The following is a 236,701-nucleotide window of genomic DNA, read 5'->3' as shown; positions in this document are numbered from 1 at the left end:
AAAAAAATTCAAAGTAATGACAGCCTTTTGGTTGGGCTGTCCACTGGGGTGGAGTGGGAGGATGCACGAAGCCTCCCCCCGCCCGCGTTCTTACACGTCTGGGTGAGGAGGCTATGGAACATGGTGAGGGGGAAGGGTGGTTATACAGGGGCTGCAGCGGCAGTCTGTGATCCTGCTGTCGTTCCTGAAGCTCCACCAGACGCCAGAGCATGTCCGTTTTCTCACGCAGCAGCCCCAGCGTTGCATCCTGCCTCCTCTGATCTTCCTGCCACCACCTCTCATCTCGAGCGTCTCTCCTCTCCTCACATTGGTCCCTCAAGTCCTCACGTTGGTCCCTCCTGTCCTCACGTTCACTGGCCTCTTTCCTGTACTTTGAAACCGCGTCCTTCCACTCATTCAGATGAGCTCTTTCATTGCGGGTCGATTCCATGATTTCAGAGAACATTTTGTCTCTAGTCCTTTTTTTTTTTGCCTCCTTATCTGAGATAGCCTTCAGGACGGAGGAGGAAGGTTTGACAAATTTGCAGCTGCGGGAGGGAGGGAAAAAAGGGAGAGAAGTATTTAAAAAGATACATTTTACAGAACAATGCTTATACTCTTTCACGGTGAACAACACTATTCACATTACATAGCACATGTGATTTCGGTACAAGGTCGCATTTTGCATCTTAATATTGAGTGCCTGCGGCTTTGGTGTTAGAGAGCACAGACGCAGGTCCGGGCAACAGAATTCGGCTTGCATGCGGCCATGGTAAGCCATTGTCTTTCAACTTCTGTAGCCTTCAGAAAAGCAGCGCCCTTCTTTCCCACATACCAAGCAAAGCCCGTTGAGTGCTGCAGTTTTCCTGTTAACGTGTAGCAGCAGAAACCAAACTACCCCCACACCATCCAATTCTCTGGGATGATCGCTTTATCCCTCCCCCCCACCGCATGGCTGGTATCAGGGAAGATCCCTGCCAGCCAAACGCAAAAAGCTCAGCGCCAATCATTCCCTCCCTCCCCCCCGCCCCCTCGCTTGGCTAACTGCAGGGAAGGATTTCTTTTCAGCCACAGGCAAACAGCCCAGTAGGAACGGCCACTTCTGTCCCCTTAATTAAATTCCCGTATTTCAGCCAGGTTACAATGAACGATATCACTCTCCTGAGGATAACACAGCGAGATAAAGAACGGGTGTTGCTTGAATGCCAGCAAACACCGGGACCATACGCTGCCAGGCTTTGTCATGCAATGATACCAGATTACTTGCTACTAGCATGGAGTGGTCAAATGTCCTACCATGGAGGACGGAATAAGGCTGCACTGCCCAGAAACCTTGTGGAAAGGCTTTTGGAGTACCTCCAGGAGACCAGGAGAGCTTCATGGAGATGTCCCTGGAGAATTTCCGCTTCATCCCCAGATATGTTAATAGACTTTTCCAGTAGCTGTACTGGCCGCGAATGCATCCCAAGTCCTCAGGGCAAATTAATCATTAAAAAACGCTTGCTTTTAAATCATGTTTTATATTTACAAAGGTACACTCACCGGAGGTCCCTTCCATGGCCTCATTGTCTGGGGGTTGGGAGGGTACTTCTGTCAGGCTGAGAAAAAGATCCTACCTGTTGGGGAGAACGGAGTGCTATGTGCTCTCTGCGAGCTCATCCTCCTCCTCCTCCTCCTCCTCCTCCTCATCTTTCCCATCCGCAGAATCCTCAGGCATGGCTGAGATTACCCCCACCTTGGAATCCATGGTCAGAGGTGGGGTAGTGGTGGCAGCCCCCCCAAGAATTGCATGCAGCTCAGCGTAGAAACGGCATGTCTGCGGCTCTGCCCCGGACCTTCCGTTTGCTTCTTTGGTTTTCTGGTAGGCTTGTCTGAGCTCCTTAACTTTCACGCAGCACTGCAGTGAGTCCCTTATATCTCTCCATCATGCCCTTGGAGTTTTTTTTCCAAAAGTTTTGGCATTTCGTCTTTTGGAACGTAGTTCTGCTAGCTCTAAATCCTCTCCCCATATAGCGATCAGATCCAGTACCTCCCGTACGGTCCATGCCGGTGCTCTTTTTCTATTCTCAGACTGCATGGTTACCTGTGCTGATGAGCTCTGCGTGGTCACCTGTGCTCTCCACGCTGGGCAAACAGGAAATGAAATTCAAAAGTTCACAGGGCTTTTCCTGTCTACCTGGCCAGTGCATCTGAGTTCAGAATGCTGTCCAGAGCAGTCACAATGGTGCACTGTAGGATAGCTCCCGGAGGCCAATACCTTCGAATTGCGGCCACACTAACCCTAATTCGAAATGGCAATACCGATTTCAGCGCTACTCCCCTCGTCAGGGAGGAGTACAGATATCGATATTAAGAGCCCTTTATATTGAAGTAAAGGGCTTGGTTGTGTGGACAGGTGCAGGGTTAATTCGGTTTAACGCTGCTAAATTCGAGATAAACTCCTAGTGTAGTCCAGGCCTTTTAAAGGTAGGAAGGGTGGTCTGAGGTTAAGACATTGGGCTGAGGTTCATGAGAACAGAGTTTAATTTCCAGCTGTACCAGAGTATAACCCTGGACAAGTCACTTTGGGCCAGATTTTTAAAGGTATTCGGGCTCAGCATTGTAACACCTAAGTCTCATGTTAAAAAGTGATTTAGGCACTTAAGAGCAAAATCCCATCACTTTTGAACATGAGGCTTAGGCTCCTAAATCAGTTAGGCTGAGTGCACCAACACCTGAATACCTATAAAAATCTGGGCCTTAACCTCTCTGGGCCCCATCTGTCAAATGATGATGTTAATTTTTTTTCTCCCACCCTTTGGCTGATCTTGTCTATTTAACTCAGAAGCTCTTTGGGGTGGGTACTGTCTCTTACTGTCTACTGCCTAACACAATGTGTCCCCAGTCTCACTTTTGATCTCCAGGTGCTATTGTAACACATGTATGGTGTGAAGGGGCTTTTTCTGCTTTCCCCATTGTTCTCATTATCTCTCTTTTGGACATTACAAAAGCCAAGAGAAAAACTGTGTGCCTGTATTATGAATACTACAGATAATGCCTTGCACTTTGTATTGCCTTATCCTGAGGCTCTCAAAGCCCTGGGTTATTTTATCAAGTCAATGGGAATTTGTTGGTTGAGGTTTTATTTTAGATCAAAGCTCCTTTAGCAGCTTAGTTCATGGGCCAGCAGAGAAAGGGTTAAGAAGTTGGCTTCTTGTGTGGCCCGATTCTGATCCCACTGAATTAAATGGGAAAACTACCTTTGTCTTCAGTGGAGGCTGGCTCAAGCCATTGCTCAGCTTCAGTTACCCCAGAGGAAGTGGCTTTCAGTATGTCTACAGTGCAAAGGAAAACCTGTGGCACAGAGTCTCAGAGCCTGGGTCAATTGGCTCAGGCTTGCGGAGCTAAAAAGAGCAGTGTAGACGTTCCTGCTTTTCAGACCCTCCCCACATGCCGGGGTGCAGAGCCCAGTTTTCAGCCCAGGCAGGAATATCTACACTGCTATTTATAGCCCCAGGCTCTGAGTCTAGGCACTGTGGGTTTTTCTTTGCAGTGGAGACTCAGTGGACTATGGAAAAACCCTAGAATCAGAGGTTCAAATCCTGGCCGGTTAAGAGACCATTGTTCCCCGGTACATAAACTGAGTTCCAGGTGGGTCTTTTGAACGCAGCCTTCAAACATGTAGTTGTGTGAGGGTAGATCTCATGACATGCCTTGTAAAATGCAAGATTTATTAGTTTGATCTTTCTTGGGCAAAAAGTCCCTCTCTCTTTAGGAACCTTGCTTTTGCCTTCTCCAAATGTAGCTTAGCTTCAGTGGTGCTGCACGTATAGGAGTTTGTGGATCCTTTGGGGTGACTGAATAAGTGTGTAAGATGTTGTGTTCCAGCAGTTATAGGGTTAAAGCCAAAACCTCCTGTCTCCTTGAGTTAAGGGGGCTGTTTTCGCTGGAGAAAGCAAGAAGCCCTTCCCTGCTGAGTCATCTCCTGGGCTGACATAATTATCAAAGAATGCAGGCATGGACTTTACCCTAAACCAGTGGTGCTCAAACTTTTTGTGAAACCCCTTCCAGACAGAAAGCCTGAGTGTGACCCCCTCCTCTTCCGTTTATAAATTAAAAGCACTTTTACAATATCTTTAACACTATTTTAAATGCTAAATGTATAACCCTTTTGTTTAAAATGAATGTACCTTTTTCTCACCACTTTTAAATTAAGACTAACACATTGTATTGAATTATTGTTAGAAGCAGAAAAGCTAGTTACTGTTTAATACTGGGGGGAGGTTGCCGCATAATGAAACTTTGTCAATAGCATTTTCACAGCAGACTTAGCGCCCCATTGTCAACCTTACTTCTGCACTGCTTCTGGCAGCAGGAGTGGTGGGAGAACAGCAGCTGCTAGCCGGGTACCCAGCTCTGAAGGCACTGTTGCCGCCAGCAGCAGCACAAAATTGCTGAAGGAAGGGTGGCAGTGCCATACCAGGCCACCCTTACTTCTGTATAACATTTGACCTTTGCACTGGGAGAGGTTGCTGGGGGGGAGGGGCGGCCTAAGGCAAATTTTGGGGTGGTTATGGCTCCTGCAAACCCCCTTGCCCCCCAGTACTGCCCCTCTCTGTGTGTCTGACTGTTCATTTTTTTTTTTTTGGTGTGCTGATCTCAGTGTTCTGATTTGTCTGCAGTTTAATGCAGCTCTTTAGCTGCTGAACAATCAAGTCCTCTAATGTAGTCTCAAAGTCCCACCTTTTAGTCTCAAGGCAACAAACCTGAGCACACGATACTACAATCTCCGCAGTCCAATTTCCTTAAAGTGGTAATAATACAAATATATATTTTGTTTAGGAGCAATGATCATTGCTTTATATCAGGGGTTGGCAACGTTTGGCACGCGGCTCGCCAGGGTAAGCACCCTGGCGGGCCGGGCCAGTTTATTTACCTGCTGAAGTGGCAGGTTCGGCCGATCGTGGCCCCCACTGGCCACGGTTTGCCGTCCCGGGCCAATGGGGGCGGCGAGAAGCGGCGCGGGCGAGGGATGTGCTGGCCGCGTCAGCAGGTAAATAAACTGGCCCGGCCCGCCAGGCTGCTTACCCTGGCGAGCCACCTGCCAAACGTTGCTGACCCCTGCTTTATATGTTCACAATACTTTCTGAAGTAAATACACTAAACTGCCGCAGAAAGGTATGTGTAATTTTTTAAAATACTAGATTTAAATTAGATATTTTATAGCAGTTGCTCTCTGTTTTGTGCATGTACTTTTGACACCCACGTAATAACTTCATGACCCCCTGAGGGGGTCACGACCCCCGGATTGAGAGCCCCTACCCTAAACCATTGCTTCCTGCCTTCCTTGCCCCAGCACATCAGCCTCTGCCTCCTTTCCCTGATCAGACTGTATTAGAAAATCCCCTGAATATTCTTGGAGAATTTTTTTTAATAATCAACAATGTTGATACCCTTGCATTGCCAAGACAACCAGGGTCCTGCATCAATGAGTAACCTGCTACAACGAATCATAAGAAGGGACATATTGGGTCAGACCAATGTTCCATCTAGCCCAGTATCCTGTCTTCTGACAGTGGCTGGTGCCAGATGCTTCAGAGGGAGTAAAGAAGACAGTGCATGCAGAACAACCCAGTGACAAACCCAGGTGCAGTAACCCACCTTCCTGAGCACCCTGCTATAATAAAGCAGAGATTGCAGTCCAAGGATTGACGGGCAACCCTACAACAACAAGCCAGCATGCACCGCCCAGCTCTTGAGAGTAAAAAGAACAGGAGTACTTGTGGCACCTTAGAGACTAACAAATTTATTAGAGCATAAGCTTTCGTGGACTACAGCCCACTTCTTCGGATGCATACAGAGTGGAATAAATATTGAGGAGATATATATACACACATACAGAGAGCATAAACAGGTGGGAGTTGTCTTACCAACTCTGAGAGGCCAATTAAGTAAGAGAAAAAAAACTTTTGAAGTGATAATCAAGATAGCCCAGTACAGACAGTTTGATAAGAAGTGTGAGAATACTTACAAGGGGAGATAGATTCAATTGAATCTATCTCCCCTTGTAAGTATTCTCACACTTCTTATCAAACTGTCTGTACTCAGCTATCTTGATTATCACTTCAAAATTTTTTTTTCTCTTACTTAATATATCTCCTCAATATATGTTCCATTCTATATGCATCCGAAGAAGTGGGCTGTAGCCCACGAAAGCTTATGCTCTAATAAATTTGTTAGTCTCTAAGGTGCCACAAGTACTCCTGTTCTTTTTGCGGATACAGACTAACACGGCTGCTACTCTGAAACCTCTTGAGAGTAGACTCCCAATAATAGCTCTGTGCATACAGCTCAGCTGTCTTGAGCAATTCACCAGTAACAAACCAAGGGCCAGGTCCGGTAACTGGATCTGCATGGATATATCCCAGCACTTGCAGAGAGCCTCACTGACTTCAGTCAGGCACAGGGGTCTGCTCATGTCGATACGCTTGTGGTTGCAAGGCGTAAAGCTTATAATTGCCACAATAAACCAGCTCCCAGCAGCAGCCCTACAGTTGGGAGAATATGTTAAAGCCCATGCGGTTATCCCAAAATTATTTTTGCCTTACTGCCCCTATTTAAAGCCAAAGTTTCAGATGGGCCTCTAAACAACGCAACTGAAAAATCTGTGCACACACCCATTACAGACAGCAAAAAAGCCCCTTTACATCTGTGTTTCCAAACAAATGCTCTAGCAGGGGCATTTTTAAAAACCCATTTGCAAATGTGATCCTTACTTTAAACCAGGGGTAGGCAACCTTTCACAAGTGGTGTGCCGAGTCTTCATTTATTCACTTTAATTTAAGGTTTTGCGTGCCGGTAATACATGTTAACGGTTTTTAGAAGGTGTCTCTTTCTAAGGCCTGGTCCCCACTAACGCCCCACTTCGGATTAAGGTACGCAAATTCAGCTACATTAATAACGTAGCTGAATTCGAAGTACCTTAGTCCGAACTTACCGCGGGTCCAGACGCGGCAGGGAGGCTCCCCCGTCGATGCCACGTACTCCTCTCGCCGAGCTGGAGTACCGGCGTCGACGGCGAGCACTTCCGGGATCGATCCGGGATCGATTTATCGCGTCTAAACCAGACGCGATAAATCAATCCCAGAACATCGATTGCCTGCCGCCGGACCCTCCGGTAAGTGTAGACGTACTCCAAGTCTATAATATATAACTAAACTATTGTTGTATGTAAAGTAAACAAGGTTTTCAAAATGTTTAAGAAGCTTCATTTAAAATTAAATTAAAATGCTGATCTTATGCCGCCAGCCTGCTCAGACTGCTTCCAGCCAGGGGTTCTGTTCACCTAGGCCTACAGTGGGCTGAGCAGGGCCTGTGGCAGGGACACCGGCTGGCAAGGGGCCGGCAGCCGGGACCCCAGACCTGGGGGGGTTTCAGAGTCAGGGCAGAGGGTGCAGGGCAGAAGGCTGGGTGTGTGTTGGGGTTTGGGGGTTCAGGGCAGAGGGGTGGGGGTACAGGGCAGAAGGCTGGGGTGCTCGGCTCATGGGGGTGCTCCCAGCCCCCTGCCCTGAGCAGCTCATGGCAGGGGGCTGGGAGGGATATGCCCTGTTCCACCCCCTTCCCCAAGGCCCGTCCCTACCTCTCTCTGCCTCCTCTACAGAACAGCGAGCATGCTGCCACTCAGCTCTGCTCCACTCCCCCTCTCAAGGGCCATCGCCGGCAGGGAGAGGGAGGGGGAGGGGGAGGGGACGGAACGCACCACACTGGGGGAAGAAGCGGGGGAGGAGGGAAGCTTGGCTGCCGCAGGACCAAGCTTCTGCCTCCTGCCCCCATAGGGGAGAGTGGTGGGCAGGGGGGCTGAGTAGGGCTGGGGGCCGGGACCCCCACCACCACTCTCCCCTGCAGGGGCAAGAGGCAGAAGCTTGGTCCTGCAGCAGCCAAGCTTCCCCCCTCCCCCGCTTCTTCCCCCAGCGTGGCGCTTTCCGGCCACTCCGCCCCTCCTCCTCCTCCTCCTCTCACTGGGCAGGCAGCTGCCACTCAAAATCGGTTCGCGTGCCGTGGGTTGCCGACCCCTGCTTTAAACCAATTCTATGGGAACATCAGAAAAGATGGTGAGGGTGAATCCTACAAAGCGTTCTGGTGCCCAGGAGAGTAACTAGAGGGGAGCAGAAGGGTCCCATAAAAAGGTAGGGGGATGGGGGTAGTAATTGATGTGGCAGGGAGAGGAGCATATCAAATTGTTCAGGGGAGGATCACTGGCCACCCTATTCCATTTTTTTATTTTTTATTTTGGGGGGTGGGACCCATCTTTTCCCAAACTTCATGTTTTTTTACCTAGCTACAGGCCTGCCCCAGGGGTGGAAGGACTGGTAGTTCTATACAGTTCTATATGAGACATTTCTTGCCAGTGACAGGCCGTTTCAAAGGCCTTGATCCACCAGACTATGGGAAAGATAGTGTGATCTAGTGCTTAAGACACTGATTTGGGTCTCAGGAGATCAAAGTTCAATTCCTACCTCTACCACTAAGCCACTGGGTGACTTTGAGCAAATTGCAATGTGCCTGTATTTTCCCTAGCCTGTCTCATCTACTTAGGGTAAGCTCTTCTAGGCAGTGACTGTCTCCCTGTGTGTTTGTACAGCACCTAGCGCAATGGGGCACCAGTCTTGCCTTGCTGTGTGCTACTGTGATATGAATAAATAATAACTCACACATAACTTTAAGACCAGAAATGGTCTCATCGAAGCCAAGTGGGGCAAATCAGTGACTTTCTCTTACGGGCTAGAAATCTCACATATGGAGCTGCACAAAACTTTTAGAATTCACCTAGTCATCCTGCCAACAGCACTGCTGAGCACAATGGAACCCAGGTTAGTTGGGAGGGGTGCAGAGGTGGGGTGGTTGGTTTTGTACTTAGATCTTTGCCAGATTCTTTTTATGTCCTCAGTTTAAATCATTTTATGGTCTTGTAAAATCCAAACAACCACAGAGAAAAGCAAATAAACTCACACCTATGAAAGAATGTCTGTTCCTCTTGCTTATGATATCTCTGTAACCACAACCCTGTATGCAACCAGTGAGTGTGACCCAGGTTGTGTATTCAGTACAGATTGGCAACTACATCAGAACATGTCTGCCGCTATGGCTGGCCAGAAAACGAGAATTCCGTTTTCAAAAAAAGTTGTGGTTTTGCCATTAGTTCCCCTTCTGCTGTGAAGCAAAACCAAGAGCTACTGAAATCTTTAATGCAGAGAAAGAGAAACTGCGGAGTGGTGCTTAGGGCACTCGCCTGGGATGTAGGAAACCCACATTCAAGTCCCACTTCTGAATTAGGCAGAGTCCCATAAATGCCCCAATCACCTAGCTATTCTGGGGTGGGTCTGTCTCTGTGGCCAGAAATTCCACACACACAAAACCTACCTCCTCAAAATTGATATTGTCCCTAAAAGCTTCCATTTCTACAAATCAACATTTTCTGACGCTGTTTTATCAAAAATATCCTGATCAGCTCTAGGTACAACCTAGTTGTCTCCTAATCCAGTTACAGACATGGTTCTAGTTGATATATTACCTTGTAATGTAACCAGGCGAATGCTTTATTCTGCCCAGTCTATGAAACGCAGTTAAGGTCCAATCGACATTCCCACTGGAGCCATGTATGTCCCCTAACTGGTTTACAATGGCTAGCCAGATGGTGGCCAAGGAAATTGCTTATTATACAATTACATGCTCACTTTACTCATCCTCCTCCATTCTTTCTCTCATATTGTGTCTTGTCATAGCCTATATTGCTGGCTTTTGGGGGCAGGCACTGTTTTTTACTGTGTGTGTGCACATACGCAGTGCCTAGCACAATGGAGCCCTGATCAGGTTCTCTGGGAACTACTGCAACACAAATAAAAATAATAACTAGCTCTCCTGGCAAGAAGAACAGGAGTACTTGTGGCACCTTAGGCTTGGTCTACACTAAACCCCCAAATCGAACTAAGGTACGCAACTTCAGCTACGTGAATAACGTAGCTGAAGTCGACGTACCTTAGTTCGAACTTACCGCGGTCCAGACCCGGCAGGCAGGCTCCCCCGTCGACTCCGCGTACTCCTCGCGGCGAGCAGGATTACCGGAGTCGACGGGGAGCACTTCTGAGTTCGATTTATCGCGTCCAGACAAGACGCGATAAATCGAACCCAGAAGTTCGATTGCCTGCTGCCGAACCAGCGCGGTAAGTATAGACAAGCCCTAAGAGACTAACAAATTTATTTGAGCATAAGCTTTCGTGGGCTACAACCTACTTCTTCAGATGCATAGAATGGAACATATAGTAAGGAGATATATATACATACAGAACATGAAAAGGTGGAAGTAGACATATCAACTCTAAGAGGCTAATTAATTAAGATGAGCAATTATCAGCAGGAGAAAAAAAACTTTTGTAATGATAATCAAGATGGCCCATTTCAGACAGTTGACAAGAGGTGTGAGGCTACTTAACATGAGGAAATAGAGTCAATCTGTGTAATGACTCAGCCATTCCCAGTCTCTATTCAAGCCTAAATTAATGGTATCTAGTTTGCATATTAATTCAAGCTCAGCAATTTCTCTTTGGAGTTTGTTTTTGAAGCTTTTCTGTTGCAAAATTGCCACCTTTAAGTCTGTTACTGAGTGACCAGGGAGGTTGAAGTGTTCTACTGGTTTTTGAATGTTATGATTCCTGATGTCAAATTTGTGTCCATTTATTCTTTTGCGTAGAGACTGTCCGGTTTGGCCAATGTACATGGCAGAGGGGCATTGCTGGCACATGATGGCATATATCACATTGGTAGATGGCAGGTGAACAAGCCCCTGATGGCATGGCTGATGTGATTAGGTCCTATGATGGTGTCACTTGAATAGATATGTGGACAGAGTTGGCATTGGGCTTTTGTTGCAAGGATAGGTTCCTGGGTTAGTGTTTTTGTTGTGTGGTGTATGGTTGCTGGGGGGTATTTGCTTCAGGTTGGGGGGTTGTCTGTAAGCGAGGACTGGTCTGTCTCCCAAGATCTGTGAGAGTGAGGGATTGTCCTTCAGAATAGGTTGTAGATCTTAGATGATGCGCTGGACAGGTTTTAGTTGGGGGCTGGAGGTCACGGCTAGTGGTGTTCTGTTATTTTCTTTGTTGGACCTGTCCTGTAGTTGGGGACTTCTGGGTACTCTTCTGGCTCTGTCAATCTGTTTCTTCACTTCAGCAGGTGGGTATTGTTGTTCTTGTAGAGCAGACAGAACCTGAAGACTGCAGCCTGGAGGCAATCAGTTTTTTTTTTCCTGATCATTTTGCTTCTCTCTGTTCTCTTTTCTTACTGGGTTCTGGTTTGCTGGATGGTCTGTGGTGGAGTTTGGAGGACTGGCTGTGACTCACAGGGTTAGCAATAGGCCACGATGCTATTTATGTCTAGGCCACTAGTTTAAATCCAGCCCATGTTGATAGTGACTTGAAGTTGTTACCACCTGAAGTCTTGACAGCTTTGGAGATGCTTCTCCAAGCCTAAACTTCAACAGTGTATGTTTCTACCACATTACACCCCAACCCTGTTCTGGAGGGACCACCTTTAGGGTGCTTTATGTGAAATGCTGGTGAGTCTCAGACCAGTTCCTAGTATCTCTGTCACAGAAGTCATGTCTGCAGCTGGTGCAGAGAGGCCAAGAAGGACAGAATGAACTGTGGAAGCAGAGAGTTTTTCTCCGACAGAACCATAGAGACAGAACTTTCCAGGTACAGAACTCTCCAGGTTGTGAAATACAAGGGTGCAATCCAGACCAGTGAGGGGCTATGTCACCCTTACCACGCAACCTGGGATGTCTTACAATGCCTTGCTGAAGTAGCTCCCACCTGGGCCATTCACAAACAGCCTTCCAGCATTCAAGTCACACCCTGAGTGTCTGTGTAAAGCTATATCCTGGTCCAGCAGCTGTGACCCTAGCAGCCTGTCAGCAAACATCAGCCACCAGTCTGGCTTTTACCAGCCTTGGTTACTATTTGCAGGGTAAACCCAACACACTCCCAGGCCTAGATCTCCCTCACCCCCCAAATGTATGTGTTGTACTGCCCAGCCCTCTCCTGGGCAGTCCAAATATATTAAGTCTATTATTCCTTTAAGGGAATAATACACAACAACTTGCCACCAGAAATGGAGTTACCCAGACACAACAAATTCAACACACTGAATTAGATAAAACAAGTTTATTAACTACAAAGAGAGAGATTTTAAGTGAGTACAAGCGATGAGGCATAAGAGTTAGAAATGGTTACAAGAAAAATAAGGATAAAAAGCTTTCTAGTGCCTAACTTCACAAACTATATTAGATTCAAGCAAAGTTTCTCTACACATGTTTCCAGCAGTATTACTGACCAACCTCTAGGTCAGGACCTCTCCCCCGAGTCCAATATCTGCTTCTTTTGTCTTCTCGGGTGCAAAGGGTGAGGTGGATAGCGAGACAGAGAGGGGTCCCTCGGGGTGTTTTTTTGTTTTCTGCCTTCCCCCATTCTGCTTGATGATTCTTAATTTGCATTTAAGCAGTAAACAGACGAATATACACTCCTTTGTTCAAGACAGGTCTGTTTGACCAATTTGGTGCAACGTGAGTCTGAACATATTTTTAACATTGTACAGGGGGAAATTTATAACTTTACACATAATGCTACTACACACATTTTTACAATGAACTTACTGATCAGCAAGTTACGAGTTTTCAAATGATACCTCACCAGGCATACCTTGTACCAAGATTATTACAACAGTGGCTAGGGTATGAGTACAGGGGTGCATTCCGGCGCAGTGGTCCCTCCAGATCAGGACTGAGGGACACTGCACTGGAAACAGGCCCTGCTTCAGTTTGTGCTATGCCTGTTCCATGAGGAAGCAGAGGACTTCAGATTGCAAAGTTGTCAAGCTGCCACCTCTCAGCAGTATAATATTTTCTGAAAATAAATGAGCAGGGCTTTACTTTGTGACGCAAAAAAAGCTCTGGGTGTATAAGGAAGGTCTTGCCAAGCAGCTTCGCTTCCTTTGGATGATCTCCAAGGTTGTGGGGGGCAGGGTCACTTAGTATGCTGCCTTTTGGATCTCTGTGCTATCAGGTGACACAGGGCTTCCTGCTCTGGAAGCATCCAGACAACTTAGAATCAGGACTCCAGGGACCACCTGCTAGGTTTTTTCCCAGAAGACTATCTTTCCATCCATCATAGGGCTATTGTTTTAAGAAACTGCTGTTCGTGCTCTGGTAGATGGTTTCCTTTGATTGGAACCACGGGACTCTCACAAGGTTTCCGCTGAAATTTCCAGCTGGAGAAGAAATTTCTCAGCTCTGACAAGCACGCTGGGAAGAAAAAAGGGCCACATTTTCTAGTGGCATAACTCCATTGACTTCAGTGGAGTGGCACCAGCAGATAATTTGGTCCAGGATGGCCTCAGACCCCCTGCACACTTGGGACACCCTTTATGCAGAAATCTGAGGTGATCAAGCCCTGTAATGGTACGGGGTGGATAAAGAATATTAAAGGAAATGTTTCTCAAAAGGAAATCCATGTTGAACTTTCATTTCTCTCTCACAAGCCAGTCCTCTGCTCAGCTTGGTGCACGTGGGCAAAAAGGGAAGTCGAGCACAAATCAAGCAAGACCTTGCATGTCAAAAAGAGTAATATAGCAATGCATACTTCTGCCCCGCCCACACACTTCATTCAGTTCCCTGCTCCAGCCATGTGCTTTAGAAGTAGGGTGACCAGACAGCAAGAGTGAAAAATCGGAACAGAGGGGTGGGGAGTAATAGGCACCTATAGAAGAAAAAGCCCCAAATATTGGGACTGTCCCTATAAAATAGGGACATCTGGTCACCCTATTTAAAAGGGAGAGGAACAAACTAGTGGAGAACACTCTGAGGAGGTGCAGGAGAAGCTAGTGGGGTGACAGTGACATCTGTAGAAATTGGATGGGGAGTAGGAGATATGTCCCAAATGTGGAAGATATTTACCTCTATGGGGCAAACTAAATGGAGCTAGGAAGTCTTATGTACATTTGTACATGAGGCATACTATGCTTATAGAGGCACTGAGGTCCCACTGACCAGTGAGATGAAACAAACTGTTGTAGGGAACACCTGCTTCTGAAAGGAAATAACAGCGTTGATTCAAAGAGCCCTTTGTGCACAGTAAATGTTTGGCTACTTCAGAGCTGTCTGTTTAGAGATCATTTTGATAGCTGCCTTAGAAATATGATAGATTAGACACATAATAGAGCAGCAGTTGCAACTTCCCCAAGTAAAGTTGAGCTGAGCTTTCTGCTTAAGAGAGAATTTTTCATAGAGCTGTAAAATGCACGTGCATAGGTAGATTGTCTTGAAAATTGCTGTTTCATACAGCTAACTGGCAGGGTTTCCTTAGACTGGATAAATACTTTTAAAATGAAGACACCTTCAGCATCTGCCATAGATTATGATTGGCCTCAGAGTGTATATTTATTGATCTACATTTTTTTGTCATGAGTCAATGGCTCAATTGTATAACATTGTTTTGTTATACGAGAACAAAATACAGACATCTTTATTTAGTTTTTCACCATGACAATGATGATGTTGCTTTTTGATGTGAAGACTTTGTGACTTGACATAATGCTGCTGCATTATAGCCTATGAACAATTTGATTGGACTTAGTGAGTTGACATTGCAGTATGATCACACAGTGACCTGATGCAATGACATTGCCGCTCAGTGGGGCGATCTTGCATTGCACAACACCATGACCCTTTGGTTAAAGTGATACTTTTTTGTACAATGTGATGGCGCTTTGCCCTTTTGCAATGAAGTTTCAATGTGACAAGATGACATTTTGATCCTACATAGGGTGACTATACAGCAAATGTGAAAAATCGGGACAGGAGGTGGGGGGTAATAGTAGCCTATATAAGAAAAAGACCCAAAAATCGGGACTGTCCCTATAAAATCGGGACAACGGTCACCCTCATCCTACATAGTGATGTTTGGCACACCCTGATGAGGAAGGATGATCCAGTGGTTGGGGCACTAGCCTAAGATCTGGGCAATCAGGGTTTAATTCCTGATCTGCTACAGACTTCCTGCGTAACCTTGAGAAAGGTACTTAGTCTCAATTCCCTAGCTGTAAATGGGGATAATAGCACTTCCCTACCTTACAGGGATGTTGTGAGAAGAAATATATTAAAGATTGAAGTGCTTTGAGATCTACTGATGAAAAGTGCTATATAAGAGCTAAGTATTATTACATTGTGTTGTGAATTGATTATGATGTGTCAGGACAATCGCTCCTTTTTTATTCCAGCATTCGGCACAATGGGACCCCCTATCTGATTGCTGCATTTGGGTGCTACTGTAGGATAAATGAAATTAAATAATAATAATAATGAGGTATTTTACCTCATTATGTTGTGAGGATGATGGTTTGCAGTTGGATGACACTTGACCCCCAGAGGTAATGTGGTGATAGTGTCACAATATGATATTATGTCATAGAATCATAGGACTGGAAGGGACCTTGAGAGGTCATTTAGTCAAGGCCCCTGCACTCATGGCAGGACTATGTATTATCTAGACCATGCCTGACAGGTGTTTGTCTAACCTGCTCTTAAAAATCTCCAATGATGGAGATTCCACAACCTCCCTAGGCAATTTATTCCAGTGCTTAACCCTCCTGAGAGGAAGTTTTTCCTAATGTCCAACATAAACCTCCCTGGCTGCAATTTAAGCCCATTATTTCTTGTCCTATCCTCAGAGGTTAAGAACAATTTGTCACCCTCTTCCTTCTAACAACCTACTTGAAAACTGTTATAAGAACATAAGAATGGCCATACTGGGTCAGACCAAAGGTCCATCCAGCCCAGTATTCTGTCTACCGACAGTGATCAATGCCAGGTGCCCCAGAGGGAGTGAACCTAACAGGTAATGATCAAGTGATCTCTCTCCTGCCATCCATCTCCACCCTCTGACAAACAGAGGCTAGGGACAGCATTCCTTACCCTTCCTGGCTAATTGCCATTAATGGATTTAACCTCCATGAATTTATCTAGTTCTCTAGCCTTCACAACCTCCTCAGGCAAGGAGTTCCACAGGTTGACTGTGCGCTGTGTGAAGAAGAACTTCCTTTTATTTGTTTAAACCTACTGCCCATCAATTTCATTTGGTGGCCCCTACTTCTTATATTATGGGAACAAGTAAATAACTTTTCCTTATTCACTTTCTCCACACCACTCATGATTTTATATACCTCTATCATATCCCCCCTTAGTCTCCTCTTTTCTAACCTGAAAAGTCCTAGCCTCTTTAATCTCTCCTCATATGGGACCCATTCCAAACCTTTAATCATTTTAGTTGCCCTTCTCTGAACCTTTTCTAATGCCAGTATATCTTTTTTGAGATGAGGAAACCACATCTGTACGCAATATTCAAAATGTGGGCGTACCGTGGATTTATATAAGGGCAATAAGATATTCTCCGTCTTATTCTCTATCCCTTTTTGAATGATTCCTAACATCCTGTTTGCTTTTTTGACTGCCGCTGCACACTGCGTGGACATCTTCAGAGAACTATCCACAATGACTCCAAGATCTCTTTCCTGATTAGTTGTCGCTAAATTAACCCCCATCATATTGTATGTATAGTTGGGGTTATCTTTTCCAATGTGCATTACTCTACATTTATCCACATTAAATTTCATTTGCCATTTTGTTGCCCAATCACTTAGTTTTGTGAGATCTTTTTGAAGTTCTTCACAGTCTGCTTTGGTCTTAACTTGCTTGAGGAGTTTAGTATTGTCTGCAAACTTTGTCACCTCACTGTTTACCCCTTTTTCTAGATCATTTATGAATAAGTTGAATAGGATTGGTCTAGGACTGACCCTTGGGGAACACCACTAGTTACCCTCTCCATTCTGAGAATTTACCATTAATTCCTACCCTTTGTTCCCTGTCTTTTAACCAGTTCTCAATCCATGAAAGAATCTTCCCTCTTATCCCATGACAACTTAATTTACATAAGAGCCTTTAGTGAGGGACCTTGTCAAAGGCTTTCTGGAAATCTAAGTATGCTATGTCCACTGGATCCCCCTTATCCACATGTTTGTTAACCCCTTCAAAGAACTCTAATAGATTAGTAAGACATGATTTCCCTTTACAGAAACCATGTTGACTTTTGCCCAACAATTTATGTTCTTCTATGTGTCTGACAATTTTATTCTTTACTATTGTTTCAACTAATTTGCCCAGTACTGACGTTTGACTTACCGGTCTGTAATTGCTGGGATCATCTCTAGAGCCCTTTTTAAATATTGGCGTTACATTAGCTATCTTCCAGTCATTGGGTACAGAAGCCAATTTAAAGAACAGGTTACAAACCATAGTTAATAGTTCCGCAATTTCACATTTGAGTTCTTTCAGAACTCTTGGGTGAATGCCATCTGATCCCGGTGACTTGTTACTGTTAAGTTTATCAATTAATTCCAAAACCTCCTATAGTGACACTTAAATCTGTGACAATTCCTCAGATTTGTCATCTACAAAGGACGGCTCAGGTTTGAGAATCTCCCTAACATCCTCAGCTGTGAAGACTGAAGCATGTTCCCTCTCCATCTTCTCTTTTCCAGACTAAACAAACCCAATTTTTTCAATCTTCCCTCATAGGTCATGTTTTCTAGACCTTTAATCATTTTTGTTGCTCTTCTCTGGACTTTCTCCATGATTTCAGGTGATGTGAAACTTCAACCAAAGCTGATGATATGATACGATGACGTTTGAATACATCACATTCTGATACTGTGTGATTGATGCCAGTTTTGACCTAGCTGCTTGACATTGGGACATGTTATTTCATGCTGTGAAGGCTGCGTGATCCTGTTGTGCCATGGCGTGACGCTGGTTGGGTGAAGTGAGCTGACATTTTAAGACGTCATTATGCTGTGACCTTTCAGCATGCCTCAGACTGATGTGATGTGTTGTTTTGCCGTGCCGCGCTGAGGTGCGATATGTGGCATCCCTATCCTGCATTCCGAGGTGACAGGGTGTCGTTTGGGAACGTTGTGATGTCATGGTGACTTGACAAGGCCTGGCGCGCCGTGACGCCATTCCAAGGCGGCCCCACACTGTGACGTGCGTGGAGACCCCCCTGAGGTGTGGTGGTGCCGTGCTGGCGTGATGTCATGTCTGACGTGATGATGTCATTCTGAAGCACTGTGATGTCATACGGTTACCACACACAGCTTTCGCCTTGCAGCATGATGCTGGCATAAATATTTGGGGGGTCCCATGTTGGGGGTGGCACTAGCACCCCCACTCCCCAGCAGTCACACAGGGGCGGGTAAAGGCTCCCTCTGCGCCCCCAAGCCCGGCTCCCGCAATGCATTTCGGGAAGAGAACTTTGCCTTGCCGGCCAGTCAGCCACACGGCGCATGCTCGGGAAGGCCTCACAAACAGGCCTGGGGCGGCGGCGCATGCGCCGTGCGGCTGCCCGGCAGTGAGAGGTTGCGGGCCGCGGCTGGGCGAAGCGGGGGGGATAGGCCGCGTTGGGAGCCGGGGGCTCGCGTAGATGTGCTCGCCGGCGGAGGCGCTTCCCGGGCCGGCCCCGGAGGGGGACCTGCCCCCGGAGTGGGAGTCGGACGAGGAGCGTATGGCCTTCCTGTTCTCGGCCTTCAAGCAGAGCCGGGAGGTGAACAGCACCGAGTGGGACAGCAAGATGGGCTTCTGGGCCGAGCTGGTGCTGGGCCGGGGCCGCCGCCGGGGGGCGGTGCGGACCTGCCTGCGGGAGCTGCAACAGGCCTTCGAGCGCCGCGGCAGCGTCCCGCTAGGGCTGGGCACCGTGCTCCGCCAGCTGCTCAGGTACCCGGCCGGGGCGGGGCTCGGGGCGGGGCGGGCACGGAGGGAGAGCAATAGGCGGGGCACAGGTGTGGGATGGGGGGGCCAACACACTGGGGGATGCTGGGCACGTGGGGCAATATGCTGGGGGTCACTGGAGGTTAGGGTGACCAGACAGCAAGTGTGAAAAATCGGGACAGGGGATGGGGGGTAATAGGAGCCTATATAAGAAAAAGACCCCAAAATCGGGACTGTCCCTATAAAATCGGGACATCTGGTCACCCTACTGGAGGTAACTGGGGGTCACCAGGTGCAGGTATAGGGGTGGGGTACAGGGAGCAATATGTTGGGGGTCACCAGGTGCAGGGCACAGGGGTGCTGTCCTGGGAACAATGTGCTGGGGGTCACCAGATGCAGGGCATAGGGGTGCTGTACTGAGAACAGTATGCTGGGGGTCACTGGAGGTGACTGGGGGTCACCAGGTGAAGGTATAAGAGTGTGGTACTGGGAGCAATATGCTGGGGGTCACTGGAGGTGTGTGTGGGGTGTTTACAGAGAACTGTATACTAAGGGGTTACTGGAGATGCAAGTCATGGGAGTGCACAGGGCATGTGGTAATAGTGAGAGCAATATCCTGGTGGGTTTGGGGTTCAGGGAGGTAAGGGACATGGAGCATTAGGGTGCATGATATGCTGGGGGTCCTTGGGTGCAAGGAAATGCTGGGAGGGATGTGGGGCACCGAGCGGGCAATATGCCAGTGATCACTAGGGTGTGCTGGGCACGGGAACGTTGGGCAGCATGGGGCATTACAGTGGGAAACGTGGTAGGAGTTGTGGAGCACCGTACATAAGTGGACTGATCAGAGGGGGCACTGAGCTGAAAAGGTGATAGCGGTATGCTAGGGTTCACTGGGAAGCTTGGGTGCTGGACACAAATGGGTAGCAGGGAAGGTGCATGAGGCAGAAGGAGTTAGTGGGCATAGGGAGCAATATGCTTAGGGACATTGGGAAGGCTGCTTTGCTTTGCGTATAAGTGCATGGGGCCATATTGTAGTGGGTGCTGGGAGGCCAATTTGCCAGAGGACTCTGGAGAGGAGGATTAGGTTTGGTGCTGTAGAAGCTGCTTGGGCACTGGAGGCAACCTTTTGCCTTTTCATAGGCTCTATCCAACATAGGGGCCAACAGCACTGAGATTGTTTCCCCCTTGAAAATACTTAAGGAACAACCTACATATTTTATGCCAGTCTGAAAATCTTTTAGCTACTGGTGTTATAAATAACACACACAATAGTCACATCTGGAAGAAATCAGAGAAGAAAATGATTTGTGTTTCCAGGTTATGTGCTTTACGCATAAAGTTCTGTCAAATGCACAATCACTCTAAGAGCTTCACTGCAGCCAGTTTCCTTTTTGTGTGTGTGTTTTATTTTCACATTGTAAAATGAAAGAACAACATAGGAAAATATTTGTAAAATCAGCAAAGTTGCAAGAGGATGTGTAGGCAGAGGAAGTTCCTTGAACTACTTTCTATAAATTTGCAGTGTGGAAAATCCCCACACAAATAGGAAAGGAAACTGACTATAGGGAAGATTTTTATAGTAAACCATTGTGTATAAATTCTGTCAAAAGCCCAAAGTAAATAAACTGGAAATACAGTAGTTGTTTTCGAGCATTTTTATATTGTACTGTACATAACATTTTATTTTAAGTTGAGATTTCAAATTGATGTCCAAATAATCCCTCAGTTAGACAATCTTGTGAAATCTACTGGAATTGTGAACCAACTTATATGTTCTGTGCTGGAGAAATGTTACTGCTAAAGTTGATTCTCCACAGAGATCTCTACATGCACTGATGATTACATCTGCACAGTGGGGACTGGGTTGCCACGTCCATTTCTAATTCTTGTATGTCTTACTCTCTTCAGACGTGGCAAACTGCAGAGGGAGTCAGACTTCATAGCCAGTGTAGACAGCAGCTGGATCTCATGGGGTGTGGGAATCTTCATTCTGAAGCCCCTGAAATGGACCCTGTCAAGTGTGCTGGGTGACAGTAAAGTGCCTGAGGAGGAGGAAGTGCTGATTTTTGTGGAGATACTTCAGGTGAGCATTGCACTGTCTGGAGCTTGCCCTGGTTACCCATGTTAAAGATTTCCCCACATTAACAGGAAAGGGTCAGAGTTGAATAAGAGACCTTCATCTCTACTCATGTACATTCAAAGACCCAAGAGAGGGGAGGGGGTTGAATGGCTCATAGATGGGACATAGAGCCCTTCCCCTCTACATATATGTTCAGAAATTAACGTAATGGCCGTTAAATGACTTCTGTAAAATGAGTTGATGGGTTTTCAGTTCATTTTCTAGTGAATGACACTGCATCATAACACACAAGCAGAGTTGGCAGTCTCTGCTGTGAGGCCACTCTTCTCTTACATTTAAAAAGGGTCTCCTCCAAGTTGAGTTTGAGGTATATATATATTTTTTCAGTACAGTATGTGTGGAAGCCTGCAGATTACTGTCTGAGCACCATCTGTTCTGTAGATACATACAAGTGTCAGTGACTGTCCATCCAGTATCTCTTGTCTTCATTGAATTCACATGCAACTTTAAAATTAAATTGAAACAGTGTTTGTACACTTTCCAATCATGATTATACTTGTGTCTCCAAACCTGTGAAAGGCCCTTGTTTATGGCAACTTTTGAAGTTTAAAAATAGAGCCAGATTTTCAGCTGGTGTAAATCAGTGTTGCCCCATTTGGCTTTAGTGGCATTGCATCTGATTCCTTTAGTTGGCCCTATGTCCTTGAGTTAGCTGAACTAAAAAATAAGGGTTGGAAGTTAAAAAATCAACTTAAAAAAAATCACACATCTTTCTGAACTTTTGTTACCTATTTTCGTTACAAGCAGCAGCTTAAATGATTATAACTCACTGCTATTATAGAGAACTCTTTTCTCTGTTCAACTTGTTTGCATTGTGCACTTGACAGCACTCAGTGTACAGTTGCACTGTTTCCTGGATAGAGTGTCCCATATTAGAATGGGGCTTTTATACAGCATCCGGAAATAAACCCTTTTTTTTTTTTAAAAAAAAGTGACTGTAAAGCCTCAAACATTCACTGTGGGATTCAGGGGCAGATGGAATTCATGACACTGCGTTTGACTTTTTTTTTTAAGTTGTCTAGATTTCAAGTTTAAATGTATCTTTTTGAAAAGGGACATGTATTTTGTGTTACGTGTGAAAAAATGGCTTAACTGATCAAGTTGAAATTTAAAAAAAATGTTTGAATTGGGACAAAGTCGAAAAGGAAACCCTTTGAGAAGCATAGAAAGGGCTATGGAATGGGTTACTCACCATGCAGTGTCTGTTGCTTATTTTGGTATATGCTTTGGCAGAGGAAACAGGAAGCTAGCAGCTCCAGTGCCTCAGGAACTGAGGGAACAAGTGATTCTCCTATATTCCATTAATAACAATGCTGTTTTTAAAGAATTATAAACTTTCCCTTTTTTTAATTTTACAAACAATTCTTTTAATTGAACCTTCATTAGTCCACTTTTAGCCCTGGGACTTTTAGAAACTTTACTGTGTAATGTGTGCAATAAATAAAATATACCTCCTGACTTCCTAAAATACAAAAGTCACCTTTCCCCAAAGTTCTAGACTAAAGCTATGATATCAGGTAACTTATAAGCCTCTGGGAAGAGAATATAGAGAGAATTTGATTGGCAGAGGAGGAGACATAGGAGTGTAAACACATTCGTTTGGAATGGATATGAAAGCTGATAGGACATGGTGCTTTTTAAAAATGAAACATAAATCCTTAGTATTCCTGTGAGGGTTAGGTGTGTGTTGTTCCACATTTTACAGTTGGGGGAGAGGTGAAGTGACTTGCCTCACTTGGGATTACTATTCCACAGCTTCTGGCTCCCAATCCTGTGCTCATATCTCTACAGAGTCACACTATGTTATGAGTTACGACATGTGAGCTATACATTATGTGTAGATTTGCTGGTAAAATATTCTTGAATTGATGTACATGACTTGTTTGGGCCCTGATACAATGCTGTTGTGACTCTTCACCTGTGTGTGAAATCTACATTGGCACAGAGATGTCAGATTGGCACCCATTGCAGTAATAAGAAAGGGATCCCAATGCACGCTAACAGTTTTGTTCCTTTCCTTCAGGAAAAGGCAGAGGAAGTGTATCGCCTCTATCAGAATTCTGCACTCTCTTCCCACCCTGTTGTTGTCCTCTCAGAATTGCGCTCACTCTGTGCCAGCATATGTCCGGATGAGAGGACATTCTATCTACTGCTGCTCCAGCTGCAGAAGGAAAAGAGGGTCACAGTCATGGAGCAGAATAGAGAGAAGGTACAGAATGGCAGATGAAATTTAATTTTGATAAATGCAAAGTAATGCACATTGGAAAGCATAATCCCAACTATATGTATAAAATGATGGGGTCTAAATTAGCTGTTGCCACTCAAGAAAGAGATCTTGGAGTCATAGTGGATAGTTCTCTGAAAACATCCACTCAATGTGCAGCGGCAGTCAAAAAAGCGAACAGAATGCTGGGAATAATTAAAAAAGGGATAGATAATAGGATAGAAAATATCATGTTGCCTCTATATAAATCTATGGTACGATCACATCTTGAATACTGTGTGCAGATGTGGTCGCCCCATCTCAAAAAAGATATATTGGAATTGGAAAAGGTTCAGAAAAGGGCAACAAAAATAATTAGGGGTATGGAACAGCTTCTGTATGAGGAAAGCTTAATAAGACTGGGACTTTTCAGCTTAGAAAAGAGACAGCTAAGGGGAGATAGGATTGAGGTTTATAAAATCATGACTGGTATAGAGAAAGTAGATAAGGAAGTGTTGTTTACTACTTCTCATAACACAAGAAATAGGGGTCACCAAATGAAATTAATAGGCAGCATGTTTAAACAAATAAAAGGAAGTATTTCTTCACGCAATGCAAAGTCAACCTGTGGAACTCCTTGCCAGAGGATGTTGTGAAGACTAAGACCATAACAGGGTTCAAAAAAGAACTAGATAAATTCATGGAAGATAGGTCTGTCAATGACTATTAGCTAGGAGGGGCAGGAATGGTGTCCCTAGCCTCTGTTTGCCAGAAGCTGGGAATGAGCAACAGAGGATGGATCACTTGGTGATTACCTGTTCTGTTCATTCCCTCTTTGGCACTTGGCACTGGCCACTGTCGGAAGACAGGATACTGGGCTAGATGGACCCTTGGTCTGACCCAGTAGGGCCATTCTTATGTTCTTATGTAGAGTGTGTGTGGTCCCATTCCTGTCTTGCATTCTGTTTTGCTGACAGGGCACTAATTTTTATGGCTAAATGCTGGTGTCTTCCATTAGCCGTTCACCTTGTATGTGTACAGGAAGAAATGGCTTTTCCCCATGATCATAAGCTGGTGGTGCGGGGCTGAGGTCTCTGGAGTGTTCACTAAGTGAGGGGTCTAAATTCCACTCCCCAAACAATCTTGTAAATATATAGCGCTGTTCACTCCAAAGAATTCTACACTTTACAAGCTGATAGGCAAGCTATAGACACGGGTTACTTGGTGTTCTTCCAGCAACACTACCCAGTGGTCTAGGACAGGAAGAAAAGGAGAACACTGTAACCAGTTGAAGATGCATAGGGATTTCGGAGTGGTTGAATGTAATCTTTCCCGCTGGATTTTGGCCAGAACACTGGGGTTAATACTGCAGCTCTTGGGTGGTGGGTTGTACCATAGGCTTTCTGATGACCGTAAATGGTTCTGATGTTGGTTTCACATCTAATCTGAATGATGACACCTTCAGCTGTGCAGTGCCTGCTAATATCATGCAGGGGCACTGTTTAGATAGCAGTAATACTTGGTCACTTCACATCTTCAAAGTGCGGCACAAACACTAAGTAACTGGTCCTGAGTCCAAAAGAAGAATGCCCCTATGGAGTTACCCAACACCGCTGCAGTTTCTGGGCATTCTTTTGAGGCATCATGGCTGCATACTAACATGGCTCAAATGTGATATTTTACTGGATTATAGGACAAGCTGGCATTGCCCTTTCTTTAGATTCTAGTTTACCAGTGTCCCTTTTAGTATTATGGGCCCAAAGCTGAACAAGGAACTGTGACAGTAGAGTTTACACAGCCTTTTATTTTTTTAAGGAAGAAGTCTTGCTTTCTTGGTGTAGATGTTGTTCTAGAGATTCTGGCTTGTGAGAACACAAATCCTACAGTCTGGCAATTCAGTAATGTGCTGCTCCTCCTTTAGATAGTGAAGTTTGCCCGAGGTCTGCATGCCAAAGTATCTCCAGTGAATGATGTGGACATCGGGGTCTATCAGCTGATGCAGAGTGAGCAGCTGCTATCACAGAAGGTGGAATCCCTTTCCCAGGAAGCAGAGAGGTATTTGTGTGTCTGTCTGTCTGTCCGTCCGTGTCCTTGAACTCTGGGAAGAAACTTTGCTTGTGACCTGGCCCTTAGTGCATGTATAATGTGTTGCTGAGAGACTTTTTTTCCTTGTGACTGTGAAAAGGCAAGAAATTCCTCTTATTTGCCTGTCAGGTGCATGGAGAGCAAAGTATGGCAACCCAGGGTTCTCCACCCATTTTACCCTGTGTCTCCACAGTCAGCCACTTGCCTTATGTTGTCCTTGGATGCACACCAGAATACTTTGTATCATTTCCTACTAAGCATCCTGGAAAGTGGTGGAGTGATTTATGGGGTGCACTGGATCTGAGTGAGCCAGTTGCAAGTGGCTGAACAGTGGTAGAGGGGAAGATGGGGTGGAGAATATCACAGCTGTTTCATGACCCCCTCCTGTTTATAGGCTTGAGCTTCTCCTTGCCCTCTGTCCTTGCAGGTGTAAAGAAGATGCCCGGAGCGCTTGTAGAGCTGGCAAAAAGCAGTTGGTAAGTATACTCTGACCCTGCCTGCTCTGCTTCGGAAGCTGTAGTCTTGGAACTGTGGTATGAGATGGGCAACTTCTGAGTTTCAATGTTGTATGCCAAGACCATTCTGAGACCTGCAAAACCTACTGCTATGCCAGAGGGGCTTGATTCACATGGTGCCACCTCATGCAAACATTCTGGTCTGGAGTAGAATGGTGAAGAGAGTTTGAGGGCATCTCAGTCCTAAAGTCAGCCCATGGCATGTGCTTTACTGCACTGGAATAGTTGTTTTAAGAAGGGACTTCTTTTGGATGCTGCCTGGTTTCTGATCCAAGTTTGTGTTTATGTTCTCAGGCACTGAGATATTTGAAGTCCAAGCGAAGGACAGAGCGGCGGATTGAAGAGCTCCTTTCCAAGCTGGATGCAGTTCAGGGCATCTTGGATCGTATATATGCTTCTCAGACCGATCAGATGGTAGTGTGCTTCTTCCACCTCTCTTCATACGTTCGCTTTGCTGCTCAAGTTTGCTTTACCTACCTCTTCAAACTCTGTGTTTGAAGAGCTCCTGCATATGGGTAAGACTCATCCTCTCTACTCCAAGAGATACTGAGGATGGCCTTACTGTGATTGCGACAAGGAAATTGGCCTCTGGCTGCATCCTCTTTGCCTCTTCATGCTGCTGCCCTACTGAAAACTCTGCTAGGATAGCAGAAGGCAGACACTAGGGCTTCTCTGAAGAAGCAACAGCTTATAGTGTTTCCTTAGTCTAAGGAACACATCCCTAATAGAAGTAACATTTCTTTCTTTTCTGCTTATTAAGGTGTTCAATGCCTACCAGGCTGGAGTAGGAGCTCTGAAACTGTCCATGAAAGATGTCACTGTGGAGAAGGCAGAGAACCTGGTGGATCAGATTCAGGAGGTATTGTGAGATGATGGTGGCATATAAGAACAGATAGGGAAACAGTGGGTGAATGTACTAGGCACATTGCCCAGGTGTTAGACTTGAGGCTTCTGACACTATTTTGCCCTTATGCTCTGCATGTCTCTTGGACTGTATGGTCCATACAACTTTCCTTAAATCAACTTCCATGTTACTCCTTTGTCCTTAAAATACCTGCAACATTAGCACTTTAAGTATTGGTAGATGCTCTCTGATGTTCTTTTACAGCACTCATCTGTGTACTGTCTAACTGCAGTCAAAACTACTTGAAGGGCTTTATTGCACAACCATGTACTGTTAATTCTCTTCCAGCTTTGTGACACCCAGGATGAAGTCGTTCAAGCTCTGGCAGGAATGTCGATCAATGGCTTGGGTGAGTTCATCCATTTTGTGGGCTTTCCCTCCTCTTCTCTCCTCCTCCCCTACCCCCCATTCAGGTGCTTGCCAGTGGCTGTTCTCCAAGAATAGGCAGTTGTTCTCATCCCTTCAGAGTCATCTGCTCTACTCGTGCCTTGTAGAGGGAGCAAGCGTTTACAGGTAGTCTCCTGGTGTCTGATCACTGATTGCAGGTGACTCAACAGGTAGAATCATAGGACTGGAAGGGACCTCGAGAGGTCATCTAGTCCAGTCCCCTGCACCCATGGCAGGACTTAATATTAGGTAGATGGAGAACTGGGGATGGGAGCCAGCTCGCAGTTGGACTCCTCCAAACATACAAGCTCATAGAACTTCTTGCAGTCCTCCAAGGTTGGGGCTGTAAACTACTGAGTAGTTGAGTCTGTTTTTTGGATGGACACTATTAGCTTTTGTAATGTCTTCCTTTCTTCCTGGTTTATCTTCTACAGCACCTATGTTGCTATCTGTCTCTTCCAAAACACTTCCCCGCCCCCAGACCCTCCACCACACACAGGCTTCAGCAGTGATACCCTCTGACTGAGGTTAGGATGTATCAGCCCTTACTGCCTTTAGCAGACAGAGCCTTGCCACCCCAGTCCTAGGTGTTGAACTTTCTGCCTCTTCTGCCCTGAGGCATGAGGTCCCTGTCTGAGGAAGAAGCATGCAGCGCTGCTCATGGTTTTGGATAATAGGAGAGTTGCAATGGTTCTCTTTCTGACTTGAAGTAACTTTGGTGGAGGCTGAAACTGGGACATTAGTGCTTGTTCTGAACTTGACTTGTAAAGTCAGTGTTAAGTTTTCTTACCTGAACAGGAATCTATGCAAACCACCAGGTAAAAGATGAGTTGGCAGGAGCTTCTCAGGCTCAGGTTCTCAAGTGTAACGTCCCCTTTGAAAGGGGAATAACATCTGGGCTTAGTGTCCAGCCGTGAGTGAGCAGCTCTTCCAGTGATGTAGGATTGTCCTTGCAGCACTCTCCTGCCACAATGCCTTCCTTGGCCACTGGGATGTTTTGCTTATATGGTCTTCCAGCCCATTTCCTGTGCTATGAGGATATTGGTTAATTCCTCCAGAGACTGATTTGTTTCTTCTCTAACCTAGCAGAAGTTGACAGTGAGGAACTTGAGAAGGAACTGGATAGTCTTCTCCAGGACTCCACTAAAGAGCCTTTGGACCTGCCTCCTGTTCCCCAGAAGCCTCTACTTCCCAGCATCTCTGATACTGAGCTTGAAGCAGAGTTGGAGAAGGAGGATGGAGGTATGTATCAGCAACAATCTTAGCTGGTGGCCTACTACTGGGATCAAAGACAACCACATATCAAGAGGTGGTGGCTCTCTGTCCACTTGCCAGTGGTCAAATGTCCTGCTCTACAAATTCACCGCTGTGCTGTAAATTAGCACCACCTGGCAGTCTTGGCATAGAGGCTAAGCATGATATGGGCCAGAAAGCATAGTTCCCTCTAAACTCTGTCAGTGGTGTTTCGAGATTTGTCCTATTAGAGGGCTGCTGCAGGGTGGAGGGGTAAGCATGTTCTACCCTTGCCCATGTCTTCCCTATTCTGTGGCTAAATGTCTATAGTCTCCTTGGCTGTGAATCCTACATTTATATTATCACAGAGAGAGGACGCCCTTCTTTGAGCAGACCTACTCCCATTATATGGTGAAACAGAGAGAGCTCCTATTTTAGTAGCTAGTGGAAACTGTTTTCCAGCTAGTTAACTCCTTCTGAAAGAGAAGCACTCTGAAGAACTGGATGGCGCCAGCTGTGTGGGTCGTTGTTGTAAAAGTGCGTTTTGGTCCATTTTATAATTGTTGGCAGGCCCATAGCTAAAACAGTTGATCTGCCAGGTCCCTGAAAATGCTGCAGGCCCTCTTAGTGTTCTTCTGGGCCCTTCATTGCACCCCCTCCTCTTTTCATGTAGCGGATACAGATGCTTAAATTGGCCGCCTGTCTCAGCTTCACCTAGTAATGATGAGTGACTTAATTCCTATTTTTTTTGTTTAAATTAACCTTAACATACTGGATCAAATCAGTAGTCCCTCTAGTCTCAAAAAGTAGTAAATATCAGAAGCTTCAGAGGAAGGCATGAAATCTCTTGATGATTGAATGACCTGCCCATAGAATTTTCTTCATATCTGTGAGCGGTTAGTAACTGTCCTATGTCCTGAAATGTGGGTTAGTATCCTTTACATCTGAGGGCAAACCCTAGGTGGTATGCTATTTAAATGTCAAGAAACCACTATGTACTTACACGGTATGGGGGGGGGTGCTTAGTAACTGTTTGCCTGTGTCTGTCTTCAGGACTTAGGATATGGTTGGTCTTTCTTTAACCCATTCTACTGCTAAACACTCACTTTTCTTCTCTGTTGCTTCTTCATTTGTAGGTTTGGCACAAAAGACTGCTTCTACATATTCTGAACCCAAAAGAGCTCTGGGACTGGGTCTCTAACAGCGTCCTGCTGCTGTAATTTGAGAAGTTGTCTTAAGCTTGCTTAACTAGTGATCATAACTTTAAAAAGTAACTTTTGGAGTGTGGGCTAATGCCCCCCTCTTTACTGGATATCACTTTGCTAAACGACAGGATCTACTGCCATGACAATCCACCCTTTCTGGAACTGATCCTAGCTGGTGTTGCTGTCGTCTCTTTAGTGTCAATATCTACACTGGTCTCAGTTTGACTTGTTATCCCAAGTCAACTATGATGTTCACTGTTGCCAATGAGCTCTGTCTTCCCTGCAGGATTACAATTCCTGAGCTCTCCTACTTCATAACAGTCCTCAGTTTTGCTATGGCCAACGTTGAGGAGAACCTGAAACGCAGTAGGATCACAGCTGCTTGACCTCTGGCTGTTTGTGTGGTTGTGTAAAACGTTTGGCACGTAACATAGGTACAGTTCTTGAAAGTCATCTGTCTGCAGCAAGCTTACACACATGTTGATAGTACTGTCTATCTTCCCTTGTTTGTATTTGCACGATTGTGGTCAACGAGACCAATAACTGTTTTATTGTATGAACCTTGTTGCCACTAGGGGGCAGCAATTGCCAGCACAAGATGAAATTTACTCCTCTCTCTGTAATACACTAAAGCTTTGAAAGGAGACCTGCAAAGGGTTTTTAAAATGAAGGTGTTGCTTTTTAGGCTGCGTGATGATAAAGGCCAGCAATGTTTCTTAAGTTTCCGCTTGTTTTTACTTGTAGAAATAACAGATAGCTCAAGTTTAGTCTTCCCTGCCTTTGCTGGAGAACTTGTTGGGAGTCACAGGGTTGGCTAGTGTGAGCTTTTTACACCATCACTGAATGGATGGGGATTTTGTATCCTTTTCCAAAGTGTTCCCTAGACAGTGGCAGTAACAGTAAAACAGAGCATTAAGCTGTCTAACAATCCTCTCTTTTAGTTTGCAGTCTTGAGATGTCATCATTTTGCTAGGGCACCAGTTGTCCTAGAGAAGAACTGAATTTCTAATGTAAAAAGACAAGCAGAGGAAATAACCTTTAGGAGCTGCCTTTGTTCATTAGAAAGAAGTGCAGTTCCTCTTTGCAGGTCGCTTTTACTATGCTTATCTTGTACACGGAAGAGGGTAAGCCTGACCTGTCTTGCTTCCAGTTGCATCTAGCATGGCTGGATTAGCAGCTTTAGGTGAGGCAGGTGCTTCCAACTGTGCTCTTGTGTATCCTGGCTCCTGATGGCAGCACTATGCCCTAGACATGGAGTGGTGAGTACCAAGTGTGGGCTGACCCAAGGAAAGAAGGCTGTCGGGTGGACTAGCTGAGTATACATTTGTAACAGGTGGTCTCCTTCTGTCCCCACATTTGAATCAGTGTCTGCTTATTGGGTATTAGCTCTGTGCTGCCTCCTGTACCAATGGCTCTCCATTGCTCAAGCCAGGTGGAGGGCAGTTTGGATGAATAGTAATAAATGGTCATGGAGTAATGAACAGGAGAACGGGCACTGGACCTAGCCCAACTCCAGGGGGAGAGAACTACCAGTGAAGCGTCTACAGTCTGCTGCATCTGAACACAGCAGCTCCTCTTCTCCTCCCCCGAACAAATACCATTACTGAGTGGAGACCCCTCCTCCTGTGGAGGGTATGGTGCAAGGGGTTAGCAAGTCACATGGGCCGCAAACACAATCATACTAAATAATTTTAATCTCCGTGTTCCTTTCCTTTGTAAAGAGAAAGAGGGGAAACAATTGCTGTTTTTTCTACCTGCTGTGTAATAAAGGGGGAAAAAAACAAAAACGTCCATTGTGCTGTCAGTTTCTTGCGGTGCTTCCAACACCTGTGATGGAAAGATTGTTCGCTAAACATAAATGGGCAGCTGACAGTGGTTTGACCTCAAAAACAGAGTGATGGATAATCCATGCACCCGGCTGTAGGATGTACCCACAACAGGACCTTTGCTAGTGCTCTGTTCTTAGTCTAAATTAAAACAGGCAGTTGCTTTCAGTGAAAGACAGAGCCCTGCTGGCTTGTGGTTCAGGAGCCTTGGTGTATTCGTGAGCTTAAAAAGCCGTTTGATTGCTCTCTTTGCTCTTCAGGACATGCCATCCTTTCTACCTCTCGTTCATTCCCAGAAAGCAGCACGATTGGTTCCCATGCTTTTCCTCTGGTCCATTTTATAAAATGACTAAAATGTTGGGACTTTCACCAAGGACACTATCCCACAATCTAATAGACCTCCCTGCTAAACATTTAGAGAATCAAAGTAAACGTTTCTTCGGCTTCCTTTTGTTATGTCTAGTTATGTCCCCTTGGATCACAGTAAACGATCGTGCTTTGTTATTGATCTCATTTGGATGCTTATACAGTCCTGGTCTGAGTCCCTGTTCAGTTATTACCTACTTTATTGGATTAATCTTCATAAGTCATTCTCTCCTACTCTTTAATAATCTATGACTTTCCCTTATTGATTTTAAATTAAAGGTTAACATTCAGAATAGCAACCGCTGATTCCTGTATTGTCAGCCCTAGAAAGTAACTAGACTATTCCTTCTCCAAATTCCCAACTTCTCTCCCCACTTTTTGACGATGCCTAGAACTGAATGCTGTATTCTACATTAGTAAGGCAAGGAATTATTTTGTGTGTCTGCTCCATGCTGTGATACTGGCCCTCTATTGCATAAATTTTGCGGGGGAAGGGGGTTGTTTTGTTCCCATGTTGCATTCTAAGTTACTTATACACTGCCTGAACCTATAATGGTAGCTGAGACTTTGCTTACAGGCAGTAGTTCTAGATCCTTTCTGTAGGGACTGGAGTAGCAGAGTACCAAACTCCCAGACAGGATAATTCCCTTCTGAGAGAGGCAAGGCATGGTGAAGTTGCAGAATATATCCCCTTTGCAAGCGTGTGTAAAACATGCCAGAGAGACTATTGTTCTGAAGGGCTGGAAGAGGCATTTAAGAGTTAAATCTGAGCAGCTGGTGCGTTACTTGAAGTGGCTTGTAATTTTCATGCTTTGACTCTGAGTGGGAAAGCAATCAAGATGACTGAATGGAAAGAAAGCTTAAAGATGTGGCTGTGAAAAAGAAGGGGGGAAATAGTAGAAGGGTAATTTAGAGAGCACCCTGTTGCTGGGAAGGGAAAGATATTAAATACAAAAGTGCTAAAGAATGACTTGCCACCAAAATAGAATCGTTTCATACCAAAGTGCTTTGCAAAATATATACACAGTACTCACTTCACTGAAATACAGCTACTTCTGAGATGGAACCGCAGCTGTTTAATGATGCAACCTTACATCAGTTTAGTGTAGGAAGCAAAGGATATTGCATCCAACAGAAATTGTAGGAAGACTTTCAGATGGGCAGAATGTAATTACCTAAGCTCCAATTTGGTCATGACACCAGGGTTAACAACTTTCTCTTTCAAAAAGGATCAGAGGAATAACAATGCACATGAGTTCCGCCGTCTGTCTGAGATACAGAACCGTGGTTTTATGTCTCAGGCAAAAGGCTGTTCCATAGCACCATGCGGAAGCATTGGTTCAGAACTAATTAAAAGGAAGGACGATAACAGGGTTCAAAAAAGAACTAGATACGTTCACGGAGGATTGGTCCCTCAATGGCTATTAGCCAGGATGGGCAGGGATGGTGTCCCTAGCCTCTGTTTGCCAGAAGCTGAAAATGGGTAACAGGGGATGGATCACTTGATGACCTGTTCTGTTCATTTCTTCTGGGGCACCTGGCATTGGCTACTGTCGGAAGACAGGCTACTGGACTAGATGGACCTTTGGTCTGACCCAGTGTGGCCACTCTTATGAAGAATGCCCCCTTCTCCATGAAAGAATCATCAGCCCCACCTCCTGCAGTGCCTAGGTTTTCCTGGAATGCTTCCCATCCAAGGACTGTCCTGTGTAGCTTGTGAGATATGACCATGTCCTGGCTTGCAGTAGTCTTGCTTATAGGCATCTTGAGGCACTGATTCTGACCTAAGTAAGGGACAGAATGCAACTTTGGGCTGAGACTTATGACTGTGTAACACTAGGTGACTGACTTCCAGGAGCAAGCGCGTGCCTACCATATGTCCAACAATGAGAAGAACTTTTGAAATCCATGTGCTGTGCATAGAGAGCGTCGAGATGAATGCCCTTTCAGATCCAACATGGTAAAAATGACCTGCAGTGGCAAAAGGTGCCTATGCATAGAATGGCGCTTCGGGCAAATGCTCAGCATCATGAGAAGCTGCAGCAGTGGCTAACATCCCCAATTTCATGCATGTAGTGCATCAGCTTGAATCCTAGAAGTGCTTTCCTGTGTTTGTATGTCCTTGGCCAGAAGTTGAAGGTCTCTTGTTGCTTATATTACCCACTCTCCCTTCTGTTTTGAAATGCTTTTGTCCATTTTCATATCGCCATTGATTGGCAAAGTAAAAGGTCTGACAATTTCAAAGGCACTTGTAAAAGTTTTAAAGAGCAAACACGCCTTCTTGGCATAAATTGTTGGCAGGAACCTGCTGGAAGGTGATGGAACTTAATGAGACAAATGAAGCTCTTGCAAGCTGTTACTGTAATGTATTTCGCTAGTTTCTTTAAAGAGCTCATGGGGGGGGGGAAGGATGCTGTGTCGTGAAATTGACTAAAGAAGAAAAATATTTGCTTCATGATGAAAACAGAATCACTTTCTTGGCTAGATCGGAGAGAGGGTGTGTCACCTATGAACATCCTTGAAGACAGCAGCTGAAAGTAGTTCTGGGGTAGTGTCTGTTCAGATTGAAACCTGAGATTATATAATGCATGGGTCGGGGTAAAGCTAATGAAGCCAAAACACACAATAGGCCTGGGTTGTTTCAATATGACTGACTGCTGCTTTGTTTAGAAATGGTGCACCATAAAGGGAAGGGTTAAGGTCACTGCACTGTGTTGTATTACAGCAAACAGCTGGGTAATTAGTGAGTTTAGTGCTGAGTGGGGCTGATTTTTTGGGAGAGTTTGTCTCCCAAGAAGGGTTTTGCTGCTTGTTTCTTGGCAAGTTTGCCAGTGAAGAGTTTCTCCAAAGCAGGTTAATGTTGAGAGGCTTCTTGAGAGCTGTTTCCCCAGGAAATTTAGCCCCAGAGAAGTCCCTCAGGAGCCAAGGTCAGTGCTCTTTTGACTTTCTTTGGGGACAGACTGTGTGATTCAGTGCAGAGAGAATCCTAGGGAGAGACGTGTGGCCCAGAGGTAAAATGCCTATAAAGGGATGAAGATTCTTTAGGGTGGTACCTAGTTTTCCCTGAATAATTCAGTGGTTCCTGATTCCTAAGATCTAAACCATTCACCTTCTCCTTCAAAGAACTTGAAGACTAAACTGCATGTGAATGGGTCAATCCTGATTCCTAATAAATGAGTGTTGCTGGGCTAATGCACAGGGGAGAGCAGTCCCCTTTGCCTGGGATGGTGGCCCTCAGGGATGGGAAAGGTGAATGGTGTTAATGATGGAGCTCTCTGTAAATGGTTAGTGGCAGTTGCTTCCAAGTCTGCACTGCCACAGCCCCCCTTCCCTCCCCCTGGGCTTTGTGATGTGGGGGATCTCTCTTCTCCTGGTCTAAGCCCAAGGGAGTTCAGCCCTGCGTTTACTCAGTGGCACTGTAGATAGGATGATAAACTGCGATCACTGAACTCTCCTCAGCGACTGCCCCAGCACCACAAGGGGAGGAATAGTGACAGCTGGTCACTGCATTTCCTCCACAGAAGGAATGACCCATAGATTCAAGGGTCAGATTTCCTTGCACTGACCACTGGCTATACAACGACCTGTTAATCAGTCTGGAATAGGGGCTGGCATTTAGATTTCATACTAACATGAAAAGGTTCTTTGCTTTCTGTATACCATTCCGTGGGCCTAGACAGTTGGAGTTTTAGTGCACCCCCTGCCCCAATTTAAGGATTGCACTAATAAAGAAAACCCTGAGTTGGGAACAGAAGCGTGTTTATCTCGCTTTATTAAAATTGGACAAATTGAGTCATGGTACAAAAGCCCTCATCAAATCAATATTCTACACTTGTTATTCTTTACTTTAGGCCCCCTTCAAATAAAGAAAGTTGTGTACAGCTCTGCCCTCACTCCATGATCGGAGGAAGAGGACTCTGGAGAGATTATACTGCAATAGCATGGAACTCATCATACAGCGCTTTTCGTCTATAGATCTTGAAACATTTTACAAAGGAAGGCAAGTGTCATTATCCGCTATTTACAGATGGGAAAACTGATGCAGAGAGAGGGGAGATGACTTGCCTAAGGTTACACAGCAAACCAGTGGGAACAGATCCTATGTCTCCTGGCCCAGCATCCTATTCACTAGACCATGCTGTCTCCTACTGGGAGGATCAAAATGACTTGGATTCCCACATATTGAACTCCCAAACTATCAATAAATGTCATCTAAGCCTCCAAAATCTTCTCAACCCTCTCTGATTGCTCATCATCTCATCCCTCGCCCCACCCCGTCCCTGTTGTCTGTTTCCCTACCTTCCCTAAATCCAACCCCTTCCCCAATCTCAGCAAAAAAGTCCAAACCCTATGCCCCCAATATCTCAGGACTAAAAGGGCAGATTGGTAAAGTCAGAAGGCCAGAGATTGATGAGTAGGGACTCCGTGCATGGAGAAGAAGGGGATCTCACCTGTGTAAAATCTGGAGCAAATCAGCAAGAGAGGAAAGAACAGCGGCAGCAGAGCAGCTGGGTGTCTGAGCTGAGAAGCAGAGAGCATCTAGCAGCAACAGCAGAGAGTGATCCCCAAACTCCCCCTCGCACCCGACCCAGCAGCCAAGTACAAGCCTGGCCAGTACAAAAGAGATTGAGAGGGATTCTACAAGCAATGGATTTGCAACAGCTGATGAGCCCCCTGCGAGAGGAGGGGGAGGGAAGATTGCAGTCGAGCCCACCCACCCCACACGAGAGCAGGAGGTGAGCACTGGCTCTTTGTGAGCGGCAGGCTGCATAAGAAGAAAAGTGGTGGTGGGAAAATGCCAGGCTGCCTGCAGGAGACTTGGAAAGGAGCGAAAGGTTGGAGCACTTATGACCGGGGATCTAGCTGCGCTTGTAAGAGTTCAAGAGCTGGAAGGGTCGCAGTTTGTGCTTCCAAGATGCAAGAGGAGGAATAAAGAGGAAGCGGTTTGTGTGCCGATGGGGACGTAGCACCAATGAGATCTCTGGGGACAGCAGGACAAAGGGAACTCATGGATGGGCTTTACCTGCTAGGAGCGGGAGATGGGCTGGAGATGATCAATGACACCCTCAGCAAGAAGAGTTGGGTGGAGGACGACAACTCAGAGCTGTCCCTGCGGGTGGTGATGGCTGCCCTGCTCTTCCTCCTCATCCTTTCCACCTTGCTGGGCAACACCCTGGTGTGCGTGGCTGTGATCAAGTTCCGGCACCTGCGCTCCAAGGTCACCAACTTCTTTGTCATCTCGCTGGCTGTCTCCGACCTGTTCGTGGCCGTGCTGGTGATGCCGTGGAAGGCAGTCGCTGAGGTGGCTGGCTTCTGGCCTTTTGGGGGCTTCTGTGATGTCTGGGTGGCCTTTGACATCATGTGCTCCACAGCTTCCATCCTCAACCTGTGCATTATTAGTGTGGACCGGTACTGGGCCATCTCTAGCCCCTTCCGCTACGAGAGGAAGATGACCCAGCGGGTGGCTTTCATCATGATTGGGGTGGCTTGGCTGCTCTCCATCTTGATCTCCTTCATCCCTGTGCAGCTGAGGTGGCACAAGGCCAATGAGCTCCTTGCTCAGCAGGAGCCAGGCTCCAACTTCACACAGGTCTCAGAGGAGAACTGCGACTCCAGCCTCAACAGGACCTATGCTATCTCCTCATCCCTCATCAGCTTCTACATCCCCGTCGCCATCATGATCGTCACATACACCAGGATCTTCCGCATTGCTCAGCGGCAGATCCGCAGGATCTCCTCTCTGGAGAGAGCCGTGGAGCATGCCCAGAATTGCCACAGCAATGACTGCCCCCACGAGGCCTCCCTAAAGAACTCTTTCAAAAAGGAGACCAAAGTCCTCAAGACCCTCTCCATCATCATGGGCGTCTTTGTCTTCTGCTGGCTGCCCTTCTTTGTGCTCAACTGCATGGTGCCCTTCTGCGACCTTGACCTGCATGATCCTGGGGAGTTGCCCTGTGTCAGCGAGACAGTCTTCAACATCTTTGTCTGGTTTGGCTGGGCCAACTCCTCTCTCAACCCCATCATCTACGCCTTCAATGCTGACTTCAGGAGGGCCTTTGCCACCATCCTGGGCTGCGGCCGCCTCTGCCCCAGCAACGCAGTGGAGACTGTGAATTTCAGCAACGAACTGGTCTCCTACCACCATGACACCACCTACCAGAAGGATGTAGTGACCCTCAGCTATCCGCACCTTCTCCCCCATGCCACCCTGCAGGCAGAAGACAATGAGCTGACTTTTGACAAAGTGTCCCAGATCTCCCAGACCTCCCACAACAACCATGCCGACGCCGTCTTGCCAGCCGTGGTCCACGTGGAGTGCGAGATGGATATATCACTGGAGAAGATCACTCCCTTTACCTCCAGTGTGCTGGATTGAAAGGGGATCAGGAGAGGGAGTGGGGGTGGGGAGAAGGGATATGGCGGAGAGAGGTCTGCAGAAATTGCCCAGTTTCTGGGGAGTGTGCATACAGGGGAGGGATGGGGAGAGGAATTGCTACCCCTCTGGCTGGGAAGGAGTTAGTATGTATGTATGTATTAGCAAATATGTTGGTGTCTTCCTTTGTTTCTCTGATATACTCAGAAAAGTGACTTTCTAGGGGACTGGATGGCTCAGGGAATGGCACTTTTCACTTCAAGTCCATGGGTTCAAACCCAGGGCCAACCCAGGTTGGTAGTGAATGGAAGTGGTTGATGTCTGTTGGGTGCCTTATGTCAAATGAGTTTGGTGGGTCTCAGTGTAGTTCCTAGGAAAAAAGAAAAATCCCTTGTCATAGTTGTCAGTAGCTTCCTCTGGGAAACCATGGACTTGAACAGGCTCCTGAGACAGAGGGGAAGTGAGGGAGTTTAGGAGGGGAAGTGAGGGAGTTTGCCCTACTGCTGCTTCTCCCAGTCCTGTGGCGAAACAAATGCTTTCAGTCTCCTGGGCTACTAATGTGACACAGAAAATGCAACAAACCAGAGGGACTGCTGCCTGCATGATTGTTCATTGGAGCAGGCTGGGCTGGGTGATGCTATCAGCTCCATGGGTGTGACAGCCCTACCTATCCTGTCAGCCTTTAGCTGTGGAGACCAACTTCTCTTGTGAAGTCGCCTGTGTAGGGGAGATAGAATTGCTTTACAAGCCACCTTGATCCTGGCCTTTTTCCCAGCCCCCTCGCTCACATCTGTGTGCTTGTGCTACAGGCAGCCATCCCCTGAGACTAGCAAACAACAGGGAACAGGCAGCTAGGACACCTGGGTTCCTGGCTTTGGGAGGGGAAGATGGTCTAGAGTTTAGGACAGGTAACCCAAGAGTCCTGACTCCCAGCTCAAGGGGGAGTGTTTAGAACAAGGTTCTGGGTATTAGGAAGTTGGGATGCTAAGGCAGAAAGGTATTATTGTTGCTATGTTCTCCTGCCCCTCTTTGGGAAGTTGAGTAAATAGGCACCAGTTCAGCTGTGAGGAGGTGTCTCTCTCCTTCATTGCTCTGGCTCAGGCAGATTATCTTCCAGGCCAATACAAATACATGGCCCATTGGATTGGAGCTTTCAGGCTGCACTCGGCTGCAGTAATGGGCCCAAAGGCTGTAGTGCTCTGGCTCATTGCTGTCGGATGCGGTGTGCTAAGGGTTTGGTCCTGCATTTGGGGCAGAACCACAGGTTCTGAAGTGGTGCTGAACACGCTTCGGTCCTTTCTCCACTTGCACTTATGCCGTGTTCAGTTCCACCACACCTGTTGCTTATCGCTGTTGTCAGCCAAGGGGGCATTTTCTGTGGCAACGGAGGTTACTGACTCCAGTCTGAGTCCTTTGTGTGCAGGGAGTGGAGGAAAGAGTCAGACCCCCGGTTTTAGGGGGGAAGAGGTTGTTCCTCTGCTTCCCCCTATTCTCCATTGGTCACACTCGCTCTAGTCTTTCTTCTCCATTTTCCCTGCAGTCTCTCAACTTCACAGTCTTTCCAACCCCCCCCCCCACACACACACACACTACCACCTCTCCCCATTACATTAGATCCCGGTGCACTGTCTCATTTCAATAACAATAGCTTTCTGAGAATCTCTTTCCTCACTCACCTGTACTTTTTAATTAGCATCTTCTTTGCATATTCTAACTTGTCTGGTTGCTCCAGTACAGCAGTACCAGACAGTGTGTGTGTGTGTGGGATATGGGAGAAGCCCCCGACATTGCATTGTAAAACATGACACTGATTGATCGTTTTTACAATGTTTTGATAGGGGATTGGTTAACCATTGCAGCAAAAATGGCATGTCCACCTTAGCCTGAATCCAGGTGCCTCCGCTCTCTGGCATCTGCAGTTCCTTAGCACTGCCAAAGCCGTTCGTTCTCTCTTCCCAATAAACCTTAACAAAGAGAAATCAGAAGGTGATAATTACAGAGTAACTGTAATTATTAGAGACAGTCAAGTCACAGCGCAGTCAGTGTGGGAGGGGAGCAGAAGTGTGGGGTCCTCCCTAGGATAGCTCTGCCGAAGCACTCACAGGACGGAACTTATACCACCTCTTCATACAGCAGGGTTGTCTCTCTAGTGGTTAGAGCAGAGTCAGGATGCCTGGGTTCTATTCCCAGCCATGGGGGAGGGGAGTCTAATGGCCAGAGTAGGAGCAGGGATTGGGAGTCAGGATTCCTGGGTGCTGTGCTCTTTGGGATGGTCATTTACTATACGTTTATCCAGTACTTAGCACAATGGGCCCCTCCCAGGTGGAGGCATTACTGCAGGAGTAGGCAACCTATGGCACGCGTGCTGTAGGCGGCATGCGAGCTGATTTTCAGTGGCACTCACACTGCCCAGGTCCTGGCACCAGTCCGGGAGGGCTCTGAGTTTTAATTTAATTTTAAATGAAGCTTCTTAAATATTTTAAAAACCTTATTTACTTTACATACAACAATAGTTTAGTTATATCTTATAGAAAGAGACCTTCTAAAAACATTAAAATGTACTACTGGCACGCAAAACCTTAAATCAGAGTGAATAAATGAAGACTCGGCACACCACTTCTGAAAGGTTGCCGACCCCTGCATTACTGCATTATATGATGATTAATTATACTATTCCCAGCTGTGGGAGAGGAGTATTTTCCAGTGGTTAGAGCAGGGGGAACACTGGGAGTCAGGACTATTCCACTGCTTACCTGGACAAGGCACTTCACCTCTCCATCTCAGCATCCCATCTCTGATGAGGGTCTAATACCTAACCCACAGCGATGTTGTGCGAGGCTTAATCCGTGAATGTTTGTAAAGTGCTTTGAGAAGGGCAACTCATTCATAATATTCTTGTTACCCTATGACAAAAGTTGGGTGAACTTGCCGCGTGTCTGACGACCGAGGACTCAGCTCTTTGACGGGGGGTTAGCCGGGCGGGAGCGGACAAGCAGAGGTGGGCAGTGGCTGTTGTTTATTATCTGCATAGAAACAGAGAGACTTTGCCTTTGTGTGTGCATGTTGGGGGAGGGGCAATGGTAAGGATTCTTCGCCCCCCTCGTTCTTCAGAAGCCCCCGGCTCCTCAGGGCTGGTTCTTCCCTTCACTGACTGTACAATGGATCATTCCCGCCCAGCTCTGACTGTGACCTCCGTCAGAGCCCCCCATGGCCAATGTTTTCCTGGTGCTGCGGTCCAACTGCCCAGGGCGTGGCAATGACTGAACTGGGCCAGTGGCCTTCAGGGCATTGTACTGGCCACTCTGTGCTACAGCCGCTTCCAGGGATCAGGCTAGGAAATGGACGGCAACTTCCAAACCACATGCGTGTTTCTGTGTTTAACCAGGATTTTCTTAGTCTGGCAAAAAAAATACATCTCGCTCCTTTCAGTGCAGTGCGGTTTCCTTGTGGGTTTCCTGCACAGGAGGATGGGATTGCAGTCTGCGTTGGAGCAGAGGTATTGTGGGACCGAGGTAGCATTTGTCCGCTCCCATCCTGCTGAGGGCACCTCAGTATACACTCGGGGATCCCACAGCAATACAAGAGGATGAGTCGGCCAATGAGCCCAGGCCCTGCTTCTGAGCTGCACCTTCCACGATACTCAGCTTATTAGGGGTGGGGGCAAAGGTGGCTGTAGCCCCTGGTGTACCCAGCAATGGTCCATCACTGCCAATTGGCTCTGTCTTCTGTGTTGCCTCCCTTTAATGCTGCGAGGCTCTAGGCTGGGGCCAGGAAAACATCTGGGTTGAACCTATTCCTAAATGGCAATCTCCAAGCTTAGTGTCCATAGGCTCACTTTTGCCATGATTCTCCATCATCCTCTCGCCCACCCCTATGGCCCTAGAGATCCTTCTCGTTTGTGGTCATTATGTGATGCCCCTTGGAGCACTCCAGCCACATTCTACCTTATATTAATTTCTTTCTGCCTCTCAAACTCCCCCCTGTGGTTTCACTGGGATACATATTCTCCATCGCTTCCCATGCTAAATTCTCGCGGTGCGTTGTTATGCACCGTTACACGGCGGCTGCATTTCAGGGGCAAGTGAAGAGACTCCCGTTCATGAGGTGCTTTGGGATCCTGAGACAGAAGCACTGTCCAGCAGCAAGGAAAGAGTTCTCTCTGCTCACCTCAACGCCTAACTGCGATACTTTTCGCGCTGGGAGCAGGGAGGGAGGCTGTGACCTGATTAATAGACTGTGAGAATGGAGAAAAGGACTGGGAGTCGAGATTTCTGTGTTCTGTTCCTAGATCTGCCAGTGACTTCCTGTGTGACCTTGCAAATCACTTGGCCGCTCCACCCCTCAGTTTTCCCATTTACAAAATCGAGCTAGCAATGGGGGGAGGGATAGTTCAGTGGTTTGAGCATTGGCCTGCTAAACCCAGGGTTGTGAGTTCAATCCTTGAGGGGGCTATTTAGGGATCTGGGGCAAAAATCTGTCTGGGGATTGATCCTGCTTTGAGCAGGGGGTTGGACTAGATGACCTCCTGAGGACCCTTCCAACCCTGATATTCTATGAATGCAGATTCACCCAGCTGACACCGTTCCCGAATATTGCAACAGGTCACTCTCTCTTTACTATGATAACCATCTATGGCTATAATTGTCGAGTGAGGCGGGAAAGTGTGCAGAGAGACTGAGGGGTGTGACGAAGAAGAATGGGAGGAAATGAAGCAAAGGCAAATTGGAGCTGACTATCAGGGAAATGTCCTGGCACTGCAATCTCTGAGACTGGAATAGTCTCCCTGGCCACAGGGCGGAAACCCCAGCTTTTGGGAAATTTAAAACTTGACTGGACAGAGGCCCTGGAAATACTGTAGGGGATTAAAGTGCATTGGCCTCTCTGAGGTGGACAAGAGGGGACCTAACAGGACTAACCAACCCTCAATTCTCTCACCCTGAGGCCAGGTGAGGCAATAGCCTGGGGCTCTATTCCCATTGGGTGTGTGCATGTGGTGGGGTGGGTATGCTACCATTGGCCCCGGTGTAAGAAAGGATTAAATGCAGAGGCTGCTATTTTCAAAGGGATTTAGGTGCCTACTTCCAATTTGGTGGGAGTTGGGTGCCCGTCTCACACCTTACTCCATGATCCCTAATGCTCTGTGTTGCTGGGTGTGCTGAGCGCTGACTGTGTCCTTTGCTGCACACCTACCGGGGTCCCGAGATTATCCCACTAGGCCCCTGACAGGGTGGAGGTGTAAAAAGAGCCCTTTGAATGTGAAGGGTTCTCCAGGTTCCCTGTAGGCACTGTTCAACTGGCTGAAGCTGTTTGCTGAGACTTGGCCCCGCCAGGTGGCTGGGTGGGAAGAAGCATTAAAACCTCGATTTAAATGGAAATTGGGAGCCTCTCTCAAGGGGCGGTGGAAAAAAGGAGACAGCAGCCACCAGAGCAGCCCAAGCGATCCAGGGAGAGGAGAGGCTTGAAGGGAAGCTGCGGCGGCACTGTGGCAAGTCATCATCTCCTGCCCCTGCGTGGGAAATGACCCACTCACCTGGAAAAGCTCCTCCGGGAGGAGCGAGGAGGTGAGATGTGAGCAAGGCTGGTTCACTGGCCAGTGGAATGGGCATGGAGAGATGGGGGGGGATTGCGAGGGCTCACAATTAGCTCAGAGTACCCACTCTCTCCCACAGCAGGAGGGGCTGTCTCCATATTTCTCACCCCCCGGGGCTTCCCCTCCATCCTAGGAAGGCACTTGCTCTACATTTCACGCACCCCTCCCCCCCCCACCAGTAGTGCTGTTCCAAAGGTCCCCTTTTCTCACTCTGAAGGGGGCTTTCTCTACCTCTCTCTATAACTACAGGCACATTGACCATCTCCGCCTGCATGCCCCTCTGCCCCCTCCCAGAGGTCTCTGGTGCATCTGCCTACCTTCTCAACTCCCCAGAGCCCTACTGGGTTTTTGCTTGAGGCTCACACTGGAGTGATGAATAGCAAGTGCCAGGGTGACATTTAGCCTGATGGCCCTGTTACCGGGAGACGCAGAAGAGTGCCAAATCTGCGGCTGCTCAGGAGGAGCTGCCCTGGAGTCTATTAGAGACACAAAGGCTCATGGTTCATCTCTGTTCCCTGAGGTAAATTCCAGAGGTCACACAAGGAAGACTCTCCTGACTCCCAGGCTGAGGGGGAGATGGGGCCACGGGGTGAGGGAACCTGCCCTGACTCCCAACAAGGAGATGGGGAGGGGGGCCATTTGAGCAGAAACAGCGTCTGCCTTTCTGAGGGGAGGGCTCAGGTGAGCAGGCGTTCTGCAGCCAGTGAAACTGTGGGCTCTGTAGCTTCAGTGCTCGTCTGACACAGCCTCCTTAAATCAGGGGGGCACCCTAGATGGTTGTGTAAGATGCTGGCAAAGCGTGCCCCTCTCTGGTGGCTGGTCCTCACAGCAGATAAGTGCCTACAACTGCTGCTAGCTCCTTTTTGCTCGAGTGGTAGAGAGCTCTGCTTCTGGTGCAAAAGAGCCCAGATTCAATCCCAATGATAATCCATGGCAGAGTGTTGCAAGAGCCCTGGGCTAGCATTGAGTACAAAGGGGCATGCTGCTATTACACAACCAAATCTGGCTCAGAAATTGTCCTCTCGAGTTGCCAGGCTGCCTGTAAAGGAAAGCCATCACTTCCTGGCCTGCATCAGGATGGGATTGATCCTGCATTGCTCTGTATAATCACTGATTACGTTACAGGATATTGCCTGGGTGCTGAGGGGAAGGTGGTTAGGGGGAAATCTACACTGGCCAGAGGCGGCTGCTGCTGCAGATTCAGCCTCCCCTTGGATCTAGCTGATGGGCACAGAAGCCCAACTCCAATCTTTCCCACCAGGGGTGCAAGGTTGGGAGTCATAGGCACAGATGTGCCCTAGTTGTGATGAATGGGACTAGCCAGGAAAAAGAGCAAGACCCATCAGCCTAGAAGGCTACGGACAGGGAGGGGCTGGGGGAAAAGGTGGCTGGCTTGTTCCTTTTCTGATGTTGACGGGCATGAGAAGTGGGGGGATTCTAGGACCAATCAGAAAGCAGCCAATCTCCATCATCTCTCCTCTTGAATTTCTTTCCAAATTGGAGTCATTAGATGCTGCCCTCATCAGACAAGAGCAGGTGCAGGGGTCACATGCGGAGCTCCATCTCCAAGGGAAAGCGGAGCATCTGGGCGAAGGATGGAAGAGGCTGAGGGTCTCTGGCCACTTAAAGGAGCCTGGCAGAGGCTCTTGTGAAATCACAGGCCTGGCTTTCTCAATCTGTATGGTAATTCAGAGCAATCAGAATCAGCAGATGGGGAGAGGCAGGAGAGATTAACCCTTCCCGGATCAAGTAGGCCAAGATAGACACCACCTCTCCTGGCTGGGATGGGGGAGAGAGAGGTGCTTGGGGAGGGAATCAAGGTATCAGCCTTGTGCTGGGGTTCTCTGGATGGGGCAGAGGGTGGATGTGCAGACAAGCGGGTGAGGTGTAAGTCCTGCACAGGCAGGTCTGACTGGACCTTTGGCTTCCTCCAGAATGCCCCTTTGGATAGGGCAACAATGTAATTGTGAAACACCCGTGTATGTGGGGGTGGCGGGGGGTGGGGGGAGAACAGAATGCCTCACAAAGGTTGGAAAGCTGCGCTCCAAAGTAAATAGCATCTCAGACTCAGCATCGATTTGGCAAACGCTAGCCGCACAAAGAAATCAAGAGGAAGAGGGTGACAAATGCACTTCCTGGCTGGGGAGTTATTGAAGGCTCAGAGCCAGGGAATGGGAGGCGAGGGGGGTAGTTCATCTTTTTCCCTACTTCACAAACAAAGTGCTGGATTCTGAACTGAATGCAGAGTCTGTCAGGGTCCAGGGATAAATGGATATCATCTCCGTAAAGGCTGCAGTGTGAAAGAGGGTTCCACATGCCAAACGCAAAGCTGGGGCTGGCCTTCAAATACAGCCCAAAGCTTGGGCATGTCAAGATCTCTATACACTCCACTCAGAGCCTTAGCAGTTTAGCCGAAAATGAAGATGACTTTGTAATAGCAAGGGCAGGGTCTTGCCCTGGGACAGGAATTGCACTGAGATGATGACTTCTCTGAGGCAGGGACTGTCTTTGTGTTGTCTCTCTACTGTCTGGTACAATAGAGCCCTAATCTCTGATTGGCTTCTACTGCAATAGAAATAATAAGCGTCGTTAATTACATTTTAGGAACACTTCACTGGAGAACCATGGGTTTATTTTCACCCTTATCCATTCTTGTGCTTAAAAGAGGCAGCATTTTAACCAGGGGCTGCAGGATGCCATCTAGTGTCCATCTCTGTTCACAGTGGATTTTGCAAATTGCTGTGAGATCTCGTTTATTTAACATTAATACCCTGAACTGGAGACTGCCCTGTTGCTGGGGAATGAAACTAAATGGGGCTGGGACTGACAGGTAAACAAACCTAGAGACTAGACTTCCCTGCATTTTTCAGCTAGTGTGTAATCCCTCTCTGTCTCTTGGAAGCATGTTTGTCATCCTGCCTTCCTTCTTCCCTCACTGCCCATTGCATGGCTCTAGCAATAACAAAGTTCTCTTTACATGGTATTTCTTTTAAATCCCTCTCAACTCTTTGGGAACTCTGAGTGACCTTGGGCAAGTCACGAATGCTCAGATTTTCATGTGGCTGCTGACTGTTTTGGGTGCTCAACACTGGGACTGACTTCCAGAAGTATCAAGCATCTGCAGGTCTCTTGACTTCTGCTGAAGGTGCAGGGGCCCAGACTCAAATCCTCAAAGGTATTTAGGTGCCTAATTCCCTTTGAAATTAGAGGGAGTTAGATGCCTAAGTAGCTTTGAGAAGCTGGGCATCAGTCTGAAAATCAGGTCCAGGATTTTTCAAATTGGCCTCCAAAACCTTGAGGCATTCAAAATCAGACTGCTTTTGACCACTTTGGCTCAAAAACAAACAAACAAACCACCTCCTGTGCCTCAGTTTCCCCATCTATTAGAGGAGACTAATGATGACCCCTATTCCTCTTTATAAAGCCACTCGAGATTCTTGGATGGAAGAAGCCATGTAAGTGCAGAATACAGTATTATTATTTACTTGCTGTTTAGAAAAGAGAGTCAAATTACAGGTAAATTGTGCCACACAGATAAGATGTCCCGGCCTCAAAGCACTAAGGCCTGGATGCTCAAACCTATTTAAGGTTGAAATCAGTGCGAGTTAGGTGCCAAAATACCTGTGAGAATCTAGGCCCTACAGCCTAATGCCCCAATCCTGCAAGCTGCTCTGTGCACCTGGGCCCCACTAACTTCAATGAGGCTCCACCTGCATAGATCTCAGTAGCAGGATTGAGCAAGTGCACATAACACACACGGTGATTGCAGCTGATGTGCTTCATGAAGCAAAGTAGGTGGGGAGAAGTCTGTTTGGCCTGTGAGCGGAAGAGAGCTTGCCAAACTTGAGCTACAAGGTTAGAATTTTTCATCGGGCCCCTGCCCTGTGGACCCAACCAGCCCCCCTGCCCCTTCTCTGTGAGCCGGCTGCACGACTTGCAGCCGGTTTGTTTCCAGACCGCGCCAAGGAAACATCTGTACAAGCTCGTGCTCCACACCCTTCACTTCCTCACCCTAGTGTCCCACCCCTACTCAAAGTGGCGGGACCTCCTGCCACCTTTAGAGGATGAGAAGCCCCGGTCAGCCAGCCTATACTCCACCCTGGTCCCGAGGCCCACTGGGGATATTAGCTGGCGGCTCCTTCATGGGGCCGTGAGCATGGGCATGTATTTGGCGTGGTTTACACCTGCCCCTTCTGTGGCGTGAGGGAGACCCTGGCGCACGTTTACTTGGAGTGCGCCAGGTTGCAGCCCCTATACCGGCTCCTCACGAATATTCTGTTACGTTTTTGGCTGCACTTTTCCCCTCACCTCCTTCTCTATGCACTCCCTATCCGTGGCCCCAAAGTCATGGGACCTCCTGGTCAACTTCCTCTTGGCCCTGGCTAAATTGGCCATCTATAAAACCAGGGAGAGGAGGTTGGCCGATGGAGACTCCTGTGACTGTGGGGCTTGTTTCCGATCCTCTGTCCATTCACGTATCCGGGCAGTTCCTCTGGGCGGCGTCCACTGGCTCCCTTAACGCCTTTGAGGAGCAGTGGGCGCTGTCCGGGGTTCTCTGCTCGGTGTCCCCATCAAGTTCCCTTCTTTTGACCCTGTGACCACACTCCTATCCCTGTTATTTCATTAGTTGTCCCCCGAAATCAGTTGGTTTCCAGGTCCTGTAGATCCTTCCCTTAGTTTGGGGGGGATCCTTTAGCAGTGGGCGGGCAGAAGCTTCCCGGAACCCAATAGGTACAAGGTTAGAAATGTTTCTATAACCCTTTGAGGATGGGGGACTATGTGCTGGAGCCTTTTAAAGGGAGACTGTCTACTTAAAAAAACATGTATTGCAAACAGACATTTATTTATGATGTGAATAGTAGTTTAAATATCAAAATGGAAATAGAGCCAAAGAAAATCCAGTGTGCTCTGTGTTGGCTTTCCTCTCCTTTACTGGAACAAAACAAATCCAAGAAGTTGGTTTTACTTTTGTGTCTAGAGAGTTTCTCTTTCCAGTTCTGGGCACTGCGGTATTTGAGTTGCAAACTCTCTAGGAGGATATTTGTATGTTTTAAAAACAAAACAATGGATTCCATTAGAATTTAAAACAGCTGCAGTGGTGGGAACAATTCTATTCATCTTATGTTTTGTAAATGCTTTACTCTGAACAAATCAAAATTCAGGGTTACGCTTTGCTGATCATGTCCCTGAAAACAATAGTTTGGAGGTCTGCCTAGTGCAGAGGTGGGCAAACTACAGCCCGCGGGACCATCCTGCTCGGCCCCTGAGCTCCCACCCAGGGAGGCTAGCCCCCGACCCCTCCCCTGCTGTTCCCACTCCCCTGCGCACGGCCAGTGCTCTGGCCCACTGCTTCTCTCAGACAGCGTGACGGCATGGCTGGTTCCGGCATGGTAAGGGAGCAGGGGATTCCAGGGGGCAGTTGGATGGGGCAGAGGTTGGGGGGGCAGTCAGGGGATAGGGGGCAGGGGTTGGATAGGCATGGGACTCCCAGGGGGCGGGGGTGTGGATAGGGGTTGGGGCAGTCAGGGGACTGCAAGCAGGGGGGTTGGCTAGGGGGTGGGGTCACGGGAGGGGGCGGTCAGGGGACAAGGAGCAGGGTGGGGTTGGATGGGTCAGGGGTTCTGAGGAGGGGCAATGAGGGGGCGGATGGGGGGGCAGGCTGTTTGGGGAGGCACAGACTTCCCTACCTGGCCCTCCATACAGTTTTGCAACCCCGATGTGGCCCTCGGGCCAAAAAGTTTGCCCACCCCTGGCCTAGTGAGTTCCCAAGATTCAAGGCAGAGTGACTATGGTGGTCCTTTAAGAGAAAGAGAGAGGAAATTCTGGAATGAGAGAAGATTCTGGAGCAGTTAATCAGAGAAAGAAGGAGAAACGGCTCAGTGAGTTTCTCCAGTGATTGTGGAGTCAGTAAGTTGCCCTGCAGGAGGGGTTATGATGTGTTTAAAAGAAAAGAATAGAGAATAAAATTGGTCATAATTCAAGGGCTAGAGCTCATAGCCTGACTGCATGGACACAATTTTGTTTGACCTTTAGTCAGTGCTTAAAAGAGTGTGTGGGGGGTTCTATCATAATCTGGGAGCAGCTGCTTTGGTAAAACAGTGCTTAAAGTGTGCCCCTCAGTAGTCCAGATCCAGTTTGATTTTTTTTATTTTGGGGGGCGGGGGCTGGGTATGCAGCTCCTTGTGATTGCCCACCCCACTTTAAGTAGTGTCTTGTGCCTTTAGTTAAAGTCCTAACCTCTCCTAGATGACCAGTATTTACTCTTGAGTAACCAAGTTTAACTGGTTAATGAGTTCAGTTCTTTGAAGTTGTAAAGTGCTGTATAATGTGATTATTAAGCCTCCTTATGAGCCATGAATAAAATTATCATGGGCAGTAGTGATGGATTGGGAATATCCAGATAAGATCATTTCCCACAGAGACAGGGTGATGCACCCGTCCCCCAACTAAGATCCTCAAAGATATTTAGGCACTTTACAACTTACTTCAAAGAATTTAACTAATGATTTCAATGGGAGTTAGGTGCCTAAATATTTCAGAGGATCGTGGCCTTAAAGTATCACAGTATGAAGTGCCCAGTGCAGAGGAAAACTAGAGAGGGACCAGGAGAAAATACTGCCCTGGGTCCAGCATCTGCTGAAGTAGCAGATGCTTTAAAAAAGCCCTGAAGAGCCGTTAGCATGGCACAATGATTGCATATGATTGATCTCCGTGATTTTATTTCTCATGCATTATTGCTTTTTGGTTTTTACTTTGCCCCTTCACCTGGTGTGATAGATGAGGAAGGAGCCATCAAATAACATGTATTAATTATCAATTTGTTTGTGATCATTATTATATAGAAGTAGAACTAGTGGGTTTCTACCTTGTTTTGTCCCTAGCTAGTGAAGTCTAATGGAGAATTACTGACACATACCGAATCTGATTCTTGCACTGGTATAACTCCATTGCCTTCTATAGTGACTCCTGATTTACACTGGAGTGAAAGGAAGAGAATCAAGCCTGGTAAATGTAATACAGCCCTGCCAGTGTCTTGCCCAGCTTTCATTAGGAAGAGGCTTTAATGAATCCCTAAGTAGAAATACCTGCTGGATTAGAATGACTGCATAAGAAGCAGCTAACTCTGCATCAAACACTGTTCGGGGGTAAGGCAGAAATTACCCAGCCCAACTAGTCTTTAGTTGTGTGAGTAAGGATGAGTCATGTGAGCAGAGGTCGCTGGACCAAGCCTGTAATGACTTGAACTGACCAATCATATTTTGAGAAGTGGTGTTAAGATCTAGGTGTAGAGGAGACTGTAGCACTTGGAACTGGAGTAATGTACCAAAATATTGGAGTTGACAGCTGTGATAGGGATCATCTGGGCCCATGACTGTAGGATAATCTAAACCCCTACAAAGTGCTGGAACAAATTAAGGCCCAGTCGTGCATGTAAGTAATTTTAGGCAAGTGTGTCGTCGTATTAAGTGCACTGAGATTATTCATGTGTCTGGAGTGTCCTTAAATCTTTGCAGGATTGGGGATTAAGCTATGTCAATGATAGAACCGGTACACCGGCAGTGCCGCAGCTGTAGCATACATACTTCCTCCAACCTAACTACAGCATTCAGGGCATGAGTGACAGAGCTAGGTTGATCTAGTTTTTATGTGCAGCCCCAGCCTAAGGGGTCCCTTTGTGGATTTGAGCCTAAGGATCAGTGCTTAATTTGTGCCCAGGCTTCGCAGGGCCCCAGCACCTCTAGACTGGGTTGTTCATAACCCTGGCACCTCTGGGCCTGCTGCGTCGGTTATTAAAGTAAAAAAATGGCTTGAGTCCTGGTATCCAATTGCTTGAGCCCCAGCACATCTTTCATTACAAATTAAGCACTGCTGAGGGCCCAGTCCTGCGAACCCTTCCTTGGAGAGTTGTCCCGTTGCCTGGGAGGGATGTCTCACATGGAGTAATGGTTACCGTTGGAGTTCATAGGACCGGGGTCCAAATTTTAAAATGGAAGCTGCAGGACAACACCTCCCCTGAATGCTGCTGTGCATCTGGAAGCTGGTGTGTTATGGGGGGCACCTTTGGGATGGGACTAGGAGAGCTAGGGAACAGAGGGGACTCCAGGCCCCCTCCCCAAATCTATAAGGCTTCTATCTAGCTGTGCAGCGCTCCTTAGAATGGTTTGATGCGGGAGGGCCAAGTGTAAAGGGTGAGAGCAAGGATTAGGACACAGTATCCACCTATCAGCCGTGAATTTACCTCATTGTCCTCCTTACACGTCGTCTTTGCTGTGATGCCTACAAAAGGTAGAACAACAGTTAGGCTGTTGTTGAGCAGAGGCCATTGGTCAGCACTGGTTCCTTGTACTCCCCCGTCCGTCTGTACCCATCAGTTGCCTGGAAGTAGGCATGGTCTACACCTAACGCTTAGGTGACCTAGGGATAGCACGCAGGCCTGTGAAAAATTTCACCCCTTGCATGCTGCCGTTAGGTTGACTTACCTGTAGACACAGCTAGGTGGATGGAAGAATTCATCCGTGGACCTAGATTCTGCCTCTTGTGGGGATAAGGCAGGGGTAGGCAACCTATGGCACGCGTGCCAAAGGCGGCATGCGAGCTGATTTTCAGTGGCACTCACACTGCCCGGGTCCTGGTCACTGATCGGGGGGGGGCTCTGCATTTTAATTTAATTTTAAATGAAGCTTTTTAAACATTTTAAAATCTTACATACTTTACATGGGGGGAGGGATAGCTCAGTGGTTTGAGCATTGGCCTACTCAACCCAGGGTTATGAGTGCAATCCTTGAGGGAGCCACTTAGGGATCTGGGGCAAAATCAGTACTTGGTCCTCCTAGTGAAGGCAGGGGGCTGGACTCAATGACCTTTCAAGGTCCCTTCCAGATCTAGGAGATAGGATATCTCCATTAATTTAATAGTTTAGTTATATATTATAGACTTATAGAGAGACCTTCTAAAAAGGTTAAAATGTATTACTGGCATGCAAAACCTTAAATTAGAGTGAATAAATGAAGACTCGGCACACCACTTCTGAAAGGTTGCCGACCCCTGGGATGAATTTCCTACGGGAACCCCTTCCCTTTCAGACGCTGTAGTGAGTGTCCACACTACAGGGGCGTAGCTGTGGCCCTTGCCGTGTTTGCCTTGCAGCCTGTCAGCTCTTCTGGGGGAGGGAGCCACCGCTTTGTGCGGTGTGTACAGCGCCGAGCACAGGGGGCCCGGTAATCCCAAGCAATAACCCTTCATGCAAATAACGAAGGAGCGTTAATCCCCGAGCATAACAGCCCCGCTTCACGGCTGCTGCAAGCGGGGCAGGCACAAGTCAGTCTCCTCCCACCGCCCGGCTCTGCAGGGAGCCCGGCCCGCCGTGTTTCCCCCGGGCCGCGGGGCGGCGCAGGCGGAGGCGAAGCCGAAGCCGGGAAGCGGGACTCAGACGCCGCGCGGTGCAGCTGCTGCTGGTGCCCGGCCTGCCGGTGAGTGCGGCCCCCTGCTCCCCGCTGCAGCCGCTCCGGCTGCCCCCGTCCTTCGGAGCATCCGGCACCGGGCCCGGGACAGCGTCTGGGGAGCTGAGAGGGGCCGACCCTCGGTGTCCGGTCCTGCGACCACAGTGCGGGTTGCTGGGGGTGGTGGATGCCTCGGGGGCAGGGGGGTTGCTGGGGGCGGGGGTTGCTGTGGGGCCTGCTGTGGGTAGAGTGGTGGATGTTGGAGAGGTGAGGGGGGGGTTGCTGGGGTGGATGCTGGGGAGACGGGGGGTTGCTGTGGGTCCGGGGGGGGGGTGGATGCTGGAGAGGTGGGGTGGGGGAGGTTTGCTGTGAGTCCTGCTGGCGATGGATGTGGTGGGGGGAGGGTTGCTGGGGGTGGGGTGGTGGATGATGGAAGGGGAGGGAGGTTTGCTGTGGGTCCTGCTGGGGATGGATGGGGGGGCGGGAGTTGGTGAGGGTGGTTGCTGGAGAGGTGAGCGGGTTGCTGTGGGTCTTGCTGGGGGTGAGGGCTGCGGTGGATCCCGGGAGGGCGGGAATTTGCCTTGGGCCTTGATGTCTGTACAGAAAGCAATAAGACTTTGGGTGGAGGGTGTGGTGTCTGCCATGCAGCCTATATCTGAAGTGCCAAACCACTGTAGACCTCAGTAGCACCAAGGAGCTAAAGCATTTGCGTTTCCCTCCCTTCCTTCCCCTGCTGCCTTTTGTCACCCTCTTCCTCTGCATCCCACTCTCCATCAGGCCACCCCCCCACTGTCACCCTGGCGCTGCGTTGCTTGGATGGCGTCTTCCTCTCCCCCAATGAGAATGACTTCGTGTGCAAGGTCGCTGAAGAACTGGACCATTTTCTGCTCCAAAACCAGCATGAGAAGTAGGTGGCTTATGTTGTGCCGTTTACATTGCAGGAGCTTTCAGATAAGGGCCACAAAACCTGGGCCCTTTTTTACCCCATGTGAATAATAAGATGTTTGTGGTCCCCTTTGCCCACTCTCATGCAGGGTGCTTTGTGCCGTTGGGTGGCTGTGCGTTCCACCCAGGGGTGGCTGCAATTCTTTGCTGCTGTATGTCTGTAACTTCAGATGGGCCCTGTAGGACGAAAGATTTTATTAGAGATGGGGGGCTGAGCTGCAACATTTGGAGCCAGATCCCATGTCCTAGACCAGTGATTCTCAACCAGGAGTAAGCATACCCCTGGGGGTACGCAGAGGTCTTCCAGGGGGTACATCAACTCATCTAGATATCTGCCTAGTTTTACAACAGGCTACAGAAAAAGCAGTAGCGAAGTCGGTACAAACTAAAATTCCATACAGACAATGACTTGTTTATACTGCTCTGTATACCATACACTGAAATGGGAGTACAATATTTATATTCCAATCGATTTATTTTATAATTTTATGGTACAAATGAGAAAGTCAGCAATTTTTCAGTAATAGTGTGGCTGGGACACATTTGTATTTTTATGTCTGATTTTGTAAGCAAGTAGTTTTTAAGTGAGGTGAAACTTGGGGTATACAAGACAAATCAGAGTCCTGAAAGGGGTACAGTAGTCTGGAAAGGCTGAGAACCACTGTCCTAGACCATTCAGAACTGGGGTATGGTTTGGGCCATTAAAGCAAGAGGGGTCAGTTACCAAGTTTGAGCTGGATCTTTGCACTTTCCCAAACTGCAGGCATTTTGTACCTGTTTTTTTTGCCATGGGCCCATCTCTAACTATTATTCTTCCCTGGGTGGGATTATCCCGGATGCTGGCAGCTTCTGCACCAGCCACTTCACAGCCTTGTTCACTTGATGTCCCTGCTTGGTGAGTTATTACCAATAGTTTAAGATCAAACTGTTCTTCATCAGACCCTCCCTGCTAAAGCCTTCCTGTGCACAGAGTTCTCTGTCCCAGAAAAAATGATTTTGGGGCATGATGAACACAGACCCCTTGGCCTAGCTGAGCCCCAGAAGTATGTTTTGCCTATCTTCTTGTGCACAGATAAGAAGATTCAGATGAGCTTCTGTCACAGAGTAGGGACTAGAAGGGAGAGAGGGATGCTGTGTTCCAGGTAGACTTGCTTGGACTCCAGTTGTTTGAATTGGATACTTATCACCGTATTTTAGATGGAGGAAGATATTAAAGTCCAGTTGCAAGGTACCTGGGAGTGAAACTAGATCTGATTTTACTGTGTGTACAAATGCCATGCAGTGTGAAACAGAATATCTTTTTTCTGACCTCCTAATTTCTGAAGATACACCTAATAAAGGGTTTCTCTGTGAATTTAGCACTGGTGAAAGGTGCCAGATTGACAGGCCTCCACCTTGATGCCCTCGTGTTTTTCCATAGAACAGATAAAGGCAGAAGGATAATCTTGTGGTGAAAGCACTGGCCTGGAGCTCGGGAAACCTGGTTCTATTCCAGACTCTGTCCTGTGTGACCTTGGGCAAGTCCCTTCATCTCCCTGGGCCTCTGCTCCCCACCTGCAACCCGGGGTAATAACCCTGCACAGCCTGGCAGGGGTGTTGTGAGGCTAAATTTGCCAGTGTTGGCAAGTCACATCATTACAGTGCCGGAGGGGGCATAAAAGTACCTAGATAGATAAAACAGTGGGCAACAGCAGAGCAGTCTAATCCAACCCAGTCGTGTCCTGGAGGGGTGAGAGGGTACGTCAGGCACCACAGACTGTTTGCTCTCTAGTCCCTCTGCTGTTGCTCCCAGCTAGGGGGCCAATTGGCTTTTGGGATGTGGCTCGCTGGCCACTGGAAATGGAATTAGGACCCTACTCCAGGAGTGACTTGGGGTCACTAATGGGGACTTGCAAGATCTGCTTCCCCTTCCCTGCCCACTCCAAGCTGATGATGCCTTGTCTGTTTTCCTTTTTCAGAGTTCTCTTGTTCCCCCCCTTGTCCAGCCGCCTCAGGTACCTGATCCACAGGACCGTGGACAATGTCGATTTGTTAAGCAGCTTTTCTGTTGGGGAAGGATGGAAGAGGAGGACTGTTATATGTCACTCAGTCATAAGGTACAACACTACTTCTCCCTTACTGTGCACAAGGCACTGACACTCACTGCACCCCGTGAGGATGGCTTGATCCCTGGTCTATTCTGCAGATACGGAAAAAGGCAGTGAGCGGTTAAGTGACTTGCAAAGGTCACACAGCGAGTCAGTTACAAATAGAACCCAAGAGTCCTGACTGCCAGTCACATACCTGAACAACAAAACAATCCATCCCCAATTCATGCAATAGGTCTGAATTTACAACTGTGGGTAATTTCACCCCTTGGGGTTCAAGCAGTACGTTGGGGGCGTGCAATCAAAGCGACGCCATGACAGTCACCAAACTGCCTAGTTGTACTGAATACAGGCAAAAAGCTAATAGCCGTATCCTACTTTTGTAATGCAGTGAATTCTATTCAGATGTGTAAGGCGAGGGAGTTCGGTCTAGTTGGAGCAGAGGACAGGGAATCAGGAGGCCTGGGTTCTGTACCTAGATCTGTAAGGGAGTGTTGTCTAGTGGTTAGAGTAGGGAGTCAGGACTCCTGGGATCTAGACCCAGATCTGAGGCAGGGAACAGGATCTATACCCAGAACTGGAAGGAAGTGTGCGCTAGTGGTTAAAGCCAGGTGTCAGGACATTCCTGTTCTGTCGTTCTTTTCCTGTGTGATCTTGGACAAGTTACTTAACCTTATGGTGCCCCAGCTAAAGGGACGTTGTTCGCTTAAAAGTCATATGTATTACATATCTATTTGTTATGCGCACTTTAAGATTAAAAGTGAGAGAATTAAAAAACCGAATTTGTTTGTCAGTAACTTATGCTATTTGGTCACATTGTTTTTTTTCCTGGCATTTCTCTCTGTGAAGAATCAGCAGAATCACTTTCACGTTTGTGCACAGTCATTTTTGTTTTCAGATACCCACTGCTGCAATGTTTGGGTTGCAAAACCTCCAGAGGGACGTTTGTATGTGTTTAAAAACAAAAGTTCCTATTACAACCGAAAACAACAGCATGGGACATTTCAACACATCTGTCGGATTTAGATTCTGTAGAAGCTCTTTTTAAAAATTCTGAGTCAAAAGTGAGTTGACTGTGTCTCTTTCAGTGTTAGTCTGGCGATCCGCCTGGATTCAGGCCGGAGTGGCTGTGATGTCACTTTTAGGTGGACAGATGGAATTCTAGATTGAGGAGGGAAGCATTTTAGTGCTGCAATGTCTGGGCCGCAGACCCTGCAGGAGATGAATGTTTATTGTTAAAACAATTGTTTTCCTTGACCCCTTTTTAAAAAAAATTGTTGAAAAATGCCTGTTAGTCTTGGGGATTCGTCAGAAGTTAAATGTTGGGCCAAATGTAAGTGGATGGGCTGCCCCTTTAACCCACCAGGGTGTGTGTCTGAAGCCACTATTATTGTATTGTCCCCAGTAAATAGGAGGAGATGTAGATTTTTTTTCCATCAGGAATTAGAGCCCAGCGGTTTACTCTGTCCCTCACTTTATGAACAATTTTTGGTGATGATCAGTTGGATGGCGCGTCAAGCGATGAATACAGAGCATAGCCCAGGGGTGGGCAAACTACGGCCCGGGGGCCGCATCCGGCCCTTCAGATGTTTTAATCCGGCCCATGAGCTCCTGCCGGGGAGTGGGGTCTGGGGCTTGTGTCTCCTGGAAACAGCAGCATGTCCCCCCTCTGGGTCCTATGTCGAGGGGCAGCCAGGGGCTCTGCATGCTGCCCCTGCAGCTCCCATTGGCCAGCAACCGCAGCTAATAGGAGCTGCAGGGGCGGCGCCTGCGGACAGGGCAGCGCACAGTGCTGCCTGCTCATACCTCCGCGTAGGAGCCGGAGGGGGGATATGCCACTGCTTCCAGGAGCTGCTTGAAGTAAGCGTTGCCCAGAGCCTGATTCCCGTCCCACCCTCCAAACCCCTCAGTCCCAGCCCGGAGCACCCTCCTGCATCCCAGAGCCCACACCGCAACCCCCTGCCCCAGCCCGGAGTCCCTTCCCGCACCCTGAACTCCTCATTTCTGGCGCCCCCATCCGGAGCCCGCACCCCCTCCCACACCTCAACCCCCAATTTCGTGAGCATTCATGGCCCTCCATACAATTTCCATACCCAGATGTGGCCCTCGGGGCAAAAATTTTGCCCACCCCTGGCATAGCCGTTTTTCTGAATTAATAGCTTCTTGTCTCCCCTTCTCATCTGTTGCTCCGCAGGCTTCTCTGCCACCTGGTCCCCTTCTCATGTGCTAATGCACGTGCTTGGTTCCCTCCTCCCCGTGTATGCAGCTTAACACTTGGTCCTTTTCTCCCACTGTGCCCTGGACATATTGCCCAGTAGCTGCTTTCCTTTCTCTCCATCTTCCCTGGACGTTCCTCTCGGTTTCCTCCTCCTCCTATGTAGCACAGTCTGCTAAAATGGCTCCTCCTCCTATGCAGCTGCTTTTACAGGCCTCCAGGCTCCCCTGCAATGAAGAGCCTAGACCCTGGCGGAAGCAGCTGGAGAGGAGGGTGTGGAGCCAGTGCTCTAGTGACTTAGCCAGCTCTGCTCAGAGCACCAGCAAGTGATCTGTGGGCCGCAGTTTGGATCTGCTGCTGTGAAGGACGCAAGCGTGCAGTACGTTGGTGACTGTGTGTGTGGTTATACTCTTGATCTTGTCAATAACACTGCCTTGTAATAGGAGGGAGGGGAAGCTGCTCCTGCTGAAGTTTGACTACAGCTTGAAGCGTCCCAGCACATCATGTATTTCCCTCCTGTTTTGGTGCTAGGTTGCCCGAGGAGCCTGGCGATCAGAACAGTTCTTCCAGCAACACGGCGAGATCCCACCGCCCTCTCCAGTCAAGAGGCAGGGGAGGCAGAGCCGCAGGGCTGCGCCACGCGGAGATGCCTGCCGATGGCTCTCGAGTCAACAGAGGTATCGGCAGGACTAGGCGACCGCCCCGGAGGAAGCCGGATAAAGCTTTGTATGTTCCCAGGGTGGTGCGCGAAAAACTGGAGGAGTTGAGAAATGAAAGCCTGGCCGGAGCTGGAGCTGAGCCAGATGATGATGTCGTGCGAGAGGCAGGGAGCTGCATTGAAAGTGCAACCGATGGGACCCCAGAGGAGTTGGGTAACTTTGAGGCCACTACAAATTCCAGCAGGGTAGCAAGTCATCTTGATCCAGTCCCTGGCAAGGAACTTCATGAAGTCCAGGGCCCTAAAGAGGCATATGAAGAACATATTGTGGGTGAAATCGGTGGTGATAAAAGTAACAAGTGTCCAGTGGACTGTTCAGATGTCTCTGTGTTGGAGTGTGCCAGGAACCTATCTGCATTGGATAAAGACTGTTCAGATGCCCCTGTAATGGAGTGTAGCAAAACTCTATCCCAACATGAAGACCAGGATAACAGCAGTACAGATGCCACTGTATTGGAGTGTAGCAAAAACCTGCACCAAATAGAAGATCAAGATAAAGATACCATGGATGCCAGTGTATTGGAGTGTGGCGAAAACGTACTGGTCCTGGAAAACCAGGATAAAGGCTCTATGAATGCCACTCTATCAGAGTGCAGCAAAAACCTATCCCTACCAGAAGACCAGAATAAGGAGTCTGTGGATGCCTCCATATTGGAACACAGCAAGAACTCTTCAGTACTTGAAAACCAGGATGAGGGCTGTACAGACATCATCGTATTGGAGCGTAGCCAAAACCTAAGTCTCCCAGAAAATCAGAATCAAAGCTGTATGGATGCCCGCGGAATGGAGTATGGTAAAAAACCATCTGTACTGGCAGACCAGGATAAGCACTGCATGGATACCTCTGTACTGGATCGTGCCCAAAAGATATCCCTACCAGAAGATCAGGACGAGGACTGTACAGTCCTGGCGGGCAGACTGCAGTGTGGGTTGGAATTGTCTGCGGAGGATAGAGGCACCGAAAACCCTGCAGTGGATGAGCAGAGCAGCGTAGAGGATGACTGTGGTGCTGAACTCTTGCAAGAGGTAAAGGTTTGGATGTGAATGTTACCTTAGAGACTGGATTTGTGACAGTAGTGACCAGCAGATAGGCTGTGAATTAGAGATGTGGCAGTGATTTTAATAGGCCCTGTCATCTTCTAAAAGGGAGAGGAGGAGTCCCTGGGACACCTCTTTGTCATGGCTCTGGCAGACCTCTGGTTATGGCTCCTGCTTGCTTTTATTGAAGCACTTAAAAGTATAGAATCCTAGGACTGGCAGGGACCTTGAGAGGTCTAGTCCAGTCCCCTGCACCCATGGCAGGACCAACTATTCTCTACACTGTGACTGTAAAATGACTGGGGAGTGGACGGCTCAGGCAGTGGGCAGTGTGGTACACACAGGTGGGTCTCAATCCATTTCCTAGCAGCCAGGAGTCTCCATCTTAAAGCCCTTCTGCTGCTAACTGGGTCTGTTGAACAGCACAGGCAAAAGACTGAATGGGCGTTGGGAGCTGAACTCCCCTCTCATCCCTAGAGAGGGGTCTTTCCGGGGCAGTGTGTAGGGGAAAACTGGTGGTTAAACTGGTTATGCCATTTTCCGGTGGGATCAGTCCTAAGTATCATACATGGCTCCCATTCCATATCGGAGCATCTCACGATCTTTATTGCATTTATCCCAGGAGGCAGGGCAGTGCTATCATCCCCATTGTCCAGGTGGGGAACCTAGACACCGAGAGACTAAGTGACCGGCCCAAGGTCACACTGGAAGGCTGTGGCAGAGCAGGGAATTGAACTCAGGCCTCATCCCAGGCTCACACCCTAGCCCCTAGCTCTGTAAAATATGCAGGCATACTTTGTGCTTGATAGAACATCGCATTTTTGAAGACCCCTAAATGTCCTTGCTCATTGACTTCTCCTGCAATGTTAGAAGTGCACCTTGACATCTAACATGCTTCTCCTCCCAGATTGCAACTTATTTGACTGTAAAGGACATTAGCGTCGAGAAGATCCAGTTCGATTATTCCAGCTATGGGGATGCACAGATCAATGAAGGAGATTTTGGACATGTTATAGAGATCTACGATTTCTTGCCATCCCTGAAAACGGAGCATCTGATGGAAGCATTTTCAGAGTTCCAGTAAGTACCTACCTCAGAACAGGGCAGTTCCTGCTCGCCATGCTTAGAGCCATTCGCTTGACATCAGTGGTGCCAGTTGCCAGAATGACGTGAGCAGCTCTCCCAAGTTCTAGGCTCATGTGCTAACCATGGGGCTCTTTTCTTAAATGGCCCTCATCACTGTAGTATCTGAGTTCCTGAGTAAAATTACACCCATTGATTTGAGTTCAACTCCTAAAGTATATTCAGTCCTTGGCTTCTCTGCTGAAAATGCAGTAAGGATTGGGTCCTTACTTTGCTAAGATTGATCATGTAAATGTGTAGCACACAGGCAGTAATCCAATCAAAGCTCCTTAAGGAGCGCATTGATTATAGGGTCAGAACAAAATTCATCCCCTTAACTGTGGAGCTGTGACCGGTGCGCCTCTAATAAACTATGTCCTCTCTGCAAAAATGTTTGAACTGCATCTGCAGATGGAGACACACTCATGCTCTTCCCCTCCCCTACTGCCCGCTTAATGTACATAATGGTGTGGTGGTAAGTTTCTGTATGAGCCCCTTTAGCTTAATAGTAAAACTCCTAAAGACACAAGCTACTTTTTACAGTCTGTCCTCTGCATTTACTTTATGCACTTAGCTCTGATAGCGGGATTGGGCTGAACGCTACCATTAAAACGAAACTGATCATTTTCCAATTCTCATGCCCCTAGCACACAGCAACGGCATTTGAGTTTCCAGTGTGGCTGGGGAATCTTTGAACGTTTTGTTTGGTTGGCTTTCATGTGATTAAAAACTCTCTCCCCCCCCCCCGTTAGATTTTGTACCATCTTTTGGGTACCCCTTTCTGACGCTTGCACTTCTATTTACACTGGAGGAATCCGTTTATGTCTGAATCGTTGTGCAAATGATAAATAATGCTTAGCGCTTTCCATGACAAATCCTAAATCTGGGATTGAAATTAAAGAAATGTATAATCACTGGGGGCAACAAGTCCCTGGTGGTGGGGGGAGGCATTTGTGTGGGGTTTAGGATACGTGGATTCTGTACCCGCCTCTTCTATTAAGTCGCTGTGTGGCCTTGAATAAGTTCCACTTAGCCCCGCTACTTCTATCTTCCTCCACCTATTAAAAAGGGGATAATGCTTTGTAAAGCACGGGGTATCTGTGGATGAAAAGCACCCCTAAGTACTGATATTACTACTAACGGAGACTATTCGTCAGATTGTTTATGGTGTTGCTCTCCTTTTTCTTTGTAGCAAGAGTGGTTTCAAAATTCAGTGGGTCGATGACACTCATGCCCTGGGTATCTTTTCCAGTCTGGCAGCAGGTAATGTGACTTGATTTTTTGCCAAGATGCTAATAACCTCTGGTGTTGGTGGGACTTCACCAATGTCGCTTGGTAAATAGTTGCGGAGTCTTAAAATTCCACTTGGCCTGTAAGCTGAATTGCAGTGAGTGTCATGGGGTTTCTGTTACTAAAAAGAAGACACCCTGTTCCTTCTGGTAAGGTGGAATGTGAAAGAGCCAGCTCCACAGAGTGGTATTGGTAAGGAAATCGTATTTAGAATTAAATCCAGTTTCATCCCAAATTCTCATTGGTAGTTGAAAAGAAATCCATTTCCCTATGTGGGCGTGGAGAGTTCTGTAACTTCTCATCCCCCTCACACGCCGTATGGAAGTGGAAGCCTTTCTCCCACATCTGTTAGGTGTCCTGATCCCTGAATGAAGTAACCTTCTGTAACAGGCATGGAAGATATCACTGACAGTGCATGCAAGTCATTCCAGTACTGAATTTAAGCAGCTGCAAAACACTGATGCCAGTTCAAGCATAAATAGCATTCAAGACTGAGATCTGTTTCCACCACTGATGTTGGGGATTTGGGGTGTATATTTATTGATGTTAATAGAGATTCATGGTACATTTCCCCCCTACACTGCCACCTCCCCCAAACTTTAAACCACATGTTCAACTTCTGACACAAGAACCTAGAATTAATTCTGCATTGTTGATGTGCTCTTCTATTAAGTAAGTGTTCTGGGGAAACACTACTTAGCAGGTTTTTAATTGGCTTGGGTAATAAACAGGCTGCTGGGAATCCCTGTATAAGGAGTTAGTGTGTGAATCATTTTCCATTTTAGAAAGGAATCCGTTCTGCCAACTGAGTTTATTCTCTAAAATGAACAAAATTCTAGCAAGCCTACAACAAAGGAGATGTGTGACCCTCTATGGACATCATTAATCGCTTGTGACATCTAGGTCAAATACCTGACCTTATGGCAAACTGATCCCCACCCTGAGCTTCAGCTCATAACGTTCATTAGGAGCAGTTGATGTCTGGCTGTGCATATATTCAGAAAGCCTTCACTCTATATTTGGGGCCTGATCCTATCATCCTTGACCCATCCTGAACAAAACAGTTATGAATTTCAGTGGGAGTTTGCAGGCCCAAGGACTGCAAGATTCAGTATCTGAGTGAATTGACTAAATTCTGCTGTTCCACTAAAAATCTTGGGCCAGATCATCAGCTGAGATAAAATGGTGTCATTCCATTGACTTCAGTGATGTTATACTGCTTTAAACCAGCTGAGGATGTCAACCTGTGTACCGAACTTGGTTATAGTTAAAAAAAAATTCAGCTTGTTGACTGTAGTGATCTTTATTCTTTGAAGCATCTCAGGCCTTGGGACAGAGTTATCCTTCTCTAAAGATCCGATCCTTGATTCACGGGACAAGACAGTCTAAAACCAAGGCACTTCAACGACCAAGTAAGAAACCTTTGATTTGTGTTTGCTCCTTGTTTTGCATATCTGCTGCTGCTAGGGGTGATTGTGACTAACTTATTATACTGGATTTAAAAATAAACCCACAGTAAAGAACTTTACTGCTTTAAAAGCAGGTGTTTACTCCTTGTGGCTTTATTGGCGCTGTTCTGGTGCAGGAGGGTGAGCTGAATTCTGTTGTGCCTCATGCATCAATTGTCACCTTAATTCTACTCATGGAAGATTGAGTTATGATGCCCGAGGCAGAAAGGATCCAGCTGGATCTGTAGATTAGAGAAGTGACTGTGAAGGGGAGCAAATCAGAGGTGGAATAAGGGTATTAATACACCAACTCAGTCTTGTTTCAAGTCCCTTTTCTGACTATTGTGGTACACCTCAAAACCATCTGCTGCCTTAAGGAGTGGCATGATCAAGTGGTAGTCTGGTGTGTTTGTAACAGGAGGACAAAGCATGCAGAGGAAGATCATAGATTTTATTTTTTAGCATAGGGCCAAAATTTTTAAAGTTGGGTGCCTACAGTTAGACACCTAAATAACTGGCTTGATTTGCAAAGTTGCTTTTCACATACAGCTCTGTTTTCAGTGAGAGCTGCAGGGATATCCCCACCCTCGAAAATCTTATCCATAGCCTGTTAAACGCCGTAAGTTCTGCATTGTTCCACACGTGTCCTCTGCGAAATACAGCCTGCTGCTGAATGCATTATTAGCAAATATCCTTTTGAAAAGCAGTAAGTCACAACAGGAGGCATTGTGTACAGTAACACAGGAGCCAGTTCTGCTCTCTGGTACAGTCACCGTTCCCACTGGCTTCAGTGAGAGGTGCCAAAAGTGTTGGGGTAGAATTAGATTCACAGTAAGGAAGACTGTGTTGAGCTCTGACAGCATAGATGGGATTGATTGGTTGGTTGCTTTTAAGCACGTGCTTAAATTCCATTGTTTTCAGTGGGGCTTCAGCACTGATTCTGGGACTAGTTTTCTATGCCACTTGCTTCAATTGTATAAGCATAAATAGCATTCAAGAATGAGATCTGTTTCCACCACTGATGTTTGGGGATCTGAGGCGTATATTAATTGATGTTAGAGTCTCATGGTACATTTCCCCCCTACACTAATTAGTTCAAACAAATAAAAAATATCACAGAAAATGAAACCAATAGCAGTTAGTACTTTGTTGTTGGCATAATTTTATTATTCAGTAGCAGATTCAGATAAAATTATTGTTTAAGCTTAGCCATTCATAGTTAGTAACATTCAGTTCATTTTAAAGTCATACTGTAATCAATTATGCTTGCTGCAGTAAAAGTGAAAAATGCCATTAATCTTGTAGCAATATAAAATTTTACTGTACATATAATTATACTGTTTCTTGTACAGTATAGTGCAGTCAAAATACATTTCAGTATTAATGATTTAAAAGGAAACTCGCTTTTTTAAGCACTTCCTGAGTTACTAGCATTGCTAGATTATTGAAACTGAAATTTTCAACGAATCCAATCCACTTTGTTCCGCTTGTATGGGGAAGGGACTGGTCTATTTCACATGCTGATTTTTGTGCGCTAGGCTAGGGGTGTGATGTCTGGGTTGCAGAGAAATGTTTGAACCTGAACAAAACTGTATTTAATTAAAAAAAATTTTTTTTACCCAAACTTAAATTAGCTGACAGTGTCCCCTTTAGAACCTTGTCAAGAATATTAGTGATTTATTTTCCAAGCTGTGGGTGGGTACAATGAGCCTCTGTCCCTCTTATTGTTTTTTGCGGCTGTTGGGCCTCCTTCCGTTTTTTTGTTTGAACAATCTTAACCCAGGCCAAGCCATATTGCTCACTGGATAATTTCAAGTTTGCAAACAGTTAAACGACTCTACTGGTATCAAATCCACTGTATATTAAATGAAGACTTATTCAGCCTGCAGGTTTGGACTTGGTAAAATGTTGGATTACTTAATTATTTTTAAAACAAGCCAGCTGGTGATTAACGGCAGCGATTGCCGGTAACCCCTGGCGAATGGGCTCTTCAGAAAAGCCTTTTAAAACATACACAATCATTTAAAAATACTTAGTAGTGGAAGCAGTCTGCCTTCCTACTCCGCCACGTTCTGAGGGGTTAGCGCTAGGCTTTCAGAGTGAGTGTCTCAACTGAAATCAGTTGGCTTGGTATCTGAATTGCTAAATTTTGCCAGGAGTGGTTCTGAAGCAGTTTGTGAATTTTAATCACAGAAGGTTTCAGAGTAGCAGCCGTGTTAGTCTGTATCCGCAAAAAGAAGAACAGGAGGACTTGTGGCACCTTAGAGACTAACAAATTTATTAGAGCATAAGCTTTCGTGGACTACAGCCCACTTATATGCATCCGAAGAAGTGGGCTGTAGTCCACGAAAGCTTATGCTCTAATAAATTTGTTAGTCTCTAAGGTGCCACAAGTCCTCCTGTTCTTCTAATCACAGAAGGTTCTCTACCACTGCAGCAAGGGACCAGGTTTTAAGCCATTTGAATAGACTACTTTGCCTTTTGTCTATGAATCTATACAGATTACAGACAATGACTTTCGCCTCACAGCATCCCATTGAGGCAAGTCAGTAAAGTCCCCTGGTGTGAGGTAGGGTAGTTGAGACAGAGGTGAAATGACTTGCCTGTAATTGCATGGTGACTCTATGGAAGAGCTGAGAATAGAGTCCAGTTTAACTACAAGACTGTGTTCCTAAAATAAGAGGATTTAATTAGGGAGACTTCCCCCTCTCCTCCATTTTGTCTGATTTCTCATCTGTTTTATTTAGAGCTCCTTCAGCTGGCTAAAGAGAGACCCCAGACTGACACTGCAGTGGCTAGAAGGCTGGTGACAAGGGCTCTGGGTTTGCAGCACAAAAAGCAGAGAGTCTCAGGTGGTGACATGCTACAGCCCGAGAACTTGGAGCTGGAAGAGTAAACTGACTCGGAGCCGAAGACAAGCTTTGAAGGAGCCAGGGTGGGATAGCGAACTGCATGCAGAACAGTGAGTTGACATTAGGACACACTGTGGAGTTTTTTTTCTTTAAATAGGGGAAGGGAACAAGTTGACTGTTGTTGATATTGAACTCCCTTGTTGCATTCTGGGAAAGTGGCCATTTAGTTTTTCAAATTATGCCTCACTAATCCAGGGTACAGAGGCCACTGTAAACTAGCTCTTTACTATGGAGAGCATCTTATCTTGTTCCCCAGCAGGTGTTTATCACCACCCTGCCAAAGCAGTTCATAGCCACTTTGGTAATCTCCACTCCTGGGCTGTGATAGGTACAACAGCAAAGCCTCCTTGATCTAAGAACTACATTCTTTTAAAATGTATAGTCTCTAGGAAGAGCTGCCCTAGATTGAAGGTTGCGGGAGGGAAGAAGGGAATACCTTTGGCCTGGATTGTAAGCAAGAAAAACAGAGCAACACATTTGCAGGAGTCAATAGCTGTTTAATGTTTACTGAAGTTGTAAAGCTGACGTTTGTTAAAATAAAGTTATACCACAAAACTGATAAGCAGCAAATGCATGTGGCAGCATCAGGTTTTTTTGATACACAGTACGTAACAAGCATGCTCAGGTTTGTGATGGTGCAGTATTACAAGGAGCATTCTTATCCACTGATTAGAGGGGGGAAAAGCCAGAACTTGACATCTGCTTTATTGTTGTAGCACCTGATGCTGCAAGACTCCCACTACAGGAGCTCAGGCCTTTAGTAAAGTCTCACCTCCTCAGAACAAAATGGAGCTTTCCAGATTACTGTAGGTGCAAAAACTTTTGCCAGATGCCGCTCTCTAAGCAGAGAGGAATAACTTAGTATTTATTAGCTACATACTTGAAGATCCTCTGATAGACATTAGCAAAGGACGTAGCAGGCATTCCTTACACCTCACAACACCCCTGTGAGGTAGGTTAGAGAGAGCAAAAATGAGGTTAAAGGGACACATCCAACTTCAATCACACTTTGGACTGAAATGTTTTATCTTATTACACACCTAATGACATTAGCATAACTGAGTGATTTTTCTATTTGCACTTGATAGTACTTTGCATCTAGTCAGTTTCACAGTTTGAGTCTTTCAGCGAACACAAAGGGAGAGGAGCTTTTCTTAGAACTAGGGCATGGGATTAAGGCCTCAAAAAAGGGTGACACAGCAACTGATGCAATACCAGCCCTTGCTGTAATTTAAGAATTGACTAGAGCTCAGGTTTGTTGACTCACAAAGCAAGCGAGGGGGAGTAGAACCCAGGTATCCTGACTCCCAATCCCTTGCCCTAGCCACGTGGCAGAGGGGTGAAAGAACTAAGCTTCCAGGTCACTCAATGAACATACACAAAAATGGCATAGAAAACTCTTTTCTGGGCAAAGTTGATTTTTATTCAAGTAGGTGTGTGTCTGAAGACATGTAGCAACGTGCGTCCTCAAACAAACAGAGGAACACACTTAGCACCATTATGCATTTACCGAAGTGTAAAATCTTTTTTTAAAAATCGCTTACACAGGTGGTCTGACATAATGCAAGATCCAAATCCCTGATAGTAAAGGCCAATAAATTATCTTTGCAAAAGTATATTGATGGTACAATGATTAACTATATTCATCCTTTAAAGAAAAGGCACAGATGTAATATCTAGCTTCAAGGTGTTGGAAGGAAATAGACGTACATAAAATCACTTGGGTGAACAGCTTAGTGGGCAACAGAAATGCTGTTTAGTCTCCCAACACAAGGATGTGTACTAAATAATGGAACTTTTCCAGGTCTAGATTGCATAATTGACTTGGAGCTTTGTGGAGTTCTGGTAATTATTATAGAGAGCACGGTGCGAACTAGCCCTGCTTTAAAGATCGTGCTAAAAACATGAGTGGAGCGTTTGAAATGAACAAGTTATGTCACAGTATTCAATTACACTTTGCACCTTCCTGGTCTCAGGAAGGCTGCTCCAGTTTTTCTTAGCTATGTGCTAAATTGGGTATTTTCATGGCAGTACTAAGAATGAGTTGAATTTAAGTACCTTTAGAAAAGCAATGTCACAAATGTCCGTTTTCGCATCAGTGGTGTGTGTTCAGACTCAAATCAAAGCGTAAAGATGCTGAGACAGGAGCAAGGCAGCTGAGAGGGAAGTATGTTTAAACACTGTCAATGGTAGGGACACAGGTAGGTTGTCCTCACCCAAAGGAAACAACCACCACCACCTCTGCGATCTGCTCACTGCAGCCTGGACCTGTGCAGATGAACAAGGTGGGAAGGAGTCTCCAGTGAACAGGTTAGGGTGGATGGATGTAAAGCCCTAGTTGCAGGGACATGGGGCCTAGTGGAATTAAAGTCTGGTCCCAAATCATCTTAATATTAGGAGTGAGAAGTTACAAAGCGAATTCTGTTTCCTAGTGTGCTGAGCACCTGAAATGGGTATGGAGGGTATTGCTGAGAATAACTTACAATGCTAATTTAAAGTCCAGGGTTGTTTACTTGGTTTCTTTTTCTGTGCAGTGGTTAGGGAAGTTGCAAACAGGCATCCCTGCTTCCTTAAATAGTGGGTGGGAGGCCGGCTGCTCTACCGCGTGGACACCTGGTTATTTGTGAGTCCGCTGAAGTGATCAAACTTCTGTTCCATTTCTTGGCCTAAGGAGTCACCTGTGAGAGGCAGAGAGAACCAGATACTGTCAGCAAGGTACCCCTGAGACTGTAAATTATGCCTCTGACACGAAAGGCAGATGCACAACAAACCAGATAAATTGAGTAAATTACACCTGTTTCTAAGGTGCCACATCGGTTTTCCTCCACACCACTGGGAGTTCTGAATTTGGATCAAGGGCAGTTGCCTACCTTTTGGCTATTTAATTCTATTAAAATTGGATAAACATATAGCTCGGCTTCTATTAATACACTACTGCAGGAGTGAGGGGAAGAGTAAACCTAACACTTTGATGTACACCTCACCCAACGCTTTAAGAACATTGTCCTACAATTTCCTTCTGAGATGGACCAATATCTTTTGTACCTGTGTGGAAACAGGAACCGCTGGTAAGTAACCTGCCCCCTATGACACAGCAAGTTAGTGGCAGAAGCAGAACCCAGAATTTGACTCCCAGCTGCTGGCTCTAACCTGTAGTTCACACCGCATCCCATAGCAATAACTATTTTTTTAACAGCTCAGCTTCCCACGTGCTTCTGCTCACCTATATGGCAGTTGTACATCCAGATGCGCTGTCCATCATACCGGCTCTTGCACTTCATCACATTGTTCGAATAATCCGATTCTGCAACTTCGTAGTTTGGGTTAATGACAACCTGGGAAAGGGTAAAGAAACAACATCATAGAGCCATTGAAAAATGCTCAGTGAAGTGTAAACGGCAAAGAAGATGGTCTCTTTCTTTTGTGTTTGTACAGCACCAGGGTGGATAAAAATGAATTATTTTTAAAAAAAAATCAGTTTTGATATGCTTTTTCCTCAAAAAAGCATTGTATCTAAAGATAGTTTTAATTAAGATACATCTTTGAGCTATAATGTCTCATCATGGAGTAGGGATTATAAATTCTAATTTGATAGTACAAGACAATATATTCAGGTAATGGTTAAGAAAAGTTTTGTAAATGAGTTCTAGTAGTTCATGGATTAGGGACCCAATCTTATGGGGTTCCAGGGGCTTCTGTCTAGATTATTTAGGTTAATCCTTCTATCTACCCACTGGGACTCAGTGCTCAGTCTAAGATACCATCAGAGATGCTTAGTTTTGCAGTTCTCTGACTGCGGATTTGTGTCTCTAGAGATAACACGCTTATTAACAGCAAAAATGTTTTTAAATTTTTATATATAGATAGATAGATAGATGGAGACAGAGAGAGATAACAGACCTCAACCCTATTGTCCCTCTACAAATTTGTGTACACAGTCAATTCCTTACCTCTCTCTAAAAGTTCAATGAATAGAAGATTGTTGGGGGTGGAATAGATCTGGACAAGGAGAAGAAATCTGGAGATAAATGTGAGACGCGAGGGACATATGCTTGTTTTGTTAAAATATTATATGTTTGCTGTTGAAGAAAAAAATCCAGAATACTTAATGTTGTTGATTTAGTTAAATAAAACAATTTAAAATGTCTGTCTGGTGATATTCTCCTCCTAATACAGCAGAGCAAGAAAACTGTCCAAATACTAATGATTAACCTGTTGAATTGGAGATACGTATGAAGTCATTGGGAGGTGAACTATCTGCTTCAATTACCTTTGGTAAATGAAACAACCAAACAATCATTCATTCATTTTCTGATATAGCTGTCAAACTAATCTGAAAAGTTTTCAAAATAAATCACTGTTTACCTTGTAAAAATGAAACCTACATCTATCTCTGATTTGTGAAGAAAATTTATTAAGGTTAGAACAACCAACAAGAATTCACTTTTATGTAGAAAACCATGATTAAATCAAGTCTTCCTGACTAGTGATTTAAATCCAATCTACCCTGTACAGCACCTGGCACAGTGGGGTCCTGGTATGTGACTAGGGCTCCAAGGTTCTTCAGTAATACAAATAATTAATTAGAAGAGTTGGTCAGAATATTTTAAAAAGCATATTTTTTTTTCAAAATTACTTTTCAGTTTATTTTCTGACCAGCTGTATTAGTAAAAACATTTAAAATTCTTTGCTACATCACAAGAGATTTCCTTAGAAACAATGAAACAGTTTCATGTGGAAGATTATTTTTCACATTTGATTGCAGTATTATTTGCATGCTGGTAGCACCCAAAGAGCTACATGCTTCTCAATCCCCACTGAAGACACTGTACCTGCCTCAAAGCTTACAGGCAAAAGGAAGACTTACTTGTATTTAATAGGACAGCTGTCAAGACAAAACTAATTCATTTAAAAAACCTTCTCTCTGCTCTCATGCACATGAAAGGTTTTAGATTTTTCACCCTTTCCCTGGTTTGTTTGAATTTCAGTCCACTTGGGCAATGAAAGTAGTATTAAAGTGAAAGTGACTGAAGTAGCAGTGGTGGCTTCCTGTGCTGTAATGTTAGAGTTGAAAGGAGTGCATGAGAATGATCAGAATTCTTTTCACTCAAAAAAAAAAAAAAAAAAAAAACCACCAAACACACCCATCAGACAATGCTGTTTATATGGGGGTTTGTAAAACACTTAAAATCACCAATCACCTAAATCTTTGTCTGAAAGGGACTTGAGAGCATTTCTGAAGGAAGGTTGGAACAATTGTATGGTATTCAAAATGTGGCACAGATCATAAAATATCAGGGTTGGAAGAGACCTTAGGAGGTCATCTAATCCAACCCCCTGCTCAAAGCAGGACCAATCCCCAACTAAATCATCCCAGCCAGGGCTTTATCAAGCTGGGCCTTAAAAACCTCTAATGATGGAGATTCCACCACTTCCCTAGGTAACCCATTCCAGTGCTTCACCACCCTCCTAGTGAAATAGTGTTTCCTAATATCCAACCTAGACCTCTTTTCATGATCTGTCTATTGTGACTGGCCATGCTACCTTAAGCTTATTTTTAAAATCACCTAACATTGTTAGGCATGTAACCAATTTGTTGCTAGATACCAGTAGACAAGTGTCCACCTCCGTTGCCCACATCCCAGTCCCCATGTACCTGGAAGAGGTAATCTCCTGGTGGGATATCAGTAATGTCGATCCATTGGCAGTCAATATCATGACGATAGACATCCCAGCATCCCACTGTGATTCCTTGTTCCCCAAAATTAGCACATTCGTACTGTTTCTGCACATCTACAGAGAAAAGAGGTATGGACACAGAGTGCATGTCAGAACAATCCCAGCTGGTTTGGTGGGTATTCTCCTAACCTCACTATGAGACAGGCAGTTCCTCTGTGAACAGAAGAGTGTATGCACAGTGCTCCTGAGGTGAATATCGTATCTTAGGATAGTGCGTCCATCCCAAAGCAGTGTATGAACTCAATGGCGAGGAAGCCCCCTGAAATGCAGCCACTTCTGGGGTGGAATGTAGCAGTGTTTGTGAGAGCAGGCCGCAATGCTACATGACAGGAAGTAAAGAATTCTGTGTCCTTTTGAAATTAGAGGGAGAGTTTTAGGAAAACAAAATGTAAATACATGAGTTGGAATTTATCCAGGACAGCAGGTTAGCACTTCTCATGTAGAAAGTGCCAGTTGTTCTTTTAACTCTCTCAAGAGACTTTAGGTCTCATCCAAAATGTTGTAGCTATAACATTCCCTGGGCTGTGAAGTCTACAGGGGTGGGTACAGGTAGCAGAGGCTGGGAACAAGTCTATATAATGCACACATTTTTCCTACCTGATCACCCAGATCCGTGGCTTGGAAGTACTTGTGTCATTGGAGTCAGAAATGTAATGCCAGATTTTCCAAACAGCCCTGCACCCAGTGAGTTAAGTATGTTTGAAGCTTGTCATTCTTAATGTAATAGCACCAGGAACCTTTTGCAAGCACCAATAGATTTCAACTCTTTTCATGGTTTAAAGACTAGGAAGCATTGGCCTCATTAGCCTCAAGAACAATCACAGCTCTTGGACGACCAAGTTTGCCATCCACCCTGCTAAGGAACATGGCTTTGTCTTTGGATCCCGAGAATGCCAATAAATTCCCTGCACAAACTTCCCACACTATGTGGATATAGCGAGGGTACCTGATTCACATTCAGTGTCTTCCAAACAGAAACTCGCTTTGTGTCCTTCGGCCACCTTGGTACCATTGAGGTTCAGCAGATCATAGTGTGTGAAAACCTCCATGCTGTGATAATGTCTGAGACACACAAAGAAATATAGTCTTTAGTTAGGATAGCTGCTAACTTACTGCCATCTTAAAAGCATAGCATAACTCCTAGAGGGGAAGGATGGTCCAGTGGCTAGGGTGTTAACCTAGGATTTGGGACACCTGGGTTTAATTACCTGCTCTGCCACAGACATCTTGTAGGACCTTGGGCAAGTCAGTTCCCTTGTAAAACAGGGATGAATGCTGCCATACCTCACAAGGGCGTTCTGAATATAAATACATTAAGGAGGGGGAGACCCAGAGTGATGGGGGCCACATATGCATCTCAGAAAGATGGAAACCTTAGTTCAGAGGGTACAGAACATTAATTTACTGGCCGGAAATAAACAGCAGAATGGGGTAAATTTAGTTCTTCTTCGAGTGCTTGCTCATATCGATTCCAATTAGGTGTGCGCGCGCCGCGTGCACGATCGTCGGAGAATTTTCTACCCTAGCAACACCGGCGGGTCGGCTGTGGAGCCCCCTAGAGTGGCGCCTTCATGGCGCTGGATATATACCCCAGCCGACCCGGCGCCCCCTCAGTTCCTTCTTACCGCCCCTGACGGTCGTTGGAACTGTGGAGCGCGGCATAGCTGTTCTCCACTCTCCCTAGCTTATTCCGTTTATAGATAGTTATAGTTATAGTTCTAGTTGTATATAGTTAGATAGTTGTTTAAATTACTTTATTAACAGTTGTTGTATAGTTAAAGGGGATTAAGGGGGTTGTTCTCCCCTTTTTTCCCCTGGCGCGTAGCCGGGCTCATGCCCAAGGCTCCCGGCTTTAAGCAGTGCGCGTCCTGCGCTAAGCCTATGCCCACAAGTGACCCACACGACTCGTGTCTGAAGTGCCTGGGAGAGTCCCATCAAACAGATAAGTGTAAGATCTGTAAGGCCTTCAGACCGAGAACCAAGAAGGAGCGGGACTTTCGGCTTCGGCAACTCCTTATGGAGGCGGCACTTAGCCCGGACGCTCCATCGGCACGTCAAGCCCCAGCGCCAAGCGCCTCGGTGCGCAGTGCCCCGGCGGCACCGACTATCCCGGCACCGCGAGTGGCGTCGGACAAGCCTCCACGGCACCGGACCCCTTCGGCACCGCACCCACCGCAAGTGCCTCGGCGCCGATCGTTATCGCCGGGACATAAGAAATCCCGTAAGGCACAGGAGACTGCCGTCCCTAAGACGCCGGCCCCCCCGGTGCCGGGGGTAGAGCCGCGTCCGCCGACGGAGCACCAAAAACAGGTGCCTCTGGCACCGTCGACTCCGGCTCCGAGGCCGTTGAGTCCGGTGCAGACAGGATCACCACCACGACCAGCGTTGGTACCGTGCCTCCCGTCTACCCCAGAGACCTTCGCGACGGCGAGAGACTTGATTGCTCTCACGGAGCCGGCACCGCCTCAACCACCGGCACCGTCAACACAGTTGGGCCCTCGTCCTGTGCAATCCAGGGGGAAACCTGCCTTGATGCGCCCTCCATCACAAGGGCTGGAACCACGGCACCGTTCCAGGTCCCGAAGCAGGTCCCCACGCCGCTCGCAGTCCCGGCGCCGAATATCACCTCGGCACCAGTCGTACTCGCGGCTAAGATCATCGTCGCGGCACCGTTCTACGTCCCGGCACCGCTATGATCGTCGGTACCGTTCGACATCGAGACGTAGTTCTCGGCACCGTTACGAGCGACGCTCGACGTCGAGGGGCCGCTCTCGGCACCGGGCCTACTCGAGATCGCCATCTAGGTCCAGGTCCGACTCTCGGCACCGACGCGGTCATCGGCACTGATCCCGATCTCGGCACCGGTCACCGGCACCGCATAGAGACAGAACGTCTCCAGACCGGCACCGTGCAGCACCGTATCCCCCAGAGCTCATCTCGGCGCGGTCGGCACCGCCATGGCCTTCGAGATCGGTGTCTCGCTCCTCCGATGGGGCATCGAGATCGGCATACCCCCCTCAGGGGCAGGCCGAGGAACACGACATGGGCCACTGGCAGGAGATAGCGGAGGACCCTGCTCACGGTCCTTCTCACTGGTCATTCTGGACCCCGTGGGCGTACCACCAGTCTCAAGGGGCTCCACCACCTTCAGCCTCTCGCTCGGGGCACTCAGAGAAGGGCCCCAGAGTCCACCATTTCTCGCCCTCCTCCAGGGGGCATGGAGGCTTCCGTGCCCACACCACCTGACGTCCTGGACCCAGGGGCAGGTGATGCTCCGCTCCAGGAACCAGTGGACCAGGACCCACCCTTGGATCCCTTACCACCTGAGGCATCTTCCTCATCCTCCCCAGATGAGGCAGTGGCGGGCACGTCGAGCACAGGTCCGCCCCCGATAGATCTTCGTGCGCACCAGGACCTATTACGTAGGGTGGCGCGTAATATGGACCTACAAGCGGAGGAGATAGTGGAGGTCCAGGACCCCATTGTAAACATCCTCTCGGCAGATGCCCCATCCAGAGTGGCGTTACTCCTGATCCGCACGATCCAGGCTAACGCCAATACCATATGGCAAACTCCTGCCTCTATTCCACCCACTGCCAGAGGGGTGGAAAGAAAATACTTCATCCCCTCAAAGGATTATGAGTACTTGTATACTCATCCCCAGCCGTGTTCACTGGTGGTGTCATCGGTGAATGCAAGGGAACGCCACGGCCAACAGGCCGCAGCGCCTAAATCGAAGGAAGCTAAGCGCCTCGATTTGTTTGGCCGTAAAGTTTACTCAGCCGGAGGGTTACAACTCAGAGCGGCTAACCAGCAGGCGCTCCTGAGCCGTTATAGCTTTAATTCCTGGAACTCTATGGGGAAGTTCAAGGAATTGGTCCCCCAAGACTCCAGGGAAGAGTTCGGGGCCTTAGTCGAGGAGGGTAAGAAGGTGGCTCGGACCTCCTTACAGGCCTCCTTGGACATAGCAGACTCGGCTGCGAGAACCCTGGCGTCAGGTATCGCTATGCGGAGGATCTCCTGGCTCCAAGTTTCGGGTTTGCCTCTGGAACTGCAGCAAACCCTGCAGGATTTGCCCTTTGAGGGACATGGGTTGTTCTCCGATAAGACGGACTCTCGTCTGCAGAGCCTCAAGGACTCCAGAACAATCATGCGTTCCCTGGGGATGCATGTTGCGGGTCCCCAGCGCAGACCATTTAGGCCCCAGCCTCAGCGTTTCTACCCCCCCACCTCGTCAGAGACAGGACTCTGCCAGAAGGCGGGGGCGAGGTGGTAGAAGAAGGTGGACCGGCCCTCAACCCGGTCAGAACCAGGGGCCACCAAGGCCACCCTCAGGCCCCAGGCAGAACTTTTGAAGGTGCGGTCGAGGACGGCGCCCCAGTCATCCCCCAGGATCCAGCCCCCTCCTTTCGGGATCGCCTCTCCCACTTCCACCGTGCTTGGTCCCTTATAACCTCGGACCGTTGGGTCCTTCGCACGGTGGAGAGGGGATACGCTATCCAGTTTTCTTCATCCCCCCCTCCCACCCCCCTTCCCCGTCCCTCTTCAGGGACCCTTCTCACGAGCAACTTCTTATACAGGAGGTTTCTACGCTCCTATCTATGGGGGCCATAGAGGAGGTTCCATTAGAGTTAAGGGGCAGGGGATTTTATTCCCGCTACTTCCTGATCCCCAAGTCCAAAGGGGGTCTGCGACCCACCTTAGACTTGCGCGGACTCAACAAATTCGTAGTAAAGTTGAAGTTCCGCATGGTCTCTTTGGGGGCCATTATCCCTTCCCTCGATCCTGGAGACTGGTTCGCCGCCCTCGACATGAAAGACGCATACTTTCATATTGCAATTTACCCGCCTCACAGACGCTTCCTGCGATTCGTGGTAAGCAAGGTGCACTATCAATTTGCAGTCCTTCCCTTCGGCCTATCCTCGGCCCCAAGAGTGTTTACGAAATGTATGGCTGTCGTGGCAGCATACCTCCGCCGACAAGGGATACAGGTGTTCCCGTACCTAGACGACTGGTTGGTACGCGGTCGCACCAAAGAGCAAGTTCGAGCTCACGTCCACATGATAGTGCACACATTCAACGAGTTGGGCATCCTACTCAACAAGGACAAATCCACTCTAGAGCCTACCCACAGAATAGAATTTATCGGCGCAGTCCTGGACTCCGGATGCGCACAAGCTATCCTACCAGACAATCGCTTTCATACCATCACGTGCCTCATTCAAGGGCTCAGGGCCTTCCCAACTACCACGGTGAGGTCATGCCTTACCCTGCTGGGTCACATGGCTTCTTGCACGTACGTAACCAGGCATGCCAGACTTCGGCTTCGCCCACTCCAGACCTGGGTGTCATCGGTATACTGCCCACATCGGGACAACCTGAACATGGTGGTCACGGTCCCGAACTCGGTCCTAACCTCCCTCACCTGGTGGCTAGATCACAATGTGGTTTGCGAGGGGATGCCATGTCACGCCCCACAACCCTCTTTGCACCTGGTCACAGACGCATCATCGCTGGGTTGGGGTGCCCATCTCAACGAACACCATACCCAGGGCCTGTGGACTGCACCCCAGCTGTCCCTGCACATCAATGTTCGGGAATTGATGGCGGTACGCTTGGCGTGCCAAGCATTTCTCAATCTCCTACGTGGCCGCTGTGTGTTAGTTCTCATCGACAACACCACGGCCATGTTTTACATCAACAGGCAAGGAGGAGCACGTTCGTCGACTCTATGCCAAGAGGCGATTCGCCTATGGGACTTCTGCATCGCCCACTCAATCCATCTCACGGCATCGTTCCTCCCTGGAGTCCAGAACACTTTAGCGGACCGACTCAGCAGGTCCTTTCAGACGCACGAGTGGTCTATCCGTCCGGACATCATATATTCCGTTTTCCAGAGGTGGGGGGTTTCCCCAGGTAGACCTGTTTGCATCTCGAGCCAACAGGAAGTGCCACGTGTTCTGCTCCCTACAAGGGCGAGCTCCGGGCTCTCTCTCGGATGCGTTTCTCCTCCCCTGGAAAGACCACCTGTTTTATGCCTTCCCTCCATTTCCTCTGGTCCACAAGGTGCTGCTCAAATTACGCAGAGACCAGGCACAAGTAATTCTGGTCGCTCCAGCGTGGCCGAGACAACACTGGTACACCACACTGTTAGAGCTCTCGGTTCAGACACCGATCCCGCTCCCATTGTGTCCAGATCTCATCTCTCAGGACCACGGCCGACTGCGTCACCCCGACCTGCAATCGCTCCACCTCACGGCGTGGTTGCTCCATGGTTCACCCAGGCAGAGCAACAATGCTCGCACTCTGTCCAACAGATTCTGCTGAGCAGTAGGAAGCCTTCAACACGGACAACGTACTTGGCCAAGTGGAAGCGGTTCTCCTGTTGGTGCGAACAACGAGCCACGTCCCCGTTACAGGCACCTATTCCTCTCATATTGGAATATCTCCTCTCCCTAAAACAGCAGGGTTTGGCGATATCTTCAATTAGAGTTCACCTGGCCGCCATATCGGCTTTTCACCCAGGGGAACTCGCGTCCTCGGTATTCTCTAACCCGATGGTCGTTAGGTTCCTCAAGGGCTTGGACCGGATGTACCCACAACAGCGTCAACCCGTTCCGACGTGGGATCTCAACCTGGTTCTTTCCAAGCTCACAGGTCCTCCATTCGAGCCACTGGCCACCTGTTCACTTCTGTACCTATCCTGGAAGACAGCCTTCCTCGTAGCCATCACCTCAGCAAGGCGCGTTTCTGAACTCAGGGCGCTTACATCCGAGCCCCCTTACACAGTTTTCCATAAGGATAAAGTGCAGCTTCGTCCACATCCTGCCTTTCTTCCTAAGGTGGTCTCTCCGTTTCACATCAATCAGGATATATTTCTCCCGGTCTTCCATCCTAAACCACATGCTACTCGCCATGACCAGCGCTTGCATTCTTTGGACGTACGCAGGGCCCTAGCTTTCTATATTGACCGCACAAGGCACTTTAGAAAGACGACGCAACTCTTTGTTGCAGTGGCCGACCGAATGAAAGGCTTACCGGTCTCCTCACAACGCCTATCCTCCTGGATCACGTCTTGCATCCGGACTTGCTATGACCTGGCAGGTGTCTCAACACCGCACCTCACCGCTCACTCCACGAGGGCCCAAGCTTCCTCGACTGCTTTCCTGGCGCAAGTTCCGATCCAGGACATTTGTAGAGCTGCAGTTTGGTCATCAGTCCACACATTTACAGCTCACTATGCACTAGTGCAGCAGTCCAGGGACGATGCTGCATTCGGATCAGCGGTTTTGCACACAGCAATGTCTCACTCCGACCCCACCACCTAAGTTGGGTTTGGGAGTCACCTAATTGGAATCGATATGAGCAAGCACTCGAAGAAGAAAAGACGGTTACTCACCGTTGTAACGGTTGTTCTTCGAGATGTGTTGCTCATATCCATTCCAAACCCGCCCCCCTTCCCCACTGTCGGAGTAGCCGGCAAGAAGGAACTGAGGGGGCGCCGGGTCGGCTGGGGTATATATCCAGCGCCATGAAGGCGCCACTCTAGGGGGCTCCACAGCCGACCCGCCGGTGTTGCTAGGGTAGAAAATTCTCCGACGATCGTGCACGCGGCACGCGCACACCTAATTGGAATGGATATGAGCAACACATCTCGAAGAACAACAGTTACAACGGTGAATAACCGTCTTTTTTGAGCTCATTTCACTCTGCCTCAAACAGGAGAGCTGGGTTCATTATTTTAACTGGGCACTAACAGAGTCAGCTTGACCCTGTCTGCACGGCTGTCAGACAGGTTCCAGCTCTACATGTCATTGTAGTCAGGATGGTTCCACCAGTGCAGATAGTTTGTGCGTGTTAGGGAACGATGTGCATCAAGCCAGTGATTCAACAAAGTTGTTTAACTTTGAGCATGTACTTAAGTCCAGCTGAAGTCAGTGGGACTTGTGTAAAAGTGCATTGCTGAATACGGATGGACTTAAGTACATGCTTAAAGTTAAGCATGGGCTTTGCTCAATCAGGGCTTAGTTACACGGATGTAACTGAGATCAGAATTTGTCCCCCTCTCCTTGGAACCAGTGGTAGAGCGATGTAGCTGGAACATGGTAGTTGCTAGCACGGTTACCACCAAAGGCTCTCAGATACCATGGTGATAAGCACTGGAACAAAACAGGCCCCAAATCCTGCCATCTGATCCCCGTGAGCAGATCAGTGCCAAGCCCCACTGGTTTCAGGAGTACTCGGGATGGGCCCAAGAGTCAGTCTGCACAGAGTCTAATTCAAAACACATTGCTGAAGAGTTTTTAAAAAGTGGTTCGACTTTAACGGAAAGCAGAACTAGCCTTCTGGCTGTAAAAATAAATCAGGGCTTCTCAGTAAACGGTGCTACCTAATACCGTCCGTCAGATGTTTGCAACACCAAGCTATGCACGTATTCATTTAACTAAAATGTGCTTACAGAAGCAACAAAAGGCATTTTTTTCCTATAGGAAAAGAGGATTTTTCTTCACCCCGCCTCTTCCAAAATTGCCATCACAGAAATCGCTGCCAGATGTTCTTAAGTTTCCCTTCACCTGGACATTAAATGGCTTTTCCCCATTTTTGTCCTGCTCCTATGTCAAAAGCCTGCTGAACAGAGGCTTACAGTACCGGACTGAGACGGCTGGAAAAAAAAGAAAAAAAAAAGAGCATTCTGTGGTGGCCAACCTACTGATTTTGAAGTAGTCTATTTTGGCTGCCTCCGCTGCAAAAAAAAATTTAGAATCTGGGGTCTGACTCAATTCCTAAAATGTCTGCATCCTTCAAACGGGTGTTTATATTACAGTGTTTACAGACTGGAAAGATGCAAGAGGAATATAGTTCATATTCCTCCATGTAAACAGAATCCAGTTTCAAGCACACAGATGGCCTGCGGCCTCTTCCCGAGCCTCTCCTCACTTCATTTAAGACGTCTTCCAAAAGACACAGACCCTTGCTCCTTTTGAGCAGCCAGTCTCAGAGCTTGGATTCTATTGGGCCATAGTATTGCATTAGTCTCTATGTAAGAAGAGGGACAATATAGCCACCTTGAGAAAGGGCCAACTACTGAAGGCTCAGAGAGGAACAGAGCAGGCAACCAGTATATAGGACCACAAAGGATCTGGAAGCTGGTTTAGTGGGTCATCTGGATAGAACAATCCCTTTGGACGGTACTGTGCTGCCTAAACCTCTCTACTGATCCCTCCCTATAAATGCTCACTTACGGTTTGGCAGACAGTGGAAACCTGTCCCCAAGCTATAGCAAAGGGGATGCAGGTTTCTCCCCTCTATTGGTAAACCTCAAGCTGGTTTCCCTTTCCATCCGCCTTGCAGGATCTGTTTATTTTCAGTCTGGTTTGTGCAGTTGTGGAACGGGCCCTACCCCCTCCAACCTAGCTGGAGCATGGTGGAGATGTCCTGACACTAATGAAAGTCTGCCCAGAAGATGGAGCTTGGTTCATTAAAAGCAGGTTGGCTGACTGGGGGAGTCAAATGGGAAGGAGATACAGGTGGAAGGGCTCCAGCTGGTCACGGGGAAGAGGAAAGGAAATGGGAGCTGAGGTTTCTGGGAGCCTGACTGAGGAGATATCAGCGATTATCTTCAAAGAGTCATGGAAGACGAGTGAGATTCCACAGGACCGGAAAAGAGCAGAGTGCCAAGCTATAAAAAGGGTAATAAGGACAGCCTGGGGAATTACAGACCAGTCAGCTTAACTTCTGTACCCAGAAAAATAATGGAGCAAATAATCAAGCAAACACCTAGATGATACGAAGGTGATAAGTAGCAGTCAGCATGGATTTGTCAAGAACAAATTGTGTCAAACCAACCCAATAGCTTTCCCTGACAGGGTAACAAGCCTTGTGGATGGGGGGGGAGCAGAGGGGAGGGGGAGAAGCGGTAGATGTGGTACATCTTGTCTTTAGTAAGGCGCATGACCTTCTCATCAACAAACTAGGGAAATTTATCCTAGATGGAGCTACTATAAAGGTGGGTGAATAACTGGTTGGAAAACCATTCCCAGAGTGTAGTTATCAGTGGTTCACAGTCAAGCTGGAAGGGCATAACGAGTGGGGTCCCGCAGGGATCAGTCCAGGGTCTGGTTTGGTTCATTATCTGTGGACGATACCAAGCTGGGAAGGGTTTCAAGTGCTTTGTAGGATAGGATTAAAATTCAAAATGAACTGGACAAACTGGAGAAATGGTCTGAAGTAAATAGGATGAAATTCAATATGGAAAAATGTAAAGTACTCCACTTAGGAAGGAACAATCAATTGCACACATATACAATGGGAAATGACTGCCTGGGAAGGAGTACTGTAGAAAGAGATCTGGAGGTCATAGTGGATCACAAGTTAAATATGAGTCAACAGTGTGACACTTGCAAAAAAAAAAAAAAAAAAACCAAACAAAAAAAAACAAAACCGAACATCATTCTGGGATGTATTAGCAGGAGTGTTGTAAGCAAGACACAAGTAGTAATTCTTCCGCTCTACTCTGCGCTGATACGGCCTCAACTGGAGTATTGTGTCCAGTTCTGGTTGCCACATTTCAGGAAAGATGTGGACAAATTGGAGAAAGTCCAGAGACGAGCAACAAAAATGATTAAAAGTCTAGAAAACATGACCTATGAGGGAAGATTGAAAAAAATTGGGTTTGTTTAGTCTAGAGAAGGGAAGACTGAGGGGGGACATGATAACAGTTTTCAAGAATATAAAAAGTTATTACAAGGAGGAGGGAGAAAAATGGTTCTCGTTAACCTCCAAGGATAGGATAAGAATCAATGGGCTTAAATTGCAGCAAGGGAGGTTTAGGCTGGACATTAGGAAAATTGTCCTGTCAGGGTGGTTAAGCACTGGAATAAATTGCCTAGGGAGGTTGTGAAATCTCCATCATTGGAGATTTTTAAGAGCAGGTTAGACAAGCACCTGTCAGGGATGGTCTAGATAATACTTAGTCCTGCCATGAGTGCAGAAGACTGGACTAGATGACCTCTTGAGATCTCTTCCATTCCTACGATTCTTGGCACCTGTCCTTTAGCTTAGGGCAATCAGGTGGAGAGCTCTTGTTTGAGGGTTATGGAACCATCAATGTTTCTGTATCACAAACCCCTTTGCAACATCCATGGGGAGGTAAGGAATTTTACCCAGGAACATCTCAGCGTAGGCTACTTCTGGGGTCCCTTCAGTGAATTCTATGATTTCTCAGTAAAGCAAGCCACAAGATTCCAATCAATTGTGCTACCTGGCTTCATCAGTGATTTTATACTGTAATAAACTGTGTATGCGCGTTTGCTATTGGTTGGAATTATAGCTGCTCAAGTGTGTGTCATAGGCCATATACTCTTAAGGAGATTCTCCTTTATTCCTGTGCTCCGGGCCTGTGCTTTTGAAGCAGAAGGACGTGAGTTCTATCCCAGCTTTTCTCCATGAAGTCTGAGTGGCTGTGGTTTGCAGCACAACGATAACGGCGCAAACATCTAGAAGAGGCCAGTTAGTACTATTTGGGCTTGTGGCTTTGAGATGTGGATGGGCCCATGTCCATGAGGAAATGGACCCACCTAATTTCTTTCATGACCAATAAGGGGCAGCAGAGTGCACTGGGTCTTTGGCGCTTGCATTCTGATTAGCAACAAATGCAGAGGAACCTAAGCACTCACCTGTGGCAGTCGTGCCAAATCCAGGCGTGGCGGCCGTTCTTGGGGCGGAAGTCAGCCTGCCCGTTGTTGTGGATCTGGGAGGAGAAGCGCAGGAGCCTCCTGTAGCCAGTGGAAACGGATGTATTGGCAGCCGAGGTGGCCAGACAGTTCTCCTCAAGCGCACACTGCAGCAAGAACATCGGGCGGTCCTCCAGGTAGGAGGTTTGCTCCACCATTTCGGCATTGAGCACCAGATCCGGGGCAGCTGATGGTGGGGAAAGAAAAATGTCTTTAGACCTACCCACACCAAAGCGATGGTTTGCCACTCCAATCATATCCCAATTGCAGCCATTGCCATAGCTGCCCCACCGCGCACTCCTAGCGGGGGCAGGACAAAGCCACAACCTGTGCTGTTTGAAACCAAGGTTTTCAATATAAACTGCAATGCACCAGGCAGCTGGCTCAGGCTTGAGAAAGTGCAGAGATGTGGCCGGTGAGAAGGTCAGTGCAGGAAGCAGTGGCAAATACTTGAGTTTGGAGGAGGAGAGGCAGGGAATGTGGGAAACCGGAGGCTGTTCCAAATATAAAGGTGGAAAGCCAAGGGTTGGAGAACATGGAGAAGGGGCACGAGAGGAAGAAAGATAATCAATGAACTGAACTCCAAATAAAAAGCTAAGTTCCTACCACTGCTTTTTGGACATTTAACTCTGTATTATTCAGACAGACAGTCAGTTGATCCTAAAATTTGCCAGTGTGTTAAAATAGAAGGATGGCCCAATGAGTGGTATGAGCCTCCCTGTTTCCTCCCAGCATCCCAAGAGAAGCCCAAGGAAATCTCCATGATCAGTATCACTTTTCCAGGTGTCCCGACTATTGGAAGAAGAAAATGCAAGGAACTCACTTTCTGAGCAGGAAACTCCCGCGGCAAAGCGGCCGCCGCCTCTGGGGCACGACACCTGGGCACCGTCGTGCCGGCAGTGTGCCAGGGACATCTCCGTCCCGGAACACTTCACACCACTCATAACGACGTCATTGGCGCTGACGTCTCCATGCCAGTACCAAGTTTCCTAGGGAGAGAGAGAGAAATGGGTCATTTGATTCCAGTGGCAGGTGCGTGGCTGCTCCTCTTAGGGAGAATGTCCAAGCACAGGTCACTGCCAGAAGGACCGACCCCAGCGGTGTGTTTTGATATGCAAATTAGATCCAAATCCCATAATTCCCACTGGAGTGAGGGGCAAGTGTGTACGACTATAGCATGGGAGACAGCATCAGGTTTTTTTTGTCAACGCATGCACATATCCATCTGTATTTGGAATGAGCCCTTTTCATATGCCTGGGGAGGGAGTGCTCCCCTCAAAGCAAATCATTTAGAGGCCATCAAGCTAGGAAATACTTATTCTGAAGGGAGATAGAGCTCTCATAAAAGTCCCCACATCTATCACTTTGGGGCATATTTATTCACTTCATAAACCAGGTAAGCCAGTGATTAATGATTTGCAGCACCATAGGGGAGACCCAGGTTTGAATCCTGGGTCAAGATTTTCAAAAGGGACCAGTGATTTTGGCTGCCAAACTTAAACCACCTTAAAGGGGCCTGATTTTCAGAGGGTGGGTGCTCAGCACTGTGTAAAAACTCAGCCCCCCACCCCTTTAAGAGCTCACAAGTTGGGCAGCCAGAATCATCAGTCACGTTTGAAAACCTTAGCCCCAGCCTTCAAGGGCAGGTCTTCACTACCCGCCAGATCGGAGGTCGATTTATCGCATCTAGTGTAGATGCGATAAAAATTGATCCCCGATCGTGCTCCCCGTCGACTCCAGAACTCCAGCTCGCGAGAGGCGAAAGCGGAGTCGATGGGGGAGCGGCAGCGGTCAACTTGCTGCTGTCCTCACGGCCAGGTAAATCGACCTAAGATACGCCGACTTCAGCTACGCTATTCGCGTAGCTGAAGTTGCGTATCTTAGGTCGACCCCCCCGCGAGTGTAGACCTGGTCTAAGGAGATACCACTACCCTTGGGAGCAAACTCTCTAACTAACTGGTTAGTGTTCTGGGCTACCATGTGAGAAGGCCTTGCTTCTGTGCTAATTCAGCCATGGGCCACCTGGCATGTAGAGATCTCCTGGAGCTCGGCTAACATTTGCACAAGCTGAGTTTTGCAATTCATCAGCCTTTCTGCATATTAAATTATCCTGGAGCCACTTCCAGTTTAATGAGCTGGATGGGAATTCCTTTTTCATACGGGTACCAGGCTGTCTGGCCAGCCACTGCTGTGCAGGGAGGCAGGAAGCAACAAAAATACAAGTTACTATACGGGGAGTGAAAGGAGAATTTGTGCCCATTTAGCAGGAGGAAAACTTTTTTAAAAAGCCACCCCCCTCATTTTAAAAAGGAGGAAATAGTAGCAAAATAGATCTAACAATATTCACAGACATTCTGGTGCCACAGCTTTATCTGTAAATGTATTATCACATGGATTCCTAGATTAGGAAGCTTGCTAGGGCTTTTCAAACTGGTCAGAGATTGGGATCTTCATTAACCGGTTATCAGCAAGTTGCCCTGACAAGGGTACGATCTCCTTGTTTGACTTGCTGCTGGGATTTTTTACTGTCCTAAGTCAGCTGAACTGTGTAACAAGCGTATATATTTGTACACAAAGTATGCCATCAGCCCTCGTGACATGGGTGTTGTACCACACCATCCTTAACTAACTCCCTTGGGCTTCAATCCATGCAATTTAAATAGAGCAAAGTTGTAGCAGTCTATATAAAATGAGCTGGAATTGTTGCTAATAGATATTTTAGAAAAGGGTGCACCTGCCTTTTGTGGATGTACTGAAGCCACTGGGGTATCTGAGACAATCAGAGGTCTGTCTTATGAGAATACTAAGCACTTTGCATCTGCAAAAAGCACTCTATGGCCTTTTAACTAGTTAATCTTCACAACTGCCTGGGAGGTATTATCTGCACTGTATAGGTAGGGAAACGGAAGCACAATTTAACGGAGGTTAAATAACTTGCCAAAGGCCACATGACAGTTGCAGAGAATAGAAATCAGGGGTTCTGACTTCCAGTCCCCTGCTCTAAGGCAGATGATGACATTTCCCTCCCAGAGCAGGAGTAGAACCCAGGAGTCCTGACTCGGAGTCCTTTGTGCTGAGCACGGGTCACAGTTAAACGTGGTTAAAACACATCTCTCCTTGTTTTTGGATATGTTTAAATTCCACTTTGCTGTAGTCCAACTCTACATCCACGTCCCCACCCAGCCCAACCCATCCAGTTTATGAATTCATCCTCTCGGTCTGTTGGGATGGGCAGATACACTGCCACGTTAGGATGGGTGCCCGGCAAATAAATCATGTCTGCCTTGCAACATCTGTGCATCAGGGAGGGACAGCAGGATGCTCCAGCATGAGACCAGAATGCTGTTGCATGACTAACACCAGAGATAGAGAATTAACAGCCAGACTGGCCTGGTGTGAGGCAGAGATGCGGTCAGCTGGAAAATGGGATTCAGACCCTGGCGAGGTCAGGATTTGGAAAACCCAGAAGATAATAAACAAGAGGGAATGTTTAGAAACAAAAGTTTTCCTGTCAGAAACAAACTGGCCAGATCCTCAAGTCCTCAACTCCCCAAGGGTAGAAAATGGTTCAGTAGCATAGTCTGAAAGGGTGGCATGCTGTACCCAGAAATTGTGAAGTAGTGTCTGCTGAGAGCTAGACAAGGAGGGGAGCATCTCTACTGGTTAGAGCTGGAGTCTAGGACCCAGGATTCCTGAGCTGAGATTTTCAAAGCAGTTCACAGGATTTAAAATTAATGGAAGATGTGTTATTAAATCCCGACCGGCTCTGAAGATCTCATCCCTCCACCTATTCCCAGCTCTGCCTCTGTGTAACTACGGGCAAGCCACTTAGCCTTTCTGTGCTCAGCTTATCTAAAACCGATATTGTTATATTTAACAACCTCACAGGGCCGTTATGAGACTTAGTGGTTTAAGAGACAGGATGGTCTAACACCTATAGCCCTCATTTGGATCGCAAAGGATCTAGATTCAGTTTCTGGCTCTGCCACCGACTTCCTGTTTGACCTTGAGCAAGTCACAATCTCCCTCTGTCTTAGTGCCCCACCTGTAAAATGCAGATAACATTCCCTCTTCCCTGCTTTTATTCGTCTTTCCTATTAAAATTGTAAGGTCTTCAGGGCCAGGGACTGTCTCTTACTGTGGGTATGTACAGCACTGTGGGGCCCTGATCTTGCTACTGTAATACCGTTTGGGGAGGGCTTGGAGATCTGCAGATGAAGAGAGCCCAGAGTATAGTGGATTAATTGTATCCACATGAACCCCAAATTAATTGCGACTATATAAATCAGAAGAAAGCAATGCAAAACCCCTATTAGGTCCCATCCAGACTGTTTCCCTGCTGGACCAATGCAGGATTGTTCCCCACTGTGCATTGCCCTCTCTAGTAGTCCCAAGACTTGTTCCTCCTGGCTAAGAACCCGACATTGGTTGCAGCTGCAAGGAGTGAAGTAAAAAAAATCACTTTATGCTGATTTATGTGAAAGTGTCAGAGCTGGGAATGCGGTTCAGGTAGAGAAGGAACTGTCTGTACCATTGCTGCTGTTGCAACACACTGTGTCATTAACCCTGTTAGCAATGCCCTGTGCACACACAGCTAGCCCCTGTTCTCCACAGTGTTGCTTTATGTTCATGGGTATAATGCACTCTGGTCCCACATAAGGATCTTTTCTATTCTAAATACCCGCAGCCCCTGCTAAAGGAAAATATCTTGTTTCATGCCGGCCTATAGAGCCGGGCGACTGGGAAGGACGGTGTTAGATGGATGCAGCTGCCCTGAGCTCTTGTACGCTAGCTTGGCAACTGCACAAGAAAATAAACTAAAAGAAGCAAAGCAGCGGCTTGTGAGGGTGGATTGCTAAACTAGCTGTGAATTCAAAGCCCGGCGTGAGAGAAATGACACCAATACCCCCGCCCCCCACCCCAATCCCTGAAGAATTAGGCCCTTCTGACCAGTGCTAGGACATGGGGGAGGGAGGATCCCCATCAACCTGAAGGCCTACAATGGCGGGAAATCATTGCCTGGAAGCATCATGGCTCAGGCTACAGGCCGCCAGTTTAGGGCATGAACCAGAAGAGCCCGAAGGCCATGAGGTTAGTGGCATCTCTGCCAGGCTACGCATCCCAAAGGTGGGCTGGTGGAACAACCGTGGCAGCCTCAACATACCAAAGGAGGGGAACAGCAACTCAGCCTTCCCCTCAAAGCACAGAGGGCAGGCCGGGTGGCTGGAGAGGGTAGTCGGCCTATCAAGTGGATTCCTGAAGACACCGGGGAAAAAGTGGCTGCATGGGCAAGCCCCTGAAGGAGGAACTGGATCCTAAGGGAGTGCAGAAAGGCCTCCCGGTCCGGTAGAACTGCTGCCAGATAAGGGGAGGCTGGGGAAAAAGCTTCTTTGCAGGGTCTCTGGCTACATTAACATAGGAGCATTGTGCAGCTTTGGCCGGCTCCCTCAAAAGCTTTGTATAGGAATTATGTTTGGATTGCCAGGGGCCCTGGGCCCCTCTATGCCGGAAGGTGGGTGGTCTGGGCCTCCCGCTTAGATGACAGCTATTTAATCTCAATGGTCTTCCAAGGACCTATACACTCCATCTCTGGCCCTGTTCGTTGCTCTACAACGTGACGTTGTCTAGAGTCTGCCATGTTCACTGGGCCTAATATTTAACATTCTCCATGGAGATCCCCGATGGAGTCGTTTATTACACAGAGACAATAACTCACCTACCACAGAGCGGCATTCAGGTTTTGCCTATCGTCTCACTTATCTTCAGAGCGAGCTACCCAATCCCCAGCAGGATGCGGGAGCTATTAGTCATTTTAAGGCCTCACTCTTTACTCACATTAAACAAGCCCAGGAAGGCAGCTGGTATTATTTTGTATTGTGTTTATTATGGTGAAGCAAGATCAGGGCCCCACTGTGCTAGGCACGGCGCACACACAGCGAGATGGTCCCCTTCCCTGAAAAGCTTGACATGTTTGCCTCAGCTCCGGACAAGGGTCTCTCTTGGGACAGGCCTCCGTTTCTGCCCCGTTCACTAGCTATATGGCCTGTCCGGCTTCCTTTATAGAGGTTGCATTCTGCCTCCCTAGTCTCCTACTGCCATTTCGTTTGGACAGGGTAACTCTCTGCTCCCTGTCCTAAGCGGTTCTGCAGCGTTCCTGCGGCCTGCTAAGCTGCTGCCACATTCTAGCCTAGAAGTGCAGGGCAGAGAAACTGATCCTATAGATAGTCTCTGTCAGTCAAAGTGCTGTGGGGCTCCCTTAGGATGGAAGTTGACAACAGAAACCAGCAGAAAAGGGGTTAGGCGCTGCACCCTTGAGATGCAAGTTTCCAGACGGTTTATTTTCCTTGGCAGCCCTGCCATTTCTGCCCTAGGGCAAGTGATATCATGGCTACTCTGGTGCCTACTATGGTGGCAGCCCTGTCCTGCACCTATCAGCCATGATATACTTTGTAGTGCATGATGCACCCAAGGCTAGACCAGATCATTTTGGATTCACCGTGCGATGGAGGCTGTGAGCAGTGCATTCCTGCAGAGGGCATTCGAGGAGCTTGTGTATTTGCTTTGGACGGTGACGGAGAGAGGTAGGAACCTACTTGCAGAGCATAACTGGTGTCAGCCCAGAGTAAAGGGGCCATCTAGATCAAAGAGTTCCCCTGGGGATTTAAAGAAACTCCCTCGGGCACCCTCAGGAAGCCTTAGTGCTGTCGGAAGTATAGTCCTGGCTCGTTGGCTGAAGGACGTATGTGACAGGCCCATGGGACCAACTGCTGGGAGCTAAGGGGCTGGATGGCTCCAGGGAATCTCTGCACTTGTGAGCAAAACCATTACCCTGTGATTGACGCTTGGGGGTTGTGTGTGGAACAGTGAGGCTCCCCACACAGCCTGGTGGATAACCCTCCTCCCCCCATCACCTACACCACCATCACTTCTGGCAGGCTCAGCAGGGAGGCCAAGGATAGAGTGGGCCCTATCCACACACCTCACAGGTGCTCCTGCTAGCCCAGGGTTGAGGTACGTGGGTAGGGCAGCGTGTGGGGGGAGGGTGCCCGGATGCTGCCTGTGCGGTACCTGCTCTCTGGATAAACACAGGGCTGAGGCAAAAGGTCACCTCGCTCCTCTCTGCCCAGAGCACACGCCACAGAGAGGAGACGTACCTGAAAGGCGTGACTGGCGAAGCCTAGGCCTAGCTGGCGACACACCACCATGGCTTCCACGGTGCTCCAGTTCTGGCTGCAGACAGTCCCCCACTTCAGAGTGCCATTGCGCTGCATGAGGACTTCGACCCGGCCCTCATAGGGGTTACGGCCACCGCTCAGACGCAGCTGCAGATGATCAAGGAAAGAGAGGAATCATCTCATCGGCTCTCTGAAAGCATCTGCCAGGAATTTCCCAACTGACCTAGTTCCACGTCTGAACAGAGACAGGCTCGCAGATGTGGGCAGCAAAACACATTCGCTCGTATCTAAGTGAGTGATTTATAAAAGGACCATCCCAGCTGGTGGCACGTGGGACAGTTTGCAATGAAGCTACAGCAGCTGGCGAGGGAAAAGTTCAGATCCTTCTAGTCTCGCTGTGGTTTTAGGGTTAAAACCTGGCACTGGACTGGGACTCAGGAGATCAGGTTCAATTCCTGGTTCTGCCACCGACTCCACATGTGACCTGGCGCAAGTCAATTCAGTTCTGCAGCTGTAAAGTGGGGATGATAATACGTCCTTCTCCAACCCTTAGGGACATGGGTCTGATCCAAACAGGTAAAGCCTATCTAGTCCAGTATCCTGTCTCTGACAGTGGCTACCAGGGCCGGCTCTAGGCACCAGCAAAACAAGCTGGTGCTTGGGGCAGCACATTTTTAGGGGCGGCATTCTGGCGCGGGCCATGCCGCCCCTAAAAATGTGCCCCGGCCGCCCTAACTCACCTCCGCTGCTGCCGCTCGCGCCCCGCTGCTCGCCCTCCCTCCCAGGCTCTCAAACCCAGGAGGGAGGGGGAGATCCCGAGTGGCCGCGGCGCACACGCTGCTTCTCCCTCTCCCTCCCTCCCAGGCTTGAGAGCTTGGGGGGAGGAGACAGGGCTAGGGATTTGGGGAAGGGGCGGAGTTGAGGCGGGGCCGGGGGTGGGGTAAGAAAAAAACAGGGGGGGGGGGGGGGGGGAGGGAGGGCGGCCAAAATTGTTTTTGCTTGGGGCGGCAAAAATCCTAGAGCCGGCCCTGGTGGCTGCTACCGACTGAAGAAGGTGCAAGACACTGGGCAGTAGACAGTTTTAGGGTAACAGGCTCCCCAGGGAAAGTTTTCTCTAAGGTCAGTTTAAGCCCTGAAACAGGAGGCTTTCTATCCCTTTCAAACTCATGTTAAGATTACTATTGTCTTGTATTATTAGATTGGATAGTGAGTGCCTCTTGGCAGGGCCTGTCTCTCACTATGTGTTTGTACAGCACCTAGCACAATAGGGCCTAAGTGTGGGTTGGGGACTTTAGGCACGGCTATAATGGAAGTAATAAATAATGTCTCATCATGCTAAGCAGGGGCCTACACAAACTGCAGGACATGCTGGAATTATTAATATTTATTAAGCACTGAGCAGATACGTCACAAAATAATAATAAATAAGACAGCCCCTTGCACTTTTAGAGCACTTTGCATGCCTGGATCTCAAAGCTCTTTCCTAAAAGGTGGTCTCATTAGCCCCATTTTAGAGATGGAGAAACTGAGGCATGGAGAATGGAAGCGACTGACCAAGATCACACTGCAAGTCAGAGGCACTGCTGAGAATACAACGCAGAACACCACACCCCTCCCTGTTTTCTAAACCCTAGCAGGCCCTCTAGCTTATCCACATGAAACCATTAATAAACTCAGCTTGGCCAATCTTAGCACATTTTTCAATGACATTATTATTTCTGTTTCCCTTCCCACCCATTCTCTTGTCCATTTAGACAGAAGCAGAAACAGGGCAGAAACAGTCTCGTCCTAGGTGATTCTCTAGTGCCTAGCACAATACAATAGGCCAGGGGTTGGCAACGCGGCTCGCCAGTGTAAACACCCTGGCGGGCCGGGCCAGTTTATTTACCTGCTGACGCGGCAGGTTCGGCCGATCGCAGCCCCCACTGGCCGTGGTTCACCGTCCCGGGCTAATGGGGGCGGCGGGAATTGGCGCGGGATGTGCTGGCTGCAGCTTCCCGCTGCCCCCATTGGCCCGGGACAGCGAACTGCGGCCAGTGAGGGCCGCGATCGGCCGAACCTGCCGCGTCAGCAGGTAAATAAACTGGCCTGGCCTGCCAGGGTGCTTACCCTGGCGAGCCGCGTGCCAAACGTTGCGACCCCTGCAATAGGCACTGCCATCATACAAACAACAAATAAAGGACATGCCCAAAACCTACGCACCACTTCTGTTCTGATGAAATCCTCAGGATAGGGCTTGAGTACGGCATGTGCAGACTCTTTGCACAGGGATGAATTTCACCCACAGGGAATACTCAATGGCATTAAGTGTAGGACTTTAATATCGCCAAGGAGCAGCCTAGCAGAAATTAGGAAGCACAGCATTTGGGGAATTATTGTTATGCTGCTCAAAACATATTTTGCTCTCTGGTCTAATATAATACAGATGTTAAAATTCATGGAACAAGAGTTTAGCCAAACGATTCTGACACAATCTCCGTTCTTGCTGGCAAGAGGGATCCCGAGTCAGTGTTTGAAGGTGAATTGAAGGGCTGTGGCAAAGCACCAGTGGTTAGTATGAATCTCTGCAAGAACCCACATGGACCAAGCCCCCATTCATACCCCCCCAGTCTTGGCTTTTTGCTTTGTAGAACAGATAATAATCCACACCCCACTGGATTAGTAAACAGTTCGACCACAGAAGTAACCTAGTCCGACACACATCTGTATATTCTTAACTTCTAATGAGAGTTGGGGGTCCCAGGACAAACCCACACGACAGTGTCATTGCTGTGCAGACTTGTGCAGGGAGAAGGAAGGGAAACACCACCCATATGTGACAGCACTTTTGTTGTAAATGCAACTGGTGGTTTATGCTGGAGGCATTTCTGTGCTGCTCATCACCATGGTATCGGAGTGTCTCCCCCTGAGGGAAAGGTGTGTTCTTACCCTCCTTTTATAGATGGGGAAACGAAGACAGGGAGAGGTTAACGCCCAAGTATCAGAAATGGTCTCTATGTCCCCCAGTCTTTCGCTGCCCAGCTTTAGACAAAGTCTCTGATTTTTAGCAGTACCAAGCACCAGTGGCTTCCATCAAGTGAAATCAGGCCCCAGGTGTATAAAGCTGGGCACCCAAAAAAACCCCACAGAGACACAAAATTAGAGGCTGCTTTAAAAATCTGGCCCTAGGTGACCTGTGCAGGGTTACCCACGACATTTGTATTAGAGCCGAGAATGCAACCCTAATCAAGTAACTTAACCAATCAACCATCCTTCCTCTCAGTATGAAACATCTTCATATCCTGATGGAGCTTAAATGTAGTTAGCACAAGGCCGACTCAGATGCAAAACTTCAACTCTGGATGTCTGCCCCGTGAAATAAATGTGACTGTTCACTGCTCTAGCTCCCTTTTGGTCTTTCTTGAGAAAAATCTTAGTTGCTCACAGGGTGAGATGCCCCACTATGCGGAGAGCCAACACAGGTACCATTTAAGCCCTATTTTGAAGGTTAAAGTGGGACTTAAGTGGTCCACAGACCTTGGGCCGGGCCCATTGCTGAGAGGTTCATTTGACACAGACACGAAGTAGCAGAACCTTCCTCCTGAGCAGGTGCAATGCCAGAATGAGACACACAAGGCTTACTTTGAGACACAGCATGTCCGGGGCAGGATTTTCTTTAGAAGGCACAATTGCCAAAACCAGTTATTTCCCCAGAATATTTTTCGGGACTGGAAAAACATAGCCCCAGGAAAACCATTTGGTTCCTCTTCCAAAAGCTATTTGATTGCAGCTCCAAAGTAACAAGTAGTTCCAGTATTTTGTCTTTCAGAAATGTGAAATACAAATATTATCTTGAGGCCAGCGATCACATGGCTTCAATCTTAACTGCATAATCTCTGACACACGGCAGCTCATTAAAGTCATAGGACGCTTTGTTTTCCCTTGAGACAACCATGCCATGTATTAGCATTTCTCGGCAAAACTTATTCTATATTTCCTCTCCTAGCCTCCAGTCTAGTTTTACAAAAACATTGTTTTAGGACATATGCCTTGTACAAAGATAGCGGGACATGAAAGATGGATTATATCCTGTGCAGGCTGATTGGAGTATTAAAGATCTATCCCGCCTCCACAAACTACTAGACTAAATGACAGTAGGTACCCCAGGTTAGAGTCTTTAAAAACTGCTTTCCCATCAACAGCTTAACGGAGGGTCATGTGTATTGGGCTACCAGAAGTCAAGGGTGATGGGGTTAATATTTAAGCAATAATGATTTTAGCTCTGCTTGACTTAAATCTATTGCAAAGCTGGATAGGCTACTTTGTACACTGTACTTCCTTCTGTTTCAGTGAATTCTAATTCTATATATTGAGTCCAGAGGAGACCAACAAAAACCATACAAGGTTTAGAAAACCTGACCTGTGAAGAAAGGTTAAAAGACCTGGGCATGTTTAGTCTTGAGAAAAGAAGACTGAAGGGGGGACCTGCTAACAGTCTTCCAATATGTTAAGGGCTGTTACAAAGAGGACGGCGATCAATTGTTGTCATGTCCACTGAAGGTAAGACAAGAAGCAATGGGCTTACTCTTCAGCAAGGGAGATTTAGGTCAGATATTAGGAAAAAATGTCTAACTCTAAGGACAGTTAAGCTCTGGAACAGGCTGCCCAGGGAGGTGGTGGAATCCCCTCACGGGAGGTTTCTAAGAACAGATTGGACAAACATCTGTCAGGGATGCTCTAGGTTTACTTGGTCCTGCCTCAGTGCAAGGGGCTGGACTTGATGACCTCTCCAGGTCCCTTCCAGCTTGACATTTCTAGGATTCTATGATATACTAGAGGCAGACAGACCTATTAAATAATCTGGGATAAAATTTTCAGAAGCATTTAAATGACATCAGCTCCCAAGTCCCATTGTCAAAAAGTGATCTAGGCACCTGTTGCCTTTCACTGAGATGTAGGTGCCTAAGTGCCTAACGGCCAGATTTTCAAATGTATTTAGACACCCGAAGATGCAGATAAGTGCTTTTGAAAAATCCCACTAGGCACCTAGCTGCAACGTTAGGTGCCTAAATCCCTTTAAAATCTGGTCCTAAGTCACTATTGAAAATGGGACTTAAGCATTACCCCATGTCCCTCTCATTGTTAACACAGGGATTATGCCCAACTGTGCATTTCATAGTTTTTTATCTGGCCTAGTTTTATGTCTCAACTGATGGGGCTTCCACCACTTCCTTTGGGTCAGTATTCCCACAAACACTTTGAGATCATAATAGGTACTCGGCTACTATAGTGAAGATGGCCATATAAGTAGAGAGAGAGAGAGAGAGTTACTAAACACATTGTATTCTTGTTACATCCACATAATTTGACTTCTCACCTGATTCTGGAAACCCATGGCTGGAACATTGCACCTTACAGCAGCATCTTCTTCATGGTTACAAGTCAGTGACTCTGTGTTGAACTTGCAGTCCGTGATGGATTTTTCAAACCCAGTACAGTCTATTTCATTTAGGTGAATGGGACCCATTCCTTTAAGAGAAAGAAATACAGAATGGTCATTTTCCTGACAGCCCCTCCCCGGAGAGGGAAGCTGAAATCAGTAAAAGTTTATATTATTGCAAATGATCAACATGGAATCCAGCATTCGACACACCAGCCCGAAAGGATTTCAGTTGATTTCTGCTAAGGTCATCTTGCTGCTTGTTTTTACTGTTAAAAAATTATTTCCAGTAGTCTAAGATTTTCAAGTGTGCCAGAAATAAAAGAAAAGCCAAGTTTCCATTGCTCTGCAATTTACAAACTTCAGCTGGAGAAATTTTAAAAATATGACCCAGTTTTTTGGTCCTGGTTTTATCGGACAGGAACCTGCAGTTGATCAAGCCCTGACATTTTAAGTGGGGACTGTGACAAAGTACTGTCCTTGACTCCGTGGGTCCTGCGTTTCCTGGTGGATTTTGCACGGTGACCCTTCACGTAGCCTCTCTCTCTCTCTACAGGCAAGGGGTCACAGCTTACTGAGCCATATTCATCATAAGCCAACAAGGGAGGTGAGGAGAAGCAGCCCTCCCTCGCACAGTCTCGGTTGTCTCCCAGTCTCAGTGATTAATCAGGGAGGGGAAAGGGAAGCCTGGGCCCACCCTCTACTCCGGGCTCCAGCCCAGGGACCCTAAAATTAGCAGCTATGGAAGTGGACTTTGGAAATAGGACGTGTACAATTCCCTGGGCCACTTCTCCACAGCAGCCCCCACTCAATATCTCCTTCACCGTTACCTCAGGGCCTCCTTCCTTGCACCTGATATGGATTTGTACTGCTTCGTTCCTCCAGCAGCGCAGCTCCCTCCTACAGCTCCTGGCACCCACACCTCACTGACTAACTGGGAGGCTTTTAACTAGTTTAAGCCAGCCCTTGATTGGCTTCAGATGTCCCAATCAATCTAGCTGTCTCCACTGCCTTCTAGAAGGATCTTAATTGGCCCCAGGTGTCTTGATTAACCTGGAGCAACTGCCATTTGGTTACCATGGTACCAGGGATTTGTTTAGCCTGGGGCTAACATACCTGTTCCTCACTACTTTACTGTAGCCATCTGGCCTTGCCCCATCACAGGACATATATACATGTGCCAGGGCAAGAAAACGAAGTATGCAGATCCTTATAAAAACTCAGCCAAACAAGTAATCTCAAATACAGGTGTGCAGCCCAAGATTCCAAGAGCACCGACATTAACAAGGATTGGGAGACTGATCTTTAATTATCATCATTTGAACTATCTCTGGGCATTTCTATAGCAGGAGTCACCGTATTGTCTAGGCCTGGGGATAGGCGTATGTTCAAATTTCTCTTCTACTTGACCTGCAGAGAATACTAAAATACCCACAGGTAATCAATAGTTGATCCAATGACACTTGAAACAGTGTGGTTCCTAGCATGACAAATGACTGCACAGAGCTGCATCTTGCACCAAGTAATGCCACATCATTCTTCAGCAAGAGACAGCAGAAAAGCACGAACACACAATGCTCCCTAGTGGTTACTCTCCTATCCAGGACCTGGGTTCAATAGCTGGTCAGGGATAGAGGTTTTCCCCTGCTCTTGGTGGATGGCATCAGATAATCCAGTAGGTCTTTTCCATCTCCTAGGACTTGCCCTACTGGATCAGACCTGAGATCTATGCAGTTCAGTAGTCTCTGTCTGATAGTGACCGCCAACAGGTGTCAGAACCTCGTAGTAGCAGATGTGGGATAATCTGCCCCACATATTAGGTCTCATCTTAGTCTCTGACAGATCTCTAATTCCTGTGATTGTCTATGAGAAGAGAGCGAAAAGACAAACACTTCTGAACTTTGCTTTGGAGTGTGTGTGTGTGTGTGTGTGTGTGTCTCTCTCTCTCTCTCTCTCTCAACAACTGGCAGGTGGCACATTCTTCAGATGAATCATGTCAGTGTAGTCCACAGACAGCTATGCACATCTGACCCAGAGGTGTTCCAGCCACTCTTTGCTGAAGGAGTCCACCCACTGTTACTAAACACAAGTTACCTTCCCCCACCTCTTTAGTCAGCCCTTAGCCTTTGAGGTGGATGTTAAGAGGAGCAGATGTCGGAAATGGCAAGCACTCCAAAGTCATCCCTGTCTTTTAATATATGTATAGCATAGAACAATGGGCACAAGGCTGGTCCATTTGTAACCATCACCTTGGAAAAACTGAAGATGTCCTGTGAGCACGTACTAGCAAGTGGGCAAACCAAGGGGAGAACGGCAATGCTTGTGTCACCACTATCGACCGCCACAGTTGATTTCTTATTCCCCGTTGCTGGTTTTATTACAGTAGGACCCAACTCAAATCAGGGCCCCATTAAGCTCCACATATAACCAGTAAGAAAAAGTCCCTGCCCTGAAGAATGTGTAATCTTTAAGGACCAGACAAAGGCAATATTATCATCCTCATCTTACAGCTGGAGAATTGAGAAAGAGCAATTAAAGGACTTGCCCAAGGTCACCCAGGGAGTCTGTGGCAGGAAGAACTACAGATCTCCTGACTCACAGTCCAATGCCTTAACCACAAGGCCATCCTTGTTTGGGCCTCATTAAAGAATAAGCTTACCCATCTCCATAGCTATTCCTTTTAACCTGAGCCTCAAAGGAAAGGGCTGACTAAGGAATGCAGAGGCGGGTAACCAGTTTACCAGCAGCGGTAGGAACTCTTTCTTGGAAAGCTCCTACCTCCACCCTTCTACTAAATTTAAGTGCTAGCCAGAAAGTAGAGGCGGGAACACCTTTGGCTCAGACGTGCATAAATCGCTGTGGTTCAACGATCTATGTGGAGAACTTGCCACCTGTTCAGACTTCTGCTGAGTCACAGCAGAGACTGGTAAAGAGGGGGTCAGTAGCAGAATCCAGAAGCATGTTTCTATTCACTGCTCCTTTCTTCTCCTCAGAGCAATCACAGGGACGAAAAATGGAAAGAGCCAATTAAATCACCTGACTTGATATCCGAATAGTTCTCTTCCAACACTCAGAACTCTGTATTTTGCTGTTTCAAGAGGGCAAAGGATTAGATTTTTTAAAAAGGGAAAACAACGATGGAGGTAAAGGGGGAAATGTATTTGTGCTGGTTTTTACTACTTTATCACATTAAAATCCTTGTAATCTACATCTGCAGAAGGTGAAATTGGCACAAGTGTTCTGCCCTCTGTGAAATAGCTCAAGAAGAAATTACAGTTTGATCTCGTCAACAATTGCACCCATTCTGGAGTCTGAAGAGTTTCGGACTGGAGGGGCTTAATGCAAATATTTCACACAGCTCTCAGTAGGATCCCCCATTTGACTGAATTTTACCCACCATGCATTGTGCCCCACTCAAGCCAACTCCCATGTCCCCAAGGTTTCTGAAGCCTTTGATCAACACTGTAGATTGGAAAACCCGGGAGCGGGGGGGAGGGGGGGGGGGAAATTTTGTCCAACAGAAAAACCCTTTTTCGGTGCATGTTGCAATGCCTCCAGTTGGGACTCTGTAATTAACACATGTACTGAGCGGAACACACAGAAAACAGAGCTCTCCAGTAAGGTCCTAATTATAACGGAAATTGCAAGCCTTCCCTCCCCCTGCTTGTAATATTTGTATTGGAACGAAACGTTTCATATACGTCAGATGGTATAAGGACAACATTTATGTGTGTTGCACTTCCGAACCCTTCCCAAAGGGTGTAGTTAGTATGAGGTCCAGGGAAGGGAATGCACTTAATGTTATACCAGCTAGACTGCGTGAAGCACTAGACCACCATACAGGCTATATCATCCAAAAGGCATTTCTATCTTGAGCTCCTAAAATTCTATGACCCTACATTCCTAGCTTGCCTACAGCTCTCACTGAAGCCAACAGTCTGGCCCCAGCTTCTGCAGAAGCCAATGGAAGGCTTTACAAATTAAAAAAAGGAGACTAACAATGGAAGCCAAAGAGAATGTGTCTATCTGTTCTGGTTTCTCTCTCATATTAAAATCCTTCTTGTGCTCTACATCTGGAGAGGGTGACACTGATGTAATAATTTTGCCCTCTGTTACAGATATCAGGGAACCTGGATGGTTTAGATCTTGCCCAAGATTGTCGGATGGATTGGGTCCTAAGTTTCTTTCCCCCTAGAAAATCTAAACACACACACACACACACACACACACACACACACACACACACACACACACACACACACACAAATAATTGAAGAGAGAGAAAAGAGGCAGGGAAAAGGAGCAGGGACCAAGGCTCTTTGATTCACCTCACCCCTGCAAATTTTGTCCTTCTCTGTTAAGTCTCTTTGCTGACTCCGCATGTCAAAGACCGACCCCCTTGGCACTGGAATGTTTCCATGTTGCAGGACAGTCTGTGCTGAAAGTTGCTGATAAAATGGAAAAACAGGGCTATATTTTTTCTGGGCAAAGGAGTGACTTCGTATAGCTGCATAGGCGGTGATCCTATAAATCTGACTCACGCAAGCGGCCCCATTAAGTTTGATGGAACTACTTGTGTGAGCAAGAGGTACATTATTGGACTCCTATATACCATTCTACTATACCATACTTCTCTGGGTACTATGGATGCATGTTTTCTCCTAGGCTTTTGGGGACAGGGAGCGCTCAGAGTTAGCAGGGTTTGATGGACATGTAATTAAGGCACTGGCCTGGGACTCAGGAGAGAGATCTGGGTTCTATTCTCAGCTCTTCAACAGACACCCTAGGAGAGTCATTTAATCAGCCTCTCAGTTCCCATCTGTAAAATGGGGATAGCCACCCTTTGTTTGGCTTGTTTAGTTAGGTTGAGAATTCATCGAGTTGAATGCCAGAAGGCACCACCAGATCATCTAGTCTGACCTCCCCTCTATGAAATGCAGTCAAATCAGTCTCTTATCCTACTGCAATAAGCAGAGATGACTTTCTGGAGAGGAGACTTATCAAGATTTATTGATCCTAGAGAGAAATTTTGGCCAAGATAAATTGAGCCTGGGGACTCATTGTGCTCAGTGTTTAAAATAAAAGGAAAGAATTTCACTGGGAATGAACAGCCACTGCTAAAAAAGTTTCCAGGTTCTGGATGTGTAACATGAGAGAGCAGGACACTCTCCCCTACCATGTTGCAGTAACATTTTATGCATGAAGATAATGCTTCCTTATACCCACAGTCAAGTACACATCGGCAGCACTCTGCGTCCTAACACCCGGCTCCTTGGCGCTTTGTTCAGTAAGGGCACATTTAAAGCTCTTCATATTCTAGCTATTTCTCATATGTGTAATTGATTTTCCCTTTCCGTCACCAAACCAAAAGTCTGGAGGAGTTTCAATTATTCATTTGGTTTTACAGTGTGACTTTTGTTTGGTGGTAGATTTCTTTAGATTTGACGCTAGCCATATGAGAGCAAGGAGTAGGGCATATAAAGGCAGGCCTGGGAGATAGTTCTCTGGATTTTGAGGTAACTAAAGCCTGGGATCTCAATCATCCCCACATGCAGGAAATCCAAACCCAGATCTGCTTCCAGACTGTACAAATAGCCCCTATAGTTACAACCACAGTTGCCAACTTTCACGCGGTAAATAAGCACCCCGACTTCCACAATAAGCCAAAAATCAAGCTAATCTCATTTCAAAACAAGGCCAAAACAAGCCAATCCCTAAGAACCCCAACACTCTATGTGACTAGATTCCCCCTGGCGTGCCGCCTGGGACTGTGGTGGGCCTGCTGTGCACCCCTGACTCTCCCCCCCCCCCCCCAACCCTTGCCCCTGCTTGCCTCCCCTTACCAGGAGCCAATCAAAAATAAGAAGCAACAAGCTACAACGTGCAACAAGCTACAAGCCAAAAGTAGCCAAAAAGCAACTCACAAGCCAATTAAGCCAAAACCAAGCCCAATTTCTGCCTTTTTTTCCACGGGTTTGGCATGTCTGGTTACAACAGGCTGAACCAAGACTCCAGATCTGAGTTTTACGGTGTTTGAAACCAGGATCCAGACCCATATTTTGCAGCTGGAGCCAATCTCTAGTAGTGAATGGCACCAGAATATTTATCCTCGTGAGTTTCTAAGAGAGATTTTTCATTCTTTAATTCTTAACAACTAGAGTAAGTAACGGCTGCAACAGCTGTCCAAGGGAACGGATAAATCCACCCTCACTAGAAGTCGTTAAATGAAGACTGGGTCTCTTTCTAAATGATGTGCTCTATCTAGTTCAACCACAAGTTATTGGGCTCAATAGTCTCACTTAAATTATTCTTCCCTGCTATTTTTCTCCAGTGAAGGAAGTTACTGAGCCAAACTTCGATTGCTTCCCATGCCTGTGTCTTTTTAAAGTTAGTAGGAAAGAGATAAGGAAAGGAGATAGAGAAGGCAAGAAAAGAACGCATCCATGTTTGAACACAGTTGTAGCAACTGTTATTTCAAAAGTTGTGCGGATAGGGCCTCAGAGAACAAACTTGTGCTGGTAAGGGTGGATTTGATGTTTGTGCAGATCTCTAAATATTTATGAATCAATGAAGTCAACAAAAGGTCTCTCTCCGATCATTTTGTTCCATACACTTGGGCAAACCCAAAGACACGCTGAATGATGCTGCCTGACATTTCCGAAACAGGACTTTTAAGAGTCAAAATGTCACCTACAACTGAAATAAAACAGGGGAAAAAATGAAGTGAAAAAAGTTGCAATTCTGCTCCCCAGTTCAACCAGCTTGACTGCTGAGCACTTGGAACAAGAGCTTTGTAATGGAATGGTTTTCCATCAAAAAGTCAGTTTTGTCAAAATCAAAACATTTTACGGGAATGTGTTGATTCTGATTTTTCTCATTTAATTTCAATAAGAAAATTTCCTTTTGGCTATTATATTATATTAAAATCTTAACTATAATACATATTATATAACTGTAACAAACAATTTATATTGTATTAAATATTTGATATATGTAGCTATGACAAATATGTATATTATATTCGAAGTTCAAAAAGTCAAAAGGAAATGTTTCTACCTTATCAAAATACAATTATTTGACCAAATCATTTTTTTTAAGTGAATTTTCATTCTGTGGGAAATTTCAGCTTTTTGTTCTGGTTCAGAAGGAATTTTTTATTATTTCCTGCAGAATGAAAATCCCAGTTTCTGACCAGCTCTTCCTGCAACTCAGTGACTCCCAATGACTCCATACTAATGATTTCAATGGGAATTGTGGGCCTCAGGATCTGGCCCATAACATTACTGAAGTTCAAAAGACAGCTGAATTTCTCTTTCCTGTTCATCTAATTTCACATCCCTTGGGAGTTCTCTGAAGGCGGTCAGAGCTGATGGTCCATTACGTTCCCATTACCTTGTCCAAGCCTTGCGCCTGTTATAGCCTCCTGGGCGCTCCCGAAACCCAGCTCTCGGCAGACCACACTGGCCGAAATCAGGTTCCATCGGTCGTCGCAAACAGTTCCCCATTCCCCATTCTTCAGCACTTCCACTCTGCCTTCTCCAATCTTGGCCCCGCCTTTCAGCCTGACCAACGGCTGCTGTAATACAAAAACCCGGGTGCAATGTCACACTTTATGAATGAAACTGGCAAAAGTAGCAATTATTTACAATTCAAACTTTTGGCCTTGGTATAGCCATGCTGCTTACCAACTTGCTAATAAACTTGACCGCCTGGACCCAGATTTCCAGAAGTGACCGACATGAGAACCTTAATGGGACTTGATTTTCATACAATATACACAAAAGCTGAGGCACACGCAATCACTGGTCACTTCTGAAAATATGGAGCACTAGCCTAATGAGCCCCTAATAACAGAACTGCTGTAACAGTAGCAACAAGAATGATTAAAGGTCTTGAGAACATGGCCTATGAAGGAAGGCTGAAAGAATTGGGTTTGTTTAGTTTGGAAAAGAGAAGACAGAGGGGACATGATAGCAGTTTTCACGTATCTAAAAGGGGGTCATAAGGAGGAGGGAGAAAACTTGTTCATCTTAGCCTCTAAGGATACAACAAGAAGCAATGGGCTTAAACTGGAGCAAGAGAGGTTTAGGTTGGACATTAGGAAAAAGTTACTAACTGTCAGGGTGGTTAAACACTGGAATAAATTGTTTAGGGAGGTTGTGGAATCTCCATCTCTGGAGATATTTAAGAGTAGGTTAGATACATGTCTATCAGGAATGGTCTAAACAGTATTTGGTCCTGCCATGAGGGCAGGGGACTGGACTCGATGACCTCTCGATGTCCCTTCCAGTCCTAGAATCTATAAAAAACAGGACTTCTCTCTGGATTCCCACTACAGTTCCTCTAAAAAAAAAAGATACCATTCCAGATGGGCAGTCTACAGCAGGCAGCTGTCCAGGACTGCCAGGCATAAGGAGACCCTGTGTGGTTACACTTACTCCAAGAGGGAGATGGTGGAAGGGAGGGGGGAGAGAAGTCTCCTTAAATGTATATTTTCATGCCTCAGGAAAGGACTGGTTCCAAGAAATGGCTAAGGTTCACGATGCACACGTGTGGTTCTCCTCTTCCATAGTCCTAGTTCATGCATAGGGATGGGGAATACAATAGGATGGAAGATGTGCTAGAATCTTATTCTCTGCTGTTCTGGCGCATGGGTTTGGGAGCAAAGAGGGCATAGGCACAAACCACCCTAGGCACAAACAGTTGGGAGACCGGATGCTGTTATAGCATACAGGAACAGGCCTGGTGGCTCACAAACCAACCCTCACACCACGTCCCCAAGAGGGTGGAGTCGGAGGCTTGGGACCAGTGTCTATTCCCCCAGCCGGCTAGCATGCTGGTTAGCCACAGCAGTGTGTGCACGAGCACGTTGCAGTTGCCCAGAAGTAAGGTTGCCAATTTTGGTTTGGACATATTCCTGGAAGTTTCATCACATGACATCATCTTTAACTTAAGATTCATCTTTGTCCTGGAGGCTCCAGGACAATCCTGGAGGCTTGGCTGCCTTCCCCAGAGGAACGGCAAAGAATGTCAGCCAGACAGTGAATGGGCAGCCAGGATTCCTGTGGCAGTGGGTGCACCGGGAGCGGCCCATCCTGTGCCAGCCAAGGCAGGATTTGGCCTGTGTGCTGCAGACATAAGGGGAGTCAGAGTGAAATGAAAAACACATTCCTCAACTATACTCAAAGACAATAAACTGGTGCTGCTTCACTGAAGTCAATGAAGCTTCAGCAATTTACACCAGAGGAGGATTTGGTCCGGTGATCCTATTTGGATAAGAACATGGGGCCCCAAATCTCAGTGTGAACATCAGCTTTCATAAGATCTGTAAAAAATGTGTTAAACAAACCAAATACCATTGCATCATCCAAGTACACTGTGTCCATGCTTTCCCATAAATCTGAGGAAATTGTCCCTTCCAAAAAGCTACAGATTAAGTAACTATTAATAGTGGAATAAATGCAGCCTTTTCACAAGTTGCATGGTAACATCCGCAGCCTCAGAAACAACTCTGACATTATCATCAAAGGGGCTGACAAAGGGGGTGCTGTAGTCATAATGAACAGGTCGGATTATGAACAGGAGGCTGCCAGGCAACTCTCCAAGACCACATTCTACAGACCACTATACTCTGATCCCACTGAGGAATACCAAAAGAAACTACACCATCTGCTCAAGAAATTCCCAGCTGCACTACGGGAACAAATCTACATGGACATACCCCCAGAACCCCGACCAGGGGTATTCTGTTACCCAAGATCCATAAACCCGAAAACCCTGGATGCCCCATCATCTCAGGCATTGGCACTCTTACAGCAGGATTATCTGGCTATTTGGACTCTCTCCTCAGACCCTACGCTACCAGCACTCCCAGCTATCTTCGAGACACCACAGCCTTCCTGAGGAAACTACAATGCTTTGGTGTTCTTCCTGAAAACGCAATCCTGGCCACCATGGATGTAGAAGCACTTTACACCAATATTCCACATGAGGATGGACTACAAGCTGTCAGGAACAGTATCCCTGATGAGGCCACAGCACACCTGGTGGCTGAGCTTTGTGACTTTGTCCTCACCCACAACAACTTCAGATTTGGGGACAACTTATACCTTAAAGTCAGTGGCACTGCTATGGGTACCCACATGGCCCCACAGTATGCCAACATTTTTATGGCTGACTTAGAACAACGCTTCCTCAGCTCTCGTCCCCTAGTGCCCCTCCTCTACTTGCGCTACATTGCAAGGAGGCCCTTGAAGAATTCCACCTGGACTTCAACAATTTCCACCCCACCATCAACCTCAGCCTGGACCAGTCCACACAAGAGATCCACTTCCTGGACACTACAGTGCAAATAAGTGATGGTCACATAAACACCACCCTATACCGGAAACCTACTGACCGCTATACGTACCTACATGCCTCCAGCTTCCATTCAAGACACATCACACGATCCATTGTCTACAGCCAAACCCTAAGATACAACCGAATTTGCTCCAACCCCTCAGACAGAGAAACACCTACAGGATCTTTATCAAGCATTCTTAAAACTACAATACCCACCTGGGGAAGTGAGGAAACAGATTGACAGAGCAAGACGGGTACCCAGAAATCACCTACTACAGGACAGGCCCAACAAGGACAACAACAGAACACCACTGGCCATCACATACAGCCCCCAGCTAAAACCTCTCCAGCGCATTATCCACGATCTACAAGCTATCCTGGAAAATGATCCCTCACTCTCACAGACCTTGGGATGCAGGCCAGTGCTTGCTTACAGACAACCCCCCAACCTGAAGCAAACACTCACCAGCAACTACACACCACACCACAGAAACACCAACCCAGGAACCAATCCCTGTAGCAAACCTCGTTGCCTTCTCTGTCCCCATATCTACTCTGGCAACACCATTAGAGGACCCAACCACATCAGCCACACCATCAAGGGCTCATTCACCTGCACATCTACTAATGTTATATATGCCATCATGTGCCAGCAATGCCCCTCTGCCATGTACATTGGCCAAACCGGACAGTCCCTCCGCAACAGAATAAATGGACACAAATCGGACATCAGGAATGGTAACATACAAAAGCCAGTAAGTGAACACTTCAATCTCCCTGGTCATTCTATTACAGATTTAAAAGTCACTATCATTGAACAAAAAAACTTCAGAAACAGACTTCAAAGAGAAACAGCAGAACTAAAATTCATTTGCAAATTTAACACCATTAATCTGGGCTTGAATAGGGACTGGGAGTGGCTGGCTCATTACAGAAGCAGCTTTTCCTCTCCTGGAATTGACACCTCCTCATCTATTATTGGGAGTGGACTACATCCACCCTGATTGAATTGGCCCTGTCAACACTGGTTCTCCACTTGCGAAGTAACTCCCTGCTCTCCATGTGTCAATATATAATGCCTGCATCTGTAACTTTCATTCTATGCATCTGAAGAAGTGAGGTTTTTACCCACGAAAGCTTATGCCCAAATAAATCTGTTAGTCTTTAAGGTTCCACCAGACTCCTTGTTGTTTTTGTAGATACAGACTAACATGGCTACCCCCAATACATGGTAACATGCTGTCCCAGAACACTGACCCCAGCTGATTATACCTTAAAACTATGCTGGGTCTTGTCCTTCAATCCTTATGAGCCCTGATCCTGCCCGCACTGAGGCCGATGGGAGTTTTGCCCTAGGATCTCGACCGAAGAGAATCATTTATTCTTTTAATCACACAGAAGAATGCTGAAGGTGCCTTTTGAGATAGTTGTAATTATATGTTTACTTGCTGTATTTTATTCAGTCACTAGAGGTCTCTGCTGTTCCAGACAGGTGAAAATCAGGTGAGACAAAGCTGGAGCTCAAGCTAAGTAGAAGCCTGTTTGTCTGTAGATGTAATTGTTTCTTTAATAAATGCTGCCTGTTTAAAACAGACTATGATTAGCACAAGAATCTCATGTTCAGAAAAAGGTTATAAAACTCTACCAATAGCACTTCACAGGGATGTTGCGAGGCTCGATTGATTAGGTCTCCAAAGTGCTTTGAGATTCCCCAGTTGAAGAGCTGTATTTTAAAGTAAATGATAATATAGAAACCCACAGTAGCTCACCTGCCTCACACTTACAGAAGGAAAAAAATATCACAATTCCCCAAGAATACATTTGCTTTGAGTCCCTGCAATCTCATAAAAACAGACCATCTGTTCCATACAGTAGCACCAGAGGCATTCCACCACTGTCTGGTGGGCATCTCAGTAACCAGTTATGTTGCTGAGGTTTAAGGGCACAGAAATATTTAACTCAACAGAAGATAACACCCAATATAATTATAGCATGCAGTGCAAAAGACATGTCTGCAATCCTGAACTGAGGTTAAATAAAAGCCAGTAAAAGCTGCCCAAGACAGCACAACATCAGTCAAATACCTTTGGCTTTGAAATTGTAACTGCACGTCAACATACGGACATCACACCATAGCCATGATTACATAGAACTTATATTACTGAAGAATTACCATATACAGTTAAACGCCAAGGAAAGAGAAGAATGGTCTTGTGGTTAAGACACTAGACTGGGAGTCAGGAGATCTAGATATTATTCCTGGCTCTGCCACAGACTCCCTGTGTGACTTTGGGTAAGCCTGTTCCTCAGTTTCCCCATCTGCAAAATGAGAATTAATAATACTTCCCTATTCACAGGAGAGTTCTGAAAAGAACTGTTCATGTTTGAGGTGCACAGATACTGCGGTAATGGCACCCAGTCAGAACCATTTTCACAGTTCTGATGACACTTTTCACTGAAGTCTAAATGAAAACCAGGTTGTTTGTGACGCTGAATACATTAAAGATTGTGAGGCGCTCACATACCAGGGTAATGGCACAGAAAGTACCTTGGTTAGTTTTTTGACCTGCTGTAGAGCTAGTGGTAATATTTTATTTTTTTAAATTCCAACAAACACTTTTCATCAAAATTTCAAATGTTGATTAAAAAAAAGGGATGACACTCATGAAAACAACATCCCATTTTTCAATTCACCCTATGAGCTAGGGATGCAGGAGACAGAATGAGACTGGGAATGGGATATGGAGTCTTTTATGGCTGGGTTGCTGGTTCAAATCCAGACCAGGATAGATTTTATTTTTAAACTCAGCACTGGGAGGATTAAAACCTTTTCCAACTCTGCCCATTACCTTCCAAGTAGAGAGATAAGCAGCTGGAGAATGCACTACTGCTTTGGAGAGCCGGCCATAAATAAGTGAACAGTACATGATTTGACTGAGGCTTGAGACCAAAGAACCTCCAGTGTTTAAAATTGGAGGTACATACAGTCCTCCAGGCTGGGCTCAGCTGAAGGACATCCAGAGCCTACATGAATGCTTAAAGAATTAATTGGTGATTTGAACAGCTCAGAAGCGTAGTCATGGTTTACAGATCCTTTAATCTCTGAGGCCCAGATCCTGTAAACACTTGACCACACACGTGAATAACTTCAGGCCTGTGAATTATCAATGGCCCAACCGAGATCAAGGCCCTGTTGTTACAGGCCCTGAAGAGACATTCCCTTCTTTACAGGCCGTATGATCTAAGCAGACAAGATGGATGAAGGGTGGGAGAGAAACAGAAGCACAGAGAGGGGAAGTAACCTGCCAAAGGTTACAGTAAGTCAGTGGCAGAGATGGGAACTGAATCCACGTCTCCTGACACCCATTTTAGTGACCTATTGACTAGGCCACGCTGTTTTATGTAGAAAACCCAGACTCGGGTCACTAGCTTGAATCTATCACAGCTTAGTAGTGACCAAATGCCTTTCCCACCTCATGACTCTTTGGTGACCTTTGTGAAGCAAGTTTTGTCTTTGTCCTGGTGTCCACCTCACCAAACCCACCACTCTACTCACTGTCCTACTTGTCGGCAGCCTCAGCAGAGAGGCCAAAAAGAGTGACTGGAGTTCTATCCCCAGGGCCCACTCTCCTGGCTCCAGGTGAGACAGGTTGGCAGGGCATCATGCTACCTGTGCTGAGCCTGTCCGGGGTGGGGATGGGTGTAAATCACAAATCTCCATTCTCCAGGGGTGGGGTCAATTTGACATTTCCCCAACACTAAATCCCCTTAAAATCCAAACAAGCCCTCGTGCTAGGATCTTCTGTCACTCAACGGTATTTGTCAGTAGAAGATAATCCAATATCTTGGCTATTTTGTATCTACAATATCTATAGTGAGAGACTAACCAGCAGAGTCTAAGTAACTGCGAACCAGCAAGCCCAGCATCAGCCAGGCAATTGTTCAACTGGCTTCAGCGGAACAACTCAAAACGAAGCTGTGATATATGTATTTTCTTCCTACTTGCTTATTGCCTTGCCAACTTCGGCGCTAAATGAATCCCACAACATCTTGAGCCAAGCATCCCGAGTTAGAACAGCAGGGAGGTTGGAGGATGGATGCCCAACGCAATCTATGTGCTGGGACGCTCATTGTCAAGAGAACTCTGCTGGTGGAGGGGAAGGGAATTAAGAACCACAAGGCAGGTGGTTTTGTTTTTAAGGCATTGGGAGTGGGACTCAGCGGGTTTGGGTTCCATTTCTACATCTGCCACGGACGCCATCAGGGAAATGGCTTAGACACGGCTGCACTGCAATCCCAGGGTTTGATTGCAGCTTGTGTAGGCATAATGAGCTAGCAGTGCGGGTGAGTGATTCAAATAATTACCCAGGATTCTAGGTGGGCTTATACAGCCTGCGCTGCCATAGCTTCACTGTTCTGATCTAGCTAGATTAAAGCTAGCTTGGATATATCTACACAAGCTGCAATCACACACAGTTATTGCAGTGTAGACATACCCTCAGTCTCACTGCGCCTCAGTTCCGAGTCTTCTTCCATCCTTTGACTGTCTTGTCTATTTTGATCCTGCAACTAGCTCCATGCGGAGCCAGGCGGAAATCAATAGAGGAGTACCTATGCAGAACAATTTACAGACTGGAGCTTTCAATTGTAAGCTACCCTAAAGCAGGGTTCTTTTATTATGTGTACGTACAGCGCCTAGCACAATGCAGTCCTGATATGGGGAGGGGCCTCAAAACACTATTATAGTGCAAGTGACAACTAATAAATAATAATTATTAGAAATGTTCAAAAACAGGAAATAAATTACATCTCCCCCAAAAAACTATTTTTTTTTCCTGGTCAGAATTGCATAGGAATTCAAAAACATTCTGACCAGTGCTATAGTTGGTTGAAAAACAAGGACAAAGTTGTCAAATCTCCTCCCTCCCTCTCCCCCCCACTTTGTTGTTTTAATTTTTGGCTGAAATTTGAAACTGATTAAATTTTTCATGGAGATTTCAAAACTCAAACTAATTTCATCCAGCTCTAACACCACCACAAATTATCCTGAATGCATGCAGCGTAATTTACAGTCAGTCACATACAAGCATTTTTGTCCTAACACAGTACAGCCCTGATCCTGCAAAGATTTACTCATATGCTTAAACTTTACTCACTGTGAACAGCTCCACTAAGTGGATGGACCACTCAGTAGATAAAGCTATGCCCATGGGTGAGTCTTTACAGGATTGGAGCCTGTCTTGTGTTAGGATAAAACTGTTTCTAATGGTAAACTACACTGCATTCATTCAGAATAATTTGTCTTATTGGAGCTGGATTAAATTAGTTTGATGTTTGAAGTTTCCACATCTCCGATAGCTGATCATATTTATGCAGTTTAAACACACACCCATAACATTAAAGCTCTTTCTAGTGGGATGGCTGGAGCTGTCTCCTTACCTCCTGCCTAAAGGCTTTTCGGAAGCCATTGTTGCTGCTGGGAGCAAAGGCACGCCCAGGGATGCAGCTCACCACGGCAGGCATCCCGTTTTCACAGGTGATATTCTTCTCGGCATCCACGCTGAGATGGTTGCCCAGTTTGCAGCTGGAGATGTGAGCTTCGTTGCCAGTGCAGTCCATGGAGTAAGCCCAATAATTGTGCTTCCTCTTGCTGGCAAACATCCTGAAAGAAAAAGGAAATCAGACAGCTAGTGAAATCATTCAAAACCACTCAAAGGAAATCATTCTCTGCACCGCCAGCCTGTGGAACTCCCTGCCACAAGAAGTTGTTGAGACAAATACTGCAGCTGAACTTTAAAAGAACCCTGGATTAACTGAAGACTACTGCTAAATTTCTAGCAAATGGATTAGTACAGAAATTTTCCTATCTTTCCCATATCTCATCTGCTTCCTGAAGCTGGACAGGGAAGCTAGAGCAGGGCGATACAGGCTTTATCTACACTCAGAAGTTGCACTGGTTTAACTAAATTTAAAAAGAATTAATTTAATCAAGTTAAGATTGACTGGCCACAGATCCATTTCCTTGTGTAATCACCCTTTGTTTAGTTTGTCACCAAGGACTGATCTCAGGTCTGAAGTTCAGACCTCTGCTACTTGAGTGAAAGGACTAAGTCCATGAGCAGGGAGCAGTAGCAGAAGACTATCCTCTCTCTGGATCAGCCACCCAAAGGGACACAGACACACTTGTGGAATTTTACTTGCACCACATGCTGCACAGGCATAAACTGACACTTTGCACAAAATGCAGGGATTTCGGGGGGGGGGGCGCAATATGCAAACTGGTGCAGAGCAAATAAAGTTGATGCATTGTTGCAGGCCCCATGAAAATGTAGCCCTTGACATAGTTGTTATCCCAGTAAACTAGCTGGGGGGGAAGATGGCAAACTGGAGATAAAGCAAGGGCTCTCCAACGCTTCTCAGAGCTGCAGTGTTAACAGCCTCGAGCCTAAGGAGAGCTTCCGAGAGCAACTCTCCTTACGACACGTTTACAGCAGAGGAGATTGGCAGGAGATTCCACATCTTACTCCCAAACTGGATTGCTCAGTGGGAATGACTCCAGTGACTGGGGAGTGGAGGAGAAATAAGCGCATGGGAAAAAAACAAAACCAAAACCTGTTCAACTTCCTCCCGACCAAAAACACAAGGCTGTCTTATGGCTGCATCTGAGCTAAAATGGTTGGTTGGAATGAATGGACATCTACCACCACCCGAGGGGAGATTCTGCAAATTAAGTTAATCAAAATCCAAAGGAGCCAACACACAACTGTAATCCAGAAGTGTTTTTACAAGAGCCCACATGTGCCACTATTCCGGAGTGAGTAGCAAAGGAGTGACAGGGATCCGAAAGGTAGCTAGGAGAGTGTAATTAAGGTGGACAAAGCGCTAAGAAATGAAGCTAAGATTTTGATTAATTGTAGCATTGATAAAGGAAAACCAAAATGGGGGGAGGGCAGCTGAACAGTTCAGGGAGCTGGCAGAGAGAGAGTCTTTTCCCGCTAACTAGGTTGTTGGTGTCAATCCAGCCTAGATTGGAAGCGACTGAAAGTTGTTCCCATCTGATGACCATTCAGAGGGGCCACGTGAAATAGGATCTCAGTCCGCTTCCCAGTGGGCAGCTCTCCAAAAGGACAGAATCTACCATTCAACAGTTGGTTCTAATGGCCCATCCTTGCTGTCAGTCTCAGCAGCGGTGTCTAGGCTGCAATGGCTCCTGGATATGGAGCTGTAACCTTCCTAGAGCTGGATCCTTACATCATCATGGAGCTGTGCAGGGGAAGCTTGTCTGTCTTGTACATAAAGGCCTCCAAGGCTGTCAAACCAAAAATAAAACCTTCCCCCACCACTAAATTTACCCACAAAACCGATAGACAATTAATTTAAAAGTCAAACGGATAGAAACCCAGGACAAAAATCAGTCAAGCTTTGTTTGGTTTTCAGAGGCGGGGTGATGGCAAAACTTTGAAATTTCATTGAAATTACAAAAATTAAACCACCTTTCAAACAGCTCTACTCCACCATCCATCCCCACCCCCAACTAAGTCTCCCTGGCACAAGTTTAAAAGGGAGTCACCAGCTAGCACGCAAAAGTAACAAAGTCAACATCCCGTTTAGAAAGAAACACGCACAGCAGGCAAATAAGGAAACCCAGCTGATGGGTTTGGGCCAGCCATTTCTTAACAGGAACATCCAGTTCCACTTTCGACTGAAGCCTGGGATTGAAAGGCAGCGAGAACTGGGTGCCTAACTCCTTTAGGGGTCTGAAAATCCCAGCAGAAGTGACCCCAAAGTTAATAACTGATCACTTTGGAACACAAACAAGGGGCCAGATTCTGCTGTTAGTCATACCAGGGTAAAATTAATAAAATTGACTTCAGTGAACATTGACATTACTCCGGATTTACATCAGTGTAATGGAGATCAGAATCTGGCTCTACATTGAGACATTTATACTCATGAGAGCTGGCTGTTCGGGATTCAGTTTTTTTGTTCATTAGAAAAATACAAGCATTATAAGCATTTTCACTGGAAACCCTTGACCCGCCATACACACGCCAAGAGTTACATGAATTTTGCAAGCAGACAAGTAACATGGGTCTGCCTTATAATAGCAAATGAAGGGCTGTCTTTTTATAGCAAATGATCTCATCCCAAGGAATTTCTTGAGGTATTTACATCTGGCTGGCATTAATAGCCCTTGGTAAACTGGTTGTTAATACCCAGGAAATGCCCTGGGCCTGTTGTCAGCTCACCTCCCTTGACAGATTCTGGATTTTCAAAGGTTGTAGACTACAGTTTACTTTACAGTTCCCTAGGCTACCCAGTAGATTATTGAAGACTTTCTGGCACTGATGATACAGAAAGGAGCCTATCCAAACCTCACTGACTCTGGCATAAATCAGGAGTAACTCTACCAGAGCCAAAGGGATATGAATAAAGACTCAGATCCTGAGAGTTTAAGAGAGAGAATCAATTGAGTGTTTTATAATGGGTCGTTAAAAACTGATCTTCACCATCCATTGAACTGTCCCTCTATCAGCTTTAATGGAAACAACACAAAAGCCCCATCATCAGTCTGAGGGAAGGTTCAAGATTCAGCTAAGAGCAGCCCTGCTTTGGTAGGAATGGTGTGAGTGGGGCCAGGGGCCACATAAACGGCTTTCATAGAGAAGAGCATAAACCAGTGGCTACAGCCAGCCAAAGTCACTGGGGAAAATTCTTCCATGGTATAATGAACTGAAGCAATGATTTTGGCCACCTGCTGTAGGTGAGCATGGAGCATCATCAGGAATTTAGGGGGAGCTAATCCTGTCCTTCGATGGATTAACAGGGGGAAAAAAAATCAAATACTCTCCCCTCTGATTCAGTGGGCCTGAGACACCAGTTTCTGGCTCTGCTGAAAGACAGCATCTCCACCCCGATTAACTTTCCCCCTGGGGCAGGCATCTGCACAAGTTAGCAAGCATCCTTTCTCCAGCCTTGTGCAGCAGGGCAGAGGAGCTGCCAGATTTCTTGTCTTCTGCCCACTGGGAATCTTGCTTTCCCAGTAAAAACCTGCAGAGATTTGTTCTCCAGACAGGGCGCAATGCATTGCCCCATACATTCAAACTCAGATGTATGATCTTATGATTTTAAGGTTGAGGGCAGCTCTCAGCCATATATGAGAAAGGAATGGTTTGATGTGAATACAGGTCAGAAAGCCAGGAACTCCTGAGTTCTATTCCCAGCTCTTATACTCTCTTGACCATCTTGGACTGAGTGAGAGTTGCAGAGGTTCAGGATATCCGACCATAAACCTATCTTCCCTCAATTTGCCCATCTGTAAAATGGAACTAATACTGCTCCCCTTCCACCACGGGAACTGGGGTTTGGGAGATGAACTTATGAAAGCTCTTAAATAAATAGCTTTGAAGGAGCAACGGGAGCATGGAAAATTCACTGAGATTTGTTTTGTTTCTGAACAGAAATTGTGCCATCAAATGGAGAAGCTAAGTTATATTGAGGGATAAAACTTTGGCAGCAAGAGGATGATGAGCTAAGTTGTTTTCTTTCAAGCAGGATCCATCTGCAAATTATTTCACCTCCCACCATGGTGCAAAAGCAAAGCTGAATTTCTGCTAGCTCAGCCTGCCAAGCTGCAGTTCGCAGGAAAGGGGATGACTGTGGGTCTGGAAGGGGGTGTTCACAACCCCTAACCTGCAGCATTATGAAGCCGGTTTAGGAACCGGATCTGAAATCTGGTTACCCAGCTGTGGGATAACAGTGTGAAAGGTTCCACTCGCAGGAAAAGGCTATTTACAAATTATGCCGTGCGAAGCCTGAGAAAAACGTTACAGGGCTTGATACTCACGTGGGAAAGAGGCTCATTCCACGTGACCAGGGAGGGATGAAATCTTTCCTTCCTCAAACCACTATTCAATAGGACTAGACAGTGGGCGGAATAAGCTACAGAATGGAGGATGAGCCCTGGATTTGCAGGCTATGACAGATGACCTGGATTCCTGAGAAGGACTTTAGAGTGACCGAAGCAGAGACTACCACTGAAGACACCAGCCCTGATTTTACACAAGCCTATGGGGCAGGACCCTTGGAGTTTTACTTAGTCCTGGCAGGCCACTATTCAATACAGCTTTGCCCTAATAAGGAGTCTTAATGCATTAAATGCAGGGTTCCAGTAACTTTGGGCACACACGCAATGCCACAGGAAGGGAAACAATTCTTTTAGAGGTGACAATCCAATAAAGTCTGATAGATCTGTACTTAGGAAAGTACAAACACAATTCAAACTTCTGCTCCCTTTGGCACAATCACGCCCCAGGCTGTTCCAACACTGTGGAAAATATTCAACACATTTTCCAAATATCTTTATTTGGGTATCAACAGCTCAGATATCAGTTCTCCCTTTTACCTGTAGCTGGGCCTGGCACATAGATACAAGGGGGAGACTGCAGGGGAATAGGCACCAGGTTCTCTGCCACGGACTTACTGTGTGACTTTAGAAAAGTCACTTGGAGGCTGGTATTTAGAGTATCCACAACTCAGACTGTGGTCCCAGGGAGCTGCACATTCCCAGTGCCTCTGAAAATCAGGCTCAATCTCAGTGCCTTATTTTTCTCCCATCTGTAACATTATTTATTTTTATATGCACTAGAAATATGCAAAAATCCCTGATCTGAATATCCTAATCCCCCCCACACACACACACCGTGTACTGATTAAATATATATCTGTACACACAGAACATACTTTATCTCATCCATAACTATGCACCTGAACACATCCTACACACACATGCACATGATTCAGCTTACAATGCTTAAAGGTAAATAACCCAATCCTTAATAGAGAACATAAGGAAAGATACTGCATGTACCTAGAAACATGACTCCCACCTCAGATAGACCAAAGGCATCTTGGTGGATATGATGCACACAGAATCATAGAAATGTAGGGCTGAAAGAGACCTCAAGAGGTCATCTAGTCCAGTGGTTCTCAAACTGCGGGTCGGGACCTCAAAGTGGGTTGCAACCCTGTTTTAACGGGGGCTCCAAGACTGGCGTTAGATTGGCTGGAGCCGGGGCCAAAGCCGAAGTCTGAGCCCCACGCCTAGGGTTGAAGTCCAAGCCCGAGCTTCACCTCCCAGGGCCAAACCCTGAGCCCCACCACCGAGGGGCCAGGCTTCAGCTTCAGCCCTGGTGGAGGGGCTCAGATTACAAGCCTGCTACCCGGGGATGAAGCCCTTGGGCTTTGGTTTTGGTCCCCCACCCAGGGTGGCAGGGCTCGGGTTAGCTCAGGCTTCAGTCCCCGCTCCTGGGGTCGTGTAGTAATTTTTGTTGTCAGAAGGGAATCGCGGTGCAACGAAGTTTGAGAACCACTGCTCTAAGTCCATCCCCCTGTGCTGAGGAGGCATTAAGTATACCTAGCCCATCCCTGACAGGTGCTTGTCTAACCCGTTCTTAAAAACCTCCAATGATGGGGATTCCACACGCTCCCTAGGTAACCTGTTCCAGTGCTTAACTATCCTTTAGTTAGGAAAAACTTTCCAATATCTAGCCTAAATCTCCCTGGCACATGCACTATCATGGGCTGAAGGAAAGTTACCAAGCCATCATTTAGTAAGTACAGTTGCTTCCAACCATTAAAATGATACCATCCTTCTTGGAAACACCTCTAAGTGCCGAGCAGGAAGGATCTGCTTTTTCTTATTAGAGCAAATTGATTATGTGGTTCTGATGTGCAGTGCAGGAGCACAATAGTATCTCTTTAGCTCAGGAGAAAAAATGGGCATGGATGGAAACATGTGTTCCTCTACTCCAATAGTCCAGAACAAAACACGAGACTGCCTGGTAGCAATTACGACTTCACCACTTGTATCCCTTAGACGCCGGAAAACAAAGCTCTAGTTTGGGTGTTTTATTTGTGCTGCTTTACAGTATTCTACCCTCAGGACCTTTTCAACCGATTGTCTTCATCTTACTAATGAGAAACATGAAGCACAGCCAGTCAGCTCCAACAGGAACCTAGAGAAACAGCCCGCCTGTGAGCTAAAGGAACAAGCGAAAAAACGACAACTATTGCTTCTTACGAATAAAATTCTCCCCCACCAGCTTAGTCCCTGGTCCAGCGCCATAGGTCACGGACTTGGGGGAGAAACTGGATAATTTCTTAGCATAAGCTATTTTGCAGCTGCCTTGTTGTAAACTGTAAAGAGCAAAATGTGTTTAGGTTACTAGCTGGAGATAAAAACAAATCTGCAGCATGCTAGTTCGCAGGGGGACAGTCAGGATTCCTGCTAGTTTTATTCTGCATGCAGCCAAAAGGACACTGCAGGCTTTCCCCCAGGGATCACAGAATCAAAGAAGATGAGGGTTGGAAGAGACCTCAGGAGGTCATTTAGTCCAACCCCCTGCTCAAAGCAGGGCCAACACCAACTAAATCATCCCAGCCAGGGCTTTGTCAAGCCAGGCCTTAAAAACCTCTAAGGAAGGAGATTCCACCACCTCCCTAGGTAACGCATTCCAGTGCTTCACCACCCTCCTAGTGAAATAGTATTTCCTAATATCCAACCTAGACCTCCCCCACTGCAACTTGAGACCATTACTCCTTGTTCTGTCATCTGCCACCACTGAGAACAGTTTAGATCCATCCTCTTTGGAACCCCCTTTCACTCTTCTCTTCAAATCCTCCCTCACTCTTCTCTCCTGCAGACTAAATAACCCTCGTTCTCTTCCCTCATTTTATGCCCTCCATGGATATTGCAAGACAGCACACTATAGAGTAGCAGTAAAGCCCTGTTTACAGTAGGGACACTTGACTAATGTGCCACCATTGCTAACATCATTTCAGATCCACAGGCAGCAGCCGTGTTGGGAGGCCTAGCGTAGACAGGCTGCCGACATTTCAAGCGGCGTGTCATCTAACCCTGCTCACAGCAGGGCTAATTGACATGGTGCTTAATACAGTGAAGGCAGTTGGCAGTCCAGCTATTGAAGAGCTCCCAAGGCTGCTAACTCCAGTGGAGCTGAACAGTGGGAGAATTATTGGAAAATTTCTCCAAGGCAGACAGCTCCCGAGCAGCAACTAACTCACAATCCTTAAATTCAGTGAGTTGGCAGCCAGACACCCAGGAACTACGGAGGGTGAGCCCAGGTGAGAGGCAAATACCAGAGAAGCTTGGTAAGCCCTGGGTAAACATTTTGTCAGAGGTGTGAAACCCTGAATTCTATGCAGTCGTGTGAATGAGGAATCTTGCGTTATGAGACAAAACAAGGACCTCTCTTACTGCAATTCTAATCGGTTAAAACTGCTGTCATGGCATGTACCAGCCCTGATCATACAACTGGATCTATGCAGACGGACCTCTGTGCCTGCTCAGGCTCTCTGAGATTGATGGGCCTCCACGAAGACCCAAGTGCAGGACTTAGACAATAGTCATATATGTATGTTACACACACAGAGCCCACAAAGAAAGAAAGAAAGAAAGAATATTAGGACTATCTAGTAGTTGGAAATAGAAAGAGTGAACCAAGCCCATCTTTTTTCTGACTTTAAACAGATTAACTTAGATAATTTGTTCACTTTATCTCCTCCAAAAAGGTTGGGCTCAGACTGGCCTCATGTACCCCTGGTTACAAAAGGAAGTGTCTGACATTTAAAATATTTACACAGAAGTAAAATCTGATCCACAGGAATGAAGCAACTGGCCGAGGTTGCCCACTTCTAGGTCTTTGCTATAATTTGAAACTTGCATTTTTGAACAAGGCCCGAGTGTTCGGGAAACACGACCAAGGCTTATAAAAAGCTCCCTTCTTACTTGTAGACCTTGGCGTTGTATTTCCTCTCGCCCGGAAATCCAAACATGCCGCAGACGACTCGGGAATTCTTCGCGGTCCAGTGTTTGTCACAGATCTGCTTCCAGCTCCCTCCGTCTTTCACCTCCACGTAACCCTCCGTAACAGGCACACGCCTGCGGTAGGTAGCAAGAATAGCTCGGATCCTTATGTCCTCCACCTGGATGTTCATGTTCTAAGGGTAAAAAGGGTATTTTAGGGATGCATTGTCGCAAGGCAACAGGTCCAAATGGTTAGATCAGGGAACTGGAAGTCAGGGCATCTGAGTTCTCCACCAGACTTGTTTTACAGCTGAATAAATTGACACAGGGAAGACAAAGTGGCTTATGCAAAGTCAACACAGGGAGTCCAGAAGGTCCCATTCCCAGCTCCCCTACTGACCTTCTGAGCAAGTCACTTCATCTTTCAGTGTCTGTTTCTCCAGCTTACAAAAGCGATGATACTTTACCTACCTATGTACAGGACTTTAATATGCCCTGACAAAAAACATATTATATATGGATGCAAAAAGTATTATAGCCGGATGGACCTTTACAAATAGGACATTTCTGGAGTTTCTAAAAAGATCCTTCTCATGAGATATTTTTGTTGTTTAAATAATATTTTTATTTTAGTCTATTTCATTTAACATGACCACCCTTGGCTACAGCAGAGCCATATTTTTATTTTCAGTTTTTCAGCTTGCTTAAAACATCCTCTCCACTGAGCACCAGGGGAAACTTTACAAACGTGTGCACAATTGAAGATCCAACTGCAATGGGTCACCCGCCTACTCTGCGCTTGCCAGCTACGGCTGCGTCTTTCCATACAGTGTGGCAGCATTTAGCATGCTGTAACGGAGGGAAAAAAGGTAGCTACTGTCTTTGTATTTTAGGCGTTACTTGTTTTGTGCCTTAACTCACATGCCTGGGGCTGAGCTAGGCTGATTTACACCAGCTGAGGATCTGGCCTCAGAAGTATAAAAGTGAGCTGGGCCTGAAATTCATATAATCACAGCAATGTATTTGTGCATCACTTCCCTCACTAGGGACCCCAGTACTATGGTACCCAGGGTCCCTGACGGGCTAGTACTCTGGTTGTTAGCCCACCACATCTACATTACTACTGTTACTCATGCTAACTAGATTGTAACGTGCTAGTGTTAATCACACCTTCAACTGCAGTGTAGACATACCCACAGTGACTTCCCAGGGTCACACACAGGAGGTCCTGAGGCGGATAGGGAATTGAACTCACATGTTTCAAATCCCAAGCTAGCATGCAAGTCCCTGGGTTATCCTTCCTCCCTCCTTTCATCCCCCAAGAGCAGAAGTTTTAAAAAGCGGGTCTCTTCAATTGCTGTTTGCGTGTACTCGCTGTTTGCTCAAACTGGATTTCTCCTTTAGATGAAATGCACTTGGGACAGGAGATGAGTCACAACGGCCACATGGATTTCACATTTTGAGCGTATGTGAGGGCAGGAATACAGCAGAACTCTCAGAAATTCAAGCACTGAGCTCAAGCTCACTGGAAAAAAAAATCTGCTGTGGCAAGCAATTAAAAAGCTAATGCAAGTTTCTATGAAGCTTCCAGGAGAAGTCCTTTTTCTTGTCAACAGCATAAAGAGTACATGGTTCCCAATGGTTACATCACAGCTGTGGAATTCTCCCCCTCCCCTCCCCAAGTTTAATCACTTAAAAGTGAACAAAGCCCAGCACTTTAAAGAAACGTGTGCTGCTTTGATCCACTGCACTGAATTAAAAATACAAGTTGCTAGAGGCAGGAAAGGTCACGTTTGGATTCGGAGTTGCCTAGAAATAGAATCTGCACATCTGCTCTGGATAGGAAGAATCCAGAAAGCCCGCATTTGGTTATGTGATCGCCGTGTGTAACTTGCTAAATACGACAGGCCGCAAGCCGGAGCCTCACCTGCTGCAAACAGACGTTGCTCCACCAAAGTCAATCGGCTGAGGCTCTGGCCTAGTGTGTTTAGAGGAGGGGACTCAGCTCAAATCCCTGCACTTTCTTGTGGACTCTACTACTGACTCACTCAGTAACCTTGGGCAACTCACTTAGACTGTATTTTTTCAAGCATCTATTCATTTTGATTAACTGGCTTGACACATGCCTAGGTATTGATCTTACAGAGGTGTTGACCTCTTGTTGCTCCCATTAACTTTAACTGCAATTGTGGATGCTTAACATTCAACCATACTGTGTCTCAAAGAGGGCACCCAAAACCAGAGGTCACTTTTGAAAATTTGGCCTACACCTCTCGTTATTTATGCGGTGTATTACAGTAGCACCAAGAAGCCCAGGTCATGGAGCAGGACCCCATTATGCTAGATGCTATACAACTACAGAACAAAACACAGTCCCTGCTTCAAATTGCTTAGCTGCTCTCTGCCTCAGTTTACCCCCCCTTTAAAATAGGGCTAACTATTCAAATTGCTGAAGTAGGCCCCTTTGAAAATCCCAGCTCATAGGGCATTAAGGCCTTTTGCCTGTGCACCTCAATGCAAGCCCACAGGATCCTGATGGCAAAGTAGAAGGTGATTGCAAGACTATATATTGTGTGGCTCCTTCAGCACAAATCTGGAAAACCCATTTGCACCACGGGCCCCCTCCTCCCTGTTAGGATCTGGTAGAGTCTCCTGAAACACTGCACAGCTTCATACTGTCCTGGCAGGGAGTATTAGAGCTTTGCTGTGTCTCCAAAGGCCGGATTTGAAATCTAGACTCTTTTTTCCAAGTCCATCTTATAAAAGCCTCCCTACTCTTAACCTTGAAGATGGATGCATTGCCAAGGAGCAGGTTTACTTGTAGATACAGGCGATAGAACTGCATTTCCAGAGAGAAAACCTCATTTCTTTCCCATTGAGATTTCTTGAGGAGAGGTCGAGACTCTTTGGCCTAGTGTTTCTTGCAGCAAATGCTCCGCCACAACTTTGCCAAGGGGACTACTCAGCCCTTAAAGTCTGTCAGGATAGGGCAGGGGTCAGCAACCTTTCAGAAGTGGTGTGCCGAGTCTTCATTTATTCACTCTAATTTAAGGTTTCGCGTGCCAGTCATACATTTTAACGTTTTTAGAAGGTCTCTTTCTATAAGTCTATAATATATAACTAAACTATTGTTGTATGTAAAGTAAATAAGGTTTTTAAAATGTTTAAGAAGCTTCATTTAAAATTAAATTAAAATGCAGACTTCCCCCGCCCAGGCCGGTGGCCAGGACCTGGGCAGTGTGAGCAGTAGCGTAGCTAAGGGGGGAGCGGGTCAGCGGCCACTCTCCTGCCGAGCACAGGTGGTACTTTTACTGATGGGGCGGTGCTCTGGGTCTTCGGCAGCACTTCGGCGATGGGTCCTTCACTAGCTCCGGGTGTGTTCGGTGGCACCAAAGGACCCGCCGTTGAACTGCTGCCGAAGACCCGGAGCGCCGGCCAATCAGTAAAAACGCCGCAGTGGGTGGTGCCTTTTTTTGTGATCGCTACACCCGGCTACGCCCAAGCGTGAGTGCCACTGAAAATCAGCTCGCGTGCCACACGTTGCCTACCACTGGTATAGGGTTTATTTATGGAGCACTTCCTGAAATGGCCTCCTGATGTCAAGCCAGTGTTCAGAATCATTTACATTAGCTACATAATGAAGACAAGAGCCCATTTCAAAATGGGTTGGGGAGGATTCGCCCATATCAGATTTTGACCACTTACAATTATGTTAGTGGGGAGGGGAGGCAGTTGGGACCATGCAAGGTTGAATACAGAGGAAGCACCATTGCTTGAGCTATTGAGGCAGCATCACGGCCCAGCGGATAGGCCAGACTGGACGATCTAGTTCCACCGGGCCCAGTGAGTGACCTTGGACACATCTAAAAAGATCCCACCTGTAAAATAAAGGATGCAACGTCCTCATGCCCCTTTGTAACGGGCTTTGATATCTAGGGACAAAAAGCTTTATATAAAATCTATTACGGGTTATTATTTAAGGGGGAGATTTTCAAAAGGCACAAGGGGTAGGGAGGCATCCCATTCCAATTGGAGGAGGTGTCTAAATCCCTTGGGTCTATCTGGAAAAAAATCAGTCTAAAACTGTACTGGGAAAAGCACTTGGGATCATAAGAGCAGTGGGGGCAATCTGCACTGGCTGCAGGGAAAGTGGACTAAGTAGTGTAATGGAACTTCTCTATCTATAACAGGGTTAAAAAAAACCTAGATAAATTCATGGAGGATAGGCCCATCAATTGCTATTAGCCAGGATGGGAAGGGATGGTGTCCCTAGCCTGTTTGCCGGAAGCTGGGAACGGAGACGGGATGGATCACTTGATAACCACCTGCTCTGTTCATTCCCTCTGGGGCACCTGGCATTGGCCACTGTTGGAAGACAAAAAGAACAGGAGTACTTGTGGCACCTTAGAGACTAACAAATTTATTAGAGCATAAGAAGTGGGCTGTAGCCCACTTCATCGGATGCATGTAGTGGAAAATACAGTAGGAAGATATAGATACACACACACACACACACACAGAACATGAAACAATGGGTGTTACCATACACACTATAAGGAGAGTGATCAGTTAAGGTGAGCTTTTATCAGAAGGAGAGGGAAAAAAAACCTGTTTGTAGTGGTAATGAAAATGGCCCATTTCCAGCAATTGACAAGGAAATATGAGGAACTGTGTGTGGTGAGGGTGGGGGGGAGAGGGGAAATACGCATGGGGAAATAGTTTTACTTTGTGTAATGGCCCATCCACTCCCAGTCTTTGTTCAAGCCTAATTTAATGGTGTCCAATTTGCAAATTTAATTCCAATTCAGCAGTCTCTCATTGGAGTCTGTTTTTGAAGTTTTTTTGTTGTTGTAATATTGCGACTTTTAGGTCTGTAATCGAGGGGCCGGGAAGATTGAAGTGTTCTCCAACTGGTTTTTGAATGTTATAGTTCTTGACGTCTGATTTGTGTCCATTTATTTTTTACGTAGAGACTGTTCGGTTTGGCCAAGGTACATGGCACATGATGGCATATATCACATTGGTAGATGTGCAGGTGAGCAAGATCTGATAGTGTAGCTGATGTGATTAGGTCCTATGATGGTATCCCCTGAATAGATATGTGGACAGAGTTTGTAACGGGCTTTGTTGCAAGGATAGGTTCCTGGGTTAGTGTTTTTGTTGTGTGGTTGCTGGTGAGTATTTGCTTCAGGTTTGGGGGATGTCTGTAAGCAAGGACTGGCTTGTCTCCCAAGAACTGTGAGAATGATGGATCGTCCTTCAGGATAGGTTGTAGATCCTTGATGATGCGCTGGAGAGGTTTTAGTTGGGGGCTGAAGGTAATGGCTAGTGCCGTTCTGTTACTTTCTTTGTTGGGCCTGTCCTGGAATAGGTGACTTCTGAGTACGCGTCTGGCTCTGTCAATCTATAGGCTGTAGCCCCTGAAAGCTTATGTTCAAATAAATTTGTTAGTCTCTAAGGTGCCACAAGTACTCCTGTTCTTTTTGCAGATACAGATTAACACGGCTGCTACTCTGAAACCTGTCAGAAGACAGGATACTGGGCTAGATGGACGTTTGATCTCACCCAGTATGGCCGTTCTTATGACTGTAGAGCACATCTACTCCATACGGCTCTATTAGCACATTATCCACAAATAGTCAGGTCAGCACCATTCACTGTATATTCAATTCATTATATTTGACTATTCCCCACCCTCCACCCCATGAAAAAAACAAAAACTTCTGAATCAAACTTCAGGGTTAAAAATCCACCCACATATTTCAGTTTACTTGAATTTTCAAAACTCAGCAATGTTCTGCAGCTCAGAAGTCTGCACTGGAGGAGGAGATGAGCCCTTACAACAAAGGACGGTCTCCCAGACGTGCCATCTTCTAGAATGCCCTTTGTTCTGGGAGGAAGGCCCACAACAGCAATCGTGAGGCTTATTTGAATGATGCCTAGTGCAAATCCCAGATATTGAACATACAGCCAGTCCTTATCCTGGCCAACAACAAAAAATCTGGGATCCTTGTTCCCATATTGCACCCACTTCGACCCTGCTTCTCCATTATAACTATTCATTATTTTTATGGTGCAGCCTACAGGCCCCAACTGAGGTCAAGGTTTCCCCATCTGCGAAGGGGATATTGATACTGACCTCCTTTGTGAAGCATTTTCAGATCTCCTGATGAAAAGTGCTGGCTAAGAGCCAAGTATTAATATTATTGTGCTAGGTTGTGAAAACAAACCTAGCAGTAGAAAACCCTGAAGAGTTTAACATCTAAACAGAGAAGTCAGACAAAAGGTGGGAGCAAGCAAATGTTATTAACCCTGTCTAGTAGAGGGGAAACTGAGGCAGAGACCAAGCAGCTTGTCCAAGAAAATCTGTGTCAGAGCCAAGGAACTGAACCCAGGCCCCGAGGCCCAGGCCAATGGCTTCACAAGACAACCCTTTCTCTAGCCAGTAGCTATGAGCCAGTTACCCCCTTAGAGCTAAACCATTCGCTCTGTGAACTGTGTTTTTTTCAAGGGACAAATATGTGTGTTAGAAAAACCAAAAAAAAGGGCTGAGAGCAACCTAACACGGAAAGGCTGCAAACACCCTGTGCCTTACTGGGGCGTACCAGGGATTTCCAACATCAGAGCAACAGACAAAGCAGGAAGCCAGCAATTTCCCATTGGATACTTTCCCAAATTACCCAAACAAAACCCCAAGAGAAGGAATTGCCATCTTAGGAAGGTTATTTAAGAAAATAAAATCTACTGGCCCAAGTTCTGCTTCTGTAGTTAGTCAGGCAGCTGCTAGGTGAAGCGCAAGGTAACATCCATTCCCGGGACAGTGCTGACGTCCCAGGGAGTGGGTAAGTGGTCTAGGAAGCGAGAGGCACACATTCCAGCTCTGCCAGTGACTCATTGTAAGGAGGCTGTGGTCTACTGGCCAGATCCAGGAACTAGGAGTCAGGACCCCGGGGGTTCTCTATTCCCAACTGTGCCACTGTCTCACTTGGGCACGTCACTCTTGCTCTATCTTCCCATTTCACAGATGGGGAAACTGGGGTGCTGAGAGTTTAAAGAGACTTGCCTAAGACCATGAAAGGAATCAGTGTCAGAGCCAGGATTATAACTCAGGAGTTCCTGGCTCCGGTCAGACCTCTCTCTCTCAGAAGAAGCTCACGCACCAAAATACATAAACAAGTCAGCAAGCCATACTGACTTGTACTCAGCTTAAATAGATCCATTTTTCATTGGTTCGGATTTGTATTTTGTCTTGGCCAAGGAGAAAAAAAATTATCAAATTGGCAGGAAATAAATCATCTTTTTTATACTTCAATTTCCAAATAGCTGTAACAGGCCAGCATGAAACATCATTTCATGATATGCCTGAAGAGCAAGTATAAGCCACATCTATTTCCCCCCCGTTTGTTTTCTCTTTAACTATTTGTAACCATACAACCCTTCAATTGCTTTAACCATGAATCTAACCCTGAAGTCATTATTCAAGCAATATTTCCATAGACAGAATCAAGAACTGGAGATTGAGACTTTACATTGGAAAACTAAAGGGGGGACAGGAGGGGGAATAATCAAAACAACTAAATGTATATTTCTCAGGGAACTCTTTAAAAGGACTGGTAAGATTCCCCCCCCCTCCACACCTGCAACTCTGTATGGGTTTCAAACCCTCCACTTAGGGTTCTGTAGGTTGCACTTGAATTGGTGCGTAATAAGTGAAAGAGTGAGTACAGAGACATGCGCTTTATCCTTCCAACACTAACGTCTAGAACAGCTGGGCTAATACGGAAAACAGATTTCTCATAAAATCAGAAGGAACCACAGTAAACAATATTTAATAGCCCGAGCAGATTTCTTGTTTAAACGACTATTGTCATATTTCATGTAGACGTGTAGAGAGAGATCAATAGAAACAGAGTGCACTTATGGGGACAATACAATATTTGTTTTTCTATTATAGTAGCATATACCAACCCCCAACAGAGATTGGGGCTGTGTTGTGCTAGGTGCTGCCTGGGATTGTCAAAGGAGCCCAAGGAAATGAGACACCTGAATCCCACTGAAAGTCAATCACGCACCCTTATTATGATGTGTATTACATTAGCACCGAGAGGCAAGATGGAGCTTCACTGTGCTAGGGGCTGCACATATAGTGTAAGAAACAGTTCGTGTCCTAAAGAGCTTACTATCTAAACAGACCAGATAAAAAGTATGGGAGAAAAGAAGCATCATTATCCACACTTTACCAATGGGAAACCGAGGCACAGAAATTAAGTGACTTGCCCCAAATCATGCAGGGAGTCTGTGGCAGACCAGGGACTTGAACCCAGGTCTTCTGAGTACCAATCCAGTGCACCAGCCATAAGGCCATCTTCTTACAAGACCAGACTTCCCAATCTGCAGATTCCAAAGCACTTTATTAACCAGGTATTACCTTGTTTACAGACAGGGAAACTGAGGCCTTATTCTCAGACATGCTGGAAACCCATGTGCTTCATCTGGAGCTGTGGGGCTCAGCACAGCATAAGGAGTAAAAGCCAGAACTCTTGACTCACCCAGTCCCACACAATGATTAGATAACACTTCCCTTACTGTAAAAGGGTTCTCACAAATAGCCATCTTCCTCATGCAGGGGTGGAGGACAGATAAAAACAAGAGACTTGATTAACATATTGAATTACCATGCCTCTTGCATAACAAGTCCTCCCCTTTGGAGCTATTCAGCTAGTCTTGCATGACTTCCACCCATTCACACCAACTGCTATGAGAGATAGATGCTGTCCCATCTATCCCAAACCTCAGTTCCCCTCTGGCTTGGAATTCAACTACACCTCTACCTCGATAGAACGCTGTTCTCGGGAGCAAAAAATCTTACCGCGTTATAGGTGAAACCACGTTATATCGAACTTGCTTTGACCCACTTGAGTGCACAGCCCCGCCCCCCTGGAGCGCTGCTTTACCTCGTTATATCTGAATTTGTGTTATATCGGGTCACGTTATATTGGGGTAGAGGTGTACTAGCCTAATCCCGATCTGGATCCAAAACCTCACCCTGTCTCTGCTCATTAAACATCCCACCCGTGTATTTTATACGTAGCCAGCTCTAGCAGTTGTACTAATATCCCTAGAGTCACTTTCTCTCTAAAAGGATCCTGTTTCTTGCATTGTTAACCCCACTCACCGAGATAAATGAGTCTGTTCCTTCCTTGTCTGGCACCTTTCCACAAACTGCACTTCTTGTTTTATCCAAATGTAGTTTTGGCAGAGAGACAGACAGAGAGAGCCAACATACAAAGCAACAAGTAATCCTCAGGCCAGGGCAACAGATTTTCTCTTCCCTGACTTAAGCTGTTTTACCCAAGAAAGGTGTGACAAGCCCACTGAAGCAAGGCAGGAGGATGAAGTGGATTAGGTACAAGAGAAAGAACTGCAGATCTTTGGCTATAGTTTTTAAGCAATGGCTCCGCCAAAAACAACTCACTTTCAACTAAAGCGGCATGTGTTTGAGTGAAGTAAAACACCAGTCTAAACTAAATGGATGTAAACAGGAGGAAAGCTAGGCACTGGATTGGGACTTTATTCAATTTCCCCAACTCTGCCACAAACACCCTGTGAGATCTTGGGAAAATCACTTCATCTCTCTGTGCCTGAGTTCCCCTTCTGCAAAATGGGGCTATGGAAATCTGGAGCACAGGTTGCAGGAGGGGAGACTCTGGAGGAACATAGGCACCAACTCTGTAGGTGCTCCGGGGCTGGAGTACCCACGGGGAAAAATTAGTGGGTGCTCTGCACCCACTGGCAGCCAAGCTCCCCGCCCCACCCTACCTCACCTCCACGTCCTCCCCTGAGCGCACCGTGTCCCCGCTTCTCCTCCCAGCGCTTGCCGCCGCGAAACACCTGTTTCGCGGCATAAAAAGCTTTGGGAGGGAGGGGGGAGGAGGAGTGGGAACACGGCACACTCAGGGGAGGAGGCAGGGAAGAGGCGGGGCCGGGGCAGGGATTTGGGGAAGGTGTCCAATAGGGGCAGGGAGGGGGTGGAGTAGGGGTGGGGACTTTGGGGAAGGGATTGGAATGGAGGCAGGGTAGGGGTGGAGTCAGGGTGGGGCCGGGGGTCGAGCACCCACCGGTGCCAGGAGAAGTTGGTGCCTATGCACCAGAAAGTCAGTCTGCGTGCACATGGCTAGAATGCTAGCTGCAGCATCTCTGTAAATAGTTCTCTTAATAAAGAGCCAGTTTAGTTTTACAAGCACAGAGCCGTGTCATGTCATTACCCAGTATGCAGTCCATGTAACGGGTTAATGATACCTTCTTTCTTCCACCTTCTGCCTGTCTCATCTATTGAATTGTAAACTCTTCACAGTAGGGCTGTCTCTCGTGTGTGTTTGCATAATGCCTAGCACCATGAGGACCTAATCTTGACTGAGACCTCTAGGAGCTACTAGAATACAAATACATAAATCAAACTACAATTCCGAGAACTGTAACAGTTCGAACCATCTATTTTTTTTTCTCCTGCTTCCTCAGTTTTCTCAAGTCTGTATTGGGTTTCCTCACTCCTCCTCTACAGCCTTGGAGACAACATCTACCACGTAACCAACGGCCAAGGGTTGTTACGAAACCACAAATCTCAGCCTCAGATTGTGCAGAAGACAGTAAAAATAAAAGTTTTGTTGTGAGTTTTTAAAGAGAGAATCCCAGCTTCAAATAAGTTCACATGAATCTTAACTGGTTTGGTTCCCCTGTCTGAATCAGATGCTTTCTCACAGCTTTAGATCCAATTGCAAAAGGCTCACACAACCTTCAAACTTTTTCCCATCATCATTTGCCATCTGTTTTGCATTAGGCAGAACAAACATATCCTTCTATATCCACTACTCGCCTCTCCCCCAACTTGCTCCTGGTGACAGTCCTGTCATTTAAATACCCATGTGGATGCAGATTAAAAGCACAGATCGGAATGGATCTGTTTTTATTATTCCTGGGAATCTGGTCCCCATCCCTCAGGCTCCACTATTCATAGTTCATTTAAAAAAATAAATAAATAAATAAATAATAAATAATAATAATAATAATAATCAGGGAGTGGCAGAAAATCTGCTTGTTTATGCCCTTTCCATTTAGTATTGCTATAGCCACAAAGGGGCTAGATCATGGCTTTAGACAGGGATTTTCCAAGAGTGAAGTGCCTAATTCCCAAAGAATTGGGCACCTCAATCCCTTAGGCTTTTTGGAAACTTCCATAGAGTGGTGTTGCTCCAGGGCTCCAAGGCACACAGCAGCAGTATTGCAGCATTTGCTCCCCAACACGTTGGCTCAGCCCTGCTAGCTGGTGCACGTGCTGGAGCTGTCAAGGCAAGAGTCTGCAATCCGGCAAGGCAACAAGAACACAATGACGGAGAGGTGAGTCTAAACCATGCACAGGGACATAAAATGGGAGGACAGAGAAGGCTCCTCGTGCCCTCTTGTATCCCCAGCACAGAACAGCCCTTGGTTTTTACAGAGGAAGCAGAAGAAAAGACAGTTCATATCCTTTTTGCAATTAAAATCCTTAGGCCCAGGGCCCACCGCATCACTCTGTAAACAGCTGCTAATGCATTTTCCCCTCCTAGCTAGCAGGCTCACAACATTCCGTTTAGAAGAGCAATGACTGTTTCCCTTCATTATCTACTCCAGCTCAACTAGTTTTTTCCATCCCAGCTGAACCGTCCCAATTTGACATTCCTCAGGCTTTCCTCTGATCATCAGACTAAATGGCTTTTGGTCAACATTTAAATAAAAAAAAAAAAAAAAAAAAAGACTGATCCCAGCAGAGAAGATACCTTAGGCGACTTCAGCAAACCACAACAGCTGGGCTTTTCAGAAGAGAAGCTCAATTGCCACATTAAATATACACCCACGCAACTACATCATAAGGGAGCCAGCCAGGGGACTGATAGGATGATCTAGTCTGAGCAGCTTGGGGTTTCTGCTCATTGACATAAGCAAGCTGAATGCTTTTAAACACGCAGCTATAAGTCAGTGGTTCTGAACTGGTGACTTATTCTAAGATGAAGGGTCAAGGTAGCCCCAGAGGGGGATTTCTGCCTTGACCATTCATCATGTTGTGGGATTTTGCCTCTGTACATTCCAATATTATGTTACCATCATTAGAGCTGAATGAGAACTGCAAAAACTATGCTTGGAAGTGTTACTTTGGATGTAGCTTGGAGCTATTTGGTTCAACCATGTTCATGATCCTATTTATTCAGAAATATACAAGTGAATACATTTCATGGATATATTCACATGAAAGTTTGGGAAGCAGCTATTCTCTGTATGGGTACTTGCATTAACACATTCCCAGGGTCTCTTTACACGAACAGGAATTTTGGTTATTCTGGACTCACAGTTCTCCTGTTTTAGAAAGCTTTAGTCATCCAATCAGGTAGCAGGAACAATTCCAAGTGATCTTAGTGACTAATCGTACTAGTAGTATGATTCCATGTATCATTACATACCTTAAACAGGAGGCATTTATTAAGGAAAAAACATACTACAGACAAACAGACTTCCACACAGTTTTCAATTCCAGCGTTGTCTCCCTTGTTTACTAGGGACCACACCACATCTAGAACACTATACAGCACATGGAGAGATCAGGCTGGATAATATACTGCAAGTAAATGCACCACTATAAGTAACAAGTAGCAAATTCAAAGCGAACAATCCGCAAATACACCATTGGCTGAAATTAGTTCATAAACTGTTTAAACATATATGACTAGCAGGGGGAAAAAACCCTCATCCTTCCTTTGGATACAGACATCAGGCAGTAGGTTTGATCAATTTACAGTGCCAGCTCCTTCCAAGGCCAGTTTAAAAGTGGAGGAAGCTACATGAGGAAATCAAAGGGAATGAAAGCTCTGCTCGTTATCAAAGCACTGGCCACGCCATGTGTTTCCTTCATCCTCATGACCACTTAAGGAGTAGCCAGGCCAACAATGAGCTGAGCTCAGCACTGGAATACATTTCTGGGCCTGATGAGGCCTTTTACACCTGTCAAAATGCAAAAGTTCCTGGTGAGATCACCACCCGTAAGTGTGAATCCTGGTCATGAAACCATGCACATGGTTTATACAGCCTCATAAGGTGGTAGGAATTTAAATTCATCTCCATTCTAGATGTGCACTGCTTATATTTTGGATCATGAAGAGAAGTAGGTACACAATTCCCCTTCTTATAATACTACCTAGCTTGTATCTAATGTTGTACATCAGTAGATCTCACAACACTTTACAAAAGGAGGTAGCTATCATTAGCCTCGTTTTACAGATGGGGAAACTGAGGCACAAGGCAGCAAAGTGACTCGCCCAAGATCATCCAGCAGGCCAGCGGTCGTGCCATGAACAGAACCCAGTTTGTCCCAGCCCAGTGCTCTATCCATTGGGCTGTGCTGTCTCCTTATAAAACCTTAGAAAGTAAATTCAAGGCTGAATTTCCCAGTCCTCCAACCTTGTTGGCAAAAGCCACAATTCACATATTGCTGATCCACCGTCTTCCTCCTCATCCATCTTCTCTATTTATGCTTCTTTTCCAAATGCCTGGCCTATCCCACTGTCCCCACAGCTATGTAAACATCTTTTTATTTTAGTTACCGTCAAGTTCTAAAACACACTTCAAGATGTTTTTGCTTCCAAAGCACAAAGTCACGAGGGGACTGGACATCTATTTACACTTTTTAATCAAAAAACATCTCCATACAGCCCTTTGCTTGCCCCAGCAGCCCTCCTCTCTTTTATTAAAGCAAAGGTATCAAAACAGTTTATCGACCCCCCCATCACAACAAAGGCATTACCCAACTAACTCCATACACTTCAAGTGACCTTTAAAACCAAGCTATTTCTCCACCCATTCCCCATGCACTAATGTATAGCAGATCTGTCTTGGTTTGAACATCTGGAGCTGGCCATACATGCTTCTGCTGAGTAGCATTGACTTGAGTAATTAACAACCACCCAGTGTCCCAGATGAGAAGTAAGCACTGTAATATAGATGAGGTAGGACACGGAAGCGTCCTTAAGATCAGGAGAGTCTTGAGGGAGGAACGCCAGAAGCCCATTATTTAGATTATAAGCTCTTTGAGGCAGGGACCCCAGCGCCTAACATGATGGGGTCTTTGTGAACGATGGGAGCTGTTAGGAACAAATGCAATACAAATTGCAGAGGCTTTTGCTGCACAGTGAAGGGCTTCACAAGCAGCCTCCCCCTTTGCACTGCAAGTTGCCAGCATGGAGGTGACAAAGGGAAAATGCTAGGGGAGAAGATCAGCTGGCAGACATGAGACAGAGAATAGCAGCGTGGAGTATCATGGAGATTCTTCACTGTGGCAAGTGGTCGCTTCAGTCCAAGAGAAGGAGGATATTTCTCTCCCACGCAGAAGTGCTTTGAGCAGGGGCGGCCAACCTGAGCCTGAGAAGGAGCCCGAATTTACCAATGTACATTGCCAAAGAGCAACAGTAATATGTCAGCAGCCCCCCAGCGTCTCCCACTCACCAGCAGCCCCGCCAATCAGTGCCTCCCCCTCCCTCCCCGCACCTCCCAATCAGCTGTTTTGTGGTGTGCAGGAGGCTCGGGGGGGGGGGGGGAGGAGAGGAGGAGGAGGAGCAAGGGCATGGCAGGCTTGGGAGGGGGCAGGAAGGGGTGGAGTGGGGGTAGGACCTTTGGCAGAGCCAGGGGTTGAGCAGTGAGCACCCGCCAGCACATTGGAAAGTTGGCGCCTGTAGCTCCAGCCCCAGAGTCGGTGCCTATACAAGGAGCCGCATATTAACTTCTGAAGAGCTGCAGGTTGGCCACCCCTGGCTTTGTGGATAAGTTCATTAATGGTTGCAAGTTGCTTAGGGGAAGGCAATATAAAATAGAAAGGTGAACTGTACCCCATGAGAAAACCTAACTAGGCCGTTGCTGCTGGATGGACTGGCAAGCTCAGGTTGACCTGCAGCAGACTATACCTCGATCCCTTTCCTAACCAGAGAACATCACGTTCTCAGGTCTATCTACTGCCCAACTCAGAACTTCTGTTAGGAGACAGCACTGGACCACCAAACCTGCCATCAGAGCCACCGCCCTCCCATGCCATCAAAGTGACAGCCACAAACCAAACAGAAGGAACCACTTGAGCAAGCAGAAAGCAGCACTGCAAATTTATAGCATTAAACAAACCCACTGGTTTAACATGGCTGCACTTTAACTGATACAGAGGGTCCTGTGGCACCTTTAAGACTAACAGAAGTATTGGGAGCATAAGCTTTCGTGGGTAAGAACCTCACTTCTTCAGATGCAAGTGAGGTTCTTACCCACGAAAGCTTATGCTCCCAATACTTCTGTTAGTCTTAAAGGTGCCACAGGACCCTCTGTTGCTTTTTACAGATTCAGACTAACACAGCTACCCCTCTGATACTTCAACTGATGTTTGTCTGGGCTTTGTCTGCCAGAACAAATGCTCAGATTTCCCCCTCCCCTCCAGACACACATTTATGTTGCGTGCGGGTTTGCATTTAGAGAGAAGTAAACATTTAAACTGACACAGAGAAAGAGTAAAACAGACTTGTCATAACAAACAAGAAAATAAAACTGTTCACGTCAAGAATACTTGAGAGTCAGAAAGCAAGATGTATATGTGAAATCTTGTATCCTATACTCAATCTACTCTATGGATAAATGGGGCTTTTCAGTTTCCAGGATTGTCAAGTCATCAACTTTCACCAGTACTGCCAGCGCCCTGACAAATAGGAGTCAAGTTAGTCAATAGTCCCTGCTCCAAAGAGCCATGCAATCTTCTTGTTCGGTGTTTGTACCGTGCCTAGCACAGGTCCTGGCCTATGATTGGGATTCTAAGTTGCAGCTATAACACTGCTCTACAGCCAAAATGCTTCTGAAATAAATGTAGTCAAACTTTACTAATTCTGGGTCACTGAGAACAAAAATGATGCTTCAAATTGTTGATTGGCTCTAGTTTTCAAGATATGCTATTGGGTCAGTATATACGACCCTTGACTTGGGAATGGCGGAGGATAAGTGAGTTATAAAGGGAAGGGATCTCAATTTAAACCAGAAATGACTAAAATACATCTTTGACTGGATCTATGAATAAATCTATGACTGGGTTTGGACAATACTTGCTTTTTAGGCAAAACAATGAATGATGCAATCTGAAGCTGGTATTGCGTCATACATGATACGAATTGCATCATGTTATTCCTAGAAGTCATGGATGATGCAATCATAACGAAGCTTACATCACTCTGCTGAACAAATTGCCCTATATCAGCTCTAGAAACCATACAGTGTCGTGCTCTCTTATTTGTCAGTGTTTGATTTTGCAAAGGGACACATTTCTGTTTAGCCAAAGTGAGCAGAGATGCCTCGTACTTGTGTGAACAGTGCAGATAACTTCTGCTATGTTTGTGGTGAAGTGACTTTTGCATCACAAAAGCGCAGTACAATCACTATGGTTAAGAAAGCCTATCACCTTTATTTTGGCTGCAAAATTGGAGATCAGGACAAGAGGTGGGCCCCACACATATGCTGCAACACTTGTGCAACAAATCTTCACCAGTAGTTGAACAGGGAAAGGAAATCTATGCCTTTTGCAGTGCCAATGATTTGGAGAGAGCCAACAGATCATACCAGCAATGGTTACTTCTGCATGGTGCCTCCAGTTGGGAAAGGTGTGTCAAAGAAGAAAAAGTGGACTGTGCATTATCCAAACATTCCATCAGCTATACGCCTAGTACCCCACGGAGAAGGATTGCCAGTTCCTGATGCACCAGAATCATTCTCACTTGAGTCAGACGAGGACGAGGAAGAAGAAGAGGATGAAACTTCTGGTCCTGAACCATCAATGTCACAGGACCCACATTTTCTCCCATCCTCCTCCTCTGAACCACACCTCATAACACAAGGTGAACTGAATGACCTTATCAGGGATTTGGAACTACCCAAGAGTAAGGCAGAGCTGTTGGGCTCCAGACTACAGCAGTGGAATCTCCTGGCAGGTGATGTTAGGGTTTCCATGTTCCGTGACCGTCAAAAGGATCTTGTCCCATTCTTCTTCATGGAAGGTGATCTTGTAGCCTGCAACAACATCGATGGTGTGATGGCAGCCCTCAACATTGTTCACGGTCCAGATGAGTGGAGACTGTTCGATGAATCAATGAAGACGAGTCTTAAAGCTGTTTTACTGCATAATGGCAATGTTTTGCCATCAATTCCAGTTGGTCATGCAGTCCATATGAAGAAAACCTATGACAACATGAAACAACTTTTGATGTGCATAAACTATGACCAACATCAGTGGCAGCTTTGTGGCGATTTGAAGGTTGTTGCTCTCTTGCTTGGTCTGCAGACTGGATACACAAAGTACTGCTGTTTTCTCTGAGAATGGGATAGTCGTGCAAGAGATTCCCACTACTTCAAGAAAGATTGGCCACTCCGACAGTCATTGGAGCCTGGGAGGAAAAGTGTTCAGCATCCACCACTTGTTGAATCAAGGAAGATTTTGTTACCACCCTTACACATCAAGCTGGGTCTGATGAAGAACTTTGTCAAGGCCATTGACAAAACACAAGCAGCTTTCAAGTACCTCCGTGGAAAATTTCCAAGGTTAAGTGAAGCTAAGATAAAGGAAGGTGTCTTTGTTGGTCCTCAGATTCGTGAACTTCTTCGAGATGATGCATTTGACCATGCACTGCGTGGCAAGGAAAAGACGGCATGGAAAGCCTTCCAGTTAGTGGCAAGAAATTTTCTCGGCAACAACAAGGCAGACAACTACAAGTTGTTGGTGGAAAACCTCCTCAAGGCATACAAAAGCCTTGGCTGCAACATGTCACTAAAGATACATTTTTTTGCACTCTCATCTAGATTTTTTTTCCACCGAACTGCGGAGCAGTGAGCGACGAGCGATTTCACCAGGACATTGCAACAATGGAGAAACGCTATCAGGGCAAATGGAGCCCATCAATGCTTGCAGACTATTGCTGGACAGTGACAAGAGATGCTCCATTTAATGAATACAAGAGACAAGCCAAGAAGCGCCAAGTAGACACTGAATAGGACTAAACTATGTACATAATAGTTTTTTGCCTTTTGTTTCATAATAAATTTTATGTATATAACCCTTTTGCTGATTTTTAAAAGTGTTACATAAACAGAACAGGTGAAATATTATCATGTAAAGCAACCATAAACACATGAAAAGACCTAGGTTTACAATTTATGATTAAAACTCTACTATCTACACAATATACATAGACATAACATGTAAAAACTTAAATATCTTAGAAACAGTAGCCAGTTGTTTTAATTGTCATATTTGAATTCAGCACATAAAAATACATAATAAATAGCACATTTTATCTCTGAAGCAGACGACTTCTTAAAAATTGTAGACCAGTGTAATATGAATTAATAATAATGGTTTGATCTGGCCCGGCAGACTGAAATCCTCCATTTTGCTCAGAACAAGAACACGCAGGAGTAAAAGCAATACCGGTTTCCTTCACGTATCTCCCTTCACCCACACGTTACTGATACTTTATTTGCACTGGTGCCCAGAGTGTGTTAGGTGCTCCCCAGAAACACAGGAGAGTTGCCTGCCTTGAGGAGCTCGCAGCCACCTCTCACCATGAAAGGACAACCCTCAAGGGGCGAGAGAAGAGGATGTTCCCTGTAACCCATTCCACCCTTGGCCTCTTTGCTGAGGCTGAGTGGAAAACATGGGGTGGTGCTTTTCATAAGGTGGACTCAGAGCCACAAACCTCATGCCACATGGGTCGTTGAAGACAGTTAGACGGCAATGACGTGCGCTGGATTCTAACCAGTGACCAAGAGGTACTTTAAAAAGCTCAGTATCCCCTCAGTTAGCCATTCCTTAAGTTCAGTGTAACTTTTCAGAGGACAATATTTTCTTTGTATGCATTGGTGTTGTAGCAGTGCCAGTCCCTGGATATTAGAGAGCTGAGGTGCGGGAGGTCATATCTTTTATTGGACCAGCTTCTGTTGATGAGAGAGACAAGCTTTTTATTTTATTTGTGAACTTCTAGCCGTAATCTAGATAGGCAAGAGTGATAAACATTTCCTTTCTGCATATAAAATAGCCACTCGGGTCTTCACTTACCCTAAACTGGTACTGCTAGGATACCTCTCTGTAGCTAACCAATGATTAAGTCATTCTTTCGAGGGGTGTTCATTAAGGGTCTGATCTAGAGCCCATTTAATCAATGGGAATCTTTTCATTCATTGTATAGGCTTTGGATCCGGCCCTAATAGATGGGATAGACCAGCCTACCTGTCCAATTCAGTTCTGGCACTCACTTCTATTCTTGATCAACCAGACGACTCCATTCATTGGCTCAGAGGATTAATGAACCACCCTCTGAAGTGACCTTTTAGAAGACAAGGCAGGCTATGAGTGGCCAGCGAATTGGATCACAATGATATTAATTATTGTTTGTGGTTCCCAAGATACTGCAGAGATGGATGCATGAGAAAGCTTTGGACAGAAGTGCACACCATCTGTATGGAACATCACTCTGCAGTGCTGGAAATTAGAATAGGCCCTTGGCCATATTTTGTAGCCTAGAATCCCACCAACTAGATAAAGCCTGCCATGCCAGCAGGAAAACCTCATTCATTTATACAAAAGGAACTAGATAAGAAAGATTTAAAATGTGCAGAAAATCGTAAGAGGATAGGTTCCCCTGAAATCTTCAGCATCCCATCCTGAGTCCCGAATAGTTATGTCTGAAGCAGATTATATACTACAAACACCACCTAGTCAACAGAGCCCAGTACAACATGGTTAAAAGCTGTAATGTAGACAGGACTTAACTGTGTTCCTCCTCAATGGGGGGCGGGGGGGGGGGGAGGGAGAAATCTGGACAAGTGCAGCTAATCGGTACATGGTTAGCTCCTATCAACACTAGGACTTTTGACCAGGTCCTTTGAACTGGTTACTGTTACCATCTAGATAGGGCCATAGGAAATAAGTGGATACATTCTCCGGGCTTTGATCTGACATTCTGATGCTCAGCAAATACCCCTTCAGCCCAAGGCATGGCATTATGCAGAACGCTCAACCAGGCCTACAGACAGTTCCACCCACAGTCTAGCTAGTGCTGGAATTTAGACCCAGGTAGCAGTTTTATTTGTAGATATCCAAAAGCTGCAGCCATTACATATATTTAGTAGCAAATCCTATATTAAGTGAAGGGGCAGAGTTAACAAATATTTTTAAAAGGATGTTTTTGAGATACTTAAAAAAAACCCCACCAGGTGTCTACTTTTAAAAATGTTATAGTAGGATCCTGTTACTGTAGCCCATAAAATTGCTAAGTATATTTACACTATAATTTAGACAACACAAGGTGGCGAGACAAGCTATTTGAAAAGCAGGCCCTCAAAAGCGTATCCTTCACTCATGCTTTTGTGAAGAACACAAACATCAGAATGAATTCAACAGCTGCCAATGTCTGGTGAAGCCTTTGAAAAAACATTTGGGACTCGAGTCTCGTTTACACGAAGGTTCATTTTACCCCACTCTGGCATGGAAAGGGGCCTCAAGGCAAATATAGACTACATTTCTACCTGCTTTGAAGGCACCTTTGCACTGCCAGAACAGTGTCAAGGGGCCTTAGTGTAACTGAAAAAATCAATCCCAGGGTGCAGAGATTGATTGGCTTAGATCATTCTTGTTCTACCCTGGGTCAGTATCATTTTTCCATGATAAATTAGCAGAGGAATGGGCAAGACAGTGTGTCTAGAGGTGGGGAGTCAGGACTGTTGGGCTCTTTTCCAAATGCTTCCCCTCCATTACTGTGATTTTTGAGCGATTCACTGAAAAATCCGGTCCTTAGCCTTTCTTGCTTCGTTACACCATCTGCAAAATGGGCATCTAGGACACAAGGGGCATTGAAAAGCTGAATTAAATGGTTATAAAGTGCTTGGAGATCCCTGGGTGAAAGGAGCTAAAATGGCCAGGCCTTACATTTTCCAGAGTAGCTATTATTGCCACTCAGCGTATGTATTTATAGCACTTATTGTTCCTTTCTTATATGCTCCCAAGGAAATCCAATGCTCAATGCACAGGTGTATTCAGAGACATGCACTGACTTCCCAAGAACAACCGGATTTACTTCCCCCCCCCACATTCACCTTGTTTAATGCTAGCAGGGCCTTAAATCTCAATCTCAATCTCATTGTCTGTCTAGAAGCCATGCCACTACAAATAGCCTCGGTTACATGCTCCACAATCATGGTTAGACCCAAGCTATAAATCAAGCCACTAATGTGGATCAGAGAGCACACAGCTTCAAGCTTTATCCGGAGTTTAAAAAATGGAACCCAAAATAATTTCTAAAGCCTGGATACAATGTAATGGGTTAAATCCACCTCCCTGAAGCAGGGCCGGTGCTACCATTTAGGCAAACTAGGCAGTTGCCTAGGGCACCAAGATTTGGGGGCGCCAAAAAGTGGTGCCCCCAATTTTTTTTTTAAATATAAACACAGTGTTCCTACGCCCCCCCCCCAAGAGCGCGTGGTCGCCACTCTACTTCTCCCGCCTCCGAGGCTTGCAGCACCAATCAGCTGTTTGGCGCTGCAAGCCTGGGCGGGGAGGAGAATTAGAGCGGGGGCGGCGTGCTTGGGGAGGAGGCGGAGCAGCCACATGGCTCCCTGGGGAGGGAGCTGCCATGGGGAGGGGGGCGCGCCTTGGAGGGTGAGGGGGAGCTGCCGCAGGGCTTTGGGGGGGGGGGCGCACAAGGTGGAAGTTTCACCTAGGGCGAGAAACTTCCTTGCACCGGCCCTGCCCTGAAGACAATGGAGTTACAGCAGGGATGAATTTGGCCATGTGTATTCTAGAACGTGGATGTACGTCTAGCCCTATCCAGGTAAGTACACATGTAAAGATTGCAGTAAATTGATTTACCAATTCAGTTTGCCTGTCTTTTCATTCACTAAGCTCAGCATTTACAAGCATTTCACACTACTCTGTCAGTCACACTCAGAAACCCTACTAGAATTTGGTTAGCCACACACCCGCCACGCTTCCACTCCAAAACTGTTGTTTTTTAACCCCTTAGTGGCATGCTGCTTACTACTACACACAGGTAAGAGTGATTATGTGGAGAGAGGTGACAACTCTCAGCAGTGAAGCTTTACCTGCCTTTCCCTTTTAAGGTTCACAGAGGCAAAGAGGTATGAGCAAACAAGCCCAAGCCACAGATCCCTGCTCTTGTAACACAAATGAGATGCTGTCTGGGTATTTAGACTATGCACAGTTTTTTTTTCCCCAGGAGAGAAAAAAATTCCCTCTGTAATATTCACTCACTGTAATTTAAACTTCCCAATAGAGCTGAGCAAACACTCCTTTCCTAACTTCGGAAAGCTGAGTATTTGCACAGCCAAGGAGAAGGGGCAGCAGGCTAATTCTCACAAGCCAGCCGCACATTAATGGGGCTGCTCTGGTATGTGCATTTTTAGGATCATCCCCAAGAAATGATCCTTTGAACAAATCTCAAGGGTAAAACATGCAAGGACCACAGAAAATATCTGGCAGGAATGAAGAGGTTTTTTTGAATGGTTGAAAATTTGCCGTAAGATAAATCTGTTCTTTCTAGCCTGGTGTCTCATCATTTTATTGCAGTTCATCCATCACTAACTCTTGGTTGTGACATTTCAGCCTGTCTCGCTCTCAATCCATCTGTTGCATGACAATGAGTCTTCCCCACAGGACCAGATCACATACCCCATTGATAGCTGCTTTCAACTACCTGAAGGGGGGTTCCAAAGAGGATGGATCTAGACTGTTCTCAGTGATAGCAGATGACAGAACAAGGAGTAATGGTCTCAAGTTGCAGTGGGGGAGGCTTAGGTTGGATATTAGGAAAAACTTTTTCACTAGGAGGGTGGTGAAGCACTGGAATGGGTTACCTAGGGAGGTGGTGGAATCTCCTTCTGTTATAACTATAAAGGGAAGGGTGTAACAGCTGTCCTGTGTACAGTACTATAAAATCCCTCCTGGCCAGAGACTCCAAAATCCTTTTCCCTGTAAAGGGTTAAGAAGCTCAGGTAACCTGGCTGGCATCTGACCCAAAGGACCAATAAGGGGACAAGATACTTTCAAATCAATTCCTCTATTCCTCAGTGCCACTCACAAAGAACTAATATCAGTGCGGTAAGAGTTAAAAAGTGCAATTGCTCATGATGGAAGGAGTGGGATCTAGTGGTTCAGACAGGGGTCTGTGAATCAGTACTTCTGAGTTCCATTCCCACTTCTAACACAGACTCCTAGGTGGCCTTAGGAAAGATTTCACCTTCCCGTGCCTCCGTTTCTCCATTTGTAAGAGAGGGATAATAGCCTCCCTGGGGGGTTGTGAGGATGAATTAAGCCATATTAATAAAGCACTTTGAGACCATCAGATGAAGAGGGCAAAGGGCTATTATAATACCACTTTGCCACGCAGCATGAACCAGTGGTAACAGTTTAAACAGCTGTGCCTCAAGGTTCTGCCTGTAACCATCAGCTTTTCCATAATACAAGAACCCCCATATTGCTGAAAGAAGGGGACTTAAGGACACTGGTGCATGTGACTGAAAAGCTCTGGGGAAGGCTCCTTTTGTTCAGCTGCTAGAAGAATTATTGCTTCAAAGAAGCGATGAGCTGGTATATTCTTTCATGTCAGGATGGGGTCGGAAGGAGCAGGGACGAGAAGAGACAATCCTTAGACTATGAAAAGAGCTGTAATGGAAAAAGTCTTTCTGATCATATACACAGACCAACCTTTTACAGTCATCTCTGGAAAATTTCATCCTCTACACTTGCAGTGTTTCCAGATTAGGAACCCGAGGGACATTTCCCAGTAAAAATAACATTTGCTAGAGGGATATAATGTTGCTGCTGAAGAGTGTAAAGATTTTGCCTGTTTGATTTTAGGAACCTGGGTCAAATCCTCAACTGGTGTAAGCTTGAATAGCTCCACTGACTGAGTTCCACTGAAATGGAGCTATACCGATTTACACCAGCTAATGATCTAGCCTTCTGTATTAAACCTTAATAATACTTTACAGTTCTAAAGTGATTATCCCAAGAGGATCTCCAGGCACTTTCCAAACAAGTAATCTTCCTTACCTATCTCACATGGGGGCTGTGGCATATGATCTCCATATTACAGATGGGAAAATCTAAAGCACAGAGAGGTTAAAAGTCTTATCCAACCGTCACATCAGGCGTCAGTGGCAGGTCTGGTAATAGAACTCAGGAATCGATAATCCCTCAGGACATGCCTACACATGCAATAAAAACACCTGCGGCTGGCCCATGTCAGCTGACTTGGGCTCACGGGGATTGGGCTGCAGGGCTATAAAATTGCAGCGTAGACGTCAGGGCTCAGGCCGGAGCCTGGGATGTGAGACTCCTCGAGGTGGGAGGGTCCCAGAGCCCAGGCTCCAGCCTGAGCCTTTACGTCTACGCTGCAACTTTATAGCTCTGCAGCCCAAACCTGTAAGCCTGAGTCAGATGATATGGGCCAGCCACAGGTGTTTTACTGTGGTGTAGCCTTAGATTAAAATATTTAGCAGCGGCAGCAGCATCTGATAATTCATAGGATTAGCACTCAGAACCCACTTATACCAGAGAGAAACTTCACTCTGAAGTGGACTGGAGTATCACTGTATAAAGCACGAAAATCAACCTAAGAAATCTGGGACTTCTACAATAAATCCTGACAGGGAAGTGGTGTAACTGAACTCACCCACATAAGCAGATTCCATTGTACATAGCCACACAATCCTCCTACGCATTCATTTTCTATGAGAGAAAGATGCACTGGATTTGTTAAAGCTGTAGTTTTTGCTTAAACCAAGTTTATTTCAGTTCATCTTAAATTGATTAGGAATTGGTTTAAATTAAACTAAAGTAAGGGTGTCCACATGGGAGGTTTGCATTGGTTTAAAAAGTGATTTAAGTTAAACTAGTGGAATTTTCTCACTTAGACCAGGCCATGATGCGCCTACTTAATAAAGAATTTCAGGCTACCAGAAACCCCAGAAACCTTCCAACTGGAAAAAGTGGATGAGTGGGAGAAGACTGCATCAGGTGGACTAGAAGTGAAAAAGTAGGAGTGTACCAAACACACAGTTTCCTTTGCTGAATCTGAGCAAGATGTGCAAGATTCTCAGACATGCGATAGAAAAGCAAAGACTTTCAACATTCATCCGCACAGGCATCTTGACCTCCCTGTTTCGGATCTTATGACCCTCTGATCTCCTCACCTTTGGTTTGCAACTATGTCATACCAGCTGCTAACAAGATAAAGCGAAGATTAGCCTCGGGAGGGGCGGGGGGGGGGGGCGGAAAGAAGGTTAGATATTTAGCAGCTAGCTGTTACTGAAAAATACCTTTGGAATGGAATTTTTAAAATTCATAGCCAATCACCCTTAGCCTTGGTCTGTGGTCCTGCTGTAATAAAACAGCAGAAGAGATGACCTTCCAGCATGCCCTGACCTCTCAGAGGGATGTGATAAAATGGGTTTGGCTGTGCACAGTAGGAGCAATAGTATGTTTTTATCCTACTTAGGAGACCCCAACAGTTCAGGCAAAGTAATGTGCAGGAGGTAGGAACACAGCAATATTGGGCCAAATTCTCAGTGGGTGGAAAGCGGCATCACTCCAATGACTTCAACTAAGCTACACCAACTGGTGCACTAACAATCAATTGCATCACTGCTAGCAGGGGAAGGAGAGTGATTTCGAGAACTAAACCCTTCTTCTGTCCTGCCTTTGAAAGGTTTCATGAGATAGTCCAGGGGTCAGCAACCTTTCAGAAGTGGTGTGCCGAGTCTTCATTTATTCTCTCTAATTTAAGGTTTCGCGTGCCAGTAATACATTTTAATGTTTTTAGAAGGTCTCTTTCTATAAGTCTATAATATATAACTAAACTATTGTTGTATGTAAAGTAAATAAGGTTTTTAAAATGTTTAAGAAGCTTCATTTAAAATTCAATTAAAATGCAGAGCCCCCCGGACCGATGGCCAGGACCCGGGCAGTGTCAGTGCCACTGAAAATCAACTCGCATGCCGCCTTTGGCACGCAGCCATAGGTTGCCTACCCCTGAGATAGTCGCATGCACCAGCCAAAACTCAGGCTTTTATCTCCCTTTCTGACCTCTTTCATGCTATAATTAGAGGCCAAATTTTTCAAGCCTAGGTGCCTACACTTAGGACTCTAAATTCATATTTAGGCACCTAAATAAGAGAGGCCTGATTTTCAGAGGTGCCGAGCTCCACTTGGAGCTCCAGGTGAAAGCCAGACCACTTTTGCAGGGAGGCTGTGCAGCCTAGTGGATAAGACAATAGATTGTGACTCAGGAGATCTGCGTTCTGTTGCAGGCTCTGCAACTGATGTTTGGTGACACTTCACCTCCCTGTACCTCAGTTTGCCCCAATTTACCTCCTTTGTGAAGTGCCTTGAGATCTAATGATTTGGATGATGGGATGGATTGCAACCTCAGCAAGCTCGCGGATGACACTAAGCTGGTTGGAGAGGTAGATACGCTGGAGGGTAGGGATAGGGTCCAGAGTGACCTAGACAAATTGGAGGATTAGGCCAAAAGAAATCTGATGAGGTTAACCAAGGACAAGTGCAGAATCCTGCACTTAGGATGGAAGAATCCCATGCACTGCTACAGGCTGGGGACCGACTGGCTGCAGAAAAGGACCCGGGGATTACAGTGGATGAGAAGCTGGATACGAGTCAGAAGTGTGCTCTTGTTGCCAAGAGGGCTAACGGCATATTGGGCTGCATTAGTAGGAGCATTGCAAGCAGATCAAGGGAGGTGATTATTCCCCTCTATTCGGCACTGGTGAGGCCACATCTGGAGTATTGCATCCAGCTTTGGACCCCCCTCCCCTTCCCACCACTACAGAAAGGATGTGGACAAATTGGAGAGAGTCCAGCAGAGGGCAATGAAAATGATGAGGGAACTGGGCTGGTTTAGTCTGCAGAAGAGAAGCAGGGGGGATTTGATAGCAGCCTTCAGCTTCCTGAAGGGTGGTTCCAAAGAGGATGGAGCTTGGCTGTTCTCAGTGGCGGCAGATGACAGAACAAGGAGCAATGGTCTCAAGTTGCAGTGGGAGAGGTCTAGGTTGGATATTAGGAAACACTAATTTCACTAGGAGGATGGTGAAGCACTGGAATGGATTACCTAGGGAGGTGGTGGAGGTTAGAGGTTTAAGACCCGGCTTGACGAAGCCCTGGCTGGGATGATTTAGTTGGGAATTGATCCTGCTTTGAGCAGGGGGTTAGACTAGATGACCTCCTGAGGTCTCTTCCAACCCTGATATTCTAGGATTATTAGGTCATAAATAAATGCAGCTAGTTACAAGGGTCATCCAAATTATCCCACCGTGTTCAAGCCTCTAATAGAAAGAAAGGGCTGGATGCGTCATGGCAATAGAGCTGGACTAAGGAGCTGATTCTGCAGTCTTTTCTAAGGTAGACATGGCAACTTTCCATTGACGCAAGAGGAAGAATGATTTTGTGCTAACCGCATTGGCCCGAGATTAAGGAGATGCGGGTTCAATTCTTTCAGTCCACAGATTTCCTGTGTGATCTTTGGCCCAAGTGATTTACTCTCCCTCTGCCTCAACTGGTAACGGTGGTAATAATGTTTACTGACATCAGAATGGGGTCTTATAAGAACCTAGACAGATTGAGGATACTCAGTATATGGTAGGATCAGGCCCCTAAAAGAGAAGTTCCACTTTCTTTGCAAACACAATATGCTTAAGTCACCAACGCTCCTCTGCTATTCCTAGGAGGGCTGCTACTGTCCTTTAGCACGGATGGTCCGAGAGCCTCAGAGATCAGCCAGGCTGTAGAGAATTTGACTTATTTCACACCTTTTCCTACTCCTGCGGGATCTTGTTCGTGACTCACATTTGCATCATTTAAACTGCTTAAACTTTGCTTGGAACGTATAAAATGAATCAAAGCCTCAAAAGCAGCAGCAAGTCGGAACAAACCAGCCCTAAGTTAACCCAACGTGTTTAACTCATTAGTCAAACTCCTCTCTGCTTTTCCATTAGCTAAGCACTAGAGCTCTAGATTTTATGATTAATATCGGAAGCATCCCCGAGCGAGATGACCTCTGTCTAGACTGATGCATGTTTTCCTCCAGCCTCTGTGCTGATAATTCCCGGGTTGCTATGGGGAAGCAAGCATCTGCCAAAGCTATCTCTGATATTCCAGGATTTCGTATATACTCCCCTATAAACAATGGTGCCATTGAGCTGGTCACAGAGAGATCCCTGTTAGGATACGAAAGGCCTCATTTCCCTTCTTACTTATTTATGGGAAGCTGCTAAGGGGATGATGATGGGAAATGGGAGAAAGCCACTGTAGCAATTCCTCGCGCATCTGCAACGCCTTTCACAAGACCGTCTCAAAGCTCTTTATGTGTTACCCAGTTGAAGCAGCCCCGTGAGGTAGGTCAATAGTGTCGGGTGGGGAAACTGAGATACACAGATGCTAAATGGCTTTACCCAAGGCCACAGCTCGTTAGTGGCGGAGCCAGAACTCTTGGTCCTCTGCTCTAACCACTGAACTAGCACTCAAAAAAAAAAAAGTAGTATTTTTCTCCTTTTTCACAATGCCACCAATGTATTTCCCCTCTGTCATTCTGCAGCAAAGCGGAGGGTTTCTAGGGCTTCTGGTATGGGGTTTTCTTTCCACTCAGGTGTGAATGCCAATGCTTAAGCCACTCATGCTAGGAGAGTGTGGGCCTATGTCCTCCTCTCGTGGCTGGTCCACACAAAAGGTTTATGAGTCTGCCACAGTAACCATTTTAGGAGGCTAAGTCCTTAAGCTCAAGCAGTAGAGGCCCCTGCTTTGGCAGTGAAGGTCATGGATTCAAACCCCATAGTCTGCTCAAACAGGGGCAGCTACATAGCGCCATCCAATGTGGAGCCTGAACCCATGAGCCTGGCAAGAAGAGTCATGGACCATAAATTCACTCAGACAGTGACTCGAACATCAGACAGTTTGAAGAGTGCACAGGTGAGAGTCTTCCACCATCCCCTTCATCCTGGAGAGCTTTCCCCCTCCTTCACAGACTCATCCTCATGCCACAACAGCCACTACATTTGCAGCTCCGTGACCAGCTTCTCAGGTGACGGATTCCATAATGCAAATGGCACCCTCTTCCTTCTAATGGCTGAGATCCCCCCCGTCGACACCACACACATACTGGGAGGATCTGAGATTACTACAGAACTAGTGCATGTGGTGCCCCCACTAGGCCATGCCCTACGCATCCTTAAACAGGGAGTGCTATATTTCTTCACCATCTGCATTATATTTACCATCCTCCAATGGAGCCCTCTGTAGGAACCAAATGTTAAAAGGTTATTGCTAGTTATTCTACAGCCAACAGTCCTTTGAATAATCTTGTTTTAAAAGTGCATTAAAAACCCCCTATATCCACTATTGTAAAACGTGTCCCCAGCCAAGCCAGGACTTAGCCACAGAAACCACTCTGTGGTGTCTCAGATGCCACAGATTCCCCCTTATACTTAGGCTAGGATAGAACTGTGGTAATTGGATGGGATCTGCTGGCAAATGATGACGAAGGGTGATCCCTGTATTTGCATATTAAAACACTACAGCACTGTAAAGAGAGCAACTTTGCATGGAGTCAGCACTAGTCGTTTGCAACCTGAAGACACTCAGAAATCCAAGATGGACAGAATTATTTGCTCACCTCGCTCACCCTTTTTCCACTACAGGATTCTTCCTAGCAGTTTAGTCTCAAGGAGTCTGTCAAGTCTAGTTTTAAAATGACTCAAGCGACAGAGCTTCCATCATTTCCCATGGGAAACTATTCCACGGCCTAATTGCCTAACCTCCCAGTTAAGAATTTTTTCCGGATGTCCTGCCTACACTTGTTAAATTTCCTCCCAGCACTCCTAACACTAATCCTCAACTCCTTCAGACACTCCACAGAGTTATCACAGCCCCTCTCATCATCCTTTAGCCAAGCGGCACATAAACAGTTCTTTAAATGTTGCCTTATAAAGTCAATCCACTCAAACGCACAACTCTCGGAATCTGCTCTTGTCCCTGGACAACTCTGTTGTACCCAAATGTGCCCATAAGACCCCAAAGAGAAGCCACATCACAACTATAGAAAATGGCACCCAATAATTCATAGCTTTTAACAAATAAGGAATTCATCTGATTACAAGGACTGTATCACATGTTATGCTTTAATATTAGTGCGAATCAAATCCGAAAGACAATTTTTTACTCTTGTAAAAGGTGATCCAGAAAGGAAAAATAACTGGGTTTGAACCTTCTCATATACTACAGAGAAATTCTGAAAATGTTTGTTTAAAAATATCAACATGTATCTTTATTTTATTGCTGACAAAAAAAATCTGTCTAAGAAAACACCCTGGAATATTTGCTTGCTGTTATAGCTGGATTGTATACAATTCTTAAGACAGGAAGTAGGACTCATGCAGAGCTGTTTGCCATTAAATATATTCCACCGTGGAATCAGCTGTTATTTAGTACTGATAGAGGTGATTCTAGTAAACAGTGTATAGTTTGTAAAGAGCCTTATAATTCTTCAGGCTGAAAAGGTACTATATGTTATTGTTCTCTATTATTTATATTACAGAAGCAGCTAGATGTCTCAAATGAGATCAGTGCCACATCATGCTAGATGCTGACAGTCTCTGCTTCTAGGCCCTTCGGTCTCAATAGACAAGACAGACAAAGGGTGGTAGAAACTATTATTATCCCCATTTTACAGAGGAGCTGTAACATAGAACATTTTATATCGTAACATGTACATTAAGACTAAGTAGATAAGAAAAGATCCATCCATAGGTCAAGTCACGAAAGCATCATGCAGTGCTGTTAAATACCAGATAGGATCATTTCCTCAAACCCAGCACGTGACATGGGCTTCAATCGAAATGCCAGCTCTGAACATCTCATGCACTAGGAAAGTTTGAGCATGGATCCGAACGCTGCAGGTTGAGCCCGTCTCTACCAACAATTTCATCACCTTGGCAGATACAGCGCCTGATCCAAACACCGTGGGAAGACTTCCACTGGGCATTGGATCAGTTCCTTCAAGTTATAAGTGCATTTACCTCTATTTGGTTGAGAAACGGCTTGTCAAACTTGAAGCCAGGGATCCTCTTTTCACTGCAGACGACTCCCACGTCTTCGGTGTGTTTGCAGTCTGTGACGCCCCAGCCGTTTGTGGTACATGCTGCCAGCGTTGCCTCTTTGCCAGTACAGTGGACATTGTCCATCCATATTTTGCCTGAGGAGGAAAGAATTGAAAGACTTGAGACACCAGTGAGCAAACCGCAGAGATGGTAAATCTAGATTCACTTATAATTGATCTAAATGAGCCTGACACTCCAGTTCTGCTAAGTGTGTGTTCCTCACGGTAAATCCTGTCAAAGGAAAGTCTAAAATCTTTACTTAAATAAACTGAGAAAACAGCTAAGTCAATTCAGTCTATCCAGGCCTGTGCAGGACCCACCTCAGGTATTTATAAACCAGAATCACAACGGTTAAGTTGAATAAGGTACACATTTAGGGTTAGATCCTGAGCTGGTGTAAATCAGCATCGCTCCATTGAAGTTAATGGAGCTACACCAATTTGAGGATCTGTTCTTCAATGTCCAATAGCAACCATCTCTGCATTAAGATACACAAGCCAAGAATTCCCAAACTGACTAATGAGTTGGGGGCCCCAAGCGGAGACACCTTATAGGGGCCTGATTTTCTGACACTGCTGAGCACCCACCCCCTGAAAATCAGCTCCTTTTAATGTGTCTCAGGTCGGGAATAGAAAAATCAAGTCAAATTTTCAAATCTTCCCCACCTTAGGTATTGTAAAAGCTTAATTTAAAACATGAAGCATGTAGTGTAGTCATTTCAGATAGATACATGAAATCACAGTGATGCTGTGCTCAGAGAGTTCTGCGCTTTGCACATTGTATTCGTAATGAGTGTATGCCAGGCACCGTGTCTTGCTGCAGATAGTCCTGTTTCGCAATGTGGAACAAAATCCTTTTTTCTTGTGTACCATCCCCTCTGCCATTTGCATCAGCACATAAAGGAAAGGCAGGCAAAAGTGATTTTAATCAAACTTCCTTGTGGTAAAAGCTAGCTTCCCCTGATGACGGCCACTTCAGAGCGGCTGGTGTCAGTAGGTCCCCTCGGCTCAGTTGATTAGAGCATGGCTTCCAATTGCAAATGCCATGAATCAGTTGTCTATATCCAGGGCCTCTTGCATCCTCTCTAATATGTCAAATCCTGATTAAACTTCCTTTTGGAGAGAACTCGGAGTTTTGATTGAATCGGGTCATTTTTTAAATGTGTATTTTGGCCCAAATTTCAATGGGTGCCTAATGACTTGGGAGGCCTGGAATTCCAGGTGACAACTTGAAACACCTTAACAAGGCTGGACTCTCAGACAGCGCTGAGCCCTGACTTTCTGAAAAATGAGGCCTCCCTTAAGGCATCAACAAGTTGGACACCTAAAATCACAACCCACATCTCAACACCATGGCCACCCTCTCCCTGCAATAGCTGATGAGGGTGAAAAAACTTACAGCATCAGATGGAATCTACCATCCCCACTCTGGCCACTGTATAGTGCCTTTCCCTGGAGTCTTTAAGGGGCTGATTCTCAGAAGTCCCTTGGGACTACAAAGGGAGCTGTGGGCCTCTGAAATAAAAATCAAGTCCTGCATGCTTAACCCACGTGTCAGACCACAGGGGGTGTCTCACATTTGGAGAATCAGAAAGATTCCCCCTCCCCCAGCTATAACAATCCATTCTGACACCTTTGAAAGTGAGATGTATAGGACCTCCTAGGCATCAGTGCTACCATGTTCTATACGAGGGATCTGAACTGTTTTCCCAGGCCCTGTGCCAAGCCTGGGAATGGCCATGGTGCAATGCAACTCTCACGGTGGTCACATGGAAGGAATCCCCTCCTCTTCCAGTTTTGAGGCTGCTACTGAAAACACCAGGGCAGCCTCTGAAACTGCTGCATTCCCTCCTCTGTCTCTCTAACTATGTTCCTATATATCCCCCATTGTCATAGCTTCAGAGAGTGTGATTACACCACAACCAAACACTTGTGGCTGGCCCGTGTCAGCTGACTTGGACTTATGGGGCTATAAAATTGCAGGGCAGATGTTCAGGCTCCAGCCCAACCCCAATGGCAATTTTATAGCCCTATGAGCCCGAGTCAGATGACACAAGGCAACTGTGGGTGTTTGATTGCAGTGCACGTAAGCCCAAGGTTCGAACTCAGGCTCATGCCTAACCACCTTCCATCTACACACAAGTCACGCTGACCCAGGGTTCCAGGACCCCATGGGGGTGGAAGGGCCAAGCCTCAGTCAACCTGGGATCCAGGATTCAAGCCCTGTGTCTTCAATGTAGATGCAACCACAACAGACACATGCTCTAGGAGTCTGCCAGAAGCATCCCACAGGCGGACTTTCTTTGTCCTCTGGACAGTCAAGTTTGGTGGATAGTCAAGTTTCTCCCTCCCCCCCGCACCCTGCATCATGAACAAAGGGCTAGTGGCCACATTTTGGGTGGGTGCTAGGAATTCTGGGATATGGTTGGTTGGACTCAGGCCTGCATGACACCATAACCCCAGGTTGGGATCCAGGCTTCAACAATTCCTAGCCAGGGGTTACAAATGATGTAAATGCTCATGCCAAAGCTTAACAAAGCCAGAATCTGATAACTTGAGTTCTAACAACCCCAGGCTCACATTGCAATGTAGACATACCCTGAGCCCATAGTGCCTCATGCAGCTGCTTTATTACATTTGGCTGGTTGATTCACCGTATCCTAGATCCATCAACCATGCTCCTCCTCTCTTCCAGACCAAGCCACGCTCAGATCCACCCCCACCCCACAGCAATGCAGAAATTGCCCTGGTGAATCCCAACTCCACGGCATGGGCTTCCTGCGGCACGCAGAGAAAGCACTCACTCTAAGTGAATCAGAGGGCAATGTTTTGTTTAAAATGTCACGGCCTCTCCCTTGGAAATCTCCTGCTGGACCGTGGGAGCCAAGATCCACAATGTGGGACAACATTTGAGGTCTCAAATTTCTCTCAAGTCAATTTTAAGCCCGCTTGCTTTTTATGGGTAATTTTATAGGTGCGGGTGTTAAAGAATGGTGTTAAAAAACTACGGACCAAATTCATCTCCAGTGTAACTGCAGGGAGTGAATGGAGTTGCATTTAGCGTGAACCTGGCTCTATGCTTCATGCTACCAATTATAAAATATTCAGTAGGCAAACATTTACTTATGGTAGATAAGACAATTAAACATATAGTTATTGAGGTTTATGGAGCTACTAAATCCCAAATATGCTTTTAATAATCAATTCCTACATATAACAAACCAATATTTGCCTTCCTACATCTTAATTCAATGCATATTTGGAAGGCCCAATCTGAAGTGTGATCGGGTTGATGTCTCGTCTGTAACAGTCCACTTTACAGCCAAGCCATCTGTATGCAATATCAAGGAGGACAAAAAATAAACACAGTTTCATGTAAGGTTCGGCCTGATGAGAACTCTTCCCCTGCCAGAGCTAATATGTTAGTTTCCTGAATGATTACTATAAAGTGTGTTTAATTATATAATTAGAAATGCAGGCTGGGGGGGTCTCACAGGCTAGTCCAGAAGCCACTCAAGGCAAACTGCTGCCCTCAGCAAAATTTCAGTCTGCTACCCGCTTCCTACCAGTAATAGACAGTCCCTTATAATCTGAAGAGTCAAGACACAGGGCGGGAAGAAGGAAGGACTATTATCCCCATTCCACAGATGATGAAACAAGAGACACAGATTAAGTGACTTGAAGAAGGTCGTACACTCGTAGATCACCAGATCATATCATCTGACCTCCCAAATATCACAGGCCACCGACGCCACCCAGCTCCTGCACACTATACCTGACAACTGAAATTAGACCAAAGAAACTGAGACCCCCGGGAGACTAGACTATGATGTCCCACAGGCAGAGAATATGAGGGAACTGAGGTGCACCAGTGCCTAAGACCCCAACAATGGCAGGGAAATGGTTAAGTGAGAGATGCCCAAAGAACCCTGGCAAGTGACCTGCACCCATACGCTGCAGAGGGAGGCAACACTCTCCCTCCCCCCCAAAGGTCACTGCCAAACTGAGCTGGGGGAAAATTCCTTCCTGGCCTCACCTATGGCAATCAGTTAGACTCTGAGCAGGTGAGCAAGAACCAACCAGCCAAGCTCCTGAGAGAGAAAGCTCAGTGTCCTGGCCCACCCTGTCTAGTGTCCAATCTCCAGCCATGGCCATCCATGATACTACAGAGAAAGGAGATCAACGACAACCACAACCCCTGAATAGACTTGGGGGAAAATATCCCTTCCTGACCCCTGTAGGCTGCTGGCCAAAACCCTGAAGCATGAGCTTTTGGGACCATAAGCTATAAACCAGAAGTTAGCCCCAGGCCTGCTGAGCCCTGCCCCCTATCATCACAAGCTACCTTGAAAGGTCACAGAGGGGAGCCTGTGACAGCCAGAAATTAAACCCACATCTCTTGCATTCTAGTCTCATGCTTTAACCACAAGACTCCCACCCAGCCTCTCCCAATCTGAAATTTCTGGGTACCCTAAATCTCAGTTCCATTAACACCAGCGGTGGTAGCCTGGGAATGGGGTCTGAGTCACTTCCTCTTCTCCTAGAGGTGGCCCCCTCTACGCCAGGGCTGAGCCACATCCTCAGTCTGTTGTGTTGACACATCAAGAGCTTTCATCTCCAGTTTGCTCAATCTGACCCCTCTCAATAGCACTAAACTCAACTCAGGCCTGTCTACACTGACACTTAATTCTTGGCTAGCTGGGACGTAAATCAACCCCACAGTAGCCTGCCATGTGCCAAGTGTCCTTGCAGATCCTGCTACCACGCACTAAAAGCTCTGTAGTGTGCTTCGATCTACTCCGCTTTGAAACAGGAGCGGATTAAAGCACACTAAAGAACTGTTAGGTCACAGCAGCAGGGTCCACCCGGATACTGAAGTGCGCAACAGGCTAACGTGGAACAGATGTACACCCCAGCTTGCCATGAATGAAGCGTTCATTTAGACAAGCCCTTACGTTCATTTTGTTTCAATCGTTTGCCACTGGAAACCCCACCACGGCGTGGGCACGCACAGGAGGCCAAGGAAAGCAGAGTGAACGTAAACACAAGGTGGGCCGCAGAAACCGGGCAACTTTACCTTCTCCCTTTCCATACTTGGAGCTTGACACCCAGGACACAGCCTCCACATAGCCCAGCTCTCTGCACACCACGTTAGCGGCGTGGATGGAGAAGTCGTCGTCACACACCGTGCCCCACTCCCCGTTGTAGAACACTTCCACCCGCCCCTCGTTGTGCTTCCGCTTCTGCCCGGCCAGCCGCAGCTGAATCTTGGGGATGTTGGCCGGCTGCTGGGGGGCGTGGTATTCTGAAGGGGGTTGCTCAGGGTGGCCGGAATAGTAGGGCCAGTGCTCATACTGGGCAAGGCCCAAATGGCTCAGACAGCTGAAGAAGAACAGCCCGATGAAAAAGTGGTTACGGTTGAAACTCAGGCATCTTCCCATTTTCAGCCCCCACAGTTCTCAGAGCCAGCTCCTCTCTTTAGCAGGTGCTGTTCAGTGCAGGTAGGATGCTCCGTAGGTTGGCTGAAATGAAAGAAAAATCTGTGTGAAAGGTAAAACATGATAACATGGGGACTTATTTTTCCTCTCTAACCAAGGGACCTGACCAATGGAAGGATGTGTTCAAGTTGCCCCCTCCTGGTGTTTTAGCGAAACATTTCTGAAATCAAAGGTCTTGGGTTTTGTTCTACAGGGCAGCGGAGACAAATGTCAAAACCTCAACAGGGTGTGTAACAAAGAATTCCTATTCTCCAGCCAGCTCTAATCTGAAAACAATTCTTTATGGAACTGCATTTATAATGACTAAGCAGACTAACCTATGCAACAGTCTGATTGAACAAGAGTTTCACCATTTTAATTCTGTGGCCATCTGAGCAAATGTACAATTAAAAAAAAAAAAGCCAAATCCATCCTTTAAATGGTGGAAAAATAGAGAGGAAACAAAATAAAATAATGTGGTCAAGAATGGAGAGATTTACATTGCAGCTTGAATTTTCTTGATTCCCAATATTATGACATACAGCGTATTTCCATTACTGCACATCTGGCTTCATCTACACAGAATTATTGTATGCAGCCATGCATAGGAATCATTTTTAATGTAGATTTGTCTGACATTCTCTGGCCTCTTGGTAATGTTACAGCTGAACTCCAGCCCTAAGTCAACTAGATAGAAGTCCAGTGGTTAAACTACTTCTACACGCTTGCAGTGAGTGAAGGTTCAGAAACTGTTCACTTAAGGTAGGAGGAGTTATTTTCTGGTTAAGAAACTTGAGCCAGACGTGGTGCTGAACTGAATGTCAGTTCATTTCCTGCCCCAGCCCTCAGATATTCCACATTGTCATTCATGCAACCAGCACATGGAGCAGTCAGGGAGTACACGTGGAGGTTAGCGGCTGAATAGTTTCCAAATGAAGCAATGCCAGAGAGCAGTGGGAAAGAGCTCCCCAACTCCCCAAAGCAGTATCGTTCCCTGGCAGCAGCCAAAACACAGGGAAGGAGAGTCACCAATACAGATGTCTAGAATGGAAGATCGGTCAGTATGTGCTAGGTCTGCGCTACCCCAAAAGGTGACAAAGAGACACGGGCACAGGGAAACCTGGATAAAGTAGCCTTCCAAGCAGCTGAAGGAGGCTGTGTGATCTACTGGACCAGAAGCCAGAAAACTTGGGTCCTATTCCCAGTTCTGCCACCACACTGTTAAGTAGATCTGAGGCAAGTCACTTCCACCTCAGTTTCCCCTTAAGTAAACAGGGATGATGATACTGACTCTCCTTTTGTAAAGTGCTTTGAGACCTCTGGATGCAAAGTCTCTCTCTCTGAACCAAGTGCAAGTAACAAAGGTGGGTGCATTTGAAACATCCCTATTCGTGAATGGCACAGTGGGGTCGTTAACTATGGTTCAAACAAAACTGGTTCGGGGAAACTAGGGGGAATAAAGCACTACAAAGTGCTGGGTTTGGGCCAAACCTTGATCTTGTTAACATCATGGATTCCCATGAACTTCACTGGACTAAGATTGATTTCTAGGCTGTTGTACAGGATTCATCACTGCGGTAACTATACACCTCAACACCCCATGAGGCCAGGAAGCATTATCCCCATTTCACAGATCAGGAACTGAGACACAGAGAGAAAAGCAACTTGCCCACAGTCACACATGGTGTCTGTGGCAGAGCTGGGAGCAGAACCCAGATTCCAGAGTCCCAGGACAACACCTCAAGCACATGACTTTTCTTTTCTTCTGACAATTCATTAAGGGGGTTTGCCAATGAAAGTAGAGTGAAATATGCGTTATGACTGAACTTAATGTGCCTTTTTTGCATATACGAAAGGCTCATGGGGACCAGATGCTGCATAAATCACTCCCAGCACATATCCACTGCTTTCAGCAGAGTTATGTTGGGACAGCACTGGATGGCCAGGTGAATTATGAGTTTGGTTTTTGTTCTTGGCTCCTGCCAAAACATCTGGTATAAACAGCTTCCACAGCCCACATGCTGACGTGATCCAATAAGGCAAATCTTAATGCCTAAAGTTCACACAGGCAGTCGGTTAGCTCAATGATGGGTCCAGGACAAGAACATTTAAAGGAACAAATGGCAACCATCTGAATTAGGTAGGTTAAAAGCACAGTGCACAGACTTATGGCTGCATCTTCCAAAGCCACCAAAAACACCCTAGTGAGGAAAATATTTACAGCAAAAGGTTCATCCAATGCTATGGCTGAGATTTGCAAAGCCATCACAGGGATTGGGACTCCCCTGAATCTCAGTGGGAATGGAGCATTTTAAATTCCCCAGGCAACTGAAAGTCTCACTCCATGTTCATAAGATGCTCCATTTGTGCCAGCACTGTTTAATACCTTTGTACTTTGGCAAACCACTCTCTCTTAAGCACTCTGATCTCCCTCTAAAGATCTCAAAACACATTAATAATTTAAGCCTTACCCCCATGTGGGGTAGGTAGGTCTCCCCATTCAGGGAAAACTGAAGCACAGAACATTAATTTGCCCAAGAAGTCAGTGGAAGAGCCTGGAAAAGAATCCAGATCTCTGGACTTCCTGTTCTGTGCTTTAAATCATTCCCAGCCTGCACTGGGACTAAGGGACCACTCATTGAAACTATTATGCACTTGAGAAATCCCATTGAAGTCAATGGGACAACTCACGAGAGGAAACACTACTCCTCGGCTTTCAAGATCAGGCCCCAAGAACCCTTTTAAGGTGCCACAACATACACAGACACAGCCAGCCATCAAGGTCACTAGCAGGGATTGAACCAGAGACCATCAGCACAGGCCTCTGCCACTTCAGCTAGAAGAGTAACTTAGCTGAGCTCAATGCTCATGTCAGTTATTAATGTGACCTGAAATAATGATCTGTTGAGAAAACATGATTTAAGTCCATTACAGGTCAGAGACCTGTATGATTACTTAAAGGCCTGGATTTAGACCCATTTAAACAATTTCATAGGTGTTGGTGCAACTATGGGAAAGCCACAAGTAGAAAAGCAGCATCTTGATGGTCAGGAGAACCTGATTTTCCAATTCAGTGTGCTAAAAGGAGAACAAAAATACTATAGCCCAAGGCAGGGGTCGGCAACGTTTGGCACGCGGCTTGCCAGGGTAAGCACCCTAGCGGGCCGGACCAGTTTATTTACCTGCTGACGCGGCAGGTTCGGCCGATCGCGGCCCCCATTGGCCGCGGTTTGCTGTCCCAGGCCAATGGGGGCGGCGGGAAGCCACGGCCAGCACATCCCTCGGCCCGCTTACCCTGGCGAGCCGCGTGTCGAACATTGCTGACCCCTGGCCCAAGGGTTCCAGAATGTGCAACATTGTGAATTGTACCTTCAAGCAGCTTCCCCACAGAAGCAGTGAGGCCCCGATAAAAAGATTGGTGACTTCAACAGAGCTCTTTAATTCTCCCTTCTGAGATCTCAGTATCCCTACCCCTACCTTATAAAAACCACTGTGCAACGGGCAAGTGAAAATGTGTAGTGTCGATGGAAGTTTAATGACCCACAATCCTTGCCCTACCTGAGGCAACACAGGGCACATACCATGGTCCATCACCAGCTTTTCAAGAAGAGTCAATTGCTTAGAGGTATAGCTTGCTGATGAGAGATAGATACTTGCAAGTAATGCAGGAGCGAGTACTCTAGCAGAGATCACCCTTATAGCAATGTTAATCCGTGATACGATATGGAGTGAACAATGTATAGGGCTTACAAATGCAGCATTTCCAAAGAGATTACATGCCATCCTGATAGGCTGTAAATGTAACTTCAGATAAAGCAAACTCTTTAAAGGGGAGAGAGTTTCGTAGTTCTTCACATACTGCAGGTGAAGAGCGAAGTGCTGTAGTCTGGAATTTTTCCATAGGCAACTCCTGCTTGAAGCATGCAACTATTCCACATGCAGACTCTCACTGCCACATGCCTGCAATTTACCTGTAACTGGATCCTCTTGGATTGGATTCAGTTTTGATCGATAGTTATAGCTTGGTTAAAAAAAAAAGATAATGGTTGAGATCCAAGTTATGTATTCCCATCAAGTTCACACCACTATGGCTGGGGGCACCTCAAGCAACATCTCCTCAGGCGTGCTCTCATATGACGTCCAATCCGGGTCCCACTGAAATCAATGTAAAAGCTCCCACAAGCTTCAAAAGCTGCAAGACTGGGCCTATGACAATAAAAGTGTAGTGCTCTTTACAGAATTGGGCCCTCGTTCGTTGGATGCCGCAAGCCCAGTCTAGTCTGCAAACCTTTCAGTCAATAGTATTATAATATATTCAGCTAGTCATCAGCTAAAATGAATGCAACTGTTCATATGAAAAAAAGCCAACAGATGTTAGCAAGTAGCATCGGGGGGTTTCCATTTGCTTCAGTTCTGCCTGAACTATCATTAAAAACAGAACACAGTTGACTGGCAGTAGCAAGCAGACTTGCTTTAGCAAACCCAGGATCTCAGACTGCTGCAAACTGAATAGGCCCAACTGGTAACATCTTCAAAAGCAAAGAGGATTTAATTCTAACACCACCCATCCACTGTGAAGAACAGATGAGTCTTGGGCACTTAGAGACTCTTGTACTTCATCAGGGTTTTGCAGGGATGAGGTAACAAACAGACATCATGCTGTTCTACAGCACAAGCACCATCTGACTTGTCTCAGGATCTAGCTTGGCAAAGAACATAGGATCGGCAAATAATTACAAAAAGCTTTCTGGCCTCAGCTGCACATTCATATGTTAGGTAACAGTAAAAAAAAGCCACTGACTTAATGAAATATGTACAACGGGGGAATGGGGCAGGGGGGAGGAGGGAACACCCACAGAAACAAGACAGCACAGTACTCTGCCAGAAGAGAGAAGCTGGAGGAATAAATGTATTTACAACACACACAGCTTTTCACAACAAAGAAGAAAGAAGCCTGGGATTTCCCCTCACTCGCTTTAGACTCGAGATCTGCAAAGAGCAGCTCTGGTGACTAAGAATGCGGATTATATTTTTCACGAGCCATAGGTCCAGCCACACAACTCAGCATTGAAGGAAGTCAAGTGACTGAACCCCTTTGTACCACCCAGGGAAATTCTACAGGTCCATGAATTCACACTGTTTTAGCATGCCCTTCAAATAGCCATGGCTCTCACAGAGAGAAAGAGAGAAAGAGAAAGAGAGAGAGAGAGTGTGAGTGAGTGAGTGTGTGTGTCCAATCTCACATAGCTGAAAAGCCCAAAGAAGGGGCTAGGAGGGGTGAGAAGCACAGGATCTCAAACTCACTCAGAAATTGTATGGGAACAGAAGCATTGCTGGGAACTGTAGTTGCTCAGGCTGGTTTTGACAGTACCATCGGGGCTATTAGCTTCACTAATTAATTTTGAATTCCCTAATCATCCCTGAAGGTTTTCTGTTTCCTGTAATGTACCTGGCCTGAAGCGTGGGATGGAAGTGTGGAAAGATAACAAGAATGTGAGTCTTAGCACCATGGCATCAGTTAGCATTAAAGCTCTCTCCTTTCTCTCTCACTGCACTAAAGTCACTTACGTTCACTCTCAGTTTTAGCCCTTACTTTTTTTTTTTTTTTTTAATTCTCCTTTACAGCTAAGTAGAAAGAATTTTTGTTCTGAGGACAGAGGGACACATATCAAGCCCCCCAGTGGCTGCACTTTCTAATGTGTGTTTTATTTTGGCAACAGATCTTCATTTTTCTCACCTCTCCAATTTGTTTAGCAATGAAGGACGAAGCCAAATGGAGAGCGACAGCCTCCGTGTTACAGCATGACTGACACTCTCAGACTCCTGGCCAATTCTGGTTCTTGGCGACTAAATGGACAGTACTGTCTCAGTATGAAAAAAAAATTCAACGACAGATATGACACTTATACACTACCGTTCTAATTCACATCGGAAATGATTAAGCAGAACGAAACTTTTGAACCCAACGTTATTCTAGTATCAGGGGATAGCTATGCTAGTCTGTATCCACAAAAACAACAAGGAGTCCAGTGGCACCTTAAAGACTAACAGATTCATTTGGGCATAAGCTTTCGTGGGTAAATTGTATCTGAAGAAGTGGTTTTTTACCCACGAAAGCTTATGCCCAAATAAATCTGTTAGTCTTTAAGGTGCCACTGGACTCCTTGTTGTTAATGTTATTCTAGTTATTTATTGTAAGTTCCAGAAATATCTTATGGTTTCTTAAACTTTAGGACAATTAATCTGCTCAGACCCCTTATTCATTTTAACAGAAGCAACAGCAACTTGAACCATGAAACTTATGTTTTTAGTTTATTAATAATACTGCCTAGCATAGTTTTTATCAGTAGATCTCAAAGTGCGTTATAAAAGAGTTCAGTATCGTTATCCCCATTTTACAGATAGGAAAACCAAGGCGCAGCATGGGAAAGAGACTTGCCCGTAGTCACCCAGAAGTCCAGTTGGGAATAGAGCCCAGGTCTCTTGAGTCCCAGTCCAGCACTCCATTCTTTAAATGGCATGTGATTTGCTCAATATGAGTAAGAGGCTACAATAAGGTAACACAATGAAATCCACAGCTGACATGCTTGGATTCATCGCAATAGAACATGTGAGTGCATGCCCACACACGCTATGGATACAGAATGATTTTGTGGAATGCTAGGAAATATGAAATGCCATTTTAAAAAAAAAAAAGGAAAATCCCTGCATAATGATGATTCGGTTTAAAGTACCTGAACCATCAATAACACATGCAGTCGCAGAACTGGAATGGTGACCCTGGTATTAAGAGATGCATACATCTTTCTGGTTTTCAATTATGCGGATATCTAGCCTGTGTCACTTTTGGACTTTGTTCACCCCTTGATGGAACATCCCTTAATATTAATGGGCATGAGAGCTGGGGTTTTCCATGAAGCCCAAGGGAATTGGGAGCCTAAGACTCACTGAAAGTCAATGGGAGTTGGACCGAACTCTCTTTTGAAGATCCTAGTCTGGAGGTTTCACCACTTAATAAGCAGAACCACAGGGAAGAAACGAAACAGCCAACTAATACCTTATACCACTGAATAAAGAGATCATGTATTCTGGGTATCACATGCACAGGGATGATGTATACGGTCGCTCCAAAATGCACTACAATTTTCTGTCTGGGACTTGGTCTGATTTTTAATTTTTTTATATATCTACTTTCCATATTTATTTTGCCATTGACTATTTGAAGACTGTATATTTATAGATATCTATCTACATCCTCAAACACCGGATTAAATGAATCCTTGGTGGAACTCTTGACTTCAAGAGGCTTAGACCGGGCATCAATTTCACCCACAATGTATATTTACACACATTCACAGTATACACCGTATCTAGGCACACACCCCATTCCTAGAGCATTTCACACTTCTATAAAGTGCTTTACAAACAAACTGAGTGATGAACTGTGCAATCATGCCACCTACTACTGAAGAGTAGCCATTTCTAGGGTGGAACGTGGCAGCTGTTTAACAGTGTACAGCGACACCATGCAAAAAAAGTTTAGGATAAGAATTAATAATGGATTAAACACAAAGCTGGAAGGAGAATTTAGGGATGGAATGAAATTCAGACAGGAAACCTGGAGGTTAACAACATGCAAATAGTTTCCAGGAAACTCTGATGACCACATGTGCCCTAGAGATCAGTTTTATTTCATCATGCAAAAGACAGCACCTAGCACTGATCATTTAACAACATGGGCGGGGGAGGGGGGGAAATGATTGTCTCAGGGATGGAATGCCATGTACTAATCATTAAGACAACTTTCTGCAGCAGTTGGATTTCCTTGGTAGTACTAACATGGAGCAGCCTCTGCTTAGCTTGTCAGATTTGACCAAGACCACAGCACAGGGCTACAGACCTCATTCAGATGTACTCTTATTTGCTGGTAGTCAAGAAGTGCCAGTGATGGAAAGGCTCTATGTTAGATCTCTCTGTATCGTATGTGATCTTGAAGAGTCATCCTGTTACTCATTTATCTCCACCTGACTGTCCCAAACATTACAGCTAATGTTAAAAAAGAAAGCCCTTTTCTCGTGTGTTTTCTAAGTTCATGTAACACTAAGCGAGCCCAGATGAGATTCGTTATTATGCAGCAACAACCAGCAAGCATACTATCCAGAAAGATGTGGTTTCCTCTTAGATTTTCTACTGTTACAATAGCTCATGCCAATATTTGCATTGTCTGATTTGTAACAGCACCTTAACCTCCACCTAAGAGACACTATGTGGGTGGTATAATGTGGGTGCAATAAAACAGATGAGTGGAAACCTAAAGCAAATTATTTTCAGTCTCTATCAAGCAGCTGTTTGAAAACAGTGCAATGTTGTCTTTATGAACCGATTCCTACCTGGAATGCTAATGGGTTTTCTCCCTATACTCCCAGATAACTGAGGCAAGTATTGCTTTAAGCTCACCTCTAAACTATTTGATCTCAGGTTCTCCTCTGGCGCTGCAGACAGTGACACCTGTTGTTTTCCGCTAAGTAGTAGCCGCTAGTCTGAAAAGAGAAGAGTAGTTTGCATCTTTAACACCCTCAGCACAGGGGCCATATAAGAGCAGCATTCATTCCAGAAAGAGGTTGTCACAAGTTTCAATGCTGAAACTTTGTTAGCTTGTATTGAACCGCACATCTGGTGTCCCCTCTAGGAAACACTCCACAATTCTCTCTCATGATACTCACAAGTGGAAAGTCATCCTGAATCCTACTGGGACTGCTGTGTGAGCTCGGGATAAAATGGTCCCTCTAAAGAACGAATTGTTCGGTGCAAGGACCACACTTCAAGGAACAGAGAGTCGGCTCAGATTCAACTGAATCTTAGCACAACAACAGAAAGAAATTTCCTCTTATGGAAATAGATCTCTGTATGTTCCACGCCATCCCTGGAAAGGGAACATTTGCTTTTAAATGTTTCCTTTTGAGAATCATTTATTCAGGCAAGAGAATTTAAACTGCTTCTGAAGTCTTAAATTGGTGATATTTACACCGAGTTTATTGCATGGACAGTAGCTTCCTAGACTCAATCAGGCACAGGCTACCAGTGTTACAGAATCTATGCTGTCTCAACTTGTAGGCATTTAGCAACACAGCTTTTCCACTTCATTAGTTCAGTCCCAACTCATTCCTGTAAGTGAACAGGGGAGAAAGTTTTACCTGACCACAAACATCATTGCCAAGTGACAGAAAAAATCTGCAGCATTTTTTTTTTTTTTTTTAAAAGAACAAGTTTCCAGAGGAATACAAGATGATCTGTTTTACTGGTTCTCTCCCACCCCCTCGCCCTCCTTTTGAGATGCAGATGCTAAATAACCAACTGAAGTTAGAGAAATAAAAGATGTTCAAAGAGTAGAGAGAAACGAGGTTGACTTTCAGCCCCAACACAGGCTAGATGATTGGTTTAAGCTGGCTGTCAAACAACAACAAAAAGAGTCACCCACACAAATCAATCTGGCATTACTTCTGTAATAATAATGCCACTCTTTGGATTGCAATGCAGCAGGACAGCACTTACCTGGAGATGGTTTGGTGGGGGGGTGACCTCAGTTCCTGCTGCTCTCTTTGCACTAAAGTGCCTCTTCTGAGGCAAGAGTGCAGTTTGAGGGGTCCCCTTTGCTTTAGAAAATACTCTGCAGCCAGGGAAATGTGCTGCAGAAATCCTGGTGCTGCTTCTTCCTGGCAAATTTCACTGGAGTTATCCAAGCAAACCCCTCCCAGGGTCCACCCCCTCCAAGCTCAGACACACCAGCTAGGCTGATGGGTGATATCATGGGCTTTTGCTGTAATCTGAGAGCTGTGGCATTCCTTGAGCGCTGCACTGAAATGATTTGCAGCCAAGGAGGTGAACAGGGAATGTGAGCTGCTTTCCAGGAGGCCCCTAAAGAACAGACCATTCAGGATCACTTTACCGTGTATTATTATTTAAGATCTATATTGCTGTAATGCCCAGAGACTCCAATGGGGTTCAGGGTCCCATTGTGCTGGATGCTGTACAAACACATAGTAAGACATGGTCTTACAGCAAAGCATCCGTTATAATTACCTCCCTTTCTAGGGCTTTAGTCTTGAAACATTCCTCCTCCGAAGCTGTTTTCTGTGTAGGTCTCATCTCACTTTAACCTGTTTGGCGTTGTGTTCAGCCCTATCTAGCACCTCCAGCTCTCTGCTGTTTTTCACACTTTTTCGTAGCAAGGGCAGTCAAATCTGAGGCACGTACTCACAGGCTATATATCTCCTGGATCTGCATCATCAGTTACTCCAGAAAGTCTGATGCCCTGGGGATTAGTCAGCTCTCATTAAAGCTGTATTTCCCCTCCGTCAAAAAACTGACCCCTGCAGGTACAGGAACACTAAAAAGATTGAATTCAGAGACGGCCTCAGCCATTGAATCCAAATACACCGGAGATTTGGTGTTAAAATATAAATTTCACCACTCGCTCTCTCTCTAATGGGCCAGACTAAACCAAGATCCTTGAGCCCTGGAGAGGTTTAAATTCAGATCATCTCATTTGCACAGTTCTCAGTTGTAGCCTTTGAAGATTAATATTGATTTCATCTAAGTTTCTGATGGAAGGAAGTTAAAACATTTTCTGTCGATAATGTTAAAATGTTTTGTTTTAACTTTGTTTCGTTTGATTTCATTTTGACTTGTATAATAGAACATTTTAATATTTTATATTGTACCCTTTCAACCTCATCTCAAAGAAAAACTTTTGGAATTTCCGTTATATGGGAAATTTCACCATTATGTCTTGAATTGGAACAAAAATTTTGATATAGCAGTATATCCCATGGAACAGAAATCCTGTTTTCTGACCAGCTCTGATACTGGGATTTTCAAAGGACACTAGGGGTGTTTAAGAACCCAAATCCCATTGAAAATCAATAGGCGCTGGGTTACTGACTCCTCAGTCTAAATGGGTATAGGTAAGACTTGCAAAGGGTGGACTTCTAGTCCTTTTCTGAAGTTGAGAACTAAGGGCCTGAGCAAACAACCCATTAAGTCTGTGCAAGACTTTCCATATACTTCAGTAGCTTTGGCTCAGACCCCAAAGTATTAAAAGACCTCCTGGTAATCCATTCCACCCCCACTCCACATGCACAGCCCCTGCCAGCCCAGGACTGCTCCCTACAGCACATTCCCCAGGGTTTGGTCCCCCCGGTTCTATATTCATTTCCAAATTCATTCACTTATTCTGAAAAGTTAAAACGCTTAACCCAAACCTCTGATTACATTTCCAGCAGTCAGCCTATAAATGTGTGAACAGACTCTTACATCAGATTTTTGCTATTTCCCTGCTTCTTGTCAATTAGCAGAGCCCCTTCATTTCTAAAACATCATTTATTTACACCAGATATGGCCATTATTCCTTACACAGGGAATACCACCAGTGGCCTTGTGATCGGGTCAATCAATTGTCTGTTCCTGATCCATATTCAGGAGTATTATTAAACTAACCATTCCAGCTGTTGCTTGGGGCTCAGGTCAACCGGCGAAGCATCATCAGGCTCTGATTAGATCTCTTATCCTGGAGCAAGCATCTGAACGTTTTTTAGCACAATCATAAGCAGAGACAACATATTGCTCATTTCCACCACGAAGCTTTAGTCTGCCAGGGAAATTCTGTTGGAGTGATTTTAATATTAACTGCTGCCTCCTTAAAAACTAAACTGTGTCAGCTTAGATCTTGATATTATGCCCATCACTACAAGCAGAGTCTTATCCACAAAAGAGATATAACATGGATGATAGTAAGGAAGTTTTCCCCATACTGATGGGTCAATGTGCTTCAAACTCACACCAGTAGGGGAAATAGCTGGGTTCGGTCTCTACGACCTATTCGATCCTTGGCCTCTCTGTTAAGTAAGCAATTATTTAAATTGGGGACCATCATTTTGTTCTGTGTTGGTAGAGGTCTGGCACAATGGGGCCCTGGTCTAGGACTTTGGCTTCTGGGTGCTAAAGCAATACACAATGTAACAAGAACAGTGCCAGTTGCCTCGTTGGCAGTTTTATGACATGGACCCGACTGGACTGTCAGCACCAATTCATTTCACACCCTGGATACCAGAGCAGCCCTCAGATGGTGGTAACTTGGTTCTAGCTTGGGCCAGAAAGTGCCGTGTTTTCATACAGCTGCACATAATCTAATACGTGTTTCATAACACTCCCCTCCCCCCCCCCCATGAGGGTTTCTTGCTCACCCTTAATGTTGGATGTTCAAGGAACTCGGTGGGCTAAATGCAAAATTGGCTCTGCTGCGCTGAGAAAGAACAGAACCCTAAGGAATGAGCAGCACGAGCCAGCAGTCAGTGACAGACAGACTGTACCAAACTACTACATAATTAGGAAGAATACAACCAGATTAATAATAAACTGCACCAGCCACTGGTGGATGGAGACCTCTCCACACTGACCTCATTTTTCTCAGTGCAATGGACATTTGTCTTCACCTTGGTCAGTACTTTGATCTCATCCACTCCTCTCCCGTTCTCTTATTTCTCTTCCCAACTAGTTGCTGCTCTGTTCACCACTCATTCTAAATTCTATTACCATTATACCAAAACTTTACCCCTTCACCTGCAATCAAGCAGCAAATATTGTTATGGACTCCTTATGCTGTAATCACATTAGATTTCAGCGAAGTAGGGGTGGGCCTGGTTAGCATTTGGATGGGAGACCTCCGATGAAACCCAAGGTTGATGCAGGAAGTGCTCTCTTTTCGAATAGTCAGCACTGAACTGATCACCCGGCAGCATCATACGGGGTTATGTGCTGCAGGAGGGAACATCTTTCATATCCAATTTGTGCTTTATTAAAAACAAAAAAAACCAAAACAGGCATAACACTTTAAAAGAAAGTGTAGCCCTTCTTGGTGCAATGCAGAATGTGAGCATGCAAGGAGTTAAACCCAGACCAACAACGTAACCAAGTTAGAGTTAAACGTCTGGCCTGATATGATAGAGTTAAGAAGAGTTTAAGAAGGAAAGTAGAGCAGCATGAATCAAGGGCCGGTCAGCAAGACAACTGAATAGCTATGCTCCCGTGGACCCTTGATACTGCCAATTTCCACCTTGATCATTTTCTTCCCTTTAGCACTGGGAACCGGTAGTCAAGAAATGAAAAATAGTGATGTTATCAACCGGCATTTCAGAGTCACCAGTGACTAGAGTGCCACCTCGTGGTCTAAAGCTCAATGTGGGGGCTCAGCTCACTAAGATGGGACCAGCGAAGCAAAAATGTGTCTCAACACAAGCTCCAAATGACAGATCTACTTCATGCTGTCAGGAAAGTGAAGCTAAATTGGTCAGAGGATGGAATGTGTGAGCATCTGCTAGCTTAGGCACACAGAAATAGGACTGTCCACAGCAGGAATGTTTGCAGCATGCCCAAGTACAAAGAGGTCAGGTGAGGATATAGGAGGCAAATTCCATGTAAGCATCCTGCTTAAGAGAGTTCTTGCCTTTTATCTAAAAGGAGATGTTCAGATAGAGCTCAGTACCACACCTAAGGGCAAAATGCTGAACGCGTGCTAACTTGTTGGGCGTTCCCCCTTTAATTTCTGTATCTGGTTAAGGCCCAAGACAGAGAACTCAAAAACATGAAAGTCACTCTCTCACACAATGCAATCGATTGCAGGAAAGAAATGCTATTCAGAATTTGTTTTCATCATAATAGTCGTCACAGAGAGAAGGCTGTTTATAGTGGCTAAACCAAGGTCCAGCAAAACTCTTTGGAACACTGGCTTTGCCAGCCCTATGGTCCATCCAAACCTATATCTTTTCCCCCCGAAAGTGATCCCTACCTGCCGCTTCAGAGAAAGGGGTAAGTTGCTGCCTAAAGGATGTTTACAGAATAACCTGTCCACAGGGGAAGTTTCTCCCTTAGCCTCATCACTTAGTGGTTGGCTTATGTCCTGAAGTACAAGGATTAACATCCCTTATATCCCATCTAGGGCAACTGTTGCCTAACAGAAGAAGTGGGCTGTAGTCCACGAAAGCTTATGCTCTAATAAATTTGTTAGTCTCTAAGGTGCCACAAGTACTCCTGTTCTTCTTTTTGCGGATACAGACTAACACGGCTGTTACTCTGAGAAGTGGTTAGGTAAGTGAAGGACAAACAAAATGAGAGTGAAAACTTCGGGGTTGCTCTAAAGCGGATGTAGCGGTCTTTAATTTCATCTACCACCACCGGAAGGTTGGTCCACCACAACCTCTGGTAAATTGTTCCAATTGTTAATTACCCTCACTGTTAAAAATTGGTGCCCTATTTCCTGAAATTGTCTAGCTTCAACTTATAATAAAATAAAATAAATAAGATAACTTCCAGCCATTGGATCTTGTTATACCTTTGTCTGCTAACAAACTTTTGTTCCCCATGTAGGTACTTATACACTGTGATCAAGTCGCCCCTTCATCTTTTCTTTGTTAAACTAAATAGATTGGGCTCCTTGAGTCTATCACTGCAGGGCAGGTTTTCTAATCCTTTAATCATTCTTATAGCTCTTCTCTGGCTCCTCTCCAATTTAGCAACATCTTCCTTGAATTGTGGACACCAGAACTGGACACATTATTCCAGCAGTGATTGCACCAGTGCCAAGGATTGCTTTAGCCTTTTGGCAACAGCATCACACTGGGAGCTCATGTTCAGCTAATTGTCCACCTTGACCCCCAAGCCTCTCTCAGAGTCACTGCTTCCGAGGATAGAGTCCCCCATCTTGTAAGTATGGCCTGCATTCTTTGTTCCTAGATGCATGACTTGACATTTTGAAATATTCTTGTTTGCTTGCACCCAGTTTACCAAGCTATCCAAATCGCTCTGTATCAGTGACCTGTCCTCTCCATTATTTACCACTCCTCCAATCTGTGTTTCATCTGCAAACCTTGGCAGTAACGGTTTTATGTTCTCTTCCAGGTCATTGATAAAAATGTCAAATAGCGTAGGGCCAAGAACCGATCCCTGCAATAGTAGAGCATACACACTTGAAGCCCAGTTTTTAAAGATGGGACAAAGCAACTGCAAACACAAAACATATAACCACACGCACACCCTGTTACACAAAACTTACCACATGGACAAGCAAATACCAGATTTGCATCAGCAGTCATGGTCTCTGCTTGCAGAAATTAGGTACACACCATTGGTTCTCTTATCTTTGATAGCCAGTCCCTTGATCATTCCTCTCCAATCTTCAATTCATTCTCAACACCAGGAGGTATGATTTAGTAGTCTAAACCCTGTGTTTTCGTTATCTAGACTCCCTGGAGCCACAGGTTCAAATCTCATCTAGGTCGCCTCGGCCCTTCATATCACAAAGCAGATAAACTAAGCTCTGTGAAGGTTACTTTGTGCACAGATTGCTTGGATGATACCTTAAGAACAGAAGGAACTACCTGCTCTGTAGGAGCATTAAAGAGGCTGTGGCACTTTTCATGAGAGTCGGCCCTTACAGAGAAGGCCTATAAAATTTAAATTTGAGAACTATATCCCTGCTTTAGAATTCATAGCATGGTTCAAGAAAACTAGAGACAGGATCTCATTCTCTAATAACATTGATTTTAAGATTTGTTTTTTTGATAGAATCCTCTTACATTTTTATTGGTCATTATTATTCTAAAGGAGTAATTCACCTCTGTGAAGCGAGCCACTACATGGTCTATGCACTAAGCAAATCCTATTTAAGACACCGTGGCTTATTTCACCCCAATGCAATAAAATTCAACAGGACTTTAACCAAAGGTGGTAGTGGTGGCTTTGAGCTGATCTCCCTGACCAAATTTTCCCTTCCACCTAATATTGTGCAACGTTACCTTCCACCCCAGAAGTGGCTGCATTTCATCAGTGCTGTCTGCAAATAGACAGTGAGGCACTTTGGAATTAAAAACACTACTAAGTAATATGGGTCTTTTCTACACAAGAAGGGGAATGGTTTTCTAGTGGACTGTTTGTTCTTTCACTACACAACGCTGAAAGTGCTGGAGAATTCAGATACAACTCTTCCACCTAGCGAAGAAAAATCCCAGAGAATTAGAAGTCGTAGCTGCTGTGCAGAGATTTTAATTAAAGTGCAATTCTGATTCTGCAGCTGAGCAACAGAAAGAGTAAAACCATACCCCTAACTAGATAGGGTTGGGTTTTTTTAATATATAAAAAAGTCACCACAATTCGTTTTAGGCCTCAATGGCCAAAGACTTCTCATTTCTATTACAGCAGCTCTTAGAAGATGCAGCTGAGAGGTAAGCACTATTGTGCTAAGCTTTGTACAAATACACAGTAAGCGAAGCTTCCCACTCTGAAGAACAGAATCTAGACAGATTCTCTCTAGACAGGCAAGACAAAGAGTGGGAGGGAAAACTGAGGCACAAAGAGGCAAAGTGACTTTCCCAAGGTCGCCCAGCAGCTCAGTGGCAAAGCCAGGTATAGAACTCAGGGTTCCTGACTCACAGTCTAGTGTCCTATCCACCAGACAATGTGGCCTCCTACCCACCCCCTTAGCTAAAATTGTCTGACATTAAAAAAAAGTCAATATACTTGATTAACACTACAGCAAGAACAAAACCTGAACAAGTCACATCAAAAGGTAGAATTCTGGGCCTTGCCTAATCCTGGCCACTGATATATTTCTATATTGAGGACAACATCTCAGAAAGAACCAATTTTGACCCCAGATTACTAATCTTACATGGAACAGCTGTCCTGCTCAGTCAGACAATGCTTCACTCAAATAATGGAGAAGTCAGTTTAGGGCAAAGTGGGTTCATACATCTTCCTTGCCACAGATGTTAAAGAAAATAAGAGATCAGTTAACACTGATATTTTCCAACTGGAGTCTGAACTTCCTGTTTCTTCGGGTCAAGAAGGACTGAAGCATCAGAGACCAAAAGGCCAGGACCTTTTTTTATACTCAGTCCCTAAGAGTAATTCATAGACCCTTGCCATCTTTGGAGGACTGAATCAGACAGTCAGCTGGTGAAAGCCAGTCTACCCAAGGAATCTCCTAATGAAAAGGCTTAATGCAACATCTTTTCCTGCAAACCATTGACATCTGGTTGCTTGTGCCTGAACAATCTTTCAGAAGATAAATAAGGGGTAGGGATGAGTTATGAAAACCAAAGTCTGCTCCCCAAAATGGAAGAATGGTGAGATTTTGTATGCGGGAGGAGTTTGCTGGAAATTCAGGCTCAGTCATTCAAGGCGCAGAGCATCCTCATCTCCTACTGAGGTCACTGAGAACCAAGGACAGGTGGCAGGATTTGGCCCTTTGGCTGCAATCAAGGCCCAGTCCTGCACGTGTTGTGCATTCAAAAAAATCCCACCCATTCCCTGACTGCAGGACAGTACCATGACCTCTTTGAAAAGGGGGACAGCCGGCAAAAGAGAGTCCATCTCACCCTGCAACATGGAGAACTTGAAACAGTTTCTGATGTAGAATTGTCATTTCTCAACCAACATCATTCATCTGTAAAACAATAATTTAACAAATTAAGGTAATTAAATGTAACATGAGATTTAGTGCAAAACTTCTGTCTCATCTAATATGGTCTAAAGCTCCCCAGGATCTCCTAGTTTAACTGGAAGCATTTCTTTTAGGAATAGAAGAACTCGTTTTGCAAAATCTTGAACCTGCTCCAAAAAAGTGATGATTTCTAGATTTAGGGAAGAAAACACTTGACATTTTTGAGGTTCTTCTTCAAATTGGCTTTGGCAAAAATCATGTCGTAGGCTGGTGCTGTACTGGAGAGGAAGGATGATCTTATGGTTATGGTACTGCATTCAGGAAATTTAGATTCAATTCCCAGCTCTGCCACAGACTGCCTGTGTGACCTGGGGCAAGTCACTTCATCTCTGTGCCTCAGTTTCCCATCTATAAAATGGGGATAATATTTCCTTTTGTACCGTCTGCCTGTCTTGTCTGTTTAGCCCATAAGCTCTTCAGAGCAGGGACTCTCTTACTATGTTTTGTACAGCACCTTATGCAACAGCAGCTCTCATCTCAGTTGAGTCCCCTTGGTGCTACCTTTAATAATATTTTGTTTTTTAAAGCTGTATTCTTCTTGTGATCCTAATAGCCTGGAAGAATTACTTCCAAACAACACCCTTTATTGCTTGCATAGCACAGGCCTCTAGTGGTTAGAGAGAGAGATTTGTTTTAAAATTAAATTTCCACTGAAAAACAACGGCTAGATTTCAGGGAAATAAAGATTTTTTGAAAACCACAAAAGTTCTGCCAAACCCTGAACTTTAATTAAAAAAAAAAAAAAAAGTCTAAGAGTTGCACACAACTCCAAGTGCTATTGGGTCTTCCAACGGCAATATTTGTAATATTCTTCCAGACACTGAAATTAATCAATTGCAGAAAGCAATCAGCTATAAACTAAAACCGCATGCCATGGGAAATATGGCAATAAACATAATGCAGAGGGCACACAAGCACTAATAATACAACCAAAACACAATAAAACTGTTTGAAGACAATAGTTGCAAGGCTCCTAACCTCTTATCACTCCTTGAGTACCTTGGTATATGTCTGAGCCAAGCCTCCCCACTCAGGATTCTTTTGGTATGCTCAAAGAACACTCCCATGGGCATTATGAAAACACACTGTACACTGATGAAAACAGAAATGCCTTTGAAAGGCACAGCTCTGGAGAATCATGGCTTTTAATCAAGGAAATGAGCTCCATGTAGGCATTAAAGGAGACTTTTTATTCTGGGGCCTTCCAGAGACAAGGCAATGCTGGTGGAAGAGAAATTTTCTTGTGATCACTGATACCAGAGAGGGGCCTACATGCAGGATACATCTTCAGCAGAATTATTTAAAAAAAACAACATGATGTTAAGAGTGCAATGTGGCTGTAGAGGAAATGAAAACCAATAATGCCATATACTACTGTCAACCTTTAATGTTAAAAACAAAACAAAAAAATCACAAGTTAAGTTCCAAAAAATCATGAGATTGGGTTATAAAATAAGTTTTTAAATAGAATAAATTTTGGAGGTTTTTTGTTTCCTGTCTGGTTTTTAGTCTTTAGGGTCATGTTTTCAAGATTTTCTCTGGAACTACAAAAGCTAGAAGTTTACTGTTTTTTAAATGAAAACAGACTCACGTGATCACATGACTCCAGGAGCTGGGGCTTTAGGAAGAATACCTAATCTTGCAAGGCTCACCAGGACTGGCAACACCGGTAGTTGTCAATTGATAGGACCACAATAGGTATGACACTGTTAATACTCCTGATATATGGGAAATGTACCATCTATTTAGGGCACAATGCTATAAGGCACTTAAGATGATCTGCACTCACAGAATCAGGCTCCTGGATTTTAAGATCTTCTGAACTGGGCCCTCTAGGTTTCTATTTTTATATATATATTATACACACACACATACACACCCCTCTACCTCAATATAACACTGTCCTCGGGAGCCAAAAAAATCTTACCACGTTATAGGTGAAACCGTGTTCTATTGAACTTGCTTTGATCCACCGGAGCATGCAGCCCCGCCCCACCCCCCCTGAGCACTGCTTTACCGTGTTATATCCGAATTCGTGTTATATCGGGTCGTGTTATATTGAGGTAGCGGGGTATAAAAAAAAAAATCAATCAGAAACTGGCTTCTGGAAGGTAAGCTTTGATCCATACCGAATGACCACTTTGGCAATTAGTATTATATGGTAGAAGACTGGAGTCATTTGTTAGCAAAACAGGCCCTGGGAGTGCTATGTGTTTTGTTTTTTAAAAAATGTGAAGACACTACAATCCCATTTTTCCTTTGGAATTTAGCACCCCTTCCATGGAGATCTTATAGTGGTGCAAAGAGACAAATTACCACTAGGTGGAAACAGTTCTCCTTATATCAATAATATCCTTTTGTATGTGGAGTTTTACATTTCAACACAACAAACCAAAAATTAAATGTTGTCTTACACCCACTGGGCCAAATTCAGCAGGGACTTAAACACCGACTAAAGCTGCTTTTGGGGGTTGATTGTCCTACTCCAGCGAGAATCAGAGGTCATTCTGCTGTAGGCAATGCGATTACACCAGTGTGAGAATTGATGAGGGAGGAGAATCAGGCCCTTTGGGTGTAAATTGGTCAAAAACAGGTGCAAGGGGCAACCTGCACCTTAGTTTGCAAACTCAGTGTTTTATGGGTGCAAATTACAGCTGTATCCAGTTCCATCAAGGTTAAATTTGAATGCAGGAGCATTGGGGATGATGCAGCATGAACTAAAGATATGGTGGCAGCTTTTTCTTACACTTCCTGTCAGTTTCTTGTTCTGCCACAACCTCTCTTTGCTCCCCTCCGTATGTAAGGTGCTAAATGAGTGTGACATCTACAGGAGGCCAAACTGGTATAAGTTACACTGCCTTGCTACTTTCAGCAGAGGCATAAGCAGTGCTGTATTTGGCTCAGAGACAACAACAGGCTCTATTCCAGCCTGCATGGGTAATGCGATCACCACGGGATGAGCATAAATGTAGGAGTTCTGGGACACACAAATTCTCCCCTTACCCCAAAAAAGAGTTATGGAAACTGAGGAATTTGGTGCAGATTCATTGTGACAAGCACAGATCACACCTAAACTAGGAGAGTCTCTGCTAATTATGCTCTTATGCAAGAGTATGAACTTGTAACAACTAGTTCAAGGCCTGGTAAAGGACTGAAAAATGCTCCTTGCAAATGGCATCAGCAGATTGTAGTGAGCTTGTGCTGATGTGAAAGTAGGCTGGTCAGGTCCGGCCCTAGAAAGGTGGAATTTATTTTCAGTAGGCCCAGTTCATCCTCTACTTTGCAGGCCAATTCTAGCAGGGAATTGGGGGCCAACACGTGCAGTCCACCCCAAAGAGCATTCAGAGCTTCTGAGATCCCTGCTAACATCCATCTGGACTGCCTGTGATACTAAGATTCTTGGTAGTTAGGAGGGAACAGTCTGTGTTTGTACAGCACCTAGTACAATGGGGTCATGGCCCACAGCTAGATGCTACAGCAATACAAACAACAAATCCAAAAGGTAAAATCCCAACTGTAAGCAAGTGAAGAACAAGAGCAATTAACGCCCAGAGATACCCAAGTCCGACATCCTTTTGATCCATCAACACTGATCAACGCCTTCGTTTTCTCCCTGTCACCAGTTTGTCTTTTTCACTCCACATTTATCTTGGCCAGCTAGGTGTTGACCAACTCACTACATTGGAATAGTAGCAACAAGCATGGATGTTTCCAAAACCGGATAAAGCATCTTCTCAACATGTGCAAACCCTCTGGGGATCCCAAACCTTGGGATGGTTCTTCAGAGCTAAATGACAGCCTCTCTGAGGACCACCTGTCCACAGATGCACTCCTTGTTTTGAGAAGAGCATGCGTGCATGTCAGGTTGGGGGTGGGGAGAAGAATAAAAAAGGGAACCCAACCACTTTACAGGATGCAAATTGTTTTAAAAGTTCTATCTATGGTACTTATCTGGCCTCTGTCACCCTAGTATCTGAGGATCTCACAAGCTGTGATGCATTTATACTGACAAGTGGGGTAGGGCAGTGCTACTATCTCCATTTTACAGATGGGGAACTGAGGCACAAAGAGGCTAAGTTACTTGCCCAAGGTCACATAAGAAATCTGTGGGCGAGTGAAATGAACCTGGGTCTCCAAAGTCCTAGGGTATTGCCCTAACAAGTGGGCCATCCTTCCTCTCGAGCCTGTCACTCTGTTCACTAGACTTTCCAAAATGCTCAGCACCCACACGTGGGACCAGACAGTCAGAAGATTTTAGCTCACATTTAAGCACTTAAATAAGCGGACACATTTTCAAAAGGGCTCAGCACCTTGAGTGCAGGGCTCTTCTGAAAATCTGGTCACAGGTATCACAGTGGGAGTGGCTGAGCTGGGTGTAATTGATCCTTACTCTTTCAGGTAATGGAAACTGTTAACACTACTGTGGCCGATGGCTAAATATTCCATTTCTCTTTGCAACAGCCAAAGAACAGGGAGACAGAATGACACTGAACTGCCCTGGTTTCACCACATCCGCAGTAAGACAGTATCAAAATTAGGTGGAAGATGATTCACTTTTAACATGTCAGTAATTGTCAATTTCTCCCTCCACTCCAATAAGAGTATTAACAATGGAACTTTTTGTTTCACTTCTTGGTAGACTTATGTGTAATGGAAAGAAAATGATGGGTTTGGGTGGCTAATTTTGGACACCCTCAAGGGGCCTGGTTTGTAGAGAAGTGCCCTGAAAAATCAGGGCCTTCAAGGCATCTTACCTTGGTCACCTAAAACTCAGGACACCTCAAATCAGAGTCACTTTTGAAAATTTAAGCCAATGTCCCTGCCCTCAGCAACTTACAGATGCCACCAGGGGCTGGGGAATGTTGGGCACTGACTGGGAAAAGCATCTGTTGCTCTCCAAATTGAGGGAGGGGATCAGAAAAACAAAGCTCTCCAGAACAGGGGCAGAATACCGCTGTGCACCCAAGACTGTTCCCGAGTGAGAGGAATATAGCAAGTCACTGCTGGGTACACTCCAGCCTTTACTGAGCTTCATGCATTATTTACTAGCAACAATGGTAGGAACAATGAAGCAAGAAGGAACAGGGTGCCCCAGATCAAGTTTATCTTCAAGCTGGTTAAAGCTATTGACCGTCCCCTTCACTAAGTGCTGGAGAAACCTGAATAATTAGGAAGGCTCTTTTGTTTCCATGTTCTGAAGGCCCCAACCCTTCAATCTAGGTAAAATGAATGGTGTTGTTTTAAAAGCTGAATGTTTCCCTGCTCCACAGGTATGTTTCAAATGGGGTCCACTTTTGTCTTCCAACCACATCGTCCATTAAGGAGACACATTTAAGAAAACGGCTGCACCTTTCTGCATCTTTTGTTTGCTTTGCACATGTTTCTCCAACACAGCAACAAAAAGAAGAGATGAGTGATACATTTAAGTGGCCATGAAGCTAAAGGCTTAGGTGTCACTCACCTGCCCAGCCAGGTCACCAGCAAAGGTCAAAGAGCAATGCCCTCGCCTCTTCTTTGCGTTCTTCCCACATGCCTTACCAACCTTAATGGGCCTGGGGAAAGGAAAGGGTGAACGGGGGAGGTAGGAAAAAGAAAGCAAACCTTGTTACAGTATAAACACACACAAACAGATCAACACTGCCTTTGTCCCCACACGGTCTGATCACAGGGTTAGGACTAAAGTGAAAACTGACATAGCTAAGTCTCTTAAAGGTGTTGCATTTCACTCAGGTATTGTTGCTCAGGGCGAGTCTCTAGGTAGCAATACAGATTTTTCAGGGGGTTGGGAGAAGGGAGAGATTAGCATGGTTTTCCTTTTGATTGCCTGACCTTTTAAATCTACACAAATACACAATCTGCAAAAACACATTGCTTTTGTCCTTCTCTCTCAGGTTGGGTCACAACAACTACTTATAGTAGAAAAGAGAACTAGTAAAAGATGATGATCCAGTTTATACTGATAAAAGTATTATATATCAGGATCACATGGCCAGATTTTCAAAGCCGCTCAGGGCTGGATTTGCCAGCACTCAACTCCCCGTTTAGGCACTTGAATAAAAGCCAGAGTTGCAAGAGTGCTCAGGATTCAACTGGTCCTATTGAGATTTACAGCCAGATTTTCAAACTGTCTCAAGAACCCCAAGCTCTTTTGTAAACCTGGTCACGTATTTTGGGGCTTAGCTGAGCTGTTCTGCAGTTCTCCTCCCCCCCCCCCCCCCATTGGGGGAGGAAGAGCAGTTTTGGCAATCTGGGCCCATGTCCCAAAATCTTTTGGGGGAGGTCATTTATAACAGTTGAAGAAAACCACCCATCTGCCGTCTATGCCAGTGGTTCTCAAACTTTTGTACTGGTGACCCCTTTCACACAGCAAGCCTCGGAGTGTGACCCCTCTTAAAAATTAAAAACACTTGTTTATATATTTAACACCATTATAAATGCTGGAGGCAAAGCGGGGTTTGGGGTGGAGGCTGACAGCTTGCGACCCGCATGTAATAACCTCGCGACCCCCTGAGGGGTCCCAACCCCCAGTTTGAGAACCCCTGGTCTATGCTGCGCAAAGAAGAACATGCAATGAGTTCATATGAAGTGATTAGAAAGAGGGACTTGTGGGACTGACTTGTGCTAAACTGAATGCTGCTAAATTATAGAAAAGGTACAAAAAAGAATGGTCTCACCAATGTCACACTCACATTTACAAATATTAATATGAAAAGGGGAATGAATGCATTTTAGGGAGCTTGCACAGTAAATGCTAAAATTGCAAAGAAAAATTGTGGCCCTAGCAAGATCCTCACTGACCATTACCTTTTAGTCCCCTGACTTTTTACTTGCCACCCATTTCTTCATCCTTGCACAGTCAGAACTGCAGGAGACTCGACACTGGTACGAAGACACACCAGCACAGATCCATTGAAGGATTGAGGCCTTTGCATGGGTTTTGGCTGTTTAGGCCCCAGTCCTGCAGTGAGCTCCGTACAGACATCCCACTGTGCTGCAGAAAGACCCTTGGTTTCTAGGGGCCACAACTGGAGAACTCACTTTGGGATTGAGTCCTTAGGAATTGTTTACACGGGGAAATTGACTGGAATAGTTATGCTGCAACAGCTCCCCACCTGGATGTTCTTCTTTTGGAACTCGACACATGGAGTTATTCCAGAATAGCTCTTGTGCTTTTAGGCTAGGTCTATACTACCCGCCTGAATCGGCGGGTAGAAATCGACCTCTCGGGGATCGATTTATCGCGTCCCGATGGGACGCGACAATCGATCCCCGAATCGGCGCTCTTACTCCACCAGCGGAGGTGGGAGTAAGCGCCACCGACAGAAAGCCGCAGAAGTCGATTTTGCCGCCATCCTCACAACGGGGTAAGTCGGCTGCGATACGTCGAATTCAGCTACACTATTCACGTAGCTGAATTTGCATATCTTAAATCGACTCCCCCCTATAGTGTAGATGTACCCTCAGATTCTCACCCTGCTTATTCCGGAATAATTTCCCCATGTAGATAGGCCCTTAGAATGTCTGGTCTTTGGAGGTAGAGACTGTATGGATGGCATCCAACCTACACACTAATTAAACAAATATCCTCACATTTCCACACAGGACTGGGCATGGACTCCAAGCTGTTGATTTTTAACAAGTCCCCAAAGAACTAAGCTTGCTCGTGTCAGCGTCCCAGCTCCACAGCTCTCAAGAGCAACATAAGCCAGAGGCCTTAAACCTATGTATAAGTCTCTAAATATACAGCTGAAGTAGATACTTAACGTTTTTACTGCAGAGCCTAGGAAACTGCTGGATTCCCTTCCCTCTGCCCCGGCCCGCTCATTATTCCTCATGGAAAAGCACATGCACAACTTCTGTTTCTAGGCTGCTGGTAAATCAGATAAGTTTGATATTGGGCTCTAGATTTTCTTCTGTACTGTGCACCTCACTGCAAAAGAAACACAAAACCATTAGCTATCCTATACACAGCATTACACTGGTGTTCCACTGCATGTACCCCAAGCAAACTTTAGCAAGCAGTGTCAGCCCACAGAGCAGATTTGATAGCTCCACAGCGCAAAAAAAACAACAACTCAAGTCTCCCTCAGCAAGACTCCTTCCTAAAGGGCTTATTCTTGAGACTTGGAGTATTTCAGACAAACATAGCAAAAAGATCCTGAGGGTTGGGATACAACCTCTTGTGGGTCCTCAATATGGGGCTCTCTTTTGAGGCAGTCATCCTCCTTACTAAAACTACTGTTCTCTGTAGGCAATTTGAGAACTGCTTCTTCATTGTATCTTGTGCGGCTGTGTGGTCTGTGCAAAGGGGTTAACTCCCTGCTTGCTGAAAATAAGTAGACCTTTTGTTGCACACAAAACTGTTGCATGCAGTTCAATATACTCCTGGTTCTTTTCCAGTTGCCTGCTCCTAAATGTATCACTGTGAATGACTGTCTTGCTAAGCTTTCTGATTTAAAGAACTATACCCCCACACCTCCCAGTTCTTTTAGGTATAACTAGATTTTAATCAATGAAGCAATAGGGATTTTTAAACCATAATGTAACAGAAGCCTGCCCAAGAGACCAGGAGGCTAGGAGCAATGTGAGGACTCTAGTTTATTGATCCTTGAAACACACACACCCATTTATGGCTATGTTAGTGACTGTCTAAGACTGGGGCTACATTGCAAACTGATCCCTCTTGTGCATTGACAGTACACGAATGGACAGGCGAGTACCTAACAAGATTTCTTTTAGCCCTGCAGGATTCCTGAATCAGGTAGGATGCTTGGTCTGATTTTCAAAGGTGCCAAGCACGTCCATTTCCTCTGGAGTTCAACACAATTTATAGCAGCTCAGTGCTTGCTCATCTTAATCAAGCCTCAAGAGCTGAATTCAGGGAGCTTTTGGATGCAAAATAAGCTCTTAAGCACAATACAATTTACATTAATGAGGAAGTTTGTCTAAGATTTTAGCCCACAGGCCTGATTGATCTTAAGTGTTTTGCCATGTGCTGTTTAAATTTTCAATTAACCCCAGTTTGGCAGCTTTTATTGAAACGGATCCTTTCAAGGGCTGTGCGTCCATTGTGGGGGTAAGGAACAATCATTAGCTGCTATGTCATCCTTACTTTCCTTTCCCACAAGAACCAGGAGACCCAAACCACTGGCATCTCAGAGTCACTACACGGCTGGCACCTTTGGGGACAAGACTCAAGGAGAGAGAGGCAGATCCACCCATTCTGGGTGCCAGAGACTCACCCTGACCAGCTGAAATTCCCTTGATTTTTTTTTTTTTTTAAATTACTGCCACTGGCTTTCATCTTTCTGATCCTTGGTTTGAACCTTTGCCTTTCCCCCTCCTTTACTTTGCTATACCCATCACCTACCCTTCATTCATTTTCATCTCCCTGTTCCTCCCACCTTCCCTATTCATCCCATCAGTTCCACACAACACCCCTGCTCCTCAGCAGTTTTTGAAAACTATCTGGAACCATCAAATTCAACACATTGCTTTCCTATGTAGCCCTATGAGCTATTCACCATTTCCTTTATCCTACCCCCATCCATCCCTCCAGGGTACATTATCATACAGCACCCAGAACAATACAGGCCTGATCCCCCACTGGGGCCCGCAGGCATTACCATGACACCAATCAAGGTGATAAAATAGCACAACCAATCCTCGTCATAGCTTGAACTGCTGAATCACACTTTTGAAGCTGAGACAACACATTCCAGTGCAGGGGTTCTCAACCTTTTTCTTTTTGAGTCCCCCCCGCAACCCCCAGCATGCTGTAAAAACTCCACAGCCCACCTGTGCCACAACAACTGTTTTTCTGCATATAAAAGCCAGGGCCGGGGTTGGGGGCCCTGTGAAGCTAAATTGCTCAAGTTCTGGCTTCAGCCCTGGGTGGCGGAGCTTGGAACCCTAGGCTTCAGCCCCAGGCAGTGGGGCTTTGGCTTTCTGCCCAGGGCCCCAGCAAGTTGAATGCGAGCCCTGCTTGATGGACCCCCTGAAACCTGCTCGTGGCCTGCCCCCGAGGGGCCCCTGGACCCCTGGTTGAGAACCAGCGTTCTAGTGCAGAGTCAACAAACTCACGGTCCATTCCCTGCTCCCCTGATGATGAATTGTGGGACCTTGGGAAAGCTATTTATGGCTTATTTTCAAAGCTTATGGAGCTTTAGGGCACTATCCATCTTTGAAATGTGTGTGTAAAAAGCATCTAGTGGAACAAGACCTCAATCCCACTGGAGAATTATCTGTAAAAGTAAGTGTTGGGGATAAAAACCAGATGGTTAAATCCTCACAGAGAAGAGCACTGTTTAAAGGGAAACATACTTAGGCCCTGAAACTCTCCCTTCCAACTTTTTGTTTCGGTTTTTAGAAGTGAAAGTCACCCCTTGAGTTTTATATTTTTGCATGCAGAGTTTGAGACACTCCATATCTTCCAGTAAATGATCCTTGTCATACCCCATGCCAGTCAGACTGTGCAAACTTCCTCCCCACTTCACCACTAACCTCAACCCACATCCGGAGGGAGTCCTCTACCTAAGCATGCTTTTGTGCTCACTCAGTTCTCGGCATCTCAGCAGGAAGTACAAACTCTGCCATAATCATTCGGGTAATCGTCCTGATAACCATTATCAGGTCAATGAGTGCAACAAGTTTGTACTAGCATTCCAGACATCAGAAGCAAGCGATTAAGCCACTTGCTGCTGTGGAGGGATATTATCTTATGTATTCATTTAGCTAGCAATCAGAAAAATACCACAATTGAAGGCACATTTCTCCTTCAGGTGGTGAAATGCCCAGTTTCATGTCATGTGCTACTCCATTTTTTTAAAGCTATTTGTTCTTACTCAAAGGTTCAGTTTAAGCCTTCATTACAATTCCATTTCAAAGTGGCAATCATCCACCCAACTATGGTGTAGTTTTTAACTAACCCTCCCAGCAATCAAAATACAGCTATGCCTTCACAAGCAGAGGCATGGCTGCAACATAATCATCTACAACAGATACTGGTAAAACTAGACTCGCACTGTAAAATCAAGGTCAGCACTGACAAGTCTAACACAAAACCCCCAGATCAGAATGGTCAAGCTCTCTTAATCTGTGCTTGGGCCTGTCTCAGGCAGGAATTTGAGAGGAATTACAAATCATGAGTCAAATTAATAAATAGATTAAGGACAGAAGAGACCATTACAATCATCTAGTCGGACAACCTCCAAAACACAGGCCCATCAAGCCCCTCTCTCGTGGTTGAGCAAGAGTACATCTTTTAGAAAGACAGGCAACTTCTGCCTCTGTGTGCGCTTGAATTCCCTGGAACCCTCCTACACCCTGATGCTATACTGCAGGAGGCTTAATTTGGCCTGAGAGGAATAAACAGGATGGTCATCAAGCTAAGATCTGGGCTAGGACTCAGAAGCTATGGGTTCTAGTCTCTGCTCTGCTCCAGACTTCCTTTCCGACCACAGGTAAATCATTAGTCTCTGTGTTTCAGATTTCCATCTGTGAAATGGGGATAATGCCTCCCAGGGGGTTGTGATAATAAAGTTATTCATAAATATGAAGTGCTCAGATAGATACCATGTTGGTGCTACGTAGATTATCTGCAATATACAAAAAGGCACAATTGCTTGTGCTGGAGATATGAGAAACTTTGTTTTTATGAATTTAAGTGCCGAAAGGATTTTTGCATGAGGATTTAGCCTAACTTCTCCTTAAATCATTCCCCCATTTCCTTTAAACTCCTTGTAAGTTGTACAGCTAAAAAGCTGTGTTTAAGTCTGGAAACAAGGGTAAAATGCTACTAACAAGCTGGGCTTTTTACATATAAAGAAAACCGGTTATTGAAATTGTATTAGCTTTAGAAGGTAAGATCTCCTCAATAACACTTACAGTGATCGGTTATAAAACTTGAGTCCCAATTCTGGAAGTGTTCACTCATGCAAGTAGACCCACTTGTAAAAGTTTATAGGATCGGGCCCATAACATACAGAAACAGCCGGTCCCCCACTCATTGCAACCATTAATCAATTCCTTTTCCAAAGAAGTAGCGTGCTTTAGGTCAGCACACACTAAGTAGCTCTGAAAATTTAGCAGAACATTCAGATTGCATCAGGTCAGCGTGGTCTTTGGGAAGCCCTTTGCTGTACATCTGATCTATGTTCTAAAAACTGATTGAAACATTATGCTTACTACGCTTGCCAAGCTGCTGCTTTTCTGGAGTAGCCAGTGTTTTAAATGCAGCACACATTGTAGCAGTTAGCTATATAGCGATGTCCTATCAGTCCTGCAGTGTAAAATACTTTACATCTCTGTAGCTCTAAGATATAGGGAGCTTTAAGAGCTCTACCGACATTAATTATGCCTCACAACAGCCTCTGAAGATAGATATTTGATATATTTGGAAATTTCTATCATACAGCAAGCTGTGCTTACAAGATTGAACATTGGCCATGATACAGAACCATCCCCAATATTTTTTCCTGCTCACTGATTGGGGAATCTCTTCATCCACCAATGAAGTGCAGCAACTTCTGGGATGGAGCTTAACCCTCTCGAACAGCATATACGATCATGCTACAACAGTTTAAAACAGGAAGTGAAAACATAACAAGTGTTTAGGTAAGCAGAACATAACTGCCAGAACTTGGTCAGAGAACAAAACCAGAATGATCTGAAACTTAAAAACCAAAAAGAAAAACCACCCACAGATCTGTTTGCCCTCCCCCTTTTTTTTTTTAAACTAAAAGGCAAAAGTTCTCTCTCTTGAAAAGTTATAAGGGGGAAAAAGATTCCAATATTGAGACTTGCATCAAGTTTCATAACACATTTATACTCACCATGGCAGGTGATTTATAATGGTCATGTTAGAAGCGAGAGCAGGCACTGTTTTATATAGGATAATAAAGTTTTCATCAACGAGAGGTTCATATAAATGCCACTTTTAATCATGAACAAGTTTGCTTTCAAGTAAAACTAATCTTGTTTTAAATAAAATATAAATTAACAGGTAAGAAGTTATACCAGGAAAGAACAAAAATAAAGACAATGTGCACATGTGTCTGTTCCACTAGAACTAACTGAAGTCTGTGCATTGTCCAGTCCTTTCAAGCTTATGAGAATTTCAGGGAGATCTCTGGACCATCATGAAACACTGTCGAATGAAGGATTAAAAAGAAGTCACTTTTGCCACCATAAAACTATGCTTCCGAGACATCAAGGCGAAACCTGTAATGACTAAACGAAGCAATGATTTTAGTTGTGTTTTGCATAAACACAGCAGTAGCCACAATAGATGTTTCTCTTCCGTTGCAGTATTTCAACACTTTAAGATGTCAGTTTTTCACATTTTAACAGGTCTGTTTTTTACTGCTTCTAAAAAATCCCGCACTTCCTTTTTCTTGATTTATGAGGCTGAGAGTTTAGAAGTTGAGTGATATCAACCATGGACTTGAACAAAAATATGCATAGCTATATCCACTCATCCTAGCTAGTAAGTGATATTTCACAATTTTACTGAAGGAAGAGAAATCAATCATTCTGTAACCATAGGCTGCCTCCATTTATTCATTTACTGGCATCAAGTCTCGACTTCCCCTCCCCTTTAACATGAAAGTGCATTAACTTTTTTAAATTAATTTTAAAAACCATTTTTGGCAGACATTCTCTAGTCCACTTGGTGTAGTCTGACCTCAATTTCCCATAATCTAAGTTGTTTCCAAAGCTCTTGCCGAGTTCAATACTGCTGGGAGAGGTTTCCTCATAGGATTTTTTGGGGGGAGGGGAGGACAGACAAAAAGGAGAAACCCTGAGGTAAAAAAAATGGCTTGTACTTTAAAAAGTCTAATAAAGAGGCTCTTTATCCTAGTGTTTCATAAGGCTCCTGGAATCTTCTGTGGTGGGAGGCCTTCCTCAATCCAGAGGGAAGCGGATGAGCCATTGCGCAGCATTCTCCGGTGAATCCGTCTCAGCCTCAGCAGATACAGCACAATGGACAGCAGCACAATCAGAAAACAGACGAAGAACAAATAGTGATTGTAAACAAAGGAGAAGCCCCTCCAGTGGGAGTGATTTCCTCTGAAGTTCTCTTGCTGGATGTCTCTGAGAAACAAAGGGGGAAACACGTACAAAATAGGAAACAAGACTTCAATCCTTCAACGAGGCAAAAAAATTGCCTTTTATCATCTTACCACAAAAGCTGGAAGCACGTACACTAAACACAACTCAGCAAAGATTACTACAGTTGAGCTATCTGGCTGACTTGCTGGCATTTGTGTTTATCCGCAGAGATATTTACTAGACACGCTTTGGTTTAAAATAAGCACCCAAGCCCTACATACAAGTGTTTTGTATGCTAAACTTGAAGCAATGTTTCTTCTGCTCCTGTTCGCCACCTGCTTTCATATCAAGCCACCCCACCATCCAAGCCTTGCACCTAACCATTTGTAAAAACAAGCAGTACCTTAAAGGTAAAAATCGTGTTCGGTAAAGGATGGCTCCCAATGTCCATTGCACTTCCTTATCATAAACCTGCAGAGCAGTTTTTAAATTGTTGTAGTTGATGGGAAAAGAGAAACCACTGTGGAACACTTCATACATCCAGGCAGACTTAAAGCACTGATACCTACAGAACAAGCAGAATAAAGGCTGGTTATGCCATTTGATTTTTCATTTTTTAATACTACTTATAAGGTGCCATCAGGTCACACAGTACTTAGATATACAAGATTCAGATCCCTGCTCTGAGGGGTTTATAATCCACTGTAAAGACAAGAATAGAGACAGCCCCAGGCCCAACGGTCTTGCACATTAAGACAGGCACAGAGAAGACCTAGTGTATATATAGGTGACAGAGGGTTAAATGAGCTCTTATTATTTAAGCCCACTCTTCTCCTCCGATCCAATACTGATGTGGGTTAGCTGTTCTGGGCCTCACGGGAACTGGGGGGTTTGGTCCCCCCCTTTTATGAAGGGATGGCACCAAGCACAATGAGACTAGAAAGCAACACGGAAGCCATGATTCCTAGTCACCTGCTCCAATCATGAAACTACACCGCAAGATAACACTGGTCCTGCCAATCAGTGACATACCGAGATACCGCCGATTCCATTAAAAGTTTTATAAACCACAATAAAAATGCATTGCAAGATTGTTCCCTATACTCCAAGAGTTGCATTACTGTATCGCTAAAGAGCAACATGGTTTATGATCAATCTTTTTTATAGCGGATGCAATTCTTAAGCTTCACTCAACCTGATCACAATGGGTCCCTTCTGGCCTGGGAATCTATAAAACTCATTCAGATTTCCAATGCTTTTTTAAAAATGAGAGAGACCCACCTTGTCTCTCTAATATCCTGGGACTAACACAGCTACACCTATGCAGCATATAACAATGTTTTAAAATAAGTCATTTGGGCACGATGCTTCTCTTCTGGTAACTCTGCATGAATGATTTCTGCTGTACAAACATGAATACTCACTTCAATCGATGAAGATCAGCATGTGATGCATAAAGACCATGGTCAAAACGTTCCTGCAGGACAGACCACTTAGTGGCACAATAATCCTTAACAAAACAAGCAAACAAAAAAGGCTCTGTTTACATATTGAATTAAGCAAAATATACTATGCCAATGGATAAACAGCTTTATAAAGCATGAAATGTAATTTAAAAATAAAAGTCAAGGGAAGCCTGGCAAAAAGTTAGTGGGTCACAGTTGGTTTGTGTTCTGGTCCCTTTTTATATGATTTTAAGTACATACGCTGTGTGACAGATAAAAACTAAAGAGACTGTAGTTACATTTTTAAAGTGTAAGAGTTCTGCCTGAGTTTTCTGGAGTTCAGCTCTCAAGTTCTGGGATGGATCTTGCTCACCCTAGAATTCCTCTACTATTATGTAGTAGTGAATCGTTCTCATGAGAAAACCCTGATGAGGCCAGAAAATGAGCTACTGTAAGTTATATACGTAAAAGGAGCTTAGATTCCAAAGGAAAAGCTTCATTGCCCCAGTTTCAGAAGTAGCCGCTGTTTTGGATTACTAGGAAGATTATACCTCAAGAATGCTTTACCTTTGCAGCTTTAATAAATTTAGCAGCATTGTAGTCTCCTCCCATACGCAATACATCTTCGGTACAGTAGAAGAACTCAGAGAAGCCATAAAACTCGCTGTTCTGGAAGTGCACTGCAGGCTGATAGATGCCGTTTAAAGAAGTCTGGGTTTCATTGGTCTTATTCATGAGAGGCTGAATAATTTCACGACACAGATTAAAATCTCCAGTCCCTCGCATATACAGTGTCTGTCCATTCTGTCGGATTTCATCCTCAATCTCTAGCGGCAGGCAAGGGTCCAGGTAGGGAGACTCAGAAGTCATACCAGTCTGTTTACCCAGAAGTCTGTCACAAGATTAAGCACAGTTGAAACAATCATAGGTATAGCATGCTCAGAATCCTATTTTGGACAAAAATGCATCATCAAAACAGACAGAAAGAAGACCAAGTCATTCTGACTTGAGCAAATTTTGGCACCTACTTTTACATCATAAAAGAGTACATTAAGTCAGGCACACTACGCTAAATCTACCAGAGTTACAAGCCATTTGGCCTGGAGACAGAGAGAACAAAAATCCAAGCAACTGCAGATTTTTTTGTTAAGGTTTTACACTAACTCCATGAAGTGCATCTAAAAAACGTCATGGTGCAGAGCAGGCTTTATTCACAATCCCGAAGCTACCAGAAATAACAGCTGCATCTCTTCTCCAGTTACAGCTTGGCTAACAGATGCAAAAGTATTTAATTAGCATAATTAAAGAAACGTTTAATAAAAACAGTAACTGGAAGTTGGTACTAAAAAGAGCGTATAGGTGCCGCTAAAATGGCTTCTAAGGCCCAGTCTACACTGCCTCGCATTTTGGATCAAGGAGGTGTCAACAGCAAGGTGCTGTACTGTAACTCCCCCCTGTGGACACTGCGCACACAATCTAAAATAAGCAAATTTAATAACTTAGTGCAACTTGATAACTTAATTGGTTAATAACAGTAAAAGCATCCTGACTGGTTAATAATTAAGTCACACAGTGTTTTAATATCATGTGCTGCAAAGAGCCACAGGAGACGCATTAAAAAGCTACTTGTGGCTCACAAGCTTCAGTCTGAGTATTACTGCTCCAGATTGAGGCAGTGCGGGACCTGGAGGAGATTTCTGTTTTGAGGGTGAGTCAGAGAATTTTCCCCCAGCCCCCAAAAAGAAAACAATTATTCTATTTATCCAGTCAGACATCTGGCACCTGCAGTTAGCTACACAGCTAGAACAGACTGCTTGGCTCAGTGAAGTGTGAGCACCTCACATGGGCTAATTCAAATAATTCAAAATGCTCCCAGACCCTCCTGTGGCTGACGGAATAATTCCTCCACCAGCAATCTCAATGGTAATTTACAGCACTTGTATAAAAATTGACTGTTTCCTAGAATGGAGCTTCCAAATAATTTGCTAGAATGGCAGGTCTTGGGAACACCAAACACTTTGGATCGTGAAAGCAGGCTTAGGTGGTTCTCCCAGTCCACCCTTTCTTCCCTGGAGCTGGACAGTTCCGCAGCACTGACAGTAAAGCCAGGCAGCAGCATTAAAGCACTTGAGTCCTGCTTAGCTGCCATGCTCTGAACATCATACATCTGCAATTTGTGGGGACACAAACCTATTTCAGTCCATCAAGGTTCCAGCATATTCAAGTTAGGGAATGAGTAGCAATAGTATTTAAAGAGGGACAGTATACTGCTCAACAATTTTAGATGTGTCCATTTGCGGGGGTCTACATTTTGCTTGGGTTTTCAGGACAGTTTAAGTATTTATAATATGCAATCAGCCACACAGCAAATTACCTGTTTCTAAACATTGTGTTGGTAAATATACTGTCCTCGTATCTCTGCCGTGCTGCATTCCCACCAAATCCAAGGAACGTCGCTACATACACTCTGTACACGTGCTCGGTCTGATGAGCATCACAGCCCAAATTGAACTCTGCAAGTAAGTTTTTGGCTACTTCCTCCTGCAGGCACCCAAGTGACAGGAGATTAGAGAGACTTTTGCAATATAAAGCAAAGCTAGTCACTACAAGCCTGTGAACACCAGAGTGCTACAGGCACTGAAGTGTCATTTCAGATCGGGTTCTCACAGCTTCTCAGAGACTCTACATTCAGCCACTCTCACTCAGATCTCCTCAGACATGTCCCAATATTGCTTGTCAAAATTTCTGAAGCACTACAGATAAAACACCAGTTCAAAAGACACTTCAGGCTGGCCTCCACTATGGGGAGATCGATGCTGCTGCAATTGATGTAGCAGGGATCAATTTAGCGGATCTAGTGAAGACCCACTAAATCAATGGCACAGCGCTCTCCAGCTCTCTGAGAAGAGTAAGGGAAGTCAACCAGAGAGTGTCTCCTGTCGACTCAGCGCAGTGAAGACACCGCCATAAGTCAACCTAAGCTATGTCGACTCCAGCTACATTATTCACATACCTGGAGTAGCGTAACTTAAGTTGACTTACCCCAGTAGTGAAGAGAAGCCCTTCATGTAGAAGGTGCCAAGGGAATCAGCGTAATGGTGCATGGGGGTTCCAGCATCTGCAGTAGCAGGCTCACAAACATCACAGGCATTTTCTTGGTACACAGTCAAGAGGACAGAGGGAGGACCAGGGTATCACAAAAACTCTTTAGATCTAATATCTGACCACAAATTCAGATAGTATAAAACGATATGTTGGTAAACAATTCTTTGCAACTCCTCATACTATCAAATTCATCTTTAGTACAGGGGACAATTTTTTTTTTAAATTGCAAAAATAGTCAGTTCCCTCTCCCTGTTCCATTTTTGAAATACTTATACTTTAAGTGCTTTGTCAAAGACTTGTAATAAAATAAGGAGCCCAGATATTATGTCTTGCAAAGATTAAGATGATCCCCCATTAACAAGGGTATTGAATTCCAAGTTTTTAAAAGAAGTCTCCTATCAGATTTCCACTCCAGTATCCTCTTCCTACATATGGGCATATCCCATAGATGTGTGTAGGGAGAGGGGGAAGTATATTGCAGTAGATCTTTTGTGTTAAGAGGAGAATTCTGCCCTCTATCTGAAGAGGCAGTGTTTGCTAATACAACTGTTCAGAGGAGGAAAAATGCAATTTCACAGACTGCTTAAATAAAAATTGTTTAGTTTTAACAATGTATTGTGGGTCTAAGCCTGTGGTTCTTATACAGTCTCTCCTCTGGCAAATTTCCCAGGAAGTCAATGGGAGTTTGCCTTATTCAAGACTTTGGGATTTGCCCTAAAAAAATCAATACATATTTTAATCTCAAAAGTAAGTCATATTGTTCCATTTGAAATTTAGAAACAAGTTAGTTCTAGTCTTTTCTACAGCACATATACTGTGTAGTGCACATAGCACATTTTGTTTAATACAGTGACCTGTTACTTTGATCAATTTCTCATGTTCTACCTTATCAAGGGAAATTACATAAATAAATACAGCTCCCTTCTCATGCGGGAACTACACCACTTTTAGCATGAAAAAAACTCTTAAGTAGGCTTAGAAAAATCCAATTAAGAAAGTTAAAATACTTGTACAAATGAACGTTCCACTATGCTTTATCAACTTTTTTTTTTTCTTCAAATGAACAAAACACAAATGAATTGCTTAGCTGATGAGGGACTCGTGGTCATGTCTTCTCTTTCCTGGTTTTGGGATGTGATATAATGAAACAAAAACCAATGGATATGGGTTAAAAACAGGAAAAAAAAATGAAGGAAAATTGTACAGATAATAACCTGCTGTGAAGAGGCAAAGCTTACAGTTTTAGGGACTTCATATGCTATCTGGGTCGACACGCCACCCATGTCGAGAATACCCACTGTCCTCTTACGAATGATAGCTTCCTTGTTCTCACTGGTAGGGATATGCACCTCCACTACTGCATCATCCTCTGGAACACAAAATGGATATCTGGCACTACTGAGAAATACATTTGGGATGGGATCTTAAGCAGTATCAAACTCAAAAAGAAAGAACACCTTCCACTGAACTGCTGTGTTGTTAATGACAAATTTTAATACTGAACATGAATCACTAGACTAGTCACGTGAAATTTAGATATCGCTCTTTGCGCAGTGCGTGACTGGTGTGCTCCAGTATGCACATTGGGCCTATTTGAAGACATTCATTACAAAATAATTATCTGGCACTTTACCGTCTCCCCACCTCCCAACCCCGTGTGTTGACAATATACAGGAAGTTTCTTCTAAAATATAATTAATATACTTGCCATCATCAATATGTTCAAATCGTCCCAAAACAAAATTGATGCCAATCCACGCATATACTCCTAGAAGCATTTAAAAAAAAAAAGTGTTTGTAAAAATTTTAGGTAGTTTTTTTAAAACCTATTACAGTTTAGTCTCCCTCAATTATCTTTATGTTCATTTCATTTGTTAAACACATTGTATGTCAACTGCGTTACATGCAGAAACATTTATTTTTATAAGCATTCCTTGAAAATTTAATAGTTTTTGTCACCTAAAATATTCAAACAATTCTCAAAATCCTAGCTCATTAGTTTAATCATTCAGTAGTTCAGTCATTCTTTAAGGCAAGTTTTTAAGTAAAAAAATTCAGAATAAAATCGGAAGACCTGGTCATCTATAAGTAAGGCTATGTTTTAGCGACCTATCCATGACTTTTACTATATATTCCTGACTAAAACTTTGGGGGGGGGGGGGGGCGAGGGGGAGAAAAATCAGCTCAGGGGGACAACCCGGGGGGCACTGCAAGTGCTGTAAGTGCTCAGGGGAGCGGCATAGGTGGGTGGGGAGGCTCCCTACTCAGCTCCTGAGCTCCTCCGCTCTGGCCCAAGCCCCGGTTCTGCAGCTCCCATTGGCTGGGAACCGCAACCAATGGGAGCTGTGGGGGCGGTGCCTGCCAGCAGAGGCAGCCCGTAGAGCTAGGAGCTGAGGGAGGGGAGTTCCTGTAGTCCTTCCAGGAGCCCGCCCCTAGGTAAGCACCGCCCCGCACCCCAATCCCCAGCCCTGAGCCCCCCCCATACCCAAACTCCTGCTGCTGGGGGGCAAGACTGCCCCAGCAGCAGCCGGTGCGACTGGCCCAGGGGCTGCCTGAGCTGCTCAGGCGGCCCCTGGGCCAGGCACACCAGCAGCCGCTGCAGAAGTCACGGAAAGTCAAGGAATCTGTGACAAACATGGAGCCTTATCTATAAGCCAGTTATAGCCAACTATTATTCCTCTACAGTGAGCTTATATGTTTCTAAAAAGAGTACTTTTTTCATACAATCATAGAAATACAGGGCTGGAAGGGATTTTGTGAGGTCATCTAGGACAGCCCCCTGCACTGAGGCAAGGCCAAGAAAACCTAGATCATCCCTGACAAGTGTTTGTCCTGGCTGTTCTTAAAAGTCTCCAGTGATGGGGATTCCACAACCTTGGAATCCTATTATATCAGACTCTGGCTGATGTCAAAAATAAGAGAAAATGGACACACAGGCCTGACAGCTACATAAGGAGGCATTCATTATTTCTCCTGATTTTAGAGGACATTTTTCATACATTATTGGGGCATTTTTTGCTTTTGACCAGAATGCAAAACAGTTGCTGTTGAGATATAAGATCTCTTAACTTACCAAGCATTTGGACAAAGAAAGCAGCCAGAAATAAAAAGATTTTAACAAAACGGGACTGGAAAGAAACAAAAATATTTTAAAATGGTTTTCTTCTACAGCATTAACTTACCTTCTTGTTTCCCTGAAATAACTTCTGCATGAGAGTCCGAAAACAGAAAATCAAAATGCACAGGAATATCAGTGAGCAGATCTTCTAGTATTGCCTTCTGCTGGCTGCAAAATTACCAACATTTTGAACAACGGTTAAACTACTCAAAGCACTAGGATCTTTAAACTAAATATTGAAAGAAATAAGGTACCAATTCACCTCTCAGGCAGGATTCTCATCCCTGCAGTACAGAGGATATAGAGAGGAGTTTCTTTGTGTTTTGCACGGGGCACGTGTTCTGCAGCGAAGTTCAGAAGTGGAGAAATATAATCGCTGACTCTTTCAGGAGAGCTAGCAAACTCTGAAATGCCTAGAGAAACAGACAGATGAATGAGGAAGTGCCAAGTGTAAGGTAACAGCTTCTTTCACATAAAGCATCGAACTTGCTTTTAAAAAAAAAAAAAAAAAAAAAAAAAAAAAAAACACTCACAGGCTTTGAAGATTTAAAGTAATTATTTTTTACATAAAGTCAGCTATTTGCAAATGCTAACCAGTTTTGTCAGAAAAGGGCTCACAATCAGTTAATGTGTATAAGGGAATTACTTAAAAACTAAAAAGACTTGCTCTACTAATAACTTTCCAGCTAACAGCAACAGAGGGTCCTGTGGCACCTTTGAGACTAACAGAAGTATTGGGAGCATAAGCTTTTGTGGGTAAGAACCTCACTTCTTCAAAAAAAACAGGAGTACTTCGGTATGCATCCGAAGAAGTGGGCTGTAGTCCACGAAAGCTTATGCTCTAATAAATTTATTAGTCTCTAAGGTGCCACAAGTACTCCTGGTCTTTTTACGGATACAGACTAACACAGCTGCTACTCTGAAACCTGTCACTTCTTCAGATGCAAGTAATGGAAATCTCCAGAGGCAGGTATAAATCAGTGTGGCGATAACAAGGTTAGTTCAATCAGGGAGGGTGAGGTGCTCTGCTAGCAGTTGAGGTGTGAACACCAAGGGAGGAGAAACTGCTTCTGTAGTTGGATAGCCATTCACAGTCTTTGTTTAATCCTGATCTGATGGTGTCAAATTTGCAAATGAACTGGAGCTCAGCAGTTTCTCTTTGGAGTCTGGTCCTGAAGTTTTTTTGCTGTAAGATGGCTACCTTTACATCTGCTATTGTGTGGCCAGGGAGGTTGAAGTGTTCTCCTACAGGTTTTTGTATATTGTGACTGTCCAGTTTGGCCAATGTACATAGCAGAGGTGCATTGCTGGCATATGATGGCATATATAACATTGGTGGACGTGCAGGTGAATGAGCCGGTGATGTTGTAGCCGATCTGGTTAGGTCCTGTGATGGTGTTGCTGGTGTAGATATGTGGGCAGAGCTGGCATCGAGGTTTGTTGCATGGGTTGGTTCCTGATCCATCGTCTACAGCTAAGCACTGAGGTACAATCGCATCTGCTCCAACCCCTCAGACAGAGACCAACACCTACAAGATCTTCACCAAGCATTCTCAAAACTATGATACCCACACAAGGAAATAAAGAAACAAACCTTAAGCATATTCTCACCAGCAACCACGCACCGCACCATAACAACTCTAACTCAGGAACCAACCACTGTTTTAAAAGGATGTACATAGGTTGGTTGGTTGTATTCCAACTGACCTTTTAGGCAGCAGGAAACAGTTTTTGATTTTGAAGTTAAAAACCCTATTTTCTCATGCAAACCGAGCATGATTATTTTTATGATTGGAGACGGGAACAAGCTACATTATGACGACATTTCAAAAAGCTTAATTTTCAGATGTTCTTTAAATTACGATAATTTTCATGAAATTGCAACACTGTTCTATTTATTACTCTGAGGTCCTTATAAAAGGCTGTTTATTAAATACACCTAATTATTCAAATATGCCTAAAGACCAATTGTATCTACTGGACTCCAAAAAAAATAAAAAAAGAAGTCAGCTCTCTTCTGAAAAATGAAACCTTGGGTTTTTAATATGAATCTTGAATACTGTTTTGGGTTAGATAGTTAGCGGTTTAGAAAAAATTACTGAACATTAGGGTTTTTCATACCTGGTTTAATTTTCATAACCACTGGTTTTCTGTTTTTGTCCCTCATTTGTTTGATGTCCAACAGATCATGCGGGTTGCCATTGTGTCTTGGCCAACAATACACGAAGATCCTAGACCCGCTGCTACCACAGTCTACCACGATGCCATAGTTCAGATTGGGATTGTTGGTATCTGTAGCTTCAGTGTCAGTCACTCGAGCAAGGTATCTAGAAGAAAAAGTGGCTAAAGTCTATTGGGAATAAGGTTTTGTTTATATATTTGTATTACAAATGTGATTTGATATACCAGACTAAAAAATATCAACCACTTTTGCCTTCTATTAAAGGACCTCACAATTTTTTACAAACATTAAGGCACACAACACATTGTGAAATTTGTAAGCATTATCTTCATTTTACACAGGGATAACATGAAGCACAGAAAAGAGAAATGTCTGCCCAAAATCATCCAATTGCTGGTGGCAGAACTGGAAGTGGAAGCCAGGAATTCCTGACTCCCAGTCAGAAATGTTATCTACTACACAACACTTCTCCTTCCACCTTTTATATGTGGGGATAAGGACAAATCAAACATGCTAAATTATTGGAAAGTTTAATAGTTAATAAACTAAAAGCAATTTTAAGTGAGGAGAGGTACTTCTAAAGAGAAACAAGTGAAAAAATTTAAAATATAACTATGCAACATATAGACATTCACATACAGTTGATTCCCCTTATTAGCAACCTCTCTGTTGCCAGCAATGAGTTGCTATTATCTGAAGGTTGTCAATAAGCAAAAGACAGATGTGCAGAGCTACAACTAGGGGAGGAAGCACTGCGACACGCATGATATGTCTCCCTGCAGCCCTGCAAATATGCCTATGGTTGGGAGGGGAGGCTGTGGACAAGGCAGCAGCGGGGAGAGTTGTAAGGCTGCAGCCAGGGAAGGCACGTCCGAGTGCTTCCTTCCTTTGCTGCATCCCTGCAAACCTTCCTGAAGCTGGGGCTTGGCACATCCCTGCACTTCCTTCCTGGCTGCTGTCCTGCAAACCTGCAGCCAATGAAAGAAGCACTGGGACATGCTGAGCCTGGGTTCCCGGTATCACAGCAGGGCACAGCCTGGAGAGGACAGGCAGGTACCATGCAGCCTCTCGGGCCCACAGTGATCCCGCTCCCTGTGGAAAGCCCCTGCAGCTTCCCCTTCCAGCTGCAGGCAGGTTTGTGGGACTGCAGCCAGGGATGGCATATGAAAAAGTTGTCAATAAGTCACATGCCTGTTGCCAATATCTAAATCCCATTAACATTAAAGGCACTGGGACAGGATCGGTTCCTGGCAAAACGCTGCTATTACCTGGAAGTTAATATCCTGATTGTTATTAAGTGGCATCCATTGTATATGTAAGAGAGAGAGAGAGATAAACACGTACAATTGTCCAACAAGCTCAAGATAAGAGTACCAAAAAGATATAGTATATAAAAAGTTCAGACCTCACTTATAAGCTTGTTTAGGAGTTTACACCTTTGCCTTCAAAATACAAAAATCAACAAATGTGAAATTACCCCAAAAGTGATATACAAGGTTTGGAGAGAGGAAAGATTACTCCAAGACTGATTTCAGTGAGCAGCATCTTACATAAAATGCTTTCAGTCAATTTATTTTTCCATTTTGTACACACCAGGAGATCCAATCACTACTCACTGGTTCAACTGTTTGAAGTGATCAACATGGAACCCCTGAGTTATGTTCATTTCCTGTCCTGAACATTATATTAGTCCTCACCTGTGAAACTTTTTATCCCTGTACGAACGCCCATATTTATTCCGGATGACAAGGGAATAATAAAGCAAGGAGACGGCAGCAGAAAGTATTCCAATGACAATAATTTGTCGCAAAGTGGTGTTCAGTATACGAGGACACCCCACTGGGGAGATGCTGAAGTGCCAGGAAGCAGGAAACAAACAGGAGATGCTGATCCTGAAATTCATAAAGGAGACAGACTGCTTGAAATGCATCCTAACAGCAGGGAGCTAAGCCTTCCCAAAACTGGCTAAGAATTTGAACAAATACTTAAATGAACTTCCAACTTTAAAGGTACATACAAAGGACCTGCTCCTGTTCCTAATAAAATTACACTGAACTCAGTGGGATCAAGATTACACCCTGAATGCTCAAAGCTAGAAGAATTATTATCACAAGTTTAACAGCCAACAAACACCTTTCTGTTGGAACATGCATCCTACAATTTCAGTCACCAAACAGATCTTTTTTTCCATCTTTAACTACCAAAATCTTAACGTCGCATAGGCCTCCAACTCAGGTTTTGCTTATGTTTCAATGACATCCAGTGTTAACAGAGGTGAACAATAATTGCCTTTGTAAATTGCAAACGAGCTGGAAACCCAAATACTTCGGCACTATGATAGTACTTAAGAATTAGGTGATGAAACTGAGTATTAATCAAACAGCCTTACTTCCCTGTAAAAGCAGAGCAAAAATGAAAAACCCAAAGACACACAGTAAGTACTAAGTGAGACTTACAAAAAGTAATCTGATGTGATATTAGCAACACTAGTAAGGAAATGGAAACATATTTTCCCCCCTCTCAGATTGTCACAATGATTCTTAGGCAAGTGTTTGACACGTGCAGCATTCTAATCCACTACACAAACTTTACAGTTCTGCAGTTCTGCTTCAGAAGTCATGCATAACAAGTTTTAAAAGCTACGCAACAAAAGCTTCTTTCATAAGGCTCATTAGCACAAACATATCAGAATGAGTTTTGAGTATAAATCTGTTAAAACCCTTTCTGATAAGAACGGCCATACTGGGTCAGATCAAAGGTCCATCTAGCCCAGTTTCCTGTATTCCGACAATGGCCAATGCAAAGTGCCCCAGAGGGAATGAACAGAAAAATCATCAAGTGATCCATCCCGTTGCCCATTCCCAGGTTCTGGGAAACAGAGGTTAGGGACACCATCCCTGCCCATCCTGGCTAATAGCCATGGATGGACTTATCCTCCATGAATGTATCTAGTTCTTTTTTGAACCATGTTATGGTCTTGGCCTTCACAACAGCCTCTGGCAAGGAGTTCCACAGCTTGATTGTGCGTTGTGTGAAAAAATACTTCCTTTTGTTTGTTTTAAACCTGCTGTCTATTAATTTCATTTGGTGACCCCTAGTTCTTGTGTTATGAGAAGGAGTAAATAGCACTTACATATTTATTTTCTCCACACCAGTCATGATTTTATAGACCTCTATCATATCTCCCCTTTGTCGTCTTTTTTCCAAGCTGAAAAGTCCCAGTCTTATTAATCTCTCCTCATATGGCAGCCGTTGACCCCTAATCATTTTTGTTGCTCTTTTCCGAACCTTTTCCAATTCCAATATAGCTTTTCTGAGATGGGGTGACCACATCTGCATGCCGTATTCAAGATGTGGGTGTACTATAGATTTATATAAAGGCAGTATGATATAGCCTAATTTGCATTTTAATTGAGCTATATTAAATGCCACTGTAATTACTTTCCTTTAATACCATTGTTTCATGGCACTCAATCTGTTGGGCTCTGGAGGATGGGGTTACAGTGCAAGTGCTTTATAATTCTAATACCTCTATTCTACATTTAGTCTTAGCTTTGCATAATCATATTCTGCAGAAATGTGATCCAAGACTCATCACTTTTCATTTTCAGAACAGTATCCAAATAACCAACCAATTAATCCTCAACATCTCTGTGAGGTGGGAGGTATCGTCCGCATTATAGAAATATGGGGAAAAAAAGAGGTTGAGTGGATGCCCAGATTTAGAGGCACTCAAACCTCAGAGCTGGGATTGGAGTTCAAGATTTCTAGGGTTGCAGTCCTCTATTCATCATATTGCAACTCTATCTGTTTGATATTGAGGATTAGTTTCAGAGTCTCACCTTCCCATGTTGGGATATTCTGATCAGGGCAGGCAGGCAAATTAGCTTATGTTCTGGTATCATCCAGACATCCCAGATTTATAAGGCACATGGATCCTCCCCAGAGCCATTGTTCTTCTATTCCTGTATAAAACAGAATTTAGTTATGTTAAAAAGTGATATTCTCACCAAGACCCCAATCCTGTAATTCAGGAGCCCGAATGAAGTCAAACATTTATTAAGATTAGGTTTATATACTCCTTGCAGCATATCTGGTAGAGAAGCTCATTTTGAGGAGTTTATCTTTAGCTCTCGTAGATCACCAACAGGGATGCCAGCCCCCCAAATACAAATAATTCCACCTGTATTCTTCTTGGGGATTTTTTTTTTTTAATTTTCAACATTTCAAACACAAAAAGCAATAAATCCAGACTACATTTCATTAATATTCTTAAATAAAGGATTTCTTTCCAATTAATCCCAAAGCACTTTACAAACATAGACCCCCAATACTGCAACAGGATCTGCAATCGGTTGATGGGTACCCATGCATCCATATGGGATCATCTACACAAATCACACTGCAAGATTGAAGCCCTAAATATATACTGTATGAATTATATGCATGGATCACTTACCCCTGAAATGCAACCACCAATGAGATGGAACAGCAGCTGTAACAGTACACAGCAACACCATATAAAAAGCTCAAGATGGATGGTGCTGAAGAACAGTGAATCAAGTTGGAACTGCAGGGAGAATGTAAGGACAAAATCTGAATCATTAAATTGGAATTTGATCCACACCAGCATTAACACTTTTCAACAGAGAAAACCTACCAGTTTACAAAAATTTCCGATATGTGATTTTTATCTACTATTGTTAAAAATAACACAACTGAGGGAAAGAAAGAAAAAAAAAAAGATGACACTTTTTTCAGTTTACTTTTCCATTTGACAGCACCTTTCATATAGTCAATTTCATGTCTGTGTGGGCTTCAAACAATAACAATGGAAAGAAACATTAAAACCATGTAAATATAATTCTGAAACCACAAATTGCCAGGGAAACTATCAGGCATATGTAATATCGGACTTCTTTTGCTTTATATTTTTTAAGCTTGTCTAGGTTTCATATTGGCAATGTTCCTTCATTAAATAAGTAAAAAGTTACTATTTCAAAATAATTTTGGATGTAGGATTCTTATTTATGGTCACACATGCCCACTTTTACTTGAACCATCATCTCAGTCAACGACTATGTAAATCCAGATTACAAATTAAAAAAAAGCAGTGGAGTTTCTGAACAAACAACAAAAATGATTAGGGGGCTGGAACACATGATTTATGAGGAGAGGCTGAGGGAACTGGGATTATTTAGTCTGCAGAAGAGAAGAATGAGGGGGGATTTAATAGCTGCTTTCAACTACCTGAAAGGGGGTTCCGAAGAGGATGGATCTAGGCTGTTCTCAGTGGTAGCAGACTACAGAACAAGGAGTAATGGTCTCAAGTTGCAGTGGGGGAGGTTTAGGTTGGATATTAAGAAAAACTTTTTCACTAGGAAGTCGGTGAAGCACTGGAATGGGTTACCTAGGGAAGCAATGGAATCTCCTTCCTTAGAGGTTTTTAAGGTAAGGCTTGACAAAGCCTTGGCTGGGATGACTTAGTTGAGGATTGGTCCTGCTTTGAGCAGGGGGTTGGACTAGATGACCTCCTGAGGTCCTTTCCAACCCTGATATTCTATGAAGTAACGAAGAACTGTTTTTGAAAGAAGTTGTGAGACCTGGATCGCTAGATGCATTTTCTCCCTCAGCTCAAAAATCCACATAGCAAATGCAACAGACACCATCACTGCCTTGAATATGTGTTTTCAAAATGACACATCAGCCAGCCTTAATTATTCTATCAGATATGCTGTAAAACAAAGATGCTACAAGACATTTTGAGAGTTAGGTTAGAGCAACAGGCAATCCTCTGTTAGTGCTGCAGTCAGTAAAACGGTGTCCTTCAATACTGTGGAAGCTTGGAACTATCAATATTTCAAGGTCTGCGTGGCCTTTAGCAATGGGAGGCAGATAAGCGTTACTGACCCAGATGACAGAATTTAAATTCTGTATTCAGAGAGGGTTTTTTGTTTGTTTTTCCCTTTGAAAGAAAGTAACATGGTGCAAACCTATAGGGTTACAGTGCAGTGTATGGTTTGATTAGCAAGTTAAGGACAGTAACTCAGGAACATTAGTATTGCTTAGGGCAAGTGAACACTACCACACTACTTTGGTGTGGTTACCCCAATGCAGCTGCACTTCTATAGCACATCTGGTGAAGACATGCTATGCTGACAGGAAAATGCTCTCCCATCAGCATAATGACTCCACCTCCACAAGAGTGTTCTTTTCACACCTGAGCGAGGTAAGTTACATCAAGACCAGCCCAAATAAATAGGATAATAATGCCAAGCTCTCATATAGGCCTTTCCAACATTTTCACAAGCAACAGCTATAACGGTCACTCATTCCATCACAGGGAAGGGAAGGGAAGTGACTGGCCCCAGGTTGGTCACATAGTGAGCTGCAGAGCAGAATCAGGGCAGACCCCAGCAGGCTTCGCTCCCAGTGCCCCTCCCCCCGCCCTAATTCCCTAGACCTCACTCCCCTCCTAGACTCAGGATGAGAACCTGAGAGACCAGATTTCTAGTTCCCTCCTGCTATAACACCCACACCCCATCAGAGAACTGGGAAAGAACCCGGGAGTCCCAGCCCCCCTGGGTCCCACTGCTTTCCCAAGCCCGGGGATGGAAGGAACCCAGGCGTCCGGTCCCCAGACCCTTGCTCTAACCATCGGACCCCAGCCCCGCCCCGCCCGGCGCTCAGGTGAGGGAGGAGAACCGAGGCAACTCCTCCCTCCTCTCCCGAGGCCCACCCGACCCCACCGCCCATCCCCGCAGCCCCGACCCTGCTCGTACCTGCTGGTCTCGCTCCGGCTTGGCTCGGCTCGGCCCCGGTACCACCGCGGCGCATAGCGACACCTCAACCATTCCCACTTCCGGGTCCCGCATGCCGGACGTGACGCAAGCACGCCGGTAAGCCCACAAGAAACTAAAGGGAGGGGGAAAAGGGCAATGGGCTGGGCTAAGAATTGGTCTGCGTGGGACTGGGGGCGTGGCTAACGGCTGGGGCGGGGCTAGGTTAGGGCAACAAGGCATGATGGGAGTCTGGCTAAGGCAAAGCATCACGGGAACTAGGTGTGAGCTGGAAGTCTGGCTAAGGTAAAGCATCATGGGAGTCTGGCTAGCGTCAGGTATGCTGGGAGCCCCTGGCTAGGAGTGGGCTGAGAGCATGGTTAGGGTCAGGTATAGTGAAGGCTTAGTTATGGCAGGGCAGCTGCTGTGTAAGGGATCCAGGCAAATAATTAAGTGGATATTTAACTGCCCCTCATGTGGGGTTCATGCTGGGCCAGCTGGGGATGCTCACTGACCTCCCCAATGTATATATATTTAGCTTTCTAGAGTATTGAACCATTGCAGATTTCCATCATAATTAAAATTAACAATTAACACAGCCCCTTTTTAAATGCAATGTTTATTTTGTTGCACAGATACTAAAGGTTTTTCTAGCTGCATGTGCATTAACAGACCACTACTGTATTAATATCTGAAATCTTTGGCACTACTTATAGACGCTCTACACGCTTAGGAATCAGTTCTATAACTTCACACCTAGGGCACTGCACACATACTGTACTGGTAAGCCCAAATATTTAAAAATCATCAGTGTTGGGACCCAAAAAATCATGAGATTGGTTTTAAAATCATGAGATTTTTAAAAAATGGGCTTCTGTTTATTTACCTTCTGGATTCTGGTACTTTGATCACATTTTCAAGCTTTTCTGTACAACCACGGTGGCTAGAAATGTAATGGTGTTTTTAAATGAAAACTGAGATTCTCACATAATCACTCCACTCCAGGAACTGGGACTTTAAGAAAAGAAATCAAATATCACACAAGACTCCTCAAATGTTGCAGGCTGGCGGCACTGCACTTATAAAAACATTGCACACTTAGGGCCTGATCCTGCAACCTTCACACTGAGGGCACTGTGCACTTTGAAGAACACTGCAGGTAAAATCCTGGCCCCATTGAAGTCAGTGAGAGTTTTGCTATTGACATTAGTGGAGCCAGGATTTCATCCTGCATGCTTTGGGCCTGCGCCTACAAACACTTCCACATCGGAGTTGTTTTTGTAGGGATGTATTTGCAGGTTTCAGCTCACACTTTTGAATGCTTTGGCTATCGATTGTTTTATTTCTGCATGTTGACTGACAGAACTGGAGCACCTTTCAGTCACAAATCTACATGTGATCTTAACAAAGGCATTGTCCTCACAAATGCACTTTTAAGAAGTTTTACTGCTTAGTCTTTATGAACACTTGGTATTGGTCTTTATCTGCAAATCCACCCTTGGATAAAACATTAAACAATTTCACATGCAACAGACACGCAGGTAAATGTCAGTGGATGCAGCTCTATTGTATTCCACAGTCTAACAGATCATTAAAATGGAACCAAGAAACAGAACACTGAAAGACAAAGATTGCCACTGTAGTGTCTCCTGAGTCATATTGTCAGGAATGGTCTACTAATTACATACTCCTGCCTTAAGTGCAGGGGACTGGACTAGATGACCTCTCAAGGTCCCTTCCAGTCCTACACTTCTATGATTCAGCCACTCTACCTGGATCAACAGGCCTTTTAGTGAGTCTTTCAATTAACACCGGACCCATCACATATGTCTGAGTTGCTAATAGCATAAAGTTCACAGCCCTGACTGGAATGTATCTGATAAAGTGTGTCTGTTTTTCTTCACATCTATTTACTGGTAATGCCAAGGGCTCTTCCAGTCAGGTTGGGGAGCCTGCTAATTAGAAGAGAACTAAAAGATTTTTGCATAACATTTAAAATATGCCTAAGTGGAGATGCTGTTTGTCTTATTTTGATAAGAAATGACTTGAGGTCAATTTTTGTGTGAAAAATGCCTTTGGGTAATGTTAACATTTACAATATAAAATATAAATCCTGGTAAGGATTATACATGTCAACAAAAGCTCTGTATAGTTTACAGAATTATTTTAAACACTGTTCTCATATGGGTCCCAATCTGACAGGCACCTCCATGCTTAACTTTAAGTATGTGAGTAATCCCACTCAGTGGTTATATATCATGCAACAATATTTCAGTTCTCTGCTAATTAAATTCACTTGTATAAATGTTGATGGGATTGGGGCCATTATTTGGTCCTGTCTCCAAAACTGGCCACTCAGGACTGGAAACCATTTTATCTGGAACTTTATTTAATTGAGTTGAAACAAATTGATTTATGGGTTTAGTTGGTTCCTTTTTTTACTTTAAATATGAGGAATATCAAGACTCATCTTCCCTGTTTCTGCTGAAGGACTCATTGGAAGATCAGAGAACTGCAGTAGGAGCTTTTTCAGCCCTCATTGGAGGATATGTGGTTTTTAATCTTTCACAAAAGATGGATCTACACTAGATTTCTTTTTATATCTTCCACTGATGCAGCTCCAGTAGTGGTATCAGCAGTAGAAGCTCTAGTGTAGACAGTGCACTGGTGTCTAGACTAAACCTATCCAGATGGTTGTATAATGGGCTGGGACATCAGCCCAATTTCATCCTCCGGGCCCTGGTAGAAACCAATTTAAATGCAAAACCAAAATCCAGCCAGGTTGTGGTCATTAAAGATGCCAGTGCACTTTCTGTGTGTGTTTGAATATTAACTCTGCTACTAATTATTATTATTTTATTTATTATATTGCAGAAATGTCTAGAGGCCCAAATCATAGATTAGGACACCACTATGCTAGGCACTGTACAAACATAACACAAAAGACAGTCTCTGCTCTGAAGAGTTTGCAATTTAATCCGAACCAAATGCCAACCTAAATTCACTATACAATTTCAGATCGATAAGGGCTTCTTCACCTCTTGCACTAACACATTGTGTAGAGTGTTACTGTGCTGTATCAAACAGCCATCATGTTCTATTCCAGAGGTGGCTACACGTCAGTGGTGGATCCCTAGCTATCCCTTTCTTATATCCGAAGGAATTTGTGAGGTTTAATTAATGTTCTTTGAGATCCTAGGGTGGAAGGCACTATAGAAAGGCATTATTAACCTGCTAAATATGTTTTAAATTTACAACCAACATAAAACATGCCAGTGCTGACAGTTTTGGGGCAGTGAAAGGTTCCTTGACATGTACGCATATCATGTTTTCAGTCAAACACTGTTTCCATTCTTACCCATTTGCATGACTGCCTGGGGCAGGGCTGTGTACTCAGCTGCTTTTCCATCTTTGCTGGGCAAGAGATTGACACAGTGACCTCCCTCTGTTTTTTCTGTGGTGTCTCTAAACATGACATCCTGGCACTTTTACCCTCTTAGAGACACTTTGGCAAATCTCCTCCACACTTGGTCAATTAATATGAAGATTTCTCACTTCCCCTTGCTCAGCATTGGAGGCCATTATTTATTTCTTAAAGGCACAGTAACCCTGTAGTACACCTCTTACGGTTTCTTTCCCAGTTTTTTGCTGTTCACAAATCCAGGCTGCCTTACCAATGTGCACAGTCTTCCCCAACAGGGTCACCTGTAGACTGAGAGGCAATGCTGGCTGGTGAAGATGGGTATGAGAAATTGATATATAAAACTAGAGAGACAGTGTTATCTAGTGGATAGGGCACTGGACTAGGAGAACCTAGTTTTATTTTCAGTTTGGCCATAAAACTCATTGTGTAACCTTGGGGTAGTGATTTCACCATCTGTGCCTCTTTTTCCCCTCCAGCCCTTTGTCCATCTTGTCTATTTAGATTTATGTTGTTCAGGGCAGGGATTGTGTGTATGTGTAGAACATAGTACACATATGCCTTGCTCTGGGTTGAGATCTCTAGGTGCTATTGTAATACCAATAAATAACAATAATAAAAATTCCACTTAGATACAGTTTATAGCAGGGGTTAAAGATCATAATGTATCTGATTCAAAACAGGGCAGGCAATGCTCACAGTACATATCTTTTATTGATGAAAAGATAGGACTGCCTTCATGGCCTGCAATCCTTGGTATCTCGGGTATGACTGCCAACAAGAAGGACTATGTAAATATACTACTAATACATAGAGAGAGACCTACCCAGTGGGTACTAGAATGAGACCCATCAATTCAGACAGACCACTGAACAACCATCAGATGCTAACAATTTTAGGATACTCCTGACATAGTCTGGAATTGAACCAATGACCTGGAGGTTGAACACCGTCTCTATTTTCTAAATAGCCACCTTTAAAATCATGGTGTAGCTAGGCCATTTTCTATGGAGCAACAGCAGCTCTTTAATCAAGGCTCTGTATGAGGGAAGGAATAACTTGTATGAAGCCATGTGGTTGCAAAGAATTTTCCAAAGGTTGAAGCCCATCTCCCTCAAATCTGCCGCTTGAAGCAGGACAGAGCCACATGCTGCTATGCGGCTGCTCAGCTCTACATCCTTCATGCATAAGGCATTGTTGCTCATTAACGTATTGCAAGTATGTCTGCAGCACTGGGTGCCAAGCAACGGTGAGCTGATAGATAGTTTTGTAAGGTGATACCTCATAGAAAGGATTTCGCACGTAGGAACTGCTTTGTTAAAATTAGTTTCTGAAATTCCTCCCAGTCAGTCACCTGGAAAATGTCTTTTCAATGCAGATTCAGCACCCACGGTATTCATAAGAGCTTGTATGTATTCAGCAATGGTGGTTACATGAGGCCCTGAGTTTAGGACACATTAAGGAAGAAACCACCATATATATGGCTGTGTCACAACCTCAGCATCACTCCATGTTTCTTTTTCTTAGCTTGCCCTGCCCTGCCCCCCTTTGTTGGCTACTTTGCCATTTTCTCCTCTACCACCAGCCTTGCTTATGAGAAAGAGTCAAACCACAGTAAGGGCTGGGTTTGCACTTGGGCCACACAGTGACCCTCCATATGGTTCAGCAGCAGGGTTTGCACTGAGGAGCTTCAGCACTACAGCATTGAACACTACCATCTGAGCTAAAGGAGTACCATTCGGTGGTAGTAGTAGTAGTAAACTATTATCCCCTAGTGGAACAGCCACTAGAAGGGAGGGTGACACAAACTTTGCCATTATGTTACACCAGCAACCTCCTCTCCATGAGCGCACACATGTCCTCCATTGTCTTCTGGCCTGGTCTAATTCCCAGTGGTGGCAGATAAACTTGGGGAAGGGATTATCTTCCAGTCCTCTCCCAACCCTCGCCTCAGTGACAAGTTCCCTAGCCCCATCCCATGAGACAGCACAACCTCCCTAACCAAACCTTGATTTACATTAAGAAAGGTGAATTCTATTCCTAACCCTTGCTGTGCACATACGAAAACAAGGTCTGGGGCTAACTAGGTAACAGCCTCATAAGGTTTTCTCTTCTCTGATCCATGCTGGTAGGAAAGACACATGATTCAGCAGCAATGTTTACCTAGCTAAAATGTTACAGTTAGTGGTCTCTGGTAGTATCGGTGGTCCTATTCCCAGCTCTCCCTGGGGCCTTGTCTGTCTGCCAAGAACTTGTGTTTCATTCCAGCCCCTAGTGTTATGCCATGATGAATTAACCTGCTAACACAGGAGCTACAAAACAGACACTAGCAACTTTCTGATGATATTTGCTGGAACAAAGGTAGAGAGGAAATGTCCAAGTTCACTTGCCCCTTTAAACTATTACAGTAGTCTAATTCTTCCCTCAACCCTTCTCTGTTTGTTACTGTGCAGTTAGAAACAAACAGACTAAATTCAAGGATGGGCCCAGCAGGACCGCCCAGAGGATTCAGGGAGCCTGGGGCAAAGCTGGGCAGCTGCGGCGCTTGTACTCACCCGGCGGCGGTCATCCAGGTCTTCGGCGGCATTTCGGCGGCGGGGGGCCCTTCAGTCGCTCCGCGTCTTCGGCGGCACTGAAGGGCCCCCCGCCGCCGAAATGCCACTGAAGACCCAGACCGGCGCCAGGCCAGGGCTCGCGGGTGCCCTGTGGGGCCCAGGGCCTGGGGCAAATTGCCCCGCTTGCCACCCCTCCTCTGGGCGGCCCTGGGGCCCAGGAGTCTGGGGTTTGGTTGTACAAAACCTCATCAATCATGTTTTAATTTTGCAAACCCCAGGCTCTAAACCAAAAGGGGGCCTAGGCTCCAATTTATCACCACTGCCAGAGTAGGAGAGGAGTGAAGGGTCCTGGTTTTCTTCCATTTCAATAATAAGCAATTAGTTTTGCAAAACGTCAGCCTGTCCTAGTTTGGATCTAGGATTCTTTTTTTTTTTTTTTTTTTTTTTACCAGACCACAGTTCAGGGGACTGTGAACAAAATGTTTCAGTTTTGGCCCATCACCTATGACACAGTAAAGGCCAAACCTTTCTCTCATGTAAATTGGGCGTAACTTCCTGATGTCATTGTGAATTTACATCAGTGTAAGTGGAAACAGAATTTGGCCCTGGGTGACTTGAATGAGAGCTGCAGATGCCCAGCTTGTCTGTAAAATGAGACCACTTGGATTATTATTATTATTTGCAGTGCCTAGAGGTCCTAACCAAGCTCAGGGAGTCATTGTGCTAGGTGCTGCACAGACACATAGTAAAAGACAGTGCCTGCTCCAAAGAATTTGCAATCTAAATAGGCAAGACAGAAAAAGGTTGAGAAAGGACACAAAGGAGTGAAGTGACTTATCCAAAGTCCCACAGAAGATCAATGACAGAACCAGGAATAGAACCCAGGTGGCCTGAGTCCCTGCCCATTGCCTTAATATGGATGTAGGTGTTCAACTTTAGGCCTGCAAGGTTAAGAATTTTGGCCTACATGACCTACTTGTGACGTAGGCAGGTGTTATTATCCCCATTTACAAGGGGGAAACTGAGGTTCAGAGAGCTGGAGTGTCTTGCCACGGCTCACATAGAGTCAGTTTCAGCCAGGAATAGAACCCACAGGCTAAGCTTCTCTTTTCCGTTCAAATGTGAACATCTGTCCCAAGTATCTGCATTATGAAATGGAATGTTGTCAACTGGATTTAGACATTTTTAGTTTTACCCAGGGATAAACATTTAGACAAATGGGGAGATATTCCCTTCAAAGAGCCATCGGGGCATCAGCATTTTGTCAGAATTATGTGGGGGCATCTCTTACATTGAATATTTCTTGGAAAGAGTGGCACAGCTCTGCTCCATCCCTGTACAAACTCTGTATGCAAACAGAGCCGATCCCAGCACAGTGCAGAGTAAGAAAGTAATGCTTTTTGTAACCACTAAGTGGCAGTGAAGCTTTAAAGTGGCTGTATTAATCACTGCTGGGAAATATATCCTTTCCAGAGCTATGAGAAGAACTATTGGTTTTTCCTTGAGATAGCTACATAAATCAGTGTTGAATTTCTCATGATCACAGATGTGATAATGAGAGGAAGATGAGATTGTTAAGGAAGTGGGAGGATTTTCTTGTCCATATAGTTGCTATTTAATGTTTGGGTTTGTATCGTTGTTTTAAAATCAGTAAAGAGATATTATTATTAGGAATAATGATAACAATACTAATTAGTATATAATAATTAATCCAACAAATTAGCATGCCTTTTCTGAGCCTGAAAATGTATATTTTGTGGGAGGAAGATTTGGTAAAAATCCATTTTCATTTTACTGAGCCATCCAAGAATTTGAAAGAAAGGGCTAACCTGTTAACATAATACAGATAATTATTAATTGTAATGATCTCTCATTGGTCTTCATCTGCTGTGCTATTTAAAATGAGACCAGTAACCTTTACAGGCATACATTAAGGCTTTTCATCTATTTATTTGACAATTATTTTCTTTCAGTTACAGATTTGTTTCCCCCCCCCACTTTTACTCTTTAAACAATTTAATTTTATTTTGGTTCCATTTTGTTTATTATAAGGAAGCTCATTTGTTGTCAACTCTTTATGAAAAATAAGACAATGTGTGAACCAAAAAAACCTGAAAGCAAAACACAAACCCAGCCCAGAGCTCTTTATTAACTGGGTCTAATACCAAACTTTCTGCACTGATCTTATCATATACTGACTCATTCATTCCTTAGCCTTTCCATCCATACTGACTCTCTCTCCGTACAAAGTACAACTTCATTTCATTACTATGATTGTTTCCTTTTCAATTCACTGTTGTTTCAGGATTTGTGTCTTTTACCGTATTGTAGGTTTGGGGGAAAGATGTGTGTGTTTTAATTCCTGGACGAGGGACTCAATCCAAAGCCCGTTTAGATCAAAAGGAGTCTTTCTACCAACTTCAAAGGGCTTTTGGATCAAGCTACAGCACTGGTGTTCATTGATGAGACCATGCGGCCTTTGCTTTTTTTTAAATTATACATGTTTAGTTATGTAGCTATAAGCATCCAGGAGTTTTCAGGCTCTTTATATACAGACACTTGTTATTAATTATTATACTTTATCATGATTCATTTTGAACCTTGCTGAGAACTTGGCTCAAAGGGCGAATACAGGGACTGATTATCCTCTCTCTTACACTGGTTTTATACCAGGTAGCTCCAGCAAAGCGCTTACTTAGCTTTAAGTGTACAGTATGCTTAGTCGGGTGTTTTTCTGAGTAGGAATGGACTTAATCATGGCCTACAAATCAGCACCCACTTAAGTGCTTTGCTGAATTGGGGCCTAAGCTCAGTGGAGTTTTTCCAAGGTGTAGAGTGAGCGCAGAATCAGATGCACAGAGTTTGAGACTGCACCTCGGTTCCCCATCTGCAGTGTGAGGATGGGAACGGCTCCCAGGGGTGTGCTGAGATCAGTTGTATAGTCTGCAGCGTGGAACGCCATGGAAATGCCTATACATCATGTTGCCTCGATGTACAAATTACAGTGGAATTTGCTTTTGCTTCTCCTCACCTGTAATAATGACTCATTTCCATGGGACAAATCTTACGCTCTAAAAGCCAGCTCCCTTGTACCTTTGTTCCTAAATTAGAATGATCAGTTGGGGCTGTTAGGAGCTAGGATCAGACGAAAAACTATTCCTTTGATTCCTTGTAAAGTTTTTAAAGTCAGGCAAGAATTTTGAATGGCACTCAGCTGCAGGCAGAGAATGCCAGAGCTTGTGAGACTGTCAGTTCAAACCAATTATGATTTAACTGACTTGCCTGGGCATTAAAATGCCTAATAAAACTTGCTCAGTCATTGTAATATGGACACTACGTTTCTATGCTCATTATCTGATTTGGGAAGGTCATGGACCTGCATGTACTAGTCCACAGAAATCATTTTGGTGTATAGTTAGCTCTGATGGTGCCCAAACTGAGCCTCATAACAAACTTCCACTCTGGGTACAGCTCACAAGAAATATATTGTATTGAGGCTGTGTACCTTGAATGGTCCCTTGAAATATGTATTAACTCCTTATGCTAAACCTTGTATTTATCAGGGACACTCTGAGTTAGTTTCCCAGACCTGAGGAAGAGCTCCCTGTAAGCTCGAAAGCTTGTCTCTCTTACCAACAGAAGTTGGTCCAATAAAAGATATTACCTCACCCATCTTGTCTCTGTGGGTCAGGAAGGAATTTGTCTTCATGAATGAACAACATGCTTATATCACAATGGCCTGGGGTGGAATGAACTGTGGGCATGTGAACTAATGTGCATACAGGATTATTTTAGACCTGTCCTGACATCACGCTTTGGAGAATGTTATATAAATCTCCAGTGGTTCAAACTGGAAGTGCTTCCAAATCAAATTTCGCACAGAAAGGGAGCAAGTTATATAGTGGGTGATATTGTAACTTCTCCGAGGATTAAGTTTTTCTTGGAGGACTGCAACACTACAGCTACTCATCCTTTCTATAGCAGCTTTTCATCCATTGAGCTAAAAGTACTTTACAAAGGTGGATATGTATCATTATCTCCATTGTACAGATGGGAAAACTGAGGCACAGTTTGAGGCACTGAGCTTGGCAGTGACATGTTCAAGGTCAGTGGCAGAGCCAGAAATAAAACCCAGGTCCAGATAGTCACCTGTTGTAAATCAGCATAACTCCACTGAAGTCAATAGAGATGATGCCAATTCACACCAGGATCTGGCTCTCTATTGGATATTCCATCACCAAAGTAATTTCTGTTGAAAAAGCGAGAGGGCCAGATTCTCCACTTGCATATCATAATGGTAACATTTTACACTCACTCGATTTGCCTCTCTATTGCTCTGCACCTTGTGTAATCGATTATTCCAGTGCAAGTATTTTATACCCAGTTTGAACATGAGTGAACAACGGCAAAAGGTAGTGGGGACACAAGGCCTGTATTTAACAATAATGCCAATCTTTATTAAAGCAACAGAGGGTCCTGTGGCACCTTTGAGACTAACAGAAGTACTGGGAGCATAAGCTTTCGTGGGTAAGAACCTCACTTCTTCAGATGCAAGAGTGAGGTTCTTACCCACGAAAGCTTATGCTCCCAGTACTTCTGTTAGTCTCAAAGGTGCCACAGGACCCTCTGTTGCTTTTTACAGATTCAGACTAACACGGCTACCCCTCTGATACTTTATTAAAGCAACTATTATTCACATGAGTAGACTTGATGTTCACCACAGAACTAGCTTGTCTTGCCAGCCAGCCCTATCAAGTGCTTCTTCTGAAAGCTTTGTATCCTTTCGCACACTGCCCAGCCTTGTTTTACTGCAGTGTATACATATGTTTGGCACTAACCTAATTCCCTTCATTTCTTCTTCTATTGCAAGTCATTACTGCGCCCATTGCTAAGCTCATTCTATTGCTTGTGAAATGGGCCACAGGAAATCAGATTTTGGAGCGGCTGCCACAAACAGCTGCCGTAAGTGACCTGTCAACGGGTAGTCCGTAGCCCTTATTCTGCAAGTGTCCCTTCTGCCTGCACAGAACTCCATTGTAGTCATCAGATCAGATCGCAGAATCAGGGCAATAGTTGGGTTCTAAGAACAGCATTCAATAGTGATGATAGAACAATGTCAATGTGAAGTGAAATGAAATTGTGATAGCTCAGTACTATTGGCATTTTCTTAGATGCATCAGGTGTTTCCTATCTAAACTATCATCACCTACTTATATAGCACTTATCACCACAGTGCAAGATTTTCAAAAGTGACTAGACATTTTGGATACCCACATTTTCAGGTGCCCAGTTTCAGAGAGTGCTGAGCACCCACATGCTTTGGAAAATCAGGGCCCTTCAACATGCCTCGAGATGGGCACCCAAAACCACTCGTACCTTTGGAAAATCTTGGCCACATTAAACATCTGAGAAGCTCAGTTTAAAAGGATCAAGCCTGGTATGGAACAGTGCACGAATGGGATGGTGTGTCTGAGCCCCTTATGACAACCGGCTGTGGCTCTGAGGTGGGCACATTTTTAAAGTGGAATTGTTCTAAGTCAAGATAATGGAGGGATTCAATGAAGTGAGGTAAAGTACTGAAGGCCGCAGGTTTTCTTACATGCTTCCTCTCTTTTTAACTTTTGCTGTTACTCTCCCATATATACACACACACAGTCTCGCTCTCTGTATCTCTCTCATACACACTTTGGCTGTGTCTTCTCTGCTAAGAAAAAGGGTGTTTTTATTATGATGTAACTAACACACATTAGGTATCCTGCAGTAACAACACACTGGTGAGAAGTCACGTTAGATTCACTACGAGGGAAACTAGGTGAGGCCGGCACTGTACCTCCTGCCTGGGGTGACCTCACCTAGTTTACCTTGCAGTAAAACTAAAGTACCTTATCTTCACTGGCTAATGCGTGCTAGCTACCCCATGGTAAAAACACACCTTTTCTCAGCAGCACAGACAAAGCCTCTACCTACCTCTCTGTCTTACACAGGCATCCACCAATTGCCAGCCACAGAAACTCCTTTAGTTTTATGCTAGTGACTAAGGAAGCTTGTTTGTTGGTTAAGTAACATGTGTTTACTAATTATTTTCTAATGTAATATCCTTCAGAAATGCCAAGTGTGCTGTTCCCAAGACTGCGACCAGAGGCAGCTGGTAGAACCACTTTATCTTAGGAGGTATGTCTTCACTGCAGAGTTAACTTGGGTAATCAGCACTGGGTCTGAGCACTCAGGCTGGCCTAGCTGGGGCATGAGTGGCCACACTGCAAAGCCCTACTTGAGTGAGTGTGTCTTCATGGGTGCAGCACTCACCTTAATTTACATGCCGCCGGAGAGAGAGATGAATGAATACCTTTTGTCTGGCAGAAAACGTGATTGTCAGTTCTGCCTTGATACAGACTTTAGGAACATATTTGCAGTATGCATACATAACTTCTCACTAGTATCTGTACATACAGTGCACCATGATATAAGCGTAGCCCTCGTTTTCATTTAAGACCGCACATGATATTTGGTGAACCAGACTGGACATACCAGGATCAGGATATTCTTGTAACCTCTGGCTAGTTGGCATTGAGGAGTTTATGGAAGTTTCTTTTTCAGTGGAAGCCATTTTCTCCTAAAGCTATTGGACCTTTGCATGGAATTGCAGCATCTCAGTCTGCAATTAACCCACAGCTATGGGGATTTCTAGGACAGAAAGAATTACTGCCCAGGGAAAACCAAACTGCAGACTCTTTTGGTTTAATGCTGATGAAAGGTGCTGCAATGACTGCTGGGTATCCTGACTTCTTCTGTTTCTGCCCAGCATGGCCGCACAGGCAGTGTCAGTACCAACTTTCGTCCACCCCTGTACTGTCTCTGCCGGTGCACCTCAGGCCTTCCAGCTGGGCTGGATCCAAAGCCCAATGAAGTCAATAGAAAGAGTCCCATTGTTAATAGGATTGATAGATGAGCTCATCTCCATAGCCTCTTCATTTCTTGTCTTTCTGTTAGGACTGTTATGAAGGAGGCCAGTTGTTTTCTTATCTTCAGCAGAAGGGTGGACCTGGAACCAGCCCTCAGAGCCTCCTGTTGGCTCAGATAAAGAATCATGTGCTAACAGGGGTGGAATTCATCCAAGGCGAATATGGCGAGCAGAGATCTTAGCAGCTGAGTAAGGAAGTGGGTACTTTTGGATGAGAAATACTGGCAGGACACTGAAAGAACTTCATGGGAGACTAGAACTAGTACACTTGTCTTTGCTTTTCCAGGACACGAAACCTTTAGCGCAGCAGCGGTTGCTTTCTGCTGTGATGGCTCATTGGTTCAACAGATGTGAGCAAACGTATAGATGGGCTGCATCTCACAGTCTTAAAAGGCATGATCAGCATGTGATCCTCTTGAAAGCATAAGGACCATGGTTCCATTCAGTCATCTGATAATGATGTCAAACAGCTATGCTAGATTTAGATGGCTATAGATACAGTATCTAGCTGTGCCGCTATAACTAACATAAACCGTATTTCCTCTCCTACAATATTGCACTTACTCGTGTCCGTACAGGAATTTTAGCCACTAGTGTAGCTGCATTAGTTTGTATCACTGCAGTGTGATGTGAACCTTGTTGCAAGTACTGCTGCACTGGTGGAAACCATTACAAAAAGTGTTTTTTTTCTCCTGCTGGTAATAGCTCACCTTAATTGATCACTCTCGTTATAGTGTATGGTAACACCCGTTGTTTCATGTTCTCTGTGTATATATATATCTTCCTGCTGTATTTTCCACTGCATGCATCCGATAAAGTGGGATTTAGCCCACGAAAGCTTACGCTCAAATAAATGTGTTAGTCTCTAAGGTGCCACAAGTACTCCTGTTCTTTGTGTATACTGAGTGTAAACCAGCATTAAGAGATCTCTTCTGCCAAGACTCTTTTACTAAGGTGAGCTCTCTGGTCCCTTTGTTTGTTGTTCTCCTCTTCTTATTTTTATTTTTTTTTTCACACAGCAAATCCAGTTGCCTTCAACAAACTGCTCAGAGACAAGGCTTCTGTATATCTCAGAGCAGAGGCACAATCCACAAAATTGGGACCCAGATCCACATGCAAATGGGCTGAAAATAGGTATTTCTAGGATTCATAATTCCAGCCTGGGCCTGTTATAGGATGGGTCTGAAATGCGAAGTTCAGGATCAATCTGAACTTTGGAAAAGTTTATCTTTCTGCAGAAAAGTCCTGTGGAATTGAATTGAGAATGCACTCCTTTCTGTAGGTTTTCTCAGCCATCCTATAGAATATTCCTGCTGTAAAGTTCTATAGAATGGTTAAAACAACCCATTCAAAGAATCTCATCCTGTATTTAAATTCTATAGGTTTTTCAGAGTAATTACTGTAAAAACACGTTGGTTCCATCCCTATTAAATTCTATAGGACATATCAGGAAGGAAGAGGAAGTGCTGGCCTGGATTCCTGGTTCAGGCCCATCTCTGTAGTGTATCTGCCTTTTGCAGACTGAACAGAGATGAGGCAGAGGTGCATAGATTTGTGTGAAACTGGCAGCTGGCTGCAGTGGGAGTGGGACTGGTGGCTACAATGTGTGGCTGGCAGTGGGGATGGGATTGGGGGCTGAAGTATGCGTGGGTGGCAGATGCCACATGAAGGAAGCAATTTGAGAGTCACCAACAATCCCAGAGGCCACACATCATGCAGCCCTCTACTCATGTCTGCTTTGCTGCTGACTCCTAACTCAGCCTGACAGGAAGGCAGTTACCGGAACCATTAACTCTCTGGGGAAAAGCTTACAGGAGCTCATTCCCTTGACGCTCACTTCTCGTACAGAGAATAGAGGACTAGCGAGAGTGCGTGTTAACAACAGCTAAGGCAGTGTGGGGAAAAAACAGTCACCATCAAACCAGATAGATAAGATAAAAACCCGCCTTTGGGCCCGTTTGTTGGAAAACCGAAGTGAAGCTTTTACTTTGTCAGCAAATCTTGGCCAGAGTTCGAATTGGGCCTGTTTGTTGCAGCTTGGTGAGTGGCTGTAGTAGCTCCTCTGGAATCTAAACTTTCATTTAATAAAATAGGGTCTCCTGCCCTTACAGTTGTGGAGCAAACTTTTAAAACCTGGCCTAAGTGTAACCAGTGCGGCCATATCTGCCTGAGTCTGCAGACAGCCTGAAGCACTAGCGGGTAAGAGACACAGACAAATTATTTTTATGGTGGTTCTCCAGATGTGCTAAGTGCTTTCCAGACACAGCGGGAGATATAGTCTCTGCCATTAAGGAGCATATAGTCTTTATTTGTTGGCATATTTTCAATTATTATTTATATTACAGTAGCACCTGGGGGAGTCAAACAGAGATTAGACTAAGCACAAACATATACTGAGATATGGTCCCTCTCCTGATGCATTTGCAATCTAACTAGACAAGACAGATGAAAGGTGGGAGAAGAGGAGTATTATTATCACCATTTCATAGTTGGGAAACTGGATCACAAGATGAAGTGACTTGTCTGAGGTCACACAGGGAGTCTGTAACAGAGCTCTCAGATCTCCTAAGTCCAGTCTAGTGCATGAACCACAGGGCTATCCGTCCTCTAATATTTACAGTTACAAATCCATTATATTTAAATGTCACATATATTCCAAGGCTTTTTAAGTCTGAATCCTAATGACAACAGTTTAAATGTAAATTTTAAATTCCTGATCATCGCATCCAAAAAAGGAGACTGGCCATCCTATTGTGAAGATCTGCACCATCTGCTGAGTAGCGTATCATTTTGGCAGCATGACTGGGAGGAATTTGGGTTATGGGCGGAGCTTGGGAGAGCCACCATCACTTATTTTTCCTTTCTGACTTTTGTTTAAGATCTCACCCATCTAGTCTCTAATATCCTGGGACCGACGTGGCTACAAAGTACACTGCATAAGACAAAGTTGTAAGGCATTGTTCCCAGCCTCTCATCTTAGCAAACAGGAATAATATGCCATGTACGTAAGAGAAAGATAAACAGACATTGATGCAACCAGCCAGGTGATTATTTGTCACATTATTGACTCTGCTCATTACTTCTGTGGGGTGGGTTACTTAAAGTGGACACCTGAAGGTTAAGGAAGAGCAATAGTAGAAAAACAGGAAATAGAACGTAGAGGAGCAGAGGCTGATAAAGGCCTGATTCTCCATTGCCCACTCTTTGTGCAGTCATGTATGTCAATGCAAACTGGGTGGAAAGCCAGCCATTCTGATATACGAGCATGTGGCACTCCTTTTGCACTGGGGTAAAATACTGCACAAGATGCAGAGTACCAGCATTGCGGGCCCAGAAAGAGCTTAGAAAAGAGGAAAATGAATAAGTAGAGAGGTGATGTAGGTGATATTTATGGCCTATGGTATGATCTAGCTTGAAGAGAACAAAGAATTCGCCCAGGTTATCGTTCCTGGAGAGGGTAATTTTTGAGAAGTCCTGAGAAAAATCCTATTTCCATTTTCAAGCTGTGAAATGCTGTTTGTGGTGGTAAAACCACTCTGGCAGAAATGGGATCAGCTGAGCTCCCACGGTGAGATCTTCAGTTGGTGTAAATAAACATCACTCCATTGAAGTCAAAGCAGTAATGCTGATATACACCAACTGAGGATCTGACAGTAGGTACCAAATTCTGTTCTCAGTTCTGCCTGTATAACTAAAGGCAGTGGAGTTACTCTAAATTTGCACCGGTGTAACCAAGACTGGAATTTGGCCCTAAGGGTGCAAACTTGTGGTCCTCACACAGGCTGTTAGTGATATTACAATAACTGTGACTGCCCCAAATGCAATCCCCTACCTTGGGGCTAGCATGATAGCATCTTGGCCCATGACTAAGGCTCCTAGGTGCTAAAGTAATACAAATAAATAAATAATAATAGGGCTTGCTGTCAATGACTTCAATAGGCTTTGGATCAGCCGCTATTGCAGAAAAGGAGTGGACCTCATAGCATCCCCGCCCCCCGCAGAGTAAGGAAATCAATATCGTCCAAAAGCGAGCAGGTTCTAGCTAGGGTTGTGATGCTTGAACGCTACAAACCACAATGCAGACAGTTTATTCCATGGCCACATACTGTGCACCTGGAGCTTGCACACGGACTTAATCTGTGCCATTCTTCTGGATCCCTGTCCCCTGTTCAGCGCAGCCCACGTTGAACAGAACAGCCCTCCACTTTCTATTTTAAAGCAGAAGCTGCATCTACAAAATAACCTTGTTAATTGTCCCTTGAAGAGGCTGATGGGAGAGACAAGGTGTGTTCAGAATGGGTGGGCTCCTATCTCTTTGTAACATATCTGTGGCTAATCCACTATCCTGCCAGCACCCGCCCGAATATCTGGTTGCTGCCTGAACAGTAGCAGGGAGATACAAGCTGAGGACTGGAAACACACAGCTGTGTGTGTGGGTGCCCTTTCTGATCAATCTAAAGTCACCATTTACCAGTCACTTGAGTCAGACTGGAGTTAGAGGGAAACTTGCGGAGGAGGAGGCAGCATATGGAGGACAGTGTACAGCGGTGGAGGTGGAGCATTGGTTTTATCTTCTCTGCCCGCATTTTTATGCATTGTTCTTAATCTCCCCTGTGCTCTGGTTCCAAAAGCAGATGGGCACCTCCACAGACTAGTTTGCCCCTGCAGCCTGGCATTCTTTGCTTAATATAGATTGTAAATCCAGAAGGGACCATTATGACTCTTCCAAACCTGTTGGGTTGTAGGTGTTCCATGAATTAAGATACTTGCATGGTCCTGATTACTGTAATGATAATTCAGGCACCTCCCACTCACTAATGACCGTACCCCTTGTGAAGAAAGTCTGTTTTATAACCCCCCCTTTTTACAGATAGGGAACTGAGGCACAGAGAGATGAAGTGACTTGCCCAAGGGCACACAGCAGGTCTGTGGCAGTCCCAGATTTGAACCCAGATTTTCTGAATACTAATACAGTGCCTAAAACACAAGATCATTCTTTTCCCTCCTCCATTCCAGCCCACTGATTTCTATGGATTTAAGTCTGCTGACACTTGTAAACAGAACTAAATTGAGGACCGCGGCAGAAAGAAACCAACAAAATGCAAATTCATTCCAGAGAAGTCACTTCTATATGCATTCCCTGTCCTGGCAATATGCCTTGGAATCACTGGCACCACTTGAGACAGCTGCATCTTCCCCAATGTTTCCTGAGGGCTTCAAACCAGAAAGGCAAGGTGATGAAGGGGTTTGGTTAAGGGAGAAATATAAAAGTGGGCATAATTACCCAGTTCTATATAACCTCTCTGTGTTATATTAATCCACTGTGGTAAATGATGACAAATTAATTCAGATTATGTGCAGTGGGACTTCAGGAACAATGCCCATTAGTCAATTTTTAGCCTCAGTTACATATGTGAAGTCACTGGGGGCTACATGAGTATAGAATCTAGCTGCATAGCTTTAATGGAGCTGCATTGTGTAGATTCTCTGTTTGGTTTCTACTCATGGTGGGGCCATATTCTGATTTTAGTTACATGGTGTGACGCAGTAGGGAGCGGGGTGGATTGACCTGGGAATGTCGTCTAGTTTTAATGGGACTGTCTGCATTGGGGATGGGATAGCAGGGGATGACTTTATTTGAGGGACGATACCTGAGCCTGTAACCTGAGCCAGGAGGGGGTTGGGGCCAGGTGACACTTTTGCCCGGGAAACTGGACAAAGGGAGAGGAGGAGCCGGGGGGAGGGGAGTGAGTCGGCTGGAGGGGGTTTTTCAGTTTGGGGCTGGTTGGGAAGAGGCAGGGAACCCCAAGTCTGGGATCTAAGCTCCTTGCCCCCAGAGGTACCTGGCTGAGGGGTCCTGGTTGTACCTACAAGCCCTGCTTGGGACTGTGTTCCTGTCGTCTAATAAACCTTCTGTTTTACTGGCTGGCTGTGAGTCACGGTGAATTGCAGGAAGGAAGGGTACAGGGCCCTGACTCCCCCACACTCCGTGACACATGGGTATAAATGTGAAGTATCTCTATAGCAGTCAGGAACGCTTGATTCCCTCTGAGTTACTTCAGTTTTATGCTGGTGTAACTTTTCAACTTGGAAAAGAGGAGACTAAGGCAGGATATGATAGAGGTATATAAAATCATGAGTGGTGTGGAGAAAATGAATAAGGAAAGGTTATTTACTTGTTCCCATAATATAAGAACTAGGGGTCACCAAATGAAATTAATGTGCAGCAGGTTTAAAACAAATAAAAGGAAGTTCTTCTTCACACAGCGCACAGTCAACCTGTGGAACTCCTTGCCTGAGGAGGATGTGAAGGCTAGGACTATAACAGGGTTTAAAAGAGAACTAGATAAATTCATGGAGGTTAAGTCCATTAATGGCTATTAGCCAGGAAGGGTAAGGAATGGTGTCCCTAGCCTCTGTTTGTCAGAGGGTGGAGATGGATGGCAGGAGAGAGATCACTTGATCATTACCTGTTAGGTTCACTTCCTCTGGGACATCTGGCATTGGTCACTGTCAGTAGACAGGATACTGGGCTGGATGGACCTTTGGTCTGACTCAGTATAGCCATTCTTATGTTCGTTGATTTCAAAGGCATGGCATTCTGGTGTAAATCTATTACTCTGTAATAGACCTACTACCTAGGTGATGAACTTTTTATAGGCTATAAACCTATTCTTGTGGTATAAATCTGCAGTAGTGCAGTGGTCAATCAAGCCAACAAAGTTACTCCAGATTTACAGTAACTGAGTTCAGAATCTGAATCATGACCTGAGAATCACATGATTGACAAAACTCTATTTTTCTCTGCAGCAGTTATGTCTTTGTAGAGAACTAATGTTTTGCATTGCCATTTTTCTGTTATGAATTTTAAGTTGGGGAACACAGGAAAGAGAAGTGTTACAAACACAATGGTGTCTTACGCTGTTATTTGAGTTAGTGGATTAAGCTGTGCTGAAGAAACAGAAGATGCCTTTGTTTGTTTTTATGGCATTTGCCAACATTATGAAAAAGAAATAGGGCACAGACTGTACAAGTGAACTTTTCTCCCCTGCTGATTTTTCTTCTCCAGTTAATCAGCCATCATAGTTAAATTTGTCTCAGATGGCCCTGGCCTAAGGCCTGATCCTGCAAGATTTATCCAAATGAGTATGCCTTGCTCCTGGGAGCAGACTCATGAAAATCAAGGGAAAGTGGTAGCTTGAGCAAGGAGTGATTGCATAAGTAAGGCTCACAAGATCTGGCCTAGAATCTTTCTTCTTCTGTAATTGCCTGTTTGTTATTTATCTTGCCAACTGTGTCAGATGCTGCATGCGGAGGACTTTGGTTAGAATCAAAAGTAGATGAGGGTATTAAGTTCAGTGTTGAAAAAAAGAGGACACCAGAGAAGGGATTCAAAGAAGAGAGCTGAGGTGGGAAGGGCCAGATGGAGCATTTTGGGAAAGGGAGATGCAGTGGGCTCAGAGAAGAGGAAGCCATAGTAGTCGTGGCACAGACAGAAGAGTTGTAATGTAGAGGAAGGAGCAGGATTTAACAAGAACCTAGATGTGTCGGGGGAGAAGGAGAGAGTCTACAGTGTACCTCAGACTTGGCTCTTAGCAAATGCAAGTTCATTGATCTCAGTGAGTTGCACTTGCCAGCACCAAATCTTATGAGTCTGTATTACTTGGGAGCGGGAGATTCTTTGCACCAGGAGAATAAATAACTGGCTGGTAACTTTCCTTCTTTCCTGATAGATGAAGTACCAGAGACTACAGAAGCTATGGAGTTGTACCTTATGAACACTACTCCATATGACCCTGGAAATGTTCAGCTGCCTTCCATGTTTTTTAATCTAAATGAAGAGAGAAGCACTTCTTGGAAAGCTGTCCAGCTCCCATTGAAGTCTCTTAGGCCCAGATCCTCAAAGGTATTCAGGTGTCTAAATCCCTTGGGAGCTAGGCACCTAAGTGTCTTTGAAGATCTGGGCCCAATTGACCTCATTGGAAGAGGAGACCTATTGGGCAGATAATAATTAGTCATTAGCAGAGGCAGGTGGAATGTTCCCAGCTCCGCTTCCAACTGGGTGAATCACAGCTAGCTTTGTGTTCCATTACTAACTGAAAGCCTAACACAGCCTTGGCAAAAGCATCTCAGAGGGAAGCCTGAGCCCAGTTTAAAGGGAGCATAGGAAGGATTTAGGTGTAGGAACCAACCCGAACTTGCAACCTTTGTGCAATTTAAACCAGGTGATGCTTAATGGCTTCTGATGAGCTTCACGTTTGGGGTTTGGTCCAGACCTGCAGTTCAAACAAAGAGGGTATGAACCTTTATTAGGTGAAACTGAAGAAAAGGCTCACGTGACTGCTTGGAAACGTCACCAGTCATCTTTCACCCAGACCTGGTAAAAAGAGGCTGAATACATCTCTGGTGTAACTCAGTGGGGGCTGTCGGAGTTCAGTACCTCACAGGATCAGGCCCCAGCTGTGTTAGGGAACAAAATATATTAACAGGAGCCCTTGAGTGAAAACCCTTAGAACATATGAACGGCCATACTGGGTCAGACCAAAGGTCCATACAGCCCAGTATCCTGTCTGCCGACCTTGCTTCTTAATGGTCTGAACCTGGGACAAGGCTGGCAAGAAGAGGCTTTGGGGATCGAATCAGACACAAAGCTCAGCTTCACTGCTTTATATAATTACCTAAGATTACCAAGGTATTATAGCCTAAATGCAGGGTTGCCAATTTTGGTTGGACATACTCCTGGAGGTTTCATCACCTGGAGGCTCGGGACCATACCTAAACTGCATGCAGTGCTTTCATTTGAATTCACCTTTTGAAGCGAATTCCTCAATACGATACTCAGTGTTTCTGTGGGTGTCTGTCACTTATTAACATGTAATATAATTATCTTCTATAAAACATATACACACAAAGGATGTGTCCTGTAACTTGCCATTAGATGATGTAACTCTTCTGAAGGCTAGATTGCCTTACAATTAGTCTCACGCCAATTAAACATAATGGTCCAAATCCTCTTCTCAGTTACGCCGCACTGTCTGCTTCAATGAGGTTGTAACAATGCAACTGAGAGGAGAGTTTGGTTGTGAAAGGGGGGGAAAGCCTCCAGTTATAGTGTGTTAGTGAATGGCTGGAGAGTACGTAGCTTACGAAGAAAAAAATCCTGCTGGATCTTGTAGATAACCAAGACTGTTTTCGGTTCTCAGAAGGGTGTCCTCCTGCCCTGCTCTAAGCCAGACGCTCCCACGTTATCTTATTGTATGCACTGCCCTTAGCTGTCCCTGGCATCTCACACACCTCCTTTTCATAGAATATGACTTGCGATAAGCCTAACCTAGTCTCCCTAATCAGCTGAGAAGGGCTGAGCAGATGCCTTGGGATGCTGGAAGATGCATTACACCCTTCTTGGACAGAGGTTTCATTCAAGACAGGAGAGGACTATTTAATTTTAAGTAGGTGGATGAAATGCAAGTTTGTGGAATAGAATTTATAAGGGCCAATATTATTGCCCTGATTCTCTACACTAAGGCTACATTACATCAGCATGGCAGTGTGTCACATTTACACCCATCTAAAGGCCTTATTTTACAGCCACGGTGGTGTAAAGTAGCCTTAGTATAAGTGACACTGCAGGCCCACCGGTCTGATTCATCACTGTCTTGCATGTTGTTTAGTCATTTGCACCAGTGCAATCCTTGTGCAAATCACTACTGTTCCGATTTGGTAATGTTTCATACCCACTTTCTGCATTAGATGCAGGGCAATGCTGAATCATGCTCCTTGTGACATACTGCCAGAGCTATTTTCCTCCCCCGTTTTGATTGCATGACTTGCATCACCACGTCAAAGTTATTGGCTCTATATGAGCAACTAAATAACTTATTAAAACAAGGGAAGCGAAGGTACCTGGAAGAAGAAGTTCTTAAACATATTTCACACTCATAAGAAAAGGAGCAACTTGCTTGCTGAAATTGCATGAGATTCTATGTTATTTCAACATGTTTTGTAAATATAGTCTAATTCCCCCTGGGGATTATATATACCTGCAAGTCATTATGCTAATTCATTCTTAGGTTGTTAATAATTTTTAATCAGGCAACACAGATAATGTGGAATCCTCTGAAAGACAATGGATTAAATGTCTTTCTACTAAGAATAGGACATGCCTGGTCTGACTAAACCACAGTATGGACAGATTCTTCAGTGGGATTGCAAAGATGTAAGTGAACATAAGAACAGCCATACAGGGTCAGACCAAAGGTCCATCTAGCCCAGTATTCTGTCTTCTGACAGTGGCCAATGCCAGGTGCCCCAGAGGGAATGAACAGAACAGGTAATCACCAAGTGATCCATCCCCTGTAGCCCATTCCCAGCTTCTGGCAAACAGAGGCTAGGGACACCATCTGTGCCCATCCTGGCTAATAGCCATTGATGGCCTGTCCTCCAGGAATTTAACTAGTTCTTTTTTGAACCCTGTTATAGTCTTGGCCTTCACAACATCTTCTGGCAAGGAGTTCCACAGGTTGACTGTGTGTTGTGTGAAGAAATACTTCCTTTTGTTTTAAACCAGCTGCCTATTAATTTCAGTCACAGACCTCTAGTTCTTGTGTTATGAGAAGGGGTAATTAACACTTCTATTTCTGTGTTTGTCAGCATCTAGCACAGTGAGGTCCTGGTCCCTGACTGGGGCTCCTAGACACTGCCACACTACAAATAAATACTAATAATGATTTGATCCCATGTGTATTTGGGGGGTTTCAGAATAGAGCCACGCTTCACAAGGGCACAAGCAATAGGACCACAGGAACAGAACTCATTTTCTCACCCTTAGATAAGGTCTGATAGTTTGGAATCACTTCAGCCCGCGGGGTGGAGGGCAGCAGTCAGTGCGTGCTACACTAATGGAGAAATTTTGGCAAAGAACATCAGGGAAAGTCCTATTAAAATATCCTGATATCAACTAGTAGCTGCACAGAATATGGGTTTTTAAGGTATCATCCAGGAGACACCCTTACCTCATACAGTAAACAGCAGGAGACAGATTTTCAGCAGGTATAATTTGCTCTAGCTCCATTGAAGTCAATGAGTCTGACCCCATAACTTCGGATAGATGAAGGGCTGTGGCAACTGTGCTGGGATATGAGCATATGGTTCCAGGGAGCATAGGTATTTCAGACCTGATGTTTAGACCACTAAAATCCTCTCTAAGGTTGCTAGGCAAAGTCTTCTGTCCATTTATCATCATCCTTTGTATCTTTGTCTGGATGGACACCATCTTGTATACTGGCACCAATACACATTCCTGACAAAGAGGACCCCATTGTGCTTGTGCAGCAAAAGAGATAGCAGGGCTGATCAACAGCAGAATAGACTCCTGCTGCGTCTACTGCTTGAGGTTAAATTATAATCAACTTTTGCACAGAAAATACAATACATTTTGAATCGGTTCATGCAGCTACTCTTCCAGGAGCAAGGTGTAAGGCGGAGAGAGAAAAGGCTCATTTAAGGTAAATGACACACTATAATTTCTCCACCTTGTCATGCCAGGCCAAATAAATTGGAAAGAGATTAGTTATGATTGACTCTGTCATTTATAAAGTAGAAATTGAGATAAACTAATGGTAGCAATAAATGAAAGTGTTCTCCTTAAAGGAGTTTTAATTCAACAAGTTTTGTTCATTGACTAATTTTACCTTAGGAAAAGGATCTTATGCCTGTGTTTAACTTTGTGAAAATAAGAGGTTCTATTGACTTCATTTGGGACTACTTATGGGATGAAAAATAAGCACACACAGACTTACTTGTAGGATCAGGGTCTTAAATGTTATTTGAGCCTTAGAAACTAAGTAAAATTGTCTGTACACAGCACCTATTTTGTTCAGCCTCATAGGAGAAAAATAATCTATTACAATCTCATGTTCCATGGTGGATTGTAATGCAGCAAAAAACTGATAGAAAGATAGATTCCATCTCCTCTGTGCTGTCACAGCGGTGCAAAGGAGATGGAGCAGGACAGAGAATCTGGCCTCTGGTGTTTGGATAGCTGAGATTCTCTGTCCTGCTCCATCTCCTTTGCACCGCTGTGACAGCACAGAGGAGATGGAATCTAATCCTATTTCCCCTGCTGGAGATTCCTCTGACATGGAGTAGGGTATGAGTAAAATGTATTGGCAACATGCTTCTACTTCCCTCCCCGTGCGCGTGTCTATGAGGCATGGACTTACTGGCTATGCCCCTAGCTCACTGCCACTATGCCCATTCTGTGCCAGTATATAGCTTGGCACCATGAGGCAAAAAGTATTGCTGGTGCAGCACCTCCATAAACCAATTTGTTCTGCTGCATTATGGGGCTTTCAGGGCCTCCATAATTTCACCCTGGGTGCTCCAGAAACACAGACCACTTTGCTCCAGGTTGAATTTATTTGCTAAAAGGATCTAAATCTCACAATAACAGCTAAGCACCTAAATCCTCAGCCCACTTCCTAGTCACTTGATCTGCAGACTCTTTTAAGGACTTCATCCTGTCCAAGGACTCTAGGGTTTGGCCCAGGAATGCTATTCCAGACCCTGAAAATCAGCTTAATTTTTCCCCTACTACTGATCCACTTATGTGGCACACATTATCTTGTTGTAATATATTCGGGTAATACCTAGAAGCCCCAGTCATGGACGACGATCTCATAGTACTAGGCGCTGTACGAACAAGGAACAAAAATATGATCCCTTTCCCTGACTCAAAGAGCTTAAAGTCTAACCATAAACCTGTGATTTAACTCGGGGCAAAGAGGTTAATAGTGGGAAGCGGAGGGTTGTATGTATCTGGGTTTGGATGTTAGCAACACGGCTAAAATCCAGTTTTGCACAAGAAAAGACATTCCCTTCTGAGTTATTTCATAGCTTCCTCCTCTCCTGGTATCTCCACAACTCAGTGACTGACTTCTCTTAAATAGTTACTTATGTAAACTTCTCTGAATGTGAAGTGATGACAGAAAATGCCTAGAATAATTTATGCTTCTCAGTTTCATTCTTTGAGACTCAAACTAACTCAACTGTAATTTGAACGTGGCTTGGTTTAGGCTTAAATTTTCAAACATGGCCACTGGATGTGGGTGCCTAAAATATTTGGGGATCTAACTTGAGATACCTTGGGCCTGGTTTGCAGAGGCGCTGGTCACTCGCAGCTATCAGTTAAGTGGAGCAGTGGGTGCTCAGCACCTGTGAAAATCAGGTCCAGGGTGGGTCAAACTGGGCTCCCAAAATCAGCAGCCATTTTGGAGAACATTGGCCACCTTTATTTATTCCGATTTCAGTGGCAAAACTGAAAGCTGTTCCTTCTCCTTCTCTGTGATTTATATCTCCATAAGCATGTTTTACAGGGATCCTTTGGTTCTTCACTCTCTGTGACTGAAGAACACAGTAAAGACCTTTATAGGAGGGTGACAATGGCTTCCATGTATTGAAATTGTTTTGATATAAGTACACATCTAGCTGCATGACATACAGCAAGACACTGAATTATGTGTGACCCCACAAAAGAGGTCAGAGAAAGTCCCCCACTCCTGTACCGCTCCCAGACTACCCTAAGTAAGTCCTCTCCAGAGGTGTCAGACCAATGCTGGATCAAAAAAAAAAAAAGTCAAAAGGAACACCTTTCACAACTGAGAACCTTTTGCCAAGCATTCTGCCTCCAGCTTTCAAGTGTTTAGTCAAGGGTTGTCAGCACATAGTTTCAGTGGGTTTGGATTGATTTTGTGGTATTGCAAAGGGAGTATGTGTAATTGAAATATGCATAGGAAAACAGGATTGTTTAGAGAGGTGTGTGTGTGTGAGAGAGAGAGAGAGAAAGAGAGAGAGAGAGCACACAGTGCCTGATTCAACTTTCATTGACACTGCTGTAAATCAGGAGTAACTCCACAGAGCTCAATTGACTTACACCACAGTAAAAAGCACTGCAGAAAAAGGGAAGAGGCATGCAGAAAGAAGAATGCTACAATTTTCCAGTTGATGATGGGCACGGTAATTTCAACATTAAGAAGTTTACATAAGATTCTCGGCAAATCAGCAAGTCATGCTAAGTTTCCTTGCTAAGCCTAGGTGGGGCAGAGCATAAGACAAGTTCTAGTAATGTTCCCTCCTCCTGTTGTACTTCCTCTCTCCACAACCAGGAACACTGCAAACAGCGGAAAAACAGCTGCTGTTCTCTTCTGAAGTCTCTGGCTTGATCAGCTTTCCCTTCAAACTGCACTTGTAGATCCTCCACTCCCTAGGAATGCCCCAGTTGCTCCTGAGGTGCGTGGTCTGCTCTGTTCATACCCATCCAACCATTCAAAACTGAGTAGTTTATCTTTGCTTGGCCTAATGGATGGGGCACTGGGCAGGGAGTCAGAAGGTCAGAAGACCTGTGTTCCATCTGTGCCATGCCTCTAGCTTGCTGCCTGAATTTCAGCAAGTCTGTTTCCCCTCCCACCTTTTGTCTTTTTAGAATGTAAACTCCGTGTGGTGGCGATTATCTCTTAGCCTAATGAGACGTACTACGTAGGTGTATGTACAGCACCTAGCCTAATGGGGCCCTGATCTTGGTTGGCTGCCCTAGGCACTAGTGTAATACTCTATAAATAATAATCCAGTCCAGGTTGATTTACTGGTCTGGAATTATCAGCCCTCTCTAGCACTTGGAACAGGATCAAGCTGTGGAAGAGCTCAAAGGATTGAAAAAGAAGAGGGGGACAATGGATGGGCATGAAACAGGAGAAAGAGAGAAGACACAGCAGAAAAGTGGAAGAAGAGAACAAGGAATGGCTGGAAGAAGAAAAGAGAAAACTGGAATTGGCGCGTTTGCTTTTGGGTTTTTAAAATACAATATGGTATGGAAGAAGTGGTACTTAAATGAGTGGCTCGGCTTCTCCTCTTACTTATCCAATTTTGCACCATTGTAACTCAGATTCCACTCTTGAGTTACAGAGTCAGCCCCACTCATTGGCCATCTGCACTCATTCCACGCTCAATATACAATTCCATGCTACAGATGCTGTAGATTTCAGTGTGATAAAGTACAGAGGTGGACTGGAAACTCTGTAGCAAAGTGGAACAGAAGTCATGAATGGTTTCAATACCCTACTAATATGCTAATTGCAGTTCTTGGTTACAATATAACCTCTGCTTAGAGGATGAAGCTCACACGAGCACAAAAGGGCTATGCACAACCAACTGAGCCACTTAATTCATATACCAAGGCCTTAAATGGTCTGGACATCCTGAGGTGGACCCTCTGTATTGGGGTGAATTTTACCTGGAGTGAAAAGAAATCACTTCAGCTTGGGCCAAACGCTGCAGCTTCTCTTCAGAAAAACAACCCTTGAAATCAAATGGGTGTTTTGCCACAGTCAGGACTGTATAATTAGGCCCCCGAAGAGGTTTCAATATACACAAGAATGCTGCATTCATTAAAACCAAGGAAACTTTCATCCCAAGGCACTACGCACAGCTGACATGCAGCCACTTCTGGGATGGAAGGTGACAGTCACCTGGCGCATTGCCCAGGAAAATTTTGGCCAAGCCATTATTCTTACCTTCAACACCGTGGGCAACCTTCCTTTCAAGAAAACTGCATGGAACTCAGATAAGCTGCTAGGTTAATGCTGCAGAGATTTGAAAGTGTGGCTTGGGCGGGGGTCCGGCCAGCCTGAATCCCAGACCACTAAATCATCCAGCTCCGTATTTGTATTTCAGGCATTTGTATTTATTTATATGAGTATTTATATTCTGCCCCATGGCTTAGGGAGGCCTTTAGAGGGTGAAATAATGTAAGATAGTGTTCTTGTGCATTTCAATTCCTGAATGCTATGAATACCCTGAGAGTAGCAGATTACTTGTAACTTTGGCCCTATAAATGTTCCCCCGCTGCAGTGGGAAAGACTATAAAACCCACTATAAGACTATAAACCTGGCACTGGCTCCTGTTGAAAGAGAGGATACTGGGCTAGATGGACCTTTGGTCTGACCCAGTATGGCTGTTCTTATATTATGTTAAGTAATTAGGTAAGACTCCATTGAAGTCAGTGGAAATGCTCCCATTTAGAATCGCAGAGAATTTGGCACAGATACTTAGTTTTGTTGAAGTTAAATGGAATACTGCTCTTTTTAGCTTTATGCAGGAGCCAAATGCATACATGTCAAGTGTCCTTCTCCCTGCCTCTTCCCCCAGTCCCTTAGCATCTTTTTTATAAAAGGAAATATTTATAGTTTTCACACGTTGTCCTTCCAGAAGGCTTCCCTTCCTAAGAAGTTTGTTTTGTGTTAAGTGTATCTCCGCTTTTCTCCTCAGTCCTGTGCCACAACACAAAATATATTAATGTCTTATATATTCAGGCCTCCTGCTGACGCACTGAAGACTAGAATTGATTGGCAAATAGTTCCCCCTGCCCCTCACAGACTTTTCGGCAAAATATCGAAAACCAACATATTTTACCAAAATTTTCTACAGGAAGAAAAAGCACATACTTAAAAAAAAAAAAAAAAAACAAGGAGTCTGGTGGCATCTTAAAGACTAACTTCAGGTGCATAGAGTGAAAGTTACAGGTGCAGGCATTATATAATGACAAGAGAAGGGAGTACCTCACAAGTGGAGAACCAGAGAGGGAAAAACAATCCCTTGAAGGGGAAAACCGAATTTTCCATCATAAAAAACAACCACCCAAAACCCGTTTCAATGGAAAAGTTTACAACCTGCCCTAGGGCAGACGCTTCTATTTCAGGCCCTTACTTATGCCCTGAAGTCTCTAAACATCTAGGTCTCTTGCAGGGAAGAGCCTGATCATGCATTACAGCTACGGTGACCAGACAGCAAGAGTGAAAAATCAGGACCGGGGGTGGGAGGTAATAGGAGCCTATATAAGAAAAAGACACCAAAATTGGGACTGTGCCTATAAAATTGGGACATCTGGTCACCCTAACATGCAGGTCTGCCTGTAGCCCACTCCTGTTCTTCAGCTCTTGCATGCAACTCTCCTGCTTCTAGCCCAGGGGTCGGCAACCTTTCAGAAGTGGTGTGCCGAGTCTTCATTTATTCACTCTAATTTAAGGTTTCACATGCCAGTAATACATTTTAACGTTTTTAGAAGGACTCTTTCTATAAGTCTATAATATATAAGTAAACTATTGTTGTATGTAAAGTAAATAAGGTTTTTAAAACGTTTAAGAAGCTTCATTTAAAATTAAATTAAAATGCAGAGCCCCCCCGGATCGGTGGCCAGGACTGGGCAGTGTGAGTGCCACTGAAAATCAGCTCATGTGCCGCCGAAAATCAGCTCATGTGCCGCCTTCGGCACGCGTGCCATAGGTTGCCTACCCCCAGGGCCGGCTCTGGCTTTTTTGCCGCCTCAGGCAAAAAAGCCTCTCGCCACTCCCTCCCGCCCACCCCGCGGGAAGTGCGGCAGGGGAGGGCGCCGAGCCCGGCTGCGGGCCCGCTCTCCCCGACCAGCCAGAGCGCCGGGAGGAGGGCAGAGAGCCCGGCCGGGGCCCCGCTCTCCCCGACCGGCCGGAGTGCCGGGGGGAGGGCGGCGAGCCCACCACGGCTCCGCTCTCCCCGGCGTCCGGAGTGCCGGGAGGAGGGCAGAGAACCCGGCCAGGGCTCCGCTCATTCCGGCGGCCAGAACGCCGGGGGAGGGCAGCGAGCCCGCTGTGGCTCCG

The 236,701-nt window shown here is 45.3% G+C and overlaps 5 protein-coding genes and 1 long non-coding RNA gene across 13 annotated transcripts; 4 read left to right on the top strand and 2 right to left on the bottom strand.

The window, feature by feature from the left end:
* The first annotated feature begins 18,370 nt into the window (after positions 1 to 18,370).
* CHMP7 (charged multivesicular body protein 7) lies at positions 18,371 to 31,279 on the top strand. Of its 2 annotated transcripts, none has more exons than XM_005285146.5 (10): positions 18,371 to 18,826; positions 20,729 to 20,903; positions 22,984 to 23,169; positions 25,085 to 25,218; positions 25,676 to 25,724; positions 26,058 to 26,177; positions 26,524 to 26,622; positions 26,956 to 27,016; positions 28,144 to 28,296; positions 29,424 to 31,279. In XM_005285146.5, the coding sequence occupies exons 1-10, from the start codon at positions 18,537 to 18,539 to the stop codon at positions 29,486 to 29,488; spliced, it is 1,332 nt and encodes a 443-aa protein (XP_005285203.1). In that variant the 5' UTR covers positions 18,371 to 18,536; the 3' UTR covers positions 29,489 to 31,279. The 2 variants fall into 2 exon arrangements, with proteins under 2 accessions (XP_005285203.1, XP_005285202.1); XM_005285145.5 differs by having other exon boundaries at positions 18,399 to 18,826; positions 28,141 to 28,296.
* Positions 31,280 to 36,516: 5,237 nt separating this feature from the next.
* LOC101946361 (D(1) dopamine receptor-like) lies at positions 36,517 to 38,194 on the top strand. The gene has a single exon (XM_065584525.1). The coding sequence runs from the start codon at positions 36,657 to 36,659 to the stop codon at positions 38,058 to 38,060; it is 1,404 nt and encodes a 467-aa protein (XP_065440597.1). The 5' UTR covers positions 36,517 to 36,656; the 3' UTR covers positions 38,061 to 38,194.
* Positions 38,195 to 49,459: 11,265 nt separating this feature from the next.
* On the top strand, positions 49,460 to 67,432 carry R3HCC1 (R3H domain and coiled-coil containing 1). Its single transcript, XM_065584524.1, has 8 exons — positions 49,460 to 49,526; positions 53,865 to 53,994; positions 55,991 to 56,128; positions 58,866 to 60,078; positions 60,998 to 61,170; positions 62,405 to 62,475; positions 63,819 to 63,914; positions 66,698 to 67,432. Exons 1-8 carry the CDS (start codon positions 49,475 to 49,477, stop codon positions 66,844 to 66,846), a joined length of 2,022 nt encoding a protein of 673 aa, XP_065440596.1. The 5' UTR covers positions 49,460 to 49,474; the 3' UTR covers positions 66,847 to 67,432.
* LOXL2 (lysyl oxidase like 2) lies at positions 67,344 to 167,619 on the bottom strand. Of its 6 annotated transcripts, XM_005285147.5 has the most exons (15): positions 167,397 to 167,619; positions 166,302 to 166,384; positions 157,445 to 157,889; positions 152,288 to 152,463; positions 121,082 to 121,293; positions 112,711 to 112,933; positions 104,320 to 104,503; positions 96,865 to 97,016; positions 91,488 to 91,655; positions 85,157 to 85,322; positions 84,277 to 84,520; positions 73,548 to 73,663; positions 72,519 to 72,655; positions 70,086 to 70,197; positions 67,344 to 69,540 (listed from the first exon to the last, which is right to left on the bottom strand). In XM_005285147.5, the coding sequence occupies exons 3-15, from the start codon at positions 157,806 to 157,808 to the stop codon at positions 69,461 to 69,463; spliced, it is 2,334 nt and encodes a 777-aa protein (XP_005285204.1). In that variant the 5' UTR covers positions 157,809 to 157,889; positions 166,302 to 166,384; positions 167,397 to 167,619; the 3' UTR covers positions 67,344 to 69,460. The 6 variants fall into 6 exon arrangements, 5 of the variants coding, with proteins under 5 accessions (XP_005285204.1, XP_008166884.1, XP_065440595.1 ...); XM_008168662.4 differs by lacking the exon at positions 166,302 to 166,384 and having other exon boundaries at positions 167,397 to 167,562; XR_006172208.2 differs by lacking the exons at positions 72,519 to 72,655; positions 73,548 to 73,663 and having other exon boundaries at positions 167,397 to 167,542.
* Positions 167,620 to 188,317: 20,698 nt separating this feature from the next.
* On the bottom strand, positions 188,318 to 206,220 carry ENTPD4 (ectonucleoside triphosphate diphosphohydrolase 4). 2 transcript variants are annotated; one of them, XM_008168663.4, is made up of 14 exons: positions 206,083 to 206,220; positions 203,760 to 203,870; positions 203,143 to 203,265; positions 200,998 to 201,192; positions 199,240 to 199,445; positions 197,381 to 197,531; positions 197,183 to 197,286; positions 195,709 to 195,768; positions 195,215 to 195,369; positions 193,270 to 193,436; positions 191,463 to 191,787; positions 190,875 to 190,960; positions 189,854 to 190,015; positions 188,318 to 189,492 (listed from the first exon to the last, which is right to left on the bottom strand). In XM_008168663.4, the coding sequence occupies exons 3-14, from the start codon at positions 203,148 to 203,150 to the stop codon at positions 189,264 to 189,266; spliced, it is 1,848 nt and encodes a 615-aa protein (XP_008166885.2). In that variant the 5' UTR covers positions 203,151 to 203,265; positions 203,760 to 203,870; positions 206,083 to 206,220; the 3' UTR covers positions 188,318 to 189,263. The 2 variants fall into 2 exon arrangements, with proteins under 2 accessions (XP_008166885.2, XP_008166886.2); XM_008168664.4 differs by having other exon boundaries at positions 195,239 to 195,369.
* A 101-nt stretch (positions 206,221 to 206,321) lies between these two features.
* On the top strand, positions 206,322 to 220,520 carry LOC122172158 (uncharacterized). Its single transcript, XR_006172200.2, has 3 exons — positions 206,322 to 206,385; positions 218,159 to 218,226; positions 219,046 to 220,520. It is a non-coding gene; the product is annotated as an uncharacterized LOC122172158 (long non-coding RNA).
* The last annotated feature ends 16,181 nt before the right edge of the window (positions 220,521 to 236,701 follow it).

This window comes from Chrysemys picta, chromosome 2 (genome assembly GCF_011386835.1).
Source record: "Chrysemys picta bellii isolate R12L10 chromosome 2, ASM1138683v2, whole genome shotgun sequence".
In the NCBI taxonomy this organism is placed as follows: domain Eukaryota; kingdom Metazoa; phylum Chordata; order Testudines; family Emydidae; genus Chrysemys; species Chrysemys picta.
The sequence above is the reverse complement of the archived record's forward strand: the minus strand, read 5'-3'. Positions and strand labels throughout refer to the sequence as shown.

Excerpts from the sequence above, each read along its gene's own strand:
- LOC101946361 (XM_065584525.1), top strand. The coding sequence starts at position 36,657 with ATGAGATCTCTGGGGACAGCAGGACAAAGGGAACTCATGGATGGGCTT.
- R3HCC1 (XM_065584524.1), top strand. The coding sequence starts at position 49,475 with ATGAGAGAAGATTCTGGAGCAGTTAATCAGAGAAAGAAGGAGAAACGG. Across the intron at positions 53,995-55,990 it reads CTCCAAAACCAGCATGAGAA|AGTTCTCTTGTTCCCCCCCT; the intron begins GTAGGTGGCTTA and ends TTCCTTTTTCAG. Across the intron at positions 63,915-66,697 it reads CAAGGCACTTCAACGACCAA|AGCTCCTTCAGCTGGCTAAA; the intron begins GTAAGAAACCTT and ends TGTTTTATTTAG.
- ENTPD4 (XM_008168663.4), bottom strand. Across the intron at positions 199,446-200,997 it reads AGGGATAAAAAGTTTCACAG|ATACCTTGCTCGAGTGACTG; the intron begins GTGAGGACTAAT and ends TTTTTCTTCTAG. Across the intron at positions 190,016-190,874 it reads GCTGATCTTCATCGATTGAA|GTATCAGTGCTTTAAGTCTG; the intron begins GTGAGTATTCAT and ends CTTGTTCTGTAG.
- LOXL2 (XM_005285147.5), bottom strand. The coding sequence starts at position 157,808 with ATGGGAAGATGCCTGAGTTTCAACCGTAACCACTTTTTCATCGGGCTG. Across the intron at positions 104,504-112,710 it reads GAAAAGCCTTTAGGCAGGAG|CAGCCGTTGGTCAGGCTGAA; the intron begins GTAAGGAGACAG and ends TTTGTATTACAG. Across the intron at positions 91,656-96,864 it reads CCATGGGTTTCCAGAATCAG|CTGCGTCTGAGCGGTGGCCG; the intron begins GTGAGAAGTCAA and ends GATCATCTGCAG.
- CHMP7 (XM_005285145.5), top strand. The coding sequence starts at position 18,537 with ATGTGCTCGCCGGCGGAGGCGCTTCCCGGGCCGGCCCCGGAGGGGGAC. Across the intron at positions 23,170-25,084 it reads TGGAGCAGAATAGAGAGAAG|ATAGTGAAGTTTGCCCGAGG; the intron begins GTACAGAATGGC and ends CTCCTCCTTTAG. Across the intron at positions 26,178-26,523 it reads CTTCTCAGACCGATCAGATG|GTGTTCAATGCCTACCAGGC; the intron begins GTAGTGTGCTTC and ends CTGCTTATTAAG.